This window comes from Solanum dulcamara, chromosome 4, assembly GCF_947179165.1.
Source record: "Solanum dulcamara chromosome 4, daSolDulc1.2, whole genome shotgun sequence".
Taxonomy (NCBI): Eukaryota; Viridiplantae; Streptophyta; class Magnoliopsida; order Solanales; family Solanaceae; genus Solanum; species Solanum dulcamara.
Window position 1 is genome coordinate 9,115,763 of NC_077240.1, and position 288,358 is coordinate 9,404,120.

Genomic DNA, 288,358 nt, shown 5'->3' on the forward strand with positions numbered 1-288,358 from the left:
AGACCAATCATATACCATACAGTCCAATCCAATCATACACAATACAGTTCAATCAAATCATTTACAATTCGATCCCTTTCAATCATGTACACTCCAATTATATACACTCAACTCAACAATCAACTCAATAATCAAATCCAATCTAGTCACATACCATTTTATTCAATCCAATCACAATTTATCTATTCCAATTCGACCGTATACAATCTTACTCAGCATTCAACTCAACAATCAGCTCAAAGAACTCAACTTAGTAAATATGCAAATTAAATTATGCAACGCCTTACAATTCAACTCAAAGGATTCAACTCAATAAATATGTAACAACTCACTCAAGTGTCCTAAGTCTAACAAGAAATAGTTTAGACAGGACTAACTCATAAGCATATAGCAACACACTCAACTCAACTGACTCGGAGCACTATCAAGACCTAAATGGGAGTTTCTCTTAACCGACAACCAACACTTATGAGCCAGTGAAGGTACAACGAAACGACGTCGTTGCCACGCCCGTTCATACCTTGCCAGGGCATGAACGACGAACCTCATGGATCCAATCCAACCAAGTCCTATAATGTCAGGACAAATCAAATCTCTCGGGGAAGCATCCGACTTAACGGTTCAATCCCCCCTACGTTTGGCAACACAGGTATTGGGTTCGAGTATGGACTATACTCTTGCCCAATTCGGTGCTCGATACTCCTCCCATGACTCCATGCTCATAAAACTCCTTCAATCATCTCAAACAAGCCCTCACGGCTAGTTTCATGTAGAACATTGCCACCTCATCAACTCTGTTCTCATTTCAACTCAATTAACTCATAATGACAAGTCTCATTGGACCTTCTTTCAAATCGACTCATCTCAAATCATCAAACTCTTTTCTTTAAAAATTTATACAATCTCGACTCAATGAATGTAGAAAATATTATGTACATTAAAATATAATTTCAACTCCTCAACTCAAACTCAAAATAGATACTTTAATGTAAAAATACTCAACTCATTTAAAGGCTCCTCATACTCAACTCATACTTAAACTTTTTTTCTAAATCAAAGATAAAACTAACAATTTTTTTTGACTCAAAGTAGTGTATAAATAGTTTATGCAAAGAGGTTCATAAATAATTTATTTAAGGCTCCTCCTCAAAAGATCATTTATTCTCAAAATATTCCTAAGACTCCAATCAACTCAAATTATGCACATCACATACCACAAAATCACATTAGACTCCAATCCACTTCATCACATAACATCTTCATCAATATACCTCTTCGTCAACCATTCTACATATATTAAATAAGCATCATTCACATCATCACTCACATCGTCACCAAAACATCATCATCACATCATCATCATATATTATCATTTACATCGTCATCAAACATTATCATCACATCATTGTCAAGTATCATCATCACATCAATCATCAAACATCTACTCCAAAAATCCTTATTTTTGTTCTATGTTCATTTTATAGAAGCAAAGGGACATTCTTAACTAATCAATTCATTCTTTTCATTCCAATCAATACATATATATACACACAACTATCCATCTCAACCTCAAGACATTTATGACAAGAAATCTCATCTTGAGTTCATGTGAATGAAACATGAACCCATACTCTCAACAAAACTCAACTCAAGAATATCGTCAATACCTATAAATCTATATACAAAGATATATTTGTAGCCCAAAAAATATGAAAGATAACTATTTAGTAACTCAAGTCATTAAAATCACCAATCAACCATTTATATCTAAAACATTCCATAGTTTAGGAAAAACTTTCAAGAAAACCTTCTAAGAAGGTTCAACTCTTTCACAACTTCTATCCACACATATATATATGGGCATATGGAAGAACTAAATCCATATTTTAGGTTAGCCTTATATACCTTGTTTGAAGACTTTGAAGGAACTTGATGTTAGGTCTTCAATGGAAGACTTGAATCCTTGAAACTCTTGAAGGCACCCTTTGTTGGAGATGGATTTGGGGAAGAAGAAGAAGAAGAAGAAGAAGAGAGAAAATATTAGGGCTTTTAGAGAGAGAGAGGGACTGGAAAATATGGTCCCAAAACGTCCAAGGATAGGTATATATAATTAGGGCAAAAGTCCAAGTTGCCCCTCTTCAAAAATCTGAAAAATTGGGCAAACGTTTTGCTGGCGCTATAGTGGCGCGTCGCGCCACTGCAGCGCCAAGCCAAAATAGGCCTAAAACCCTGCACATCTAATAGTGGCGCATCGCGCCAAGGATCAAACTACTGAGGCTGTTTTCTGGCGCTATAGTGGCGCGTCGCGCCACTGGGGCGCCAAGCCTATATTTCGCCCAGGCCTGAATATTCCTGCAGTGCTAGTCCGTAGTAAAATGGCCATAACTTTTGACTCCGAACTCCAAAAATTGCAATCTTGGTGGCGTTGGAAATAAGACTCAAAGACCTTTAATTTGGTAGGTCGTGGGCCACCCAGTTCTTTATATCCTAGGAGATATGGTCGTCTAAAGTTGACCCTTATACTAACTCGTCCGAAAACTTAATCGATTGGAGTTCTTCGGACTCGACTTGGTGTTAGAGATCCCTTATGACCCCTAAACACATCTATCACACTTCAAATACTTAGGAATTTATCCTAACTCACATGTAGATTTACAAGTCCTCCAGTCCGAGTCTACCCACACGTGAAGGAATGTTCGAATCTTAGCGGAAAATTTTGGAGGGTGTTACAGTTCTCTTAATATTATCTTTCGTTTATAGTCTCATCCTATAATAATTGTTCCTTCAAGGTGAGACAAAGTGACCATGGTTAGTCTATAATACAATCGGAGGTTACCGACCTTCCGTCACCCCGATAGATACATGACTTTCGTTGAGATCTCATGCATGCTGTCTATAGACTCATTCCCACCTGATCAGTTGGAGTAATTTTCATCCTAGACGCGGGATGCCCGGACGCGGGACATATGTGGGCACGCCGACGTTGTTCGGTGATATGACTTTTATTTTCTATGCATATGAAAAAGAAATGTTTTTAAAGATAAGACAAGCATGCATGGCATCCGGCCTAAAAGGCACACATATGTACAGGTTACCCTCTTATCTCATTATATGCTCTATGATTCTATGATATGGTTATTCATACCTTATGTTCTTTGTTATGCTGATTTTCATGACTTACATACTCAGTACATTACTCGTACTGACCCCCTTTTTCTCCGGGGGCTGCGTTTCATGCCGCGCAGGTACACCCAGATGAATAGAAGCTATTATAGAAGATGTTCCAGCGGGGTTAGCAACTCCACTTGTTCTTGGAGTGCCGCCGAGTCAGATTATAAGTTCTATGATGTTTCATTCGAAGTTAGAGACTTTGCAGACAGAGTTGTGGGTATAGAGTGGCAGCTTTGTAAGCGGCGTCACCAGCTGATAGGTTATTATGAAGTATGTCATGAGTTTTATGAGATGATAGATTTTGGATAGCAAGATTCGGAAAGCGTAGATATGTTTTTCATTTCTTTTTGATGTGAAATTCTAAAGAGATTGAGAATGTAATATGAGTTAGCGGGTTCGCTCGGCTTCGAGCACGGGGTCGGGTGCCCATCACACCCTGTTGAGATCGGGGTGTGACAATAAATTTGTGATTTTCGTAAGTCTGTATTTTTATTTGGACTCAAATAAGCATTTGTGACTTTACTGGAAGTTTGCTAACTACTGATCAAAGTTCAAAATTTACGATCAATTGCTTAAAAGGAATTAATTTCAAACATTAAAATACGCTCCTCATTTGGTGTTTCTTGTCACGCTTTTAAAGATTTATTTGTAATTGTGACATTTTATTACTCATTACACGTATGTTTTAATAGAATTTTAACAGGTCTAACAAATGTATAAAAATTTACATGGAATACACGTGCAATGCACATGTCCAGAAACTAGTACTAGTGAAAATCTCCAAAGTGTAAAATTGAATTACTAAAACGTTCCTAAAAATGGGACTATTTTACCCTTCTTCAATCAAACACCCCTTCAATTACCTGTCATTATTATACATTTATACTCATCAAATATCCCTGTATAATTCAATTTACTACATTTTTTAATCTCAACCCGTTTGCTTTACCTACAAAAAACCTCACTCCTCATAATATGATTGATTCTTCTCCCTTACCTATAAATATTAATTATTGCTATAACAAAGAAGGGGAATGAAGAGTTGCAAGGTATAATAAAAGGTTTAGTTTTTTTCGATACAGTTGAAGCAAACAAACCAATTAAGAATTTCTTTTGTTAGCTTGACCGAGGGTGATGTATTTTTGTAGCAACTTTTAAAAGGGTACGTTATAGAAATTCATCAACACTATAAGAATAATTTTAAGTATTACAATTCAATCAATTTTACATATTTTTATTTTATAACTCAAACACGTCGTATAATAGTTATGTGACTTTTAAAAAACCAATAATATGAGGTCACGTGCAACACATATCCAAAAACTAGTATATATATAAAAAAAATTGAAATTTTGTTGTTATTATTAGCATGATAGGCAACACAGTCCATTGTTGCATGATATGATAATGTTAACATCATCAGCTAACAGTGGATTGTCTGGTAAATGGATCAGCTAGACTGTCTGGTGTCCACAGCACAACGCGTCTCACCTATTTAATTTGCTCCTTGGTGACTTGAACTCAAAATCTTAGATTGAAGGTGAAGGGTGTTTTCAGAGACACATTGTAACGCAGATTAAAAATATTACTTGTATGAGCTGTAATTCTAATTTGAAGAGTATTAATTTAAAAGAGCTTTTATCTAAAAGTAGCTTTTAATTTTTGGGCCAAACATTGTTATTGTACTACGAACTGAATCTGCAGTACAATGGGACTCAATTAAAACTTAGAAACAGAGAGGTCCTATGTATGTACTCCTCAATTAGTGGTAAAATCACTTGTACTATGACTATTTCTTCTTCGGGTCCTAACTCCATCATAAAGCAGCCATATTGCACTAACCTTTTGGCCATTGGAAATTTTCAAGAAAAGGCCTTTTCATTTGTACTCCAGATGGAAGGAATGTTTAAGCATTATTAGTGAAGGGAGACCCTATTGAGGTAAACTGTGGTGTGGAATATCAAAGGTGGAGAGGATAGACAGGGACGAGGCAGCGCATGAGATGTGCAATTTTACTAGTTGCCCATTCCATGCACAGCCTCTTCCCTGGCTCTCCTCCCCCGACAATCTCTCTTTTTCTCCATTTTTATTTCCTTGTTTATGAATATAATGTCCAAGAACTCAAAAAAAAAAGGAATTGCTAAAATTATGAAATGGTCAGTCAATAATATTTATTTTTTTGATGACATTTGTTTTGTTTGCTTTAGCGTATGCAGAATTTTGTACAATCAGTCTCGGTATAGTATCACAATTCTTCTTATAAGTAGTTTCATGATTGAGAATATGGTGATTATAATTTACTTCGTGTCAGTAATTGATACTTTGAATTTTTTTATTATTATTTGACATTTCATTTCCTTGTGGTTGAATTGCAACTGCTGAAGCGTATTCTTTCACACCATTTTCGGAATTGTCTAGCTAAAAGAAAGTAGGTACATTAAAAGAAGTAATAGAATTCAAATGTCAATGATGATTCAAGAAAATTGGAGGAGGTAACTTCACTGCACCATAACATGCATCGCCAGCAATTCCTACCCTAGCTAGCTACAGAGATACCAACAAGGCATCTGTCAAATGTAGATCAAATACTTATTTGAGGGGCCAGGAACAAAGTGCTCCCAAATGTACGCAACAATTGATGATTTAAATTTCAATTGAGTCCACTAACAAGGCAATAATGTGAGGTTTTAGTACTTTTTCAGGATGAGTGTATCCATCTTGATTGTGCTTGTAAGTGACATCAATAATGCGAGCAAGATTGAGAATACGAGTGAGAATCTGTGTAGAGACGGGAGTTGGTCGTAGAATTCCTTCATTTACATCCTTCCACGCTATCTCAGCCATTTCTTGAAATTTTTCCATTGCCTCTTCTGTTGATACACCATGATCTCTCATGTAGCACTCAATTCCAGTTGCAATCTGACCTCTACCCTTCTCAACCTGGATTGGAAATTAGAATGTGTGGTATAAGTATGAAATCATTTTTATCGCTTCATGGTTGCAACTAGGTAAACATATAAAATCTAAGTTTATTTGATGCAATGTATACCTCGTAGGTGGCTATATCATCAATGACTCGACATAATGTCACATTGGCTTCAAGAATTTTAGGGTTCTTGGCCAACCATTCAAAATCTTCCTTGTTTGCAGACTTCATGCCCAAGTAGGATGTTGTCGTAAGCAAGTAATAAGTGCTAGTAGCTAATGCATTGCTAAGATACTCAGAGACTGGCGGCATATATCCTTCAATGAACCATTTTGCTTCCACAAAATAGTTTCTCACGATTTCTTTCATCTGCCAACAACAAGCCAAGACATTCAACCATCAATACATACACAATTGGTTGATAAATTGATTAATGATTAATTAACTTGGTATAAGTCAGGATTCATACTCTTTCTTTCGCGTAGTGAACAACATCAGATCTACCATCCTTTGACAACTCTGCCTCATAATCGTTGTAGAGATCTAAAAGTGCTTTGTAACTAATTTTCATGTAATCAGGAAGCCGATCAATTTGGCTAATATCCCACCTAATAAATGGAAAAAGAAATGAATTTGATAAGTTTATTAGTGTAACAAAACATACATCATAGGAAGAAGGAGAAACGTCTAGTGTTTGACCTCTAATCTTTCCCCACCTTTATGCAATCATCTAATTAAATCATAAATTGTTCGAGAAGTAGTTCGTACCTCTGTATGGCATCAGTGTAGACCTCAAGTTCTTTTACAATGCCATAAGCATCAAACGTGTCATCTACTATTGAAATCATTGCTATAGTCTTAGCAAGCATGACACGAGCCTGAGAATACTGAGGTTCAGCATACACTCCCACCGTCCAAAAGTAGCATTCAACTGCTCTGTCCCTAGCATATGGAAGTGTTGTCACAAAATCCAAATCTTTCCACCACCTATAAAGTAAGTAACATCATATTAGATTCTGAGAGTCACTATCAACAAATAATAGTAATATTTTTCATGTAAATTACATTAGCGTACCTAGATACTTCGCATAATTCTTGTTTGTGCAACATCTGAAGTAAATTGAAATCCAGTTTTGCAAATCGAAGCAACACATCATTCTTAAATTCCTCCTCTTCGTAGATGGAGATGAAGTAGCGTGTCTCGACTCTTGGAATACTCTTATGGAGAGATTGCTCAAGGGCATGCGTCACTTGTTTACTCAGAGGTGACTTCAAATGTGGAGCTGCAGATTCAAGATGAGCAGTGGAAAATGAAAGTGCCTCTTCTAAGATGTCTTCTCCATGAGTCCTTACGTGTGAAGCTTCATATAAGTTCAAAATACCCTTGATGTCATTGCAAAGAAGTTCCTTGAATTTGCCGTTTGCATCTTGGAATCTGCTAAAAAGTTCTGGAGAGATATTGTAACCATGTTGTCTCAGTAGTCGAAACAGAACGGATAAATTGCTTAAATCACTGTATTCATGACTCTCAAAGTTAGGATCTGCTTTGTAAATGTGATCCAACATGTCTTCTATTTGTTTCTCAAAATGGTAAGCTATGCCAAGGCGCTCAACAATATCTATCAAATTCAATTTATCAACCAATGTTGCTCCACAGGCAGCTGACAACATACTCTTTGTTTGCTCTTTCAACGTTTCAATCTCCTGAGCATACTTTTCCGCAACCTATAAATTTATTCATTCAAATGAAAATGAATATATGCATTTTATTATTAAACAGGATAAATATTTGTCCTTTGAACTTACAACCAGATTATATATGTGAAAGACAAATTAATTAAATACCTGATTATCAAGGGAGAAAGAATGGAAACGATCACCCCAAAGACTTGGTGAGAAGTCAGCAACAGGACGAACAATCTCCTCCTCTTGGTAGTTACTCATCACTGCAGCAGCTGGGGCCATTTCTAGCTAGTATTCTTAGCTTGTGGAAATGCAGTGTTTTTTTTTCCCCACTTGTTAGGTGGTAGAGAAATTGAACAAGTGATGATGGAAATGGAAGAGAAGGAAATGAATATTTATAGTGAATGGTGAGAGTGTTTTGTCACAGCCATCAGTTTTTCACGTCTGATTGCCACACTTGACTATATAGTAGTTTTAAGCAAAAACTAAAAAATGTATAGAAGTTAAATAAATTCTATTTTACTAACTTTGTTTCCTTCTTTGGCGTCTGTTTAGTCCCATGTCCCATGTTCCCTAGGGTTTCTAGTGTCAATTCAAAAAACGACGTATAAAACATAAAATATTACTACTAGTAGTATGGGACATTGTATACTGTGCATTATTTTGTCTGTGGTCTTCTTCTTTTTTTCTTTTCTCACTATTGCACATATGTGAGGTCTCTTTTGATGGCACCCAGAATATAAAATATTGGATTTCGTCGAGTGCAGAATGTAACAACTTTGAATTGAAAATCATGTCCCAAAAGAAAAATAAAGGAAGATATGCAATATTTAATTTAACTTATTGAATCAAACATATATTATTTCTACAGTTCTTGATGGCTTAATTGAATGATAGAAGAAACATACATCATTTTTGCGCACTTATATTTCCGGTTCAAAGTTGAGTAATTCTACGCCATCCTATTTTATTAAGTTAATGTTGAATTTATACAAATTGAAATTGTAACTAATTCAGTGGAATAGACAAAATGCAATATTTTTATGCACACTTTTTTTTATTTCATAGTGTGCTTTTATTTGCCCGATTTGAACAGACTTGAAAATTGACAGTTTATTGAAGAATAGAAAAATCTCTCAAATGCATATAGTTTTATATATCGGCATATTCTTATGAACCATAAAATATAGAGTATTAAATTTCTCTGATCCTTTTGATTTATCATTTTATAAGCAACAAAAGAAAATAAATGGCCCTTCACAACTTTATAAAATTAAAATCATTAATTTATTTTTTAATTCCACCTTACTATCAAAACATTATTAGTTCGAGAAGATGAAGGATTTAGTCTAAAGTATTAAATATTATTTAATTTTTTTCTTATTAGGTGTGTCAAAATCTTAAATAATTTATAAATTCTCTTCTTTTTTTTCCGCCGGGAATGAACTGGGGTTGTAGGAAAATGCAGAGCGTTTATATCGATTATAACACTCTTTGATGGCATTCATTTGAACAATAATGCTGGGTTCAACTTCGTTCTTGGATTCACAATACATGCATGGGCTAAGCTTCCAAGGATTGATGTATCATTTACTTACCGTAATGGATTTGCAGAGTTAATTTGGAAGGAATAATAGGAAGTTGATCAATGAAGTTTTTTTTCGTGTCAAAATGAGAAATACTATAAACTTAACATAACGCATCAAAATTAGGAAGGAGAATAGTTAATAATAAAATTGTAGATATTTACAAGTAAAAGAATCAAAAATTCATATTTTAATTAGCTAAAGATTAATCGTGTTTAGTTAGATATCACAAAAACTAACATTAAAATTTATGAATAGCTAAAGGACTAAAAGTATTATGAACCCTTATCAGAAGTATATAAGATTTTATTAGATTTAAGTACTAGCTAGTGGATCACCTGCTTAGATAAAGCTGCTTCTTTTTTTTTTCATTCTTTCTCCTCATTGTTAGATAATCAATATATTTGCTTTGTTTAAAATCTTATAATTTAATTTAGCAAATAAAAGATAATCGAGGTAGGTACAAAAGAAGTGATATTATTCATATATCAATAATTAATGGTACAAAAAGTTTTAACAATACTAGTACATGAAACTTCACAATGCGGTTGCAAAATTGTAAAATTTAAGTGGCTTATATAGATGGAACAAAAAAGAATGACTCAATGGTTTAGATCTCAATGGAGTCCACCAGTAGCGCGATGATGTGAGGTTTTAGTACTTTTTCGGGATGAGTGTATCCATCTTGATTATGCTTGTAAGTGACATCTATAATACGAGCAAGATTGAGAATGCGAGTAAGAATTTCTGTTGAAACAGGTGTTGGTCGAAGAATTCCTTCATTTACATCCTTCCATGCTATCTCAGCCATCTCTTGGAATTTCTCCATTGCTACTTCAGTTGATACATCATAATCCCTCATATAACACTCAATTCCTGTTGCAATTTGGCCTCTACCCTTCTCAACCTGGAATGCCGGCAATTATAATTCATGTATAAGTATATGAAATCAATTTGTATGGAATTACTGCAACTCTTATAATTAAGATGATTTATGTAGTGTAATGCGATGTTAATTACCTCATACGTTGCTATGTCATCAACAACTCGGCATAACGTCACATTGGCTTCAAGAATTTTAGGGTTCGTAGCCAACCATTCGAAATCTTCTTTTGTAGCTGACTTCACTCCCAAATAGGATGTCGTAGTTAGCAAGTAATATGTGCTGGTAGCTAATGCGTTGCTAAGATACTCAGAAACAGGCGGCATATATCCCTCAATGAACCACTTTGCTTCGACAAAATAGTTTCTCACAATCTCCTTCATCTATTTAACAGAAAAACAAGACATTCAACCATCAATATTCCCATAACAGATCTAAGTGTAATAAAGAAACATAAGGTAAATACAAGTGATTTTAGATAGAAATTAAAACATTCATGGATATATAGAAGTCAGTGAGACGTACTCTTTCTTTTGCGTAGTGGACAACATCGGATCTGCCATCCTTTGACAACTCCTTTTCATAATCATCATAGAGATCCAAAAGAGCCTTAAAACTGATTTTCATGTATTCTGGGAGTCGATCAATTTGACTCACATCCCACCTAATAAAAAAGAAAGAGATTTAATAAATTTCCCTTCTAAGAAACTAACCGTCCAATAATTAAATCCACAAACTGTTGCAGAGGCAAGTTCATACCTTTGTATGGCATCGGTGTAAACCTCGAGTTCTTTTACAATTCCATAAGCATCAAACGTATCATCTATTATCGAAATCATTGCTATAGTCTTAGCAAGCATGACGCGAGCCTGAGAATATTGAGGTTCAGCATACACACCCATGGTCCAAAAGTAACATTCCACTGCTCTATCCCTAGCATATGGAAGGGTTGTCACAAAATCCAAATCTTTCCACCACCTATAAAGTAAGTAACAACCTATCAGATTCTGAGAAAATAGTATGAACAAATAATTTGTATTTTTAATTCAATTTAAAACAACAGTATACCTTGATACTTCACTGAGTTCGTGTTTGTGCAACATCTGGAGTAAGTTGTAATCCAATTTGGCAAATCGAAGCAACACATCATTCTTATATTCCTCCTCTTCGTAGATAGAGATGAAGTAGCGTGTCTCGACTCTTGGAATGCTCTTATGGAGAGATTGCTCAAGGGCATGTGTCACTTGTTTACTCAGAGGTGACTTCAAATGTGGAGCTGCAGACTCAAGATGAGCAGTGGAGAAAACAAGTGCCTCTTCCAAAATATCTTCTCCATGAGTCCTTACATGTGAAGCTTCGTATAAGTTCAATAAACCCCTGATGTCGTTGCTAAAAGATTCCTTGAACTTGCCGTTCGCATCTTGGAATCTGCTGAAAATTTCTGGATCATGAATAAGAGCAAAAGATAATTAGTTTTCTCGCAGAAATAAAAAAAAAATAAAATGGTGCGGCATATATGTAATGGACCTACTTGGAGAGATATTGTAACCATGTTGTCTTAGGTTTCGAAATTGAAGGGATAAAGTGTTTAAATCATTGTATTCACGAGCCTCAAAGTTTGAATCTGCTTTGTAAATTTGATCCAACATGTCGTCTATTTGCTTCTCAAAATGATAAGCAATGCCAAGACGCTCAACAATGTCTATCAGATTCAATTTCTCAGCCAATGTTTTTCCAGAAGCAGCTGACAACATACTCCTTGTTTGTTCCTTCAAAGTCTCGATCTCTTGAGCATAGTTTTCAGCAACCTGTAAATTAAAGTTATTTGTAAGAAAATGTTCATTATTGGGAACAGTACTAATTAACCAAATAAGGGATAGTGAAGGAATTTATAATGAATTACCTGATTGTCAAGAGAGAATGAATGGAAACGATCACCCCAAAGACTTGGAGAGAAATTGGCAACAGGGCGAACGATCTCCTCTTCACTGTTAAGGAGGTGGCTAGCTAGGGCCATTATATTTCTTTAAAACTGGATCTAATTAGCTTGTGAAAAAACAGAGAGCCTTTTTTTTCTTTCTTTTGTTAGTTGGTGATAGGGAATTGAAGTAAACAAGTGTTGATGGAAATGAAAGAGAAGGAGTATTTAGTATTTATAGTGGTGCGAGCCTTAATAATTACTTCATTCTCTTGGGAAATTCTTTCTGCTGCATGCAGTCCATCCGGTTGCCTTATTTTGACTATATTAGTCTATATACTTAGCTGGTTGTCCCACGTCAGGTATCGGGATTGGATCCCGAGTCAATTATTAGGTTAATTTTCATGTCAAAAACTATTTTCCTAAAAAATAGTCAAAAATAAAAGATATTTTCTAAAAAATATTTTCAATCACTAACCAAACTATAAAAAATATTTTCCCAAAAATAGTTGTCACTCACCAACCAACACATATGAAAATAAGTTAGAAACAACTTGTTTTAACATTTTACTTCGTACCAAACACAGCCTTAATGTATTTTTTTTCTCCAAAGCTGTTAGATGGGCATAGGCGCATAGCGGCATAGCCAATACAATAAATTAACTTATTGAATTAAACATATTATTTACAAAGTTCAAGATTGATGGCTTATCTGAATGAAAGAAGAAACATAAATTATTTGCAAGCATGTTTTTCCGTTCAAAGATGAATTATCTATGCCATCGTATTTTACTTGGCTAATGTTGATTTTTATGCGATGTAACTAATTCAATGGAAGAGATGATATGCAATATTGTATGAACAATTTTCTCCAAACATGCTTTAATTTTTTTCGTGATTATTAAAACTTTTTATTAAGATGATTCGATAAATTTAAAATTAATTGCTTTTAAATGTGTAATGTAACATTTTTTTGGAAACAAATTAATAAGAAAATAGTTTCAAACAAATTTAACCAAATGAAAGTAACTTTAGAAAATAAAGAAGTGAAATAAGTCTGACTCCATATTCAATCTGGCTCTCAATTTCTTCCTAGTTAGAATTTTATTTTTCAATTATAAGAGTGATTTTATAAAATAAAATTATAATACTGGTAGAATGCTTATTGTAATATAAATTTGAATCGAAATTGACATATATATAAACACACATTAATAAATACACTAATATACGTACCCGCGCGATGCGCAGATTATTTTTAAAAACTATATTAATACATTATAAGATATGTGAATTAAAGTAAAGAATCTATAAACACTTCTTAATTAAATAATATTTTGATACAACAAACTCTTAAGACTAATGAAAACAAAATTAATGTTTAGGACTTTATAATATATGAAATAGAAGGACAATCTGCAAAGAACTTGATTTTATCGCACACGAAAGAAAAACAAATGATAGGTAAAAATTTACTAACAAATCATTTTTCTTCAAACTCCATCTTATAGATTGAATAGAATTCTAAGTATTTGCGATTGGATCACTCTTTCCACACCAACTTAATTGCATAACTTGTGTGCTTTCTCTGTCTAGACTCTTATGTTAGAAAGTTCAACCAATAAATTCATGTAATAATCAAAGCCTAAAATTGCATAATTTCAGAAAAATAAGTTTGAATAAATTTATTTGCTTTATCGACCTTATAAGTAACTTATAAGTCAATCCAAATGGGCTCTAAATATTCTAGAATAGATACTCAACATACGTTTTCCATAGACTATATAACTTTAATCAAATCATACGTGAAACACACACATATATATATATATATATATATATATATATAAAATGTCATATATTTATACTAAAAGTGAAAAGCAAAACAAAATTAAAAGTTGAATTACTAAAATTTATAATGCTGAAAAGAGAATACTAAAAGTCACTACACATATTAGTATACATATATCAAATGATTCTTTTTTTCCCTTCCACTGATTCCTCATTAGCATCTCAATTTTCATTGTTTATTTTGAAGATTTTTGTTTGTGCTTCTGTGTTATAGTTTTTTTCTTGCTTACAATATAATCTTCATAACCTTTTCTTATTTGACTCACTTCTTCTTCATCATCATGTCATGTTTCAGGTACTTAATGAAGCATTACAACTGATAGCTTATTCTTCCATATTTTTAGGTTTTGATTGTTATACTAATATTTTTATACACGATATTGTATTTTTCTTTTTATGTTTTGCAATAATTACTATACATTCATCTATTCAACATATGTTTCAATTTAGTTTTTAATTTTTCACGCATAATAGTTAATTTTCTGAGATAAATACTTTTATTATATACATATATTTATATATGTTCGAGTATGTATATTTTATCTTTAAATTCAAATATTATATATGTCAATAAAGTTGCATCAAGTTTCAAGATTTTCTAATCTCAACTTGCAAGTTGTTGCTTCTCCTTATTTATTTCCATTTTTTGTATGTTTTGATTTTTTTTATAGCCCAGAAAAAGTCCAATAATATGTACCATTTAAAATGTATCATTTTGAATACAAAGTTTATATTAAATATTTTGGGATCAACGTATCAGAAACTAGTTTACTTAAAATTGAGCGGCATGTATATATCCACTAACTAATAATTAATTTTCTAATCATATATTTAGTCAAGTAAGGCAACCACGCTTAATGGCTGCAATAATCCTAATTAAGTATATATTTTTACAAGAATTCGAGAAAGATGGCTATTTTCATAGTCATATATAGAGGCTACCCATGCTCTCTGTTGTTGGGAAGGCTCTTATCACCTTCTTTATAGATTATATTTGAGTCTTCGAATACTTTAGACTTATTTTTAATACTATCCAGTATACTCTTTCAAGTGACTTTTCTAGCACCTACTTGTCAGTATCTACAAAATGATTTTGTTACTAGTAAATATTACATGCTCATAACAATGTCTTGCTTGGCATGAAATCTGTTACGAGGAAGATTTCGAGTGGTCATCAAAGAAATGAATTTATTTTTATCAAGGCATATAGTAATACATAAATATGTACTTTAATTTTGGGTATATATGAGTAGACACTTAAATTTGTATAAAGTGGAGCAAGTAGACACACGCTACGTGACATAATACTGTTAGAATGCTTATTGTAATAAACATTTGAACCGAAATTGACATATATATATATATATATATATATATGCGCACACATTAATAAATACATTTTTTCACGTCATTAATTTTAAATGTGATGACTACAACAACAACAACCCAGTATGACTAATTTACTTAAAATTGAGCGGCAAGTATATATCCATTAACTAATAATTAATTTTTAAATCAAATATTTAGTCAAAATAAATTTGTACTTAATTTTCTAGCTCCCTCCACCTTTGCATAGTGTTGTAGGTCAATTTAATGTGATGATATTAAAAATGGTATATAACTTCAATGCAACCAAACTTGAATTTATAGTATATGATTCCTTACTTCTTTAATTTCTTCAATGATATATAGTATATATTAGACTAACAAATATAATTATTTTGAACGTAACTTGCCCTTCTTCCTTTTTCCTTGGGCGGCCGTCTGTCTTTTCTTTCTCTATCTTTTTATTTTATTCGGAGGATGTCCTCGAAGGGACGAAGAAATTGTCTCTACTTTTTTCAATGGATTTGAACTATTGGTAGACATTAGTCTACTTTGATCGCACTTAGAATTTGAGAGTTCATCAAAGAAGTGATCTCCTTGATATAAAACATGGCTTACGCTCATAAAACTTTAAAAAGTGCACATAAATTTGATTAAAAAGAATTAATTATTATTTATATAATAAACTATATATATGAACATCTTCTAGAAGGACTTGATGTAAATTTTTCTCCCCAAAGATGTTGGATGGGCATAGGCGCATAGCGCCATAGCTAATACAATAAATTAACTTTTCCAAACTTCAAGATTGATGGCTTATCTGAATGATAGAAGAAGCATAAATTATTTGCAAGCATGTTTTTCCGTTCAAAGATGAATTATCTATGCCATCGTATTTTACTAGGTTAATGTTGATTTTTATGCAATGTAACTAATTCAATGGCAGAGATGATAGAGGGAAAAGATCACGGGGTAAAATAAGGACACTCAAAACTATAATATTTATATTGGTGTATAACTCTCTTTGAGTTATTACTCTTTTGATTGTATTGTTTTTTTTTGTTTTTTTTGGATGATCTAAATGAGGGCAAAAGACCTTCAATTTATAGAAAACAAGAACGCGTAAAGAAAATTTTACGCGTTAATTTTCTGTCAAAAGAGGCAAATACTTTTTCAAAAGTTGTTGTCATCTTTTCTTGGACGGTGCCTCCTTTTTTTGGCTTTCTTTGACTTTCTTGCATTCTCCCACTTGAAGATTTAATTGAGAATCAATTAAGTCTTCACACCATCCTTTCTACCCAATTACTGCAATGTTACGTTTCTGCTAGGCCAATAAAAGATCGACACCATATAAACTTGTTACTGTTGATTGGCTTCGTAAATATATCTGCTAGGTTGTCATTAGTGTGAATTTTTTGATTATCCACACTACTTTCTTCTACCTTTTCACGAACAAAGTGATACTGAACTCGTATGTGGTTTGTCCTTAAATGAAATGCCTGATTCTTTGCAAGATGCAAAATGCTCTGACTGTCACAAAACAGAGCAACCTTCTCTTGTTTCTGCCCGAGCTCCTCCAGTAATATCTGCATCCATATTGCCTCTTTGCTAGCTTGTGTAGCTGCTACATATTCTGCTTCCGTCGTAGATGTAGCCACGATAGATTGCAGTTTTGAAACCCAGCTTACAGCTCCTCCAGCAAGAGTAAACACATAATCTGTGGTGGACTTGCTTTTATCAAGATCACCTGCATAATCTGAATCAACATAACCTTTAACAGTAAATTTTGATCCTCCATAACACATTGCAACATCTGAGGTACCCTTGATATATCTCAGGATCTTCTTAACAATATTCAAATGCTCTCTATCAGAATTAGCCATGTATCGACTAACCACTCCCACTGCTTGTGCAATGTTAGGTCTTGCACATATCATGGAGAACATTAAACTTCCCACTGCTGATGCATACGGTACTCCAGACATCTCCATCCTCTCTGCTTCATTGCTAGGACTCATACTTGAGGATAACTTGAAATTAATAGGAATTGGGGTAGAAATTGACTTACAGTCTTGCATCTTGAAGTGTCGCAAGATTTTGTTCAAGTAGTTCTTTTGAGAAAGTCAAATCTTTCCTATTATGCAATGTAACTAATTCAATGGCAGAGATGATATGCAATAGTGTGTGCGCAATTTTCTCTAAACATGCTTTAATTTTCTTCGTGATTATTAAAACTTCCTATTAAGGTGATTCGATAAATTTAAAGTTAATTGCTTTTTAAATATGTAATGTAATATTTTTTTGGGGAACAGAATAATAAGAAAATAGTTTCAAACAAATTGAACCAATTAACGAAAGTGACTTTAGAAAATAAAGAAGTGAAATAACTTTTGACTACATCTTCAATCTGGCTCCCAACTTTTTCCTGGTTAGAATTTTATTTTTCAGTTGTAAAAGTGATTTTAGAAAATAAAATTATAATACTGTTAGAATGCTAATTGTAATAGACATTTGAATCGAAATTGACACACACACATATATGTGTGTGTGCTCATATTAATAAATACATTTTTTCACGTCATTAATTTTAAATGTGATGACTTATTTACTTAAAATTGAGCGGCAAGTATATATCCACTAACTAATAATTAATTTTTTAATCAAATATTTAGTCAAGTAAGGCAACCACGCTTGATGTGAGCTTGTTTGAGACTTGGTTCTTTCACATACAGGACACAACCAGACCAGACGAAGAAGAAGAAGATGAAGATGGAAGAGAGAGAGGCAACATATTCAACATTGGGCTCAAAAATTCCTAATCAGTTCACTGTACAATTATAGCTCTATATATAGCTAGTTAGTGTGTTAACTGACTAACTAATTTGTAGTTAGTTAGTTCTAACTAAAACGGCTGAAAATGACCAGATTGACCCTGCTTCTAACTAATTCTTTTAACTTCTTTAACCATCTTCTTTACATCTCAACACTCCCCTTCAAGCTAGGAGGTGCAAAAATGTTCAAAACTCCTAGCTTGGACAGAAGATACTCATGTTGAACTCTAGGCAACCCTTTGGTCAATATACTGGTTGTTCTTGAGTTGGTAGGTAGTCGACTTTGATCATGCCTTGTTGCAATCTTTCTCTAATGAAGTGACAATCTATCTCTATATGTTTTTTTCTTTCGTGATAAACTGGATTTGCTGTAATCTGAATTGTAACTTTGCTATCACTATACATTTGCACTGGTTCTTCAACTTCAGCCTCCACTTCTTTCAACATTCCCAGTAGCCAAAAAAGTTCTAACACAGTTCAGCTTCAGCTAAACTCCTTGATAATGTGGTCTATTTCTTGGATTTCCATGATATTAATGACTTTTCCATCTTAATCAAGTAGCCTGTAACACCCTACAATTTCTTTCGCAAAGACTCGAATATTTCTTCACGTGTGTGTAGCCTCGAACCAAAGGACTTGTAATTATATAAATGAGTTAGGATTAATTCCTAAGTATTTGGAGTGTGTTAGATGTGTTTAGGGGTCATAAGGGATCTCTAGCACCAAACCGAGTCTAAAGAATTCCAATCGATTAAGTTTTCGGATGAGTTAGTATAAGGGTCGACTTCTAATGACTATATTGTTTGAAATATGATGATCTGGATGGCGCACGGCCTATTAAATTAAAGGTCGTCGAGTCTTCTTTCTAATGCCACTAAGAGTGTAATTTTTGAAGTTCGGAGTCAAAAGATATGACGATCCTAAGACGAACGGGTACTGCAGAAATTTCAGGCCTGGGCTGTGACTGCAGGAAACCTGGGCTTGGCACCGCAGTGGCGTGATGCGCCACTATCACGCCAGGAACAAGCCTCAGTAGTTTGGTCCCTGGCGTGGTGCGCCACTACGAGATGTGCAGGGTTTTCAAGCCTATTTTTCAGAACCCAGAAAACTTGAGTTTGGCGCTGTAAGGGCGCGACGCGCCACTATCACGCCAGGAACAAGCCTCAGTAGTTTGGTCCGTGGCGCGATGCGCCACTATCAGATGTGCAGGTTTTAACCCTAAATTCGACTTGGCGCCGCAGTGGCGCGACATGCCACTATCACGCCAGGAGCGTTTTAGACTATTTTCTGAATTTTTGAGAAAGGGCAATTTGGGTATTTCCCTAACTTATATATATATACTATCCTTGGACGTTTTTAGGACCATTTTTCAGTCCCTTTCTCTCTCTCTAAAAGCCCTAATATTTTCTCTCTCTTCTTCTTCTTGTTCTTCTTCTCCAAATCCTTCTCCAACAAATGGTGCCTTCAAGAGTTTCAAGGATTCAAGCCTCCCATTGGAGGCCTAACATCAAGATCTCATGAAAGTCTTCACAAAGTATGTAAGGCTAACCTAAAATATGGATTGAGTTCTTCTATATGCTCCATAGATGTGTTGGATGAAGATTGTGAAAGGTTTGAAACTTCTATGAAGATTTTCTTGAATTTTCCTAAACTATAGAATATTGTTTTATATATTATTAATTAAATGATGATTTTCATGACTTGAATGACTAAATAGTTATATTTTATATTGTTTACTACAAATGAATTTTTGTATATAAATTCATATGTATTGATGGTGTTCTTGAGTTGAGATTTGTTGAGAGTATGGATTCATGCATTCATTCACATGAATCCAAGATGAGATTTCCTTTGGTCATAATTTGTCCTGAGTTTGAGATGGATGGTTTGTGTATGTGTATTGATTGGAATGAAAAGAATTAAATGGAATAGTTATGATGTGATGATGATATTTGATGATGATGTGATGATGATGTTTGACGATGATGTGAATGAAGAGGTTATGTTGATGAGGATGTTGTGTGATGAAGTAGATTGGAGTCTAATGTGATTATGCGATATGTGATTTGCATAAATTGATTTGATTGGTCTCTCATGAGCATTTTGAAAATAAATGATTTGTGAACATTTTGCATAAACTATTTATACACTATTTTTTAGTTTAAGGAATGATTGTTTTCATCTATGATTTAAAAAAAATAGTTTAAGCATGAGTTGAGTTTGAAAAGTCTTTTAATTATTTTTGAACATGAGTATTTTGAGTATAAACGAGTTAAGTATTTCTTTTATAAAAATGTTTATTTTGAGTTTGAGTTGAGAAGTTGAAATTATGTTCTAAATGCATCTAATATTTTTCTACATCCATTGAGTTAAAATGGTATCAAATTTGAAGAGAAGAGTTTGATGATTGAGATGAGTTGATTTGAAAGAAGGTCCAATGAGACCAGATGATTGAGTTTTGAAAAGAGTCCAATGAGACTAAATGAGTTGATTTGAAATTAAGTCCTAAGAGACTAAATGAGTATTTTGAATATTTTACTCACTTAATAGCTATGTGCGTATTGAGTCTTGGGAGGAGTATTGAGCACCGAATTGGATAAGAGTATAGTCCATACTCGAATCCCATAAACTACGTCGCCAACGTAGGAAGGGATTGTATCATGTCGGATGTTTCCCTATTTCATATTCCTGAAATGATAGGACTTGATTGATTGACGGATCCATGATTGGTTTGAGTCGTTCATACCCTGGCAAGTATGAACGGACGGAGCAATGGCGTGACTCATTATACATCACCTATATATAGGTGGTGGGATTATTCTCGGTTAGAGAAACTCCCAAATTGAGTGGATTGTGCATGATATGATTGGTTTGATTGTGATTGTAGATTATTGAGTTGAATTGTAAAACATTGCATAATTTAATTTGTATATTTATTGAGTTGAGTCCTTTGAGTTGATTGTCGAGTTGATGGTATATGATCGGATTGGATTAGATGATAGGTTATTGGATTGTGTATAATTGGATCGGATTAGATGGTGTGTGATGGATTGGATTAGGTGATATGTGATTGGATTGAATAAAATCGTATATGATTGGATTTGAAATTATCGTATATGATTGGAATGGATCGGATTGTATGGTGTGTGATTGTTCGTTGTCTAAAATGTATTCTTACTTTGGACTTATGATACTTTGATTGAGTCTCTCTTATTTTTCTGAAGTGAGATATTCGAACTAACGTTATTCTTCCTTGAGGTATGTTTTATTCTGCCATATTACATACTCGTACATTCCATGTACTGACGTCTATTTAGACCTGCATCGTTTCATGATACAGTGACAGGTTTAAGAGATCATCAATAGGAGCACCATTGAGGATCTATCCACACTAAGAGTATTGGTGAGTTCTCCCCTTCATCCGGAGGACACCGCTTATATCATTCTTGCATCAAGTTAGCCCTTTTCATTTTGATTTTTGAGGTAGCCATGAACATGTCATTGGCACTAATTAGATAGTAGTGATAGAGGCTTCATAGACTAGATAGTGATGGGTCGATTGAATATTTTATTTCCTTGAAATTATTCTTGTCAAACTATTTCAATGACAAAAATTGAAGTTTGATTTGTTGGCTCATGGCCTTTCCATCTTGAGTTAGATTGTTGATTTAGGATTTGTCCACAAATATCCTCTTTATTTTAAGTCTTTCGCTGATTGAATGAATGAACGGATGTGTGATCAGGATATGTGGTTTGCTTGGGAGCCAGAAATGGTTCCTGAGTGCCGGTCGCGTCTAGGATACCCTCTCGGGGCGTGACATAGCCTGTGACTGATTTTTTGGTAAGTGCACAAGCTGCCCAGTCTGCATTACAGAATGCAATGACTTGGTTGTCTGATTGACTGGACAGTTGTATACCTTGTCCAGGTTGCCTTTTCAAGTATCTGACTACTCTTAGTGTTGCATCCATGTAGGATTTATTTGGCTGATTTAGGAACTGGCTTAATATTTGAGTACTGAAGGCTATATCTAACCTTGTTATATTGAGATACAATAGCTTACCTATGAGTTTTTGATATATTTCTTGGTCTATCAAAGGATTATGTGACTCTTCTTGCTTCTTGTTCACATGGTCATCATATTGCCTTGATATGAGCTTGATGTTGGCATCTATAGGTGTTCATGTTGGCTTGGTTGCAGTCATCCCTACCTCTATTATAAGCTCAATTATATACTTCCTCTGATGCATAAGTATCCCTTCTGTGGATCTTGTAAATTCAATCCCCAGGAAGTATTTGAGCTCCCCTAAGCCTTTCATCTTGAAGGCCCTTTGTAGAGCCTCATTTGTTTCTTCTATCAGCTTTAGGCTGCTTCCAGTTATTAACATATCATCTACATATACAAGTATAATTACAATACCTTCTACTGACTTGTTGATGAATAAGGAGTAATCATATTGACTTTGTTTAAACTTGAGAGACATGAGAGTTTAAGTAAGTTTGTGGTTCCACTGCCTTGGAGCTTACTTGAGTCCATAGAGGGACTTTGTTAGTCTACACACCTTCTCCCCTTGACTGACAAATCCCTAAAGAAGTTGCATATAGATTTCATCCTGTAGATCTCCATGTAGGAAGGCATTGAAGACATCCATTTGATGAATATGCCATTTTTTGGAAGCTGCAATAGAGAGAATAGCTTTGACAGTCACCATCTTCACAATAGGAGAAAAGGTTTCTTTGTAATCAATTCCTTCTTATTGATTGTATCCCTTTGCAACTAACCTTGCTTTGAACCTCTCTATTTCACCTGTGGATTTGTATTTGACTTTGTATATCCATCTGCAACCAATAGGCTTCTTCCCTGTAGGTAAAGAGGTGATTTCACAAGTATTGTTGCTTTCTAAGGCCTGGATCTCTACCTGCATAGCTTCAACCCATCTTGGATCCTTGACTACTTTTGCATAGTTGGTAGGTTCTATCACAGATGAGGTAGCAGCAATAAAGCACTGATGAGAGGGTGAGAGATGAGAATAGCTCACATAGTTGGACAAGGGATATTGAACATTAGGGAAACAAAATCCTTCAGCCATGTAGGAGGATGTTTAGATCTTATAGATGTTCTAGTGCTAGTTAAACCTCCTGTATGGGATACCTCAGAGCCACTTGCATCAGTGTGTGACTGTGTATGTATACCAAGTTTGTCACGCCCCGAGAGGGTACCCTAGACGTGGCCGGCACTCGAAAACCATTTCTGGCCTTCAAACAAACCACTTAGTCTAATCACACTTTCATTCAGTTACACTCTATTAGCAGAAGAATCAAATCATACGAATACTATTCATAATAAGGCCAAAGGCCAACCATATCTCCATTCAACAACTAGAAAAATAAAACTAGTCACAACGAAACAATTCAGCATCATCCACACTCTAGTCTATGAAGCCTCTATCAACAATATAAGAGGTGCCAATGACAAATTCATGGCTACCACAAATCAAAATAAAGGAAAACTAACTCAAAGCTGAAAAGATAACTACGGTATCCTCCGAAAACAAGGAGGACTCACCAACTAGCTGGAAGTGAATAGATCTTCAATGATGCGCCTGTTGATGATCTTTAGTACCTGTCTCTGCATCATGAAACGATGCAGGCCAAATGGCGTCAGTACGTGGAATGTACGAGTATGTAAAATGGCCGAATGAAACATACATCAAGGTGGGATCAAATCAAATCAGAATCTTAACTCAGAAGAAGGTACAACTCAATCAAGATATTCTGAGTCTAAACATAATATAATTTAGACAGGACCAATCACATACAATCCAGCCCAATCCATCCCAATCCAACTCAGAGTACTATCAAGACCTATATGGGAGTTTCTCTTATCCGACAACCATCACGTATGAGCCAGTGATAGTACAACAAGTCGATGTTGTTGCCACATCCGTTCATACCTTGCCAGGGTACGAACGAATCAACAAATCACAAATTCATAACCAATCAAGTCCTATTATATCAGGACAGTAATTTGGAAAACATCCGACTTTAACGGTCCAATTCCTTCCTACGTTTGGCGACGTAGTTATTGGATTCGAGTTATTACTTACTCTTGTCTAATTCGGTGCTCGATACTCCTCTCAAGACTCAATGCTCATAAAACTCTATCCAATCAATTCAATCTAATCATATCGACCAGTCTCATTTGGACCTCTGTCAATTCATCAATTCTATCCCAAATCAAGCCTCTTGACCAATCATATTATCCAATTAACCCCAATCTTATATATATATATATTTAGGCATGTAAAAGACAATGGACTAGTCTATATCTCTTTTTTTATTTTTATTTTTAGGAAATCTCAAGAATATTGCTTACTTTACTTTCTGTCATCACCTTTGACTAGAAAGAATATATTTTCACAGTGTTCTTTTGCCAAACATTATTATTTAATAACTATCCAAGTTGTCCCAAACCAAACCAAACACTTCACGTGAAATTAGGAAATAAATGATAAAGTTAGCTTTTTCTATATTATTAGAATATATCAAAGTGGAAGTATTATATGAATATACTAATAGGAATATAACTTTTTCTTAAATATAATTTAATTTCATGATGCTAATTGAATTCCATTGAGGCATCAACTCACAGAAATTGGATTCATGCTAACTAAAATGTTAATCAAATATTGTCCCCATCTTATTTCTAGCAATTTGGATCTGTGAATGTGTTAAACTAATGAAAACATCCTAACCAATATTTTAGTATTCTTTCTATGTTCCATCATTTGGTAATTGAATTAAACTATAACGTACCAACGGATTCCAAGTTACTGCAAGTTAATTATCTATTGCTAATATAACAAAAATATGTTTAACAACTCATATCAATCAACTCTTAGACATAACAAAATATGTATAACAACTCATATCAATCAACTCATATCAAACATGAAACATTTGTCAATTTCTCAACTTATCAATATCAACATAACAAAATCAAGTTAATAGATGTATGAACTCATTAGGACATAAATCTATCAAGAAAACTCAATTCTTATAAAAATTCAATCTCAAAGAAGATGTAGGGTACATGGTGAATTTAATTCATGTTTTTAGTAGCCTTACATACCTTAGTGTAGATTTTGAAGAAACCTTGATGTTAGGTCTTCAAAGGGAAACTTGAATCCTTGAGTTTGAGAGGATTTTATTGGAGATAATTTGAGAGAGAAGGGGATAAAGATTTGGGTTGTTTGGAGAGGAAAAAGACTGAAATTATGATCCAAAATGCGTCCAGTTATGTATATAGATATTAGGTAATTTTACCAAAATATCCCTACAAAATCTGGAAAATCGACCAAAATTTATTGCAGGTCTTCTCTGTTCGATCAAGCATAACTTTTGACTCTGAACTCATAAAAATACAATCTTGGTGGCGTTGGAAAGAAGACTCAAAAACCTTTAATTTGATAGGTTATAGTACACCCAGTTCGTTATATTTTAGTAGATATAGTCGTTTGAAGTTGACCCTTATACTAACTCATTCGAAAACTTAGCCGAAAGGAATTCTTTGGACTTGGCTTGATTTTTTTGGGATTCCTTATGACCCTAAATCACATATAATATTTTAAATACTTATGAATCAATCATAGATCATATATACAAATTGAAGCCTTCGAGTTCGATCTTATACGTACATGAAGAAGGTCCGAATCTTAGTGGAAAAAAAATTGGGGTGTTACATTATCTCCCCCTTGGGATCATTCGTCCTCGAATGATGAGTAAACCAAGGATGGATTCAAGGTACAAATAAAAATCAGAACTCAATCATTCAACCAATCAAATTCTCAAAATAATTTACTATTCAAACTCAAAAATGGACATACTAATTCAAATCAAGAAATTGGACATTACCTTCAACATTCTCATTGATAGGCGCAAATAGATGCGGATATTTAGATTTCATATCTTCCTCATCTTCCCATGTGGCTTCATCCATAAATTGATTTCTCCACAAGACTTTGACTGAGGCAATCTCCTTGGTCCTCAATTTGCGAACCTGACGATCAAGAATTTGGACCGGAATTTCTTTATAGGAAAAGCTATCCTTAACTCCAATAATATCTATAGGGACTACCAACGAAGTATCGCCTAAGCATTTCTTCAACATTGATATGTGAAATACCGGATGAATGGCGGCTAGCTCAGAAGGTAACTCCAACTCATAAGCGACACTCCCAATCCTCATCACAATCTGGTAAGGGCCAATGTATCAAGGACTAAGCTTTCCTTTCCTTCCAAACCTCATGACGCCCTTCATGGGTGATACTTTCAAGTACACCCAATCATCTCCCTCAAACTCTAAGTCTCTTCTTCTCACATCAGTGTAAGATTTCTGGCGGCTTTGGGCTGTTTTTATCCTATCTTGAATAACCTTCACCTTCTCCATAGCTTGGTGAACAAAATCAGGCCCAATCAACTCAACTTCGCCAACTTCAAACCACCCAATTGGTGATCTACACCTCCTCTCATACAAAGCTTCGTAGGGAGAATTTTGAATACTTGCATAGTAACTATTATTGTATACAAACTCTATAAGAGGTAAATGATCATCCCAATTTCCTTTGAAGTCAAGTACACATGCCCTCAACATATCCTCTAATATTTGGATGGTGCGCTCCGCTTGGCCATCTGTCTAGGGATGAAAGGTTGTATTAAGATTCACCTTTGAACCTAGTCCTTTCTGAAAAGATCTCCAAAATTGGGAAGTGAATTGAGCTCCTCTGTCTGAGATAATAGACAAGGGAACCCCATGCAATCTATCAATCTCATGAATATACAATTTTTCATAATCTTCTGCGGTGTCAGTAGTCTTAACTGCCAAGAAGTGAGCTGATTTAGTCATCCTATCCATAATTACCCAAATTGAATCATGTTGTTTTCGGGACCTCGGCAAAACTGTAATAAAGTCCATATTTATCATCTCCCACTTCCATGCCGTAATCTCTATATTTTGAGCTAACCCATATAGCCTTTGATGCTCAACTTTAACCTGTTGGCAATTCGGGCACTTGGAAACAAATTCAACGATATCTCTCTTCATTCCACTCCACCAATAGACTTCCCTCAAGTCATGATACATCTTTGTAGAACCAAGATGAATGGAGTATCTGGAACTATGCACTTCGACCATAATCCTTTCTCGAACATCATCAACATTAGGGACACACAATCTATTTGGTACCTCAACACACCATCTCCCCCTTTGGTGAAAACCATCACCTTTTGTTTGTGAACAACCTCTTTCAACTAAAGGAGGATGGGATCTTAGTATTGCTTCTGTTTCACGTCTGCCACAAGGGAGGATGCAGACCCATTCTGAACATTAAGTCCACCTTCATTATTTTCCTCAAGCTGAACTCCCAATCTAGCTAATCTATGCACCACTTTAGCCAATTCTTTCTTTCCCTCCTCTATATGGGCAATGCTACCCATAGACAATCTACTAAGAGCATCTGCAACAACGTTAGCTTTACCTGGGTGGTAGAGAATGCTCATGTCATAATCCTTGAGCAACTCTAGCCATCTTCTCTGCCTCAGGTTGAGTTCTTTCTGGCTGAAGATGTATTGCAAACTCTTATGATCAGTGAACACATGAACATGCACTCCATACAAGTAGTGGCGCCATATTTTAAGAGCAAATACTACAGCTGCCAGCTCAAGGTCATGAGTTGGGTAATTTCTCTCATAAATCTTAAGTTGTCTTGAAGCATAGGCTATCACATTTCCCCTCTGTATCAACACACATCCTAAACCAACTATTGATGCATCACAGTAGATTACAAAATCCTCTGTTCCATCAAGAAAGGTCAAAACAGGAGCAGTAGTCAGCATGGTCTTCAGTTTCTGGAAACTCTCCTCGCAAGCATCGAACCATTGAAACTTGGCCTTCTTTTGGGTCAGTTTAGTCAATGGTGATGATATGGATGAAAATCCCTCTACAAACCTTCGATAATAGCCAGCCAAACCCAAGAAGCTTCGTATATCTGTTGGGGACGTGGGTCTGGGCCAATTTTTCACTGCCTCAATCTTCTGAGTATCAACCTGAATACCATCTCCCGATATAATGTGGCCTAGGAAAGCCACTGATGCAAGCCAAAATTCACATTTGGAGAACTTTGCATACAATACCTGGTCTTTTAGAACTTGCAAGATGACTCTAAGATGATAGGCGTGCTCCTCCTCATTCTTGAAGTAAACCAAAATATCATCAATGAAGACAATCACAAATATATCAAGATACGGCTTAAATACTCGATTCATGAGATCCATAAAGGCTGCAAGGGTATTAGTCAACCCAAATGACATAACCAAAAACTCAAAATGGCCGTAACGGGTACGAAAAGCTGTCTTTGGGACATCACACTCCTTCACCTTCAACTCGTGGTAACCTGACCTTAGGTCTATCTTTGAAAAATAAGTGGCACCCTGAAGTTGGTCAAATAAATCATTTATTCTGGGAAGAGGGTATTTGTTCTTTATGGTGACCTTGTTTAGTTGCCTATAATTAATACACATTCTAAGAGATCCATCTTTATTTTGCACAAATAGGACAGGAGTACCCCAAGGTGAGATACTCGGCCTAATGAATCCTTTGTCTAACAAATCCTTCAACTGTTCTTTCAACTCTTTCAACTCAGCAGGATCCATTCTATACGGAGGGATAGAGATAGGTTGCGTATTAGGAAGGACATCAATCCCAAAGTCGATCTCCCTATCAGGAGGGACTTTGGGTAGATCTTCAGGAAAGACTTCAGGAAACTCGTTGACAATCGGAACTGACTCAAAGGATGGAGACTCAACACTGTCATCTTTCACTCGTATGATATGATAAATATACCTTTTTGAGATTAACTTTCTAGCCCTAAGGTAGGAAATGAATTCACCCTTAGGTATGATAGGATTACCCTTCCACTCTATGACATCCTTATTCGGGAATTTGAACTTAATAATCTGAGTCCTACAATCAATAAAGGCATAACAGACATAAAGCCAGTCCATGCCAAGAATCACATCAAAATCAACCATGTCCAACTCAACTAAGTCTGCCAAGGTATTCTTGTGATAGACTGACACGGTACAATCTCTATAGACTCTCTCAGCTAAGACAGAATCACCAACAGGAGTAGTTACACTGAAGAGTTCTAGAAGACACTCAGAAATTTTACCAAATTTACTAGCCACATAAGGAGACACAAAAGATAGTGTGGCACCCGGATCCATCAAAACATAACAGTCAAGAGTAAAGACTTGAATCATACCCGTTATAACATTTGGGGAGTTTTCCTGATCTTGGCGACTACCCATGGCATACAGACAATTTGTACCTCCACTCGTACCTGACATAGTGCCCTTTTGATTACCTCTAACCGATGGTACAGTGGTAGAATATTGGGCTCTGTTGCCCCATGTCGGACACTCTCTCTGAAAATGGCCCACTTGGCCAAATTTATAACAACCATCCTTTCCCTCTCTGCATTCTCCCAAATAGAGTTTACCGCACTTGCCGAATGGTGGATTTCCCTTCGAACCTTGACCCACACTAGCCTGGGATTGAGATCCCTGGGATCTAAAATTCTGGTGACTCTGTCGCTGTTGATCATACCTGTTATGTGGCACAAGTACACTTACCGCAGATGGAGCATATTTGAAAGACCTCTTCTAAAAGAAGGACATGTTGCCCTTGCTCTACCTCTGTTCACTCTCATGTCCAGCTGATTTTGCCTTCTTGCTCAAATGCTCCTCCTTATCTTTCCTCTTCTCATCCTCTACTTGCTAAGCATATACCATTAATCTGGAAATATCCATGAAAGAGATCAGCAATGCTGCTTTGCACTCTTTCTTCACATGCCTTCCCAATCCGGAGACAAATTTTTTCATCTTTCACCTTATATTTGGGATCATCTTTGGAGCATATCTTGACAGCTGGATGAACCTTAGACTATACTCCTTAACTGTCATACCCTCTTGTTTCAAATTCACAAATTCTTCTACTTTTGCTTCCCTCAATTCTCTAGAAAAGAAGTGATCAAGAAAGGCTCCCTCAAACTCATCCCAAATAGCAGGCTCAGCATCCTCACCTTTACTTTGTTCCCACTGGTTATACCAGATGTTTTCTACATCCTTGAGCTGATAAGACACCAACTCAACCCCTTCGATCTCTGTAGCATGCATCGCTTTCAAGATCTTCCACATCTCATCAATGAAATTCTGGGGGTCTTCATCAACCTTGGAACCTGTGAATATCGGCGGATTCATTCTCAGAAAATCTCTAATCCTTGTAGCAGCAGATGGCTCTTGAGAACTAGAACTAGGAGTTGGCAAACTCTAATTACTATTGCGGGCAGCCACTAATTGAGTGAGCATAGCAATCGCTCCTCGAAAATCTACCTCCGAAGTTGGTGCAGGCAGAGTAGTAGGCACTTAAGGTGCCTCAGCATACCTTGCAGGTCGGCCTCTAGTCCTCGGTAGGCGCATTTCTGACTGTGGAATCTCTGTGTTATCAGCATTCCTCTGGCTGGTAGTAAGTTTAGGAGGCATTATCTGCAACGCATAAACGCACGAATTAGAAAGAAAGTCTTATAGAGTTTAACTCTATCGCACAAGTTCAGAGTATGAAAGAAGTGAAACAATTCCTAATGTCTTATAACCTCTTGATTATAAGTGTGGTGCACAACATACCCATAAGCAGGACTCTACTAGACACGGCTTCATAGACTCCCTAGGACTCTTAAACTCTGGGCTCTAATACCAAGTTTGTCACGCCCCGAGAGGATACCCTAGACGTGGCCGACACTCGAAAACCATTTCTGGCCTTCAAGCGAACCACTTAGTCTAATCACACTTTCATTCAGTTACACTCTATTAGCGGAAGACTCAAATCATAAGAATACTATTCATAATAAGGCCAAAGGCCAACCACATCTCCATTCAACTACTAGAAAAATAAAACTAGTCACAACGAAACAATTCAGCATCATCCACACTCTAGTCTATGAAGCCTCTATCAATAATATAAAAGGTTCCAATGACAAATTCATGGCTACCACAAATCAAAATAAAGGAAAACTAACTCAAAGCTGAAAAGATAACTACGGTATCCTCCGAAAACAAGGAGGACTCACCAACTAGCTGGAAGTGAATAGATCTTCAACGATGCGCCTGTTGATGATCTCTAGTACCTGTCTCTGCATCATGAAACGATGTAGGCCAAATGGCGTCAGTACGTGGAATGTACGAGTATGTAAAATGGCCGAATGAAACATACATCAAGGTGGGATCAAATCAACTCAGAATCTTAACTCAGAAGAAGGTACAACTCAATCAAGATATTCTGAGTCTAAACATAATATAATTTAGACAGGACCAATCACATACAATCCAGCCCAATCCATCCCAATCCAACTCAGAGTACTATCAAGACCTATATGGGAGTTTCTCTTATCCGACAACCATCACTTATGAGCCAGTGATAGTACAACAAGTCGATGTTGTTGCCACATCCGTTCATACCTTGCCAGGGTACGAACGAATCAACAAATCATAAATTCATAACCAATCAAGTCCTATTATATCAGGACAGTAATTTGGAAAACATCCGACTTTAAGACAGGGACAATATTTGATTAACCTTTTAGTTAGCATGAATCCAATTTTTGTGAGTTGATGCCTCAATGGAATTCCATTAGCATCATGAAATTAAATTATATTTAAGAAAAAAGTTATATTTCTATTAGTATATTCATATAATACTTCCACTTTGATATATTCTAATAATATAGAAAAAGTTAACTTTATAGGACTTGATTTTTTTGGGATTCCTTATGACCCTAAATCACATATAATATTTTAAATACTTATGAATCAATCATAGATCATATATACAAATTCAATCCTTCGAGTTCGATCTTATACGTACATGAAGAATGGTCCGAATTTTAGTGGGAAAAAAATTAGGGTGTTACAATCAGGTTGCTACACACAGACTTGCTCACCACCACCTGGATCCACACATGTATCCCCTTCTAACATCATAGATGGTGCATTACCTGGGACTATTAATGGAGCCAGTTGATGCAGCTGATGCAGTTTTTGAATTGTCTCACCTATTCCTTGCAGGTTGTCTACAAATAGTTGTTGTTTGGCAGAAATGTTATCCTTGGCAAATGGAAATATGTCTTTTCTAAAGGTAACATCTCTGCTGACAAAGAAGGAGTTATTGTCCAGATCAAATAGATTATATCCTTTATGCACTTCAAAGTATCCCATGTGAACAAGTGACTTTGATCTGGCATGAGTTTATCATGTTCAGTGAGGTTCTTTGCTAGGTCTAGACAACCAATTGTCCTCAAATGAGATAATACTGGTTTTCTACCATAAAGTTTTTCATAAGGAGTATGGAATTCAAGAACACTACTGGGAAGTCTATTAATGAGGTAAGCAGCAGTTAGTACACAGTGACCCCAAAATCTGATAGGTATTTTAGCTTGAAATCTTAGGGCTCTTGTTACTTCTAGCAGATGTCTATGTTTTCTCTCAACCACACCATTTTGTTGAGGAGTGTAAGGACAAGCTATTTGATGTATAATACCCAGTGCTTTGAACATACTATCATATACTGAGTTAACAAACTCAGTATCATTATCATATCTTAGGACTTTGACCACTTTGCCAAACTGATTCTTAGTATACTGTAGAAACAATTTAAGAGACACACACATCTGATTTTTGTTTAAGTAAAAATAGTCAAGTCATTCTTGAAAAATTATCAATTATTGTAAGAAAGTACTTATTGCCATCAAAGGTAGTTGTATTATAAGGTCCCCAAAGGTCAACATGTATCAAGTTAAAATAGCTATTGCTTTTGATGATGCTAGAAGGAAAAACAGGTCTGGTTTTTTTTGCAAATGGACACACTAAGCACTTAAACACCTTACACATACTAATTTTATTCATAGTAAACATCTTGGCAAGTACAGTTGAAGATACATGTGCAAGTCTTTGATGCCATAGCTCCATGTCTAACTCTTTGCCTGTTGAATAAGCAGCATCAACAGTATAAGCAGACTCCTTAGTGTTACTTGCATTACCTTGAGTTAATTGTCTCCACAGCAGATACAAGTTTCCCTCTTTTCTACCAACTTCCTTCACCTTCCTAGTGTAAAGCTCTTAGAAAATACAGAAATCAGGGAAGAAGGAGACTGAGCAACCTAATTCCTTGGTTATTTTGATGAAAGACTGTCACACCCCGATATTAATAGGGTGTGATGGGCACCCGACCCCATGCTTGTAGCTGAGCGAACCCGCTAACTCATATTACATTCTCAATCTCTTTAGAATTTTACATAAATAAGAAATGAAAAAAAACTAAGCTTTCCGAATTCTGCTTTCCAAAAATCCATAAACCCATACAACTTGTAACATACGACATAATAATATATCGGCTGGTGACGCCGCTTACAAAGCTGACACTTTATACCCACAACTCTGTCTGCAAAGTCTCTAACTTCGAATGAAACATCATAACGCTTATAATCTGACTCGGCAGCACTCCAGGAACAAGTGGAGTTTCTAACCCCGCTGGAACATCTTCTATAATAGCTTCTATTCATCTGGGTGTACCTGCGCGGCATGAAATGCAGCCCCCGAAGAAAAAGAGGGTCAGTACGAGCTTTGTACTGAGTATGTAAGTCACGAAAAGTAACATAGTAAGGAATATAAATATGAATAATAACATGGTAGAAATATAGAACATATCATGGGGTAGAGAACTAACCTGTACATATGAGTGCCTTTTAAGCCGAATGTCATGCATGTTTGTCTTATCTTTAAAAATATTTCTTTTTCATATACATAGAAAATAAAAGTCATATCACCGAACAACATCGGCTCGCCCACATATGTCCTGCGTCCGGGCATCCTGCGTCCAGGATGAAAATTACTCCAACTGATCAGGTGGGAATGCGACTATAGCACCACATATACACCTCCCCATATCCCCCATATACATATACATATACATATAGACAGCATGCATGAGAGCCCAACGAAAGTCGTGTATTTATCGAAGTGACGGAAGGTCGGTAACCTCCGATTGTATTATAGACTAACCATGGTCGCTTTGTCTCACCTTGAAGGAACAATTATTATAGGATGAGACTATCAACGAAAGATAATATTAAGAGAACATAGAATAAGGTCACAATCTTATAAGGTGCCAAATCGTATACATATGCACATAGGACCAATTTTCAAGACTCGTAGAATAATTGGAATGAGCTATGATTCAAAAATCAAGATAAGAGTCATGTCAAGTACCTTTCAAAAATTACCATGGATTATATCAAAATAAAACTTTTGAAATCATATACACGTATCTAAGCATGAGAAAATATCCTTTGGAAACTCAAGAAAATTGTCCATCCTAGTGGCTCTACGAATAGGACTTCCTTGAAATTGTATAAAATGTCATATACTTGTTTCATAAAAACCATTCCAAAAGAAAGAGTAGCTCTATATACTTATGTCAAAACATCTTCCCCGCCTCTACCGCTGGTGAGATCTCTGCTTGAACGTAAGAATTCACTTCGAATGAAGAAATTCAGAATATTGTTTCCTGATATCTCAATTGGTCAAATTCAAGCCAAGAGAAAGAAGAGTAACCCTTACATACTTATGCCAAAGACATGCCAAAAGAAGGAACGGTTAACTTTACATACCTGTGTCGCGCCTTACTAGCTACGCTTATGCGTCCAACTTGTTTTTCTACATTCAAGAGAGTTGACATAGTCATTAGATTCACCACCATATACTTGTCTTAATCCTTTAAACAAATTAATTTTGAATCTACCGAAATTTCGGCAGCATCTCCCCTATAAATACACCATCCCCGAGATCTCAACTCGGACACCATGTCCACAATCATATCAACAACAACAACCAGCAGTATATATATATATAATCAAATCACCTCAACTTTACACAACACAAGCTCCAAACAACTAGCATAAAACTCTGATACCAAAATAGAGTTTTTAACCTTTATTTCATAAAATCTTTAACCATACCAAACGGGGGGTAGTGTGGCTGAAACCAGAAGCAACCACACCCTTTTTAAAACACTTTAAATCCCTGCAACATGCAACCCAACCAGCTTCAACCGCAGCACCACAACGACAACACACTACGCGACTTCCATTTAACTACTACGACTTCCATTTAGTTGTTTCTAACATCAAGCATCCTTATACATTTTCTCTACTTCCATCCATATTTAGGACATGTAATACACCTCATAACAACATCATAAACTCAAATTTGAAAGGAGAGACCTTACCTTTCCCGAAACTCGCCAAAACTTGCCTCGGAAGCTCTGCTTAGCGCGGCTAGAACTTTGGGACTGCTTGGTAATGTTTTTGGGCTGCTCCAAACCATAAATTTACATTAACAATACCTTCATAACATCTTGGTATACCCTATATAATTAATGTACGAAGCGAAATCGGAGACTTACCTCTTTTTCTCCCCCAAAACCGAGCTCTCTCTCTCTAGCTTCAAATTTCTCTTCTCTTCTTCCTCTTGAATTTTCTAGAATTCTCTTGGGATAAGAATGACCCTAATGAGTCATAAGACACACATATATATAAATATCTTCCATCACTTATCCATTATTTGAAAATAAGTCCCTCAATTATGAATATAGACAAATGACCCCTTCTCCATTGTTTTTTCTTCTAGAACTTTCTTTAACAAATAAAGATGGCTTAATTGCCTTGCCATGTACACTTTGGTTCATATATACTCATCACATGGCCATAAAAGAGTGGGGACCACATACACCTCTTATATGAATTTTCTTGAACACTTTGTGAAATTTTCGTTTTATCCCTAGCCTTCCACAATATTACCATAGGCCACTTTGCAAATTATTATTTTTTTGGCCCTTAGCCTTTTCCAATATTTCCACACTACTAATGTTAATAAATAATATTCATAACCAACTTGTATATAAAAAAATTTGGAAGATGGTCACTCTCTTCACTTTACCACGGTTACTTTAAAATATCCAACCGTATAAAATACGAGATATAACAAAGACATTAAGTTATACTTGAACTATAACACCCCAGATTTTTTTTCGCCAAAAATCGAACCGTTCTTCTTGTGCGTGTACGATCGAACTCGATGACTTGTAATTTTATATATGAGTTAGGATCAATTCTTAAATATTTAAAGTGTATTATATGTGTTTTAGGATCATAAGAGATCTCTAACACCAAGCTGAGTCCAAAGAATTCCAATCGACTAAGTTTTAGGATGAGTTTATATAAGGGTCAATTTTAAACGACCATATCTCTTAGAATATAAATAATTGGGTGGTCCATAACCTATAAAATTAAATTTCTTTAAGTCTTCTTTCCAATGCCACCAAGATTGCAATTTTTGGAGTTCGGAGTCAAAAGTTATGACCATTTTACTACAAACTATTACTGCAGAAAAATTCAGGCCTGGAGCTGCAGTGGCGCCCGGCGCCACTATAGCGCCCGAAACTTGCCTCAGTAGTTTGGTCCTTGGCGCGATGCGCCACTATCAGGCTTGCAGGTTTTTGGACCCATTTTTCAGATTTTTCTTGAGAAAGGGCATTTTGGACTTTTTTCCACCCATCCCAAATATAACCCTAGCCATTTTGGGATTAAAAACTTAGTTCTTCATCACACCAAGGAGGGTTTTCTCCTCATTTAGGCATGAAAAACTTGGAGAGAAGAAGAAGAGGAGTTAGATTTTAAGTCATTCCTTCAAGTCTTGATTTCCTTCGATTTTCAGGTATGTAAGGCTAACCTAAAATATGGATTGAGTTCTTTCATATGCCCTATAGATGTGTTGGATGAAAATGGTGAAAGGCTTGAACCTTCTATGAAGATTTTCTTGAAATTTTTCTAAACTCTAGAATATTTTTATATACTAGTAATTGATTGATGATTTTCATGACTTAAATTCTTGATTAATTATCTTTCATATTTATTTCACAAACTGTAGTTACATATTAACTACAATAAAATTTTGTATATAAATTCATATGTATTGACGGTGTTCTTGAGTTGAGTTTTGTTGGGAGTATGAATTCATGTTTTCATTCACATGAAACCAAGATGAGATTTCATTTTTTTGTCATAATTGTCTTGAGATTGAGATTGATGGTTTTTGTGTATATGTATTGATTGGAATGAAAAGAATGAATTGGGATAGTTATGAATGTGAATGGCATAAAAAGGAATGAAACCATGGTAGAGATAGAATGTCCTTTTGTCTCTATAAATTAAGCATAGAATTAAATAAGGATTTTTGGAGCATGATGTTTAATGATGATATGAATGATGATGTTTGATGATGATGTGAATGAAGATATTTGAGGTGAAATGGATTGGAGTCTAATGTGACTACATGATATGTGATTTGCATGATTTGATTTGATTGGAGTCATATGAGAATAAATGATTGTTTGAGAAGGAGTTTAAATAAATGATTTGTGAACATTTTTGCATAAACTATTTATACATTATTTTGAGTTTAAAGAATGATTATTTTTATTTTTGATTTAAAAAGAGTTTAAGCATGAGTTGGGATTGAGAAGTTTCTAAATTATCATTTTTGAACATGAGTATTTTGAGTATAAATGAGTTGAGCATTTTTACATAAAAATGTCTAAAGTTTGAGTTGAGGAGTTGAAATTATATTTTAAATGCATCTAATATTTTCTGCATTCATTGATTTGAGATGGTTTCAAATTCAAAAAAAAAGAAGAGTTTGATGATTGAGATGAGTTAATTGTGAATGAGAGTCCAATAAGACTAAATGAGTTGATTTGAAACTAAGTCCTAAGAGACTAAATAAGTATTTTAAGTATATTACTCACTTGATAGATATAAGCATATTGAGTCTTGGAAGGAGTTTTGAGCATCGAATTGGATAAGATTATAGTCCATACTCGAATTCCATTAACTACGTAGCCAATGTAGGAAGGGATTGGACCATTAAAATTAGATGTTTCCCATTTCATTGTCCTAAAATGATAGGACTTGATTGATTGATGGATACATGATTGGTTGATTCGTTCATACCCTGGCAAAGTATGAACAGACGTGGCAACAACGTCGGCTTGTTGTACTATTACTGGCTCATAGGTGATGGTTGTCAGTTAGAGAAACTCTCAAATTGAGTAAATTGTGCATGATATGATTGATTTGATTGTGATTGTAGATTGTTGAGTCGAATGGTAAAACATTGTTAAATTCTAATTTGCATATTTATTGAGTTGAGTCCTTTGACTTGATTGTTGAGTTGATTGTATATGATTGGATTGAATTAGACGATATGTGATTGGATTAGATTAGATGATAGGTGATTTGATTGGATTGGATGGTATATGATTGAATTGTAAATGATTAGATTGAATTGGATTATACATGATTGGATTGGATTGTATATGATTGGATTAGATCAGATTATATATGATTGGATTGGATTGGATGGTATATGATTGGATTGGATTGGATAGTATGTGATTAAATTGACTTGGATTGTATGTGATTGGATTGGATTGTATATGATTGGTCTCTATCTAAACTGTATTCTTACTTTAGACTTATGACACCTTGATTGAGTCTCTCTTATCTTTATGACTTGAGATATTTGAACCAATATTGTTCCATCTTGACACATGTTTCATTCTGCCATATTACATACTCGTACATTCCACGTACTGACATCCATTTGGACGTGCATCATTTCATGATGCAGAGAGAGGTTTAAGAGATCATCAATAGGCACACCATTAAGGATGTGTTCACACTCAGCTTAATAGTGAGTCCTCCCCTATATTCGGAGGATACCACTTATGTTATTCTTGCGTCGAGTTAGTCTTTTTATTCTGATTTGAGGTAGTCATAAACCTGTCAATGGCCCCAATTAGATAATAGTGATAGAGGCTTCACAGACTAGATAGTGATAGATCGATTGAGTATTTTATTTTCTTGAATTGTTCTTGTCAAACAATTTAATAACATAGATTGGAGTTCGATTTGTTGGTCCATGTCCTTAGTTCTTCGAGTTAGATTGTTGATTGGATTTGCCCACTTAATTACCTATTTATTTTAAGTATTTCGTTGATTGAATGAATGAACAGATGTATGATCAGGTCAAGTGGTTCTCTTGGGAGCCAGTAATGGTTTCTGAGTGCCGGACACGTCTAGGGTACCCTCCCGGGGCGTGACATGAACTCTGATATATGGAATACATTAGTTATCACACTTCTAGATGATAGACTACAAGAACCAATGTGAGCTACTTGAGTTGTACCACCATTTGGTAAGCACATATCCTTAGGAGTGTCAAGCTTTAGTACAGACTCCTTTAGTAGCATCTCCAACTTGGAAACCCTATGGCTTGTTGTACCTGTATTTACAATCCATACATCACTATTTTCAGTTACAAATAAGGCTTTACCTGCATTGTTTACCTTATTGCAGTCAGGTGCAGTGGCTCTTTGACCTTATTGTTGACTCATCATCTTGAGAATTTGTTGATACTGATCTTTTGTGAATGTACAACCCTGAAGTAGTTGCTTGACATCTTTCTCAGCTTGACTTACAGTCTTGTTCGAAGATGAACCTTCAGCTAGTAGTTTGTTTGCAGTGTGTTGTGTTGTGATATTTTTGCCCCACACTGATTCACCAGTCACATTTGTGTTCAAACCATAAGAGAAATTAGCCTGAACTGACTGCTGAGGTTGACTAGTAAGGCCAGTAGTATCAGTATAGGCAGTGTTTGCACTTTGTACCTTCTTTTTGGACTTGAAATCTGGTGGATACCCAAAAACCTTGTAGCAGGACTCTTTGGTATAGCCTCTACACTTACAAAAGTCACAGATTAAGAATGTATTCTTCTTGAATCTATTACTACTACCTAAACTGCTTCCAAATCTAGAGTACATAGCAACTGAATCTGGAATGGATGAATGTAGTCCTAAATTGTTGTTGCCTGTAACAATAGATTTTTGGCTCTCGTCTCCTACTATCATAGCATATGCTTGATTGATAGTTGGTAGAGGATCTATCATGAGAATCTGACTCCTAGCTTGATGGTATGAGTTATTCAATCCCATTAGAAATTGATACAACTTTTGTCTATTCATGTGAGCTACAAATCCTCTGGATTTTTCACAATTGCAACCAGGTGAGGGTACTAACACTTCAAACTCATCCCACAATGCTTTCAGCTTAGTATAATATGCTAATACAGAAGTTGTTCCTTGTTGTAAAGTGGTTATTTCTTTGTGTAAGTTGTAAGTTCTTGATCCATCAACTCTCAGTCCACACACTCGAAGCACTTGAGGCAAACGCAATTCCACTAAGCAAACTCTTAGATACCGAGTTCATTAGCCACGACAGCACAATCGCATTTACCCTTTCCCATTGGCCCCATAGTTCCTCACTATATATTTCTTTCCTGCATGTTCCATCTACAAGCCCTAACTTGTTTCTTCCTAACAGAGCCAATTTGATCGATCGATTCCATAAGCATACGACAACTCTATGGAGCTTTTCGGGTCGAAAGCAGTTTTTAACACCCTGCAGCTGAAATGATATGATGCTAATACCACTCACATCTGTAGAGATAAGAAATAGGGGATGGTTATTGTCATTACCTTGTCCATTGTTACTTGTAGAGCTTGCAGAAATAGGTATACCAACTCGTTGAACATTGACATGAGTTTGATTGAGATTTTGAACTAGATCTATGGCTTCACCTGCCATTTCTTCAACCTTTTGAAATTTTTGTTGCAAAAGTCAGTGTTGATCGCAGTTTTAGCTTCTATGAATCTTAGATCTGCAAAAATGAGCTAGAAAAATTGGATGAATCTTTGACTCTAATCTCGAGTCTTTGACTCTAATATGTGCAATCTTTACAGTGATCACTGTGATGGAAGCTCTGATCCCATGAGCTTGTTTGAGACTTGTTTCTTTCACATACAGGACACAACCAGAGTAGACGAAGAAGAAAAAAAAGATGAAGATGGAAGAGAGAGAGGCAACATATTCAATATTGGGCTCAAAAATGCCCTAATCAGTTCATTGTACAATTATAACTATATATATATATAGCTAGTTAGTGTGTTAACTGACTAAATAATTTGTAGTTAGTTAGTTCTAACTAAAACGGCTGGAAATAACCATATTGCCCCTGCTTCTAACTAATTCTTTTAACTTCTTTAACCATCTTCTTTACATCTCAACATGATGGATGCAATAATCATAATTAAGGATATATTTTTACCAAGAATTCGAAAAAGATGGTTGTTTTCATAGTCATATATAGAGGCTACCATGCTCTATGTTGTTGGGAAGGCTCTTGTGACCTTTTTTATCGATTATATTCGAGTCTTCGAATACTTTAGAATTAATTTCCAGTACACTCTTTCAAGTAGCACCATGTTTGTTATGCAGAGTCAAAAATAGTTTATGAAAGTAGCACCTACTTGTCAGTATCTACAAAATGATTTTGTTACTAGTAAATATTACATGCTCATAACAATATCTTGCTTGGCATGAAATCTGTTACGATGAAGATTTTGAGTGGTCATCAAAGAAATGAATTATTTTTTTACCAAGGCATATACAACAACAATAATAACCCAGTGAAATCCCACAACGTGGGGTCTGGGGAGGGTAAAGTGTACGTAGACCTGACTCCTACCAAGGTAGGACGGCTGTTTCCGAAAGACCCTCGGCTTAGTAAAATCATAAAAAGAAGTCAGATAAGGATAAGAAGTTCAAAGCAATATGACAAAGTAAATAACGAAGGTAACTCAGATAAAATTGAGCAATCAAAATACAGAAAGTAATAGATAATAACAGAAATCAGACCACAAGAAATTATAGTGCGCTAATACGCCTACTAAAAAGGAAGAATAGCGAGACTATGAACTAGTCTTCTACCCTAATGTGGGTCCTCCACACCCTCCTATCTAAGGTCATGTCCTCGGTAAGTTGTAACTGCGTCATGTCCTGTCTAATCACCTCTCCCCAATATTTCTTCGGCCTACCCCTACCTCTTCTGAAACCATCCATGGCCAACCTCTCACACCTCCGCACTGGGGCATCTGTGTCTCTCCTCTTCACGTGCCCAAACCTATGTTGAAAAGTATGTTGAAGAGATTGAAACATTAAAGGAACAAACAAGGAGTATGTTAATGTCAGCTTCTGCAGGAAAAACATTGGCTGAAAAGTTGAATCTGATTGATATTGTTGAACGCCTTGGAATTGCCTATCATTTTGAGAAACAAATAGACGACATGTTGGAACAAATTTTTAACATTGATCCTAACTTTGAGGAACATGATTTATACATTCATCCCTTCAATTTCGACTGCTAAGGCAACATGGCTAAAATGTATCTCCTAGTAATATATCTATCAATTGCCCTACTTCATTAATTTGCTTCTTAATTGTGTTTTCCCCTAATTGCATGTATGAAGACTAATTTATGTTTTCAACTTAAACCAGAACTTTTTGGCAGATTCCAAGATGCAGATGGAAAATTCAAGGAATCTCTTTGCAATGACATCGAGGGTATTTTAAACTTATATGAAGCTTCACACGTAAGGACTCATGGAGAAGACATCTTAGAAGAAGTAATTTCATTTTCCACTGCTCATCTTGAATCTGCAGCTCCACATTTGAAGTTGTTTGGGGAGGAAGCACCACAACTAAAGTTTGATATGATAATAAATAGTGAAAATAAATTGGACACGAGAATTTTACGTGGAAACCCCTAAAACAGATAGAGGGGAAAAACCACGGGGTAGAAGGATTTTACTATGATAATATAGGAGTACACTGCTCTCAAATACAAGGAGAAAACAACAATTAATACTTCTCTCTTGTAAAAGGAACAACTACGAAAGAGGACACTCAAGAATACAATATTTATCTTGGTGTATAACTTTTTTTGTATTCGTACACTCTTTTTCTGAATTTTTGGGATGATCTAAATGAGGGCAAGAGGCCCTCTATTTATAGTAGAATAAGAAACGCGTAAAATAAGGAGATACGCGTTTTCGTGTGATAAAAACGAGTAAAGAAAGGCAGCACGCGAAGGCAGGTGTCTTCCTTTTCCTTTTACCCCTTTTTTGACTTTTCTTGCAGAAGTCACCTCTGAGTAAACAAGTGACGCATGCCCTTGAGCAATCTCTCCATAAGAGTATTCCAAGAGTCGAGACACGCTACTTCATCTCTATCTACGAAGAGGAGGAATTTAAGAATGATGTCTTGCTTCGATTTGCAAAACTGGATTTCAATTTACTTCCGATGTTGCACAAACAAGAATTATGCGAAGTATCTAGGTACGCTAATGTAATTTACATGAAAAATATTACTATTATTTGTTGATAGTGACTCTATATGTTGTTACTTACCTTATAGGTGGTGGAAAGATTTGGATTTTGTGACAACACTTTCATATGCTAGGGACAGAGCAGTTGATTGTTACTTTTGGACGGTGGGAGTGTACGCTGAACCTCAGTATTCTCAGGCTCGTGTCATGCTTGCTAAGACTATAGCTATGATTTCGATAGTAAATGACACATTCGATGCTTATGGCATTGTAAAAGAACTTGAGGTCTACACAGATGCCATACAGAGGTATGAACTACTTCTCGAACAATTTATGATTTAATTAGATGATTGCATAAAGGTGGGGAAAGCCTAGAGGTCAAACACTAGACGTTTCTCCTTCTTCCTATGATGCATGTTTTGTTACACTAATAAACTTATCGAATTCATTTCTTTTTCCATTTATTAGGTGGGATATTAGCCAAATTGATCGGCTCCCTGATTACATGAAAATCAGTTACAAAGCACTTTTAGATCTCTACAACGATTACGAAGCAGAGTTATCAAAGGATGGTAGATCTGATGTTGTTCACTATGCGAAAGAAAGAGTATGAATCCTGACTTATACCAAGTTAATTCAATATAAATCAACTTATCAATCTATTGCGTAGATTTTTCTCCTTGTTTTTGCTTTAAATGAAATTTATTCTTCGAATATGTATTGATGGTTGAATGTCTTGGCTTGTTGTTGACAGATGAAAGAACTCGTGAGAAACTACTTTGTGGAAGCAAAATGGTTCATTGAAGGATACATGCCACCTGTTTCTGAGTACCTTAGCAATGCATTAGCTACTAGCACTTATTACTTGCTTACGACTACATCCTACTTGGGCATGAACTCTGCTAACTAGGAAGATTTTGAATGGTTGGCCAAGAATCCTAAAATTCTTGAAGCCAATGTGACCTTATGTTGAGTCATTGATGACATTGCCACCTATGAGGTTGAGAAGGGTCGAGGTCAGATTGCAACTGGAATTGAGTGTTACATGAGAGATTATGGTGTATCCACGGAAGAGGCCATGGAAAAATTTCAAGAAATGGCTGAGACGGCATGGAAGGATGTAAATGAAGAAAACCTTCGACCAACTCCAGTCTCTACAAAGATTCTCACTCGTATTTTCAATCTTGCTCGAATTATTGATGTCACGTATAAGCACAATCAAGATGGATACACTCATCCGGAGAAAGTACTAAAACCTCATATTATTGCCTTGTTGGTGGACTCTATTGAAATTTAAATCAGCAATTGTTATGTACATACATCTAGGAGCACTTGCGTCCCAGCCCCTCAAATGAGTATTGATCTACATTTGATGGATGCCTTGTTGGTATCTCTGTAGCTAGCTAGGGTACGAATTGCTGGCGATACATGTTGTTATCGTGCAGTGAAGTTACCTCCTCCATTTTCTGTATCGTCATTGACATTTGAATTCTATTACTTCTTTTTATGAACCTACTTTCTTTTAGCTAGACAATTCCGAAAATGGAATGAAAGAATAGGCTTCAACAGTTGCAATTTAACCACAAGGAAATGAATTGTCAAATAATAATTAAAAAAAAATGCAAGGTAAGTATCAATCTCTGACAGGAAGTAAATTAAAATCAGCCGAATTGTGATACTATACCGAGACTGCTTGTACAGAATTTGTCCTCCTACGTGGTCTAATGCAGAGCTAATGGAATATAATGTTCCATATTGACTAGCCTTATCAAAAGTTAAAGTATTGACTAGATCATTTCATTATTTTGGCAATTATCTTTTTTCGAGTTCTTGGACATTGTAGTGTCATAGAGGGATAAATAAAAAGGGAGAAAAAGAGAGATTGTCGGGAGAGCAGAACCAGGGATGAGCTGTGCATGGAATGGATAATTAGTAAAATTGCACATCTCATGTGGTTGCCTCATCCTTCTCTATCCTCTCTACCTTTGATATTCCACAACATTGTTTAGCTCAATAGAGACTCCCTTTTCCAATAATGCTTTAACATTCCTTCCATCTGGAGTTTCCTAAAACTGTCGGAGCAAGGGGAAGGAAGCATGGCATTTTTGAATTTGAACAGAATTCAAAAAATCGTCCGCGGAAGAAAAGAGGAGGAAATGCCTCTAATTTGGGGGTTATACGCTAATTTGGAGACAGAAAGAGGAAAGAGAGATAACTAATAAATGCCTAGAATTAAGCGTAGAAATAAAGATACACTTTTAAATTGAAAATAACTATTATATTAATAGTGTAACTGCGCATTATAATTATTTTTAACTATATCTATGTATAGTAAATACATAGCATATGTTTTTTATACTATGTAATTTTATTTTAAAAAAATATCCCCTCAATACACTCAATATATTTAGAGGAAATTTTCAAAACAACAATATTTTAGTATTTAATAGGACTCTCTAGCTACATTTTAATATTTATTGAAAATGGCAATACACTTTTTGTATTTTTTTTTTGTTTTTTACTGAAAAGAATACAAGTAATTGAAAAAAGATTGGAGAAAAATATGGAAAAATATCTTTCAAATATGGTAAATGTTAATTACGTTATTTATTAGGAGATTCAAATAGGCGAATTCAATTATCAGTTTTCTCACTTCCTCCATTAAAGAGTTTCAATCTTCTTCCTCATCTTCCATTAAAGATCTTCAACTCTTGTGTAAATGCAATTCGTTTGTTAAAATTTGTGGCTACAAAATGGAGATCGATCCTGAAAACATAACAACCATGCTTATAGAAAATGAATATAACTTGAGAAATGATATATAAAACAAAAAGGTGGTTTGATGATAAAAAATTGGACCATAGTTCAGAAAATATACAAAAATGAAATGAAATACAAAACAGGTTGAATAGAATACAGATCTACTAGCCTATAAATATTCAAAAATGATACAAAAAATGCAATGAAATACAAATCAGATAGAATGGAATACAGATCTACTTGTCTATAAATATTCAGAAATGATACAAAAATGTAATGAAATACAAATCATGTATAATGAAATACAGATCTACTTGCTTATAAATATTCAGAAAGGATACAAAAATTCAATGAAATACAATTTGTATGAAAAATATACAATACTAAATGATAAATACAAAATAAATGATAGATAAAGAATATCATTTTCGGTTAAACTATAAATATAATTAAAGGATACAATTACTATTAACAAAGATACAGATTTAAAAGACATCAAATTACTATAACTAATTAAATGACATACATTGGGATTGAATACATTCTAATATTGTAGATAAAATTCCAAATATAAGTGGCATACATCTAGATTGAATACATACTAATATGAATACAACTATAATAAGCCTATATATTGGAAGGAATACTGTTTGTTAAAGGATACAATAATTCTAAAATCTACAGATATAATGATAATAGTAATGAATACAAAATATTATTATGAAAATACTAAATATAAAAAGAGATTTAGTAGGATGCAAATAATGAAAAATTAAAGATAATACAAGTCAATAAAAATCTATCATGATATATGATGAATATTTTGTTACCTAAATCAATGAGATTCTATTGGGGAGAGATTTCGGAAATTTTGAAGAAAAAAATAGAGAAGAAGGAAGAGAGATAAGTAGAAATTGAAAGAAAAATTAAGAGAGAGGATAGGAAATAGGAGAAAGAAACGCGACCATTAAGAGAGTGGGTCATTTTACAATTTTTTTTTTTATTTCTCTAAAAACGTATGCATAACAAGTTGAAAAAAATGAGGAACTAAATTGAGATACTATTAATTTGCTATAGAACTATAACATAGCTATTATTGATATTTTTTTTAAACTATAGTCCATTTCACTAAATAAATTGAGGATTTTGACTAGTTTACTAATTTTAAGGCTTTGAATCTTATTATTGGGCCTGGTCATGGGGCATAGAGTATCAGTTTGGGGTTGAGGATAATAAGGAGCATATCCAGGATAGAATGGTGGAAATGGGGTATAGTAATAAAAAGGAAAATATGGAGAACTATAGCTGCCATAGCCCATAAGGGTTGGAATAGGAAATAGAATTAATTGGCAGGGTTATAATTGAAAAAACCTTTGTATAGGATGGCCAAGACTCCATCCATTGCCATATGAGAATGAACTTGATTTTCCACTAGTGATCATCAATGACAAATAAATGGAAAGAGAAAGGAATGTCAGAACCTTAATAGAACTTGATGACTTAACCATGATTTCAATTTGCAGCTATAAATTAGAGAGAGAGTGACTAAGGCAACAAAAGCTTGTAAAATGTATATGCGGTGAAGTGGAATGAAGTATGAGTGTAATATATGGTGAGTGGAAAATGAATTTTTATACCATCCATTCAAAAGTTGGGCTTAATCGTTCACATATTGAAGCAATCTGCTACAAAGTGAAGCTCTCCCAGTATAACTGCATGACCTAGATGGCAGGAAAATGATAGGGAGAAAGAGAATAGGAGCATGAATATGCAAAATTCTATGGAACAATCCTTGTCATCAACTAAAAGGGTGCCCAAGGATATGAACTAGCGATCAGTGAAATTGAGATGAATACCATGAGAAACCAGGGATCGGATACCAGCAGCAGTAAAACAAAGGTAATATCGTCCCTAATGCCTAAGCATTGATGGGGAGGGCAACCCGGTAGAGTTAGTTGATACATAAATTGATGAAGGATGCATGTACCCGATGAGAATATAAGGTGTCATGCTGACCAGGACTCCACTGTTAAAACTAGGAGACGGAAGGATTGGGTGTCAATGCTCTTATAGAAACGTCATACAAGAAATGAGATTTAGAGAAGGATACAGTATCATCAATTAAATGCTTGATATATGAAGCATAGCTCCAGATATGAATGAAAAGGTGCAATAGAGGAAACTCAAGGATAAGATTCAAAACAACCACTAATGCATATTACAAAAGCTTGGGAATAAGAGCACATTAGAACTGAAATGGAAACTGAAACCTCCTATAACATGAATCTAACAGTAGTCATACCGCCAATTGAATGCATACACACGCCAATACTTTAAAAAGGGGAAATTCAGCCAAAATGGAAACTGGAACCTCCTATATATTATCTCTCTGAAACTTCTAAGATTCACGGTGCTCTCCTCCTTCAGGAGAAGCTTAAAAAGGAAAGACTCCAAGGATTCAAATCCAGAGCAATTCTATGCCCCACCAAAATTCTAAAATCTCTTTTGGATAAATACGATAAACAGAGAGAACCATCTTACTTGGCCATATTCTGTTAGAATAAAATAAAAGAGCATGGCCAAATCACCAGTAACAATCTGAGCTGAATAAGAAAATCTCAATTTAGTTCCAAGGTAACGTCACAAGTACATGGAAACGCATAACCATCCTGCAGAGAATGATGCCCACTCTTTCAGCTATATATCTTCTTTCCGCAATCCTTCTTTGAGCTTTTGAGATACAGATTCTTCGAATTGGCACAGGCAAAAAGTAATTTATACGAATTAAACAAGAATACAAGTTTTCATAAGGCTAAAATTCATCTTGAACGCACACACTCAGTGTTCTGCTCAGTAGTTCCTAGCTCAGATTATTATTCACTCCAATACTCATCCAGGAAACAGCTCAAAAGAATGCTAAAAAGATACAAAAGAACAGGCAATGCATCCTTTCCTTCCACATTCAGATGTTAAAATCGAATTCAACCAAATTTCTACAACAAAGGAAATATCCTTTCAGAAAAGGAGGATGAGGTTTATCTTATGCTTTGCAACTTTGCTGCAATTCAAGTACACACTAATAGCAAGCTCAATAGCACAACAAGTTGATCAATGGAATTAGGGAATTAGGGAATTAGGGAAGCACTAACGCATGGAAGTGACCTTTCATTAGATAAAAGAACAAAGATCATCACTACACAAGAAAATACTGAAGAAATACTGTACGGATTAATATCCTTAGTCTAACAAAAAGAACCCACACCAACCATGTCTTAGTCTTCACATTCTAATAGATTGAATGCCCAGACACTAGCCTTAGCGAGCCAAGTAACATGTGAAAAAGGCATTTATGCCACAAGTTAACCATAACTTGATTACACAAATCAACATCTTTTCAACCCCACCTTGATCTTACCATTTTTCCTGCTACAATTATAGCTGAGGGAGACTACCATTCGCTTTCCTAGCACTGGAATTCACCATATGCTGATCCGGATCCTTTTCAGCCACCATTCCATGGTTTATCATCTCCCTTTGGCCATTCTCACACTCCAATTCCACAGACTTATCGTGCTCAACTCCAGTATCACTGCTATGTTTCTGCACTAATTCTCCTCTAATAGCAGATGAAGGGGTCACCATTGCTGCGCCGTTCATCTCCACATCCATTGAAAATCCATTATTATCACCTGGCAACCCCAGGATCGGATTCTGCCCTTTCAAGTCCACAGCATTCAAAGCCACTAAAACCTCAGAAGACCCATCCAACCTATCCGCATTCATGACATTCTCCTCCTCCAATGGCACAGGTGCAACCACCATACTAAGGCATTGATTACTACCTCTGTTGATCACATTGCCATAACCCGATCCCGGGCCATTAGAAGGCAACTGCAATACATCCTTCTTCTTCAGCTTATCCCTAGCCGTAAGATAAGCAACATGTTCTAAAGCCTCTCTAGCTCTTTTCCTAGTAAAAGCCGCCTCCTTCGCCCTCCTCTCCGCCTCAACTCTAGCAGCCGAAGCCGCTTTATTCACAGTCCCTGCAGCGATCTTCGCGGCCGCTAATAAAACCTTAGCCGCCTTCATATCAACAACCCTAGACTCCTCATTACCCAACCCAACCTCTTTTCCCTTCTTAAGTGAAAAAAGAGGGGTATTAGGGTTAACACAAAGGGGGCAAAGGTAAGGGTGAGGAGGATTGACACCAACACATGAGTTGTGGGAAAATGAATAGCATTTAACACAAGAAACGAGACCGTTTGAGGAAGCGGAAGGTGTAGGGGTAGGGTTATAAACGAGCAAGCAAGTAGGGCAAAACGATTGAATGTGGAGTCTGAGGACACAGTTGGTGCAAAGTCGACGGTATAATCCTCTGTGGCGGACGTTGTGGAGAAGCCACCGTTCCTCGACGTTGCAGTTGCCGCAGGTGGTAGGGACGGGGAGAGGAGAGACGGGGGGATTGGTGGAGAAGTTTTGTTTCGTCATTTTTGAAATTGGAACATGAAAAGGAGAAAACTGAAGAGCAACTTCATGTATATACTGAGAGAGATTCTGATGATTCCCGTAAATTTAGTTTTCTGGAGAATGAGAGGATTCTCACTGATTTCGAATTAGGGTTTTCTATGTTGGGGATTGTTGATCAAGACGAGGAGGGGGAGAAACGATCTCCACCCAAAACGACGCCGTTTTAAAGGGGTATATTAGTCTTTTCAGTCCCCAATTACTCGTTTGGTGTGCATGATTAAATATGACGAAATACTGTCTATATTTCAGTTCGAAAGTATGCAAAGTTAAATATGACTCAGAACTTTTTAAAAAGTGTTTATTCAAGTAGAGATAAGTAGTTAAGTATAGATTTAGAAAATCTTCTTAAAAGATAAAATTATTATTCATATATTAGAACAAAATGAGTTCGAATAAAACATATTACTATAGAGTATTGAAATTTCTACATAAATAGATTGAGATAATGCTTAGTTGACCCATTGTTTTAATGGCCAATTTATTTATCATCAATATTATTCCCACGATTTCATTTTTCACATGACTTTATTTGATTGAACATGAAATTTAAAAAATAAAATTGAAATTTATATTATTAAACGTGCTATAACATTTCTGAGATGTATGGTTTTTAGTAATTTTAAATATGCTATAATATTCATGTAATTATAGAAACTTTTTAATTACGGAGTAGTAAAATAAAATTTAAGTTTAATGTATTTTCAAATTAAGAAAGAAGCCATTTTTAACAAACAACAAAGGAAATAAGACGAGGAGCAGTAATTTGTTTGTTTCAACAGACAAATTAAAACTTATAAACGTATTATGAAACACTTCAAATTACTCAAAACTAAAAAAACATGAACAATTTTCACATTTTGACCCGGAAAACAACAAATTTACATTAAACTGTCACAAAATGAGCAACAATTCGGATTGATCATCTACTCTTTGAACCCTCAGAAAAGGCTCAGTATTTTTCACTTATTTGTGTTTTGAGTACACAGCACAGAAGGTGTGAACTCTCCCTATATACATGATGTGGTTTGTGAAATAGCTAAAACGAGAAAGCTAGTAACCGCGGAACTCACTATGCAGGACTGCTTATAAAAAAAAATTACAACTCAAAATTGAAATGGGTACATTAACTATATTTCGGTCACAGATTGAGTGACTAGCTAAGCAGTGGTCTGATCTTCCTTCTTATGCCTTCAAACTGAGCTAGAACTTCCCTGAGCAGGGAGCAGCATATATTGAGAGAATGTTAAGAGCTGGGGATATCTTGTTCCTTCCAACAGAAAAATGCACTGAGCAGCACATGAATTGAGCTTCCCTAAATGGAGCATGTGACACCTGTATACCTGTATACCTGTATACCTGTGCTATGTAGGAGGAACTGAAAAATGATGTGCTGCTTCGATTTTCAGCTACATAGAGTTATCTAACACCTGTATACCTGTGCTGGTGTATTATTGATGAGAGTGTAACCTCGCTCGGACAACCACCACCATTACTAAAAAAATCTATTCACCATCACTAGTAATGAACTGATAAGAGCAGATGCTACAATTGATCTAGCCAAAAGAGAAAGAACGGTATATTACAATTAATCACTGTTGATGGAATGCTAAACACTGGATGTTACGCCAGCTTTAATTGTCACTGCATAATGGATGTTGATCTTCAGCTATTAGTTAGAGCAAGACTTCATGAGATTTGCATCATATCAATAGAAGTCCAACATGTGGCAGGCATCTTTTTCCACCCTCCTACTTGAGCGTAATATAATAAGAAAAACATTGGCTTTGAATAATATATCAAGTTACAGAAGTGAAGGGATAAATCATATTTAGATAATTTAATTGTTGAGAGGCTTAAAAGCAGCATTAAATTTCTTAAAAGTAGGACAGATTAAATTTTTAATTGTACATTTTAGGTGGTGCTTTCATCGCACAAAAGTGTAGAGTAAATTAAAGGGAGCCTACTGTTCTAACTGTAGTCAGTTTTTCTCTTCTTTGCATGTGAAAGATCAATTTGTCATTTAACATTCTCAAACATCTCTTTTGTAAAGGATAATGTAGCAATGTAATGCACATGTTGGGAATTGAAAAATGAGTATCATCGGATAAACTCCGAACTATCATAAAAGCTTCCCTTTTATAGTTTAACTATCAGAAGACATAACTTCCTAAAGTATGATAAACAGTATAACCCCTTCAAGAAGGTAATGTCATCTTTAGATTACACAGATGACTAACAATTAAAATAAAACTAAATGATTAACTTTATAGAGTTATTAACACATCAAAGTATGTGTAAGGTTTACAAGAAATGCAAGAAATAAAATAACAGAAAACTTACTTCTATGCATGCTTTGAAAAATTGAGGAGTCCTTCAAAATTGAAGCAGGTATCTAATGGATGATTTGGAGAATAGAGATGATGAGCAAAGACCACAAGATAAGCCCTTAGACATCATAATTTTCTTTAGACCACATATATATATTGTTATGCACCCATCTGCCAAATTGATTGCCGGAACAAGTTCCCAATTATAGTATTATAATCTGTAGTCATGTCCATCAAATTTCCCGAGGCCTTCAGCAAGTATATTGCCAACATTATCCTGTGTGATAAATTTGTCATGTGAACGCTTTTCAGTATCTGTTACATCTTCCACACTGGAACCCACTAATAAAGCATGAGTACTAGCATCAGGAACCCAGCCCTTCTCCAACATTAAATCCAATAAGAAAGAGGCCTTGTTTTTGTATCCCTCTTTCAAGAGGCCATTTATCAGCATATTGTACATGGCTGAATCAACAATTTCAAACTCTGAGACAAGCTTATCTATTGAAGAAAATATCGTGTGCACCTGAGTGTTTTCTACCAGATACTCCAGAAGTTTAGAAAGTGTTCCCGAATTCGGTGATAGACCTTGATTAAGCATCAAATTCAAGAATAGAGCCGACTTCTCTATAAGTCCAAGTGAAATCATGCTCCGAATAAGTATGCAATATGTTTCCCCATCCAGCATACAACCACCCACGACCATTCTCGAGAGCACTATAAGGAGATCACTCGCTCTTCCTAAACTGAATAGCCCTTGCATTATGCTGTTGTAAGCAGCAGGAGAAGACAATGTACCACAATAATATGCAATTGGTAGCAATTTGATTGCTCTAACAGTGTACCTACTAGTACAAAGTCCCTCCATAAGCTTGTCAAATGATGTCGATTGAAGAGCACATCTCTTTGTTGACATGAAGCAAAATACTTCAGCAGCTTCCTGAATCTTTTCCTTCTGGCAAAGACACTCAATAAGTTGCGCATATGATACAAAATCTATTAACCCAGATTTGGCCCTGAGTTGATGAAATAATGCCAAAGCGTCCTCACATTCACCTAATTTGCAGTTGCCAATGATGAGAGCAGAATATGTAGATGAATCAAGGCTAATGGAGGAAACAATCATTCTAGCAAGATACTTCAAGGCATCTTTCAGCCTTCTATGATCACACAAGTATTGAATCATGATATTCCAAGAACGATGATCCGTGATGTTTCTCTCAAGCATTTCATTAAACAGATCTCCTGCCATATTAAAAGTGCCATCATTTAGAATAGCTTCAAGAAGCGCATTGTAAGGCAATAAACTTGCAACTTCTTTTTCATTCAAAAACTCCTTAGCTTCACTCAACATATTCAATTCACATAACCCATCTATTATACTCATGAACACATCATCATCTGGCCTAACATCACTATGCACCATCTCATCTACAAGTTTTACAGCATCATCCACGAAAAGATTCCAACACAAACACTTAATCATTGCCCCATAAGTTGGTGAATCCGGAAGAACTTTAGATGCTCTCATCACAGAAAACAACCTCCTTACTACATCTAATTTATTCATATCACAAAATAAAGGAATTATATGAGCGTAAAAGCTAGAATAATCCGGTTCACACCTTATTCTAAACATATCATCTAAAATTACAAGTGCCTCATCCACTCTACCCCTTGTAACAAGTTCACCAATAATAATCTGAAACGTCCTTCCATTAGGACTACAACCTTTCTTATGAAGTCGTTTGTATTGGTCCAATGAAGCATCAGCACGATCAGCAGCAAATAAAGCCTCTATCAGATAATTAAGTGTATCGATATTGGGACCAATTCCAGCTTTCACAATCTCTTTATATACGAACAATACATCCTTAAATTCTTTCTTTTCCTTGACAAGTGCGCCCAATAATTGATTAAATACAGATATAGAGGGATTTAAGCTACACAAATTTATACAAGAAAGAACACATAAAGCCTCACTAAGCCTACTATTTCTAACAAATATATCTAGCAAAGCCAAAAGAACCTGTTCATAATTTGGGCATTTAGCCTTAACCATCTCATTACAAAACCCTTCAATATCTTCTACTTTCCCAGCCATACCTAGCTTCAAGATAATTTGAAAATAAGTATCAGCAGAATGATGAAACCTTTTTTGAAGGGAAGCCCATTTGAATAACTTCAATGAAGAATCCAAATCAGCTGTGGAATCAAGAACGCCGACTAGTGTTTCTGGGTGAATCTTATTCTTTAAAAATCGAATCTTGGTTTCAAAGTCAGAAGAACTGGTAGAGGATTGATTGGCTTCTGGGTTGATTTGAACTCTACAAGCATCAGAAAGTGAAGAAAAAGAGGGTTTTGAACAAACCCATCTGGGAATTTTCTTGGGAAGCTTTAAAGTTGAGAGCTTTATCACCATTGAACAGAATCATGGGGAACCAGAAAGGTGAACGTTGAAACCTGAATGAAAAACAGAGCAAACGAAAGACAACTAGAGAAGGGTCAAAAAAAAAAAAAAGAGTACACAAAAGAGGTATTTGCTCTTTAAGGCCATTAGTTTTAGGAAGTTAAGAATTAGGTCCCTCATAGTTGCCAAATGTTCATGGTCGACTTATATACGTGAGAGACAATTCACTTGGACAATACTCCCTCTAATCCATACTATCTGAATTTCTAAACTAATGCACACATATTAAAATTTGAACAATATTTTTCTATATTACCCTTTTGTTTATTCCTAAATCATTAATCAAAAAGGTTTGTATTTTACCAATAATAATTACTACTACTATTAATAGAAGTTAAGAAGTCCATTTGATTCCCAATGTAAGCATCAAGCTTCTGAATTTAAAGCAAAAATCAAATTTGACTCTTACTTTTCTAGTGAAAAAGTTGTACTTGGAGCCAAATTTTTAAAAAGAAAATTTCAAAACAATGCCTTGCAAATTCAATCAAAAAAAATCTACTTAAAAAGTTTAACAAAAATTAACATGGAGCCAAAATTTTAAATATCAATTTCCCTCCAATATTTATCCTATAAAAAAGATTTAATTTCCTTAATGTGGAATTAAACATGGCTACATTACAACTTGATCTAAATATTCCATTTGAATGTGATCTTAATGAACTTCCTGACCTTAATATATCAACAAATAACAACGATGATGAACATACTATTCCTGACTTAAATATGAATACACAACTTAATGTCGGATTGCAAGAATCACAGGAAGAGTCAAATCTAAATGGTGGTAAATAATTTTTATCACTGCTATCTATTTTCAATATGCTAAAATAGTTTACTTCTAGTAATGTGATCATTCCTTGAAAAGTGGACTTGATTGTTTTCACTTTGTTTGTCTTTTTTCTTTTTGATTAATAGCTTAACTTTTTTTTTCATTTGGTTTAAGTAGATGCAATTGAAGAGCTGTCCCAGCCATTAGGAAGTGTTAAAATGTTGAGCAATTTTACACGTACTGCAATATATGAAATGTTGCTACAAAAAAGTGTTGATGGAAAACTTAAAAGAGGAGTGACGAAGATGGTGGCATCACATTTTTCAACTTCTATCCAAACAATTCAGCGCATTTGGATACAATCAAACTATGGTGAAGGCGCTCCTAGCAGTATATATATTAGAAAAGTGAAGAATTGTGGTCGTAAGAGAATTGATATGGATGACAATCTCTTTCGCTAAATTCCTTTACGGAAGCGAACGACTCTTCAATCACTAGTTTGTGCCATGAATATGAGTTGTACCACTTTGTTTAGGCGTTTAAAATCGGGAGATATACGAAATATTCTAATGCCATAAAGCCTTATTTGAAAGATGAAAACAGAATAAGTCGATTGCAATTTTGCATGTCTATGCTTGATGGTGGTAGAATACCACATGATCCAGTTTTCACTTCCATGACCACATGAAGTGGTTTTATATGACCAAAAAATCTGAGATATATTATTTATTGTCGGATGTAGAAGATCCAATACGTACTACTAAGAGCAAAATTTTCATCAAGAAAGTTATGTTTTTAGTTGCCGTAGCTTGTCTTAGATTTGATGTACATGGAGTAGAAACATTCTCAGAAAAAATTGGGGTGTTCCCGTTTGTGAAACAACAACGAGCTAGAAGAGCTAGTGTAAAAAGAGTTGCAGGCATTATGGAGACAAAACCAATAACTTCAATAACCAAAGAACTTTCACGATCATACTTGATCGAGAAAGTCCTTTCTACTATTAAGGCGAAATGGTCGAGAGAAGATTCAAATTCTCCAATATTCATACAACAAGATAATGCAAGAACACATGTTCAACCTAATAATGAAGAATTTTGCCGAGCAGCCACACAAGATGGATCCGATATTTGCTTGATGTGTCAACCACCTAATTCTCCGTATTTAAATGTATTAGATCTTGGGTATTTCAGAGCCATTCAATCTCTACAACACAAGGAGAGTCCTAAAGGTATTGACGATCTTGTCAAAGCAGTCACAAAATCATATGAAGATTTTTCAACAAAGAAGTCTAATTATATTTTTCTAACGCTGCAATCATGTATGATTGAGATCATGCGAGCAAAAGGTTCACATAATTACAAGATTCAACATCTTAGTAAAGCTATGCTAGCAAGGAAAGATCAACTTCCGATGCTACTTAAATGTGATTCTGAATTAGTACAAGAAACTCTCAATTATTTAGTGTTGAATTTTTTATGATTGTATGAACAAAGAAAATAGTATTATGGCATATGGTAATTTTACAAGTGTTTCGGAATGCTAATTTAATAACACTAACATAGAAAATGGAGTCAAAATTTGCAAGTTACAGACTTCTATTCATTCAGTAACAAAAAAATGTAAAGTAATTATTCTAATAGAATTCAAGAAGATAAATTTTTAACATAATTCTAATCTCATCTGCAATGCTGGTGTCTTGAACTATTTCAAATGAGTCTTCATCAAAGTCACGAACTATCTCAACTGAGCTTCAATGATAGTGTCTTGAACTTTTTCAATCGAGTCTTTGACAATCGTATCTTGAACTATTTCAATCGAGTTTTCATCATCGATAGTGTCATGAACTATTTCAACCGAGTCTTCAACACCAAAATTCATGAAATTTTTACTCTCTGGCTTCACTTTTCAATTTGTTTAAAAGAGTAGATATGGAGATGGATGAGTTAAAAAAATGAATTTTATGAAGTAGAGTAATACAAGTAGTTTTTCATTGGAAATTTCAGCTTCATAAAAATAATTAAATGTAAAATCATAAATACTTTACGTAAGTAGTGTAAACATTAACTCCTAAAAAAACAAAACTTCATTAAAGCAAAAGGTAAACTTGGAAAAAATTTCAAACATTTTTCTAGAAATTTGAATAATTCAACTATTTTGAACAATGAAAAAAATCTTAGAAATTCAGATAATATAGAATAGAGGGAATAATAACCAAGTGCGTGCAAAAGATGAATTGAGCTTCAACATGAAATATGAATTTTCATTTTCTTAATGTTCTTTATATTCTTCTTTCTTTTTTATTGGTAACGATGTTCTTTATATTCTTAATTAATTAATCAAGCACTAGCCTTCCTACTGTAAAATACTTTAATATTAACGTTGCAACGCTTCTACCAAATTTTTAATCTTTTGTTAACTTAACTACTTGATTCAATTATGTGAGACGCTTTATTGTTGTTCTCAAAAATTGAATAAATATTGTCTTGCCGTTGTTTTTAATATTGTTTTTTTCGGTTGAAATTATAAAAGATTTTGTAGTAGTATTTACGATCCAAAAACATTGGAATGACTACCTTTTGTGTGTATGATATTTTAAAAAAAAAAACATCAAAAATTATCACTCAAAAAGGTTTATTTCTTGGTCTTTGGCATTACAAGCTTGGTTCGCCCAATCGACATTTTACCTCGTCTGTTACAATGCTCATCAAAAGGTTAAGGCAAATTCAAATGATGTGATTTAATTTGATTGGACACTTTAAATATTGTTAATGATGAAGATTATTTTTTTCACCTTTTCGTTCAAAGTATACAAGGAATTTCAGATATACGATATGACAGCAATGGATGAAATTATTTTCCTGAGTCGTCACTACGCATTGCCAAATGCTTGATGGTGATGGTACTTTGGATACCTATTTGGTCAGTCTTCTTCCTTTTACTCTACCCATTTATACACGGAGGGTAGAGTAGAGTGTACAGAGACTATACCCTTACTTCGTGGAGGTAAAAAGACAATTTCCGGGAGAAACTCGACTTGAGTACAACATTTCAACGGACATAGGAAAAAGGGACACGGTTTAATATGACAAACATAATATGTATATCTGAGTATATCAGTCCCCTGCTTTTCAAGTTGTAACCATTTTAATCAGTATACACATGAGATAAGAATACCACAAGCAAAAATGACAAACACCGACTTCAAATCTTGGTTACTTTTGACATAGACAGTTTTTGAAGTAAGCCATGGATCCCATATTACCATTCATATTCGACCTCCCCACCTGAAACTAAATATATCGCTGCTCAACTATTCTTAAGCAGAGGAGTTTCGTCACAGTTATATTTTCACTGGCCTATATGAATTTGCAATAGCTTCGTTAGTGGTCCAGAGTTCTAGCAATTCTTACACACTGACAACTAATCTTCCCAGTTAACACCGTCCCACCCTGTTCGACGCATTTAGAAAAAACGATAAACAAGGGAACAGCACAAAAGAATGAAGACCCATGTCGCCAGAGGGACCTTACTTTTTGCTTCTGATTTGGACAAGAACCAATCAAGAGATCTTAAATTGTAGTGTACCTGTCCCAGACCATATTTGCATCATAAACAAAAACAGAGGATAGTCCAAGGAAATCAACTCTTTTCCGACAGACAATTGTTCCCCTACAAGTGAATCGACCACCATTACATCGAACGATGGAGCAAAACTATACTCCTAATGATTCTTGATATGAAGCAAAATTATACTCCTAATGATTCTTGATATGACTAAGTATTTAGACAGAAAAGAAAAGAAAAAAGTCACTGCAACATAATAGAGAAAAACCATAGGAAGTTTTATTTTAAAAGTAAATGCTGAAAATGAACTCCTTCCAAGTTCCAGCTATTACAACATATATCTACAATAGTTTAAAACAGCAGGGGAAATGAGACCTAAAGCATTCAGTGAGACGATAGCATACAATTCTCTTTGTATGCAGTCAACCTGATAATAACGAGAATAATCCATCACTAGATTACCATACCTTCAATGACAACTGTATCGAAGTTAACAAGGATGTAGTCATTTGTCTCTAACTTCTTCCATAATTCCAAGTGAAATGTGATAGGGTTGAAAGGATTGATTTATCAGTTTTCACAAGAACTCTGATTTATGCATAATATTATAATCTGCCACATATTTTTTGTTCGCTTAGTCCTGTTTGTTGAAACATGAGGGTCTTGGGCATTCAATTCTCTGCCCAGCCAGCAAGATCTGAATATCTTCATACTGCACCGATACACCTTTGAAAACTACTCTAACAATAAATCAGCTCCAAGCCTCCAACAGCTTCAGAGACTTTAACTCCAGTACTTTTGTCATTAATATGAACCAAACAAGCATATCCGTTTTCAATGAATTTTATACATGATACCTGCTCTGAGATGCCTAGATTCAAAATCTATATGCTTGATACAAAAGCAACTAGGATATTCTCACATACGTTACTCAAAGAGGTCCAAAATCACAGTCCGCAACTTACCACAATTGTTGATCCCTTTAATCAATAATCAATAACCGGGCTATGAAGAAATAGCCCAAAATACGAAGCACCCACCACCCATGTAATCTCTCGCTTAAGATATTCTAGAATCCCAGCTAAACTCCAACGCCTCAGAAGGTTTTTCTTATCTAACATAAGCTCCCATCACAGTGCTTTGTGATTTCCCGGGAAAAAGATAAAACAGCCAAACTATAATTATATCTACTCCAGAACAATCTAATTAACCATAAATACAGTAACTTAACCTATTGCGACCCTTTAAGAGGCGAAACGGGCTAGATTGATCTATTACCAGTTCAGTCGATAAGCGCATGAAGGAACTGATAAGAAATACCTATAAGCCATCTCTCCCCGTCCATAACCAGATCTTGCAGATCTTATGTCGCAGCTACCACCCCTGAATCGGGGACGATCTCTGCGAGAGTAATCTTAATTGGTTGCCATCCGGATTGAGGTTGTACAAGCCATTTCTTCATGTTAATAACCATGTGCAAGATCTGAAGTATTTCACCTAAAGCAAGCTCCTTTAAGCACATCTTCTTAATAACTGTAGCTGCTTCAAACCTAGTGAAGGATCAAGTAAATAAACAAGTTCAAAATTAGATTATATCAGCCAAGATACACATGAGTAATCATCTTCTGCATTTTGCTTGTTCGTTTTTTGAAAAGGTAAAATAAAACCACACGAGGAAGCATTTTTAGATGACCTAACAAAGATAAAAATCTGTTTGGCTTTATCCTGAGCTAAATGCTTTTTATTCGATACAATGTTAAATTGAATTTTAAATTGGAAGTCCTTCACCTAAATTATTTACTTTAGAAACTTCCCCAAACATCCACCAAAATCCACGAAGGATCAAACTAAATGAGAACCCATACCTGCACTGAGTAGCACTTATGGCGGCTCGTCCAGCAGAAGATGATAGAAATTTCTGGAGGTCATCCCATGCTTCTTTGGGATATTGTTTCATATTACCACCAATGGGATTCACACACCTCCATAGGTTCTCATTTTTACCAACATATAATTGCAAAGCACCTAAATTCCGTGTTACTACCAGCTGTTGTTCAACTGCACTCGCGAGAGCCTTCTTAACATCAGTATTGCGGTGTTTTGGATCACCATATTTGATGCAATCAGCGATGTTTGCTTCAGTAGGCATAATCTTCTCACTTTTAAGGGTGTTCAATGCAAGTAAAACGACTCCAATAAGGCCTTGAACATAATCAGAAGGTTTTGGGCATCCTGGAGCTCCCCACACACCATTGAGAGGTCCATTACTGCTATTTGTTATAGATGACGGTGGTGGAATCTCAGGGCTAGGATGTGGATACCTGTTTACCTCTTTTTCAACGTAAAATGGTGTTTTCTTCTGCGAATTGTGTCCCTTATGAGGCCCATTTGTATTTGTATAAGAATTCTCAATGTTAGGTGGTTGTCTTGATTCATTCCACGGTTGAGAAAAAGGACGATTATGACCATTATTGGAGCTTTCACTGATTTTTAGCTTACCCATATCAGGCATAGGTATTTGAGGACCTGAGGTGAGGCCTGGTGCATCAGACTTAGGAGGCATTGAATGTGAATGATGCCCATGTGAATTATGTGGTAAGAAATTACCAGGTGGAATTACTGGTGATACTGGGAGGTTGTTTGGCCTTACTGGAGGATAATTGTTTTGATAATTATTCTGTGAGTTGTTTCCATTCGTCCAGGAAGGCTCGGGATTACCAGAAACACCGCTTGAGGCAGGTACAGGCCCACTGAAAGAAGTTCTTGAATTATGAGCTCCAGGAAACTCCACTGAATCATTGAACTGCTTAGGATATCCATATACTGGTTGATGAAAGTTTGCAGCACTATGATTTTCTTGTGTGCCAGATGAAGTTCGTGATATACTGGGTTGATTCACACTTCTACGAACTGGTTTGCTCTTCTGCTTAATATCTGTACCCCTTCCCAAATTGTTAAACTTCATTTGTGGAATTTCATGGAATGTGTCGAGCTGGTTTATCATACTGGAGTCACTAGATGACGTAGATAATGCATCCAAAGTGGGTAAAGAACCGTAGCTGCTATTTACAAGTTGACTTGATTCACTATTTGTGAGAGGTGGTCCTCCGGATGAAAGGCTTGTCCAGAGCCATACAGTCTTCGCAGCAGCAACAAGGGGAACAGATGCTTTTTGAGGTTGTGCTAGGAGAATATTATATCTGCGCATGCGCAATTGATGAAGAGCGTTCGAAAAATCACGATCTCCCGAAATCAACAAATAATTAGCCGGTGCAGGATTGTCAACCGCCCAGAATAGCATGTCAACGAGAATCTTCTTATCACTTGCATCTTTGACACCTATACACATTTAGTCAAAATTAGTCATGATGAAGTCCAAGCAGTTCTAAACAGATTTAATCACACTACCATAAATGTTAAAAATAAGTATCTTGAATACACTGATTTTCACTTCTATAAACTACCTTCAAAGGCTAGCTTAAGACTCAGTTAGATTTTTTCACAAAATTTCAACAACCATCAATAGAGGTTAGTTTTTAATACTTTAGTCAGCTGGCACTGAAAAAGGATCAACCAAATTATAATATGAGATTAAGATAAGAATCTACTTAACATTAAGAGACCACATATCAGCTCCAAAATTCTCACTTTTGTCCAAAGTTGTAAATCAGCGTATGCCACCAGTCAGACGATAAAGATTTAACACCTAAAGAACACTGAAAATTCAATGCTTAACTTTAAGCAAAGAGCAATGAATCGAATAAGTTTTAAGAGTGGAAAACAAACACTCCTTTCCAGCTCACAAAAATAACTCTCAAGGAAAATTTCAGGAAAAAATAATAACCAGTTTACACTCTGTCCATTTGCTAATTTTGTGGAAACTAGTTCAGAAGTTTTCAGGCACCAATTATAGCACTCAAGCAAGAAAAGTGCCAAAATCAACACAACTGATAGAACACACAACAGTTCTCTCTCTACTATTAACAACAACGTCGTGTGTGTGCGCATGTGCACACGCTCTATGCGTGTCTATGTTAAGAAAGACAGGAGAGAGTAAACATGCCAAATATGAGCTCATAGTGACTCAATCATAAAATAATAAAAACAGGCCTTGCTTGTTTGTAGAGGTTAGGGAGTCCTCTCTGCACACTGCGTCAAGGGGTCAAGGGTTCGAGGCTAATAGGAGAAGAATCAGGAGAACAAGGGCCAAGGGCCAGAGTTGCCGATTATTATCTCATTAAAAAGTTGTATTTTCAATTAATGCTAAATTTAGTTCAAGTCCTAAGATAATCAATCTCATAGCTGGATCCACCTACTCAGAAGCTACTCCAGGATTAAACTATAAAGGACTCAGTTTCTCTCCGAAAATCCCTGCATTTCCTCTGGTTCAATCTTAAGACTTTGCACGTGTCCAATTTGCAATTCAATGAACGAGATTTTCTTTTCCAGACCCCACTTGGTGGGATTACACTGGATATGTTGTTGTTTGAGATTTTCTTTTAACTGAATCATCTTAATCATGATCAAAATTCTTCTCACATCCTCACTCTCTCTGTCTGACAACGAAAAGTTAATTTTCTCTCTCTTCCAAATCTTTCACAGAGAACCAATGTAGCTCAGCAAAAATTAGAGCCTTCCCACCACAGCTAACGGAACGTGTTTTAATTTTTTATTCTGATTTGGAAGAAAATTCAAGTGATGGATGCACAAAGTCTTTCTTCTGAGCAGTGGCGGAGGCAGGCTAGAAGGGAGGAATCGTTTCAACCTCTTTGCACAAAAAGAAACTGAGATGACAAAACGGATGCGGCTTGATTTCCTCCGACAAGGTAAAAGGGGTTCATTGAGTTCGGATGAAAACCCTCTCTACCCCTAGCTCCGCCACTGCTTCTGAATTGCCAACTTGCCATTGACAATTTTGAGGATCCTTCAACTTTTTTTCCCTGATAGGCCGGCCACGAAAGCAAATCCAGCATATTATTCTACCAGTCTCAAATATTTATGATAATCTCCCCCCTCTCGGTGGAAGTTACTAGCTTCAAGTTAATTTGACTTGGTGTAGAAGTTCTCTGTGTGTAATTCTTTCTAGAAGCTTTTAGGTCTAATAAAATTAAGAAACAAAAAGAGAGGTTACTGGTGGTATTCCACCAGACTTTTGAGGTTCAGAAGCTGGAAATGGTAAATGAAAAGACTATCCTTTAACTATGGTAAGAATATATTGGTTAGAAAAAAAATCAAATCTATTTAATTATTAAGTAGACACGTGATCTAGAGGGTGGCGAGGGGGTTCACGAACCCCCCTCGGGTTAAGGCATTTTGAAAAAAAAAATCATATATATAGAGAGATTTTGAACCTCCTAAAAATAAAAATAAGATTAGAGGTTGTCTTAGTGATTAAGGGAGTTACTGCTTGTTGGGTATTTGGGGTATTTTGGTTTGATACTGCTTCCACCCCTAAAAAAAAAGGTGGGAGCTACGTCTCAAAATTCACCTTTAACGTTCCAAGTTGAAATCTCAAGCACTACATTTTGTTTTTTCGAACAGTCTTAACAAGTGCTGCATACAAGTTCCCGCCAAGATGAGTGAGCTCTTTTACTTCTCCCTCAAGAGTCTTCTTTCCTGCCTTCGAAGATAATGAAACGGACAGTTCAATAAAAAAGTATGGACTGTGCAGTAGTACTCGCACCCAATAACTTAAAATCCTGGATCTATCTCGGACCACTAATTTGGTTTCTTCATGATCTAGAGAAACTGAGCTGTATAATTTCGAAACAAAAGATCAGCAACTCATAAAAGTTTTCAATCTGTGCTAAGCAGATTCTAAGCACCCAATCTCTATCACTGATAGTCGGTTTGACAGGAAAATTAAAACAAATAAACACAATAATTACTTTTTTTCCAAGTAAAAATCCTTTCTTTTGTTTGTAAATTGGAGAACATGGCTATTTTCACTGGAAAGATGCAATTTTGTATCTGACTGCGAACTTGGCCACAGAAAAATCAGATTGGCACTTGCATAGATTCCAAGAGTCAGCCATGCGGGTTAGACCATCAAAAACACTCCGTTGACTTATATATCAGCACCAACAAGACAACCACAAAGGCAAAATTCAATGAGATCTAACCGATCCTGTCCAGTCACACAAAAATCCACTTTTTAAACATAGATCGACTCAACCAGACATCAAATCAACTAAAAAACAAGTCATTTCATCCGAATTGCACACCCAAACAAAGATGCAAACAGAATAAAAGGTAACTTACACATCAGTCAACAAAAAATTATACCTGCAGGGACGTGATTAAGGCCGATTCCAGTACTATTAAGCGCCTGCTGAACAGAAGAAGAGATTTTAGTAGTATCACCGTAAGCGGAAATGGAAACTGGTCCACAGTAATTCATATTCACAAGCGCAGAACTTATATTCTGAGCGATCGCATGAGGATCAGATCCTCTAGGTACTTGACAGTTTTCTATATCCCACCAGACCGAAATCCTCGCCGCTGAGTACAGCGCCTCAGCCGCACCCGACGGCTGCGGTCCTCCCCCTCCGCCGTTTCCGTTTCCGCCTGCACCGCCCATTTCCAACGAGTTGCCGTTGCCGGAGAAGAAATGGCGCACGATAGCGAATACCGATGTGTAAATTTGAGTCTTTTAATGTTTGTCTGGTGTGTAAGGTTAGTTGAGGAGTGCGTAGGATTAGAGAGGATATAGAAAGAGTAGAAGATATAGACGAGAGAGTGTTGGAAAATAAAAAGGGATTTTGATGAGTGGGGACTGCCTTAGTGACGGGTGGAAGATTCATGAGGCCCTTCCTAAATGACTATTCGGTCCTTCAATTTGCAAATGAGGGAATGGATACAATGGTAAATACATATAGCACAATCGTGAGGAACGGGCTTGTCTTCCATTGAGGGAAGTGCTCACTTGGAGTACTTATTTTTGGTTTCCCGATTAAATCTTAAATTTACTTAAAGTAGTTATGGTTTGAATTCATTTGACTTTATTTTGATTATATAAAAAATAAAATTTTATGATTATAAATTAATGGTTAAAAAAATATTTAGTATTATTTCATAAGTGTAATGGTATATACAAATTTTATTCTTGTGATATGTGATATAAAGACATTTTTTCTAATAGATAGCTCAAAATAGCATTTTTAAAATTTAAAATTAAATTATTATTGAATTTAAACGATATTATTTCTTTTAAATTTGATTTTTTAAAAAAAAAGAGTAATATAAAAGGTATAATACATAAATATGCCTTTTAACTTAGCCTCATTTTACATTTATACACTCCAACTTTGGGTGTGCACAAATAAGTACTTAAATTTGTATAAAATCGAACAAGTAGACATATGTGTCTTACGTGTCACAATACACTTAAGATGTCATGTAGGATATAAAATTGTCATGTAGGAGAATGAATGTGTCTGTTTGTTTAAATTTTGGATAATTAAAATGTCTACTTGTACACTAGTAAAGTTAGAGGTCATAGTTGCTAGTCGAAGTCAATTTAAGGATCATATTTATGTATTATGTCAATATAAAATGAGAGGAAGTAATTTCTTTTTATTTTTATTTTCTTTTTTTAATGCATTTACTGTTTGATTATTGACTCTTCCTCTCCCGCTACTATTTCAGCTTTTAAAAATGACCTTTTTTTTTCTATTCCAATCTTACATGGATTGCCGTAATTGGATCTCTCCACGTCATAATTTTTTTTTGAATAAAAAAGTATGACAGTGTTGTATCATGAAGAAAAGTAGACAAAAAAATGATTGTTTTTGACGTGATTTGAATTCAATACTTCATTAGGAAAAACATTTATTTTGCATTTGACGCTTACGGTAAATCATTAAATATATGATGTATGCTTTATAAATATATATTTATCACTTAATTATAATAACAAATATATAAGGCCTATCATTTAATTTCAGCTAATAATAATACTATTAAATTAATATGAATAGATCTTTCATTTGCTTTGTTAATTTTATTATTTTGCTACATTTTTTTTATATCAATCCTTGGCGTCTATTAAAAACAATTTTTTTACCTCATAAAAGTAAAGATATATCTTACATATATCTTACTACTCCCTTCATACTTATTTACGGGATTACAATAGTATGCTAGTATTATTGTTATTATTATGATTGGATAAATATAAATAGTATTTTTAAAAAAATTATTTTAAATTTTTTCATTCGATGTCCGTTACCCAACTCCGCCGGATTAACGATGAGTTGACGAGGTATTCTATTTCTTTGAAGTGTAGCATTTAAGTTTGATCATTGACTCTTGGTCTTAGAGTATCATTCACTCTAAGAGTCTTGAATATGGACTTTTTCAACTCCAACATAGATTGCTGTAATTGGATCTCTCAACCTCATAAATCTTTTTTTCTTTTTTCTGTTCTTGGGACATTTCACTTTCATTTTGTTCCAACACATCTTTTTTTGTTTCTCAATAGAGTATCATTAATAAAAATAATATCTAGAATTGAAAACGTAAACCTTAGTGATGTATCGAAAAGTTATACCCATCGATAGAAGGTAACACATGATAAAATATTTTACTTAATACGAGATATGATGTGGTAAAAAGTGTGATTGGCCAACATTTACTGTTAACCTACCCATGGGAGCATGGATATAAATATGAAGAAAATACGAGATATGTGTTAAATGATATATTTTTATTTGAATTTTTAAACATAAAAATCTAAAAATACAACCATAGATTCTTTGCTTCATTGATAAACCCATATTATTAAATTTGCAAATATTTGATCCATTACTTGCCTTATTCATGCAAACCACATAATAAAAGGAGTTATACCTTCCCCAGAATCTTTTTTTTAAAGCTTGTGGAAGGGGGGAATTAAATATGTTTCAAATTTAAAAGTAAATAGGAAGTTTGAAGGAGATTGGCCATAGGCCCAATGGCCAATACAGGCCTATTTTGGGTGAACAGCCCATTTCACGGGGGGTCTGTTTTGGCAACTTAGCTCTTTGATTGTTGAGAGTAGAAACAATGACTTGAATAAGGTTTTAGGGTATAAAGTTCTAACAAAATACTTATGATTATGGAATAGTCTATTAATGATAATCATTTTATAAATCCTATTAAGATGAACTTATAATTTTACTTCTTTTTTTGTAAATTTAGGGAAATTTTTGAAAATGATGGATTTTTTTGTAATTTGACACGTGTCTATGGTACTGTTTTGAAAATATTTTACTTGATGTAATGTATTTTAAAAAAATCAACAAGCTTTTTCTAGTGTAAAATTATGAGTAGAAAATAACAAATATTTTTCATATCGAATAGTAGAAAATTCAGCAATACAACAAGAAGAAAAAGAATATATTTTCTCATCCGATTATCTTTTTCACAAAGAAAGAATATATATATATATATATACACACCCGTTATAGGATAAAAGAAAGAGGGGAAATTATGTGGATTGACAAACATTACTACTATAATTATGTGATAAGGATATAATTTAAATTAATTATACGAATTGGGTATATTTTAATAAAATTTGTTATTATACAAATCTGGGGGTTCATATACAAATATGGATTGTGGGTTTGAAGAAAGACAAACACGAAGCTTCGTTTCTCTCCTTTTAGGCGAGCTACTTCGTTCCTCAGTCGTCTAGGCATCGTTCCTTCTCTTGATCTACTTTGATTATAACTCGATAGTGAGTTTTGAGGGTCAAGTAAGGAAATAAATGGGTTGAGAGGAGGGATGCTGCAGGTCCTTAGAAGGACCATGGGAATCCTGGTCTTTTCTCCCGACAAATTTCTCCTTTCCCACTCCCTTTCGCTATGGCCGGCCTGCCCCTGACCAGCTGGCTGGGGTGACTTAACGTAATGTGAGGCTTAAAGCAAAATTTTAGTTAGAGGCCTAAAATATAAATAATTCAATTTCATATTTATGTATTTAATTTTATCAATTCAACATTGAAAAACATCCTTTTATCGAGGCATTTATTATATGAATACTTAACATAATTCTATAAGTAATAAGTTGACGAATTTTAAATAACGATAAGTGTTAGAACCATAAAATATGATTCAAGAAGTTGATAACTTGGTATACCCCACTTTAATATGTTTGTTGTAGTGCTTGAAAATTTACGAAGAAATAAAATAGATAATTTATAATTCACTTTGTTTAATACTTTTTGACTATTAATTCATATTTTTGATTTCTTTTATTTGAATAGGGTAAGGAAAATAAAATAATTTATATATATATATATATATATATATATATATATTATTTTTTTTCTTTTTACTTTTTATGAAATAATTTATAGCTAGATAGATGATTAAAGACTATTTTAAAGTACTAATTTTAAAAAATTTAGTTTTACTTTTTCTTATGTCAAATTAAATAATATATATCACGTTGAGACGGAGAAACTTGTTAATAAATTGAGTCCAAACGAGCCAAAGTCATGATAGCTAAGGTCCATCTAACTAATTTGAATAGAATGGTAATCAAATTTTTTTTTGTCTTTAGTGGATATTAAATCATAAAAAGGTGGTAGACAAATTAAAGTGAGTTTATATTATACACTCACTTCAACTCGGAAAAGGAGTTTCCAAAGCGTAAATAATTGACTCGCACTTGTAACCACAAAATTATTATTTGTCATATTGTTGAACCACTTCTGGTGATATAAACATTCTGGGAAATTTTGGAATTTTAAAAAAGTTTTTTGATGCATCTTTCTAAGTGGAGAAATTTCTAATTATAACCAAAACAAAATATATGAAAAATAAAATTCTCTTGTATAGAAAATTGAAGTCTCACCAATAAAAATGAAAAGTTGAAGTAAGTTCACCAATACTAAATTCCCCCAGTACATTTATTTTTAAAACTGTTACGATAAAAAATAATCATGCTATAATTTCTTTGACAATAAATTGATTAATACTAACCTTTCAACATTTTATATTTTCTCCATTTTAATTAGCTCAGAATCGAGCTTGACCAACTTTCTTGTGTGGAGTTTCATTTTTAATGTCAAGAGTGAGACAAATCCATATATATAATAAATGAGAAATATAGATAAGGTGATATGGCATTTATGTATGACTTCTATTTATATTTATTTTTTTCCGTCTTTTTTATCATTTTTTCTTCATTTAATTATTTATTTTATTTTTAAGATCTTAAAAAGAATTATAATCCATTACTCCACTTTACCTCTCATTATAATATATCTTAACTACTAATAGCTCATGCCTTTTTAATTTGTCCTCTTAATAATATTCATAACTCATTTTTTTTAATTTTCATACCCCCCAAAATTTATTAGGTAAGTTTATGATACCTTATGGTATTCCTCCACTTTGTCTATTAAATTCACACTTTATACCAAGAAAATTCTCATTCAAGGTTATTTTTTCACTTCTCAATCACTATAGGGTAATCATCACATCATATGATTGCTTTTACGGTTAAGAACCATGATGGGCAAAGTCGTAAAGAACCTATAGGTAAGAATATTTCTTTTAATATTTTAAATTATATTCTTTTCAATTTAATTTATGTGGCACTATTTATTTTTTAAGAGTCAATTTGACTAATATTTTAAACTAAATTGAATATTTCAAGACCAACAAAATCATGGAGCAACTAACTATTTCGTATAAGTGTAGTCTTAATTTGTGTTTGTAGGGATGAAGAAGAAAGTTGAGGAAGATAGAAAAGTAAAGAAAATTGTGAATTTCAAAAGAAAATGATGTAGAGTCTTACAATAAAATTATTATTATTATTATAGTAATTCTATCTCTTTAGTTTTTTCTTTCTCTTCTCTATTTTTCATTTATGTACTCTATTGAAGAAATTAAAATATATTTTTTAAACTCTTCTGACTACAGCTTCTTACTTTCTCTTTTTTTTTCTTAAAGTTTTAGTTTGGTATTTACTTTGACTATATATGGCTCTTTCCATCAAGGAGTGGTAATGCGATAATGAAAGCAAGGATTGAGTGGTTATTGCTTTCATACATGAACTTTGAAGGAGTTTGAGAGAAAGCTGCAGAAGAAGAAGAAGACGTTGGATATTTTGTTTCAATCTCTTTAAAATGTTCTTTGAATTTTAAAGAGTTTGATAGTGATTATATATCGAAATACAAATTGGTTTGAGAGGGTAATGAAGTTTTGATGGAGTGTTTCAATTGTCCATAAACTGATTCAAAATAAAATAGCGGACTTGTAAATTAATCTAATAGTTTTCAAATTCAATGTCAATCTTTTGTTCTCAAACTTTTGTATTAAGCTCCTCATGAAATATATTATTCATTTTGGAATCTTTCTAATTTACAAATATCAACCTCTTTAAATACATCTTACAATAATTATTGAGAAAGGTAAGTGTCACTAACTCATATTAGCAAACAAAAAATTAATTATGAAGTTATTCATATTTAACTTTTTTTTTTGTACAGATTCACTTTTAATATTTGTCTAATAAAAAAAGATTACTAAACAAAAAAATAATTAGAAAGTTATTCATATTTAACTTTTTTTGTACAGGTTCACTTTTAATATTTGTCTAATAAAAAAATAATTACAAAAGATTATTTTTAAAAATTTTAATTAATATTTTAATTTTTTATTATCGCGCGAAGCACGGATAAGTACACTAGTATTAAAGAAGCAAATAAATTAAATTAAAAGGAATATACTAAGGGCAAAGACTCTAGCGTGCGCCATAAACAATACTCCATCCATTCCATATTAAGTGAATTTTTGAGAAATTTTTCATTGTTCAAAATAATTGAATTGTTCAAAGTTCAAGATCGATGCTTGAATTTTTTTTCATATCTGCCTTTTCATTTATTGAAATTTTATATTTTCTAGGAGATAAATCACACTACTTGCAAAGTTATATTTATGATTTTACAAAGAGCAGTAGTGAAAAGAATGATTCAAATTATGTCCTTGAATATTGATTTTAATATATGTGCATTGCCTCATAAATTTACTTAATATGGAATGGAGGGAGTAAGATAAAACAATCATCTTAATTAACCTTCATAAATTCAAACGGCTAGTTATACCCTCTAAGATTTTTTATTTTTATAACAATAGTATTTGAATCAATTAATTAGATATATTTTGATCGTTTCATGAATTACTCACTATCTTTTATTTCTTTCGTTCTTTTTAGTTGTCACAATTTTCTTTTTGAAAGTTAAACAATTTGAACTTTGACTAACATTTTAATATGTACCGTTCATTATATTGATATGAAAAAGATTACAATTTATTGTATTGATGAAAATACTCCAAAGGAAAAGAAAAATAATCCTGATAATAAAGAAGAAGGTCACGCTCTATTAATAACGTAGAAGTTTAGCAATATTTAAATTAATGGCATTATCAAAGATCTCTTTCAAACAAATTTAATAATTTTTTAAAATAATCAAATTTTAAGTTAGATAGTAACAATGTAAATACTATAAAACTTCGTGCATCAAAAATCATGCTTAGACTCCTCAATTTCACTTATATAGGGCAAACAAAGCTTTGATTTCATTCCGGATCCAACTATTGTCATGAAACAACTTCAGATCCATATTCAAATCTGATATATTTGAACAATAACTTCTAAGTTCAACATTTCTTTGAAATTTCATAATGTCTTTTTTGTTTATTTCCAAATAATAAGTAATGATTATAATGCTTGCACATCATAAAATTAAGTTTCACTAATTTTAAATTTGTGTTAAGAAATCTTACATTGAAGATAAAATACTACCTAATAAAGGCAACCTCATATTTTATACTAAAGTTCATATACAAAATATTTGATAAAGGATAAAGAATCAACAATCAATTTTTATGTTATTTTATATGAATATTTTTGTAATGAAAAAAGAAAAAAAAAGAGAAAATTTTCTCCATAGAAATGTTCATGGCAAGGTATCTTCACACAACAACAACAACCCAGTGAAATCCTACAATGTAGGGTTTGGGGAGGGTAAAGTGTACGCAGACCTTACTTCTACCAAGGTAGGACGGCTGTTTCCGAGCGACTCTCGGCTCAAAAGAAGCATAAAAAGAGATCAGATAAGGTTAAAAAGTTCAAAGTGATATGAAAAAGCAAATAACGAAAGCGACTCAGATAAAATAGAGTAATCAAAGTACAGAAAGTAATAGAAAGATAATAACAGAAGTCAGAGCACAAGAAATTATAGTGCGCTAATGCGCCTACTAATACGGAAGAATAACGGGATTATGTACTAGACTTCTACCCTAATATGAGTCATCCATACCCTCCTATCTAAGGTCATGTCTTCGGTAAGCTGTAACTGCATCACGTCCTGTCTAATCACCTCTCCCTAATATTTCTTTGGCCTACCCCTACCTCTTCTGAAACCATCCATTGCCAACCTCTCACACCTCCGCACTGGGGCATCTGTGTCTCTCCTCTTCACATGCCTAAACCATCTCAGTCGCATTTTCCGCATCTTGTCTTCCATTGAGGCCACTTCTACCTTGTCTCGAATAGTCTCATTTCTAATTTTGTCGCTCCTGGTATGCCCACACATCCATCTCAACATTCTCATCTCGGCTACTTTCATCTTTTGAACGTGAGAAACCTTAACTGGCCAACACTACGTCCCATATAACATAGTCGGTCTAACCACCACTTTATAAAACTTGCCCTTAAGTTGTGGTGGCACCTTCTTGTCACATAGCACAGCGGAAGCGAGCTTCCATTTCATCTATCCTGTCCTAATACGACATGTGACATCATCGTCAATCTCCCCGCTGCCTTGCATGATAGATCCAAGGTACTTGAAACTACTTTTCTCTTGGATGGCCTGGTCACCAAGCCTAACTTCCGCGCCAACCTCCTGAGGTGTCTCGCTGAATTTGCACTCTAAGTACTATGTCTTGGTCCTACTCAGTTTAAACCCTTTAGATTCTAAGTATCTTAAATACGAGATATCTTATTAAGATTAAAGGATCAATAATTTTTTTTAGAAGTATATATTTATATTACTGCAATGAAGAAAAAGAGAAACTTTTTGCCATAGGAAAGTTCACCACAAATGATTAATTATCTAATCTTAATGAAGAGGTTTTAGCTGTTGACTCTTGGCTCTCATTCCATGATTTTTTTTTACCTTTTTTATTTAAATTAAATTGATCCATAATTGATTGTTGTAAAAAATATGAAATCAATTCATTTCCATTTTTTGCTTTATAATAGAGTACGTGTCTGCGTGATTTAATTTAAAATGGACTAGTAAATCAATTCCTTCATTCAAAACTTGTCTGTTTTCTAATTCCTCCTTTTTACTAAATTCAGGATTTTTTTGTCTTAACCTACCTAAGCATAGTCAACCAAATCTCTGACAGGATTTAAATTAAGTACTATACAAATCATAGAAGGAGCACTAAACTTCCAATTGCATGTGAAAATAATCAAGTTTTTTTCTTTTAATATGGAGACTAATTTATTACTTTCCTTCTTTTTTTTAATTTTGTTTGGATAGTCAAATCATATGAGCTTTGATTAATATTTTAAAATATATTTTTTATTATATTAATATAAAAAATTATAATTTATTATATTTTTTATATAATTTTTTAATACCTATATCACATAAATATAATATAATTTAATTTTGAAGGTTAGTAAATTGACTTTTGAAACGCTCAATGTGACAACCATAGTTAGGAACATCTGACGGTTGAAAATAGCTCGCGTGGAGAGATCTGATCCCTTGATGAAATTTTTCAGATTTGCCGCGCTGAGGTCATTTTATGCCCAGGTTCGAAATTTGTCCTTTGTCCCAAAACCCGAGACTCGTAAAATCCGAACCTACACCAAATTCCAAACCAGAATCCTATCTGTCAAGTCGATTAATCGAAGGCTCGGATACTCCGAACCTCTTGTTCAAAATCCGAACCTCCACATCACCTTCAATTTGTCTCTGTTTAGACAAGAGACATATCAGTGAATCTGAGCTTCCCTTATTCACTGCTGTATTAAACTCTCCCACCCCCGCAAAATCACTCCACTCTTCCTCCAATTTGATTTCTTCCTCCGCCGTCCGAACCTTTTATCAGATCAATCGTCGCCGGTAAACCCCCCATCACCTATATATATATATATATATATATATATGTATCCAAACATGATTAATTTTTTTTTGGTGTTATTAGCATCATCAGTTTTTTGTCTTTCTAAATCTCTGTTACTAGATTTGAATGCATTTCTTGTGATTTACTGTGTATGGAATTGTTCTTTCTGATCAAATGTTCATGCATGTTTGTTTATGTATGTGTTTAAGGATAAAAATGATTATTTTTTTAGCTGTGTAGGAAGCGTGTTTCTTGATTGTTCCTTAGAAGTGTAAGAGTCGTGTGAAATTAACCTCCATTTGCTCCTCTCTACTCTCTCTCTCTGTCGTTTTCAAAACACTGATCTGTCTTTTTTTCTCTCTCCTTATTTAAATTGATTCATGAAATATTAAGAACCATATAAAAATTTGAATTTTGAAGTATTATATCGCATTATCTTACATTTATAATAATTCTGTTTCCATTATTGGTCTAGGAATATCGATAAATTGAAAATTCTGAATTTGGGTCAGCGACTTAAATGCTACCCTACGTATTCACATGCAAAGTGTGATAGGTTGTTAGCTTTAATTACTGAGGTCATAGGAAGAAGCAACTTAATTTATTTTTTCTGCCTTTGTGGGATTTATACGCTTCACAGGTGAATCATCGGATATCGTAGTTCTCGACCGTGATGTCGGTGGAAGAACGGTCGTCGTCTTTAGTGGTGGATCCGTTGTTGAGGGATCTGAGTGAGAAGAAACAGAATTTCCGTCGAAACGTGGTGTCTCTTGCGGCGGAGCTTAAGGAGGTTCGCAACCGTCTCGCTTATCAAGAACAGTCTTTTGTTCGTGAAACCCTAACCAGACAGGTCAAATTGAGTTTTGATTTATGATTGTTTGATTATTTTTTATTTTTGTCTTTTCCTATGTGAAGCAGGTGGAAGTGTGGGTCATGTGATTCTTGGACTTGGTCTGATTGTTGTGTGTTTATTTTATATTTTTTTTACAGGAAGCAGAGAGTAAAGCTAATAAAATGGAAGAAGAGATAAACAAATTGCAGAAGAATTTGGAGGAGAAGAATGGAGAGCTTCAATTTTCAGCTTTAAACACTGAGAAGGTAATAGTTATGAGTGTCATTACTTGAAAAATTATGCCTCTTTGATTTGATTTGAGAGTAATTTAGTGTGTTTAGATCAGTGATGCCAAGATCTTGTGTGTGGGGGCATTTGGGTTAATTTGTATTTACTAAAAGAAAAGGTACCTGAAAGGCATATTATGATGGATATCTATTGAGGCTACTTTCTGGCATTTCCTGTTTGTCTTTTTTGGGAAATAGAGGATTAGTATTGAGGAATTATTATTGTCTCTAGTAGTTCTATCTGAGTGAAGTGGTCCAACAGAATTTGTCTATGTTTTGAATTGGGTTGAATACTTTGTTTCTTTTAGCTGAGTTAGTGAGATAAAGAGGAATCGTGGATAATTTATTTATTCATTTAATAAATCAAACTACTTTTTGGATTCACTTGTTAGTGGCTTTTAGATGGCCAGCACTGGGTTGTAAACATCACTTTCTGCCCATTTGTTGTGCATTTAAAATTACTTATATCTATTAGTTTGAGGATTGACATGATGCCATAATATTGATGTTTTTTTAGGTAGTGCTAAAACTGTCTTTTGTGAGAATCGAAGTTCCCTTGGTATTATGTATCTTGATGCCTTTGATATTGAGGAATATCTCATTGCTCGAACTATGAATTTACTGGCATTGAGAGTCATGTGATTGTTGGAGAAATGATTAGTTGAATTTAACATGGTGTCTGACCGATTCAAATATAGTGTGCTCGAATGAGTATCTTAGGTTGCACTTCTAGTATATCTGGTGCTTTCTTTTTCTCCTCTTCCTCGTATAGTTTTTTGTCTGATGTAAATAGGGGTAACTTATGTGCTGACCCTGCCAAATTCAACACAACTTATTTGAGTCAATTATGTGTGATAAAGTTAAATGTATATATGACTGGGACAACCTGGATATCTGTGGTTGATTCATATTTTTGACACCATATTGGTGTGTTAAGAATGAGAGATTTGAGTTGATTAAAGAGGACGTGTAATTAAGGTAAATGTATGATGATACATCCCTTTAAGCAGATTATTAAAGTTAACTTGGAGGAAATTAGCGTGACAGACACATAATGACAGTACTTCCTTAAACTCCTAAAGTTTTACTAAAAAAGTGACATACTCCAAATCTAAATAATAATGTAGTATCCCTAATTAATCCAATTCCTTTTAAACCCTTCACTTATTTGTTATTCTTTTAAGATAGAATTGAAAAAAATCAAATTATTGGATTGCACAAGGGAACTTTTTTTTGGCATATGTTCTCGTCTGTTTAATTTAAGATACTAACTAATTATTCACTTATGTGTGACTTTTTCCTTAAGTATCTTTAAACATGAATCGTTACAATAAGAATGTGTTAATTAATGCAGAGAAAAATGTTTAAACATGCATCATTACAATAAGAATGGTTTGCTAGGATATTGGTATGCATTTAATAACATTCAGGTCTAAATGTGACCCAGTATGTCAAGCAGTTGGATGACCTTAGATCACAGCTTTGTGCTACTCAAGCAACTGCAGATGCAAGTGCTACATCAGCTCAATCTGCACAGCTTCAGTGTATGGCGCTTTTGAAAGAGTTGGATGAGAAAAACAGTTCACTGAAGGAACATGAAGTTCGTGTAAATAAACTTGGTGAGCAATTAGATCTTTTGCAGAAGGATCTTCAAGCAAGAGAATCATCCCAAAAGCAATTGAAGGATGAAGTAGTGAGAATCGAGCATGATATCATGCAAGCATTAGCAAAATCTGGAGCAAACACAGATTGTGAATTGAGGAAGGTCTTAGATGAGGTCTCGCCGAAGAATATTGAGAAGATGAACATGCTGTTGACTAACAAAGATAACGAAATTGCCAAACTCAGGGATGAAATCAGGATCATGTCTGCCCAGTGGAAGCTAAAAACCAAGGAGCTGGAATCTCAGGTTTGGTACATATTTCCCAGTCTCTAAAATATTCCATGATACTATATGAGTAATTCTCCTCACGATTTTCAACCTCTTTGGACAGTTAGAAAAGCATCGCAGGGCTGATCAAGAGTTGAAAAAGAGGATTATGAAATTGGAATTCTGTCTCCAAGAGACTCGAACTCAAACTCGCAAGCTCCAAAGGGTAATTCTACTCTTTACTGGTACATTGATGTTTTTATGCCTGATACAGTAAACCTAATCTCATTCATGCAAACATAAAATACAGATGGGGGAACGACGTGACAAAGCTATTAAGGAACTGAGAGACCAATTAGCAACTAAGCAAGTCGAAACTTCCTGCAACAATAATCAGAACTTCTGGGATACATCAGGATTCAAGGTTGTTGTTTCAATGTCCATGTTGATGTTGGTCCTCTTTTCTAAGCGGTAATAGTTATTAGCGTAGTTGACAATGTAAAAAGGAGATGTGTAGCTAGTTACAACTTGAGGGAGAGAATAGAGATTAGGAAAAGCTGTAGAGCTGCTGTTTCATATTTAGGAAAGTTAATCATACTTTATGGGGACGTATCTTTTTGTACCTCAAGGCTTATCACAACTGAATCTATCATTTTGAGCCTCAATTATTAGATACATATATACATGCGGTAAACTTAACGTTATATACTCATGTTTTCAAATTGTATCATTGAAACTTAGTGGCTCCAATATGAAGGGCCCAGTTGCATTATTTTCTTGTCGTATCTCTTTCTTGTGAGCAAGCCTAGTTTTTTGGTGTTAATTCCTGGACTTAGTCAAAAATTCGAATCAGCATCCAATGTCATACATGTATTGAAAACCCTATCTTGGTAGCTTTATTTATAATTTTTTATTACTACCTAGGATTCCTAGACTTAACACGTATATATTCTATAATGAGTTTAATTTTGTATAGACTGATCTAAGCTGCCACCTAAAAGATTGAAAATAAAGACTTGTAACTTGTCACAATAAGTTAAATTACAGCAATATAAATTATTTTTACACTACTCTCTATAGTTCAATTGAACTATAAATGAATTGTTGACATTTTTTTATGGTCTACAACAAGTGAATTTCAACTACTTTTTAATCCCAAACAATGACTATCTCTACTATTACAACGAATTTGAGAAGAATTAGAAGGATAATATTGACAAATTATCTTTTGTCCTTTAAATATCGGTGTGTCGCACATCAACAATTCGGATTGGAGGGAGTATAAATTATAAATCTAAAATTATTCTTTATTAATCAAGTAGGGCGTTGATGAAGCACGTACTCTGCGCTAGTGCATGACACTCATTAATTAATCAGCTTAAAGTGGTCATAAATACAACACACTGAAAAAAATAGGCAATTTTTTAATCCCTACAACTAATAAAGCATCGCCAGCCTCTTTCATGTTCTTTAAAAAATCCTGCGCTTTTCTTTTGATGTTGATGGTTGTAAAATGCTTTTGACTTTATCCTACATGCCTGTACCCAACTTAATTCCGATGAAGGAACGAAAAGCAGGCATATAAAAATGATTTTGCTACTATTGTTTGGTATTCACCGTTTGATTTGATTTGCTCTATTAAAAATAACATATTTTATATATATTATTTCTAGAAAACAATTATTTGTATACAAAATAATATTTTTTTTGAGGGACCTCAAGGATAGCTGCCATTTTCATCGTTTTATTAGGAGATAACTAAACGTCCGTATTATTTTTCTACCCTCTTGCAAGGATACTTTATTTCGATACTAATTACTGACCCTGATAAATTTATCGTAACCAAACAATGAATTAGGCAATATTAAATTTTATCCCAAAGAATATCTATGTTTATATTTAATTGGAAACATTGACCTAGTTTATATATAGTAACTAATAACAGATGATATGAGATCTAAGATCCTTCATAAGCAGGGAAATATATAATATAGCAGTGTAACATCAGAACTATTCAACATACTGGATAATAATTACTACTTCAAAGTGATGGATATAATAGATTATGGCCTCTAAAATTAATATATGAATTTTACATCTAGCTAGCCAATATGCAGGATATATTAACTATACTAAAGCAGTGTATAGGTGTGTTATGTCTAAGCCTCTTGAGAATACTCCTAACTGCTTCCATTTTTCCTCCACGAGAACTGTACATTGTTTAGAAACCGAAAATCCAGCTTCTCTCTTGACAATTGAGCTTCTCTTTTCCTCAAAACTCCAAGACAAGCTTACTAGTCACGATGGAGGCGACTAGAATGATGCAGCCAACCAAGGGTTGGAAACCGTTTGACATGGACAACGAGGTAGTAGCAGTAGGAGGAATACCATCACTGATGCCCGAGGGCATCGTTCCAAAACCAGAGTCGTTACCATTTGACACTGTTGGAGGTGCTAAGCTGCAAAATGACGGTGCACGAAGTTAGTGAAAAGCATATGGATTACTTCATCCGTTTTATTTTTTCTTCATTTTCTTAAACTCCTTGCCTAGTCAAATACTACCACAGGAAATGAAATGAAGAGGGTATTTTTGACTGATGGAGCAAATGAAAATTCCCCTTACCCTGATACTGCAGCACCTGTTGAGGATGTTGTTGGCGCTGGAGTTCCAGACATTGGTGTGGTAGTTGTTGGAGTAGGTGTTGCAGGCGATGATGTAGAAGACCCCGATGCAGGGAAAACACAAGAACCAGTGCCTGTATGTCAGCATGTAAATGATCAGAAAACAATAAGATGCGGGTTTATAACAGCAAGGCGGGTCAGTAAAGAATCCTTCTTTGCTTACTTGGGTTTGAGTTGGTTATCAGGGCAGCACCCCCAAAATCACAGCTCGTTTGCGCTGGATTCTTTTGAAAGTAGCTATTGAAGGCATAGGATGCATGACTTTGCAGACTATTGGGATTATAACAACTTCCACCCTGCTGGATGGCTGAGCAATCTGCTCCCATCCCACAAGCATAATCAAGTGCTGACTGAAGTGAAGTCTGTCCAGCTCCATTCTTTGCGACACACCAGCTCTGTCCTCCAGTAGCAGGAGCATTTGTGGTTACAGGAGGCGTTACCGGGGTGGTGGAAGGAACAGCACCTACGGGGTTTGGGTTCGTTGTTACAGGATTACTTACGGGTGTACTTGTGCTGGGGGTGGTAACTGGATTAGTTAGTGGTACCGGAGGATTGGGGTTTGGGTCAGTCACAGGGGTCGTAGAAGGAGCTGCTGGAGGTATAGACCCAAAATTTGAATTTCCAAGGTTAGGATTTGTGGACGGGACAGTAACAACTGTTGGAGCTGAGTTATCTGGAGGCATATTAGATGGAGTTGTGACAGGATTTATGATAGGGGTTGTAGGAAATCCAGTTGCTGGTGGATCCATCGAGTCATGTTTTATAGCTCTAATGGGTAACAACTCAAGCAGTCTTTTTGCGAAAATATGGAATTTTTGTTCCTTTTCCCTCTCAAGCTCGTTGTGCTCAAATCTCTTAGCTGGGGATAATCCTGCAAATAACATTATTAGATTTTTAACTGGCTGCAACTTGTTTGCCATATTTTAACTTACATGTTTCCCAACTCTTATAACATCAAATCTCAACCAATGCAGACCCATTTTTCAAGTGGACATGGTAAATCTAGCATGCTTGGTCTACTGTAAACATCTTTTTTGGTGATAAATCCCAGTTCGTAAATCTTTTTTGCTGAACAACTCTAGAATGAGATGACAGTCTTATCACTCGATTAATGTCGGTTGATTTCTAGCATAGGCTTTGCTCTACCACCATAGTGAGTGATGTAAACTAAGCTCAAATGAGCCATTTGCTCCATTTATCCAAGTCATTCTTGGGTTCAAAATCCCACCATTCCACACAAATATTGAAAAACTAGGGCTTAAGGGTTCTATTGAGAAACAGAAAAAAGCAGATCTTTTCTGGGGTGGGGGTGGAGGGTGGCAATGGAATTACATCAACCCACAATAATCTTGTTCATGAGCAAAAATAAACACAAGCCATATCAATAGCTTTACATATAGCTAAAATGGGGAAAATGCATTTCAGAATCTTGAACATAAACAGAAAACATTAGTCAGGTGAATCAGCAAAAATACAAGAAACTTGAGCTTAGCCAGCATTCAGACCCCATTCTTGTAAAATGTAGGAATATTATAACACAAACACACTACAAATTCCAAATCTTGAACTTGGACAGACAACACAGTAGTCACATAATAGAAAAATCAACAAAATCAAGAATCTTGCTTTTTACCAACATTCAGACCCCATTTTTGTAAAATAAATGAATACTCAAAACAGAAACATCACAAGAATGCTACAAAATTACCAAAATCAAGAAAGTACACTTACCAGAAATGCAGGCAAGAAGAATAAACAAGAAGAATAAGAAGATGAATTTTGAAGCTCCTCTAGTCATTATACTGTTGGGCATTTTTCTTGATTTGTGTTGTGACTTAAGAAATAGACCCCAATGCAACTATAATAGGAATTATATAATGCTGGTCTTTAAACACAAAATGGAAAAAGTTGTACCATTTAAATAGCAAAAGGGAGAAAGGGGCTCACAAAAAAAAGGTATGAGTAGGAGATAAACAATGGTAGGGTAGGAGAGAAAAGTAAAAAAGAAACGAATATATATTAACTTTCTAGTGTATATGTTATAATAACATACGAAAGAAAAAAAAGTGATTACTTTGTGTTGAAGAAAATATTGAAAATTGTATTTTTGCTCCTCTACTATGGTAAAGCATAAATTATTTTTGAAATTTCTGAAAGATTGAGTTCATACTAAAACAAAAAAAGTAACACTTGTCAAATTGCAGACAAATGCTACATGCATGTTGAAAGTAAAGGGTGGAAACCTTATCTTTGAATGGAGCAAAGGATCGTTATGCTGCCTGGCTTTGTTTTCTTAATGAATAATTGATAAAATAGTCGAGATGGTATAAATTAATGGAAATATTACTGTGTATTTTATATTAAAAAGAAAGGAGAGGGGGTGGGGTGGGAGAGGGTCCTTGACAGTGGTCGGTGGAGCCATGTTTTAGAGTATTCAAATAAGGATGGGAGTATTCTAATTTGAGGTAACTCACACTCTTTCTCCCCAAGATTCACTGCATCATTTATTTTCTATATGATTATCAGAGTCGAACCAGAAGGGTCTACTCTATTTTTGTAAGAGGTTATTTTTATAGCTTAAACTGATGATTTTTTTATTTATATGATAACAATTTTATCAGTTATGCTAAAACTATATAGTTAATTTTGTTTACAAAAATAAAAAAATGGATATTTTTTTTTTGGTAGTAGGAAATTTTTATTTGTTAAAAGAGGATGTAGAGTTATTAATGCTTATTTTAGAATATAATTAGAACTGTTGGGGAAGGTGACAAAGTGGTAGGATATAGATACAAAAAAAAAAAAGGAATTGGTGACAAAGGAAATGGGAATTGAAACGGGTTGAAAGGGAAGATATATTTGAATCAAGGAGGATTTTTTTTTAACATAGTTTAAAATTTAAAATAAAAGTGGGGACGACAAAATACTTTTTTGGGGTAATTAAAGTTTCTCCTTTAGAAAGTGAAAAAAAACAACTTAATTTTGGATAATCATTTGGTATTGAGGGGGTGTGATAAAACCAAGAACCAAGGTAGAGTGTAATCAATTTTATCATGTTGGAATTTAATCCAATTAGCACTATATTTTACTTTTTCTGCTCCATTTTAACTGTTGTTTTAATTTAACTCAAAATAAAAATCGTGAATAATATAACTATATAAGCATGATTTTGCTCCGATTGAAACTTTTTTTCTTACTCGAAAGCAGTATTAATTCTGCCTTAAGAATTGACTATGAGACTTCATGATTCTCAATCACTTTATTAATCACTAGGTCACACTCTTGAATGCTAGTGCCTAATTAATGTTTACTGTAGATTATTTTTCAACGCAATATTGGCATATTATATTTTACTGGTAAAGTTGCTGCCATGTGACCAGGAGGTCACGGGTTCAAGCCTGGAAACAGCCTCTGGCAGAAATGCAAGGTAAGGCTGCGTACAATAGATCCTTGTGGTCGGGCCCTTCCCCGGACCCTGCGCATAGCGGGAGCTTTAGTGCACCGGGCTGCCCTTTTTTTTTATATGTAGTGAATACCCTTGAAGTTGTCTTGGTACTGAACAAAAACAAGAACCAAGTTAGGATAAATTGTAGTCCCAAGTCTACATAAAGTACAATAGTATCGTGGGATGCCCCTGTCCAGATTCATTTTAATGACCTCAAAATCCACATTCTGCTTTGCAAAAGGAAAAGTTGAATTGCATGCAAAGAAAAATAAAATAAAATTTGAGGTGGGTATCAAATGCCAACTTAATTTTTATTTTTAAATGGTCAAAGATAATATCAGATTTATGTTTGGTATAATCACAGGAAGTGGAGCTGCTGACATTTTCTGTTTGCCTTTTTATCTGTTGCTCTTTTTCTTGGCAAAGCAAAGGACTGTTTTTGAATTTCGATATCTCCTCATATTGTTTAACATGCATACTTTCTTGAACATTTGTCCACAGAAAAGTGCACCAAACATTAATAGCAGAATCATCTTATATTTTTTTGGTTTAAGCATATATATGCATTTTCTGAAGTTTATCGACCCCATTAATTTAGATTCGTGTTGGACATCATCAGTTATCACCAAGGAATTTTATGTTTTCAATTTTGAATCGAAAAGTTTTGATTAAAAATGAAGAAATTTGAATCATCTCACTGCGCCTTTGTTGGTCAACATTATGTTATATATAAAAGACTTACAAACCAAAATCATGATTTTGATCATACCTCTACATAATTGTAAATGTAGAAGATAAGCACCGAAAGTAAGAGAAGTAAAGCGTTGGAGACCTATTCTAGTAAAGCAACCAACCTCGAAAAACCTAAACAAAAAATAGCTAAGTTCCCATCACTAACAAGGCAGGGTTGGAACCCTAAGGGACGTCTTGCGAGTAGGCTTTTAGAGATGAGGCTTTTGGCTAAACAAAAGTCAATTTCGGGCGACTTGGATCTCATCTATCATCCTACTAATTCTATAGAGAAAAAGTGAACCTCAAAATTAGCTTATACCATGAGGCGTGCTTTAAGAGCATCAAACAATTTTATTTTTTTGTATTATTGAAAAAATATGTAAAGAATCAATCTTTTTCTTGAAATGTCATTGATTTATTGAAGTTAGAATTCTTTTAAATGGTCTCTCTACGGAACTGACTTCACTTTATGAGATGACACATGATACGTTGTTGGTCGCTTTACGGAGAAAGGGAAAAAAGAAAGAATATTACCGCTTTAGCTATGGAACCAATCCTTTACATTTAATCCTGAAAACAAAGTGTAAATTTATATTCAAAGGAGAAAAAAAAGAAATAAAGAAACCAATCAAAATAAAATATGATAATCAAGCATTAGTGCATTAGCTTTAGGATCATTGGACTATAAATTATAGTCCAGAAATACATGTGCTGGGTTGGGTCTCCTTTAACAAAAAAAAGATTCTTTATGATCATGCAACCATCATCAACAAAGGTTTTGTGGATTCAGCTTCTCTTTTTGCTCTAGCTGTCTGGATCTTAAATAAATGATAAATATTTTTTTAAAACATAACAAATCACATTTATAGTATAGAAAACTTAAATCCTTCAAAAGTTCAAATGCACTAAGTCAAATCAAAAGGATTCATTTCCATGTGAGCTAATTTGTAATCCATTAAATCTGAGTCATCCGACAGCTGAAAAGATTTGATCAGCCCATCTGAATTCAATAAACAACTATGTCCATTCACTCTTTTTACAAAAAAGGAAAGATAAGAAGCAACAACCAATACAACATTCTACTAACTTTTTCTTTGTATTGCTTTCGAATTTGATATTTTACTAATAAGTCGGCAGAAGTGTTATAGTCAGCCTAAATAAGTATTTTAGTCAATTAAATAAAAGGTAGAGATAAACTTTGTGACTTCTGATAACGAAAGTAAAAGAAGATTCAATACAATTTGACATAGAGAGGACAATTACAGTAGATTTCTTGTCAAGTTGTAGCTCCAAGCATATAGCCCATATTAAATAAAATATATATAAGAACCACTACAGTTTCAAGAAAGAAAGTTTTGGGGGAAAAAGATGATAGGCATCGTCTGCATGAGCTGTATGTCCACTTCTTCTGGGACACAGTACGAGAGTTTATGGTTTAGTGGATAGGGAAAGGTTACTAAGTTGATCCTTTGGAACAAGTTGATGTTTGGCAGGTCATTGCAGATGCTAAAGGGAAATGGATAGTGTCCGGATGAACTTGTTCGCACCTTGACTATTGTTATCTCTCACCGACACATATCATCAAGGCTTAGAAAGATGGGGAAAAATCATGTTTTGAATTTGGCAACCACACAGCCACAAGGATGCTTATCATATCCCAACTACTTGGGATGTACCAAGGGGTCTTAATATTACATTTATAATTCAAAATATGACACAGAAGAACAATTAAATAAAATGAAGACAAGAAGTAAAGGAAAGGAAGCAACATTCCTGTTTCTAATGCTTGTCATGGAAACCAAGTAGGTTTCTTGATACAAAAACCTCCTCCAGAAAGTGCACTGAAAGAATGGCTTAGTTTATTTGGGGATTTTTGCCAGTCAATGCTGGAGGTTAACGAACAAGTCAGAAAAGAAAACATCCGATGTTGCTTCTCTTGCTGAACCATAGGCATTCAGGCGCTTTTTTAGAGAACGTAGATCCCTCTCATCTTTGGAGGTCCTTTCCTGCAACATTTTCATTAAGTTAGGCCACTTAACTTTGAATCAAAAAGAATATTTTATGAGCTTGATTTAGATCCCCAATTATCAAGTTATCAGACTATCCAGACAAATGATAGTAATAAAAGGAGATTGATCATTTTATTTGATTTTGTTTTTCATTTTTCTGTTTTGAAGAGGATTGAATTACACGGTCGAAATCAAGTATTAGAATGTCAAACTGCATGCAGCTGAAATTGCAGCAACTAGACGCACATATAGCAGCCAAACATGGCAGCATGTATTAGGAACAGAAAACCAATTGCATAAAATGAGGACATACTATCCATTCATAATACTATACAGTTTCAATGAGGTGATATGAACGGATAAAACGGAATCAAAGTTGTTGTAGAATACTCACGTATGATTTCTTTAGCAGCAGTATGTCAACCAAGTATTGCAGCCATAGCACATTTGTCTTGGGGAAACTGTCGACAAAAATTTTAAAAAAAAAAAGAAGGCAAAAGGTCAATATCCGTAGACAAATAATCGAGTCACTAAAAGCCTTCGTGATTTTGCATGACAAAGATACTTCTTAGCTGCTAGAGAGCTGAGGTCTCAAATTCAGCCACACCATAAGGAAAAGCTACTTCAATTATCAACAAGTGTTATAACAAAAGAACAGACCACAGTGTTATGACAAAAAACAAGCATGATTCTTCTTTGGCAGTCTAAACTGTAAAGCATACAAATGCTATAGTTCTCGAACTTTTTATGGGTTTATGCCTCTGAATCTCAACCAGAAATTCCATGGATAGTAAGACACGAAACACCATTAAACAGGAAATCCTTCCCAGCTGTTGGTTTCCGTAATTTAGAAAATCGGCCACCTGTACTGTGTGCCAGTGGTCATAGCAAAAGCTAACTGATTACGAGATAAAAGAACCTACACAGTTGTAATTTGGTTCAATTCAAATTCTCTGGCAGCAGGTTACACAAAATAGGATGTTATTTTAGTGGTGAATTCCAAACATCCAACGTCTGAACACAGTTTTAGACTGAAGAATCCACAACATGTGGGAATCATAAACTTTAAAATGGAAGAAAATACACCTTTTTTTTTTGGAAACTGTTATCTTTGGAAGAAAATACACTATTGTGATAAGCCAAAGGCAATTTGCTACCTCTGAAATAATTTGTTACTTGCAAGTGAAGGAATTAGTATTTATACCTTCCTTCCCAAAATTCGCCTGTGACATCTCTCATTTTCTTATATGTATCAGACTGCAAACATGCCAAAAACTATGAAATACAAATATGTATCAAAACACCTGAAGATACATGGGACTTCTTTGTCTTCATACCTGTTTATCTCCTTTTGGACCTTCAAAGAGTTCAGGGTCTGATGACAGGTCCAGAAAAAGTATGTCTTCACCTGTGATCAGTATGCATATACAGGGATAAGAATCTCAAATCAATTCAAGTACGGGATTGTGAAGGGAGAAACAGAAAGGGTGAACACCTGTATTTATCCTTGAAAGAGTGAAGTCAATTATTGAAACGCGTAATCCATATGTTCTGACATGTATTTCTTTTCCCTCAAGAGTAAATTGCACTGTATCTAAACCTTTCCGACTTAATAGAATATTTCCCCTATGATAAGAAAATTGTTACGCACAGAAAAGCATTGTCCCACTCTAGATTGTAAAACATGATGAACACAAATCATCACATGGAAAAACGAACCAGTGCAAATCGCGATGTTCAAATTCATGAGCGGCCTCAGATACAGCCAAACCAAGAGTTACCTGGAATTCGGATTTTACAGTCAAAGATAATGAATGAGATATTAGGTTGACAATGCCAAAAGAAAAATATTAAATCACTTGCCTGAGACAATAAACTCCTGGCTTCGTCAAAGTTTAACAGCACAAAACTTTCAAGATCTTTTCCTCCATGTTCTTGAACAAACACAACATAGCACTAGAAGGTATGTAATGGTTTAGTCAGTGGCACTTAAAAATTGTCTAAGTAATTTCCTCTAGCTGCAACAAATGTACCAATCTGTCTACAGTCTACACACAAGATCCACTCAAACAACAGATGAGCAATGGGAGGCAACTATAGGCAATTAGGAGAAAAGAAGTAAATTTGCTTTGCAAGGAACCTGCTTTTCTGGAAATTCCTTAGGATGGTCATTTTCTGAACCATGCTTCACATCCCAGTCTTCCCACGCTTTTAATAGTGATGCATCATAATGGCCTTGACACACCCTCATGCTGCAGAAAGGTAAAACCAATTGTACATAAGTGGTCAACGATTAGTTTTCTCTTATTCTAAGAAAATAGTATACATTTGAGAGTGCAGATAACAGCAAGTAGGAGAAGCTTCAATTTCATTTCTCACTGTATCAGTCATTAGAGGGGACAGTTATATAAGGATGCCTATTTCAGGACTTATTACCAATAAGGTTTCTACAAAACTGTTTCTCATTAAGTAGCTGAGGTAGTAGTTTGCATGAACAGACTCTGTGGTTATGCATAAGTTTAAACCAAATCAGAAGATTAATCAGACAAGACCTTTAGACGGTCCTAAACACAGCTTTCGTCTTGAAACAGAGGTTCAGAACGCTCTACCCCGCGCCAAAGATAAGAACTGAAAACTAATACTTCGTCGCCGTAGTAAATAGGAGAGAAAATCGAATTGGGATCTTTTATCAATTTCTTTCCATTTGTATCTGTTGAAAATTCCAATTCAATTCAATTTAAGTAGAAAATTCTCTTTCTTCGCTTTCGTCTTGAAACAGAGGTTCAGAACAAGGACCAAAAAGTTGCAAATTTGTTTTAAGATAAACTAATATTTGAAACTTACTCCATTGTCTGTATAAAGGTGGAACAGGAATTCAGGAGATGACCCTCATGAGCTCTTAAGCTATTAAGGGTGCCAGAGAGTATGACTTCCTCAAGTAGTTCTTCTGATTTCTGAAATGTATCAAAACAAAGATTTCGAATGAGAGTGACTTAAATATTTTCAGAAGATCGATTGCTGATCCTACACTAACTTTAGTTTGCTGATGCAAGTTACTTAGGTCATATTTCGATTTAATGGAAACTGAGCCTATTCAATTGCACAAGAAATATAATTGAACTGGATACCTTTTGTAGTTCTCCATTTACTCGGAAATCTCCATCGAATGGGACAATTTTGCAGACATTTTCGCCAACCTTAAACGCCTCCCCAAATGTGCCTTCTCCAACCTTGGCAATTGCTTGGGTCTCACTGCATTTGACAGAGTACAATATAGAAACTAGATGCTTTGAGAAGTTAAGATTAAGAGCAAGATCAGACTGAATTAAATCTACTGCCAACCAAAATATGAATTTGATTCTTAGTGAAAGTGAATGGATACTGATTGATAAGGTCAAACTGTACCAAGGATTAACTAAATAGCCATTCAGATGTAGTTCAAAGCTAAGACCATGTGCACCAAAAGAGAGCCCTAGTACATGAGTTCATAATAGTACCAAGCTAAAAAGGTACAGTCAAGGGAATCCACGTTGATATTTTCCTGATCTGTCTCGTGTACATGGTTCAAAAGCACGATTTCAAGAGCATTCTTTACCAAAAGAATAAAAAAAGGAGCTATAGGATTAAGCAGCCTCAGGCAGATCTGCATTCTTAAAGCACCATGGTGGACAACATCTTTCTTGCAACTATAAATTATTTGTGTAATTCCTGGTTAAAGTTCTTCAAAAGGAAGAGTTAACAATATTAATGATCATTGTATCAGCTAAAACAAAAAATTCAGTTAAGCTCGCTGCTCCACAAGTACCAAAAAGACACTAAAAGTTTGACTAAGAAGAAAGATATGCCTAAGATGATACTCGATTTGACGAAGGAGAACAGAAGTGGAAAGGTCATAGGAGCCGCACCAATACTTTGACAATATCTCCAATAATGTTAAAGGGGCAGACTGTCCACATGCTGCCAATAGAGCCAAAAATGGATCCCAAGTGTGACCGTCCACTGAAGAAGGCCGGGAAGTCAGAGAAAGTTTACTAACAGCTACATCGATATCTTCACAACCTTCCTCATCCATGGGACATATTTCTCCAATGCCTTTTTCTGATAAAGGCTGCTCTCTGGACAGATCTTCATTTGTAAAACCAATGCGCTTATTCTGGCTGGAGTACAAACCATAGGGAATTCGTAATGATGTTTTTTCTGGGGTTTTCACATTTGAGCATCCATAAATAAATCTGATAGCAGATTCTTTGCGTGAGGCTGGAGTTTCTAATATCTTCGATAATGAAGCGGGAGGTGCATAGGAATCGTTAAGTTTCTTAGAAATCAACCATTTCTGTAGTACTGAGGACATGCGTGATATAATGACGTCATCAGTTTGGATACCCACAGTCCATGTACTGCATTTGTTTGGGGAGGGGCTTTCCACCATTAGTTCAAAATCATCAACTTCTTGAAAATATGCCCGCTCCTTATCATAGTTCGGAGCTTCAACCTTTTTACCCTACAAAGTATGGAGAATTAGGAATAGTAGACATGTGATTTTTTATGATAAACAAAATATTAGCTAGCTGGTGCCTTTGGAAAAGAAACAACAAGCAAAACGTGGACTTGTGGGAGTTAGGAAAATCTTTCAACAAATTACCCTTGGAAGAGGTGGTTTTGCTTTTCGTCCAGGCTTCCTATGTTGAGGATGTATTTCGGCACATACAGCAGCAATACTGGTTCTCCCTCTGTCAACAAAATAAACGGAAAAACCCTCGTTATGAAAGACAAAAGTGGAAGTAATGTATAGCTAAGGAGTTTGCAAATATGACAAAGAAAGAGAAAGTATGTAGTAGGAATTACCATGTTACATAACCAGGTAGGGAAGGAGTTACAGATTCAATTGAACAGTAAATTCAAAGGCCAAGAAAATTCATCAACTCGGGGCACCCAGAAAAAAGTTCTTAAAAGGAGACCAAAATAACCACAAATCAGAGAACTTATACGTCTTCAAGTCTAAAACCCATTTTGTTGACCAAATGAGAAATCAATAGATAAGCAAAAACATCTTGGTAAGGTAACTTTGACATGTTCTGGCAATATGCTTCTGCCAGTGAGCTTACTGTTTTCTAGAATCCCATTCTCAAACACATAGCTAAAGTCTCAATTTTGGAAGAGCTCATTTCTAGTTGACTAAGCCTATAAAAGATGCTTTATTACTACATAAAAAGAACATTCATGATATGATATACATTTTATATCTGCCTAGACACTACGCTGGAGGCAAGGGCTCTGCTAAAAAGATAAATGAAATTTAGACAGCCTTTAAGCTTCTTACAGGAAACATTCCTCAAAATTGCTGATTGTTTGTCATCTTATTACTCATAAAAATGATAATATTTGGAAACTCAGCAGCTTAATGGACACCAGATTATTTACACTGATCAAAAAGTCAACGAAAATTGCTCATACCAAATCAGCTGAGAGTGAGTTTTGCAGAAACTGGAAAGAAAATCACCATAGCTAACAACTTCGTAGGAGGGGATAAGTTATATGTATGTAAAACACCATAATATGAGTTCAACTATAGGGCCACAGTGCATAAGCATCCTTATTTGAGAACCTCGCTGACATAGCTACAAAATTTCTGTTTTTTTCTCTTCTTTTTAGTCTCCTTTTTGTTCTTTTTCAGGTGGAGAAAGGGTCGGTTGTGCGGTCCTATACTAAAAGAGTCCCTGTTATTTCATCCCAAGAACAAACTCTTAAAAAGAAAAACAAAGTTGATAGTTTAGATTAATGCTTGACAAATGATTTTACACATTCTTCTTCCCTTCTGTTGGGTTTCTTATTAGAGTGTTAACCTTGATCTCAATACTTCTGGCATTAATTTGGTGGATTTACTTTTTTGAGTTTCCTCTTAATTACGAAATTGTAGAATATATTTTTACCTTTTGAATAGATGAGCTAATTAATGTATTAAAAATAGTAACCTGGCACTAAGTTGCTTCCATGGATTTACACAAGAAACTTTTTTTTGATAAAACTTTTTAAGGGATTTACAAAAGAAATTCTAGAAATTTTTTGCCTGAATGGTCACAACTATCTTGATAAGCTTAGCATGCAAGTCAACAGCACCAAATACATATCAATAAACAGACTAAACTGTTGCTTGTTTCAGTAAATCAAAGTATATACTTCCTTAAATATCTCTATCATTATTTCCATTTCAATGTACAAGCTAAAACCACGACAAGCATAATCCTTTTAAGCATATCCAATGAGATTGATTTTGTTATCATGCTTGTAAAAAACGCAATGTCAATGGGAAATTTAAGGGGAAAATAGAAAATTAGGGCAAAGGGAAAACCTAGTGGAAAGGGAACGATTCCAACTGATTCGCTTAACAGGAAGAAAACTCAGCCGATTTTCATTACAAGAAGTTGAAGTCGATTGCCTCCTGAAAAAAAAATCAAAGTAAAATGTTTAAAACCTTCAGCGAATCAACAAACTGGAATTTTGGAGAATTAAAAAAAAAAAAAAAGAGAACCCTTCAGCATCTTTGGGAGTAATACTATGGGGATTTTGCCGCCGATATACAACAGCAATGTTTGGTTCTTGAATTTGTCCGGAGGGACGATCAAAGTGTTCTTGTTCAGCAGCTATGAGTTCTGCCCACAAATCAACTGCGTCTCAAATTCCACCATGTTAGAACCCTGAACATCGAATCTAGACGGTAAATTCATGGGAGAATGAAGATTTTTATTGCCCTGTATACCTGATCGAGAAGACATGATGATATGCTAATGTTGAAGCTTTCAATTGTAACGTTGCAAATGTCTTGTCACTGCAATTTTATGTGTGCAGAAATTTCAAAGTGGGAAGAATGAGCGGGAAGAGAAACAAACCTTCGGGTTTGGGTTTGGGTTTGACAATGAGACTAATGGGCTCATCTTATACCAAAGCCCTTTTCTTCTTCACTCAAAGAGGTGTGGCCAATACCGTGTGTGGATCATTGACACAAATGCCTCTAATTTTTATCTCTTAAATTTATAACAAATTTATGTATAATAGCTATAGTTTTAAAATATTATAAAAAAAAGACTACATGTGGTTTTTTATAGCAAAATATTTAATTTTAATTATAATCTTAAAATACATTATTTTTTTCCTCCCAATCAAATACACTCTCTCTCTCTATTCTAATTCTTCCCTTTCTCTCCATATCCCACCCATTACAAATTTTTGCTCTTTTTTTTTTCTCAAAATGAAAAATCCTCCAAAAGATCTTCCATCAGAATTCCGTTGAAGCAGGCAACTGCGTATTTTTTAATTTTTTTTGTCATTTGTATTATAAATACCTTATTTGTATCCCAAATTTACTTGTCTTCTAAAATTATTTGAATCCAAGATTTATTTGTATTATAAATATATTTTCTTAGTTCGGTCTCAATTTATATTTTATTCTTATTTTGTATTACATTCTTAGTTAAACTTATTCACCACCAAAAGCATCAAAATTGTATCCAAATTTAATTACATAAAAATATATTTTATTTTGTATTCCAAACTTAATTCACCACCAAAGCATCAAAATTGTATCCAAATTCAAATTTATATAATGTACAATTTTTTATTCAAAACCTTGAACATTCTTTATACAATTCGAATAATATATCAAAATTGTATTCACAACTTATTCGACATATAAATCTCACAATTATGTATTCCAAATTATTATAAATAGCAAAAATAAATGACGAGCATCACAAATTCAACTATGATTTGGAATTTAAATTAGACTATATTTGGATGGAAATAGGGGGTCATTTACTTGAACAATTTTGGTTTATATAATAATCAGGATGTCTCCAAACGAGCCTTATTTTGTAACAGTATGGTGGAAGAATGATTATGAACTGCTCCAAATTTCCTTACAAGATGTATCAACGTTTTTGAATTTTTTAGAAAAACAAACGAAGAGGAGTTGATGAGTTTTTGAATTTAAGGAAGATGAGAGATAATGAAGAGTAAAGAGTCCTAAACATAATAGGAATAATGATGGGGTAAATTAAGGGAGTTTACCAAATATAATCCTTAATTTACTACATTCAGCTAGGTTGTATATATTTTTTTTGTATGCATCACGAGAAAAATACAGAATTTAGAGGCATGGCAAATAAAGTATAGTGTGTTTTACAAATATTGAAAGTGTAGCTATGGAGTCCTATTTAATCGAAAATATTCCTAATATCAAAATAAAAAATAACTTTTTTTGAGGTATATTTTATATTTTCATATCTGATATCGTAATATTCCACAGGTTATGTTTGGCATAATCGTCATTTTAAAGAAGGTTTCCTCATTGAAGGAAACAATTTCTGAACAGTACAACAAATTTGAAAAAATACTACACAACTTATATTATGCCGTAAAATGCATAACAGGTTGTGTCTTTGACACCGAACATATTATCCCACAAATTATGTATACCAAATTATACATCCTATATATACGGTTATATATATTTATATAATATTGATACATTACATTTACATTACATATCTATTTGTACAAGATTGATACATTACATATACATACGGTCATTTTTATTGGAATTTTTTTGTCACATATACAATTATATAAGAATCTCTAAACTCAATTCATTTTGATCCATCCAAAGTTAATTCAACTTGTCTGATTGACATCCCTAATGATAGCTTAAAAGGTTATTTGGGTAAATCTGCCACATTAGTCTGTCTCAACCATATAGGCCATGGCCCAAAACAAGCTAAATTAAGTGGGCTGACTAGACATGGGCTGCAAGTCCTTGTACGGTCTGGGCGTAATATCTAAGACTAAAATTAAAGAAAAAAAATATAATATTCTATTTTAAAATAGTAATTAAGAAAGTTACAATTTATATTTTATTTTTGAAACTACATATATACAATTTATTCGAAGTTTAACTATTTAATTATATTGTGTATAAATTTTTATATTCCTAAAATATTTCTCCTAATTATGAGGAAATATTCTCTCACCTAATATTACTATCATATATTTTTTTCTAAAATCCCCAAGAATCTCTTTCTCCATCTACCATACAATTCTTCAAAAAAATCCCAAAGAGTTTCTCTTCTCCATCTTAATCGTATAATTCTCATAAAAATTTCCAAGAATCTCTCTTCTCCATAATAGTGAGCATGATATAAACTATTAATATGATATACATGCTAAACATTTAACACTACCCAATAGTGAACATGATTTAAACTGTTAATATAATATTACTGAATATGATATACTATATATTAGACATGTATATTTAACACCATCTAATAGCTAATGCAGAGTTAAAGTCATACATGCATGTGCATCGTTATTCAGTATACTCTATGTATTGCATTGATACAAAATATCTTTAAGAGAAAAGATATAAAGTCACAATTTAAGTTGTCCCATTTTTTTAAAAAATATTTTAATTTTGCAGGCGTTCTATGACCACCTCTAAATAATTTTATATTGGTTTTACTATATCATTTATAGCACTTGGCAGAGAGAGTGTAGCTTTCTCTCTCAAGGAGAATGATAGAGATGATCAAAGTATTTTCTATTTTTTTCTATTTTTGATTATACTTTTTAATTTTTATTTTTCTTTCCTTTTAAAATTTTTATTTTCTATTGTATTTTTGCTCTTTCAGGCTTTCAGTCTTTTTCAACGCGTTGATAGCGGTTTTCGTTGTCGTGTTTGATTTTTTTAATAGGAATGATGAAAAGGTAATAAAAATGATTAAAAAAATAATAAAAGGGAGATGGTTACTATTGATCACCATTTTATCCGGTGAAAAAGCATTTTCCGACGACAAAGAGATGCTTTTGCACTGCATTGGTAATAAATTTCGTTGTTAGTGTTTAATTTTTCCGATAAAGATGATGAAAATATAATAAAAAAGTCAAAAAAAAATGAAGAGAGAGATGATCATTACTAATCACCATTTTATCTGGCGAAAAAGCATTTTTTGGAGACAAAAAATGCCATTTTTCCTCCACTTTTATGATCTACTTCACTATATTTCCTCATATTTAGTTGACTAGAAAAGACATATTATCGTTCAGCTTTAGTTTTCTCATTGATAGAAAAACTGCCATATCCAAAGAGTTTCTTATTTACTTATTTCGTAAGATATTATGATTTAACATGTTCGTATAAGATATCATAATTAAAAATAGTAAATTAATATTATCCTCATATCATAAGGATTAGTCAATTACCGTGAATAAAAGAAAACATAAAGTGTTAAAAGAGAAAAGCTAAAACCATAAAAAGCTTACCCGATATAAGCTACTAGATTAAGACACATAGTTGTAACTTGTAAGTTGTTAAACCTGAGATTACGATCGTCGTAGAAAATTGGCACCTTTCATCTTTCCCCAAAATCATGGTGGGTACATTTATCTTTTTTTGCTCATCACTTAATTTGAATTACACGCTATAGATCATTTAAGGGTGACACTTTCAACAATTTTTTTTAATAACCAGAGCTCGAGCCCAGTAGTCACCTCTATCAAAGAGGTGTTGATATCCTTATATTTTGCTTATCTCTAGTTAATTAGTCTCTTTGTCTACTTTTATTTGTTCATTATACTAAAAATATATATTCATTTTTATTTTCTCAATTTCATATTACTTGGTTCACACCCCTTAAAATACTTTTAATTACTTTTAATTAGAGGTGTATTTTACTAAACTAATATTATTACTGATAAAAGATGAAACAAAAATACCAATATGGATTGTGGTGCAGTAGTAAGACTGTTTCACCCTTAACCAGAGGTCTCGGGTTCGAACCATGGGTATGGAAAAATTCATGTTGGGAGCGTCATCCCAAATGAGTCTTGCAGTGCGTAATCCGAATTTAATCGGGACTCCGTAAACTCCGTACACCAAGTGGAATTATTTTTTTAAAAAAACCGAAAAATTAAATGAATAGAAAAAAATGATTTGATGTCTAAATGTGACAAGAGAAAACATTTCACTTACCAAACTCCAAACAAATGAACATCACTTACCAAACTACAAACACATTTGTTCGTACGGTTAAGATCCCATATCATCAATTATGGAAATCCAATAATTAGCAAGGCAATCCATGAATATGCCCCAGTAATATCTCACTGTCTCCTTCAATCGACATCTAATCTAATGTAATTAATCACAATAAAAAAGATTTTTTTTTTAACATTAATGGGATATTCAGTCTAGAAATCCCATCCCACCAGGCCACCATTTGCTGATTTTTCTTTTTTATATATATATAATGACATTTTTCGAAAAAGAGAATATGTGAGATATATATTACAGTTTACGCACACATTATATATAGTTGCTCAACGTAACGATGCTTGAAATAATGCAAAATAAACTTCATCAATATTAAACAAATAAAAAAAAAGGAATTTTAGTTTTTTGTTTGGACATGCGATATGAAGTCATGATTTCAAATTAACATTTGAATATGTGATTTGAGATCATGATTCATATCCCAAATTCTTCAAAGCACATGATTTGGGATTCCAAATCATGATTTCAATTTTTTTTTTTAAATGTAAAACTTGACCTCTAAGTTTATATTTTGTAAAAAAAAAAAACATCACCATTTTAAATTTTGCGGAAAAAAAACTCACACTCGGCGTAAATAGATTGTCCGAACCATGGAAAATGATTATTTTCAAATAATAACTAGTTACTACTGTTGTACGTTTATTGTTTACTAGTGAAACTTATATGTATTTGAAAGTTTGTAATTGCAAACATATTTATAAAAGAAATTTGAAAATATGCGATTTATACATCAATGCGACGCCTTATGATATTCTGATATCTTATTTATTGTGAAATATGATTTTGCTCATTTGATATAATTGTGTAAAAATTTTAAATTTTTTTTTATAATTTTTACAACTTGCGGGATTTCATATTTATGGAAAAAAAAATACTACAACTCAAAATATCAAATTAATATTCAAGCAAAACTTCAACTATATTTTAATTTGATTTTATATAGCATGTTGAAGAAAGGCCTCTCAAATCCTAGACAGATACCTTTATTATTTATACAAGACAAGTTGCGTTAATAGGTGGACATAGCTTACACAAAATTTTCATACGCTGTCAGCCCTCTCAAAATATCACCCAAAAAAAAGAATAAATAAATTTCCTTCCTCGAAAAACGTGTTTTTAAAATAGTAATGACATATTCTGCGAGTATAAGTGAGATTAGAACAGTATTATTTTAATGTATTTAGTAGTTGGAGGAAACCGCTTGTAACATGACACTTCGTAATTAGGATTTAGAAAATTTGTTATTCATAAATTAACATCAAACAAACTATACACGTAATATGACTAGATTATTATATTTCAGAATGATATTAAATTTCTAATTTAAATAGCCATGTGCATTATTAGTGATTAGAATGAAAGAAGAAAATTTGGTAATGACTTTTCAACATGAAACCGTGTTTCTTTATTTCTGGAAGGTTGTGAACTGAGAATCAAAATGTGATTTTCCAGTTAAATGTCATTTTGCTGTCACTAAATTGTAAAGTTGACTTTAATTAATTACTGATTAGATATGTGGCAAATGTCTGTAAGATCAACCCAAATTGGTGGGATTTCTTTGTCGAATCCTAATAGCAATTGATTTAATAACCTCTTTTGTCCAAAAGAATTTGACAATCTATTTGCTAATCATTCTTTTTATTACTTTACCTAAACACATCCCCATTCACAACCTTTTTTTTCCTATCGAATTTTTAGGTGAAAAAAGTCTTTAAGAAGAGACAAAGGTAATAAGGTATTGCATCTAGAAGGAAAAAAGTTATAGGAAAAACTGAAGCTTCATGATGGAATTTTTTCACATGAAGGTGTGTTTGGTAGGAAGGAAAATGTTTTCTACCGAAAATTAATTATTTTTTTAAAAATATTTTTTAAAAAAATAAGTGAGTTTTTTGTTTATTTTTTAGTATTTGTTAAGTACATGAGAAAATATTTTTTCAAATATATTTATATGTTATTTAGTAAAATAATATGATGGCCGGCTAAGATGGGGAGTGGAGGTGGATGGTCAAGGGATGGGGTTGGGTGGACAAGGATGAGACAATAAATTTAAAATATTATTTATGCAATTTTTTGTCCCTAATTTCATTAAAAAGGTCATTTTTCTAATAAAAAAAATATTTTAAATATTTTAATCAGTTAAACATAAAAAAATTAATTAATATTTCCCTCAATACCAGACAAACCCGAAATCAAGCGTAACCATCTCTTTAATTTTGTCGGTTTCTTCCTTGCATTTGCTGAAACACATTGAATAAAGATTTACCAAACTTTTTATCCTATACAATTACCTATGTTTTAAGGTGGTGGAAAAACTTTGAACCTTTTTACATGTGACATGATTGTACTTTCGTATCATTTACTATATTCTTTTCATTATTTATAATCTTTTTAAGTTTAATTAAATTCAGAAAATGAATTTCACCTAGCATAGTTTGACATTTTAAAGTCAAATTATAAATTAAAAAAAGAGGCGTGCGGGGGACAAAATTGCATAGAGGGAGTAGTACTATATTTTATTGTAAAATTTTATGATAACTGAGTTTGACCAAATACTCAGTTAATCATATAAAAGTTAAATTGAACAAAAATCATGTGACAGGGTGAGGAAGGAGAGAAAGGGTCATGTGAAAAGTAGAGATTTAATGGAGAACAATAAACGAAAGGAACACATTGGTTTCTAGCTAATATATAACTACGTACTCTAATAACACACAATCAAAATTAAAAATTAAAGAATTTTTTAAATTTGAGATTCTACTCTTTCAAAGTTTTTAAGTTTTAAACTAATATATTTTTGTATTTAATAAATTCTTTATGATAAATATAGGGTTTCAATTAAACTAATTGAATTCGACCAAACAAGTAGCCGTACTCTAGGTAGTGGCGTAGTCACATGCAGTGAAAAATAGTCAATTGAACATCATTTATCGAAAAACTATATATATATATTTAGTAAATTAAGTCAAAAATTACTATACATATGTATATATTAAATTCTAAACCCTGCTATAGCTTTGCTCCTGGCTAGTTGTAGACTTGTAGTATGATATCCGACTTGTGACGCATGATAAAAGATTTAATTTGCTGTAGGACTATATATCACATTCCTTCCTACCAAAAGGAAATGATATGCCCGTGATTAACATTTGCAATCTTATTCCTTAAATGGTTCTTAGAAACAGTTACGATTCTCTTATAAAAAATAGAGATTTTAGCCATATTAATAGAGAATTAGTCCATCTTTACACAACTATTTACTGGAATAAAGATATTCAAAAAAATATATCATTACCAAATATTCCTACAAGAATCAACTCATTTGGTAGATGAAAAACAAGAATTTCCAACTGTAGCATTAGCAAGGTAGGTATAGCCATCTTTAAGAACAATTATCGTCAAATTTTAGATTCTTTGACTAACAAACATAATTTTTTTTAATGAAATAAACATTACAATACAATGGCCTAGTAATAATAATTAATAAATTCAAATCACTAATTAAGACCCATGTTAGCGGTATCTCTGTCGGACTACTTGACGTGCCCATCGCTTTTAGTCAGTTTAACAATAACCTTTAATTTGTTTTTTTTTTTTTTTTTTTTTTTTTTTTTTTTTTTTTTGGGAACAGACCATACACGAGGCTCCCACCTCTCATGCGCGGCCAGGGGTTGAGCCGCTCACCCCCAAGCTGTATTATACATAAAAATAGAAAGATACACGGAGGGGGGCATAAACCTAACCTCCAATCCTATGGTGGTTCATAAGCCGATATTCCTAATAAGGTCAATCAGCTCATCCCCGATACAAGCACACAAAAAAGGGTCCTAGAAACTATGCACCTAAAGGAGAGGACTCCTCTCGATACAAAGAAACTAGAAAAACATAAATAAGGGAGACTCTCCCTTTACATAGTAAAGGAAAAATCTAAATATAAAAGGAGATAATCTTCATAAAAGCTATATATACAACAAAATTTTAGCGTAAACGAAAATCATCAAAGAACATGGCTAAAATTATAACATGGGGAATCACAAACACTGCAATTGAGTGATCAATCCAAGGATGCAAAACAAAGTAGTAGATCATGGAGGCTTCTTAATCCGGTTGGTCTTCCTCCGCCTAAAGCTAGGTAGGCCGATTCTATCTAGCATGTAGTATCCTCGAATACCACGAGGTAGCTGCTGGAGGGTAGTGTAGTGGCCTGGAATGGTAAGAGTGTGACTGTGCTTGGAGAGAGCATCCGCAGTGAAGTTTGCCTCCCTGTATACATGTTTGCAAGCAAAGAAGGCAAATAATTTGGTAATATCAACAAGGTCATGAGTTACCTGGTGAAGGCTCCACGGAGGTTTCATCTGGTGACTGATCCATTTAGTGAGCAACTCCGAGTCAACTTCTAGGATAACATGATGGAAGCCCTGTTGAATGCACCATCTAAGCCCATAAGTAGCCGCCTCTAGTTCAGCTTGATTGTTGGTTCCCTCCCCTAGTGGTATGGCGTAAGCGAAGAGGAAATTACCCATGTGATCTCTTACAATGCCACCCCCCCCCCAATAGCCCCCGGATTACCCAACGCGCTACCGTCTCTTACAATGTTTTTTCTTTACTTTTCACTAAAGTACATTTGTTCTTTATTTATTTTTTCAGCCAGAATTAAAAGTAAGTATATAAAATTTGGTCGAATTGTTTGACTTTTTTAATATAGAACATTTGTGTTCAACTTCTATAAGCCGGCAAACTATAACTGATGAATTATTGATTATTGAATATAATATGGAAGGTAGCTTCAAAGACCGTCTCAATAATGACATAATTTACTTATTTATTTTTTAATATAATTCCTAACAAAGTTAATGCGGTTGGCCAAAACCATGATAGTATTATTGTTCTTATCTTTTAATCCAAATAATTTTTAAATTTGAGATACAAGGGACCCTAGAAACCCTTATTAAATTTATTCTAACTTTCAGATGTAGGGCATGGTCCCTTATAAATTAGATTAATACATTCTTTTTATCATATATATAATGATTTACGTATTAGCTTCAACTATAAGGCAAAACCTTTATCTTTCATTAAAGTCCTTTAAGCAAATTAGATTCCTTATTATCAGCCGTATTAGTATTTTAAAATAACTAACCGACAGTTTAAAGAAGATAAAAAGAAAAAGATACTTTTCTTTTTTTCTTTATTTAATTTGGTATAGCTCTAGTCCATGTGAATTAGGTGTTAAACCAATTAAGAGTTTTTTTTCGTTGTGAGTATTAATATTAATGAACACCTTTCTGTTGCAGCGGTAAAAATTGACATATTTTCTTGTGGTTTATGTATAGTTTTATTGCTTCACTAGGATACCATTTTTCTCGCTCACAATCCATAAAGTATAATCAAATCGTATCTGAAATCTACTATTCCCACGAATTCAGATTAGTACTACGTATCTTCATTTAAAGGAGAAACGCTCCCTTACTAAAGGTTTGATCATTTTCAAAGCTCGAATCTGAAATCTTTATTTGGTGAAGGGTAGAAGGGTAATGAGATCTTATTCAGCCTACCAAACTCTTTACGTTATGAATCTTCCCTGAAATGATGTGTTTAATAGAGTATAAGACAAACAAATTTTATAAGTCAATTGATTAGTGGCATTTATGGCCAGCTTGAACATGCGGTATGAAATCAGATCGAGATGAAGTTAGAGTTTTGTTTGAACATGCAATGTAGACCCGTGGCCCCTAATCACGATCCGAAACGAGTCCTGACTCACGACCTCGGCACCGACCCTAAATTCGGCCCTTACCCGAGTCCGAGTCGTTATTCGGGAGTCGAGATCGAGATCGGGTCGGAATTGGGAGTCAAGTCCAGGGTTGGGAACCAGGAGTAGGTGGGGACCAGGACTAGGATTGGGGTCGTTATTATCAGTTTTTTTGAGTGTTTGACAGGTTAACTTTAAGCCATTTTGTGTTTAAAATCAATCCAAAAAAATAATAGGGTTTATTTGGCTTAGCTTATCTAAAGTAGCTTATAAGCCGAAAATAACTTATAAGCCAAAAAAAATAAGTTGGGCTACCCCAACTTATTTTTTTAACAACTTATAAACTACTTAAAATAAGTAAATAAAACAGACACTTAAAGCAATCAAATATGAAACTGAAAATAATTTTCCAAAAAATGTCCACTTCATACCAAACACACCCTTAACCTCTTTTCTTTTTCATATTTTGTCCCCTATTCATCACGTCCAATAATAAAAATGAAAATATTATCGTATACGGCAAAATGGGTTTGTTGAAAACGCTTATTGCCTTTATTAACTTTAGGCTTATTTTTGATTAGTTGCATCAATTAACTTGTATAATCATATGATTTTTTTTAGTAATGCAAGGTGGATGCAGCTAAGTCTACTATGATATGGTGCCAAAACTGGAGATCTACATTATAGGTGACAAGTTTTTGCAATTATATGTATATATAGTAATAAATGATTTTTATTACTCATAATGATGTTTGAACGTTACAGTAGTAAATAGTAATAACTCAATTGTAGGAATATTTAATTTAAATTAAAAATTCGAGAATATTCTCATAAAATTTTAATTATACTATCAGTTAACTACTGAGCCCTCAATGTTAATAAATCAAAATTGAAAGAATATATTCTCTATTTAAATATGCTTTTAAGTTTCTTAAAGAAACGCTCATAATTTACCATGAAGTTGGATTGGTTCAATCGATCAATAAGTATATAATAATAAAAGAGAAAATTATATAAGATGACGTAGCACCTGGCTTCCATTCTTATTTATCTATTTTCTTCTTTTTTTTTACTTTTTTTTTTCATTTCAATTACCTTATTTTATAAAATCATCTCCTTAACTCATAGTTCTTTAATAAATAAATTTTACTCTTAATTACAACAACAACAACAACCCAGTAAAATCCCACATCGTGGGGTCTGGGGAGGGTAGAGTGTACGCAAATCTTACTCCTACCAAAATAAGACGGCTGTTTCCGGGAGACCCTCGGCTCAATAAAAACATAATAAAAGGTCAGATGCGGTTTAGAAATTCAAAGATCTATGAAATAATAGATAACGAAAGCGTCATAAATAAAATAGAGTATACAAATATTATATAATAACAGAAATAACAAAAATAGTAGAAATCAGAGCGTAAGTGATCGTAACGCACTACTACGCCTACGAATAGGGAAGAATAACGAGACTATGAGCTAGCCTTCTACCCTAATGTGAGTCCTCCACGCCCTCCTATCTAAGGTCATGTCCTCCGTAAGTTGTAACTGCGCCATGTCCTGTCTAATCACCTCTCCCCAATACTTCTTCGGTCTACCCCTACCTCTTCTATAATCATCCATGGCCAGCCTCTCACATCTCCGCACTGGGGCACCTGTGTCTCTCCTCTTCACATGCCCAAACCATCTCAGTCGCATTTCCTGCATCTTGTCTTCCACCGAGGTCACTCCCACCTTAATTAATATTAATAATAACTTTCAAGCTTTTCATATTCATAACTTTCAATTATTTAATGTACCAATTTGTAACACTTAAAATCATATTAGTAGAAATTTATTTTGAGGTATATTTTCACCTCTCATTATAATTGCCTTCTTTATAAGAGTTTTAATGTATACTCATGTATTCTTCCACCTTCAATTTTTATAATTCTTAATTAACTCTATTAATGTGGAAATAATGTGTTGAAAATGGAAGACAATTTTTTTTTTATATAATTAAAAAATAATTATCAATTCATCAACCTTTCACCTCTCATTATAATTGCCTTCTTTATTAGAGATTTTAATATATATGCATGTATTCTTCCACCTTCAATTTTTATAATTCTTAATTAATTTTATTAATGTGGAGTAATAATATGTTACAAGATGGGAGATAAAAATACCAAAATTAACATATATATATTTTTGATCACTACCAAATTATTGCATACATGAATCATCATTATAGTTTTAGTTGTGCTCAGGAAATGCTCCAACATAATTTTCAATGTATTTTCTTTAATAGTAGCAATTTATCTAATGAGATCATGTATTGATGAATATATACCTTGATTACACTTACTTATATGTGTTCTATTCTTAGTAAAATTTCTTTATAGGCTTAGATTTCTCTTCTTATTGGTTGAAAATTTTAAATTTTTGCATTTCATTATTATTTATTGCTCGATATTTGCTAAATTTTAATGATTCATAGTATGGCATCTATATAATTCCTTTATAGACTAAGATTTTTTATCTTACTGGTTGAAAACTTTATATTTTTGCATTTCATTATTATTTATTGCTCAACATTTGCCAAATTTTAGTGATTCATGATATGCCATCTACATCGAGAGGCTTGATACATACAACATATTTCTTCTAAGGTGATTTTATGCACTCAATTTTTAAATTCATAAAAACAAATTTTGCTCCTATTCTATTTCAATTTCTTTTATAATGTACAATTTTTTAAAATTAAACTTGTTCAAGAATATAATTAATGATTGATACCGTGTAACTTTGAAAACTATTTTGAAGTTTATGACTCAAAAATATAGGCGGAAGTTAGTTTCATAACAATAAATTAAAAAGAAAATAAAAATAAAAAGTCTACTATTACAAAAAAAAAAAACTTTTGTATTGGTTCATAAAACTAATAACATGCATTATACATTATATATGTTATTGCATTTGAAATAATTGTTATGAGTAGTGCAGGTATCACGTTATTCGCTAAGTAAGTGCGATTTTTCGATTTTTTATTAGTAAATCTATCATTCAAGTAAATTAGTAACTTCTTTCTATATTAATGATAGTTAGAAGTTGGATAATTCAATTTTTTTCTCATAAATATAGATAACACCTTTTGTTGGGAAAAAAAGAAAAAGATGAAAAAAGTGCATCCATAAAAGTGGAAATATTTTATTTTATATTTATTCTATATAATAGATGACTCAATATTATTAATCGACTGTCCATCAATCATTTTTTATTTCCCTATGTATTTTTTATCGTCTATATTGTATAATACACATAAAATTAAGCATATACAAGGTAAAATGATACTTTTCTATAACAAACATTCGTAATTTTTTTCTCATTTTCTAATGACATTTTCACTATTATTTTCATTTAATTACTTTAAAGAATCTAATATTCATTATTCATAAGAAAAAAATCAGCTAAAGAATAAATAAGACACTACTAAAATTTATTACCATCTCTCTCACTCTCTCTCTTTATATAAAGTTGAAGATGAACAAGGTATATGACACCTCTCTATGACCAGTATTTTTTATTTATGTTCATTCCTATATTTTTTGGTCTTTTCTTCTTATTTCTTTCATTTACTTATTTTGTTAAAAAGAATTATGCCATTTTTGATATGAATAACTAACACATAAATATTACAATTAAAAGAGAAATAAGTAATTGTTTAAGAGGAAAAACAAGTCTCGACTCTAAGCCTCTAACCAAAATAGAATTTGTCTATTTATTTATAAAATATTCATTCGAAATTATTGTTATACCACGTGAAGGGCATACAAGTTTCCTAGTTTATAATAAGTTAAAACACATTGAAGATCATAATAAGGTAAGACCTATACATAAAATTTGTACTGTTCAAAATAAGTGATATTCAAATTTTAAGAGAATTATTGAGATTTTTTTTGTATTTATCTTTTATTTAATGAGTTCTTAACAACTTTATATTTTATAGGAGAATAGATTGAGAATAATAAAAAAGATAACAGTGAAAAATAATTTTTAATTTACGTTCTTAATTATAAATTAGAAGAAGTACAACAATATTGTGTAACTAAAAGTAAAAGTAATAACAATAATAACATATTCAATATAATCTAATAAGTAAAATTCAATAAAAGAGAAATATACATAAATTTTGAAATAAAAATAATACATTTTTTTGATGAATCCTCGACTTCAAGAAAAATATTACAAAACAGTTTAAAAAAGAAATACGAAAATGAATAGTAACAACCTGAGAAATTTGTTGACTTGGTCCACAGTCCACACAAGGTCCACAAGAGTCCAGGATGTCATCCACCCAAACCCCAAGTCAGTGAGTTACTGACATGCATTACCCTCTCCCAAACAAAGCCTGTCATTTCCTTCCTAACTTTTTCTCTCTCTTTTTTTCTTTCTATTTTTACTCTCTGCCACTCTATTTTCTTGTTTCTTTACACCCTTTCCTCCCTTGAAGTAAGGTAAAAAATAGAAAGACTGTAGAAAGTTACTCTACTTTTAGTACACGCTATTACATAAGCAGCTTTGTGGATTATCTTGTTCCAAGATTGGTAATAATAGTAAAAGCATCAGAATTTTAGGAATTAATTATTATTATACTTCTATGATATGCTGATAATAACACTTGTCTTGTTTTATATTATTAATCTTGTGATCTTGAGAAGTTGATTTTTATGTTAATGGCAGTAGAGTTTTCTTTTTTTATTTTCTTTCTGATAATCAGTCATCTTCATAAGAAATTAAAAAAAGGGGTTGGGGTGCCAACTAAGAGTTTGCCTTGCACCTCTTCCATGACTTCCCTTTTACTGTTTGTAAGGCATTTCCTCATCACCTACCACTGATAACTCCATCCTTCCTTTCCTTCTCTGTCATATTACTATTCTAAAAAAGTAGTCCACAAAAATATTAAATCATAAACATTATTACCATTCTATGTATCTTTACTTTCTTTTGCAAATTCAGTTCTTTTGTTGTTGTCATCTGGTTTACTGTTAAGATGGGGCAGGTGGTGGTCTAAGAAAATACCATCTCAGCTTTAGATTTGGACTTGAATCTCTCAAGGCTGTGAAGAATCAGATACAATATTGTAATATCAGTTTTGCTATTTAACTTGTGTAGCTCTGAAGAGGGTTTATTTGTGTGTGTTCTTGGAATTTGGTTATTTTGACATTGTCCTTTTTTTTGGGTTTTCTTGGTCAAGATCTGTGGGGATTGGTTCTGGTTCATCTTTTAAGGAAGAGAATGATGATGGAGTTCTTGAGATCTGGGCATTGAAGATTTAGTTTTGGGTAATATATCAGGAAGGTATGAGAATTATAAAAATGTGAACTTTCTCAAAGTCATCAACTTTATTTCTGTATGTTTCCATTGTTTTGCTTTTTTCTTGTTTTGTTTTGTCGGCATTGGCATCAGGGGTCACAGGGGCTTTTGTTTGTGTTGCTTCACATTCTTGATTAATGGATCTTGTTATATGATCTCAGTTTATGAGTTTTGCTGTTTGCTTCTTGTCATTTGATCTCTACCCAATGGAAAGGAATGTGGAAATGCTCATATTTTCTGTTTGACTTGGAGTTGCAATTAGAACTTCAGTTACATATTGGGTTTGATTGAACTAAAACTTTGTTAGACGTGTGTGTTTCGTTTAAGTTGCCGTTCATCATTCAATTTATGCTATTTCTATAGGTCTGTTGACATCCTAGAAGATGGCTTCTAGTCTAAAGGATGAATTATCCCAAAAAACTGCTGTTTTTGGTCTCAAGGTCTGGCAATTGATCGGAATTTTTGTTGGGATTTCTATAGTGGTAATCCTCTTACTGTTAACATTTTATCTCACATTACGGAGGAAGTCAAGAAGAGCTACAAACAATCTCCCTGTTAGCCAAATACCTACAGTTTCTAAGGAAATTAAAGAAGTTCGGGTTGAGCAAGTATCAACAAATGATTTTTCTCCACGGGACGGAATTCTTCTCACCATTCATGACAAAACCAGTGATAAAGAATCAGACAAGGTTCTGGTTCATCTTGGAATGGGGAAAAAGAATGGAGATAACAGCAGTCAATCAGGTTCCTTCCATCATGTTGACAAGGACTGTTGTGGATCACAATCCGGAGAAGAAGGGAGTTCATGCAAAAGCGCATTGTATAAAGCTTATAATTCACATCCAATAACTGCTCCTTCTCCTCTAATCGGATTACCTGAGTTTTCTCACTTGGGTTGGGGCCACTGGTTTACATTGAGAGATCTTGAGCTTGCAACAGGCCGGTTTTCAAAGGAGAATATTCTTGGTGAGGGTGGATATGGCATTGTCTACCGAGGAAATTTGATTAATGGAACACCAGTAGCTATTAAGAAGCTCCTGAACAATCTGTGAGTTGATAAAATCTAATTATATGCTTTCCTTACTGGTCCTTTTGTTTTAGTTGCCGGCTTGAGTTTGAATTTAAGATATTTGTCCCAGAGGTCAAGCAGAGAAAGAGTTCCAAGTGGAGGTTGAAGCCATTGGCCACGTGCGTCACAAAAATTTGGTCCGACTTCTAGGATACTGCATTGAAGGAACTCACAGGTATTTCCCCATATGGAAGTCCCTGATACGAAAATGAAGCTTTGGATTGTTCAATTACTTTCATGAATCTGTGAAATAATAGAATGAGTATTATGTTCTTTCTTGTTTAGCATTTGAAAATGCTCTGTTCTAATTCATGATCTCAGGATGCTGGTTTATGAGTATGTCAACAATGGCAATTTGGAACAGTGGCTTCATGGAGCCATGCGACACCACGGGTATCTCACTTGGGAGGCTAGGATGAAGGTTCTCCTTGGGACAGCTAAAGCGTAAGTTCATTCAGCTAAATCTATTTTGGAATAATACAGATCTCTTGATGTGCTATCATTTCTTGCAGTCTTGCCTATTTGCATGAGAATATTGAGCCCAAAGTTGTTCATCGAGACATAAAATCAAGTAATATATTGATTGATGATGACTTCAATGCTAAGGTCTCTGATTTTGGTCTGGCCAAACTGCTTGGTGCTGGTAAAAGTCATATCACAACTCGAGTCATGGGTACCTTTGGGTTAGTTTCTTCTGTCTTCTCTTTTTGATTCCATTTCAGCTTGAGTAATCTTCTTCTTCTGGTCTTCTGGACTTTACAATCTTCAACTTCTGGTGTCTTGTTTTATTACTCTTTTGGTAATAAAAACTTGAAATAGAAGTTTAGCAGTATTATATCATTTCACACCCTTTCAAATATTTCAGGTATGTGGCTCCTGAATATGCAAATACTGGTCTCTTGAATGAAAAGAGTGATGTTTATAGCTTTGGGGTAGTGTTGTTAGAATCGATCACAGGAAGAGATCCTGTGGACTATGGCCGTCCTGCCCAAGAGGTTCGTTATCCTTCGTACCAGATCTTGAGATCTAATTAGCACACTTCACCTAATAATTTATCTGTATCCTGATTATTAAAGAAGCTGTAAAACTGATTGTGCCCTGATCTTTGGCAGAATAGATCTTTATTAATATTCACCTTGCTGGTTTTCTGATATTTGTCTCATTGTCATTTTTCTCTTTAGTTTCCCTTGAATTTCTCCAGATTACTTGTTCTTGATATATCATGTACCCATAACCAATGTTCACATGTTATGAATCTTTGAGAAGGATATATCAACTCAACCATGTTCATGACTTCAGCCTTCTGCTGAATTATAGTTTAAGAGTTGGCCTTACTTGTTCAGTATTCATTACATTTATCTGAACAAAAGCTAGTATTGGTAAATGGTAACATGCTGCTATTTGTTGTTGCTTTATGAGACCATGCTGGGTATTGTTTTATCTTTTTCAGCATGTCATAATGAAATATGTTTTTGTACCTATGAGTACAACATTTATAATAACCTAGCTATCTAGTGACCTATCAATTTTTTTTCTTTAGCTATCTAGTGTCCTAGTCTGGTGCTTTGTGTGGTCAGTATGTATATCTTCGTGCTGTCTATTAATCGGTAAAAATAGTAGTCTTATACCCCACTCTATCAAGTCTAATGAAAAGGTGAATAGAAGCTGATAATTATTTGAATTTTATGGCCTTTCACCTCCAATGGCCCACAAAGTTTTATATTATGACACGAATCTTTCCAACCTTGGTAAGAATTCTCACCAGAGCCTGAGTTCTATTGGAGGATTTGTCAAGCAAATCTATTTTCCATTTTGGTCTGTGTCTCAGTAAATTTTTATGCTGATGTCCTCTTTTATCTTCCCCACCACTAGTATTAGGTTTGGATACTGACTGGGGATCGCAGATTTGAATCCTAAAGAATTGACACAGGATTTCATTTGTCATTTTTTACTTAGAAATGTAAAGTTGTGAGTGAGTCCGCACTCTGCTCGATTTTTTACGCTAACAGACTCTTAAAGTATTAGACTTTTCTGGTTGCAGGTGAATCTTGTTGATTGGTTGAAAATGATGGTTGGAAGCAGGCGCTCTGAGGAAGTAGTAGATCCAAATATTGAAACAAGGCCACCAACAAGAGCTCTCAAAAGAGCCCTTCTGACTGCTCTGAGATGCGTTGATCCAGATTCTGACAAGAGACCAAAGATGAGCCAAGTTGTTCGTATGCTCGAATCAGAGGAATATCCCATACCAAGAGAGGTTGGTATCTGTTTGTCTCCTCTCTTTTCTTCTCTTGCCATGTTCTGGACCCTGAAGTTTCTTATTTTGTCAAACTGTGATCCCTGTTATAGATCCAATAAATTCTGTCTTCCCTTATGTAGGAACTTAGTCATCTGATGAAGGGGGAGGGGGTTACCATCCTTTAGATCAACTTCCTTGTTTCCTGAGGTCTAGATAAAAACTTAAAGAAAAGGAGGATGAATAACTATTATTTGCTTGTAGGTGTGTCATCTTGATGTGGGGTAGAGAAGGTACCGGATGATAAATATGCCTAATATATCAGCGTCCAAAAGTATTTCGTCTGTCAATTGCTCAACTCTTATTGTATGGTTTTTGAAATGAGGGTAACAATGAAGATGGACAATCTTCTCTTATTGTTTGAGAGATTGCTATCCCTTGTCAATCGATGGGGGATATCATGGCAGAAATCCTCTGATGTTGCTGCATGTATCAGTCTGGAATCATCTTTACTAGATCAACTTGAACACAGAGAACTGAAAGAACTATAATATAGTAAATCATTCACATAGGATATGAGAAACTTATGTATCATTTTCATTTTCTCCACTGCAGGATCGAAGGCAACGAAGATCTCAAGCAGGTAACGGGGAGAATGATTCTCAAAACTATGACACTGACAAGAGTGACAACCCAGATCCAAGGTCAGAAAGTAGAAGGAACCATCAAATATAACCGTCTAAGACACAACTTTCTGGTCACTTATGAGAGTGTGCCACTTACAAAAGCTTTCATCATGATGAAAGTCTACCGGGATCAAGTGAGTAGGAGGATGAACTGTTTCTGATGCTATATTGTTGGTCAGAGATTGACTACTTTTCTTCTCCCTTTAAGAGTTCTATTCTTTCTTAAATATCTTTTATTTGTACCTTGTTTTTTCTTCCTTTTTTGGTTCTTTCCTTGTATGAAAGTAGATAGGGAGTTAATTGTTGTGGACTTGATGGTCTTGTAACTAAACTGGTAACAATCAGGGGCAGGGTTTGTGTACAGAAGAATTTCTTGTTTCAGTATTCAACATTATTTGAGTAGTATTGTAATTTATTTTCTTTTAAAATAAATACTGTGGTTCAAATTCTAGCATAAACAAAACATGCAATGTCATTTCGTTTCATCTCCCTAAGCTTTGACAGGAAGAGTTCCTAGTTATTGTGTTGGTGAGAGGCAAAATCAGTTTCAAGAATGACCCGCTGAATCATTTTCAGCAGGTTTATCCAGTGGAATAGTTGTGATGCACATGGGCTACCATCATGATAATTTCTAAGAAAAAACAGAAAAGTGTGAAAGAAACTCATATCATCCAAAGTATAGTTTGGATGATTAACAGGCTGGTTTGCAAGTCTAGGGTCCTACTTCAACTGGTACTGATTAGTACTACTATGTTCCCTAGTAATGCAAGTTGAGGAAACAATTGATAATTTCCTTAATGTGTTGTAGCAACAAGCAAGAGCTTGCATATTTATTAATGCTTGACAGTTCTTGTTTGCAAATAGTTGATAGAGTCACCATCACCATATCACAATCCACCCCTTGCTAGAGCTAAAGGACAATAATTTGGCTGAAGACCCCTTAAAAGCATAATTTTATTTTTACTTCTCACATTTCGCTTTATGAAAATTAATTTAACTAATTTTTAAAGTTAAATTGAATTAGATTAATTTAATATTTTAAATTTTAAATTAGATGTTAAAAAACTATACGAAAAATACTACTACAAGTTACAATCCTTGTCATATTAATATGATGAAAAAATATTAAAATTTATGCAGTCTCATAAAGCAAAACGTGACAAATAAAGGAAAGAGTAAATCATAAGTAACATTTTCCTGACTTTGAGAGACGGATCTATTTAATTTTGAAATCCGAGCCATTCAACCTCGATTTTACTACAAGCTGCTGCAAGCAACTTTATGCATGTCTTCAACAACTAGCAACTTGTTTGATACAGTGCTAATTAGTTCCAACTCATAGTAGTATAAAGTAGTAGGTGGTCCACCTAAATACGAATTTCTTGATGCAATAATCAAGCATTATGTTCTTAAACACGATTCTTCTTGAACCAAAGATCTAACGGAGACAACCTTTCTACCCTCCTTAGACCCCAATTGTGAAATTAAGCATTAGTAATCATTTGATTCGCCGCACTAATTTTTTATAATATAATAACCAATATCACTATAACGTGGGTGACCACACAACCCTTTAGTTGAGGACCAGTGAAAAAAGAAACTAAAGAACCAAGTCTTACATATCTGTCTATGCAAATATATAGAACAAAAAATAAGAAGCAAAGATTTTTTGCCACTGCTAAATGCATGTTTTCTTCTGACAAATCCAGCCAAAACATATTAAAATGCCAACAACTCGTGTGGTTAGTTAGCTAAACGTAATGAGGCTGACGCAGCTTATAGATTGAGACAGGAACCCAATCCCACATCACAGGATAAGGCTGCTAAGTCACTGAAATTATCCTAATGGCTTGTTATCGTCTTTCCTCCACATTCCGACAGGACAGAAGCCACACCATTAATTTTAGTTGTCTAATAAAGATTGACATAACAAAGCACAGAGTTAGCAGGTATCCACTGAAACAGTCAAAATGCGCGCAAACTGATTAGAAAACTACCTTTAACAAAGAGAGAGAGATGGACATAACATTTTAACATAAGAAGCCTAGTAGGACTTGTACAATTGATCCTCATGGCAAAGACTGAGGCGCCTTCGCCTCCAAATAGTAGACTATTTTGTACTAAAAACTGTATGGATTGGGTAATCTGGTCAATGTGTTTATGTACATCAGCTGAAGTTTTTTTAAACAGAGAACTAAAGAATCCAAGTTTTATGCACAAAAGCTGGTTGATTGTTTCTCCAGAGGTATTTTGCTTTTGGTACATCTTACTGTTTGACTGGGGATTCAGGAGGTTTCAGCCGTTGCTGGTCATAGTCATGCTTCAGTACCTCCAAATTCTTGGAAACCTATTAAATGAAAAGGACAGATACAAATGAGAAATAGCTTAACGAGATGACACAAGGGGACAGCAATCACATAAGTATTCAGCCAGATGCTGAGAGCCCTTTGTTTCCTTTTTAGATTGTTCCAGGATATCATCAAATATCATATAACTACTCTTTAGCTAATACTAACAATTCCTTCCCTTTAATCCTTTGCATAGGCTTGGAAACAAATCTTTGCCACATACAACCTTACAGTGCTAATTAACCAACAGGAATGCAATCTGTATGCGTTCAATTTGGTTTAATACTCATCAGTTAGCAGCCTTACAACAAGCCTGTACTGGTTAGATTCTACTTGTAGATCTCAAACTACTTTAGCTTATAGATCCACGAAGAGCCAAAATATTTTACTTTCCAGGTTCATAAGCCTAAGGCTGCTAAACATCCACCAATTTAAGTTCAACCTTTGAACTGCTGATTAACCGCATGAGGAATGCAAGCGAGAGATGTACAAGAAACATGCAAGAGAAAACACAAGCACAACTGATGCAAAACTACCCACAATAGGCATCAGTAATTTAAAATAATAATAAAAATGATGGCTGTTATCATGTATAAGAATGAGAATTAATTTCAATACAAGGTAGAGTGCCTAGTTTGAGTTCAACATTTTCACACTTCAGACTGAAGCTTGATATAAAATTTTCAAAGTTAAGCTAAGGGCATCCATCAAATGAACAGGAAACGTATAAACACTGGTTAAGAACTACAAAACAACTGAAATCATGCACAGCAGATAGCAAGACATAGCACCAGAGAAAGAAACAAACAATGCTTACATAGACAATTGGCTCAAGGAACAACAGTCAAATAACTTGAACTAATGAATTCAGTTATCTATAGACATCGAACTTTTCCAATATGCAAGCAAACAGTGTTTTATTGCCTAATTCTATAAAATAAGAAAAAAACAATGTTTTGTACGTGAATTTATTCAGAAGCAGTGCATGCGCTTTGACTACAAATGTTTTCTTTTTTTTCGTTTTATTATTATTATCATTATTGTTATTATTATTTATTTATTTATTTAGTTTCTTTGGAGGGTTCCCAGGAGGGAAAGGATTTTTTTCCCTTGCTGGTGAAATTAAATTAGGATTAATCATGTGGACCTCCCCTCAAATTGCTAAAATTGTACTGCATATTGCTTGTCTTGTACAAAATCATTACAAGTTACTGTTTCCATTAGTTTTCTTTTATCCGTGTGTTAATTCCAATTTATAATATTTTTATCAGTTATTCCAACTTCATCCCTTCCCAAAAACAGTCCTTGGAAAGTGAATGAGAAATCAAAAGTATCACTCTGAATAATAATATAGAAATAATTTTTAAGTATCACTCTGAAAAATAATATAGAAATAATTTTTATTAATTGGTTTTTCATTTGAAAGTTTTGACCATAAAAATATACACTAACAAAAACTACTGATATAAGTTACATGAAGATGTAACTAGCACAATTTATTTATTTTAATAACCGTGGTGTCTGGGCCAACTTGCACGTACTTCGACTAATTCCACAGGATATTTGTCACCTCTAACCAACAACAAGTACCAGAAAACTCTGTCCACCAAGACTAACATATGGGAAGAAATCACCTAGTGCTTTGTCTCTGCTGGGATTCAAACGATTTAAACCAGAGACCTCATGGTGCTCAACACACTTCATACCACTAGGCCACACCCTTGGGTGAATAACTAGCACAGATTTTAACTACAGATGTAGTCAAATGTACTTAAATAAAAGGATGTCTTTGTAATGTCACTGGATGAGGGGTCAAGTATAACTTAAACATGGAACAATAAACTAATATGGCCAGAATTCCGCCCAGAAAGAGAGGTATTTAAATTAAAACTGCAGTCTAGTTATCCAACCTAGAGCTGTGTAAGTTGACAATAACAAAAAAGCATTTGAACTTCCTGACTGGGTAGACTACATATTCTGTTTCAAGAAAATAATACATCGAGACTACATATAGAGTATGAACTACCATGCAATTAAGCATACTAGTGGGTTTATGAATTAGGTCATACAAGCTTTGGAACTGAAGCAAGAATGCTTCAAGAAAGTTTATGGTATCTATGTTCAGATACATTTTGAAGGTTTGACAACAGCCTCATTAAGTCCAATTTTTTCCTTTCAACCACTACAAATGAATAAGCTTCTGTAGGTCTCATTATGCCCACAAGTGGAAATGTTGCAAGACACTTCATGAAACATCTAGTTTTTGCCATGCCCACCATGCTTTCTCTGAGTCTGTCCATATTTACATTCGTGTCTTAGTATGTCAGATATATAGATTGAACCTACGCACAATACATCCTCATATTCCCAGTAAATGCATCTTTAAAAGGCCACCTTATTATGGTGACCATTCGAGCATTACATTGACAATCAGAGAATTAAGGCATTGGGTCCTACAAGCATTTGTCTAACACTCTTAGATATCACTGTTAGGCGAGGAGAGTCTTGGTAATCACAGAGAAGGAGGGGGGAAGGAAGAGAGAGAGAGAGAGAGAGGGCTAGCCTTGATTGAAAAAGCCATTGGTAAAAGTATATCTGGATTCATGGCATCCTCAGGGAAGTTGCGCAAAGCGTGTATGAGTTTCTCAAATGGCAACTTTACCTGCGAATAAGCGAGTGTTATAGTTGTTCTAGCCTGTAGGAGCAAGAAAAAGTAGCATTTATTAACTTTTCTGTATTTAAAACTTACCAGGTCATCGTGGCAATATTTCAATAGAGCCAAGCCAACTTTGAAGACGACTTTAACACCCTGGTACAGTGAACTCAGTAAGCTCAACAGTAAATTCAGGCATCAAACAGTGGATACAATGATGATAGATTACTGACCTCAAAAAGAAAGACATCCCAAATTCTGAGAGCCAAGTGAAATGGGAAAGAGTACGAGAAAACTGTTATGAACCACTGACTGGCATACATGCTGGGATTTATCAGTTCCTGAGCAAAATGTTCACCCAACTTCGGCATGTGCTCTTTCACCAAATGATCAAACTGAAAGAGGTATTGCTGGACCAGAGGCAATCCTACCTAGTCCGCATGAACAACATATATTATTTTAATATAAAGTAGGCCATCTGACAGATGATATGTAATCAAAACAAACACTTCCTAATATGTGGAAGTAGCTGAAAGTCTCAACAGAAATATAGCAACTGCCAGGATCAGAGATCATGATAGTAGAGAATTCATGGATCATCATCAGAAATGACGGAATTTCATGAAACATCTAATATTAAACAGAACCGGACACCAAACAACTTCGTACATTGATTCTCATATATCGTTCTTAACTAATTGGTTTATTACAAGTATTTACTGCCAAAAAAAAAAAGCAATGGACCAGCTTATCAGAACTCTGACTACTTCAGATAGGTTGAAAAGCAACCTCAAGGCAATTATGCTGCAGCTGCCAACTTTATAAAAGTTTTTAAATAACAATATGTGATGGCAACTTTATATTGGACTCAGATCACATAATATGTGATGAGGCCCAACTCTCACTTTATTAGTATATGGAGGAAGAGCACAAAGAACACAAACAGTCCAAGAGAATAAAGCATTTCAATCTTGCCATAAAACTATTTGAAGTTACTTAGAATAATCCTATTGCTCCAGACCATGCAGATGAGATTACCACTCCGTTCCACATCCACTAGAAACCTAAAAGATATGGTATCGGGGACTTACATAACTACTAGCATATTAACTGTACGAATGAAATCATTTAAAAGGTGACCCTAGCTTGGGATATTCCAAAATATTAGACACAATTTAATTTCTATCCAACTTTCACCATTCTAAGAATTCAAATCCATTTAATTATACAAATTCTAAACTCTGATGCGATGCCTTCTCCATCAAACTAACTTTTCAACCATAAATTCACTCTCTTTTCCCATTACAAACTGATATAATACAGAAGACAAAAATGAATATCTTACAACTTTGTGCCAAAATCGAACACTGTCATATAAATTGGAAAGGAGAGATTAGCTTGATACTAGACATGCATGAAATCAACCAGCACTGTATAAATTGGAAAGGAGAGAGTAGTTGAGATATAGGCTCTCTATGCACGCAGAGACACATCATGTGGTCATGTCTATTATATGGAACCTAGACTATGGAAGTGATTTTCTGAATTTGTATCCAGTTGATCGCATTAAGGATAAAAAAAATATAAATTCGGTGATCAACTTGGATACCATGGTCAATAGAGGGGTCTGAAAGAAAAATCAAATTATTCATGCTTAGGAATTGATCAGATATTTCACATCCAAATCCTTTTTCATTCAAATGTATTTACCATATACATTTATCAGGGGTTGCATCCAGCTGTTTGAAGGTCAAGGCTTACCAAGTACATTCCTTCCATAGGAGTGTGAACGGCTCCCTTCAACAATGCAACCAGTAACCAAAATGCATCTTCTTCACTCATGTACAGAAGAAGCAGGCCTGCCACGAATCCCATTCCCTGCAATCAAAATGATCAGTATCATCCCAAATCGATAACCATACACTAGATCACCTGTGAATCAATAATTTAAAGATATATACCTGTACGTATCCAACATCTCGGTCAAAGACAGAATATGCTTTCAGAACATTGTAAAGAGACCTTTGACCAGGTCCATGTCTCTGCTGAAAGAAAACATGTGAAGGAAACGTGCGAGAAATATCTCGAATAATATCCAACTCGGAAGCTGATGTCTCATATATGACTAGTTGCTGCAGCAGATAAAATGTTATATCAGATGAGTGATTTCCATTACACAGGTAAAGCAAAAATGAACAAGTCAAGGACAGAACAATCAACTGAAAAATAGAATCAGCCTGGATCAAACAAAATTAGCCAAAAAGGTAGGACTTTAAGCTTTTCTCCTAAGGTCACACAAATTATCTATCTCCATTTGTTACTGAAACTAGCAACAAGACTTTTTTCAGAAAACAAAGAAGAAGAATAAAACCCGGTAAAAATTAACTCTTACCTCATAAACTCCAGGATTTAACAACAAGAGGTCTCGACTTCCAGAAATTAGCTGCCAGACAAGCCCCCTCAGACAATCAGGAATTCCTTTCCGTATTCGTCTTTTAACAACATGTGGTTTCCTCCGAACATACTGCTTCCAATCACTTCCTCCAACACCTATCATTTTTCTCCATTTCCTAATCCTTCTTTCATCTCTGCAAAATATTTTTATAAATGTAATAAGAAAATCAATCAATCAATTAATATGCCTTAATTCATTCGGTACCTTTCTAAGAAAAAACACCTTAATTCATAACTAATTGGGTTCAGTTGTATCCATATATCCATTCTACTCTATTCAACGTATTCGTACCAGTTTAATGCTATTATTCCTGATACAAATATGTTGCCTTAAATGTGTAACCATACGATTTACTTCTCGTACACGAATATTACTTATAAAGATTCATTGTCCCAAACACCAGGAGAAATACTGCAGAAACAAAGTTGTTCATCACACAGAAGCAATGCATTAGAATAAGTTTCTCCTTAATATGGAGCTTGTTGATTAAACGTCTGAAGAAGCACCATTCAAATTTTGTGATATCACAAAAATATGTTTACATATCAGTCTTCAGGATGGCAAATTGAGTGAGTGTGGAGGAGGAGAACAAGAGTCTGTTGGAAAAGTAGAAATAGGACAAGAAAAATTAAAACTCCAGCTTAACTACAGCAACTAATGAATCAAAAAAGAGTTCCCTACCTCTGATATTCAAAGGCCGACCGGCTCCTTGCTAAACCTTCAGTAGGACCATGTTCCTGCTTTACAAAACCAAATCTATCAACACGCATGGGAACAACCGGGCCTTCCTCATTTTCATCTACTACTTTACTTTCCATTGCTAACCTAGAACAACCCCAAGACTACACTCCAATAGAACATTAGACTATTGCCGCAACATTTCCGTGCATTCCCAACTGCATGGACCAGTAATACAGAATCTCCTAAATCCTGAACTGCAAAAAAGGATCCTCTTATTAATAGATACAAACATCATAACAGTAGAAAAAAACCCTTTCCAATTCATCACAAAAAAGACATCTTAGATAAATTCACCTGAAAAATACTTTACTAACACCAATGATCTTTGTGGGATGATTTCCACACTGGCTCATCCTATGAAGAAAAGCGAGAAATATTAGACCCCTTCCAAATATTAAACAGAGAGCATCTGAAAATTGCATCAGCATACATTGGGATCATACAGCAAGGACCTGTTTGGTTTTTGGATTATTTTTCCTAATTTAATCAGTTATTTTCTACTCATCACCATCTGGTTATTGCATAAAAAATGATTTTTCGTTATCTAACAGGCCCTAGAATCACACAAATCTGGAAAGCAGCCCCCCACCCTCCAAAAAAGGTATAACAAGACTGTAAATGAGGGTAAAGATAAGATATTAAAATGCAGACAAACAGCCTTACTAACATTAAAGGATGATACACAAATCTATACCATTCAAATCAAACCCCAAAACAAGAACAAATGGGGCACAAAATAGGGAGAAATCAAAAACCCACATCCAATTTTCAATAAATATACAACCTTTAAATTCAGTATGTCAATATCAACAAATCAATTATCGGTTAATTTTAAAGGGGAAAAAAAACAAAAAGGGGTAGCAATTGGCGGAGAAAACCAAACCTGTGATAGATAATTCCAGCATTATGGAGAGATTAAACCATGTGATTTGATTTTCTTGTTGACGCGAAATACTTTCCAAGAAACGAGAAAAGATCAAAGAAAAATTATGTTTTGGTTAACAACGTAGCTGGCGTGTGCTTGAATTCTCCCTCTGTCTTTTGGGCATCACTGGTGAAGCCGTGTTTTCAGGGCGGGTTTAAGATATTAATAATCTTTTTTATAATAAGTGGAATATGTTCTCAACTATATCCGAATTCGTAGAGTTAGGACCCCCATCAAAAAAAATATTTTATCTTAAAAAAAATAAATTATAATCAAGATTCAAACTTGAAACTATGATTAACCACATCTTTTGGTGAGGTAATTTTCTTTCATCTTTTTTATTAGTAGTAATAAATTGTAATGAATTAATGCTTCATACCATTTCGGTTCTTTTACTTCCACTAAAATAATAACGTATTGTAAATCGTAATGTTATTGAGATTTAAGTATTTTTTTCTTTGTGTAAATAGATGTCATAAGGATATTTTGATCTAATAATAAGTGCGGGTCTCAAAGTGCGGCTCTATTGTTTCGAATCACTTCACCATTCAGTTTTACATGTCACTTATTTCTAAAATAAAATTTCATTTTTATTTACGGAAAAAGTTCAAAAATGTCTTTAACGTATTAAAAATGGTGTAAAAATGCCCTTCTTCCACCTATTGAATTAAAAATGCCCTTAAAGTATATAAATGGTTCAAAAATGCTCTCCTTCCACCTATTAGATAAAAAAAAACCTTAACTATTAGAAATAATTCAAATTTGCCCTCTTCTACCTAAAAGTATGTTTATCAACTATTTACTACTATTTAATATATCCGCATTTCGTGCGATCTTAATATATTTTATCAATAAATATAATATTTTTATAACATCAAAAACAATTAAAAATTCTTTTTAGCCTTCAAATTTGAATAAATTAAAACTCTATTTTTTAATTCATTTTATTTCTATTAGCATCTTAATTATATATTTTTTCCCATTGTCTAAAAATTTTAGTCTTTTAAAACTATTGAAATTTTGTATAAATTATGTTAGTTGATATTGTATTTACACTCAAAAAAAATTCAACAAATATTATCTTTATATGGACATACATAATGAAATTTCTTTTCTCCGTCACTAAGACAATATTGTTATACAACATACATTTGGATTAATTCACACGTTAGTTCATATATTTTATTTAAAACAAATACTTCTATTGGGTAAGTCAAACAAGTAAGAATTTTTTTAAAAAATACAAATAAAAAAACTAAATAATTGTCAAAGTATTGTTAAAAAAACTATTGACATATATAATTAGAATTAGTAAATTTTTGAGTTATTCCTAATATGTTAGGAGAATTTTTTTCTAATAAGTAAAGGGAAGGGCAAATTTGAACCATTTCTAATAGGCTAAGGACATTTTTGATTCAATAGGTAGAAGACGGATATTTTAAAACTATTTCTAATACGTTAAGGACATTTTTGACCTAATAGGTGGAAATAAGAGCAAATTTGATCCAATAAGTGGAATGAGGGCATTTCTGAACCATTTCCAATACGTTAAGGGCATTTTTGAACCTTTTCATTTTTATTTATCACTTTTACATATTAAGAAAGAATAGTTAAGTTCTCATATTTTATCCTTAATATTAAATATTATTCTTCAAATCATTTTTTTAAGACATAATACTAAACATCAATTAGTAGGAATAATATGATAAAATACCTTAATTATTTTCTTAATGGGTGTGTCAAACAGTGACAAATAAAAACGAACGAAGAGAGTATCTATCTATTATCATTTTTGTTGGATGAATAAAATAATATTTTAAGTCTCCAAATATATATAATATAGATATTTTTTTGAAATCTCCACAAAACTCACAATTGTATCTTGAGTGCGTATTAGATAAAAAAAAACGATCGCTCCTATATAATAGATCACATCGCAAATTATATTAGGAGACATAGATCGTATTAAACAAGTCTATAACATAGATATTGTTGGTGCAAAGATTGTCAGCATGAATTTCGTTAACTTTTAAAATTGTTTGGTACATTTCTATAAAGATTCGACTTTATTACATATCAAATAAACACACGAAATCTATAGATAAAGAACAAAATAGCACATCTTAAGAAACATAGGCGAACTCAAAATTTTTGAAGATTATTCTTATGAACTTGCCACCAAACTCAATAATTCATTTTAATTGGTTATTGATTCTCAATTAAGGTTCCGAATTTTTAAAGTTTATTCGTTAGTAACGTTTTAGCCTTAAAATGTGTTTACGAGTAACAAGGTAATAAAACGTATTTGACAATAACATTTTATGTCTATTTATTCCTTCAAATATTTATCCTTTTGTTATTGATTTTAAAAAAAATAAATTAATACCTAAAATATTATTATTAAATATGTATATTTTAATTTTATAAAAAAAATTAAAATATATTATTTTAATAAATTAATTTGACAATGACATAATTCAATCAAAAATTCAAAAGATTCCACACGTAGGATTAACTATTGAATTTTGACTATCAATCAAAATTGGTGGCTCAGTTGTCATGAAGTAGCATTAAATGCAACCTTTGACAGAAGTGGACTTCTACCATGGATTTATATGAAATGAGACTTTCCATAATAAGCAAATTTCTGTTTTAAAAGAATTAAAGGTACACTTTTTTTTATATCTAAATTATTAAAAATATGAAAAATACATTTAAATTATCACTAATTAATTTTAAAAATACACCTTAATACTAACTGGATCAAATGTGTGCGCACACACACTCAAGTGTGCATGACCCCTAAGTTTCCGTTCAAGTGATTTTATTTTGCTGACATATTTTTTTTAAGTAAACTATCAAAAATATACTTAAATTATTTAAATTTATTTAAGTTGCATACCTAAATTATTGAAAGTGTAAGAAACAGACCTAAACTATAACTCATTAGTCTGAGAAATGCACCTCAATGCTAACTAGACCTTGTATCGAGTGAAATTAATATTTTCAGCTGGAATTATTACATGTGTTAGTTAATGTATTGTCACATTTTGTTAGAGTGAAATTATTTTCGTACATAATAATTCATGTGACAATTTTTTATTTTAAAAAGAAAAAATGTAATACACACCATGACTGTAAAAAGGATGATATGCCATCAACTTGACCAAATCCCTTAAGGAGACAAATTTGATAATCGTTTGAAATCTATAAATAGATTATGCTACTCATTAGTTGTAGCATAGTTTCATGATGTCTTCAACAAAAGCTTTGAGAACGATTTGCAAGCAATGGCGACAAGGTATTTTTTTCCTTCCTGTGTTTTCTTTTTATTTTCATCATTTTTACGGCTTGACCTATCTGTGATAGAAAATTCATATCTTATTATAGGAAGATTGGAATCATGAACGGTTTTATTTTTCAAAAACTAGACTTCTTGATTCACAATAAATCCAAAATTCAAATTGAAACTCATTCAATCTTTCTAAATAATTTTTTAAAGTTAGCTTTAAATTTTGTCAGGCTGAAAATTTCAAATTTATGCGACTTTACTAAACCATTTATATCTTGACGTGACAATGACAAAATCATGAACCGCTTGATTCTTCCAAAATAAGACATACAACATATCCAAAATTCAGAATTTAATATTTTTGGATCTTTCCAGATATTATTACAAAGTCCACTTTAGATTTTGGAGCACTGACAAATCTTGCGGCGACACTAAAAAGTGTTTGTATCTCGATATAACAATGTTAAAATTGCAATCCGCTTGATTCTACCAAAATTAGACACACCGTCTGTAACATATCCAAAATTTAGAATTTAACATATTTAGAATTGTTCAAAATATTTTTTTGAAGTTGACTCTAGATTCTGTCACACTAAAATTTTTTGATCTTTGCGGCTTTACCAAAATTTACCTATCTTGAGGTAGAAATAACGAATTCACGAGCCACTTGATTCTTTCGAAATGAAACACAAAGTTATATTATATATATATATATATATGCCTTTTTGAAATCTCTAAAAAAAGCTCGTAATAACCATTTTTTAAGTACATATTAAGTAAATCCATTCATGTTTAATATATCGCAAGTTATATGGGAGATATAAACTACACTTAACAATCCTATAACACAGATATTGTTGGTGCAAAGATTGACAGCAAGATTTCCTAAACTTTTAAATTGTTTGGTACATTTCTCCAAAGGTGCTACCTTATAAGATATGATATATTTACAATCAAAAAGTATATTTATTTATTTTTAATAAGTTATAATTTCACATTTTTATTAAATTACCAGCGAGTTCTTCTTATAGAAATTTAATTTAATTTATCTTATAAATATTTGATTGTATAAATAGTATTTACGTTATAAGTTCTTTTAATTTATAGGAAAGTGCATTTTTTTGGCGGTGAGAAAACGAAACTCATCAATTGATACCAACCGTGTCCACTTGAATTTGTAAACAACACGAAATTTATAGATTAAGAACAAAATCGTATATCTTAATAAAAGCGTATTCAAAATTAAAGTTTATTAATTATGAACTTGCGATCAAACTCTGTAGTTCATTTTAATTAGTTATTGATTCTCAATAAAATATTAATACATTCTTTAATTAATTTTTTAAATAAACACAACATCTTAGTCAGCTGGATTAAAAAGTATGATTTTAAATCTATGAATAAAACATCATATATATACAAGATATACAATTTAATAAAAAAAATTATAGAAGAAAAATGATTGACAAAAGATATTAAAAACACGTTTGTCGACGTGAAAATGGACAGCCTGCAATTGAGTGGGAATATTCTAATCTTTGGATAGTTTGGTGTGATCGATAAAAATAAATAGTCTTGGAATAAAAAAATAATTCGGGGTTAAAAGTTTGTTGTGTTGTTTGGTTGTCAAATTTGGAAATTTTGTTATGTTGTTTGATGTCAAATTTGGGAGAACTTATTCCACAATTTATACCATAGTGATGAAATAAGTTATCTCATATACATGTGGGATAACTTATCCCAGGATATCTAATCCTAAAATAATTAATCACGATAATTAATCCTGAAATAATCTGTATCAATCTGAAGGTTGTTTTGTTATTTTTGAAAAAATAATAATAATTGTAGGCCTTCAAATAGACTTTCTTACAAATCTTAAATTGTGATAAATGTGATTTTTGTGTATTCCTTATATTTGATTTGGGAAAATGAAGTAAACCTTACTCAAAGCAAGAGATTAACCAATTTTATGATGTGTTTGATAAAAAATTTAAAGTTTATTTATTTTAAAAAGTACTTTTTTAAAGAATATTTTGTTTTTTTGCTGAGAAATAATTTATTTTTACCCAATTAATTTAAAAAATACTTTTGAACAATAATTATCGTTTGTCCAATCTTAATATTTCTGTATTTTCTTACAGTTGTTTTTGCTTATAATACTTTTGAAGATTTTTTTTTAAGTTAATGAAAAATAGCTTCTGTTTATCCCCCAAACAATTATTTTCTCTCTTATTTTGTTTTAAATAAATATTTTTTTAGAAAATATAAACATTTTTTTTAGAATTGAATGCGAAACGTTACAAGACTGTTTAAAGACTCTAAGCTAAGTGTTTTTGCTTCTTCCTATTTTCTCCCATCGTTTTTCTTTATCTTTCTTTGTCGTATATTGTTCTTTTATTTACATTTTCATTTTGGTTCAAGACCAGTATGTTGATGAATAATTATGATATTAGGCAGTTTTATACACCCCTAATTGAGTTAAAAGACATAGTATTACTTAGTATTGGAATGATTCGAGATAATAAAGCTAACTCCATCCACTAAAGCCTTTTGTTTTTCAGAACTTGAATTTGATATCTTATAATTCTCAATCTACTTCATTGACCATCAGGCTACACCCTTGGTTGCTCATTAGTTGATTCTATTTTTCACTGATAATGTTCTTTTGATACATACTAATAAGGTTTAATTTTGCACCAGAGGGTGTGACCTAGTGGTCAATAAAGTTATTAGATTGAGCACCATGGGATCTCACGTTCAAATCACAATAGAGACAAAATACTGTGATTTCTTTCCATATGCTCTAGTTGTTGGGAGCGAAATAATCAAGTGTTATGCGGAAGCTTGCAAAATAAATCTCGATAGACCATGACTAACAGATAAACGAGAAATATATTAAAAGAGACATAATAATTTAACGTGGTTCGGTCAACCGACCTACATCCACAAGAGAAGATGAGCAATTCACTATAAATATGAGAGTACAAAATATAGAGGGGAATAACCTCACACAATTCACTCGGAATATAAAGAGGTTCACACAAGTGTTAATATAATACTTGTGTCTTACAAATTCCCCCCTACACAACTCTCGAAACCCCTAGGATTACATTGTGAATGCTAATGAGCCTTTATTTATAAAGCAATAAACCTTTTCCCACAAGAAAAAGGACTAGACAAATATGGAGACTTTGTGTTTTCATTTTATAAAAGTAAACTTAATTATATTGAAAAAGTCAGGACAAACACTCAACACTAGTTTGGGTGAACATAGTAACCTAGTACTCTTGCTGGTGGGTATCCCATGAAATTAGTACATAGTTATTAAAATAGAAAAAAGGTTTAATTTTTCTGTGTTGTTATATTATAGATTGATAGTGCTGTTCCTGGGGACCTTCTATTTAGCTGGAGTGTCTCACGCCTTTACAAGAGTCCACATAAAGATATCACCCTTCCCCAACCCACCTCCCTCCAACTACAAAGAAATGAAGAATAGTTAGAATATTATAATATATATTATTCTGTTGGTTTTTATTTATTTTTCAAATATTTCTTAATTTGATTTTTTTTATTTGTCAATTTTGACAAATCAAGAAAGGACAATTTATTTTCTATTATACCCTCAATTTATTAATATTGAATTAATGTCTTTGAAAAATATAGTGAGTAAATATGTTTAAAACTCTATCAATTAATAGAGATAAAATGATAAACTCACTGTACCAATCATTGTTGCCAAGTCAAAATTTGACAATTAAAAAGAAACTGAAGGAGTATATGATAAACAATATGAAGAAGTTTTAATTTGTTTAATTTCTTGTCTCTTTTGCCAACTAATAAAAAGTGGCATGATCAAGCTATAAAGGAAGAATCTTTTAGTTTAAGTCTTTGATCTTTGGAATTTATGTACTTGCATATCAGAGTTTTAGAATAATCAAATCCTTTTAATCCTCCAAGGAAAGTCAACTGACTTTGCATGTGCCTTGAGGAGTTAGACAAATGTTCAGCACTCTTTTTCTATTCCTTCAACAATAATCCTTATTTATAAACATCTGTTTACTATCTCTGTATGTCTCTTTCATTTATGTTATCTATATAACGGAAAACAAGGAAAAGTTGAATGATGTATTTCCTTACCTCATATATATTACGGTTTAAATTTAGATGTTCAAGCAAGGAATGTATATTTTATGTTAAGCATACATGGTACACCCTCCCCTCCCCCCTTTTTTTTTTTTTTCTTCTCCCTATAAAATGCAGGTTTTGAGCTGAAAACATTTACACCAAAAAATGGCTCAGCTTGTTAGTTCGGACGATATAGAGTCGTTTAGAATGGATCTCTCAGAGATTGGAAGAAGCTTGAGATCATCATTCAGGCGCCAGACTTCGATTTTGAGGAGTAATTCAGCTTTGAGCGCTTCTGAGAAGGACGATGTTGTAGATGAGGAGAACATGTTGGCTTGGGCAGCAATTGAGAGACTGCCAACGTATGACAGGTTGAGGTCATCTGTCTTTGAGGAAATCAATGGAAATGAGGGTAGTTTTAAGACGAAAAGGGTAACTGATGTTACCAAGCTCGGAGCTGTAGAAAGGCATGTTTTCATTGAAAAGATGATTAAACACATTGAACACGACAACCTTCAATTGTTGCACAAAATCAGAAAGAGAATTGACAAGTAAGATTTCTGTTAGTTAACTTGCCATTGAAAGGTCATTGCTCTTGCATTTGAATTGCCATAATATTTTGGTGATTGACAATGCTCAGTTATGATCATCATTATCTGCATATCTCACAGTTTGTCTCTCATTTTATCAAAGATTTATCTGTTAAGACTTAATTCAATGAACTGAGGCTACGGTTGACTCTTGTAGAGTTGGTGTAAAATTGCCTACAGTGGAAGTGAGATACAAAAATTTAACCATTGAAGCAGAATGTGAGCTAGTTCATGGAAAGCCTCTCCCTACTCTTTGGAATTCTCTCAAAAGCACAATGATGGTAAATTTTTGCTATTGGTTTGAACACTGCTTTTATTGTCATCAATCTGATCTCTTACATATGTGCTAGTTCAAATCAAAGTAGGAGCGCTGGATTTAAAAAATGATCATCAGGAGGCATTTATTAGGACTTCATGTAGGAGAAGACGTTATTAATTAAATCATTTGAACTGGGAATACTTGAATCTTTCTGTGCTAATCTGTCCAGTCCGATACTTTAAGTTGTCTAATTTTAATAGTATTTTCCATTAGGTCATTTTACCTATATGTGACAACAATAAGTTATTTTTCTGATGCATTAAAACCAATTCTGCTAGAAAAAGTCAAAGAGACTTCATGAGCATCTTTAAAATAATCCTGGTTTCAGAACTCAAATGTTAAATGCTTTACAGAAAGTGCAAACTCCAGCATTAGGTTATTCTATTTTGCTACTTGTGATTTCGACAGTTCTCTTAATCTAGTGATTCAATTTGTTCAACAGAACCTTGCCAGGCTTCCAGGCCTACAGTCAGAAATGGCCAAGATTAAAATCATTAATGATGTCAGCGGTGTAATAAAACCCGGACGGTATGTCATCGAAGCTTTTCCATTGCGTATACTCAATTTAAATAGTTATGCCATGTAATTTATAATTAGTACGCCAACCACTTGGATTTCTAGTTTTTTACTTGCAGGAGACAGACCTCTTTCTGGTTATTATTGTTACACTGCCAGTTATTCTAATCTCATATCTGGTGCAATAAGTGATGATTGTATTAAACTCAGCATTTGGTGAAAATGCTTGTGAACTAGTCATCATAGCTTGTGATCTACTATAGTTTCTTTTACTTTGTCTATCTCTAATACTTTTATTGCCAGTACTTCTCTTTCTGCAATGTTTTCATCATAGCTTTTTATTCTTGCATTTTCTTTCAAACCATGTTGTGAAAAGTCGAAAGTCTATCAGAAACAATCTCCCCACCTCACAAAGATAGGGGTAAGGTCTGTGTACACCTCACCCTTCCCAGACCCCACTTGTAGGGCTATATTGGGTATGTTGTTGTTGTTGTTGTTGCGTGTGAACTAGTCATCCTTTGTTTTATTTGTCACTTGATATTTTCATAGCCCTATTCAGTAATGGTCATTTTGGCAGTATGTAAGAGAAACGGTTAAGTGAACCAAAAAACATTCAGCCTCTCAATCGTGTATTTACCTTGGGAACTTGAAAATGTGCATTGCATATGCAGTACAAACCTCCAGATACTGGAACTTGGTTGGTTGAGTATTGTTCTGCAGAAAGTTAGTTGACTAGCATTGATGCAAGTGATTATTTCGTGATTACATTATCATACACATAAACTGGCAAGAGGGTCTTTTGAGGTACATTTGGTTTTTATGTGGATTAAGTGTCCGAATTGGTCTTGCATTTGTGATAATTTTGAGACGTAAGCTTGGTGCAGCTTACTTTTTTGGCTAATTTCAGTCTACCTTTTAGCAGTTTTCGCTCCAGCATGTTCTGAATGGAGAGTTAGCTCTTCATTTTGAAGTCATTGTTTTAACATGTGAGTTCTTGAACCTGTCATTTTGAATTTACTCAAGCGCTTTGCTATTCTTACAGAATGACTCTATTGCTTGGACCTCCTGGATGTGGAAAAACAACACTACTGAAAGCACTTTCAGGAAATCTGGACAACTCTCTTAAGGTCTCTTCAAGTTGTTTCTCTTTTAATGTCAAACAAAAAAGAAAGCTGCTTTTGTTTTAATGTCAGCAAGAGAAAAATATAGGAATACTTTCTTAAAAAAAAAATCCTTCAGTTGATATAAATCAAATGCTTTGATATACAACATACTGGAATGTGAATTAATAGTTCTCTATTTCAATGAAGTGAAATTTACAGGCCTTCATTTGTCGGATTTATTTTATTAGTGATTTCTCTGGTTCTTCTTAGTCACTTTCAGCTCCTTTATGTCTTTAAAATCTCAGCTAGGGAACACGTTATTGCTATTTTTCTCCTGTTTCACCAAGAGAACAGAAGCTTTATTGACTTTACCAATGCCTCCTCCAAGAAGAAACTAGTGAACAGTTGCGCTAATTTTTGCACCTTTACTTGAACAAGAATGATGTAGTATTCATGGTATGGATAGAGTACATAACATATGGAGCTTATGTCAATCTGACTGTGTATGCTTCTGGCCATGTCTAACAGGTTTCTGGGGAGATTTCTTACAATGGTTATAAATTGGCAGAGTTTGTACCACAGAAAACTTCTGCATATATAAGCCAAAATGATCTACACATCCCTGAAATGACTGTTAGAGAGACACTAGATTATTCATCTCGTTTTCAAGGAGTCGGAAGCAGAGCAGGTATGTCTTTGAGCACATAGAAGATAAACTGTAAGTGATGAATACATTCCAGCTCTAGTTTCTAAGGCAATGACTTTCCTTTTGAAGATGTTATAATTGAACTAAGCAGAAGGGAGAAAGAAGCAGGAATTGTTCCTGATCCAGATATAGATACTTACATGAAGGTAGTTTTAACATCAAGGTGTTCCCGTTTCATCCCTGTTGAACTATAAGTTGATTGATGTATTTATTGGAAAAGATTATATCATTCCTCTGCAGTCAATGATGTTACGTTTTTTAACCTTCTAAATCAAATTTGATCATATAGGCAATTTCTGTTGAAGGACAAAAGAAAAATCTTCAGACGGATTATATTCTGAAGGTAACTTTATTGAAGGACCCTCTTTGACAATTATTTGTTAGAGATCGGAATAGAAGTTGATGATTGCCACATTCTTGTATGTGTTCAGATTCTTGGACTTGATATTTGTGCTGACACATTGGTTGGTGATGCCATGAGAAGAGGTATATCGGGTGGTCAAAAGAAAAGGCTGACAACAGGTAAATTTAAAGCATGATCTACTTTGTAACAAAAGTGTCAGTTGTATATGTTCTGCTATAAGTCTGCTGATGTACTTGATATCATTTGGAAGACAAGTATAAATCAACTAACGAATTGTGTGACACAGGAGAGCTTATTGTTGGCCCAACAAAAGCATTGTTTATGGATGAAATATCAAATGGCTTAGATAGCTCGACTACGTACCAGATTGTTGCTTGCCTTCAGCAGCTGGCGCATATTACAGATGCCACTATACTTGTCGCGCTTCTTCAACCAGCACCAGAAACCTTTGATCTCTTTGATGATATAATCCTGATGGCTGAGGGAAAAATTCTTTACCATGGGCCAAGAAATTCTGCTTTAGAATTTTTTGAAAGCTGTGGGTTCAAATGTCCTGAAAGGAAAGGAGTGGCTGACTTCCTCCAGGAGGCAAGTCCATAGTAGTTAAATGGCCCGTACATTTCTCTCTATCAATTAGAAGCTCATCAATTCTGTTCATTTTTTTCAGGTTACATCGAAAAAGGATCAAGCACAGTATTGGCATGGAACCAAAGAAACATATAAATTTGTGTCAGTTGATACATTATCAAGAAAATTTAAGGAATCTCCATACAGGAAAAAGATGAATGATGAACTTTCTGTTGCATATGATAAATCCAGGAGTCATAGAAATTCTATAACCTTTCGTGACTATTCACTTCCTAAATGGGAACTCTTTCGAGCTTGTATGTCAAGAGAATTCCTTCTGATGAAAAGGAATTCTTTTATCTACATATTCAAAAATGTTCAGGTCAGTGATCAGTCATTTCTTTTTATTATGGTAGTTCAAGCTACAAAATATTGTATACTCAATCAAATTATCCAAAGCAAAAATAGAAGTCATATTTTCCTTATTGAGATTTCTCACAACTTATTGCAATTTATGCTTCTATCATGCAGCTTGTCATCATTGCATTCATAACTATGACCGTATTTTTGAGAACTCGGATGGATACTGATCTTTTACATGCAAATTTTTATCTGGGAGCTCTGTTTTTTGCTCTCATCATTCTTCTTGTGGATGGATTCCCTGAGCTCACCATGACAATAGCAAGACTTACAGTTTTCTATAAACAGAACGACTTGTGCTTTTACCCAGCATGGGCGTATGCAATTCCTGCCACAATTCTCAAGATTCCTCTCTCTATATTAGAATCTGTCATTTGGACATGTCTGACCTATTATGTCATTGGTTTCAGCCCTGAGTCTGGAAGGTCAGTGCTACATGTAAATATATTATACTTTAATTGTTGCTGTTGTTCCTTCAACTATAGTTTTGTTGGTTATATATCACCATCTCCAATAGGCTTCCATCAGCAGCTTACACTTTACCAATTCCAGCTGTCAAGTAGTGATTTGAGCAAATTTCAAGAATTTTTGTGTCGAAATTGTGTCACTTTCAGGTTCTTCCGGCAATTACTTCTATTATTTGCTGTGCACATGACATCAATCTCCATGTTCCGTTTCTTGGCTTCTGTCTGCCGGACTATTGTTGCTTCTACAGCTGCTGGTAGCTTGTCAATCTTATTTGTCTTTTTATTCAGCGGATTCATAATACCAAGACGTAAGGGATCCTACTTCTTTGTTCATTTTTTTATATTATGCTCATGTGAGGGTGAGTAGCAGAACTAAACTACCACTATTTGACTACAGCCTCAATGCCAATTTGGCTGAAATGGGGATTTTGGATTTCTCCGCTGACATATGGTGAGATAGGTCTTGCTGTAAATGAATTTCTCTCCCCAAGGTGGCAAAAGGTGAGAGCCAATAATAGCTCAAATACTTTGCTTCTTTCAGTTGTTTAACTGACTTATGCACATTGCATATGGAAGACGAGTTCAGCACAAAATGGTTGTTTTGAGGCAACAATATGCAATATTGTAAAGTATTCATCTTCTGTCATGAAATTACACTCCGAAAAAAGAAGAAGAAGAGATCATCCATATAAGAAAATGATAAAAGTGTTGTGGTCTGTCTGTTCTTTTTTGTTATCCATGTCAATGCTAGTGACATAGCTCAAATTTGTAACAAAGCGTAAATTCTCTTTGATTCACAGAAACACCTGAATATGCAATATTCTTAATCATATACACAACGGATCACATTTTGGAACGCATTAGTACGTTTTTCCTTGAAGAAAATTACTAATCTAAAGGCTTCCTTGGACCCATGTGCTTGACGATAGTATTCCTGTTGTAACTATCCATTCAAGTACTTCATAGGCACTCAGTTTCGATAGTTGAATTCCCTCTCGAACTAGGGTAGACCAGTTTTAACTATAGTAACCTCTAAAATGTGCCACAAAATTCTGGATGAGAATAACTCCAAATTGATAGCTTAGCAGCCTCGCTAGATTTTTACCTACTTGATACATACATGTCTGTAACTTAAACCAATATCTTTATCTGTCTTATAGAAGATTTTTCAATTTATTATCTATTCAATACTCTTATCACATGCTTCACTTTTAAACGCAGATTCCCTCGGCAAATACAACTATAGGGAATGAAGTCCTTGAAAGCCGTGGGTTAAACTTTGATGGATATTTGTATTGGATATCAGTTTGTGCCTTGTTTGGCCTTACAATACTGTTTAACATCGGTTTCACCTTGGCCTTAACTTTCTTAAAAGGTATGTTCATCGTTTGTGTACTCCAAACAAATAAGAATCTGCACAATAGATCTTGTAGTTCACTTGCTGGTTTTCTTGAAAATGTGATGCAGCTCCTGGTTCTCGTGCCATTATATCAATGGATAAGTACCCCCAGATAGAAGGAAGTAGTGATTCTTCTGATAAAGCTGATGCAGAAGAAAATTCCAAGACCACAATGGATTCTCATGAAGGAGCAGGTTACCTTCTTATTCTATTGCAAGAATAATTGGATGAGAAATATTGTTTTTTTTACTATCTATCTCTTCTCTTATAGTTGCTTCCTTGCTCTTAAAAATATGGCTTCATCTGTTGTTTTCCAGGAAGAATGGTTCTACCTTTTGAACCCCTATCTCTTGTGTTTCGAGATGTTCAGTACTATGTTGACACGCCTGCGGTGATCTTCTAAACCTCTCTCATTTAGTATAGCATCATTTTTGGATTATTAAAAGCTGTTGAAACCAAATTTCAGTGGCTGAGGTTGTGGTTTTATGTCCATTTCAGGCAATGAAGGAGCTCGGTTTCGCACAAAATAGACTTCAACTTCTTTCGGACATTACTGGTGCACTTAGACCTGGTGTCCTTGCAGCCCTTATGGGTGTCAGTGGGGCTGGAAAAACGACCCTCCTTGATGTTCTAGCCGGTAGAAAAACAAGTGGTTATGTTGAAGGAGAAATAAAAGTTGGTGGTTACCCTAAAGTTCAAGAGACATTTGCTAGAGTTTCAGGTTACTGTGAGCAGACAGACATACATTCTCCTCAGATAACTGTAGAAGAATCAGTTATATTCTCTGCTTGGTTACGACTTCATCCTCAGATTGTCTCCAAAACGAAATATGTACGAGCTTACTAAGAAAGTTTGAATTACTAATCTTCATGAACACCATTCCTTCTGGATAATCTATGTGTGAACTGATGTGGCACATGTGCAGGAGTTTGTGAAAGAAGTCCTTGAGACCATTGAGCTAGATGGTATAAAAGACATGTTGGTTGGCATGCCAGGTGTTAGTGGGCTTTCAACTGAACAACGTAAACGGCTGACAATTGCTGTGGAGCTTGTTGCAAATCCCTCAATTATCTTTATGGATGAACCCACAACAGGGTTGGACGCAAGGTCAGCTGCAATTGTCATGCGGGCTGTGAAAAATGTTGCTGATACAGGAAGAACAATAGTTTGCACCATCCACCAACCGAGCATTGACATATTTGAAGCATTTGATGAGGTAAGATGTATGTGAGGAGCAATTACTTAGTAATGCAGAACTCTTGAATTAAAAGTAAAGACATCTACTTAGAAATATCTTTCAGTTTGTGTAACTATGCGTCCTTCAAGGATATCATCAAAAGTTATTCGTCTGAAATGTGCTCTTTTGCAGCTGATTCTATTGAAAACTGGTGGGCGTATGATATACTGGGGACCACTCGGACAAAATTCTTCTAAAATGATTGAATATTTTGAGGTGCGCTAATTTCCCTTTTTATCAATGTTACAGCAAGCCAGTAATAAAAGCTTCTTTGTGTAGTAGCTGAGACTGCTGTTTTTCCCTCATTTGACAGGGTATCTCTGGTGTGCCAAAAATAAAGAACAACTACAATCCAGCAACATGGATGTTAGAGGTTACATCAACATCCAGCGAAGCTGAGATTAGCATAGACTTCGCTGAAGTATATAAGAATTCTGTTTTACACAAGTTAGTCATTGCTATTCACCTTATCTATTTTTGCGTTGGTTTTAAAATGTATCTTACACATTGTATCACTTATAAGCACATTTTGTATATTAACTAATGCATGATTCCTCTTTGGTTTATACTTCTTGTAGAAATAACGAAGAGCTTGTGAAAAAACTGACTTTCTCACCAGCTGGTTCAAAAGATTTGCATTTCCCCACCCAGTTTTCACAGAATGGCTGGGGACAATTCAAGACTTGCTTCTGGAAGCAATACTGGTCCTATTGGAGGAGTCCTTCATACAATTTGATGCGCTCTCTGCACATGCTTTTTGCTTCTGTTGTTTTTGGATTGCTCTTTTGGGATAAGGGGACGAAACTGTAAGACAATAAAATGCTATTCAGCCAAAGTTTCAATTAACTTATCGACAACATGCTTCATTATGCCGTGGGAATTAAAACTTTCTACATCCTCATGGAAATTCCTTGGTCACTTCTGAGTAACATGTTTTTGCAATAGTGATGCTTAATTGAGTGGTTGGCATGATACAGTTGATAAAGGAATTAGGTTGTCTGATCCTATAATTTCTTTTCCTGTTCGGTTTGTTAACATTAAAAAATGGCTTATATTTTCTTTGTTGACATCATGCACACTGTTAAAACAGAACTCTGGAGTTCCATTTTTGGCGTGTGAAAGTTGATGCCGCAGAACTGAAGTTCTCTCTCCATGATAATGGACTTAGTTATGCATGCTTGTATGTATATGTTATATACTTGAACAACTTAAATATTTTCTTAGACTGCCTTTTTGTTTTTCTTCCTCCTTTTTGACAGAGATGACCAGCAGAGTGTCTTCAGTGTATTTGGTGCTATGTTCACTGCAGTGATCTTCTGTGGCATAAATAATTCATCTTCAGTTTTACCATATGTGACCACGGAGCGATCCGTCCTATACCGGGAAAGATTTGCTGGGATGTATGCGTCATGGGCTTATGCATTAGCACAGGTAATATATAAGGCTTTCAAATTCGGCATGTTGACTTGTTGAGACTAATAGGGATTCAGTAATACCAAATCTTACACTTGTCTTCAACAGTGCACTGCTTCATATTTGAGTCTTGAGTACCTTGATTTTGTAGGTGGCAATTGAAATTCCATATCTCTTAGCTCAAGCACTTGCATTTACTGTCATCACATATCCGATGATTGGATATTATTGGTCGGCCCACAAGGTTTTGTGGTACTTCTATTCGATGTTCTGCACATTGTTGTACTTCACATACTTGGGAATGATGCTTGTTTCATTGACACCAAACTTGCCAGTAGCTGCAATTCTTCAGTCATCCTTTTACACAATGTTCAACCTCTTTGCTGGATTCTTGATGCCAAAAGCCGTAAGTGGTTCAGAATTTAAGTCTCTTTAGATGTAGAAATCAACGAGTATTTTGTAATTACCGCTGTCTCTGTGTGTGTATTTACACTTCAATCTTTTTCTCCTTTTTCCTTCATTGCAGCAAATCCCAAAATGGTGGATTTGGTTCTATTATCTAATACCTACATCGTGGACGTTGAATGGGATGCTTACTTCACAATATGGAGATGTTGATATGGAGATTACTGTGTTTGGAGATAAGAAATCAGTAGCAGCCTTTCTTAGGGATTATTTCGGATTTCACCACAACCAATTACCTATTGTAGGTGTTGTTTTGATTGCATACCCCCTAGTTTTTGCCAGTCTATTTGCATTTTTCATTGGGAGGTTGAACTTCCAAAAAAGATGATGTTGCAACTTGTTCATTTGTATGTAGAAACTTCATATTTGATCCAAATTAAATAGTTTTCCCCTGCTCCTTTTGTACATTAGACTGGTGAGAAATAAAGTTATGGTATAATCCATATACCCCTGCTCCTATCACTTTGCCCCAAGCATTCTTCCATAGTCTTTTCTTTAATCGATTGGTGTTCAAATTACACTGGCTTGACTAATTCAAAGTTGCACCATACAAAACTTATTATTGGGACTTATAGAAACCAGAGAAGTTCATTTGTTTGGCTCAATCCTAAAATCTATAATTAAGGATGGAAGGTCCTCCAATATAATACAAGAAGTCTACAATCACTGTCGAATTCATTGTTGTAAAATTAAATAACGCTTTTTTTCTCGAATGAACAAAAGCAAAAACAAAATTATATACCTTTGAGAAACCGTCGCTTGTTGCTCTGGAATTACAGATTCAATAACTCATTAACTTGGACCAAATATAGTAAAGTAGTAAATTCTAATTAAAATCTTGAGAATTTATTTGTTTGATGGAGCCTCATCTAATCTATGACCAAAAGTTTTTCCGAATGTAGTTGCAGTGAATTGGGAATTGGTTTTTGTCACGCCTTAAATCTCGTTAGAAAGCCAAGTTGGCTAGTTGATTAGCGAAAGCGAGTACTAAAGATGTGAAGATTTTGTGGGTAGAAAACAGACAACTTTACATCATCAGCAAGTACTAAAGATGGAACAAGAATTGAAGTTTAAATAATACAGCTAAACATGAAACACATGACCCAACACACTCGAGGGAACTCAACACATCAATTTTACAGCTGCTTTCCTATAGTGCATAACTACTGTCATTTGGCATCTTTTTTCAATATATTTTCTGAAGAACATCTGGGATTCCACAATCGCACTAATTTTTTATGTATATAATAATATTCCAACGCCCAAGATATCCAACACAATGGAAACAGGACAATAACAAACAAAAAAAAGGGGGTCAAAAGAGAAATACGAACACAAGCAAACACTAGAGGCATAAGCAAACAACAAAGAACAAAATCATAGGCAAGCACACTTTCAGACACTTATTAGTCTTGAGGCTTTTCCCACTTGAGGGGCTTGACAACTTCCCATGTGAAATCAGGGTCATCACGTCCAAAGTGACCATAGGCAGCAGTTTTCAAGAATCTCCCATTGCCACCCCTCTTTAAATCCAAGTTAATGGACATCATTCCAGGTCTGAAGTCGAAATTCTCCTTAACTATCTTCAAAATTTCCCTGTCGGGGATCTTTCCAGTGCCATAGGTGTCAACGAATACGGACAATGGCTCAGGCACACCGATGGCATAAGAGACCTGCACGATGCATCTGCGAGCGAGCCCACTAGCTACAATACTCTTTGCAGCCTGCCTTACGATGTATGCACCACTCCTGTCGACCTTGGTTGGGTCTTTGCCAGAGAAAGCACCACCACCATGAGCACCCCAACCACCATAAGTGTCAATGATGATTTTACGACCAGTGAGACCAGCATCACCATGAGGTCCCCCAATAACAAATCGGCCTGATGGGTTAAGGTGGAAGATTGTCTTCTCATCAAGGTACTTCTCTGGGATGACTGGCTTGATGACATGCTCCTTAAGGTCGCGGGCAATCTCATCATTTGTAACGGTCTCATCATGTTGAGTGGAGATAAGAACAGTGTGGACCCTAATTGGAATCATGGCACCATTGTCATTGCAGTACTCAACAGTAACTTGGGTCTTGCCATCAGGCCTCAACCAAGGGCAGGTGCCATTCTTGCGGACTTCTGTAAGGCGGGCACCAAGTTTAGTTGCAAGCACGTGACTGAGAGGCATTAATTCAGGGGTCTCATCGGTGGCATAACCAAACATGTGACCCTGGTCACCAGCACCAATCTCCTCAGGGCGTTTGGTCAGATGGCCGTGGACACCTTGAGCAATATCAGGACTTTGCTGCTCAATGTAAACAAGGACCTTGCAGTTGTCAGCATCAAGACCAACATCATCAGAAACGAATCCAATGTTACGGCATGTGTCACGCACAATTTTCTCGTAGTCTACAACAGCCTTGGTTGTGATCTCACCAAAGACCATGACCAAGTTGGTCTTGGTGCAAGTTTCACATGCAACCTTGCTCTCAGGATCTTGCTCAAGGCAGGCATCAAGAACTGCATCAGAGATCTGATCACAGAGCTTGTCTGGGTGACCCTCGTTCACAGACTCGGAGGTGAATAGGAAAGTTTCCATTCTGCAACAAGATAAAATCAACTACATAAATTCAAGTATACAAAAGAAGGCACAATAATAAAGAGTAAAATAGAAGCTACAATTGCGAATAATAAAAAATGCAGCATACTTTATACAGAGTATAAGTGCAACTTCTTCACATGACAAAGAATGAAATGCTGAGAAACTGATCCTACAAGTAAAGTATCAGTGCAAATTCTCCATCTTGCTAAAAGTTTATATTCCTAACGACAAGAATGATTATCAGATAACGCGGCACAAAAGAGATTCTATGCAAAATATTCTATCAATTAAAGGGGCTATTCCTATATTATATCACTTAAAGTAATTTATCTTCACCTGACAAAATTAAAGAAAAAGCCTAACGAAATCTCCTTTTATCTATAAAATATCTAGTTGGGCCACCAATTTCGATAAGGATCTACAACTTATAAAAAAGCACTAGAGTTAAGCTGGACTCTTCTACTCCAAAGTTGGCAAAAGCATATATTTTCACAGATCTAGCTGATCTCTTACAAGACAAAACCTCCATCATACCAATCAACTACTTCCAATCTCCAAGTGATTTTGAATAACAACAAAGTAAAGATATTGTAATCATATTAAAAAGCTCACCCAAAACAGCAAAAATGATTTACAAAAAACAAACATGTTGAGACCATCAGAGTTTTCAGTATAAAGCAGGGTTTTTTAAGAGCAAAAATACAGAAAGCATTTCAAAATTTTCGTTGAAAGACAAATTAACCAAAAATTAACAGGAAAATTAGTTCATTTTCAAGAAACAGTTCCTTCCCTTCTCTGTTCCCAAAACCCAATTTAAAACATAACCAACCCTAAACAAACCAAATAAAAACACAATCTTTCATTACTTAGCCCCCACATGCCCCCCCCCCCCCAAAAAAAAAAAAAACACCATAAATGAGCTAAGCTCAAAATCCAAATAAATTAAGCACAAATCACCCAGATCTGTAATAGAATCCCAGCAGGAAAACAGCTGAGACCCATGAAAGAAACAAGAAAAGACTAGTATTCAACTAGCATAACTGAAAATCACCTCAAAGTGAGGAACCCAACAGTGAAATGAGAGAAAAAAGAGGTTCAGAAATGTCCGAAAGGAGCAATCTTTTTACCCCTTCAAAGAAAAAACCTCTTTGTATTTTTGGTTCGCCAACTGCTTACGAGTCTTTACCTCAGACTTTGGAGTCTTATTTATAGACCCCCATGGCCATGGTCTTGACATCCATTGCTCACGTGCCGTCCTTTTGACTAATTAAGGTGGTTGGATTTAGGTTTGGTAATGATCTGAACCGTTGATAATGTGTAGGGTGTTGATCTAACGGTTAGGATATGTTGGGGGTGGGTAAGGAGAGTAACATATCCACACAATTATATTTATCCTGTTTTATTAGTGGAAAAAAATTAATTAGTGCTGAAGATATGGAGTTTACCAACCTCCTTATGCGGGCCATGGGGCGGGCTGAAGTTGTTTGCTTCGGGCTTTTGTGTTTCAGTTTATTTTGCATTATTGTATTTTTTGAGAGTCAAATAAAAGGTTTTTACTATAGTTTTTTCACTTGTAACTAACAGCTGTATGAATCACAATAATTTGGTGTATTGATCCTTTTCAAATACTATAAAAAAAAATTATAATGTATAGACAAGTTAATAAGTCATAGAAATTAGAACATTTGGTTTGATGAAGTATTGGGAGTAACCATTTATAAGTTTTTTTTTGTATAGAATAAGTTGGAAAGGTTTGGTGAAAGCCACTCACCAACCTTCACAAACTTGCTTGACAATGCTCAATCCTGTCATTTTCTCTCTGGTGTTAACCTATTATCAGCTGACACTAGTAACAATATTGTAACTTGATAATCCCTAGGAAATTAAGTTACTAATTGTCAAAAAATAAATAAATTATGATGTCTGATTCAACTTACACGTACTCATTAATAGTCAATTTAGATCCATTATTGATATTTTCTTTATAAAAGAACTATCTTGTTTTGTCTATAAACTCATTTTGTTACATCATTTTAACTAATTAAATAATAGCATTTATTTACGTTATTTTTGAAATACACTTCCATGATTATCTGTAAGTCCATTTTGGGTTCGTTGCCACTTGCCACAAAGCAAATACGAATTTAGATGACTAATACAGGAACTAATAGAAAAAATCAAACTAACTATATGGTCAAAAGACCAATGAAATTTTGATTGACCACGTTGTTAATTTAAAATTAGACCTTTCAAACGTTGATTTTTCTTTTTCTAAGAACCCCACTGAATCAAATAAAGCATGATACATGCAACATGAAGGGATAAGGTATATAGATACTATTCCCACCCATTGAAACTAGATAACTAAAATTTAGAACTAAATAATTCTTATTGAGATCTAAAAGGAATCATCTCCTGGAATTACCTTAAACTAATCAACGTTTAGTGCAATTAAAGTCTAATTACTTACTTGAATTTAATTTTTAATGATTAGAAGCTGCATCTTGATTTTTTTTTAATTTGTTATATATAGCAAGACTGGCAACTACTCAGGTGAGTTGAAGTCAAACATGACATATATGTTCCTGATTTTTGCTGGCAAAATGAGCTGGAATGTTGCAGGGAATTAGCAATTTCACCTGGGATAATTTTATTCTATTATTTTAATATTTAATTTATTCTTAAACTAGCTAATTCCTACAACCAATTGGGATAAATTAATCACAATATTTATATCAAAATATTCTATTTTATTGCATGAATTAAACGAATTACACTAGTATACAAACCAACATAAAAGTATGTGGGACATCTGAAGGATCATGTTCAACTCCGTGTGGCATACGGTAGTTTAATTAGTTGATTCTTTTCCCTTCTTACTGTGAAATTTGATTAAGTAATATGTTTAAGGGAGATATAAAGGGTAGATTAAATAAATACTCTAATGATTATGACCATTAGTTCCTTTTTAATGGTATGCAAAAATTTTGAAAATATAAATAATATACGTAGATTAGATATCGGATAACGTATAAATTTTTTACATCAAATCAAAAAATTTAACCATAGCAATTAAAAATTAAAGTGAAAATTTATATTATTTAACCAAGCTAAGCGTAAATGTTTACATTAAAGATTTATATTACAGTTCTACATCCATTAATTTGATATAAACACCAATACAAATAAGTTTTTATCTCTAATTTTGGACAGAACAAAAAACAAATATTGCGATTTTACTTATATTATACACAAATTTGGTGTAATTGGTGACGTTAAGTTAAGAGGTGGCGTTAATGAAGCACATGCATGTGTACCGTTATTGCAGTAATTGTTTTTTTCCTGTATGGGAAAATGCAAACAGAAAAAAAGGAAATAATCCCTTAGCAGTATTAATTATCAAGAATCCATTAGCCCTGACGTCGGTGCACCGCGTACACGTTCGAGAACGTATAAAAGTAGCAACGACAATTGTATCCAGTAAAAAGGATCTTTGCCATTTTCTTATAAATGGACCTTATAACAGCAATATTCAAATTAATTACAAATCCACCGGCTAAGATACTTTTGAAACAACTCCATTATTTTATAAAAGCTAATTACTATGGGAAAATAATGAGATCTAACTTTCTTAATCTTCAACCGGAATATGATCGAGGTCTCTTCGGTGTGTGAGATAAGAATAATAATATTTGAGTAAATAATACAAATTTCACTAACTTAGATGCTAATTACGTGCAGTTTTGGAAATTACCTTTCTTATCACATTTTCTTCGCTAGACACATGTATCTGACGCACTCAATACATATATATATTTTGAAAACATGCGGATCAAATTAGGTGTAATTTATTTAAAATACACTATATTCAAATGTGATTCGCATGTATTCGAAATACACTGACTTTCTCACTCGCCTCGCTCCCCATATATTTGTATTTCAGAATGTATATGGTATCAAAAGATAAATATATCAAAATATTAAAGATACATGTTGACTCTCTCGCTCGCCTATCTTCCATCTTACTCACCTCTATCCCTCTCTCGCTCACCTCTCCCCTATATATTTGTGTTTCAAAATATATCCGTTATTAAAGATGCATGTATCTTATAGTATCTAGTATCAAAAAATGCACTGATACATTTATCAGTGTATTTGTGCATATATAAAAAGAGAGTGGGGGAGAGAGAAGAAAGAGAGAGAGAGGGAGAAGGAAGAGAGGAAGGAGGAATTTGAAGGAGTGGTGTATCTAACTTGAAATTTAGTACGACATTATTAATTAGTGAAACAATATGTAGTTATTTCAAACTATATAGTGAATTAGTATAACGTTATCTCGTATATGATTTAAGGTATTATTTAACTAATTTTGGAATTTCATACACTAATTTTATACTAAAATATTGAATTACTATCTCAAATAAAAAATAAATAAAAATAATCTTTATAGAATATTCTTATTTATTTCCTATCGCGTACCAAACGATGGTATCATGATATGTCGCTAGTGGCAAGTTGAAAGATATGAACGCACTTCAAGTCCAAATCTTTAAAGCAAACAATCAAAAAACATAAAAGCTTCCTCTGACATCGCAACGGCTAGTTTTCGCATGATAAGTGGGAATTAATTTGACTTAAAATTTAATTAAAAGCTTTCATATCCAAGATTGTCCACACTTTGTTCTTGATATCTACATATCTATCTCAAACTTGAATCACACCTACTAATACTTTTGGAAGGACAAAGTAAATATATGAAATTTTAGGTGGAACATATCTGAATGGAAATTAATTAAATATTATGATATGATTTTAGATGCACTTCATTTAATAAAAAATGAAAGGAAAATACGTAAATTTTCTTGGGAGGTCCGTCGGTTACTTTGACGTCTTTATAAGATAATAATTGAACAAATTAAGTTATCTGTGAGCAAAACAAAAAAATATGACAATAAATTACAAATCAATCATTTTCCGATAATTCATTTTAGCAAGACATATTGAGACAAGAAATTGAACGAAAAAGACAAGTCTAATTTGATTGCAGTAGTGACTTAACAATCATTAATTATTTTTAAAAACCATCTTTTTGCCAATTTACATTTTTTGAAATATAATAGTAAGAGTAATATTAAAATCTACAGGTTTAAATTTAAAAAAAAAAAAAGACGAAAGAAAGGCATATAATGAGGGTAAAAGTGACATTATATACGTAACTACAATAATTACGCATCTCATTTCGTCAATTAGGCTTATATATATCAAATCATCATTATATTAAGTAAAATACAAGTGAAAAATACATCAAATAAATAAATAAATAAATAAATAAATAAATAAGACTAATAAGAAGAATAATAACAATAAATGACACTATATACGTAACGCATGAAAATATAATTATAGTGACTACTGAATCAAACTTATCTTAGAGATTTAGGGTAATGCATCGAACACAAAGTAGATCTCAATTATCCCTGCTCCAATATTATTGATGTTGAAATAGATTTTCCCGACAGGCCGAGTCATAATTAGGATTTTTAAATTTACTAGTTCTAGATTCTAAAAAAAAATGGGGCTTAAAATAAATTATTTATATATATTAAGTGAATTTTTAAACACAAATACAAAATCTGCATTAAGTTATTGAATTCCCAAAACCATCAGTGGAATGTTAGTTCCGCATGATGAACCTCAATATTTGAATTTGCCCACACGCAAATCTCTTGAATATTAAATATTCTATAACTGTAACTTCCTGGATGATATGATACATAACGTGCTGATTAATTTGGTTGCAACTAGCATTTATGCCATTCAACTTTAAATGTACATAAGTAGGCACTTAAACTTGTATAAAATTAAACAAGTAAACAAACACGTGTTCAAGTAGATACATGCATGGCAATTCACGTGAGACACTCGAATTGATCTGTATTATGTCATATATGACACATATTATGCCAAAAATCTTATTGGAAATGACATCCTAAAAATGTACCCTCCAACGCACAAATCTAAATTTAATCCGATTCTAATTCCAATTGATACAATATATATATTCCACTCTCAATAATCTCTTTTCTCTCTTTATCCCTGCATAATAGGTGAATTTATTTTAAAATTTGATTTTGTCAAAGCTTAACTTCAAACAATTTATATTTGAATTTAGTATACGTGCAAAAATTATAAAATACATGTATAAGTTAAATGGCCATGTCAAAATTTTCAGAGGAAAGTACAAGAGTTAAAACCTCAAGAAGCCCAAGAAATTGGAATTCGGGTCCAAGCCCAAATTTGGCTCAAAAGGCCTAAAACAAATGTGGTGAACGTGATCCGAACACGTCACCTACCGATAATCAGTCTGACGCTCTGCCAACTGAGCTATCCCCGCTGTTTGTCTCACATTATAATATTTACTATTTAACAGGGCACTGCAATTTAAATGTATATATTTTTTGCAGATAAATAAATATTTACTTCTTCTCTTTTACTAAACTCTTCTTGTAAAACATTATATTTTGTGAAGTTCTACTTCCTTTTTTTTTTTTTTTTGTGAAAGTGAAGTTCCTAAATAATGCTTCACATTATATCCATTCTTATACACCTGTCACAATTTTCAGTTCATTAAAATTTTCAAATTTGAAATATTAATCTTATTACTGTCAGATAACTTTTCTACATTATTTATGCATAGTATTTTAAAGAGGGGGGCCTTTTCTATATAATTATAGCAAATTTTAATATTATATTAAAAAGGGGGATTTGAATCAATATTTTGTGTTCGAAAAAGGGCCAAAATTACTCTTCAACTATTTGAAATAAAACACATATATTTTTAAACTATATTCTGGCTCAAAAATATCCTTTCTTTTATACTATTTGCTCAAAAATACCGTTCACGTCATACTATTGGCTCACTTCTACCCGTCCATTTGACGGAATGAAATGTGGCATCCCATGAGTATTAATTTACACCACCTAAGATCTCCACATAAGCACCCCACCCCACCCCACCCCATCAATTAAAAGACTCAAATTCACCCATTAAGAGATCCAAACTTATTCTTGACTCTCGTAGTTATGGTTTCCTTGACTCCCTTAATTATGGCTACCACAATTAATTTGCAACACTTTTTAAGCAAACTATTAATTGGCTATTTAATTTGCTAAACTATAGTTTTCATCCAGTAGACATAACTAACAAAGGGTGATAGATTTAATTTTTCAAAATGGCAATTAAGCAAATGTGCTACTTGATCAAGCAAATGCTCTTTTAGAAAGAAGATGGGTGCGGTCGGGCCTGGAGTGAGTTGCAAAACAACATAATCGCACCTTCAACGTGCTTAGGAAGTCGCTGAATTGTTCTTTCTAAAGCCAGACCAACAAGCAGGGGTATCTGATTGCCGCAAACTATTAAGGGAGTTGCTTAAAAACTGATGTAAATTAATGGTGCTAGTCATAACTATGGGAGTCAAGAAAACCATAGCTACAAGAGTCAAGGATGGATTTGAGTCTTTAACGAGTGGGTTTGGGTCTTTTAATTTATGGGGTGTGGTGGGGTGGTTATGTGGAGATCCTATGTGGCATAAATTAATACACATAAGATGCCACATTTTATTCCGTCAAACAAAGGGGTAAAAGTGAGTCAATAGTATGACGTGAAGGGTATTTTTAAGCCAGAATATAGTTTATGGATATATGTACTCTATTTCGAATAGTTGAAGGGTAGTTTTGATCATTTTCCGTTTTATTTTTCATCTTTTTCTACTTTTATAAGTATTGAATAATTGTCGGACAAATTTTTTTTTTCTTTTTTTTTTTTTTGCATGATACAAATTTGTACATATTTGAAGTGTTCCTAGTTAAGAGTGGCAACTAGGAAGTGGCCTTTGTTTTGGAACTCCTCCTTAATTTTATTTTATTTTTCTATAGTTTTGTTCCCATTTACTACTATCCAACTACTTGGAAATTGACAATAAGAACATCTCCAAAATACTGTTTGGGTGAGGAAGCACCATAACTAAAGTTTGATATGATGAAAATAATGAAAATAAATTAGACACGAGAATTTTACGTGGAAACCCCTCTAACTGATAGAAGGGAAAAACCACGGGGTAGAAGGATCTCACTATAAAAATATGGAGTACACAACTCTCAAATACAAGGAGAAAACAACAATTAACACTTCTCTCTTGTAAAAGGAACAACTACTAAAGAGGACACTCAAGACTAAAATATTTATCTTGGTGTATAACTCTCTTTGTATTTTTACTTTCTCTTTCTAGGATGATTTTGAATGAGGGCAAGAGGCCTTCTATATATAGGAGAAAGAAAACGTGTATACGCGTTTTCAAAAACGTGTAAGAGTTGTTGGCAGCAAACAATGTCAAAAAGGTATACACATTTTCAGCAACCAATGTCAAAAAAGGTTGCTGGCAGGCAGCCTCTTTTTTGACTTCTGCATTCTCCCACTTGAAGATTTAATTGAGAATCAATTAACTCTTCAAATACTACCCTTTCTCTCCTTCCAATTACAAGGGCTGGAACTACTCTAGTACCATGGGAGTTAATTTTCATTTTTTTTTATCAAAAAATTATACGATGTAAAAAATTTAATTAATTGATTTTACTTATCTCAGTTGGGTCTATCGTTACCTGCTGTAATCCAGGCTGTTTTTGCCTACTTTTTACACTAGTTGATTTCTAAAAAAAACGAAGTAGTTTTTTGGTTTGGGTTACATGGTGAATGAGTAATAATAAAATTAAAAATCATTGATCTAAAATTTTGTAAAAGAGTTAAGGTGAAACCTTTGGCCGTCAACTACAAGAATAAAAATTGACAATTGATTATTGTAGTGACTAAAGTATTCTCAATATCTTAAAGTAATGGTTCAAGTGATTAATAAACTCTTTAAACTATAAACATTTAAATTGGCACGACTAATGTAAAGAAAGTGTACAAGTGCACTTTTCTTATCGATCTTAATCAAATAAATGGAAGTTGTCCAATATATCTTAACCATGAAAATAAGCAAAATCTCTTACAACAATTTAAATTACAATTGGAAAGAATCAGTTACACTTGTTCTTGACATTAAAAATGAAGAAAAAAAAATGGTGATACAATTAAAAAAATCAACCAGAAAAAAGATCACTCGATTAATTCACAACCCTGCAGTTCTTCCTGATCTCTCCCTGCATCCCAGTCATAACCTCGATGGATCCCATTTTTACCATTGCAGCTGCAAAATTACGATCCCAATTTGCACCATGAATCGCGTTACTCCTCACCATCCTAGCCGTTGATGGACTGTTCCATAGCGTCTGATCCGAAGTTAACAGTCCTCTGTTATTTTTCAAATTGACATAGTACTTATTGTCCAACCTATTTGGAGTAACAACATCAAGTGGAACAATTGGATCAGTACTCCCAGTGTTAGAATTAGGACGCGGACATCTCTTCATCAATTGTTGGGCTAATCTACGATCCATCGTAGGATCTTGCGTGTGAGTTGAATTGAAAGAGTAATGTCTGTCGGAAAACGAAGAACAATGTGATCTTCCAATTGAATGTGCACCCGAAAGTGTTACCATCTCATCTAAAGAAAGTCCTTTTTTCGCAAAATTTTCCTCAAGTTCTCCAGCATTTAAAGTGGACGGGGGAAGGTGTGCGGTTGGTTCATCTTTAATGGATATTCTTCCGTCTCTACGACCTGATGGGACTGAATATCTAATGCCTCCAAGCTTGAAAGCACTATCTCTTGCAGCAAATGCAATTATATCTGAACAAGAAACTGTTTGTGGGCAAACAGATTCTAGCTCAATTTTTGCCTCGTCAATCACTTCATAGCCTCGTAAGCTTGGATTATTAGCTGGATGTTCTTTTTCTGCTGGATTCCCTGGAGTTGAATCCAAAAGGATTGAGGCATCACATCCCTGCAGAATTATATAAAAATTGAAGTTAGATATTGTTAGTTGAACCAACCTTTTACTAATATTACAATGCACATATATAGTCAAAGAAAAAATGAGAGGAATGTACGTACCCTAACAAAACAATCGTGGAAATGCATCCTGATGATGCCAGCGCCAAGGCCAGGGTTACGAGACACGGCTTTGTCCACTGCTTTTCTCACAATAGATTCTGCATTTGGGCAACTTGAATGGTAGTAACCAATCTTAAGAGATGCATTTGCAAGTGTAAAAACAGTGAAGAAATATAACATCAACAAAGTTGACAATTTAGCCCTCTTCATCATTATGTGTTGCGGATAAGAAGAAGGGATTTGAAAAGTTTATAATCAGTGGAGTAATGAATATAGTTACTAAGGAAGTGAAGAACTTATAAGGTACCGACGATGGAAGGCAAAAGAGATGGATAGAGTATTTATAGGAAATTAAAGAGATACAAACACAAGTCTTTGATTTTACTAGGTAAGATTGATAGATAGCTAACGCGTAATTCAATAGCGACTGCTTCTTAGGAGAAGGCTTCAACCCTTAAAAATAATTTTAACGTTTTGAAGTATTCTTAATTAATTAGTGAGAACATGGAAATGGTCTCTATTTCCAGCAAATTATTTTTAATCCATTTGATCTTTAAATAACGTTTGAATTTAAGTTTTATCCAATAATGTAACGAAATTTAATTTACTCGTTAATTATATTGTGTTTCAACTCCAACAACCTTTTCTTTTTTTAAACCTCATTATATAAACCATTCGTTTTCACTATTACGATCTAATTTTCTCCAAAATCAATTTTTCATGTTATATTTTACTTCTCTATAACAACTTTCTACCTATACATAACAAAAATGACATTCATTATAGCGGGAGTGCTTTGTAAAATTACGCCTCTGTAACAGTCATATTCAAATATTATGTAACAATATTTTGTAAGAGCTATATCATGTATAAAAATATTTATGGCAATCATCACTAGTACCATACACAGTAAATTTTAAGAAGGAATATCTAAAAAGGATAAAATTATATTTAAATGTCGCACATCATTTATGGTCATAATTTCACGGAAAAAGGCTACTGGTGTTTGCCTTCTTCTTCTTCTTCTTTTTTTGTTTACATTTACTCTTTCTATTTTTTTGATTAAATTGGTTAACAAATAATATTTTCTTTTTTTGGTGCACAAAATTATTAAATTATTTTTTGTATACTTTTATTTATAATAGATATCAATATACTTATGGGATAATTATTGTTATACCCCAAAAAAAGAAATTATTTATCATTGGATACCCCATTACTTTCATACCCCTTGTTTTTAACTATCTCGCACATTTGATACCATGAAAATATATAATATACTCTGATGGTATCAAGTAGTTTCGCTGAAGCACTGTATCTTCTTTCTTGATACCATCAGAGTATAATATACTCTGATGGTATCAAGAAGAAACTGTTTGATACCATCAAAGTATAATATACTCTGATGGTATCAAAGAGGAACAAGGGAAGGGACACTGGCGTAAATACACGTCTGATACCTTGAGAGTATATATATACTCTGATGGTATCAAGAAGGAAGAAACAGTGCTTCAGCGAAACTGCTTGATATCATCAGAGTATATTATGCTCTAATGGTATCAAGAAGAAACTACTTCATACCATCAGAATATAATATATTCTGATGGTATCAAAGAGGAGCAGTGATGCTGACATCAGTATGACGTCATGCACGAAATTAATAGGGAGAAAATGGGGTAAGAGGGTAAATAGTTTGTGTCATAAGTCTATTAAGGGTAAATAGTTTGGATTGAATTCAATTTGAGTAAATAATTTTACAATTGGTCTATTTTGTGTAGTTTTCTTATACTTATTACATCTCACTATAGCAATTATGCTATTTTTAGATAAATGTTATCACTATAACGAGATTTGACCGTATTTCTCAATTTGAACGTACCATCCTTGCCCATGGTCATGCTACCAATTTTATCTCTCAACTGATCAAACAGGTATCATCCTCTCTTAAGCTTCATTTTCGAAAGGATTTTAATGCCTTCATCAAATACAAAGGAACTTTTAGGTAAAAATAAGGATGCAATTACAGTTAGGCTCTAAATGATAGACTATAACTTTCATCAACAAGGGTTGTGGTGCAGTGGGACTGCTTCACCCAGAGGTCTCGGTTCGAGCCCTGGGTATTGAAAAAAAAATTATTGGGAACGTCACCCCTGAATTGATCTTGCAGTACGTAATTCGAATTTATTCGGGACTTCAGATACTAAATGGAAAATCAAAAAAATAAACTATAGTTTTCTGTTAATATTGTTGAATTATTTTGACTACGCCGAAACACCTATAATAACCAATAATTTTAAAAAATGCAAGAAAGTCAATTACTACTAATCTATTGTAATTGGTTGTAATATTTGTATTTCTGACCGTGTGTTAGGTATTACTATATATATAATTATTAACGAGCAAGAAACATGCATGATCCAGTATAGCCAACAGGTTGTTCAATCAAGAAACTGACCAGCGGAACACTAGTGGGAAAATTTTAATACTCTACTTTTGTTTGTATTGAACGGTGACGTGTAAAATTACAATTATTTTTTTTTTGAAACAGTTGCCATGTTTTGATTTTGGGTGTCACACATATATATATATAGTATACCAAAAGTATTAATGTTATTTGTTTTGTTTATTTGGATCGTATTCACATTATTTTTCATGATAATAAAAACGTGCGTAAGACATTAGTTTAGAACCTTGATCAATATGGATTGTGGTGTAGTAGTGAGACTGTTTCACCCTTAACCAGAGGTCTTGGGTTCGAGTCCTGAGAACGAAAAAAATCATGTTGGGAGCGTCATCCTCGAATAGGTTCTGCGAACCAAGATCCATGATACGAAAACCAAAATTCAGACAAGTAAGAACAGAAAATCCTGGTCTTTGAAGGAAAAAAAAAAGGAGATTATGATGAGCTTGAGTCGATTATGTGCGAGATTCGGATTTAGTCGGGCTCCACGGGTTCTGGACACCAAATGAAAAACCAAAAAAAAGTTTAGATCTTCATTCTGTAATGACATGTATAGAATATTTATTTAATTCTAATCGGTTCAAGGAATATTGTAGTATATATATCACTTTTTATATTTGGGACATTTAACATTGAAAAACCACGATATAATTCATTTAAAAATTACGTATTATTCTCTTCATTACTATGATTTATAATACTTGCATTTTAATATTTATTGTTTTCTACAAGTTCCTTGATTACTCGGTTACATAATTAGTATTCCCTGTGTTTCAATTTACATGGTACTTTTAAAATTTTGAGATTTAAACAAGTTTTTTTCTTTTACGTACTCACGATCAAAATTAAATTATTTTACTCTTAGATATGACATTGAGGAAGTAATATTTGTTTAAGGAAATAAAAAAATACCCATAAAAATAATATATGCACGAAGGATCCAATAATGATTATATAAAAGAAATTTATCAGACTAGCGAGAGGAAAAGGTACGTAAAGGCTTTATTCAAAAACTCTTAAATATCACTACAGGAAAATATATGTGACAGATCATCCTTATTTAGTTATTTATAATACTAAAAAATTAAATTAAAACTTAAGAAACGTAACAAATAAATTTTATAATTAGACATAAATTAAATAAAAATGGATTATATTAGGCCGAGGGGGGGATTGGTCGCTTCTAGTTGGGGTGGTTGTGCTGGGTCCACATTCACATGCAAATCCCTTGAAAATTCCGTCGAATTTCTTGCCATGGCCACGACGAAGAATTCAGAATAAATATGTATACGTAGGTAGTCATTTATAAGTTTATATACAATACACACAAGGTTTACTCAAAGATTTAAGAAAATATGTGGTTGAATACCCTTATTTATAAAATAATAATAGAAAATCTATTCCAATTTAAATTGGACAAATAAATCCTAACCAAATCCTATACAACTTAGGTTTCCATACTAGATTTATTTTCTATATTAATTTGTACTTTTACAAATTAGGGTGATTCCAATAATATATATCGATACTATCTTAAAAACGTGAAGTTCCTATCTTGAATAATGTTAAATTACTCTAATATGAATATGTGCTATTATAGAGATACTACCTTAAAAACGTGAACTTCCTAACTTGAATAGTGTTAAATTACTCTAATATGAATATGTGTTATTATAGGAATACATATTACTCTATTAATCATTATATTGAATGATTGCCCCAACTCATTGAAAAAGTCGTAACCATTCATTCTATAAAGAAATTTATCAAACTAGGTTTAGTATGAATATGTGGGGTCTTGAATTAAAAGAGACTTTTGAGTTATCTATTTGAGAATTTAGGACACAAGTTTTAAAAATTAGGTAAAAGAGATTTTTTATTAATTAGTGATAATGACACATATTTTAAGAACCCACGAGTTTTTTTAATTTACAAAAAAAACCCTCTCTTTTTTTCCCTGCCCCTTATCCACCCCTCAGCCCCATCCTTCCCCAACCTCCCCTCCTCCACGTTATCATCGCCTCCAAACAACTAGCAGATGTTTAAACATTTGCCTAAACAACTAACAAATATTTTCATATCTCGATCTCCAAAACAATTAGCAAATATTTTCATATTTCTCCAAACAACTAGCTGATATTTAAAATATTCTCATTGTTTTAACTAAAGAATCATAAAAAACACTTAAACAACTTAGGGTTGTTTAAATATCTTCTGGTTGTTTGAACTAAACAACTTTTGATTGTTTAAACAATTTTTGGTTGTTTAAACAACTTCTATTGTTTGAACTAAACAACTTAGGTTGTTTAAATAACATTTCTTGGTTGCTTGAACAACTCCTGTTTATATTAACAACATCATATCCTCTCCTCTCTTCTCTTCTCTTCTCTTTTCATCAATTTTTTTTTATAATTTTCACAATCCAATCGGAGTGAAAAAATTGGAGAAAAGAAAAGAGAGGAGAGCAGAACAGATAAAATCGAATAAAGAAGAAAGAATTGGAAAAAGAAAAGAGAAGAGAGGAGAACAGAGAAAATGAATAAAGGAGAAAGAATTGGAGAAAAGAAAAGAGAAGAGAGGAGAACAACGTTTAAAAAAAATGGGGGGATTGAATGAAATTTAGGGTTTTATTAAAAGTTTTTTATCTTTTAATTTTTACCCTAAACTTTTAAATATTCTAATTCAACTCATCTCTTCATAATTAACCCCTAATTAAATCTTTATAACAAAAGAAAAGAAAAAAGAAATAAAAATTTCCTATCCTTCATTCCACTATCAAATATCCCTTTTACCTCATTTTCCTGAATATGTGCTATTATAGGAATTTTTCTAAATACATATTACTCGCTAGTTTAAGGAATGTTTTTGCTTGAACACGCACAGGCTCTTGTGCAGTTTCACGTTTGCACTGCGGTGCATCTCTACATAACCGGATTTTTCACTATAAAACTCTACGCGCTGAAGTTAGAGAAATACAAAATTGCCAGATAAAATAAACGGATCTCAATTATTATCGAAGGTCTCAATCGGAAACAAAACAATATCAGAAGGCAAATGAAATATCCAACAAAGTTTCTTCTTAATTGCAGGAATTTTCAAGAATGCAACACAAGTCTTCTGATCTGGCATTTACTCTTCAGACATAATGCAATCAATTGCCCGTTTGCAAATGCCCGTCATGGTAGCCTCTGGTCCATAAACCTGCAATAGCAGAATCGACACCAATTATATACCCTAGGAAGTAGCACAAATACTATTTACAATGCAGGAATCAAAGATTTGATTCGTTAGGCATTCAATTAATATTACAAACACTAGATTTCACGTAAAACTGACACCATAATAGTTGCAGTGTTCCATTGTTAGTTTTTCCATTCTATGACATGTTCTCGTGATGTGTGTTAAAACTTGTTAAAAGGATTACATGCTATAATTGGAATAGGACTGTAGCCACAGTAACAATTGGAAAAAATATTTTGCCAAGTGTGTATGTCATACCTCAAGGGGAACTCCAAGTTCCTCTCCTAGGGCGCGCATTTTTGCTAGGCCAGTCTGATAATTTGGACCACCTCTTCGTACATAGATATGCATTCTAGCCGCTTTTAGCTTGGCTTCCTGTTTGGATTTAAAGGAAAAACATTGTTTACTGCCTCTAATCAGTAGGAAAAGTAGAAAACTTTTAGTCTATAAAATAGAGCACAGCCAACCTTCTCCCTAAGAGCCCGAATAATCCCATTGAAAGTAGCAGCAACATCAGTGAAGTTAGCAATACCACCTCCAACAATGAGAGCTCTCTTACGGCCATCAGGATTAGCAGTAGCACACTATAAAAACATCAAAGCAAACACTGGTTAAGTTAAAATACGAGGAACACCACATGAGCATGTTAACCAGGAGAGAGAACAGTCAAGTTCATACATCTAGAACTACTCGAGCATATTGCAGAACCTCCTCTTCATTTGGAGCTCCACTATACTCGGCATAGTTACCAAGCTCAGAGGCATAGCCTAAATCCCCTACCTGGTTAAGATATCAAAAAATGGAGTATATAAGCAGGGAGCTATAAGTGTTGACATTGCCTGCAGGAGGAATAATGACAAGATAGAAAATGTTCCCTCGCATCAAGTTGTTGCACTGCAAGTTCTGAATATACTTACTGTATCAGCATATATAACACTTGCACCTCCTCCAGCCACCATTGTCCAGATACGACCTTTTGGGTTCAAAACTGTAAATTTTAAGGAGGCACTAGTCTGCAAGATGTCAAGACAAGACAGAATTAACAGAAAAGCTGCAGATATTATGCTCCAATTCCAGTAGAACAAGTATCATCAGGAAGACCAGAAAGTTTGGCAGGAATGATAGCTAGCCACCAAGGTTCAAGGAAAAATCTTTTTGACCTTCAGAAGCATTAAGACTTGGAAAATTTTCAAACAGCATCTCATAAAAGATGACTTCCCATACCCTAACCACCCCCAAGCCCACAAGTCCGTAGGGCACCATGCCTTCAGCACAAAATAAATGGTGAATAATGTAAATTATCACTGATAAACCATGTAATGCTGTTTAAAGACACAATTTTCTTGGATTATAATGGATCTCTAAAGCAATGCATAAAGTTCCTCCAGTATCCAGAATAGTTCACGACAGAAAATCCAAGATAAAGTTTCTTCTCTAACAAAATAATTTTGACAAGAATAATTAAGTCAATCTGATAACTCAGGCATCAAAACACCCTTGAATTAAGACAAATAACTGAACTTACTTTCTCATCCAAAGAGTGAATGAAGCTTTCGGTAGGGCTCAAAACTCTTCCAAAGGGCAGAGGAAACTCAATGCCTGCCCACCTGACAAGTCATAGAGGATGAGACAATAGCAAACTGTTTCATAAATCTGAAAATACACACTGCGTTTTTTCTTCAGACTCTCCTAAGAGAGAGAAAAAAAAAGTAAAGCAAGAATAGGCACTTCAACATGGAAAATAAGTGAAAACACATACTTCTTAAAATTTTTGAAGGCTGCTGTGTCATCCAACTCTCCCCTCATATCCAATGGGTAAGGCTCCCCATTTACAAGCGTAAAAGGGTTCATCTCTATGAAACTAAAATCGAGATCTGGGGAATATCAAAGACAAAGTGACAGAGTTGCATAATCAATGAAATAATATTTGAGAATAATGATGTGAAAAAAAACTATTTCAATTTAATGGAAACTAGCTTCTAAGAACAGGTCAAGTTTAACATAAAACCAACAGGAAGTTTAATTTCATCTTCATCTGCTCATATAACAATAAATTAAATTATGGTTTCCTCGTATAGTCACTGGCAATTATCTTAAAGATAGCACCAAAAGAAAGAAGAAAAAGAAAAGCATAACATAAATGCATTCTAGAAAGGATCATCGTAAAGCATGGCATACCTTGAAACACATCAAAAACACCCATTAGGAAATTGCCAATCTTTCCCCGTACCTGAGTCAACCAACCAGAAACTTAGGTTAAGTATCATGATGGTTGATGAGATGTTAGTAGTCAAGTGCTTTAAACTTCGAAATCAAAATATTTATCAACACAAAAGTGAAACTAGATCAAATATCGAAAATAATAGATACACAATGATACAACCTTAAATAATAATCCTTAAGAATTACCAGCAATGCACAGTATGATAACACGCTTTTTAACGTCTGTTATCCAAGACCATGCGCTTAGAAAACCATTCCGTCTATTATGACGGCCAGGCTCATGCTGGATTGATCGAGACTGATGACTAAAAGGAAAATAGAAATCAAACAAAAACTAAAATTTTAGATCACCTCCAAGGGCAGAGTAGCAATCAGTGGAGCACATGCCTCTAGGGTCATAGGTTTCTCTGTCGGAAGGAATATTGTCTTGACCTGTATGTCATAGAAACAAATAAAATCATGTTGTTACAGAAAAAAAAAAACTTGACTTTCTGGATATTACCAGAATAAATAGAGTTCATCAATTTTGTCAAAAAACAATAAAATTACAAATAGTTGTTAGAGGACAAAACAAGAGTAAACTTTTTGGACCAACTAACCTTGTCCCAGTTCTCTTCAATCTCAATGCCTCCACATTCTGAAAAGCTAATTGTGCATCCCAACCTTTCAGAGACTATGGAAAGGTAATATTCTTGGTCATGGGGAACAAATGGTTCAACAATAAATGTTGTTATAGGTGCCTTGCAGCCACCCATTTCAACCTAGAAACAAATTCACATGTAAGATAAGTAGAAAACATAAGAAGCACTAAAAGATTTCGAAATACTTAACCCTCTTGCTCACCTCCACACCAAGTCGTGCTTTTACAAACTCCGCAACTCCTGCTAGATCTAGATTCAAAGCTACCAAACCACTCTTTCCACGCTTTCCAAACAGCATGTCTGGTTTTACAACCAGCTTTGTCGATGAAAGCCATGGTTCTTTGTTTGTTAACTCAGTAAAATCTGTAGATTCTGTCACCTACCAAAAACCAAATAAACATGAGAAATCTGGCAAGAAAAATTATCCGGAAAATGACGAGAAATGATCTTAAATATTCCAAAATGATCACCTAGGAAAATAATTTACGTACCCAAATTTCACTTTTTCAAGAAAAGTATTTTCCATCATACCAAACACACATGCACACCAAGCTTCTTTCAGGTTGTAAAGTGCATTTCATTTTTATTAAAGGAATCTATAGTAGCTTAAGAGGTGCTTTCCAAGTAAATCTATGGCAGGTATATAATTATTCTTCCAACACGATTGGCCGGTCAACAAGAGCTTCCACAAACAAAAGGATCATTCTTTGCATTGGAAAATACATCATGACCTCTACAGAACTTCACAAACACAATGCGTTCATCATAATTCAACTTTAACGTTCGTAATTACACAAAAATAAGGAATAAGAAAGTAGTGAGGAACAAAAGGAAGCAGGAGACAGCAGATTCAAGCAGACCTGATCAAACAACAAACACCCAGATAAGAAAAAACGGATAGATCAAAGACCCATTAGCAAAAGATCAACCGAACAACTCATAACCAAAATTTCCATTACAATTCGACAGTAACAGTTCAATAACATTAGTAAAAGAAAAAAGAGATTACTTGAGCAGAGCAGATCTGAAGATCGATACCAGCAAGGCGTTTCAAATGCTCCTTTAGAAGTCTCTTGGAATCGTACTCTCTGATCTTCTTCCTCGCCATATTACTCTATTTTTTTATTATTTTTTTTTACAATCCACACAAAGGAGAATTCGCTGTTACACAATTATACAAACACTTGGTGGGTATATGATTGAGTATATAGAAAAACAAAGATTTAAGAGTAGGAAATTTGGGGAATTAGCTTAAGGAAGAAGAATTGTTGGTATTCACCAAACAGGCAACAACTGATAAGTGAGAGGAAGATGGGGGAGATGAATGAGCTGAGGTTGGGTGGGACAGGGGAGTAGGTAGTTGGGCGTTTTTAACAATGGAAATCATTGGGAAGAATAATGCTGCCGGATTCCATAATCCACTTAATTTTCCTGATAATGTTATTCTCGCCCTTAAACTTTTTTTTTTTACTTTTGAAGTGCAATATCTATCTATGTTGAGCCCCATAAATTCAAATTCGTATAGAATAGGGAATGGTACTTTCTAATAAAAAATATTATTCGTTAATTATATTGATCTGATTCTTAATATCCATAGGTAAGCATAGAGTAATTTTCCCAAACAATCACTCATGTTTGGAAAAATACCTTGAAATATCATTTTTTTTTTTTTTTTGGAATTACAATATCAACTAACTATTCATATTTTTCCTAAAATATACTTCAAACAATAAATACATCTTTCACTTTCCTAATGAGATGACATGTCATATTAATTCCTTTTTTAACAATTTTTTTAACTCTTTTAAATCATCCATATTTTATAACTAAATAAAAATTTATAATTATTTCCATATTGTTAAAAAAAAAGAATTTATACTATTATTAAAATGTCATATTATATTTTAAACTCCATTTACTTTTATTTATTTATTTATTTATCTTTGTTGACACCCAATTTTGATCAACCCATAACTACTTTTCAGATTGTTATTTTAATAAATAGGCATTTTTAAAAATTATTTTTTTATTAAATAAATATATTTATATTTGGTTTTACCCAATAAATCTTATATTTTGACGTTCGTAATTTATAATATTTTTGCTATTTATTAGTATCATAACTATTATCTTTATTATTTTTATTTTTTGAATAACGAGCTTCGTACGTTTAAATATTTTTACATGTCTATTTAGTATATATTATCTATGTGTGCATTTTCGCTATATAAAAAATATTACTTAAATAACTTTAGTTTATAATTTACTGATTCATATCAATATTTACATATTACATATCTCTTTTAATACATCTTATACACATGTGCATATATATATATGTATATATAGATACATACATGTATTTACATAGTATATACATAAATAGTCACTTTATGTATAAAAGTATTACTACTTGATAAAGTTTATGATTTTACTTATTCAATATATATATATATTATGATTATTAATTAGATAGCAATCTATTCAATTTTTCTTTATTTTATTTTAAGCGTAGCCTTTTTATTCAATTCATTTTAATTTTAGCCAAAATTAAATTCAATATGACCCAAATTCAAATCTTAAATCCGTCTTTTAATCATACTCATTCATCTCATCTTTATCAAATACCAAGATTCAATCCCAACATCACATCAAAATTGATGAACGGCTAAGATTACAACTCCAACTTCTAATCATCAAACACCCTAAAACCCTAAAAGATTTTTATGATCTATTCATTTTCATCTTATTCTCAAGAAGAGAAGAAGACTCAATGGTGAATCGATCATTTGATATCCTTTTCCTTCTGCGGCGACAAGAACAGCCTCAAGCTGGTGGCCCAGCCCAAGAAGCTATTGCTGAGCCTGTAGAGACTGGAGCCAAGCCTGGAAGGGCGAACCAAGGAACTCAGACTGTCTTAATCTTCTCGAAAGCACTCTGCATAGTCAGTCTAGGGCATCGTTCTACTTATTTTCTTCTTCCCCAAGAGTTTGAAAAGAAGGTTCCCGGTTGGCTTTGTATGAAGAATCCTATCTTTCTAGCACTAAGTGACAGACATATAAAAGAAATTGATTCATCATCTGTAACATCTATCCATCTTTTGAACATTCGGACATTGTAGGCTCTCGATGACGAGACCCGTCGAGCGAAGCTCGCGAGTTGGTTAAGAACCGTTTTATGTGAAACTAGCTCTGGCTTATCGAACTTAAAGATATGAACTAAGTGTCATTTGATGCTTAATACGGATACAACTGCTTATCACCCACCTTAGAATCAAGTAGTTCAGTTCGACTATACATCTATTACAGTTGCCAATGAAATAAAATATGGGGAACTCTCCGTCTAAGTGGTAATGAAATTGTTGATGCATCGAATGCCATAGTTGGCTCCTAGGGAAGGAAGGAGAGTGATTGGCATGAAGTAGGGCAGAAAGAGGGGATTCAAGTTCTCTTTTAAAAGGATTGGATTTGTTGTTGGTCTCTTTCACTTGGTGAACCAACATGTGAGTCATTTTGGTAGACGGCGATGGAATTGTTAGAATTGATGTTCCTTTTAGAAGGTTGTGGGAGAGCAATACAAGCGTCGTGCAGCTAGGTGAAGCTATCTTTCTCTTTATACGCAATATCTTGAAAGACAAGAAAAAGTGGTCAACGAAGTCAACTATCTTTCCTGCCGCCGAAGGAAGCTGTGCCTTTGAAATGAAATCTATTTTTATTGAATTGAACGTGTTCATTCATTTTGACTACTACAACTTTTCAATCAGTCGAGGTCCTCGAAAGGGATATTATAAAGAAAGCCCTCCATAGCCGTAGTCTGGTTGGGCTTCCTGACCTCTCGATTTTTACCCTTTGCGAGACAAAGATCTCGAACATCGTAGAAAAAAGTCCTAACTAACCAGTCAAGTGAAAGACCCATACTCAGGCAAGAAAGAAAGTCTCTTACAGAAAAGGCCAGAACAAGAGGCCCTCGCTGGATCTTCTTTCGGTATTGGTACGACCAGTGCGGTTGTTCTTATTTCATTTGCTATTCTACTTGTACTACTCAGCTGTTATAGTCCATTAAAGTGTTTGAAATCCCTTTTTGATGGTTTTTTCGCTTCTTACAGCTGCTCTTTCCACACCTTCGAATATCTTATATCCCTTCAACATTCCTATTCATCTTGCCTTGTCTTGGGCACCCACATAATGAAAAAAAGTAAAAGGTCTCGAGATGGCAATTTTGTAGGACAGAACCAGACATTACAGTGGTTGTTCTATCGTCTCATTTCAGCTTTTAACCGCATTTCCACCATAATTTTTCTCTACCATAACGAATCAATTGGTTTAATATAGGCATCGCTCTTTCCTTTGTCAAATAACTGATGCCACAGCATCTAAAATATATGGGATGGAGTTCATCATTTCATTCTCGTAACGGGAATGAGTGCACCGCAAGATCAGATAAGTTGCTCCCTTTTTTGGTATTTTCTATCTTGTGGTCTGGTCCTTTATTTTTAGGCTTACCACGTGGCCTAGACCGAGGTATTGATGGTGATTTTTGAATCTCGCAGAACAACTTTTTTTTCTTGTAAATGCATTTTTTTCTATTTAGAAAGAGGGGCAGTTGGAGAATCCTTTTTACAGGATAGGCATGGTGAAGGAAGAATGGAAATAATACCTTTTCAAACTTTTGGAGAACTTTCAGTCATCAAGGAGACATCCTAGAGATTTTGAAATTGTCGTAAGGTTGACCAATCTGCATTCTTTGATTTGGAATCCAGCTAGCAGTGTCTTTTAGTAGACTCAGCTCTCAACCGTACTTTGGCTATCTTACGTGGAGCTGAATTAGGTTTTTTCGGTGTCAAGTGAAGTTAAGCCGAGTCTGCTTCGCACCTTTGCTAGCCTCCCACTGGGGGCTCGCTATGCCAAAAGTGAGAGAAACCCCCACTTTCTCTCTACACTCTCACCGTTCAAAACTTGTCGATCTCTCCCTCCACCACTCTCTCTCTCTAAAAACACTATCACCACATTTGCCCCCATGCCACTGTCGCATACTCGTGGCTGACGGGGAAGCCACCGACGAAACCACCCCAATCTTCCCTCGTTTCTGGCGAGATATCGCCGGCCAACAAGCACGTCCAACGACGAAGATGAAGACCAGTTACCTCTCATCTCTCTTCCTCTATTTTCTCTGATGTCGCTGCTCCACCGTCAAGCACTGACCAGCAGCACAACCAAACGACCACAACACTACAACTGCACCACCTACAGCACGAACAACAGTGACATCAACAGCACGAACAGCAGCAACCAGTAGAAACAGCTGCAAACGATCCTAGTGCTGCAACCACTGTCCAGCAGTAACCACGACGAACTACAATCAGCAGCCGCGACGACGACATCAACAGCAGCAACAGGGAGGTCTGGCAAAGCCAGCTACTCTGATCAATGGTGAAGACGAGGCATCTTACTTGACTGACAAAACGAGAGGTCAAAGACGAATCTTTACAGATCCATCCTGGTATGGTCCCATTCGACCCTTAATTACTATGCATTTTATTCCTTTTATGATTTTAAAAGTTATATTCCGTTTATGATTATTGTGTATATGCTGGGCTGATTATATTTTGCATTTAGTGAAAGCTTCTTGCTTGAAAGATTTAGACTTTTTTTCATACGAGACTCCGTTTACAGATTTTTAGTTTTGTGCGAATGTTGAGCTGTTGATTCTGTTCAAACTCATTATTGCTTCCTTGAACGATTCTGAAATCTAAAGTGAATTTGTTTGGTGTTAAGTTGTTTAGTATTAAACCCCTATTTTTGTGTGAATGAGCTTCAAATTTGCTAAAGTATTTTGTTAATTTTGGTATGGTTTGCACTTATCTTAGCATTATTAAAGCCTTTAGTATACTGATTATGCCCTTATTTTCTACACATTTCATTCCCTTAACTGATTCAGTAGCTTTTTGAATAAATTTTGTATTTAGTTTAATTGTGTGAAATCTAATTTGTTGATTGGTTATTTAATTCTGTAGATTATTTATGGTAAAATGTGATATTCCTTAATCAATTTTCTTTTTTTCATAACATATACAATTAATGTTCTTAAAATTTGAACAACTATAAGTCTAATTTCTTTGTATTCTCAATTAATCCTGTTATACTAAATGTCACTTATTTTTACCTATAATCAATTATCTTCTTCTCTACAATTATTGATAGTGGTTTCTTTGGGCATAACTTTTGAAACATCTTTTTTGAATATAATTTGGATCAAATCTGGAAAAGCAGATGTGGTTTGATTTATTTTTGACAAAAATTTGAAAACCTTGTCATCTTCTTTGAAATGGTTTATGACTTATGTGGCTGAAGTTTGAATATAAAATCTGGCCAGTTGTCTTGGTTAACTTCATTGCCCTTTACCATGTTTTATCAATATAAAACAGACACAAAAATAGAGAAGAAAAAAAAAAGGAAAAATTATTTGATTGAGTGTTTTTTAAAAATTAATTACTGATTTTAGCGATATTTTTTATTTATTATCATTTATAGCAATACATAACAATATTATGATAAATCTACACTTGTATTAAAAGTGAATTATGCATATAATATAAATGTATTATAAGTGTTTTAAAATATATATTATGCTTGTATAGTAAGAAACTAACATAATGTATTATAAGTCTATTAAAATATGTAATAGATGTATTATCCATCTATAAAACTTGTATTATATATTTTTTATAAATAATTCTCTGCAATATGTATTAAAACTATATTATAAATGTATTATAAGTGTTCAGTGGAAAAAAAAATTATTGCTATAAATGGTAAATATTTTCTTAATATTGTATATTTATGTAAGTTTCCCGGAAAAAAAAACACAAGAACACAAACACAGAAAGTATTGAAAGAAAAGAAAGAAAATATTTTACTTTACATTCTTAACACATCAAACGAAAACAAAAATTATAAGAAAAGTTTTCTTGCATACTTTAATATTCTTTTTTCTAGTTCTTGGCATCACAATTGGATTTTATTTACTTATTCTTCCTAACTGAAGCATCCAAGTTAGTCTCAACCTTTTTCTTTAAATGTGTGGTGTTACTATAGTATTTGTATATTGCTCGTATTTTTTTTATGATTCAGTAAGTTTGAACTTCAAAGTTCCAAGTCATGAAGAGTCATCTGGACATGGAAAGTTGTGATGCCACTTTTCGCTATATATTTTTTCATTTATATTATTTATTTACTTACTCCTTTTATCCGATTTGTAATAATTTTGTAAATTACACGCTATAATGAAAAATTGGAGATAGTCTAAGGGGAGGAGAACTAACGTGCTACCTGCATTTATTTTATTCTCAACTTATGTGTTGTATTTGTGTATGATAGATAAGTACGGCTATATTAGTTAAGGTTTGAATGTAACTATTAGAATCATGCCATCACCGTCATACTTAGATTATATTTACATTTGGATCTGAATATTATTTTCTATAGGTATTTGTGTATGTAATTGAAAAAATGACTCAAAGTTACTATGTCAATAATTTTATCCTGGTATTGTCTTCTTGTATATTATAAATATAAATTTCAAAAATGATTTGCCTAACTACGTTTGTCTAGTTTAAACTAAAATCACCAATCCATATTGTTTTATCGGAAAAAGACGGTTTAAAATTAATTTCAATTTTATAGAGAAAAAAATAATTTTAGAAAAGAAGAGTCGCCACTTAATTTTTTAAAGAAATTAAGAAAACTTAATTTAAAAGACCCTAACATTTTTAAGTCTTAAAAATTCAGAGAAAAAGGTACGAGGTTTTTATTTTCACTTTGAGAAGGTGTTAAGCATTCAAAGTAGCCCTAACGCGCGGTTATCCGACGACTTGAAAAATTATTTGACTAACTTTTAAAAATATTAATTTAAAAGAAAACGAAGACTTTAGAATTATTTTTTAGAAAAAAAAATGATCAAACTTAAAATTGAAAATAATATACATGTATATAAAAAAAATTAAAAGTTTATCAAATAACTAAGTAAAGGTAGAAAATTATTTAAATGGTAAATTAACATTAACTAGTTTATATTTGGAGGAATATAATTAAGTTAAAATAAATTAAAATTAATATTTAAGCAAGCATAAATAACATAACTAAATAAATTATTACAATCCGAATCAATATAAATAAACAATAAATAACACATAAAAATATGGCCCGACACTCTGTACGCCTGGACTAAGTTGTTGGCCATCTGCATTTTGGGCCTTAAGCACAATTTCACTGTATATCACAGCTGTATATATACTATATATCGGATTATATATACACTTCATACAATGTATACAACATTATTTCAATATCAAACTGTATACCACCTGTTTGTTTCTTGTATCTGCTGTATATCACTATATATCAGTGTATACAATATTATTTTATTACATATCAGACTGTGTAGATACTGTATATCAGTGTGTACGACAATGTTTTTCACCTGTATTCCATGTATACAGCTCAATATCATGAATATTACATTTCTTTCCATGTATCAACTTTTCAGCAATTCGAGCAAGATGATGAGAAACTCAAAACTCAATGATATGCAAGGTTGGAGTCCATTTGATAGAGTTCAAAGATGGACTCGAATTAATATCACATGCACCAAAATAAAATAACATAAGCATTTACTTATTTTAAGCTAAACCAGAAAATATATCATGATATTTTAAGTTATCGAATTGACGGGCATCCTAGAAGTGACTAACAACATGCATATATTTAGACAAAGAAAAGGAAAGAAGAAATATATTCAAGTAACTAAAGAATACGGATTTAATATATACGTTATACTAGCTCAAATTTTAAAAAAAAGAATTAAATAAATTAAGGAATGAAAGTTTTAATTAAATAATAACTTTAACCATATTTTTTGTTATCTAAATCATGTTAAAGGAAGAAATTAAAAACATGAAAATCTATATTGTCAAAGAAAACTATTTGAAAAAATAATGAACAAAACTAAGAATTTTAATAAAATAATCCCAACACATTATAAGTAATTAATCCTAACACATGCTAACTATAAGAAATTTCTATCATTAATCTAATTATTCTTAATACATGCTAACTAAAAGAAAATAAGACTACGAATCAACTAAATATAAAATATGAAATAATTAAATAAAACAAAGCTGAGAAAAGATTTTACCTCTTTTCGGACAACGAGACTGAAAACGATTAGCGGAAAACTTCAACCCACCACCTCAAGAGCTTGATGGAACTCCAATCTACAAAAAAAAATTAAAAAAAAAAATTAGACTCGAACCTTCGTGGGTTCGATTTATAAGAGCATTGTTCTTAGCCTAAATTCTGACTTCAATCTCCTCTTTTCCTAGAAGAAATATATATATTGAAAGCTAGAAATTTTTACAACTTTTAGGCTGGGGATAAGAGTCTAAAATCCTAGCCAAGTTAAGAAAATTTCTAGCTTTGGTGGCTAAAAAAAACCTCCACTTCTTTCCTTCTTAATAAAAATATGAGTCTTTATATAGGCTCCAAAAACTCCAAATTTTTCATCAATTTTTGATGTGGAGATTTGATTTTTTTATTTTTTTTTTTAGAAAAAACTAAAAAATTCAAAAAATACAAACTATAATTAAACTAACCTAACTAACATTATATTTAGTTAAAAATAAATTTTTTGAGATGATTTTTAAATAACAACATAAATAGTAATTAAAGATATAGTTATATATAAAAAAATGTAAATTGTACTAAAATTTATAAAAAAAAAAAAAAAAATAGTTAAGAATAAATGAAAATATCTTCTTTTTTAAAAAAACAAACAATTATTTCAAAAATGTTCGAAATTTACAGAAATTCGATAGCTAATTTGCGTTGTGGAGAGTCAAAATTGGGTGTCAACACATATTATTAGAGTATTTGTTTAAATAATTAAGTTTATATTAGAACATGTATGTTATTTAGAAATCATGGCTATGAGATTTAATTTTCAATATGTTAATCACATATTAATAAATAATTTTCAGCATGTAATCTTCCGTAGCTACCATGTTCAAGATTTAATAGAATATTATTTCTATGCTATAGGAATCATGCCTATAGAACTATATGATAATCCAACAAGTTAAATATTTAGGATCACATTCATAGACCTTATGAATATTTTCAGCATGTTATCCGGTTGTAATGAATACTTTTATGATGTTATTTTTCACATAGAGATCACATATTTAGGTTTTATTTATTAATCCCAACATATTAATTGTTTGGATATCATGTCCATAGGATTTATTTAGCGTGATAAAAATCACATAGATATCATGTCTATAGGATTAAACGAATTTTTAATATTTTATTTAGAAATCATATCAATAGAATTTTAATAATTATTTATCATATTATTTTTATATTGAAACCGTGCATATAACTTTTTGATAAATATTTCAGGATAACTGTATTAGAAAGCATGCTTACTATTTTTCATAAATTTTTAATATTTTGTTAGAACTCATTCTTATAAGATTTTAAATAAGTTTTCATAATGTTATTTTATAAAGAGATTATACATGTGACATTTTAATAAATTTTCAACACAATATTTAAAAACTATATCTATGGTATTTTAATAAATTTTCAGCATGCTATTAACTAAAATATGTTAATATGATTATATAAACACTATTAGTTAATAACTAAAATTGTCAGGCATGTCTTCTTTTATTACAATCACCTTAGTAATCGAAATTGTCTCATATGTCTAAATAATGAAATCTGCCTCCATGTTATTCAAGTTTCTATATTTATGATACATACGTCTGATTGTGTATGCACATATGATAATTTTTTTTTATGACTTTTCACTATTTATCTGTTTTTTCAAGCATACTAATTAGTTAATCTAGAGGCTTACTTGATATTTTATGTGCTAACTGCTCGTCCTATCTATTTTGTTTGACGATGTGTTTAATTATGATGTCTATATTTTCTTTAGTCTAAAACCTACCCTAATAGTACGTTCAATGCCTCTTCCATATTAAGTTGGACGTTAAACGCCTTTTAGAATATTAGTTTTTATTATTTTTTTTAGATCGCTTTAGGATTATAATAATAAATAAACTTAAGAGGGGTAGATAGGCCCTTCAGAAATTACGAAAGTCGACCAGAGCAAAAAAATGACAAAACACTATATTTTTGTCTTCCAATTAACAAGTCGATGTTGATCCGAAGAATATGAGCACATAAATATTTTTACACTGTCTACTTTTAAATATTTTTGTTTGTATATATATAGGGTAGTTTAATATTATTTTTTTTAAAAAAAATAAAATCAAAATGATTTCTGTTAGGCATCACTAATTTTTATTATTTTATTTGCCTTTTATTATTATTTAATTAGTTTATGATATTTACTTATCCTGTACTAATTCTAACATTAATTGTTTAGTTTAACTTAATTAAATTCCTTGAAGAGAAACCATTTTTTATGATCGTTTGTTTTATTTAAATGATTTATTTAAATTATTCCTCCTTTATTTATTCATTTTTATATCAAATCTATTTCTCTTATAAATTATCCTAAATGTTATAAAATTTATATTTCTTTCAAATTATTTAATATTTCGATTATTGTTAAACACATTTTTAAAAAATTAGTGAAATAATTTTCAAATCGTCGGACAACCGCATGTTAGCGGCTATTTTTAGAGTTAAAACCTTCTCAAAATAGTAATATGAACCTCGTACCTTTTTCTGAATTTTTAAGACTAAAATCTGTTAGGTCTTTTAAATTAAGTTTCTTAATTTCTTTAAAAAATTAAGTGGGGACTCTTCTTTTACTAAAAATGATTTTTTCTCTATAAAGTTGAAATTAATTTTAAACCGTCTTTTTTCGACATTAATAATCTTATTAAAAATAAAGTTGCATATGTATTTATATATATTATCATATCAAGAGAATAATAATAAAAATATTATTTTTAGTATTAACTATTCATTCTAAATTATTTTCCAGTTTTAGTTATCTATTTCCATTATTGATAACTAAAAGTAAAAATACAATTTCTTTTTATTATTATTCTCTTGATATGTTAAAATAGATAAATATAAATGCAATTTTATTTTTAATATAATAAATAAATAAAAGCAAATTTATTAAGAGTAAACGGAGTTAAAAATAAGACATGACATTTAATAATAATAAAATTCTTCTTTTTTTAAACAATATGGAAAAGTAATAAATTTTTGTTAGTTATCAAATATAGATGGTTTAAAATAGTTTTTAAAAAATATATTTTAAAAGAAATAATGTGACATGTCATCCCATAACTAAAAGTAAAAATAAAATTAATTTTTATTATTCTCTTGATATGATAAAATATATAAATACAAATGCAACTTTATTTTTAATATAATAAATAAATAAAAGTAAACGGGTACATGCATTATTTCTTCTAATCCACTCTACTAAACGTTTTCTTTATGATTTATAACGCAAATACCCATACCTTTAGGTGATAAAATGTGCATTTTAACATCATAATTTATTGAATTTTTTACTCACTTTAGAATTTTTAAATGGGTGAAAATTATTTATTTATTTTAATTTAAATTTAAAAACAATACCCCTCCCCCCCCCACACTAACTTTGAGAAATGATCATTTTTCTTTTTTTCTAATTAACTTTTTTAAATATCTGTGTTACTCTTACATTGTCAATTTTTATATACATATTTAATATCATAGTATTTTATTTTTAATATACATAATAATTTTTAAAAAAATATTAATTTCATCCAAACAAAAAAATAGAGTAATATTGATTGAGTGTATAAACTGATGTCGTTCCATAATGAAACAAACTAACAAAATAAAAAATAATATCATCAATTGTAATGAAATCTATGATGGAATAGCCTTATAAACATATTTAGATGCAAGTAATACAAAAATAAAGATATATTTCACAATAGATTAAATATTTATATTATAAATGATTATTAAATTATCGCTTAGAAAATATTTCATTACTGACTATTAAAACTAATTTATAGATAGAGAGAGATAACAGAGAACAATAGTAGATATAATACAGTAAATAAAAAATGTGTTATTTGGTCTGGATTCAACTGATATCTATGCTCTCCAATTTTAGGTGTGCACAAATTGGACTTAAACTTATATAAAATTGAATAAGTAAACACACGCGTCTACATAACAATTCGCATGAAATACATTCGAACTGGTTTGTATTATGTCATATAGAACCCACGTATCATGTCGCGTGTCGGACGTGTCTTTTGCTTATTTGACTTTGTACACATTTAAGCATATACTCATACACACCCAAAGTTGAAGAGTATATATGTTAGTTGAAATCAAGTTAAAGAGCATGTTAATGGAAATATGTCCAGGAGATAAGTAAAACTTACATATGCATGAATATAATACTTAATGCATGTAATATCAAAATAAGAAAAAGACATAAATTCCCCCGCTGAACTTGTCTCAAAAAGTCACATACACATTTAAACTATCATGATGATCTATTACAACATTTACTACTCAAAAGAGAATTTAATACCACCCTCAAACGTACAAAGCCAGTCCACAATCCAGTGTGATTTACACGCGCCTATCAGGTATTTACAAGCTTACATGTGTAATTTATTTTCTTTCTTTTTTTTTTCTTAATTATTTTTGCTTTTATTTTCTCTCTCCATTCTTAGCTAAATGACTTCATTTTTGCTTCAAAAAATCACCACCAATGTCTTCTTCTTCCTCCTCCATAATCTTCTTTTCTAACCATTATTAAGCCCACTACCATCAAAAATTTCAACACCATTACCACCTAATAATTGCACCACACACATCATCAAATGTCACAGGACATCACAGCCACAAAAAATCACCATTCCTAACCACTACTCGACACCCAATGAACAATTATCAATATTTATTTGTAAAGATCTTAGTCAAATAATTAAAAAAGTAGTGTTCGATTTACTATCACTGATTTTGAGAAAAATCTAGAAAGGATTTTTCTGAGAGATGAAAGATCTATGAAAATATTTTAAAAGATTGGATTTTGTGCAAAACCCAAATACTTTTTACCGAGAAAAAAAAAGATCTGAATTTTTTTTTATTTCATGTGTGCACAATCAACAAAAAGACAGAATAAAACATTCAACCATGAGAGGGCAACTTGAGCAATCAAAGCTACGCCCTCTTCCACTGCTGACTATGAACAGTTGACAGCTAATGATTTCTACTTTACTAAGCCAGTTCGAAAAGTCAGAAATTCCGCATATTTTGACCAATTCAAGGTGAAAAATGGGGTTGCTCCCTCGGTGGGATAAAGTTGTTGGCTTGTGTTCTAATAGTAACCACAGGAAGAAAGCGGGGAGCATGGTCCCTAGTCTCGTTTTTGCCGAGCCTGATTCTCTATGGCATGGACGGAAAAAGCGGGGTAGAGGAATTGGTCAACTCATCAGGCTCATGACCTGAAGATTGCAGGTTCGAATCCTGTCCCCGCCTAATCAGTGGAACATTGTTCACCGGGATACTCTCCTTCTTGCTTGCCATTTCCTTTTTAAAGTTGCTCATTCTTCAACCCCAGGATGTGATGACCTATTCTATCTTAACTTTAGCTACTCAGAAACCTAAACGATGGATGTTTTCCCCCCGATTCAATTAGTACTCTACTTGACGAATTTGATGGTGGGAGTAGCAAGTATTGATCAATTTTAGATGTCCCATCGAATTTTTCTTCGAGTAGCAAACTAAACAACTCCGTCGATCTTTGCAGTGGATTCTATCCTTCAATCTTGTTTTCTATTTTCCCCTCAAAATATTATCATGAAAAAAGAATGTACCTGGCTTATTTTTTTTCATAAGCCATAGCAAAAAGAGTCTTTGATAAAAAAAAATGAAGAAAAAGAAAGATAGGGTGGCGTAAAGGAGAAAGCGTGGGATGGGCGTAGGTGAAAAAAAATGAATTTGTTTTTGACTCAAACACGCTTTTTTTATTTTGTATTTAATTTTATCTCCACGTCAGCTTTGAGAGTGGTATTAAATTCACTTTTGAGTAGTAAATTTATGTAATAGGTCGTCATGATAGTTTAAGCGTGTAACTGATTTTTTGGAATAAGTTTAGGAAAAAATTTATGTCTTTTCCCTATTAAAATATCAATCATAAAAAGGGCATAGATTCCGTCGTGAATGTCTTCTAAAAAAATAGTTACACACTTAAATTATTGTTGTAATCTATTACACACTTTTACTACTTTAAAGTAAATTTATTTATCAACAAAATTGTCATGGCAAAAAAATAAAAAATAAAAACATGCGTGTCAGAGAAAAATTAAAATAAAAGAATAATGAAAAATCCTCCTTACACCCCATTCCCTTGTGTTTATTCTTCTTCATATTTCTAATTTTTTTATCTCAATTCTCTATAACTTAATTTCTTCAGAAATGTTTTTTTTTTACCCTATTTCATCGCTTCCATCGTATGCTATTTTTCTCTTCTTTCACTCTAAAAAAGGGATCTCTTTGCTAGATAAAAAATCAATGAAGAAAGCAATAAAAGAGAGTATGGAAAACAGATGGTATTGACAACTTTGTTGATGGTTGATAAAATTAATTGTTGGGTTTAGAAATAAAATATAGTGGCAAAATTTTGGTGGTGGATGAAGGGTGGCAAAAAAGAGAAAATTAAAGGTGGCGAAAAGGAAGAAATTGATTTTGATAACGATGGTGATGATATTTGGTGATGTGTTTGTATCTTTTGATTGTGATGATGTGATTTTGGTGATGAATTTGATTATGAGTGTTGATTTTTGTGGTGATTATTTATAATTTTTATGGGAAAAATGGTGTTGGTGTGATTCCGACGGTGTACTTGATTGTAAGTGGTGAAATTTATGGTAACTATTTTAATTTTTGGTGATGAAATATATGAATTTGGTATTGGCATGGTAGCAGTGATAGTGGTTCTACTGTGGTGTTCGGCAAAGAAGAGGAATTGGATGCCATAGAACATTTTTTTTCAAAATGACATGGCATTGATGTGATAGTGGGATGACATTGATGGGCGATGACATTGACGTGGGGTGAGTGTACCTTGAGAGCGGTGTTATACGTCTTATTAAATTCACTTTTGAATGATAAAAGTGCGTAATAGATGAAAATGATAATTTAATCGTGTAACAGATTCTTCGGAACAAGTTCAATGAGGAATCTATACCTTTTCCCTAAAAGAAAAAAAACATTAAATTTTGCAACAAACTTATAAAAAAATTATTCTACTTATAATATTAATGAAATTAAATAAAAATCATATATTAAAAACTAAAAATTATGTATAACATAAAAGATGTTATATAAATGAAAGATTAAAAATGTCAAATATAAAATAGACTTTGCATAAAATAAACGATGAAGAATGGATATTTTTCAACATTAAGAAGAAGTTTAATTTTTAAGCCAAAACTAAAAAATATAAATGATTTTCACCTGAAAACTAAATGGAAACATCAGTTAATTGAGTCTTCTGTGAATTCTCACACAGTATTATGGTGGCATGACCACAACTATTTCTTTAGTTTTTTTTGGATAATACTAAATGCAAATATAAGTATCTCATTTGTGACCAAAAAAAAGGGGAAGAAAAGTAATTATTTGGATCAGGGTGAATCCACCCTAGGTAAAAAATGTTTCTTCAGAAAATTATGTAATATATAAAAATTAAAAACTAATTATTATTAATATATATTTAATATGATACACTTTAATATAATTAAAAAAAATATTGTACACCTTTCATCAAACTTTTGATTTTGGTGGGAAAGAAGCATTTATATTCCCGCCATTTTTGTTGAAATAAACGGCGTCGTTCGTCATGTGCCACGTAACAGCACTCCAATTGCCAGCGCATGGATAGCCCTGCCACAGATCAAAGTACTAATTTACCCTTCACAATACATAATCCCCATTTTGCATCCCTACTAGTTATCAGTAGCAATTGAATTACCTCAAAGCACCCCTATAATTTCTCCTCAAGGCCCATGCCCTTGCTTTTCTCTAGGGATAGGATAGTCATTACACCAGCACTAATCGGTGGCAATCTTTGTAATTTATTGAAAATACACGACTCTTTCCATATCACTCATGGATATAAACACCAAATTCCCAGGCTCGATATTCAAATCAGTCATTCGTTCGCATTCTCCAAAAATAAATTCCTCTCTCGCTCCGTTTTCTCTCAATTTCTTCGGATTTCTCCTTTTTGTTCATCGATTTTTCGAAATCTTCTCTCCTACTGCTTCGATTTTCAACTTTTTATTTCAATGCTTGATCCCTTTTTCAGTGCTCAGTTGAACAATTTTCATGTTTATGAAATATAATGGTTCGAAACCCTTAACCCGACTCATTGCGCCGCGTACTACTCTCAGTTGAGTTTTTAAACCCTAATAGGGTTTTTGAGTTCCAAAACTTTGCTCCTTGGTTAAGAACTATGTGAGTTTTACTCCTTATTTTGCTGCTTCTTTAATTTTAGCATGTTTCCTCTTTGCATGTTACTGCTGAAACACTAATTTCGGGTTGGAATCTCAGTTTGTTATGGGGTTGGGTGGGTGGGGATGGATTTGTGCTTTGTCAAATGGAATGTATTGAGGCGATGTTTTTCGAGTTCGTTTGGACGCATTTGTTACTTTTAATAATTTGCCAATCCTAATTTTTGTGTTGGAGTCTAAGATTGTGGTTAGTGTTTTTTCAGGGTGTGTGGATGTGTGAAATCTGATGTATTTGTGGGGGCATTTTCGACATTGTCTTGAAAGATGTGTTTGAACCCTAAATTGGGGTTGCCATTGGAGGTTGTGTTATTGGTGGGCTATATCTTCTTTAGACTGAGAAATAGTTGTTGTTCATTATACTTTTGTTATCTTCGTTTCTGAAAGCTTGTTATACTATGCAATAGCTTTGGTGAACCTTACTTAATGACACACTTTGGGAGTTTGGGATAAGACTGTTTTCCGAGTTTTGCATTGTTTTACTATTTGGTTTCAAAAAGGGCGAAGTTTATTAGAATTTGGGATGTTCAGGTCATATCATGGTTTGTATCATGTTTTTGACAAGCATTTACTCTTGTCCATACCATATAATACTGAATGTTGATGATTGCGGTGGGTCTTATGTTCTTTTTGTCAGGAAGATGTGCATCAAGTAGTTAATATATGCTTTCTTGGAATTTAAATTTTCAGGAAATCCATGGATTATGGTGGCTATCATAGTAATTTAACGTTCTTCTTTCCTTATTTTGTATCTATCTCCAAGTTATTGTATATTCTTAATGAGTCTCTTCATATCTTGTTATTTTAATTTATCATAACGTGAAGGACTTTGCTTGACAGTTCATTTTTCTTATCACCTGCTTGACAGTTCATCAATTGACTTCTTTTGTTGCATACTAAGAAATTGCATGGGGCTAACAATGTAGAGTAGTACATATTTTGTGGATTTTTTTGCTCAACGGGGAGTATTATTTACTCGTTCTCTTTTATCTACAAATAAATTATTTTAATTCTTTTTGTACTGCACAACTCTGCAACTGAAATTAAATTCTTCAGTACTTGCCGATAAAATTGGGGAGATATTGGGTTCTGGTGAGTGATAAGATCCTAAATATAGAACTATGAAAACACTGTGAGATTGGATATGAGTTTCAAGCGCTATGAAATTCTAAAGGAATGATAATTTAACAATGCTTACTCTTGGCAATGTGTTGTAGATTATTGAACTGGAGTTATTGGAATTTGTATAAGGGGTCTCTTGAGATTGCATTTGTGTAATTTTTGTGTTTTCTTGTCCAGATTATTTAATAAGTAGCCATACCATGCCAGAACAAAGACCAGGAAATGGCCTTCCTGCAAATGGGAATGTGGCAGGTGGAAATCCTTATGCAATTGACTTGCCTACTTTTAGTAGGCGACTGAAGGACTTATATTCACACTGGCGTGAACATAAAGATGAGTTTTGGGGTTCTTCTGATGTCCTTGCTATAGCTACTCCACCACCTTCAGAGGATTTAAGATACTTGAAATCCTCGGCTGTAAATGTATGGTTACTTGGGTATGAGTTCCCTGAGACTATAATGGTCTTTGGCAGCAAGCAGATACATTTTCTGTGTAGCCAAAAGAAAGCTTCATTGCTGGATGTTGTGAAATCGACTGCTAAAGAGGTTGTGGGAGTGGAAGTTGTCACACATGTGAAGACCAAAGGTGAGGATGGGACTACTAAAATGGACAACGTGCTCCATGCTATCCATGTAAAGTCAATATCTGATGCTTATGATACCCCTGTTATTGGATATATTGCTCGAGAAGGCCCTGAAGGAAAGCTCTTGGAGGCATGGACTAAGAAGATAAAAGATTCTGGCCTTAAGCTTAATGATATAACAAGTGGACTTTCTGACCTTTTTGCTGTGAAGGACCAAAATGAGCTTGTTAATGTGAAGAAAGCTGCACATCTGACTGCTTCTGCTATGAAGAACTATGTTGTTCCAAAGCTTGAGAAAATAATTGATGAGGAGAAGAAAGTAACTCATTCCTCGCTGATGGATGACACAGAAAAGGCTATTCTAGAGCCTGCTAAAGTCAAGGTGAAGCTGAAAGCGGAGAATGTTGATATATGTTACCCTCCAATCTTCCAGAGTGGTGGAATTTTTGATCTTAGACCTAGTGCTACAAGCAACGATGATGGTTTGTATTATGATTCTGCCAGTGCAATCATATGTGCAATTGGTTCACGATACAGCAGCTACTGTTCAAACCTTGCCAGAACGTTTCTAATTGATTCCACTCAGATGCAGACCAAGGCTTATGAAGTGCTTCTTAAAGCCCAGGAGGCAGCAATAGGTGCATTGAAGCCTGGTAACAAGGTGAGTGCTGTTTATCAAGCAGCTCTTGCTGTGGTTGACAGGGATGCTGCTGAATGGGTTAATAACCTGACAAAATCTGCCGGGACAGGGATTGGTCTTGAGTTTCGAGAGTCAGGGTTGATCCTTAATGCTAAGAATGATACACTGTTGAGACCGGGAATGGTTTTCAATGTGTCACTTGGTTTCCACAATCTTCAGAATGAGACCAACAAAGAAAAGAGCCGGAACTTTTCACTTTTGCTAGCAGATACTGTGATAGTCACAAAGGATGGTTGTGATGTGATCACCCATTTGAGCTCCAAAGCTTTGAAGGATGTGGCCTATTCCTTCAATGAAGATGAAGAAGAAGAGGAGCCACAAATGAAAGCCGAGTCCAACGGTAGGGATACCATGTATTCCAAGGCAACACTTAGGTCTGACAATCATGAGATTTCAAGAGAAGAGAAGCGGAGGCTGCACCAGGAAGAACTTGCCCGTCAGAAGAATGAAGAGACTGCTCGACGTCTTGCTGGTGAAGAAACATTAACTGGGAATAACAGGAGTGCTAAGACTTCAACTGACATTGTTGCCTATAAGAGTGTCAATGACCTACCACCACCCAGAGAGATGATTATTCAGGTTGACCAAAAGAATGAGGCTATCCTTTTACCAATATATGGTAATATGGTTCCTTTCCATGTGGCTACTGTTAAGACTGTTTCAAGCCAACAGGACTACATCCGAATCATATTTAATGTTCCTGGTGCCCCTTTCTCACCTACTGATGTGAAGAATCAAGGTTCCATCTACCTAAAAGAAGTTTCATTTCGTTCCAAGGATCATAGGCACATAAGTGAAATGGTCCAGGTGATTAAAACACTTAGACGTAATTATATGTCAAGGGAGTCTGAGAGAGCTGAAAGAGCAACTTTAGTGACTCAGGAAAAACTTGTCCTTGCCGGGAATAAATTCAAGCCAGTTAGGCTACCTGACTTATGGATCCGTCCCACATTTGGTGGTCGTGCACGAAAGCTTGCTGGTACACTGGAAGCTCATGCCAATGGTTTCCGGTATTCAACCACAAGACAAGATGAACGTGTTGACATCATGTTTGGTAATATCAAGCATGTGTTCTTCCAGCCAGCAGAGAAGGAGATGGTTACCCTTCTTCATTTTCATCTGCACAACCACATAATGGTGGGGAAAAAGAAGACAAAGGATGTTCAGTTCTATGTTGAGGTAATGGATGTGGTCCAAACGCTTGGAGGTGGAAAGAGGTCTGCGTATGATCCAGATGAGATTGAGGAAGAACAGAGGGAAAGAGATCGAAAGAACAAAATCAACATGGACTTCCAGAGTTTTGTGAACCGGGTGAATGATATTTGGAGCCAGCCTCAGTTTAAGGGATTCGACCTGGAGTTTGATCAACCTCTGAGAGAACTTGGGTTCCATGGTGTTCCCTATAAATCATCAGCTTTCATTGTACCAACCTCCAGCTGTTTGGTTGAGCTGGTAGAGACGCCATTCCTTGTGATAACCCTAAGTGAGATTGAGATTGTTAACTTGGAGAGAGTTGGATTTGGGCAGAAGAACTGTGATATGGCAATTGTTTTCAAGGACTTCAAGCGCGACGTCATGCGGATAGATTCGATCCCTATTTCATCCCTTGATGGCATCAAGGAATGGCTTGACACAACTGACATCAAGTATTATGAGAGCAAGGTGAATCTGAACTGGCGTCAAGTACTGAAGACCATAACAGATGAACCACAGAAGTTTATTGATGAAGGTGGTTGGGAATTCTTAAACTTGGAAGGTACTGACTCATCATCTGGAGATTCAGAGTCAGACCAAGGTTATGAACCTTCGGATGCTGAACCTGAGTCAGACTCTGATGATGAAGAGTCTGATAGTGAGTCTCTGGTGGACTCTGAAGATGATGAGGAAGAGGATGAAGATGATGATTCAGAGGAAGAAAAAGGTAAAACATGGGAAGAGCTGGAGAAAGAAGCAAGCTATGCAGACAGGGAGATTAATGAATCAGATAGCGAGGATGAGAAGAGGAAAAAGAAGAACTTTGGCAAGTCACGAGCTGCTCCTAGTTCTGCTGCCAGCAAGCGAATGAAGTTCAGGTAGATGGGTTAGTAGAAGGCCGTTTCTTTATTATGTTTCTTTACGGATGAAAAGAACTATTATTCTTCTTTTGCTGGTTTGGTTCTAATTAAGTGGTAGTTTTGATCTTATTGTAAATTACTAGCCTCAGATCTACGGTACCATATTTCTAATGTTTTTATTTGTTATGCCTGTGAGAAAACCTGCATATTGTTTTCCGGGAGTACCATATATTTGGTGAATTGTCTTGAGACCAATTTTAAGCATATTAGATCGGAAATACATTGCTAGCTATAGGCCTTATCCAATCATGAGAAAGAAAAAAACACAAACAATAGAGACGCTGAATTTACAGGAACCACAAAGCATTTAAATAACAACATTGTTCTGATCTTGTCTAATTAAAATTAAGTGGTAAGATATTGCAAAACAGAGTACTCTGCTGGTACGAATGACTCTTCAAATTCGGAAGGACAATTATGAAACTTCAGGCATGTCAACTGGTGCCAATTTCAGATCATCTCCCAAAAGATTTAAACTATGCAGTGTCATTCTCACTTCAAGCAGCAGCATAGTGCCTAGGTATTAATAATAATAATATATATATATATATATATATATATATATATATATATATATATATATATATGTATTCCAAAATATTTACAAATACTGCGCTATGTGCCCCAGGTACTGCCGTAATACTGGGCAATAGCCAAGGAACAAGACCTTTTGCACTGTAATAGGCGAACAATTGTCCTGCTTGTCCTTGAAATGTAGCTGAATTTTGAAAAACAAAAGGACAAGGTCAAAATTTAAAACCCAACATAAGTTGCACAATCTGATTTTACACGAATTAACTACTTTGCAAACACAGAAAGAGAGAACAGCTATTCTACAAGGAAGATAAGTCTAAACTCAGTTGTCGGGTAAATACTTTACAGCTGCTTGTCATGAGCTTATGTAGCATAAACTAATGTCCTAGGACAGTCTAGCAGGCTATCACACTCTTTACCTAAACCTGGGTCTCTTGGAAATGATGCTACCGAGATTTCTTCTCTCTGGAGGACGGCCTTTCCCAAAAGCCTTCATATTCCTCCTTTTCCTATCATTGTCACTGTCTGATTCAGCTCCTTTCTCTCTGTCGGCATTGCTTGCTTCTCTTTCCAACTCTTCCCATGTTTTCCCTTCTTCTTCTGAATATTCCTCAGAGTCCTCTCCTTCATCATCCTCTGACTCCACTAGTGATGCGCTTTCATCATCTTCCTCATCTGACGAGACAGGTTCTACATCTGAAGGTTCATATCCTTGATCAGACTCCTGTGAGTTCTCAGATTCCGAATCAGTACCTTCTAAATTCAAAAATTCCCATCCGCCATTCTCTATGAACTCTTCCGGATCATCAGTAATTGTTTTCAGTATCTGACGCCAGTTCAGATTCAGCCTGCTCTCATAGTACTTAAGGTCAGTTGTATCGAGCCACTCCTTGATGCCATCGAGGGAAGTTGAAGGGATAGAATCAATTCGCATAACATCTCTTTTGAAGTCCTTGAATATAATTGTCATGTCAAAATTTTTCTGCCCGAGACCAACCCTCTCCAAGTTGACTATCTCAATCTCACAGAGAGTGATCACAACAAAAGGCGTCTCTACGAGCTCAACAAGGCAGCTAGATGTTGGGACTATAAAAGCTGTTGACTTGTGGGGTACTCCGTGGAATCCAAGCTCTCTCAACGGCTGATCAAATTCCAAATCAAGCCCTTTAAATTGAGGCTGGGTCCAGAGGTCATTTACCTTGTTCACAAATGTTTGGAATTCCATGTTAATCTTGTTTTTCCGATCCCTCTCACGTTGTTCCTCCTCAATCTCATCAGGATCATAAGCAGATCTTTTTCCACCTCCAATTGTCTGCACAACATCCATCACTTCAACATAGAACTGCACGTCCTTGGTTTTCTTGTTTCCCACCATTATGTGATTGTGCAGGTGAAAGTGGAGGACTGTAATCATTTCCTTTTCTGCTGGCTGGAAGAATGCATGTTTAATGTTACCATACATAACATCCACTCTCTCATCTGGCCTTGAAGTTCCATACCGGAATCCATTTGTGTGAGCCTCTAGAGTACCAGGAAGCTTTCTCCCACGACCACCAAATACTGGACGAATCCACAAATCTGACAGTTTGATTGGCTTAAATTTGGCTCCAGCAACTTGAAGTTTCTCCTGTGTTACTAAAGTTGCTCTCTCAGCTCTCTCTGATTCTCTAGAGACAACCTGCCTGCGGAGGGTTCTTATTTGTTGAACCACTTCAGTGATGTGCCTTGGGTCCTTTGAACGAAATGAAACTTCTTTAACATATATTGATCCCTGAAACTTTAGAGTATTTGTGTCATGAGGAGTGAATGGAGTGCCAGGAACATTGAACATTATCCGGATATAGCAGGTACGGTTAGTATCTTGTTGACTAGATACACTTTTCACGGTGGCAATATGGAATGGAATCATGGTTCCATGAATAGGTAAAAGAATAGCCTCACTCCTCTGGTCAACCTGAATCATCAACTCTCTTGGAGGTGGCAGATCATTAATGTTCTTATATGCAAGCAGTTCTCCAGTGGCTTTCGCAGCACCACGGCTATCTGTGCCCCCAGAACTTCCTCCTGTGAGCCTCCGTGCAGTTTCTTCGTTCTTTTGGCGGGCCAATTCTGCCTGGTGTTGCCGCCTTAGTTCCTCCCTTGATGTCTCATGGTTAACTGATCTAAGCATAGCCTTGGATGAGAGTCCATTGGCGGCAACAGGCTTAGCTTTGACCTTTGGCTGCTCCTCCTCTTCTTCTTCATCCTCGTTGAATGAGTAAGCCACATCCTTTACAGCTTTGGAACTCATAGAGGTCACCACTTCTGGAGCATTTTGACCAATAACAACTGTATCAGCAAGCAAAACACAAATTTTTTCAGTTTTGGGGTTTTTAGACTCTGTTTGCAAATTCTGAAACCCAAGAGACACATTAAAAACCATGCCAGATTTCAGCATTCTAGCATTCTTGCCATTGAGGTTTAACCCTGATTCACGGAACTCAAGCCCAATTCCAGTTCCTGCAGATCTTGTCAAATTTGCAACCAATTCAGGTGCCTCCTTTTCAACCACACTGAGTGCTGCTTGGTAGACATCTCCAGCCTTGTTTCCTGGTTTCAGAGCTCCAATTGCAGCATCATGGGCCTTCAGAAGGACTTCATACGCCTTGCTTTGCATTGGATTGGCATCAATGAGAAAGGTCCGAGCTACATTTGAGCAGTAACTATTATATCGAGAACCAATTGCACAGATAATCACACTTGTCGAATCATAGTAAAGATTCTGATCATTGCTTGATGCACTTGGTCTCAGATCAAATTCTCCTCCACTCTGAAAAATTGGAGGGTAACAGATGTCGACATTATCTGCCTTTAATTTCACCTTAATCTTTGCAGGTTCCAGTATGACCTTTTCAGTGTCATCCATTAGTGAAGAATGTGACACCTTCTTCTCCTCATCAATAACCCTTTCTAGCTTTGGGACTACAAAATGCTTCATCACTGATGAAGTCAGATAACCAGCTTTCTTCACATTCATAATTTCAGCAGTGTCCTTGACAGCAAACAGGTCAGAGAATCCATTAGTTACATCACAGAGCCGAAATTGTGTATTCTTTAGCTTCTCAGTCCATGTCTCTAAAAGATTCCCTTCAGGAGCTTCTCTCGCAATGTGTCCAACAATGGGCAAATCATTACCATTTGACTCTGACTGATCTTGTATAGCTCGAAAAATTGCATCCATTGCACCAGTCCCATCATCTTTTTTAGACCTCACGTGCATTACAACATCCACTCCTACAATATCCTTAGAGGTTTTCTTGACAGCTTCAAGTAAGGAGGCCTTCTTCTGGCTACAAAGAAAATGGATCTGCTTCTTCATGAAAACCATGATAGTATCAGGAAATTCATACCCAACTAACCACATATTTAAAGCTGACGACTTCAGATACCGCAGATCCTCAGATGGAGGAGGAGTTCCTATGGCAAGAACTTCAGAAGCTCCCCAAAGTTCATCATTGTGTTCAGTCCAGTGGGAGTATAACGTTTTCAATCTTTTACCGAAGTTCTCCAAATTGATGGCATAAGCATTGGCTGTTCCGGATGCTTTGTCATTAGAAACCTTGGCATTACTATTCCGGTGATCAGCCATCGAATAGGATGATCACAGGTCCTAAAACCCTTGATAAAGTGCAGAGACAAGCGTGATGATAACCTGTGGAACAACAACAGAAAGTTATGATTTCCTTCCTCTCCTCCCACACAAAAAGTTTACTCAGCTAACCACCCAATTCCTACATTAATGGTATTCCACCAAAGAATGCAAAGAATTTAAGATAAGCAATTGTAAACGAAGTTTAAAAATTAGCAGATAATCATAGGCCAAAAATACAAGAAGAAACTGGGAACAACCAGTTTATGGATTTACCGGCCAGGAAAGGGAAATCACTTGCTTCACATATGTCCTTCAAGTTGAATCAAATTAACACTCAAACAGATATAGACTTGGGAAAGTAAAAAGGAAACTACTGCATTTGAAAATCCCGATTCCACCCAAAACTTTCTACCATTTTCTCAGTCATAAAGAAAAAAGTAGATCTCATCCTTCTCATTCTTGTTTTCCTGTAGCTATGGTTCAATTCAAACCTAAAAACATATTCTGATATAGAAGTTGACAAATGCCAGTTTTACAACAACAATACCTGAAATAAGGCCTAACAATTTTTTGCAAGATTCAGAATAAATAAATAAATCTATAAAATTACACTAGAGTTCATTTTTTCTCGCAAGCCAACACTTTCATTTTCACGGCTATGATTTTCTACTCTAATACAAAATATAAACAAAAGAACAATCTCCGAGTTGTAAATATTCAACTACTTAAATTTCAACTTCCAAAAAAATCCACAAGAGCTAAAATTATTCATTACACCAGAAATCAACTCACATACAGTACTTATCCGAACCGAAAGGTCAATGAGAAAAAATGGACAATTAGCACCAGAAATGCAGAAACTCACTTTGCAATTGGCTCTGCTTTTCAGATATGAAGCTTTCTCCGATCCTCTAATCTCCTGATCGTACAACAGCTCATAATTTCAGAAACATTCAAACGTTTTCCAAATTCTACGTTTTGAATAACAAAACGAAAAATCGACGACAATTACGTATAAAAACCAAAAAAAGAAGAAGAGAGAATATGACAGATATCTTACAGGAATCGAGCTTTGCGATGACCGATATAGATCCGATGGAATTACGAGCCCTTGTATTAAACAGGATCGACGAAGAAGATCATCTTTATCAATGGAGGAATTTAGAGAAGAAGATATATGAAGAGTGATTGAAGATGGGGATTCAGGGTTCGTTGCTCTTATATACCCTTGCATAATGACTTCCCTTATCCTTCGAGTTGGAAGATATTACGCACAGAGGATCCGTAATACCGCAATATAATTGAACATACATGCCATGATTGATTTTTTTTAAAAAAAAAGAAAAAAAAAGAGGAGTTAGGAGTATTATTTATTAATATTATGCATTATTATAAACAGAAGTGACTAGGTTAAAATTGTTATGATCATAAAATTAGGTTACAAATTGAATTTTACGTAAAAATTTATTATATCTGATAAAAGGAATTTTTCTCTATATATTTTCAACGTCTTTCAAATAAATAGAGGAAAATTATCCATTTCGCAAAAACTTGATTCAATTTTAGCTTTCGATCATCTTTGGTTAGCATGTTCGCTAATAGGGTTTTTAGCAACTTCTGCATTCATATTAAATATTTATGTGAGAGTGTTTTACGTTATGAAGTAAATTAATTACCTCAAGTGAATCAATTGTTGTCTTCAATTTTGAATCTATATTTTCTCAGCTAAATCTCATATTGTAGGGCTGATAATTTGATACTTGTTGAAGATTTAATGTTTGTTTTCGCATTGAAATCTGCTATCAAAATTTGAAAATTGTCACGCAAAATACCTTCTGCTTCTTCTTGTTTTTGTATTGTGATTAAAAAATTTATCTGTATTTAATTTAAAGTCAAAAATTAGTGATACCCATTTAAGAATATTATTGTATTCATTACTATCTCGTCCGATGATGTTCAAAATAAATTTTAAAATATTAAAAAAATTGCAAAACAATTGATAAATAAAAACTATAAGAAAATATTTACAAACACAAAATATAACACTAAAAATGTGGTCATAAAAAAGTTAATGACGCTATTAAAGTATGTATAAGTGCTCGTAAAATCTCCGATCAGTAGCAATTAGTGCATGTTGATATAGAAGTTCAAATATGGTAATTTTTTGCTTACGAAAAAAGTGTACGAAATATTTCTATTCTGCTTTGTTCTGTTTGGAAAGTTGAGGTGAAAATAATTGAATAAATAAAAGAATAATACTTGATGATAACAAACGTCTAAGATTTTTTTTGCTAATTTAATAAATATTCTATGTTAATTATTAAAATATCTAAAGCTGTAACTAGTAAAATGACTAAAATCACTAACAACATGAATAGATGGTTAAAAAAGGACTAGAAGATGGCGTGGCACCTATTTTGGAACAAGCAAATATTTGGTTTTTTTTTTGGTTGATTTTTAACCCTAATATTCTAGTTAATTTATTTTAGAAATATTTCTATTCGTTTTTTTCTTTTTGATTTTTAATCCTAACTAATAATCAAACGATCCTTTAATTAGTTAATGAAAAAAGGGGCAAATATATTCCTTAATTTTGTGCATATATACCATACCGTCTATCAAATGGTTTATATTTACCTTTTTCATTAATATATCTATATTTTCTTAATTGAGAAAAATATAATACTGATTTGTTAAATTCAAAAATATCACATGGCTTTCAAAAATTATCTCACTCTTTTTTACACCTCTAGGTCCGAACTAGCTGAATTTTTTTTTCAAATCATCTTCTATTCAGTCATAAAATGAATTTGAATCAGGTCTGAATAGATGAATAATTGGGCTTCTTTTAATTGGGTCGGATATGGGTGCGTAAAAAATGGATAATTGTAATTATTTAAGGCCACGTGACATTTTTTGAATTTAAAAATTAATTTTAAGTTGTTTTTTTATTCAATCTGTTAACAAAAATGGTAAATATACATTATTTGTTAGACGACGAAGATATATATGCATTATTTGTTAGACAACAAAAATATATATGTACCACTTTTTTGACAAGAAATATATCTACTGAAAATCATAAAGTTAAAAGGTATATTTTTCTCTTTGCCCTTAATTAATATATGAATTAATTATACATAGACCCAAAATTCCTACCAACATATTACTAAACAATACATGCATAATAGATGAACTATTTCTCCTAATACACCCCACCAAACGATCCTAACTGATACAATTCCAAAATTTCCTCCTCCTCAACAAAAAGTTGGCGTTTTGACCTAGGGTTTACCCATTGATTATATGGACGGATCCTTGTTTGACCCGTTATCCAACGGCTTTCGTATTGGAAATTTGCACTAGAGTCTACAATTATATACTACATTAATAATAGTTGTCTTTGCTAGTTGCGCAACAATTCCAGCCAATATTGAGTTGAGGTAAAATTATTATCTTTATTAGAGAGACCTAATTCCTTTGTTGTTTTTGGGGCGCTGCATAAAATCTATTAAGTTGATAATTTAGAGTAAAATTATCAGTGCATTTTTTATTTTGAAGTAAGAGAATGATTGATAACCTTAAAATCTTGATTGGAAGGAACCCTATCCAAGTGTCTTTCTTTCCCACTGATATTCAGAATCTTGATAAAGTAGTAGGGCAATGAAACTTTAGATAATTATATATGGACTTTACTTTTTAGTATTAGGTAGTCATGCTTACTACTCCCCGTTCACTGCCCACTCTTCACTTTTCCCTTTATCATCACATTGTTGATTTTGTTGCAATGACAATGAACAAAGCAAACATAAGTGTTTTTACTCCTGGCAAAACTTAATATCAAGAAACTTTGTTAGGCACTGTAATTGCAAGGGCGGCTCAATAGAATGAGTGGCCTAAAGCCAAAATTTAGAAACGTGATTTACACTTTTTTAATTTCTTTTTAATATATTTTATTCTCATAAATTCAAAAAAAATATATTGTAATATATTATAATTTAATAATTAATTTTTTTAATTGACAGTAAGACACGAATAAATATATATAAATTATTGTATGTTACATAACAACACAAATGTTTAAATTTCTCCTATTGATTATAGTTTTAAAATTTTTTAATAGAATGAAATGTTACATGAATTATCAAAATTATTTTAAAAGTGTTTAAAAATAAAATGAAGACTTCATTTCATTAAATATGCCAATTAGAATATCAATTCTTATATAATATTTCGTAATACTTTAAATTATAAGAACCAATATTACAGTGATTGCTATCTTTAGAAGACATTCAAAGTTACGACATTTAAATTTAATTATTTAATAATCTAATTAGTTTGAGTTTGAAATGTTTAATGAAACATCTCAAAGAATTAAAGACAATTGTACAAAGTCAACCTTAAGACATGATTGATTCAAATTGAAGTTAATTTGATAAATTAAGAAATAAAAATTAACTATAAATTTATTTTTATTATAATTATATCAATAATAAAATTTCAAAAATATGTGCATAATAATTACTAAAAATTAGCAACAAACCTATAACAATAAATACATATTTTTTTTATATTCTACTTAGGGTTTCTTCCAGGTGTGCTATTGGCGCTTCACAATTAATATTAACATATGTATGTATCTCCTTCATCTCTTGTCTTCTCAGTGCTTTTGGTCCTTCGTTTAATCGGTCGAATTTACTTCTTTTTTGTGCATCTTCGGTATGTTTTCGTATTTGAGCGAACTGAATTTGGGGGATTTTTGGGGCCTTTAGTGGCTTTAGGGTTTAGCCGCCCTTGTGTAATTGGCATGTGCTTGTGTATAATTATTCTTACTGGATCTGCCACATAAAGTGAAACGGAGGGAATAGCATTTATTGGTGTAAGATCTCAGACGGTATATTAGATGTTCTCTTGTATGCTATGATGAGTAACATGCAGAATGAGTGAGATTTGTTTTTGATATCTATTGTCCATCTCATATCATGTATTTTATCAACTTTATTGGAAAAACTTTTGTTTGTTATCAGTAGTACTTCGGAAGAGTTCTCTAATGGCAAAGGGAGAAGCCGTCGCTGTTAAAGATGCTGTCCACAAGTTGCAACTCTGTCTTCTTGAAGGCATTGAAGATGAAAACCAACTCATTGCTGCTGGGTCTTTGTTGTCTCGGAGCGATTATCAGGATGTAGTAACTGAACGATCAATAGCAAACATGTGTGGTTATCCTCTCTGCAGCAACTCTCTGCCTTCTGAAAGGCCTCGGAAAGGACATTACAGAATATCATTGAAGGAGCATAAAGTTTATGATCTTCATGAAACATACATGTACTGTTCAACAAATTGTGTTGTCAATAGTGGAGCATTTGCTGGTAGCTTGCAAGATGAGAGAAGTTCTACCCTGAATCCAGCAAAGCTTCATGAAGTCCTGAATCTATTTAAGGGATTGCATTTGCATTCCGCAGAGGATGTGAAGGAAAAGGGAGATCTAGGATTTTCTAAGTTGAAAATTCAGGAAAAAGTGGATGTAAAGGGTGGTGAAGTTTCATTGGAAGAGTGGATGGGTCCATCTTATGCAATTGAAGGCTATGTTCCACAGAGAGATCGAAGTGTGAATCCAGCACTGTTGAAAAACATTAATAGAGGTACTAGAATTTCAATGTTCTAAACAGGTATCTGTGATAGGGGAAAGGTTCTCTAGCTTATGCTTTCTGGAGTCACTTCATTTGAAATTTTAGAATATAAGAGACCTCACATTCTAGCTAATCAAAATTTGTGCCCTTGTTGATCATGACAAATACTTGTAAATTGGCAGGATCAAAGAATAAGCATGCCCCACTCCAAAATGAGAAAAACATGATACTTAATGAGATTAGTTTTTCCAGCACTATAATAACTCAAGATGAGTATAGCGTTTCAAAGTTTCCAGCTCAAGAAGCCCAAATGAAGACAACGTACAAAGTTAGGGATGATGATGTTTCTATACTGGGAAAGCAAGTTGATGCCTTGCAGTTGCATTCTGGAGAAGAAACAGAGAAAAAATCGGATAAGAACACGAGATGTTTTAAGGTGGATAAATTTAATTCTGGAGAAGTGTCTTCTGGTCCTTCCCAACATGATGTCAAGAACAAAAGTGTTGAGGTGCTAAATATGTCGGATGCCAGAAGAAAATATGCATCAGACGGTGCACATGATAAACAATTACCCAAATCTTCTTTAAAATCCTCAAATTCCAAGAAAATGGCTCGGTCAGTTACTTGGGCTGATGAAAATATAGATGATGGCATTGGCAAGAAAACAGAGAGCTCATCCAAAACATCAGAGTATGGGAACCAAGCTTATGGGGGATCAGGCTCTACAGACATGGAAGAGGATAATGATTCATATCGGTTTGAATCTGCAGAAGCCTGTGCAGCAGCACTAAGCCAAGCAGCAAGTGCTGTTGCCTCAGGTTCTGATGTCCCTGATGCTGGTATGACATTTTCATTGACCCTCCTTTTAGGAGATTTTGTGAGTAAGTCATACACTCTTGGCATCTAATTGCTTTTGAGTTCTGTTGCATGTGATATTTAGTGTCCAAAGCCGGGATTGTAATATTGCCACCTTCACAAGAATTGGATGAAGCAATACATCAGGAGAATGATGAGATGCTTGATCAAGAACCAGCTCCTTTAAAATGGCCAAGAAAACCAGGGATGCCAAATTATGATGTTTTTGAATCAGAGGACTCTTGGTATGATAGTCCACCCGAGGATTTTAATATGACTGTGAGTTGCTCATCAAACCTTTTACAGTCTTGAAACTTGCTACCACTGTTTAATATTCTTGTTCTCTCTTCATATTTGCCCCCCCCCCCCCCCTCCACACACACACCCTTCCTTTTTTCCTTTCTTAACCCTTCTTTTTGTGCGTGTGTGTTGGTCTGATTTTCTTCAGCTGTCACCTTTCGCTACAATGTTTAATTCCCTCTTCACGTGGATATCATCATCATCCTTGGCATTTATATATGGGCATGATGAAAGCAATAATGAGGAGTATTTGTCTATCAATGGAAGAGAATATCCTCACAAAATTGTGCTGTCCGATGGCCGGTCAACTGAGATCAAGCAGACTCTTGCTGGCTGTCTTGCTCGAGCATTGCCAGGATTGGTAGCTGACCTTAGGTTGCCTGTTCCAATATCAACTTTAGAGCAAGGAATGGTATGATTACATTTTAAGATATTACCATCCCCTTCCCCTTCCCAAAACTTTTTTAGCATAACTGTGGAAGTTGTCAAGTCGATGATTTCTGCATGCTGCCAGTAGACTTTAAGTGGTTTCTTTTTTTTGTGTGTGTGTTTGTGCAGTTTGGAATCAATTTTAATTTCTTTTGTTTTGGTTTTTGTATTTGGAAGCAATTTTAATCTCATAGTTTTGTTTTGGTTTAGGATTTCATTTCCCAGTAGGAGATACGTAAAATATGCCATTATATGTTACCAGTACTGTGCATTGCATGAAGTTGCAGAATACAAGATGCTTGTAAAGGAATGTGTAGTCTACCTGAAAGTCCAAATTTTATAGCTCTCTCTTTTCACTCAGCCTCAAACACATCAACATTTTGTGATGGGGGGTGGGGAGGAAGGCAGTACAAGTACCACCCTGTCATAAAGATGGAAAGATTCTGCCAAGCAGTGTGTAGTTGGCTGGGGGAGGAGATGGGATGTCATTTTGTTTCTACAAATAAATTAATGGAAAAATTGGCTAAGACCCTTAAAGTTGCTGAAATAAGCTTGTGTGATTTATTATTCTAATTAGTGCCATTATACTTTTAAATGAGGTTTGGTGTGCATTTTCAAAAGCTAGAGAGGGTTCTTTGATGTGCTTAGGGGGGTATCTACTGAGACTTTTCCATTGGTGTGTTGGCTGTGATGGCGTTGTTAGGTAGACAAGGGTATTTGTGGTTTAAGGATATCATTGCACGTGATGACTAATGCAGTAATCATCATCTGTGAGGATGACTCTTCTTCGTTTGACGTGTGCAGGTTCTCTTCTTAGATACAATGTCTTTTGTGGATCCACTCCCTGCATTCCGAATGAAGCAGTGGCAACTTATTGTACTTCTGTTTCTTGATGCTCTTTCTGTATGTAGGATACCTACACTGACTCCATATATGACAGGGCGAAGAACTTCGCTTCCAAAGGTAGAATTTTGGGATCATAAGCTTTTATGTTCTCATGTGATTTTCTTCTCCTTTATCGCACTCTTAACATTTGTTTTCAGGAATCCCTTCGGCCCCTTCCCCAGGTCTAGTTATTTCTTTCAAATTTTCACTAGATTTGCCACCTTCCAGAGTTATATAGGACGTAGATGCCTATGTTTTAATGGTAGCAGTTTTCATTAAGTCGAGCTTTAATTATTTGGTAAATGCAATTTATTAGGGCTCTAAACCTTTATATGTGATAGACATTAGGTTTTTCATTCTTTTTTCATGTTACTTAGAAAGGCCCAACTGTTCTTTAGATGTTGGCTATATTGTTTCCTGGGAAAAGTATTGAAACATGTTCTTTAGAGTATGAGTACAGTCTAACTGTTCTTTAGAGTTTGTTGTTGTCCCATCTTCTAGAAATTACAATTCAAAAACATATTCCATTCATTTCCCCTGTTGCTCCTTTCAGGAATATGATTATCTTTGTTTTTAAGCCTCAGGGCTTTGGTCTTGTGATAAGAGTACAACGCGAGATGTGTGAGTTCCGTGCACATCATGAGTTCCAACCTTGTAGTTTGATATGTAAGTGGAGAAGGTTAGATGGGCGGGCTCAGTTTCCACCAAGTTTCAAACCATGCGCTATTGGACCTCAGGGATTTTGTGAAGTCTTCTTTTTTTGAAAAATTGTTTCTTCCTTGTTTTATTTATTACTCCCAAGTTTGCAAGGCAACAGGGAAGCTAACCTTGACCATCTTCTTACTTGTTTCTTCGTTATGCAATTTGCTCCTCCTCTTAAATGAAACCATTATGATGGGAGATGGGATATCTAATATCTTATTGAAATTCCAAGAAGGTGCAGGTCTAAGTCGTCCTTGTCTGCAAGAGAAACCAAAAGACCAAGGAAGAGATTTGATGAAAAAATGTAGAGCTTGTGTTGGATGAACCTTTAAATTCCATTATATGTGATAAGAGTTGAATATAACCCAATTACTTTTACTGGAAGGAAAATGAAATGATTATGTATTTTAATTGAAAGGCATATAATAAGCAGCTTCAAAATGGCCACCTTGTAGGTAGGGAAAAGAAAACCTAGTTACATGGTAGACTTGCTGTTTTGTACCTCTCCTGCTGGCCAGAAAACATTACTAAGAATACGCTAATAACAGTATTGCTGGCAAACAGAAGTGTATTCCTTCCTTCAGGTAGTGAACTAAGCTGTGTGATCAGTTTGCGTGGAAGTTGTATTGTTGTCAATGATAAAATTGAAAGTTGTGATGTTGTCTTGTGGCTGGCTTTTACTGAGAAGTTGATTGTATTATAGTTGTTCTAGTTTGGCTGTTCTTGTTCATTAAGCTGAAAACTGAAAGATTAGGGAGGTGCACTAATAACCTCCAATAAATGTCTCTTTTTCTATTTTGCAACTGACTTGTGGATTGATATACTTGTTCCGCTTATAGTTGAACTTGGTTTGTGGAATTTTCATGAGCCATATGGCAGCTCCTGAGGCTCAGTTGAATGCCATAAGCTTAACAGAGCATGCTGTCCAAAAGTTTTTAACTCTACTTGATATCATTTACCAACCTTCCACAGATTAGCTAACAAGCATGCAGTACTAGTTATGTACTTGTAATTATACGTGAGCAGACATGGTTCAAAATGCTTTTGTTGAAAATCAAGAGAACCTGATTTCATTTGCTACCCTTCCACAGATTAACAAGAATGCAGTATAAGTAGTTATACTTGAGCATACATGGTTGACTTATGTTTGTGTGTGAAAATCGAGTGAATTAACAATATTATGTATCTTGATTCATTGAAATAAGAAGATTAGTGAATATTTCAAAGTATTCCCTTTGATACTGCAGAATATATTTTTACATAGTAGTGGATGGAGTATTTGCCTATTTTGTTAGGATTGAAGAATGACTATTTATCATATCGGGACGTAACCCAAAATTCATTTGTGATGGGGTTTTTCTATTACATTATTGCATTGACGTATTTTTTCTATTTTCCCTAGTTTTTTTAGCATAAGATGTTAATTGTTTCTTGACTCAAAGAGTACCGGGTGGACTGAGATTTCCTTTTGTTCCCTTTGGCTAAACAGGTGCTTGATGGTGCTCAGATAAGCACAGCAGAATATGAGATCATGAAAGATCTAATCATTCCACTAGGTCGAGTGCCTCAGTTCTCAATGCAAAGTGGAGGCTAGTTTGACATAAATAAGCTGTTGCAGACCCTCTCCTATTAACCTTCATGGTAGAAAGAGTTTGTGAGAATAGACTGGTAAATGTGCACCGACCGTACCGCCAAATTATATATGTTTGTTGCAAATTTCTATTCATATCTGATTATGTTATAGAAATGCTATGTGACAAGACACTGATAATTGATGATAAGTGAAAAGCGTTAAGTATTGATTGGATTGTAATTTCATCGTATTGCCATTAAAATAACTTATCAGATTGCAACCTCTCTGCTTATTAGCTGCAACTTTACGAGCTTAAATGAAGCTTTCTGCAACTTTATTAGCTGCAATATTTACAGCAAGTTCTCAAAACCGGATAGGAGGTGATGTTTGCCCTCTTCCTACCAGCAAGAGATCTTCAAACTATCATTATATCCTCCTGTTGAACTTATTAGTTTGGCAAGGTTTGATATCATGTTTGCTGCTGTGATCTCTCTATCTTAGAGACCAGTGATATGGAAACTGTGATTTGACTTTTTAGTGTGTGGAAATTTGGTCATCATTTTTACCTACTTTGTGAAATCATGTAAAAATTATCATTGTTTTGTGATTTGTGAATATAACCATCATTTTTCTGTGTGTTTTAAATCCGAAAACTGTTTATTGAGACAATTTAAAAATAATGACATTAATTTGAGGAATTGAAGAAATACTTTGTGAAATGGTGTTTTCTAACCCTTTACAATTTCTTTTAGTTAGTATATGTTTTTCCACGAGAGATATGGAAAAAAAACATTTTCTTTTATTCAAATTGTACAAGGACAATAGATCTCATTAACGTAAAAGTCACTAGTGCTTTTCCTACTTTCCTCATGAAATTCATTTTAGAGTTTGACGGTATCTTCAATCAAATAAATTACAAATTTAATTATAAGAGATCCCACAAACCAAATTATAGGCTGAATTGGTTAATGGCATGACAAATTGGACCAGTTGACATATCTATAATTGTTGATCATTTAATAATGAACAGATTTTGACTGTGTAATCATTTCTTGAACGTGGATAATTCAGACAAGCCAGCTATGCACTGTTTTGATTAGAATAGAAATATTTTTTTATATTACGAATCATGAAATTATTTAGACAAGTTAGCTGTTTTTAATACATGGAGATTGGAGACCAATTTGTTACTAATTATTCTCAGTCCACATTATGATCCATCTGTCACATTCTTACTGTTACTTTGTATAATCACACATCGTCCCTTTATCATTAATCAGTCAACTAGTATTTTTTTTACTTTTTCGATTTCAATTTATGTGATCTAATTTAATTTGATGAAGAATTCAAAACATATAAAAAGACTTTGCAAGATTATTCTTAAAATAAAGAATTTTTAAAATATGATCCATCTGTCACATTCTTACTGTTACTTTGTATAATCACACATCGTCCCTTTATCATTAGTCAGTCAACTAGTATTTTGTTTACTCTTTCAATTTCAATTTATGTGATCTAATTTAATTTGATGAAGAATTCAAAACATATAAAAAGACTTTGCAAGATTATTCTTAAAATAAATAATTTTTAAAATATGATCCATCTGTCACATTCTTACTGTTACTTTGTATAATCACACATCGTCCCTTTATCATTAGTCAGTCAACTAGTATTTTGTTTACTCTTTCAATTTCAATTTATGTGATCTAATTTAATTTGATGAAGAATTCAAAACATATAAAAAGAATTTGCAAGATTATTCTTAAAATAAATAATTTTTAAAATAGAATAATACATCTTTTATGAACTTTTTATCAAATAAGTGAAATTCAACATGTGTGAAATATTGATAATATTATTAAATATTTATCAAATAAAAAATATATTATTTTTTAAGACTAATTAAAAAAAAGTGTGTCATATAAACACATTTTCATCTTTTGGGGTTTAATAATGTTATTTAACTGTATCAAGAAATTATCTTAGAAATATTCGCATGCGTAGTAAATAATGTTAGTAATCTCTCCGTCCAATTTATGTGAATTAAAAACAATATATATGGTACAAAACAGTTTCACAAACAAGACTTCTCAATAAAATGTGAGAAAACATACATTAAAATCTTGTAAAATTAAAATTGTGAGTAAACACTCGACGTCATTATGCCTACCTTTTAAATAAAACTAATATGAACATTAATTTTTCTTTTTTAAAAAAATGGAATGAAAGAGAAAAAAGAATATGTACTTTGGTGAGTGATTTGGGATCTTCAGTGGGGAGTGAAATATTTTTTTAAAAATATTTTATTTTATTTTTATATTTGATTGATCAAATTTTTTGAAAAATATATTTTTTACCCGAATACATCCCGTCTTTGGTGCAGCTGAGATGTGAACATATCCAATGGTTAAATATGTAGAAGAAGGAAGAATAAAAGACTAATGCGCGTTCATTAATTGTTCATAAATGAAGTTATTTGAGTAGTTAAGTAGTAGTCTTCTTAAATTTAGTGTGTACGACCAAATTATAATTACCTTGAAAAGTAAATTAATAGTACTAGTACTTTCCGTTTTGTTTTACCCTATTCTTATTTTAAAAAATAGATATTTTATTTATCCATTTTAACAAATTAAAAGAATTTTTTATTTAAATCATACTACCCTTTGGTATTAAATAACTAAATAAAATAATAATAATCAAACTTAAATCTTAAAATATTATTAATAAAATAGATTTTTAATTAAAAAAATTTATTGTGCCAAATCAACTGAAGTTAAATACGAAACGAAGAGAGTACTAGTACCAACCATTTACTCCCTCTACTTCTATTTTTTTTCCTTGTTATTTTTGATAAATCAAAAAAGGATAAAAAAGAAGTTCTGTTATATTCTTAATTTATTAATATGAAGTTAATATTTTTGAAAAATATAATGAATAAATATATTTAAAACTATATCAATTAATAAAAATAAAATAATAAATTTATATATTAATCTTTATTTTTTTAATAGGAGTGCCAAATTAAAATTTTAACAAGTAAAAAAGCAACCCTGGGAGTAGTTTAGAGATAAAAGATGTTGGGAAATGAATGAAGCCTGTTTTCTCACCAATTACTAAAAGGTCAACAAAGTAATTAAAAGTGGCGACTTTCCCCGAAGTTTTACTTAATTCAATGAGCACATCACAATAAATGAGAATGCTATAATTAAGTTAATCAAAGTCATTTAATAACTAATTCTGTATAGAATCTTTGGACCCAACCATAACATAAGAGTGAAATTTGAGGATGGTAAAGATTACATAGATGTTATTTTTATTTTAGGACTCGAAAGGTATAAAGATCATTTCTGATAAATTTTTGTCTTTAAAAAAAAGACATATTAAAGTAGATAGAAAAAAATAAAGTGATGAATTTATGATCATATATACTAGGAAAAAAAATAATGATAATTAAATATTGTGATAATCAAAGCAAGAGATAATATAAAAATTTTGGAACCATGTCCTAAATTTTGTGATACAGTTTTAAAGTTGAATTTAGACTTTTCATAGCTAAACACTATTTTTTAAATAAGAAGTAAAAATATTTGGAAAAATAATTTTTTTTATCCAACCGGTCCTAAATATTACTAGTAATCTGGTAAAATGTCAAAAAAGCACTTGGGGGGTGTTTTGGCTTTTTTCCTTAAGCATGAGGTGTGCTCCCATAACAACTAAGGTGTTGTCCAAAGCTGCTAAGGACACTGTCGCCGAAATCATTGCGCCTTTCTTTTTCTTTTCTTTTAAAAAAAAATCTAAAAGATGGCTTTGAACGGTCATAATTAGGGGTATGCATAATTTCATATATCGCAATAATCAAGTCGAAATAAAAAAAAAATAGGAACTCCATATTTAATGTAATATTCAATTTACGCTTTGAAAAAAAATAATATTTGGATAATAAATATAGAAGGAAAAATCACAATATATATATATATAAGACTACATATTTACATACAATTCATATTTCATTAGCATGTTTGTATTAACGTTGACACAAATAAGACTAACCTATTGAATTAAATAGAGATATAGAAAGTAAAATAATAGTATTCTCATGTCAATTGTGTAATGAATTTGATATGAAATATTGTGATGATAAGAAATTAAATTAACATTTTGAATTAGCTTTGACTTTTTTTTTTTTCTCAATATACATGATCAATTTAATTCGAATCATTACATCCATTTCAATTATAAATTTTATTTTGCTTAGTTTTCCAGATTCTTGTATTTATTTTATAATTTTAATGGTAGTTCAGTCTAAAAATTCATACAAGATCATATATATTGTATTTTTAGTGGCGTATCTTGGATGTAAACGTGAGGCTTGAATCATATGTCACCTTTAAAAAAGAAAATTTCAAGTATGTTGAGTCAGTAATATAAAAAAATAGGAAGATTGATAAGTATATGTCGCTCATCGTATTGGAGCTGGATAGATTAAATGAAGGCTAGCATCTAGTGTCTAGATCAAATGGAGGTTAACATTTGGTATCCTACGTGATAAACATGTGCTATCTAGTTTGAAAGGTAACTTCTACAAAGTGACTGCTAGACTGATTATGCTTTATGAGCAGTGTTGTCTAATCAAGAACTCTCATGTCAACAAGATGGAGAGTGACAACGATGAAAATGCGGGGTGGATGTGTGGCATACATGGAGAGATAAGATTAAAAGTGAAGTTAGAATAAAGTGAAAGTGACTCCATAGAGGACAATATGCATGAAGTGAGTTTGAGATGATTCAAATGTGTAAACAAGAGATGTACTAATGTTCTGGTTATGAGGTGTGAGAGGTTGGTCGTTATGGACATAAAAAGGTGGGGGTGAGGGGGTAGAGACATGCCAAAAAAGTATTGAGTGAGATAATTGAGCAGAATATGACTCAAATTTAGCTCACCAAGAATTTGACCCTTAATAATGTGTGGAGATCGAAAAATAGGATAGAAGATTAATAGGAATATTTTTTCCTATTCCAAGAGTATTAGTATTCTTCTCTTGTTTTTCCTTATGTTTAGATTTCTACTACTATCTTTTTTTTAGACTAGTTCTTTTATTTTTTTGCTATTATTTTTATTTTTATATTGCCGCCTCTTTTCATCATTCGTTCAATCAATGATCTAAATGGATCTATATATACATACACTCTATTCTTTGTAGATCCTATTATAAAATTACATTATTATTTTTTGTTTTACTCTTTTGAAAATAAAAAATTTTGGAAAAAACTTTTATTGAAGTATTAGTTTGTTCATTTTTTTTTAATCTCTTAAATGTAAAATAAAGTTACAATTCTCTACTCAATCGAATAAATCAATATCCAAAGGAGAAAAATCGTATTATACTGTATCAAACTTAATTACGTATGATATTTGATATAACACTGAGAAATTGAATACCAAAAATATAAACTTAAATGTAAAAAAAATCTCATATAATACCGACTTGAATACCCTAGTCAAAATACTAGTAAAATGAGATTTAAAAAAAATACTACAGCTTTTAAAATAATAATTTCTCTCTCTGTTCAAATCATGTGACATTTTTTGTGGGACGTGCCATATTGTTTTGAAGTCACTAATATATCTATTCGTAATTTTTTAAGAATTAAAGTTTTTAGATTATCATATTTCAAAATTTAATTTGATATTCAATTCAATAAATGAGTAATAAATTCTCAAAATATTATTTAATTTTTTCTTTCAAACTTGTCAGATGTTTTTGAAGGGACACATTACATACGCTAATTGTGTAATTTTATTTGAGTCAAACTTTTCACATAAGATTATTTTTATTTTATTTACTTCATAAATATATAAAATTAATTTAAATTATTAAACCTTGTAGCTGATAAAAATCATGAGGGGATTAGACGATGAAAATATTTAAAATTGCTTGTGCTTTGACTGTCTCACTCTCGCATTTACCAACCCAAAAAGCTTGTGAACAAAAATGTAAAACAATTATAGAATTGGGAAAATAAATAGAAAAAAGGCAAAATATAAGTACATCCCTCTCTCTTTCTCTCTCTCAATCAATATCAGGTTCTTCTTTCTCTTTGTATCTCTTTTCTCTCTCATGGTGATGGTATCATCTTCGCCACAATTTTTATCGGAGGACCGCCGGTGACCGGTGTATTCTCCGTCTCCTCAACATTTTGATTCTTTCGGTATCCATAGTTTCCTTATTCTATATTTCCTTTTTGTTTACTTCTTCTTCTTAGAAAGTTTTGCTACGTTGTAGATCCGTGTTCTACTTTTTCGTTTAAATTCATATGGATCGGGTTATTTATGGATCCATGTAGATCTTCTTGTAGATTTTGGTAATTCGTTTTTTTGTGGATTTGTTAATTGTTAAAACTGGTTGTATAATTTATTTATTGATTGTTTTACCTATTTTGAAGCCGTTTTGGAATTGGTATTCTTGTAACTTCTATGATTTTCTTCTTCTTTAGTTTCTGTATTTATTAATTTCTGTGAATACCTGAAAAATCTTTGCACTGTTGCCCTTTTTTTCGTGAACGGGAAGATAATTTTTGACTTCATTAATTCCCAAATCTATGTTTCTTTTTTCTTCGTAGACGCTTAGGATTTTTTTTTTGTGGAGAAATAATTGTTGGATTTTGGCCAGGTGCCTAGTTTTCAATCGGAGTTATTTCTGCCCTTGTATTTATGATTGTGTTGGGACATTGATTTTGAGCTGAGGTCGCGTACGTTTGATCTGTTTGGGCAGTAAAATAAATGTTTCTTTGGTTGAATGCTGTTGAATTTTTTTTTTTTGTTCTTATGAAATTTGATTTGATCTTATGGTGATATTTCAATTTTTTTCCTGTTGTGTGATGTGCTACGCGTATGAAAAAAGTAGGTATGTTCCGGAGCTTGAATTTTAAATTTTCCTACTTTTCAATGGAACAATTGGAAAGGATGATAGTTTGCAAGTAGAGAAAAATATTAAAGAACGAGACGGGCCGTGATAATTTGCAATTAGCTTAAAGACAAAGCTATATTTGGAATAAATCTACCTGGACAATCAGCTTAACATTTTTTAAAGAAATTTCCTGGACAATCAATTGGAAACACATTAAGTCAGCAGGGCTCTCTTGTATTTGAGTGCATAAATTGATTAGAGTTGTTTCACTGTACAGCCATTACCAGTAAAAGATATATGGATGTCATTCAATTCCAACTTTTGATTTGAGGTTTTGCCCATAATTATTTCTGTCTGTACTATGATTTGATGTGTGATGTGATCATGTTGATGTTCCCATTTTTATGGTGGTCAGGTGAATGACCTTTTTTGGTGATAACTAGTAAGCAGACTTTTCTTGGAAATGGCTTCCGTGGGCTTAGCACCTACATCGGGTTTGAGAGAATCCAGTGGCCATAATGCTGGGGTAGATAGGTTACCTGAGGAGATGAATGACATGAGAATCAGGGATGATAAGGTCTGCATATTGAGGAGCATAGGCTTTTTGCTATTTGCCTTTATTTTATTGGATCCTCCTTTTTTGTGGTGATTTCGCTCTCCCTTTCCAACTTTGTTCATCAGATTTGAAGTGTTCATTTGTAGGAAATGGAAGCAGCAATTGTTGACGGTAATGGGACTGAGACAGGCCACATAATAGTGACAACTATTGGTGGTAGAAATGGCCAGCCAAAGCAGGTAATGTGCTTTGTCACTCACTTTGATTTTAATTCCTTTTTTGTTCTGTTGGTCTTCTGTTGATAAGTTTGGTGGTTCCGGCGTTTTCTCTTCTTTAATTGATTAGGGGTAGACAAGTAAAATGATTTTGAGTTGACACATATTCTTATTATTGGCCAAATTGTTAGTTGCACATTTTCACTTGGTCTTTATTTTGCAGACTATTAGTTACATGGCTGAACGTGTTGTTGGACAAGGATCGTTTGGAGTGGTGTTTCAGGTATTGTCTTATTTTATTCATTACAAGTGCCATTGTTCAAGTATGCCTATCAGTATACTCTTCCTACACCCAGAAAAAGGTATAATGTGCATAATCGTGTGATTTTCTGATTTGGTTACTCAGGCAAAATGCTTAGAGACTGGTGAAACTGTTGCTATAAAGAAGGTTCTTCAAGATAAGAGATATAAGAACCGAGAGTTGCAGACAATGCGTCTTCTTGACCACCCTAATGTTGTGTCTCTGAAACACTGCTTTTTTTCCACAACTGATAAGGATGAACTATATCTTAACTTGGTTCTTGAGTATGTACCTGAAACTGTTCACCGTGTTATCAAACACTACAATAAGCTGAACCAAAGGATGCCGTTGATACTTGTGAAGCTTTATACATATCAGGTAGTATACTCTTTTTTTATAAGTGAGTTCTCATTTATAGAGCTCCTCTTTGTTAAGAACTCCCAATGTATGAGACCTCTGCAAATTCTGTTGTGCAAGTGATTTTTTTCCCTTCGTTTTCATATATGTGAGATGTTGGACAAGAGATTGTTGCTAAAATTGTTCCAATATTTTTCTAGTTCTTTTGTTTGTTTTGAGGATGGGCTAACCTTGGGAAGTCCATCCAACTGTGTTTTTTTATTATGAGAAACTAGTTTCACTTCAATTACCTTCTTGTTAGTGCACTTGATAGCTAATGATTTTCTTGAGGTTGTTGTATTATCTAACATGTCTGAAATGCAAGATGCTGTTTCTGTCTGGCAGATTTTCAGGGCATTGTCTTACATACACCGCACTATCGGAGTGTGTCACAGGGACATCAAACCTCAGAATCTTTTGGTATACTTATCTATTCCACTGACTTGGCTGTTTATTTCCTTTTAGCTTTTGGTAAAAAGAAATATTGTTGTGGTAACTCTTTCGCTGTAATTCCATTATAATAGGTGTGAATATCTGCTCCAATGTATGGAAAAAAAATGTACCAACGACATGTTTTAAGTTTGTCAGTGATTTGTTGTATGGAGAAGAATAATGCAATTTGGTTGATTATTTCAACGAGAGAAAAAAATTCTTTCCTCATGTGCTCATTACTCTTCTTATAATCTTGTCAATAATCATGCATTTTATAAATGCTTTAAGCTGCTGATCCACTCAGAGAAACAAAAGAATGCAACTAGTTTGATTTACTGCATGTAACGAGGGATAGGAATGTAGCTTTGCACCCACCATGAGCTCATTTTTCTGTGTATTATATTTCTGCGGACATCGTGTGGTGATAATATGTTTTACTGTGCTGATATGAGCTTTCATCACGTTGGGTTGACATCTTTTCTTCCAATTGGGCTATGGATTCTATTACAAAAATAGTTATATGAGAGACTGATATGGATATATTTGGTGAACTTGCTATGGCCTTAACCTAGACAGGCAATTTATTCTGCTTTGCTTATATCTAATTCAAAAAAAATATTCAACCTGTTAGCAATTATCTTTATAATATCTCTTTATTGGCTCCTGAAGGGATTGGAACCCAAAGAATATTAGAAAGAGACAACGAGAGAGGAAGTACTTGATGCGACCCAAAATATAACAGGAGAACCGATGTCTTGCAATTTTAGTGTCTCACAGTGATGCAAATTTTCTTCACAATTTGGAGGAAAGGGGTTTATTTATTTTGCTTGACCCTCATGGCTTATGACCGTTGAACATGTTAGCAAATGCTATTAAGAACTATTTGTTCTTTCCTTTTGCATTTCACATTTTTTTCTGGATGCTAAGAATCCATGGCATGGTACTTTCTTTTGGCAGGTGAATCCACATACCCACCAGGTTAAATTATGCGATTTTGGGAGTGCCAAAGTTCTGGTGTGTTTACATTTTTTTCCTTTCCTCTTGCCCGTTTTAACATATGAGTCTATTTGATGCATTTTCTGATTGGATAATCTGCTCCAAATTTTTGGCAGGTTAAAGGAGAACCCAATATTTCTTACATCTGCTCTAGGTATTATCGAGCACCTGAGCTCATATTTGGTGCAACAGAGTACACTACTGCTATAGACGTTTGGTCTGCTGGCTGTGTCCTAGCTGAGCTACTTCTTGGTCAGGTAGGTTGTTACTTTCTCCTAATATTAGCCTATTCGTGGACAGTATTCTGTATTACATTGTTGTACATTGACAATTCTCTGTATCTCATTGTTTTCTTTCTCCCATTTTCAGCCTTTATTTCCAGGTGAAAGTGGAGTTGATCAGCTTGTTGAGATCATTAAGGTAATCTTGTCTATTTGACTTCCTTGTCTGCCGTACCATCATTATTTCCACGAGCTTTGTGCCTTTTTCTGGTGTTCTTGATTTTCTTTCATCATTGTCGTTTTCTTTTTGTTTTTTCTTCTTCTTTTTCACTTATTTCATCCAATTATAATTTTTATGGGCCTTCTTTCCTGCCTTTCTGTTTTGGAGTTGTTTACTACTTGACTTGCAATGTTCTGGGGCAAGCCTTGTGTGATTTCTGCTTTCTCAGATTTGCTTTTTCTGCAAATGTATCTTATCGGGGAGATAATAGCTCTTTCTAGTGGCAGTTCTAGCACATTCCTATAATTTTAATCATGTGGGGGAATTTTTTTAGCAATAAGTTTTCTTTAAGATGTATGTAATAGGGGAATTAAAAGAAAAGATAAGAACTAAAGTCAACATACATACAGATTAACTTGGCTTTCAGCTTGAGTATTGCTTCCCAGCTGTTTTGACCAAGTTTTGATATTAAGTGAAGATCCACCTCTTTCAAACTGCCATATCAACCAAGCTTATGATTTGCGAATCAAATAGACCTGACAGATGGTGAGATAGTTTAGATGAGGCATCCCATCAAAACTTTGGAGTTTGGTTTTGGAAGTAGGTGGTTCTGACCTGAATAATCTGATTCTTGAAACATGTGATTCTGACCTGAATAGTCTGTAACTGCCAATGATTTTGCACTCTACTCTGGTCTGTTAAGTAAATTTAGGTACTTGATTCTACTGTTTTAGATTCTAGATTGTAATTCATGGAAGGAGCTTTCTTTGAATGTTGAGGAATTGGCACTGTGGCGCAGCACGTTTCCATTTTCTGCTTGTGCAACAGTTTCAGATTCGGAAATTCTGTAATAAAGACGAGCTCACTGTTCTGATAATGAAGTAGAAGTAGAAGTATTGTTTTAGTAATAAGACAGCTTGCTATATTATTAACATTTTAGTTGTTGTCTTAGATAAATATGGCTAAGAAGTATCACCTTTTGTATGGCCATGTCACCTTTTTGCCCAAACTATATCTCCTACTACATTTTGCAGGTTTTGGGCACTCCTACAAGGGAAGAAATTAAATGTATGAATCCCAACTATAATGAGTTCAAATTTCCTCAAATTAAAGCTCATCCATGGCACAAGGTACTTGATAAACAACTTATCATAACCAACCCCTTCATAGAACTGGCTAGTATACACAAGGCAACAAGTCATTTCTAATGTTGATTTTCAGATATTTCATAAGCGCATGCCTCCAGAAGCTGTTGATCTGGTCTCAAGACTGCTTCAGTACTCTCCTAACTTGCGCTGTGCTTCTGTAAGTATTTCAACTTTATTTATTTGAGCTAATCTCTTATGCCTATGTATACTCGGAATATACATGGGTCACCTTTCTGTATCTCTTTTCAGTGTTTGACATATTGTGATGGTCTTTTAAGAGATTGAACACGAACCATGAATTTGTTTAAAAGTACCTAAGTTTTAGCTCAACATAGCATGCCATTCTTTCTTTTCTTTGTCTTATTAATGGCTTCACCGAATTTCTTGAAGAACAGTGCAGCTGTAGTTTAATTTGTCAATGGTATGATTTACTCTTTTTAATGTCTAGTTCTAAGTTGTGATAGGTGTACTAATTTTAAATGCAGTTGGATGCCTTGGTTCACCCCTTTTTTGACGAGCTTCGTGATCCCAATACACGCCTGCCTAATGGACGCTTTCTTCCTCCCTTATTTAACTTCAAGACTCATGGTATATTGTTGACGAGACTTCTTTCTGTTTAGCTTCTTTCCATAAGTTTCAACTGAATCTATTGAATCTGGCTTTCTTGTCACCAGAGTTGAAGAATGTGCATGCTGAGATATTATTGAAGTTGGTTCCGGAGCACGCCAGAAAACAGTGCCCTTCCCTTGGGTTATGAGTTTCTGCCTCGTGATAGAAATAATTTAAGTGTACCCTTTGAAGCTGTGTTTCTTCTCTATATCAATTTGTTCCTTCTTTCCCTTATCTTACCATGTATCTGTCGTCCCTTTGTATTATTATTATATCTTGTTTTGTAAAAGCAGATGTAGGGAATTGGTCTTTAACAAATACCCGATCTTCAACCCTGTTCCTTTTACCCTGTTCTGATCAATATGTCCTATGCTTGTAACATTATGTGGTTGAGAATTAACAATTTGAGTGAACTTTATTGCCATGGGATTTCAAAGTAATGATAGGGTGACTGTTGATATGGCTCGTGAGACACTTTGTATTTAAACGACTACTGGCCGTTGGTCTGTGCTGTCCTCAGTGCGACAATTTTCAGCACAGCATGTTGGACATTCATCTTTAATACATTATCCTGGAATGCTGTTATCACTAGTATGTTTTTTTCACTTGTTGGATAAATGGTTTTATGGTTCCATCGCAAATGACTTCCAAATTCTAGTTAACTACAAAATGTAAATCATTGATCCACACTAGTATATAGTTAACAAAAAGTTGTATGAACTGCGTGGTGCCACTTTGTTGCAGCAGTAGAAAGGGAAAATGGCGTATGTGGAGCAGAATGTGCATTTAAGAGCAACCTTTAGTTTCTATATTCTTCTAACGCGAATACTTAGAATGAAGGAATGTACTTTTCGCTAGAGGAAAATATCAAATTATAAACATTTTTTGCTTAACAAAGTGCATTTGGAACAAGGAAAAATACAAGTAGTGTTACATTATTCTTTGCCATGGATTTGTCAAAGAGAGAAGTCTTTCCACATTTACCATACAAGATAAGTTCTGTTTTTAAATTATTATTTTTTTATAGCAAAGAGTAAAACTTGGAAAAGGAAAAACCATATAGTACTATTCTTCAGATTTAGGTTGGCCAATTGACGTCTACATATTATACAACTTTATCATTTATTCAAGGGAATCATAAGTGTTATGTTCAGCAATTTCTTTGAGATAGAAAACAGTGATTTTATATGTGAAAAAAGAAAAAGAAAAAGAAGAAACCAAATAGGAGCGTAAACAAGATCTGGAAACTTCTATATTCCCAAGAAGTGGAAGGGAAACGTATAAAAAGCATTAAGCATTGGGAATTTAGTTTTAGAAAAAAATGCCGTTGGGAAAATACCATTGCGATTACTGCGATAAGGAATTCCAGGATACTGCAGCGGCTCGGAGGCGTCATCTTCAAGGTGTTCAACATCAAAGAGCCAAAGCTCTTTGGTACGACTCCTTGCGCAGTAAGTTTCTCCTTTTTTTTTTCTTCCTCTTAATTGATTTCGAAGTGTTAATTCTTTGTTGAAGGAATTTTCCGGGATAACAGATCCTCAGTTATTCAACGATCCGGATTCGTTTGGTAAAGGATTCTGCAATCACTTTGTTCGAACGGTACGGCTCTTATCTTTGTTTTACTATGCAAAATTTCTGCAATATTCAGAAATTGTATTATCCTGTTCGACATTTTCGGGCTGTCCATTTTACTGCAATGCTCAATTAGCGTGATGGAATAAGGAACAGAAGTGATAAATGAGTCAGATTGTTGCATTTCATCAATCAATTATCTACAACTCAATCCTTAACTGGTTGGAGTTGGTTATATGAATCATCAGTATCTTTTATTCAGAGGATTCGTCATTGTTTGAGTCTTATGCTGTCGTTAACCTATAGCAACCCTCCTCCTTAATGCAAGATTGTACTGGTTATACTAAGGAGTTCAATTGATGCATTTCATAATTACCATTTAAAAAAGAGAGATTATTGCAATTTAAGATACTTTGAAATAAGAATTTAAGGTTTTCTAGGCCTTTTGCTTTAATATATAAGGTTTTGTAAGGCTTATAAGCTTCTCAAAATACCACCAAGTTGACTGGAGCTTTGGCCACTCTACGACAGAAGCACCTTTGGTAACTCTAAGATGATTTGCTATAGAAGGCCAAGTAACATGATGATTAGATTTCCCCAAGTAGCACGCACGATAGAAGGCCAAGCTTAATTTGTAATTTTAGCAGATTCACATCATTATGGTTGAAAAGTAGTAATATGTTGATAAGTGATAAACATTCCTGATTGTACTTCTATTTACAAAATTATGAACATAACTGAATGTTGCTTTACTTCATCCACCTGAATATATTGCCCAAGGTCAGATGACACTTCTCATATTGTTGACTTCAACGTGACACAAAATTGTGAAGGAGTAACAACAATGTATAGGGGAAGGTGGAGCCTAAACACTAAAGAAATATTATATGTTTGACACCCTTTATTGGATAATATTGTTGATTATATCTTTTACATGCATCAAAGGGTTATTGCCAGTATGGGGACTCCTGCAAATATTATCATCCCAAGCAAAACTCTCAAACTGTAAACCAAACGGGAATCCCTCCAGGTATCTGTGTGTATATTCATATTCAATGTTTTACTGTTAATATCAACTAATGTCTTAAATCTAGCACTGATGTCTTAAATCTAGAACTATATTAGCTATCATGCTAACTATTTAAACTTACTGGCCTCAAAAAGTACTTTTGTTTCTTATTTTTGAGAGACACACCTGTGTTTGTCTGAGATGACTAGTTTGCTGGAAGATGAGGTAGCCTTGCACAGAAAAAATATTTGTTTTTTGTTTTTCGGAGGGATTGGATTATTGTAGAGACTGCCTATTACTAAGTGAATCAAAAAGTGGGATCATTATGACGCAAGTTGTGAGTAGCTATAAACAAATGACGAATAACGAGTTACTAACGTGTTTAGGAGGATTAACTATTCAGCTCCTAGGGAATTTTGTACCCTATACAGCTAGACTAATTGGGGCGTCAACCTGGACAAAGCAAACTCACACTGTCACTATTATATACTTATCAATAACCAGCTTTATTCATAATGAACCAGATATTCTGATTTCAGGCTTGTCACTTGAAAGAGTACTGCATTTCAAAAATTGATGGGGCATTTTTGTTTCATTTAACAATTGATGATTTCAAAAAATCAGAAAGATCTGTCTAAGAAAGTTTGTCCAGAAAGTGCTCTGGGTTCGAATTACAGCTATGTGTATCAATATATCCTGAAACACTCTTAATGGTTTTTGGGTTCTCTCTGGAAGGAATTGTAGAACTGGTATAATGCTGTCAATGTCCAATTTTCTGTTGTTTGCTGTTTCGTGAAATGGCTGTCCTTGTCACTCATCCAAAAGGTGTCCTTTTTTTTGTCAGATGTTATTATATCTCTCAAAGGGACATCGTAGGAAAGTAATCTAACTTTTGGGAAGTCAGAGTTTAAGAAGATCTGGGGAATCAATCTTTTGAATTTCTTGGATTTGGCAGTGTACAGAATTCACTTGTGCAAATAGTATTTTTTTTTAATTGTTACTAGAATTATGTGCATTTTGACAGGGACGTATCTAGTTATGCTACAACTTCTTCATTCAAGATTTCAAAATTTATGTACCAACTATTTTGAAGTTCTTTGTCCTGTAATTTAAAGTTTTCATCTGTAGTAGTTATTCTAAAAGATTGAGTGACCTAAATTGTTTTTTTGAGTATAAATTCTTAATATGGATACACACTTGAATTGGGAGTATACTTGATTGCAAAATCATCTCCTATGAATTTGAATAGCTATGGAAGAACTCAGTGCATGCAACTTCTGATTCCCTTTTCTTTATCCAATTCTCAGGGGAAAATAGTAGAGAGGGTTTTCATACAAGTGGTCAACCTTTTGGTTCGGCCTCATTTCCAGGCAAGCATTGCTTTTGCATCTATTTTCATCTTATTTTCATTTAAAATGTCTTGTCTTGTGATTTTTCCACTTCCCCAATTAATCTGCTAATGTTCTTGGGTGGGTTTTTTTCCTTCGAAATTTAATTGTGATGTTCTTGGTTGTAGTAGGTGATGTGTTCAGAGAAAAAGCCGGAACATCACTGGGCAATCTGCCTCCCTCTCTAAGGCCTCCACCAGAGGGTGGTTATCCACCTCTCCCATTTGTTGACTGGGGATAGATCTGCCACCTCATTTACTACTCTTGTGATATGGTTTAGAGTAGGTTGATTGAACATGTAGATTGCCCAAAAGATAAATATTATATCGACTATGGAGGAAATGGATCACTGCCATTTCAGTTGAGTGATGTGCAGTTAGAAACAGAAAATCAAAAATTATGAAAGATTCAAGAGTGTTGGTTTTAATTTAATTATAACCTGGTTATCCTTTTATCATTTGAACTTCACCTATCTGTTATTTTGATTGGAAATTTTAGTGTGGTGGCAGGAATAAATGCTCAGTGTATTTGGTTGCAGAAGGTTATTCATACTCTTTTCGGTCTTTCCCTTTTCCCTAACGACCCTTTTAAGTCCAATTAATGTTGAGTCGGATGGTTATAGTGACTGGACCTGTAAGTATCTACCTTTGGTGCAATATGTGGATTACTAGTTTCACAGTGTCACTAGCTTAACTGTGGTTTTGGTTGCTATCATTTGAAGATTACAAATTAGATGAGTTTGTAAAGAAGGTGAGTCGGCCCTACTAGGTTAAGACTGATTTACTTGGGCATTGTGAATTGTGATTAAGCCTAAGGTGTTTTCATGTTTATATTCTTTATCTTTTCTATTTAATAAAATTGGGTCCTTGGTAGCTTAGTTGGATGTGTTTACTGTTGATACAATTACATAGAAGTATCTATCATTTCGAAGAGGTAATCTACCTTGGTCTGAGATACTTCTGGATCAATTCTAAACCTTCTGTGTGAGATATGTAACCAATATTCTGTAATGGCCTTTTCACATGCAGTGCTGTGTTCATCTTCTATTTCTCAGTTTTAGCAGAGTAAATCACTATTCTACACATGGTATGTCGACTTGTGCTTCATTGTGACAAATAAGAGATAAGCTTAGAGTGAAGAAAAATATAGACATTGGAGACGAGGTAAAAGTATGTTGGTACTTATCCTTGGTTCAAAACTCCCACTTTTGCCAGTTTGTCCCACACATAGGAGCTATCTGATAGGCATGGGCAGTGTCTGATCCACACCCAGTTGTGTATCAGGGAAAAAAAAAACTGGTTGAGGTCATTGCATTCATCACATACTGGAAAGGATTGCTGCTCAAGTAACATCCATTGATTGAACTGTTGTCAGATAGCACAGCTACTACTCCAGAAGGTGACACCCAAAATGAAGTTATTATAGAAACCAGAAATGCAGCAAGCATTAGTAAAATGACCCTCTTCTCAAAATATGTCATACACAATGGGAATATGAACAGCTCATGTGCCCCAGTAGTTTAGTAACACTCCTGCTGAACTGATTCCTATACCTCCCGGCTCCCATGTCATTTCCTAATCTTATTTGATGTTTAATGTTAGAGCTTATGTTATATGAACTGACGATGTAAAAGTTATTTACACAACCAAATGACTTAGATAATTATAAGTAAATTTCTACAATAAACATTATTTGATAATCTAATAAAATGGTAACTAACTTGTTGGAGAACTATTTATAGTATCCGTTTATATGAAGTACTTTAAATCCTAAATATTAAGATGAAAGCAAATGTACAGTTTACAGGTTTTGGTTTTTGGGGTAAACTGAAAGTATGAAAGATTATGTGAAAGTTGAAGGACGGAAACCATTTTTCTAGTCCCCACAATAAAGGAAATAATCGGAAACCATTTTTCTAGTCCCCATAATAAAGGAAATAATGTCAAAATAACCAGTTTGATTTTCAGGCGGTCACTCAATGAGGATAATTATCTAAAAAAACTTTTCTATTGTTTTGTAACAAAAGAATCACTTAATTATTCTCATTTAATCTACAAAGTCATTTAACCAATTCAAGGTTAATTATAAGTATTATTTTCTACCAAATTTTATCATCGAAGAAAAAAAAACACTATCTATCTCAATTGTTTCCATAAAGAATATATATGTACTTATCTCCGCCGCTCCACTAAAAATAAAGCTCCCCATTTTGTAGTACCAAAATCTAAAGTATGCATAAGTATAAGGTAATGTCAGCACAAAATTCCAAAACAATATGTATCAACGCATGCTCTCCGTAATATATTTGTTTCATTGTAAGCATTCAACTATGCTTTCTTTTGACTTTCTAAATACAATTTTACATAATGGGAATTAAATATGAAGCAAAAGAGTGGTCCTATATGGGTTTTTGTTTCTATCTACTCCTAGTGGAACTATATTTTGTTAGACGCCCGAATTCTTGGTCCTAAGAGAATCAACAGAACTAAAGATTTTCTTTGGGATTTCCAATTCCCCCCCTCCCAACCACCCACACACAAATTTTAGTTAGTATGCAATCAGCAATATATATTATAGACTAACTATACATTTATTATACACTATACGTTGGTGGCATGCTTGACACATGCAAGTCGGACGGAATGTAGTGGATAGACTTCAGAAAAAGTGAAAAAGTATGGATGAAGTAAAAAAAAGTACATAAGGGGTGAGAAAGAAAAACTTGGTTGCGGGAACCGAAGGTTAGGCTGACTACTTTAGTAGAGCAAGACCTAAAAAAGTTTTTTCATAAACCATTTTTTTAGGTTCTTACCGAGTGAGAAAAAATCAATAAATAAAGAAATAGTAATTAAGAACCTGCCCTTTCAAAGGAATAAACAACTAAAAACACTGCTAATTCCCCATAGGCTGAAGAGCAAAAGGAGGAATTTACTCGATCAGGCGTTCGTGTTTGATTGGATAGTTGATGTGCATGACGACTGCAAACTGCTACGGTTATGTGGGTGATTTTTTTTAAGATCCCATTTTCTTGACTGAAGTTTTTAACTAGGTGAAAACTTAATTTCTCGGAAATTATGATAGTCGTCTAAAATGTAAAATCACAATTTGAGGGATTAATTTATTTTGTAGCAAAATTAACAAGGAGTTGGAATGGTCTAACTACGTGTAGCGACCAAGAAATAACGGGATTCGAACCCGTGTCGTTGCCATTCGAATTGTGATCTCTCAATCACTTTAGTTTTTGCACGGAGTGGTTTTTAATTTTGAGCGAATGACCTCTTTGTATTGGTGTATCGATTAATTTAGATTTGCATTAGTTAAGATCCGTTAAAAGGAAAGATACTCTCTGACAAGATTTTTTTAATATTTAGAGTTCATCCAAAATTAAGGACGATCCTTAAATTGGATGCATGTATCCTCTCAAAACCACAATTTAAAACACATATATTTTAGGTGCAGTGTCCCACTTTCAAAGAAAAGACCACATAGCTTGAGTTGGTGGTTACTTTTGCAAATAGTTACTATAACACCTTAAATCTTTATATGCTCTCACTCTATGTGAACTATATATAAAAGCTACCTCCCTAATATGCGCCTCTTAATACATGTAAAAAAAAACAAGATTCACTCATGGTGGAGCAAGTTAGAGTTCATCAATTAGGTGTATTATCTAAAGATAACACTATGAAAATTTTGATAGATTAATTAGTGATTAGTCATTTTTCGTTGAGTGTAATCAAGCAGACAAAATTGAAATCTACCCACCAATGTAAATGCAATCCTTTTATTATGGCCACTGAAAATTGAGATTTAAATTTCTATAGTATTATTCCTAACTGAAAATTAGAAGAAGCATTCTGTGAGACAAGATTTATAACCATACATATTAACCATAATAACATGTTCCATCAGAATTGCCTATTGGGCAGTCTCACCAATTTTGGGACCAAAGTAAGTGGCACGTAATGGGATAAAAACGTGGGGTTCTTTTGATTTTCACTATTATGATTATTGTTAGTAAACTGTATTGGAAAATATTAAACAGTAACAGAAACTTCTGAAAATAATAAAAAACAGAATCTGGAAATTTAATGCAAGAACAAAATCGAGCCCACTGACTACACAGTGTGTCCTTAAGGAAATTATTCCCCTCAAAGTACCCGAGGTATTGGAATGTTTCCTCCCAGGATAGAACGATTTACTCACCAAAGTAGAGGTACTGCAAATCTTTGATGACTTCGAACCACTTGATGGCTGTATTTCACACGAGTTTAGGAAGTGCAGAAAGAAGAAGAAGATTGTATATTCAGAATTTCGTATGGAACATTCTGAAGATTTACAGATATATATATAGACTGTTTACACCTTTTCAGAAAAGGCACCTGTTGGGAAAAGGTTTGCCTGTTGAGAAGGTTTGCAACTTTTCGGACAAGGTTGCAACCATTCAAAAATCCGTTGGAAAAAACGGAGGGAAATTTTAAATTAATCCGGGAAGAAATGGGTCACGGGTCGCGGGTCAGGATTTTTTCCACTTAATTAATTAAATAAATAAATAATATTAATTAATTAAAAAATTAAAGAAAATTTGGTCCAAAAAGATTATCAATCAATCATATCAATTGACCAAATCCAAATCCAAAGCCGAAGCCGAAGCCGTAGCCGTAGCCGTAGCCGAAGCCGAAGCCGAGCCGAGCCGAGCGAGCGACAACGACGACGGCGCGAGGGGAGACCCTCTTCTTGACCCTTTAGCAACATGAAGGAGTGCTTCTATTTTTTAAATAGGAGACTTTTCATTTCCACCACCTATGTGGGACCAAAGCTTATTTAATAAAATAAGAGAGAACATATCATTTTCTCTCCACTTCTTTTTCCCTCAATTTCCCATTCAACCTATCAATTAAACCCAACAATCCCCCACATGAATGGGGAATGTCTACAAGATAAAGGAATGCACGGATAAGTGTGTGATATACAAGCGAAGATTAATTGCATCTGGATGAGTAGGTTTCCCTTTGAACTTTCCATAGTGAACTTATATAGGATATACTCGATCAATCGGTAGATGCGATATCTTTGAACCGTTGTTGTATAACTAGACAACATAAGTCACACAATCAATCATCAACCATCTATGGTTCTCACGGTTGTGTTCGTTTCAGCCATGAACACCGCCTGGTTTCGTGAATGCATAGAGAATGGGCCTTTACTGTTATTCCCCTTGAAGCGGCTTATACTTCACATTCACATAGGTGATTTCTAAATGTGTAGTCCTATAGACACACTATCTAGTCATTTTCCGTCAGATTTAGATAATCATTAAAAAACCTTTAAAGCTTTATTAACTCATTAAAAAGCCTTAAGGTTTTATCCTTTGTTTCTGAACATTGTCATTATCACGAGAATGAGTTGAGTTATTTGACAATGTTGAACCGTCAATCATAACTTTGTTTGATCTCTTTGAACCTAGTTCTTGGGATCTCCAGTCTACTAGGTAGAGTTACCGCCATGTTGACTTGTCCTAGGACTTAACCCCATTCCCCTCGATGATCTTTCAACAGCCTCTCTAGATAAGCCTTTTGTTAGTGGATCCGATATATTATCTCTTGACTTTACGTAGTCAATAGTGATAACACCACTAGAGAGTAGTTGTCTAACAGTATTGTGTCGCCGTCGAATGTGACGCGATTTTCCATTATACATAACATTTCCTGCCCTTCCTATTGCCGCTTGGCTATCACAATGTATACATATGGGTGCCAAAGGTTTGGGCCAAAATGGAATATCTTCCAAAAAATTTCGAAGCCATTCACCTTCTTCACCAGCCTTGTCTAAAGCTATAAATTCAGACTCCATTGTAGAGCGGGCAATGCATGTCTGTTTTGATGATTTCCAAGACACTGCTCCTCCACCAACGGTGAAAACATATCCACTTGTGGATTTAACTTCAGATGATCCGGTGATCCAGTTTGCATCGCTATATCCCTCAATTACTGCGGGATATTTATTATAATACAAAGCATAGTTTTGGGTGTGTTTCAAATACCCCAAGACTCGTTTCATTGCCATCCAATGAGTTTGATTAGGATTATTCGTGAATCGACTCAACTTGCTAATACCACATGCTATATCTGGTCGTGTACAATTCATAATATACATCAAACTTCCCAAAACTCGTGCATAGTCCAATTGTGAGTCACTTTTACCTTCATTCTTTTGAAGTGCAAAACTTACATCAATTGGAGTTTTTGCAATATTGAAATTTAAATATTTAAACTTATCAAGTATATTTTCAATATAATGTGACTATGATAATGCTATACCTTGTGGAGTTTTATGGATCCTAATTCCTAAGATTAAGTCAGCAACCCCTAAGTCTTTCATGTCAAATTTGCTAGCAAGCATACGCTTCGTAGCATTTACATTGGCAATGTCTTTACTCATTATCAACATGTCATCAACATATAAACAAACAATGACTTCATGATTTGGAGTATTTTTAATGTAAACACATTTGTCACACTCATTAATCTTAAATCCGTTTGCCAACATTGTTTGGTCAAATTTTGCATGCCATTGTTTAGGTGCTTGTTTAAGTCCATAAAGTGACTTAACAAGTTTGCACACTTTCCTTTCTTTACCTGGAACTACGAAACCCTCAGGTTGTTCCATATAAATTTCTTCCTCCAATTCTCCATTTAAGAAAGCTGTCTTAACATCCATTTGATGAATTTCAAGACCATATACAGCTGCAAGTGCCACTAACACCCGAATAGATGTTATTCTTGTTACTGGCGAGTATGTGTCAAAGTAATCAAGACCTTCTTTTTGTCTATAACCTTTGACCACAAGTCTTGCCTTATATTTATCAATAGTGCCATCAGCTTTCATTTTCCTTTTAAATATCCATTTTGATCCTAAAGGTTTATTTCCTGGAGGAAGATCAACCAACTCCCATGTATGGTTATTCAAAATTGATTGAATCTCACTATTGATTGCCTCTTTCCAAAATGCTGAATTAGAAGAAGACATTGCAGCTTTAAATGTTTGAGGCTCATTTTCAAGCAAGAATGTCACAAAATCTGGTCCAAAGGAAGTAGATATCTTTTGACGTTTGCTACGCCTTGGATCCTCTTCGATTGGTTTACTTCCCTCTTGAACTTCTCTTGGTCGTTTAGATCTTTCACTTGAGGATTCACTTTTAGTTTTATACGGATAAATATTTTCAAAAAATTCAGCATTATCTGATTCAATTACCGTATTAACATTAATTTCAGGATTGTCCGATCTGTGAACCAAAAATCGACAAGCTTTGCTGTTTGTAGCATAGCCAATAAAAACACAATCCACGGTCTTTGGTCCAATTTTTACCCTTTTGGGCAAAGGAACTTGGACCTTTGCTAAACACCCCCACACTTTGAAATATTTCAAGTTGGGTTTTCTTCCTTTCCATAGTTCATATGGAATAGTTTGTGTTTTGCTGTGGGGTACTCTGTTGAGTATTCGATTAGCTGTAAGGATAGCTTCCCCCCACAAGTTCTGCGGTAAATCGGAACTTATTAATAAAGCATTCATCATTTCTTTTAATGTTCGGTTTTTCCTTTCCGCAACTCCATTTGATTGAGGTGTGTAGGGGGCAGTAGTTTGATGAATAATTCCATATTCTAAACATATCTTTTCAAAAGGAGATTCGTATTCTCCACCCCTATCACTTCTAATCTTTTTTATCTTTTTATTCAATTGATTTTCTACTTCGTTCTTGTATTGCTTAAATGCATCAATTGCTCCATCCTTACTATTAAGCAAATATACATAACAATATCGAGTGCAATCGTCAATAAAAGTTATAAAATACTTCTTTCCACCACGAGTTGGTGTAGACTTCATATCACAAATGTCTGTGTGAATCAATTCTAAGGGACTAGAATTCCTTTCAATAGATTTATAAGGATGCTTAGCATACTTAGATTCAACACATACTTGACATTTTGATTTATTGCAATCAAAGTTAGGCAATATATTTAAATTAATCAGTTTTCGCAAGGTTTTATGATTGACATGTCCTAAACGTGAATGCCATAAATTATTTGACTCAAGTAAGTAAGAAGAAGCTTGAACTTTATTATCATCAACAACCATTACATTTAGTTTGAAAAGACCCTCAGTGAGGTAGCCTTTTCCTAGATACATTTCATTCTTACTGACAACTACTTTGTCTGAAACTAGAACACACTTGAATCCATTCTTGATAAGAAGGCCGGCAGACACCAAATTCTTTCGCATTTCTGGAACATGATACACTTTGTTCAGCGTCACCACCTTGCCGGATGTCATTTTCAGAAATACTCTCCCATATCCTTCAATCTTTGCAGTTGCAGAATTTCCCATATAGATCGTCGCATCAGGTGCTGCAGGGGAATAAGTAGAGAAGGCTTCTCGGACTGCACACACATGCGAAGTAGCTCCCGAATCAAGCCACCATTCTTTGGGATTACCTACTAGGTTGCATTCTGATAGCATTGCACACAAATCATCGATACCTTCTTTATTTTCCACCATATTGGCTTGTCCCTTTCTCTTGTCCTTTTTCGGAAGACGACAATCTGGAGCTTTGTGTCCAACTTTCCCACAATTATAACAATTGCCCTTGAATTTTTTCTTGTTTTGCTCCTGATTCTTTCCAAAAGGTTGCTTCCTTTTCTTATTCTTTGGAGCAGCATCTTCAACGATGTTCGCTCCCATAATTGTAGAATTTCCACGCGACTTCTTTTCTGCTGTTTTGTTATCTTCCTCAATCTTGAGACGAATCACAAGATCTTCCAACTTCATTTCCTTGCGCTTGTGCTTTAGATAATTTTTGAAATCTCTCCACGAAGGAGGCAACTTTTCTATCATCGCAGCCACTTGAAATGCTTCATTAACTACCATGCCTTCAGCAATAAGGTCATGAAAAATAAGTTGCAGTTCTTGAACCTGGGTTCCAACAGTCCTGCTATCTATCATTTTATAGTCTAGGAACTTAGCAACCACAAATTTTTTCAAGCATGCGTCTTCAGTCTTGTACTTCTTCTCAAGTGCATCCCACAATTCTTTAGAAGTTTTTACAGCACTGTAGACATTATACAAATCATCATCCAAAGCACTTAGGATATAACCCTTGCATAGAAAATCTGCCTGTGTTCATGCCTCAGTAATCATAAACTTTTCATTGGCCGGCATATCAGCAGCGGGCACAGGAGGGTCTTCATTTGTGAACTTCTGCATACCAAGAGTGGTAAGCCAAAAGAACACCCTTTGCTGCCATCCTTTGAAATTGGCTCCAGAAAATTTTCCTGGTTTTTCTGCCGGTGGCACAGAAGTGCGGCTTGTTGCAGCAACAGTCGCAGAAGTAGTAGCAGTATCACTTGTCATTTCTTTTCACTGTCAAAATAGACAAACTGTCTTAATATTTCAGAATATCAGACCTTTTACAAAAAACAACGATGAAGTTTTTATACTTTTCAAATCGTTGTACAAGTATGAACTTTAATATTCCAACGAAGTTTTTATACTCTTCAAGTTAGAATATTTATTTCATACGGAGTAGAAAACCACACAGGTTTTAGTCTCCAAAAGTATAATACAGTTTAATCAGAAAACAAAATAACGATAATTTCCTTAAGATTGTTAGTAAACTGTATTGGAAAATATTAAACAGTAACAGAAACTTCTGAAAATAATAAAAAACAGAATCTGGAAATTTAATGCAAGAACAAAATCGAGCCCACTGACTACACAGTGTGTCCTTAAGGAAATTATTCCCCTCAAAGTACCCGAGGTATTGGAATGTTTCCTCCCAGGATAGAACGATTTACTCACCAAAGTAGAAGTACTGCAAATCTTTGATGACTTCGAACCACTTGATGGCTGTATTTCACACGAGTTTAGGAAGTGCAGAAAGAAGAAGAAGATTGTATATTCAGAATTTCGTATGGAACATTCTGAAGATTTACAGATATATATATATAGACTGTTTACACCTTTTCAGAAAAGGCACCTGTTGGGAAAAGGTTTGCCTGTTGAGAAGGTTTGCAACTTTTCGGACAAGGTTGCAACCATTCAAAAATCCGTTGGAAAAAACGGAGGGAAATTTTAAATTAATCCGGGAAGAAATGGATCGCGGGTCGCGGGTCAGGATTTTTTCCACTTAATTAATTAAATAAATAAATAATATTAATTAATTAAAAAATTAAAGAAAATTTGGGCCAAAAAGATTATCAATCAATCATATCAATTGGTAGCCGTAGCCGTAGCCGAAGCCGTAGCCGTAGCCGTAGCCGTAGCCGTAGCCGAAGCCGAGCCGAGCCGAGCGAGCGACAACGACGACGGCGCGAGGGGAGACCCTCTTCTTGACCCTTTAGCAACATGAAGGAGTGCTTCTATTTTTTAAATAGGAGACTTTTTATTTCCACCACCTATGTGGGACCAAAGCTTATTTAATAAAATAAGAGAGAACATATCATTTTCTCTCCACTTCTTTTTCCCTCAATTTCCCATTCAACCTATCAATTAAACCCAACAATTATCTCATACCCACCCACCCCACCCCAACTCGACTCCTAGTACTCCTTATTTTTTCATTTTCGGATTTAACTTATATACACTGACAATCATAAAAAAAAAAAAAGATTTTAGTAATCCATCTTTCTATGTGCATTTACTAGTTATCTTATAATTGATTTGATAATGTAAAATTCTTTTACACGGTCTGCATATAAAAGTTAGACTCTTTTGGTTGAAGGACACCTTCCAATTATCCTCAACCAGAAAAACCATTCTGCAAATGGAATAGGTCGGTTTTGATATGATTAAATTAATGCCGACCATGCAAAAGAACCATTCTTCCACTAAGAATCACTTAGTATAAAAGGGAATATTTCACTTTGAGAATTTGTAAGTAACATAACTGAACTACTTGCATAGTCTTTCAACTTGTTTACAAGTGCTTTTTTTGGTTAGGTGGTGGTCACATAAACAACTTCATTTTTGTTGTATTTTTTGACTACCAAGAACGTGGGTACCTTGCCTTATATCCTTCTAACTTCTGAAAAACCTACTGATAATGACAAAAAAAAGCATGATCTTTTTAGTCTAGTGAAATTGACATTTTATTCTTCTATAGCATTGGTCAGGGGTCTAATAAACAAGTAGCCAAATTGTGTTACTTCACTTCCTTTTTTTTAGTTCTATAAATACTCTCTTTCAGTTAACAAGCTACACTAGCTGGACACAGATTATGGAATTCACTAGATTTTGCTTCTTGGTTTTTTCTGTTTTCTTGCTTTCCTATGTTTCTTCAGTTCATGGTAGGTTTTATGATTACCGCAAAGTGTCGCGTTTTCGTGCATTGTCACAAATATCAATGTCACCTTCCCCTGCCCCTGCCCCTTCCCCTGAACCTGAGGGTGCTCCAAGAATTGACAATGTGAAGAATTCATCAAATGATTCTGAAGCAGCTATTTTCAATGTGTTGTCTTATGGGGCTGTTGGTGATGGTGTGACCGATGATACACAAGCGTTTAAAATGGTTTGGGATGCTGCTCGTCAAGTTGATTCAGCTGTTCTACTAGTTCCAAAACAGTATTCCTTCATGATCCAATCCACAATCTTCACAGGTCCTTGCAAAAGTGGACTAATTTTTAAGGTAATGTCACAAACTATATTAATTTTTTCGTGTACTTGAAACGTTGTTGGATAATTTGGTGAAGTGACTCATTAGGCTTGATGGTGCAGGTTGAAGGAACCATTATGCCACCAGATGGACCTGATTCATGGCCAAAAAGTGTCAGTAAGAAACAATGGCTAGTCTTTTACAGAATTGATGGGATGTCAATGCAAGGTGGTGGACTAATAGATGGTAGAGGAGAAAAATGGTGGAATCTTCCTTGCAAACCACATAAAGTAATTTTCTTCATCCACTGGTAAAGTTATTGTCATATGATCAGGAGGTCATGGGTTACATCGGTGAAAACATCCTCTTGCAGAAATGCAGGGTAAGGTTACATACAATAGACCCTTGTGTTCCGGCCCTTAACCAGACACTATGAACACAAGTGGAAGCTTTAGTGCACCGAATTGCCTTTTTTTATTTTACAAATTTGATTTTAGGATCTTTGGGTTTTGTTTATAATGTAAGAACATCAATGCAACAGGGAATAAATGGAACAACTCTACCCGGTCCTTGTGACAGTCCTGTGGTAAGTTCAAAAATACATTGTTTTATTTCTTTAGACCAAAAAACTACATCAAAATCTAAAGTAATGTTTAATTTTACAGGCTATAAGGTTCTTCATGAGCTCAAATTTGACAGTACAAGGGCTTAAAATCAAGAACAGCCCACTGTTCCATTTCAGATTTGACAGTTGCCGCAATGTCCACGTTGACTCACTTTACATAAAAGCACCACCTCAGAGCCCCAATACTGATGGAATTCACATAGAGAATTCCAATGATGTCACAATAAGAAATTCAATAATCTCCAATGGTAAAATCTTAAATTCTTGGAAAGTAAGTGATAAAGGGTTCTTCGCGTATTCTCTTTCTGAGCAGTACCAATTTATGTTGTAGGTGATGACTGTATTTCAATTGGAGCTGGTTGTTACAATGTTGATATAAGGAACATGACCTGTGGTCCAAGTCATGGAATAAGGTAGTAATATTCAAATGCTGCAACACTGAATATCACACTATCTTTTTATGTCAAAAAAGTAACAAAGCAATTTTGCACCACAAATATAACCTTAAAAAAATGGCACACTAACTAACAAAACTGCCAGAGAGAGTGAAAGATGTATGCCCTACCACTATACAAAAAAAAAAAAAAGGACATCACTTTTAAGCCATCACAAGATGTCTACTCTGTCTTTTCCTCTTTTCCTTTTCCCAAATCTTGAATATAAAGACTGTCTTTGCATAATTTTCAGCATTGGCAGTCTAGGCATTCGCAATTCCCGGGCATGTGTATCCAACATTACAGTTGAAGATTCAACTATTAAGTATTCAGACAATGGTGTTAGAATCAAGACATGGCAAGGAGGATTTGGGGCAGTATCCAACATTAATTTCAACAACATTAGAATGGAAAGTGTCCGAAATCCGATAATTTTAGATCAATATTACTGCAACACAAGGAGTTGTGCAAATCAGACTTCAGCAGTGTACATTTCTGATGTGATTTATTCAAACATAAAGGGGACTTATGATGTGAGAAGTCCACCAATGCATTTGGCTTGTAGTAACAGTATCCCTTGTACAAATTTGACTTTTTTGGATGTGGAGTTATATCCTGCTCAAGGGCAAAAAATCTTGGAACCATTTTGTTGGAATGCTTATGGAGCTCTAAGGACTCTTACAATTCCACCAGTTTTTTGCTTGTTGGAAGGCACACCTCAGTCATTGCCAAGTAATGATGTTGATCAGTGCTGATAGATGATTTGCTAAGAACAGAAAGTTGTAGAAGATGTATTATGGTCTGCATAGAAAAGATGGAGTAATTAGTAGTATATATTAAAGTTTTAGTTCTACTAATATTGTTGCAGAGGGGACTAAAAACTTAAGTGTAAGCATGCATCCCTTTGTTAATGATAAACAAATTTTAGAATATCTTCTTCTTTCCTTTAGATTTAACTTACATACACTGACAATGCTAGAAGGGGAGCCTTGGAGTAACTGGTAAAATTGGTGCCATGTGATCAGGAGATTACGGGTTCAAATCTTGAAAACAGTCTCTGCCAGAAATGTAAGGTAAGGCTGCGTACAATAGACCCTTGTGATCGGGCCTTCGCCGGATCCTGCGCATAGCAGAAGTTTAGTGCACCGGGCTGCCCCTTTTACACTGACAATGCAAGTAACTTTTCAATGTCGTCATATATTAGTGGCTGCTTCCCAGCTCGAACATGTGAACTTAGTTTGGTCATTGGTGATGATAAAAGACCAAAGCTCAGAATATGTTTGGATGTCTACGAGATTTGAGTAGAAAGGAATCAAGAAGTTTGTCACTTTTAACCATTTAATAAGTAGCTTATTAACTATACACATGTCAATTACCACATGCCCAACAAGATTTATAAGTGTAATTAACGAGTTCAACAAAAAAAGCAAGTGATCAATAACTGAAAGATGGGAAACTAATTTTCTTAATAGAATTCAGAGTGACTGTCTGAATTCTTACATCTCATAGCTAGTGTCTCAATGAATGTACTACTAATCTATGGTACTTTCACAAGCTCGTAAAGCGGTAAAAAACTAAGCTCATAATATTATCGTCACATAGGGCAAAAGTAACATTACTAAGCTGAAAATAACGCAGGTTACCTACTATAGTCTATATATCATGATAAATTACATTGATAGTGTAAAAATTCTTTGCAATTAGTGTATATAAGTTATCACAGGTTCTACAAAATAGGTTTGGCAATCTCTTTTACCTTTTGAATTTTCTAAATTTAGTAGTAGTTACAGTAGGAAGTAGGTTAATTGTGCACGTGTTGGGTTTTAAAGGTGTAATGAGAAATGAAAGGTTGTGACTTTTTAAAGTGTTGTGACCATTCCGAAAGGTTGTGACTTTTATGAAGGGTTGTGACTTTTCCGATAAGCTACAATAAGCACTTGTTCACACTACCTTTGTTGTCTATAAATAGAGGATTTTCCTCTCATTTTTATATATTGAATTTCTCCCTCTTCTGCATATATTTTCTTACAAATAAAGTTGAGTCTTTGCGTGATTTTGCTGCTGACTTTTGAGTTCGCCGAAATTATTGAAGTTTAAGTTACCGCTACTTCTTTAATAGTTTATCCATTTTATCTTGGGAGGAAATAATCCATAACCTCGGGTATAGTGAGGGGATTAAATTCCTTAAGGACACACAGTGAATTCTGTGGACTCGGATACTATTTTTTTATTTTCATCTTTATAGTTTCTGGTTTACTAATCTTAATACAGCAGGAATAACAGCACGTAGGTTTTTGTAGGTTAACTCGAGATGTCCCTACAAGTAGAAAGACGCACAACAACTTTTCCTTTAGTAACATGCAGGCAAATACTAGTGATTCTAAATTTCTAAAGTTTGAAATCACGATTTTTATTTTAAGGCGAAGGAAATTTTATGTATCTCACCATATAACCCACATCCTTTCGGTGCATGTAGTGTAATGATGTTAAACGATTGGCTTACATATGTTTGAGAACCTCCACCCTCCATGATAATTTTTACTTTCTTGGAATTGTTTAATCTTTGTTTAAATATTTTATTAGAGAGGAGGGCAAATGGAAGGGCTAGAATGAAATTGAATTAAAGAAGGTCCAATAATTATAGTAGTATGAAATAATTAATGTGGGAATAAAGGTGGCAGTGCACTATATATGGTCTATAAATGGAAAAATGTGAGGTCCCAACATAGCAAATGGAGGAAGGCGGCTGTGAGGTGGGGTTGCAGCTACAATTCATCCCTTTTCAACTTCTCAAACACAAGTTAAATGTACTAGTAGGGGCGTGCTAAATAAAGTAGTGGCCGGTGCACGGGGGTATCCTACACCAAATCAACTACACCAGTACTAGAACTTTGACTACGCTGGCAAACACTTCAAGTTTAACAAATTTTGACCTTGAAGGTTCATCCATGGAGCAGGCGGGGTCAAAAGATCGAAACCACCCATTTTCAAGCTAAGGTCATTGGGTGTAATTTTGTACCCAACTTAGTTACTGTGATCAGCCAAAGACAGTAATGCAAGAACGTCCTATCATGTCCACTACTTTGGAAAGGAGATACAGAAACCTGCAACTTTGCTCGCACATTAGCATGAAGCATCTCCAAAACAACGAGATTAGCCACCCAAAGAATGTTGACGAAGATACTTGTACACACCATATGCATTTGCCATTCACTAAAAGTTCACTGTTTATTAAAGCATTATATTTATATCCAGATCAACCTTCTTCTGCATACACAGCATAAAATAACAAGGCAAATACACTTCCGGACACAAATGAAGACTAGTATAAAGAGGCCAGCAGCTCCAGCAAAGAAGCAGCAAATTGCATTTGTGTCTCCTCATCTATGGTTAGGAAGAGGGGCACATGTACAAATAATGATCGGATGCCATTCTGCTCTGCAAAACGCAAGGAATGGTAGTATACATAATTGCATACAAACCGGCCTGCATCATCAGATGTCATTACTTCATATCCCATCTTTGCCAATACCTTGGTCATTTCCTCCACGGGAAGAGAAGTCTATAGAGAGAACAAACACAGTATAAGAGAAGTGGTAAAGATACCAATAGGTGCAAAGACAAAGAAAAATGAATTGTTCCTGGATCAAAAGTTACAGGAAGCATCTATTTCCAGAAATCAGTGCAATCTGCATAAAGATAAGATGCTAGTAAAAACTCCCCACTCCGGAAACTAGATGTTCAGAGGAATCGGTGAGATCTTCCTACAGTAGAGAATTTCCATAGTGTGCTCTTCTTTTTCCCCATTTCTAAAACTACTGTTCGTCTGACATCTTTGAACAGGGATACTACCACATGGTCCAAGATTAAGCATAAACCTTATTTATCAAAAACAAAACAAAGAAGAAGTGGAGAAACCTAGGCATCCGATCTTAGGCAGATTGGGAAAATTGAAAGAACTGATTATGCAGGGATCACTGAAACCAAATTAAAGTATGGAAATGAAAAAATATCAAGGGTCACTTACATATAAGATGGAGAAAATAGCGTTAGCTTGGATGGAAACTCCAACTATTCAAGATAGAAAATATATTCCCATCAAGCATTAAACCACTTCATTATTCAATCAACTCCTCCCTCCTTAAGGAAGTCACACACACAGATTCTCGCTTAGATAGAACGAAACATGTGAGCAAAAGTGAAATAATTTATTGAAGCCACGTTTGTTGGTCTTGGTAACAATTCACAATGTCATAATCCCTCGAAACTAGAATATCTTTTTGGTAAAAATAAATGAATAAAAATATTTTAAAAGTTCACGAGCTCGGAATTTTAAGAGAAGAAATTGGATTGAGATTGTATATCATGAAATGAAGAATCAATAACCCTCGCAAGGAAATGCTCAGGCTCGTAAAGATAAGACAAAGGAATTAAAGCATTTTGATTCAACACAGGGAACTAAACAGAGAATTGGGCTCATCCTGCTCCTATAAGGAAACAAATACTTTATAGAACCAACTCCAATGTTCCCAGGAGGATCCATCTTTTATAGAACCGACTCCAATGTTCCCAGGAGGATCCATCTTTTATAGAACCGACTCCAATGTTCCCAGGAAGATCACTTTTTTTTTTTTAACTCTAATGTCCCCCAGGAGGGTCCCTTTTTTAATAGAACCGACTCTAATGTTCCCAAGAAGATCCCTTTTTATATAGAATCAACTCTAATGTCTCCAGGACAATCCGGTGTTTTTATAGAACCGACTCTAATGTTCCCTTGTTTTATAGAACCAACTATAACGTCTCCATGGGTACCCCTTTGTTTATAGAACCAACTCTAATGTCTCCAGGAGGATCCATTCTTTTCTAGAACCAACTCTAGCGTTCCCAGTAGGATCCGTTTTCTATCCAGGAAGCCTACAAAGAGTTCTCTTCCTCATTTTGTTGTCTTGCCTTTTTAAGAGAAGAAACATTACTGTCTTAAAAAAAGGCTACCAAACTTTTCGAGGGAGGGAGAGGAAACTGACACAACAGCAATAACATCTACTCCTCAATTCCAAGTTTGTTCAATCTATAATATAATACTTAATAAAAAGACAAATTAGAGGTTCTCTAAAGCTAGGGGTTCTTCAAATTTCACACTTATCCCTGTAATAACATAAAATCACTAATCAAGCTAAAAAGAACTCCGAAAAAACACTGGACCTACTGTTAGTGTGTTAGTAACGCCTAACCCTTAATTCTAACTAGTTGACATCATCACATAGATACTTCACTTCCACGTTTTTCTGTACTGAGCTAAGTTCACATGCAGTCCTAGAGAATGCAGTGCTTTGAGATGATATGCATTCTACTAATTTTCTATCTTGTCCCTTTTAATATTATCAATCATCATGAATTTCATCTGCATAGCATCGCCTCATATTAGGAACTTGCGATATTGCTTGCCCTGTAACTAGGATGACATCTCATTCATATAGTAAAGTCCCTAGGCTGTGCCTTATTTGAGACTTAAGGCAGATCCAGAACCTTGTTTATCACCTGTATTAAATACCTATCTCTCTTTCATAATGTAACTACCCTACCTACCATGGAAATATCAATATTTCCTACAGAAAGAAATATATTACCAATGCCTAGCACTATCCATAAATATTGTAGTCTCATAATAATAATAAGGCAAGAAACGAATATTTTTAAAAAGTAAAATGGAAAAGTGTCCCCTTTTGATTAGCCAGTTTCCAAAAGGGAGAAGGTTTTATGGTAATCTCAAGCATACCAAAATCAGTTATTGGGCCTTCTGCGATTGGGTAATCTATGAACAGTTGCTACCTATATACAAAGTAATCTTAGGGAAGGGGTCCATAGAATATATTTTGCTTCTTCTCTTTGTTCTATTTTTAGTTTCAGAATAAATGAAGAGTAGAAACTAAAGGTTCGCTTTCTAGAAGATTTTCTTTTTCTTCACTTGGTATTTGGAGCTTCTTTGCTTGTGTTAGTAGGAGTGGAAAGAGCGGTTCATGATATTATCTATCTATCAATATACAAAATGAAACTCAGATAAAGAAGACAAGTTTTTTATCAAATTCGTAATTCCTGGGAAGAGAAAGAACGACTAGGTCCCTATCTTTCCATCCGGTCCTGGTGCATTTTATGCAGAACATGACCAGAAAAGGAAAGAGAACTTTTGAGGCTGGAATATTAAGCATCCAACTCAAGGTTTAGCATGCATAAGCATGGATGGTGAACCAATAATCTTGAGCTTCCAAAAAGCTTATGACTTTGCCTATACAAGTTATTTCCTCAGCCCAGTGCTCCGCGTCTATTTCCAGCATAGGATGCCCAGAAATGTCTTTATCTTTCTACAGTTAGTTATACCTAAGCACTTTTATCTTCTAAACTAACTAATTGTTTAGATCATAATTTATAAGGGTCATTCCCTAGTAGGAAGCAAAACGGGAAGTGTTGGTACCCCTTCAAAACTAGAGAGAAAAGAGGAAGTGCATTAATTTTATCTTTAAAAAGATGGAGTCTAAAATTCAATGAAGTGTTAAAGCAAACTCACTTGAACTTTAAAAAGATGGAGTATAAAATTCAATGAAGTATGAACTAACACATAAAAGTGTCATATAAGTATCAACCATATTTGGTTGGCTTCAAAGTTGGGCAACAAGATAAGCATTAAATTTTAATAACCATTCTACAGAAATCATGAGAGATGGATGCAAGATCATAATACCTCTCGTTTTCGCGAAATTGCCCCATCTGCAGGAACAATAGGGACTTTCTGCAAGTAACAGGATAAAAATCTTGACTTCAGTTGATGAACTGAACAATCCGAAACAGGACAAATAAAAACTGGAAGGTCTTTTAACTAACCTGAGGCTTCCATCCCATCTCATCTGGACAACGGAAAGTAGCTTCATTGACAGCTTGTTTCTCTATGGCAAACATTGTAGCACCACTATTAACTCCAAAGTGCACCTGGATAAAACTTACCAAGAATTAAATTTACCTTGGTATATGAAGTACGAACATTGGGCATCAAAATACTCAATACATAATTTGACTATGCCAGAGAACTTGCAACAAAGACACTAGAGCATAACCACAATATTCTCTGGCAACTTGAACACCATAAACTCCATTTCCTCCTCATGTCATCATGGAGTGGTACTCCACGCAACTATGTTCTGTGCTCTGTATTCTAGATCTCAGAGGAATTAAAAGGTTTAGTGGTAATCTCTATACACAAATGTGTGACACTCGGCAATTTCAACAAAAAATGGACAACATTTCCCCTCAAAAGTATAAAAGATAAAAGCATAATGAAAGAATAGGTCATTTGGTTGTAGACAAATAGACAACTCTCTCTTTGTTTAGCTTTATCCCTCCCCTTTTTCCTCATTTTCTACCTTTATCCCTCCACTTTTTCTTCTCTTAACACCTAAATACAACCTCGATTTTAATAATGATTCAATAACTATCCTAAGTCAATGAAGCAAACCCATTTTGTTAAGGTAAATTTGTGAGTACTTCTATAGAATGGTGGTTAGACCAGCGTTGTTATATGGAGTGAAGTGTTGGTCAGTAAAGAACTCTCATGTTCAGAAGATGCATGCTGCGGAGATGCGGATGCTGAGATGGATGTGTGGACTAAGATCAGGAATGAGGTTATTCGGGAGAAGGTGGGAGTGACATCTGTGGCAGACAAGATGAAAGAAGCGAGACTGAGATGGTTTGGGTATGTGCAGAGGAGGTGTGTCGACTCCCCAGTTAGGAGGTGCGAGCGGTTGGATTTGGGGGCTATGCGGAGGGGTAGGGATAGGCTGAAAAAGTATTGGAGAGAGGTGATTAGACAAGATATGACGCTGCCACATATCACCGAAGACTAGTAGGGATAGAATGGTGTCTTGCCGTGTGTCGGTTTAGGGTGGTCGTAGGTCTAGGCGTGCCTTTATAGTTGTGTTGTTATTGCCTTTGATTATCGCATTACTTTGCTATCGTTATTGTTCTTGTCTTGTAAAAATTTGCATTTATATTTTCTATTTTATTATGCTATATATATTGTTTTTCTCTCGAACTTGGAACTGTAACTTTTGAGCCGATGGTCTTTTAGAAACAGCCTCTCTACCTCCATGAGGTAGTGGTAAGGTCTGCATACACCCTACCCTCCCCAGACCCCACTTGTGGGATTTCACTTGGTATGTTGTTGTTGTTTCTCGCAGCATATTTAAGTACACTTTTCCAGGATTGGTCCGGAACAGGATTTGGATTTCATCTCAGATAATCCCGAGAGACAAGAGTATATATAAGGTGCCTCCTACACATCATATCATGCGTCAAAATTTCTGAAAAACGGTAGTATAGTGGTTTTCAGGATTAAAAATTAATTTAATGACCATTTCGTCAGCAAATGGATCCTTCCACAAATTCAAAGCAGTAACCTGCTCATTCAAAGAGGATCAATTTGTAATGAAATATGATTTAAAACTTCCATATCGAACATAACAAAAGTAGAAGTGTGATATTTTCAAGATATAACCAACTGCATCCAAATTAAAGAAGGTCATACATTTTATAAATAGGAGAAAAGGAACACTTATTGTGTCATGATACAGCATGGTCCTGTCAAATTTCAGAAAGAAAAATTTCCATCTTTATGTCATATTAAGGTCGAAGGGGAGCCTTGGAGTAACTGGTAAAGTTGCTGCCATGTGACCAGGAGGTCACGGGTTCAAGCCTGGAAACAGCCTCTGGCGGAAATGCAAGGTAAGGCTGGGTACAATAGACCCTTGTGGTCGGGCCCTTCCCCGGACCCTGCGCATAGCGGGAGCTTTAGTGCACCGGGCTGCCCTTTTTTATGTCATATTAAGGTCCAATACAATTACCGGCCATGTGAAATTTTTTTTTGGACAAAGGTAACAGCAAGTCTATATATATCTATATATATATATATATATCCACAGGTATACTACATCAGAAAATTTAGTCCCCCTTCAAAAGTGTTGTAGCTACATAGGGTCCTATTTTCTAAGTTACAACCAACGAATAGCTGCATAAATAGTGCCTGTTTGTTCTATCACTAACTGTTTACACCAAAGATGATACAGAGCTACACAGTTTAAAAATGTTCATGTGACCATTTTCTAACTAAAATAAATATAAACCTATCCTTTCCTCATTTGGACAACAGAACAAAGCATGAAAGGTAAAAAAGAAAGCCAAGCGAGCAACTAACCCAAATAACTCTCTTGGAATTAGATGACTCCGAGTCACCACCGCTTAAAGCAGCTTGCAGTGTCTGGTACAAGGGAACTAGAGCTCCCTGGCCTGCAGTATCAAGGATGCTGCAACTCCCAAGGACCAGCCCTTTGGGCATACCCCTTTTCTTCATATAATCTTTAAGATTACTTACAATGGTTTCTGTTGGATTTTCAGCAACTCCATGAAATTTCTTGAAACCAGTCACATGTACGATCACAGGTGATGGCCCTTCGGACCCCATCTATTCCCTAGTCAGACGAAACTGAAAAATTTTCAAAGCATCAAAAATAGATTCACTTTCTAAACACCTGCATCAAACAAAACCAAAAACCGAAAAGATTTTATTGCAAGAATGTAAACCATAAATTCCCATCACAGACACCATGGATCAGTGTCCAATTATGACAAATATAAACCTTTCCATCACATTCCAATAACCTTTTTCTCTCAAACTGATGCAAAAGTAGAAATTTTGCACTAACAGTAATCAATGAAAGAAGAAGTAAGCAAAACTTCAAACCATAACATGTCAAAAAGGGATAAGAGAACAACAATAGGCCTTTGTGAAACGATGTTAAGAATAATTAAAGCTCAAAACTTTGATCCAATATCAAACAAGAACCCAGGTTAGAATCTTCCCAATTCTTCTAAACATGAATGATTTCACAGACCAAGAACCCAAAATCCATCACTAATAAGTCAAAGTTATCATTATAAACACAAAAAAAACTAAACCCCAGTTGAAAATAATCAGAGATCACATGGATCAGAACCCCATAAATCATCAAGACTAAAAAGCAGAAAACTTTGAATTGAAAACATAATTTTCTTACCTGAAAGCTGAAAGAGAGAGAGCCAAAAGAATAAAGGACTAAAGCAAGTGGTCTTATCTGATCAAAAGGTGATTATAATGGTAGAAGACTACTGATTGGGATTCTTCCTTATTGATAAGTAAAATTATAGAATATTAAAAAAAAATTAAAAAATAATTGGATAAAAAACGTGGTAGTGGTGGGTCGATATCATATAAAACAAGAAATTATATTATTAAAAAAATACGTTTTGTACGTAATTATTGTGTTATCAGTAATGACTCTGTTTGTTTGTTCTGCCTTCTTGACTTGCAAATTGCAATAATCTCACCTCTGAGATATTGCCTTTACTTTAACATATATATTTTTTAAATTCAACTTTTATAACAAATTAGTACTTAATAGTTAAGAAAAGATGATATCAAATTATCTAAATAATATACTCCAGTCTTTTATATATATATATATATATATATATATATATATATACAAAAGAGAAGTCTACACCCAACCTACGTGGCATTCTTAGAATTCAGGAATTTATTTTTATATTTTTTTTCATACTTTTAGATTTTTCTTCCTATTTTATCTTTATCTTTAAACATGTTGCTTCAACTCTTGCGTTCCTTACTGTTGTGTCCTTTCAATTGCACCACTTCGGGACTATCTATAAAAACTAGGCAAATTATATCCCTTGCTGTCTTTCTTCTTCGTTACAAATTTCGTCCCTAATTTCTGTGGAACTTCACCAATTTCTAATTGGAAGTCTTACTTTGGATCTTCAATTTAAAAAATGAAACCAAAATGTAATTTTCTCATAGTTTTTCCTCCATTTACCATATCAAAAGAAAAACTAGCACTTGTATGTTCTCAACATTTCTCTCTCATTATTTTACTAAGGTAACAGATTATAACTTCAGTGTCGATATGAAGACGGAACTTAATAATGTTTCTGCTGATTTGACTGAATGAAAAGGCCTTTTGACAGATCATTTGAACTAGATTTAGCAAGTATTGTGAACATACTGGTAGTGTGCACATTCATCAGGTGGAGAAAACGTTTGGTGATTTTCTGTTTGCATCTCTTCCTGATGAAAGTAGGACATGTCCAAGCTGTCTTTACGGAACTTTAATCTTCAAAGTGAGCAGGTTTGGTGCAGGCTACTTTATAGATTGTGACCAACACTTAAAATGCAAGTACTAGCATATATTTTGGATTTTTTTTGGAAACATGTAATATATCTTATATAAATAATAAGACTTTACAAAGACTGTATAATCCTCCATAATAACAGGACTGTAAAGAGATCAAACTTACGATTTATTACCTTGTCTCTCACCATCCCACATTAAATTATCCTCAGCAGTAGAAAGATCCTTGAAATATTGCAAAACTTATAACAATTCTACCAAATTTTCGATTTTCCAATCATTAAGTGATCTCCTGAAAATGAGGTTCCACCCTTGAATGCTCCATAGATTAGCTACAGTTGCCTCCTGCTGTCAAGAAAGTACAAACATTTCTAGGGAACTCTGGTTTAGAGGTCCTTGGTCTAACCAATTACGATTACCTAGAGCACTGTCCAGGGAACTTCCTTTAGATTGTATTGTTATCCCATGCACAATTAGGGAAAAAAGAGTTCCCTCCCCCTTTTTCTCTGGTTCTTATTTCTGCATCTTTTGCACTTTGAATTGCTACTTCTAAAGCATTAGGAGTGTATTCTTTAGCTTAAAATTAAAGTTTGCTCTTTTTGGCATTAAATCTTTCTTTGAGTTATCACACCTTGCAAGTTGTAAGCACATGAACTTACGAACCTCTTAGCTGTGTAACTGATTTTTTATTATCTTGATAGTGCAAAATAATGAAAAGCAGTATAATCATATACTTTTTTCATTTTCTTCGATGTCGGTAGTTTAAGTCATTGACTGATGTAGTTTTGACATCCATTATTAGGTATATTGCCAATATATTATATGGTGAAAAGGATGAAGACATCACCTCTGAAGATACTAAAAGAAATGTAGAGCCACCGAAATTGCTGGGTGTCCATCCTTCTTCAAATGAGAAGGTTTCCACTTCAAAACCCTTTATATATCAGTTGGTGTTCTCTGAAGCATGTTTGTAATTTTTATAAATTGAATGTTCTAATCAAATTTGTTTTGAATGTATACTTACTCACTTGAAGTCTCTTTCTCTTCTTTCTTTTTTGAAATTTGAATGTTGGAGACTCAATGAAGAGGAAACTCTCCATAATTCTTTCCCAGAAACTTATATCACCAAAAAGGGTGATTCTTGAGAAAGAAGAGGACAATAACAGAGTTTTGTTGCCTCTCACCCGATAAAAAAAACCACCCCAAAAAAAAAGCTCTAGATTTATCTCTTCTATCTTCGAAAGGACATAACGTTTCAATCTCACATAAATTTTCAGGTATAGTTCTTTTATTTAATTCTCTTTTCTTAGACAATTGTTTATAATCCCTTTCTAAGATGGATTTTTATACTGTATTCTCGCTGGAGTTCAGAGATCCTGCTATGGTACCGAAAGAAGAAAATATGACTCAGATTTCGTTCTTTCAATTGAATCCATCGTAAGCTTCGAAAACTACACTTCGTTTACTTATTTTACTTTATTTTCAGCTGCGTTCTTCCATAAAAAAATATGTAGTGTTTAAATTATTCCTTTCTGGACATAATTGTTCCTCATATGACCTTTTCGAGACAAAAACTTATAGTATCTTGCCAGAGCTCACAATTAATAGTGCATAATGATATTTCTATTTTATTATAAGTTGAGAGTTAGGTACTTGATATACTGAAATTTCTCAAAGTTTTATTTCCTATTTGTCATGAAAATAGTTGAGTCACTCTCACTTTTATTTGTGACTGATTTGATAGTTTCACATTTGATTGAGGGAGAAACTTAGTATTTAGTTGAAATAGGTATTCTCTATTTGGTGTCCGCATGTCTGGAAAGATGAGGATCTATAATCTTGCCTCTTAGTTTGTTAGAATTCAACTTTAAAATTTTGATTTGTAGAGTGTCAATTGCTACTGCATCTTGCTACTTCGTTTTTAGACAAATTAATTAGTGGACAATTCTAAGGAATAACTGTTTCTACGAAAAAATTAACTTTAAAATTAGTATTCTTTTTCTTTCCGACGGAATCAAATAAGCAGACATGAATCTAATCTCTTCTATACTTAGGTTGCGAATGAGACACTTAGGATGTCTGGATGTCCTATTGTGATACTCTTGAGTTGCAGTTAATGGCTGCAAAATTAAATGCAAGTTTGTTCTTAGCACATTACTCCATTGTTATCCATTGTTTTTGAGACTGCAATAACATTTTTTTCCCTTTGAACTAACAAAAAAGAAAATGAAAATAATGGCTCGATTTGATTGGAACTTCCTTAGGAAATTACTAAAACAATGGTGCAATATACGTTAAACATTCATCTGTCAATTAGACTTTCCTCAATGTTTATGGCAAGTAATGAAGGAAGGATAGCATGCCAACATAGAATACAGTATGCATTGGCATCATACAAGAATCTTATTTAGTTCAACTTTCAAAATTTGATGCACTAAAGCCTATTGGTTATTTTCTAAACTTTTTTTTTTGGGACGAACCACATATATTATCGACTGCTCATGAGTAAAATTATTGAGCCAGTTCATCATCGCGCGAAGCGCGAGCCATTTATCTAATTATAACTAATTGTCTATATAAGTTATATTTTATAGTATAAAGATCCTCAAGATTTGCTTTGGATGAAGTGCAAGGAAATGCACAAAATCTTCTTCTTTGATGTTTTTATTTTTGCTGATAAATATATATATATATATATATATATATATATATATATATATATATATATATATATATATAAATTAAGCTAGTGTTTGACCACAGATTTAATTGAAATTTAAAATTTGTTGAAAACTAATAATTTATTAAATTTGAAGTTATGTTTTGACATGCATTTTACTTAAAATAAAAAATTAATATTAAAAGTAAAATTTCATCCAACAACTGATTAAATTTCATGAATAAGTATTTATTTTATTTTTAATTTAAAAATCTACCCTCAAAATTTATCATCAAACTAATCAAGTTATTACTGAATTTCCTTTTCGCTCACTTTCCTCTTAATCAAAGAGAATAAAGAACAGGAAAGGAGATAAATTTCTTTAATTTATTTTGCCGTGAAACAAACCTATGCACGGGTAGGTTGGATCAATTATTAATCAAAATTAAAATTAAATTAAATTAAATTATTTTTAAATTATTAAAATCAAATTAAAATAAATATAATATACATTTATCAATTTGGTCGTTATTGTTTTTTGTTCGATTATTAATCATATACAAAAATAAAGAAACGATAAATTCAAAAGGAAAAGAAAAATACAATAATTCATTCAAAAGAAAAAATAGTTAGAATAATTGGTGTTGCATAACTTTCTATTATTGAATTTAATGTGAGTAGCTTCAAAATTCACCATTCTAGACAAGGAAGAGACAATGGCATTTCTAGTCACACCAAGAATTGTCATAGAGACTCATATCCATAAAACCAATATAATAAGATAAATCTTGGACGTTTTTGCTATCATAACTAAATTATATATTTTTTTTTGATGAAAACATATAAGATATTTAAAATTATTGATAAAAAATAATATATTATGTGTGTATAATTATAAAATATATGTATATAATTTATCGGTTCAATTCAATTAATTCTTTGAACAAAATCTAAATCAAATCAAATATTATTTATTTATAAAAATGTAAAACCAAATCAAACTAAATCATAATAAAATTAATTTATTTAATTAATTTGATTCGCTTTTTCGATTTGAACCGGCTTTTATACAAACCCTGATAACCTTAGCTATGACCATATGATTTCCTTTTTATTATTTTTTTCTTAAATGGCACTAAGTTCGGATTTTCTTTTTTACATGTGATATAGGATACTTTATATGTATAGGTATGCTTTGACATAAAACTTATTCATTGACTTGTATTCTCTTACTTTTGGTTAATGCAGTGTCTAATTATGATATTTTGTATAAGAATTATGATTTATTTATTTGGTAAGATTTGCAAGAATTGAAAAAGTTTTGATAATTTTTATAAATTATAATTTTTTTTATATTTATGAGAAAAAGTATATTCAAATATAATCTCAACTTCATATCAATTGAATTAGCCAAAATAATTCGATTCTTCCAACCCGGTACACACATGATATATATTACAACATCTCTTCTACAGGGCGTGCTTAGATTGATTCCTTTTTTGTATTTTTGTAGTGATGAGATATATGGTTTGGACAAACTTATGAGATTGAAAAATTACGCTCCTTCAGGTTGTGGTCATAGACGTACTTACCATTTAAAATGAAAGTGAAGTCTTCATGGGAAAAGTCTTGTCTGCCCAACAACTCTAGTGAGAATAGTAACCTTATATATTACATATACAAAACGACGTTTGGTTTCTAATATTAGCCAATCCCTTGAGGTTGAGACTTATCTTAATTCACAAGTATTTCTAGTACAGTTGGTAGGGACAAGCAGTATATTGACAGGTGGGCTCAATCCTCTTCGACTTTAAATAGGTGCAATTGCATCCAACATTTTTTTAAAATCCCAACTAGTGATAAATTGGATATATATAATTACGGGAGTAAGAATTTTAAGTTTATGAGTTATGAATTTGACGAAAGTTTATAGTTCATTTTTATAGTTATTGAATTTGTAATAAAATGTTAATATATATTTAATAAATTTTCTTAACTAAATGTATAAGATTTAAGCAAAAGTTACTGAATTCGTCTGAACCTAATTCGTATATAGTTAAGTGATACAATTCTTATGTAAAAGATGAATAACATGCCCTAATATCTTTGGTGCATGCATAAATATGATATTTGCCTGACTATCTCTACCAACAGAATCTATGAAAAATAGAGACGATTAAGCATTTGTATAACCTCATAAAGTTCTTTTAACAATTTTATTTTTTTTTAAAATTGATTGTTTCTATAAATTATCATTTAAATAATCAAATTCTCCCATAATAATAAGTATGTTGTCTAGTAATGTCATAATATCAGTTAATCTTTTCCTTTTTAAATGAGAAAGAATTTACTAATTAATAAAATGGTGGACTGATTTTCCCAAAAGAAAAAAAAAAAGCAGCTCTGATCACTTATGAGAAAATTTCCGAATTCTCCCTCTTGGAGCGTACTCCATACGGGCCATGGGCCCAATATAATGAATCTAAAATTGTGAGAACCCAAGCCCAAAACATTACCAAAACCCAAAACTCAAACGTCAACGTTTCTTACATAGTAAACAACGACATACAGTATATAAATAAACTAGAAAATACAACAGAAAACGTTGATCGGAATATTCAGAGTGATGGCGTCGCTTTCATCAATATCTCTATCAACGTCTTCATCGGAGACCTCAATCCTCCGGTCAATTTATCGGAACCTTTCTGTATTACAGACAGTCGTTGTCCGTACTTTTCCGGTCAGTTCCGAATCCATTTTCCTATGTTTTTTCTGGTGATCCAAATTGAACTGTATGGTTCTCTTCCTGTCGTATCCTCTTTCGTGATTTTTCAATTTATGCATGAAATTCAGTTGAAAAAATTGAGTTATTTCAGTATTTATGAAGAAAATTGGTGTTCATAGACTGAATAATGTTACAAATTCAGTGATATAATAAGTTATCACGTCCCATAAAATTGAAACGATGCAGAGAATAAGTGACCAACCATCTATTCTAGTTTCGAATTGAAGTTCTACTGTGATTGTGCCGTTTTGATTAAAAAGTACACAGGAGAATAATGCACAGAGTATGTTTATATTGGTAATTTGTGAATCCTTCAAAGTAGACTTATGTATACTTTTAAACGTAACCATACACGAGTCTGTCTAAGTTATGATCCATAATTTATCTTTCGTTTTCTTTTTAAAAATTGCTAGTCGAGTTGTCCGTGTTTCAAGTGAGTATAGGGGCTGTATCATAATTCTCTCGACTTCATATGGGTACTTCTATCTACAAGTTACTTTCAATGATTAATAACACTCTGTAATTGTCCAGGAATAATGTTGTCAACTGGGGGGATTATAGATTGACAGATAATTTAATTCAACGTGATATGGAGAGAGAAAAGTAGAAGAGCCATGTTGGACTGTTTCCTATGTACTGTTGTCCAAAATGATGCAATGTTAAAGATCTTGGTCTCAGGTGCCAGTTGCATTGGCTAGCATGTACAAGCTCTGCCGGTGCTTGTGTTTGAGACTGCCATGACCCACAATAACCAAAATAAAGTTTCTATGCTCCCAGGGTGAATTGACTTAGAAAGAACTCATTCCTCTGAGATAGGATTTTCTGAATGCTCATAGTAAACTTATTCATCCAATAACTAACAAAATTGTGCATCTTAGTTCTTCTTTTTTAAAAGGCATAAATGAGTGATTTGTAAGATATAGTTTATTTTTAACAGATTGGAAATAGTAGAAAAATGTACACTAATGAGTATACTGCTTTTGTTTGTTCCAGTTACATTTCTGAAGAGTCAGCAAAATGAATCTTTTACAATGATATCATATAAATTATACCTTCAATTAGAAACAAAAAAAATTCCCAATTTGTTGAAGAACAACTTGGAAATATTGCATAGTTTATCATCAACCTTGATTTGTCTATGCTCAATAATAACCTGGAATAGCGGAACCTACTTGTTCTGCTTCCAAAGTGATTCATTTTTGCGCAAGTATGAATTGTAGATCCTATAGTTCCACTCTTTATTGTATATCTATTTCAACCTGTGCCAAAGGGAAGAAGAGGGTCAGTAAACTTGCTGTCCACTAGGCATATTTCCTGAGCATACTACTCGGGCAGTTTAGAATAAAAGAAGGGTACTTCTCAGCTTGAAGGATGCTGGAAACTACCACTTCTAGTATGAAAGATTCTCCTATACCTTTCTAGAGTGTATTGCTAATTTTTAATAATATGAAATGTTTAAGATAATCTGAACGAGAATTGCTTATGATTTTTAAAAAAAGGGTTATGTGGTTGTAGTTGCTAAATGACTAACTAGCTATTTTCAGAAAGTGGACATCAATATCAGATTTGGACTGGAAATCAGTCAAGCTGACTCTAGGAAAACATAAATAGTCAGCTTTTGGATCCGGGAGAATAAGTTGTAGCTTGCTTGGGTTAGGCTTTGTTTGATCCTTCTAGCCGCAGCGTCCTGTATCATGTCACTCAGTTTAACCTTGGGTGGAGTTTAGAATGTCAAATTGACTTGTATATTGTACATTTGTACTGGCTGCTGTTGAGTTTTTGATAAGCCTGTTAAATTCATAACTGAAAGGTTTAGTTTGATTGGGAAAATATCATTTTAGGATTATAGTTAAAATAATCAAACAAATTTGAACTCTTAAAGTGGTACAGGATAATGTCATAAATAGTTACACATTTCTAGATGCCCCGATAAAATGTGACCCTTTTCATGAAATATATGATTTTTCATGTTCTGCACAATACAGTGAGTGGAAGTTTCATATATACATTTTATACTAATGAAGAAGCAATCATCAAATTACAAGCATAAGGTCAATAACTGGATCTGCTAAAATTTCTATCTAATTGTGTTTCCAATAATTGTGTAATTAGTTATGTTAACCATGTTATAGTGCTGCCGTCCTTCTAAATCATCTCTGGGATCCTTTCAAGGCGTGTTCGCAGTTCACTTGAAAAGGTAATGGTCAAAAATTAGAAAGATGTATAAATCCGCGTCTCACATATGTTGAGCTGTATTAGCATACAGCGCCAAATTAAAGTATCTCTTCTTCCAGCATGCCCTGAATTCTTAAATATGTTTAGTCGGGTGAACTGGTTGACCAGATGAATCTAAACCTTGGTCTATGTTTTCAGTTTGACTGATACTTCTTTATAACTTTCAATCTCCGGATCAGAAGAAGCTGGTGAATTATGTTTAGCTTTTGATATCTCACTGTTCCAGCTTTCTATAATAGTGTGGTTTATCTCACTTTTCCAGCTTTCTATAATAGTGTGGTTTAGTTGGGGAATACACATGCATCTTTTCTGGCCAATGACATTATGATGATGAATTATTTTCTGGAGACTGATATATATTCTTTTTACAGAGCCAGACAATGAAGAAATCCAGAACACAAATAAATTATGTGGCATATGTTCAACCTCATGATGTCAACAGACCACGATCTTCCATAAGGTGTACATCTTTTAATGTGGACGGAACGGGAAGCACTACTTCACTTGATGAAGAAGTTAAAATTGACACTTCCGGGATAAAGTTGCCTTTGCCTTTGTTTGAGACTCAATCATTCAGTAGTGATGCACCAACTGATGATTCAGCCTCTCTTAGCATTGCTGTTATTGGGGCCACTGGTGTACTAGCCAGAACGAAAATCTTTCCAGCATTATTTGCTTTGTATTACAGTGGTCAACTTCCAGAGGTAGGTACATTGATCAACTACCATTGTGCTCCTTTTTGATTTCTACGCATCTGTTGAAATTTTTATTATATTCAGTATCCACAATATTCATTTCTGATCCTGGTGGAACACAGTTTCATCTTAACTTTTTATAATATATTTCTTACTAATGAAAAATTTAATTTTTCGTTGGACCGTCTGTCATAGCTACAACGCTAATTCAATTATTTTCTAATTGTTGTACCTCACAAGTCATATTAATTGGTGGTATAACAACAATAACAATATACCTAGTGTGATCTCACAAGTAGAGTCTGGGAGGGTAGAGTGTACATAACCTTACCTCTACCTCGTAGAGAGGCTGTTCCGATAGATCCTTGGATCAAATTTCAGAAAGTAACTATTTGAAATTATCTTTGATAGCTTGAGCTCAGCTTGTATAATTTTATGATTGCGATCAAACGTAGTAGCTTGATTAAAATCTAAAAAAACTTTTGAAGGGGAGGGGTGGTGCCATGCTTCTTGTTGGACTAAACTAGTGGAAAAATGTATGAGGATTAGTTTTCTTCTACATTGTGCGTTTAAGCTTTTGGGCTAGTGGTGATAACACTTGTTACCTGGGCAAGTAATTTGGTGGCAAGTTGCAACTGTTAGGACTTAGGAATAGATTAAGCATCATGCCGGAAGAGTGAGCTCATCAGCTCATGTGCCACACCAAGTGCAATTGTAGAGTGTAAAAGTATGAAATGTACCGGGCTTCCACAAGTGAAGAAGAACTGACCACATCATGAAGTTATGAAACAAATGAATTTTGTACTTTAAGTTGAAGTATATGATAGTTGTTAATTTGTTCTGTTAGAATCATTTGAAGTAGATTCACGCAAGAACAATTGAGGGTCTCAAAATTTGGAACTTTTTGGTAAGAATATTAACAAGGTAGTCGAATAAGATCAAGCTAAAATTTGAATTGGAATGTTTGAAGTATCTTACTAGTTTCTTCTGCTTGCTACTTTTTAATGATAGGAACCATAATACTGGAAAGTTATATACAGATGAGGTTAACCTTCTAGGCTTACTGGCTTTCTGATGGCTGCAGAAATTTGGTATATTTGGGTATTCGCGGAAAAAATTAACTGAAGAAGATCTAAGAGCCGTAATAGAACCAACTTTAAGTTGCCGCATTGATCACCAGTATGTTCCTCAACTTCCAAATGCACATATATATATATATATATATATATATATATATGTACCTCTGTTTTATATGTTTACTATGTGTATCCATCTGCTTATATCATATGAAACGTTAGAAATATGTGCATATGCATGGAGAGAGTGTGAATGCACATGAGAGAGAGAGAGGGAGGAGGGGATTTTGTCACCGACGGATTTCGTATAGCTTGAGGTATTCTCTTCTAGATTTTGATTTTTTAACTAAAACAATTCAGACTTTTTCACTTCAAAATTTAAGATACGTTTGCTAGAGCACCTGGAAAGCTAATGAGGGAGTTATGAATGATAAGAGAAATAAATGGGTTGTATCATGAAAATTGGCATTTTCTTGTAGTTGATCTATTAACATAAAAATTATTAGGGATAATCTCGGAGACCTACCCCAGGTTTCGCTTCATCACACTAATCTTCCTTGTGGTTTACGATATTACACTTATCTCCCTTATTTTGAAATCTTTGTAAGAATTTTTTTTAACTCATTTTTCTTTAATGAAAACACTTATAATATTGACTAATTTGTCCTTTCTAATTTGCTTTTGTTTAATTGATCTTATAATATCTTCTTTAAGAAGCTCCTTAAAGATGGTGTGGTTTTTCCCCGCCATAAAATTATGTTGTTTGAGTTTGCTGGAATTTTTTAATGAACATATTTGTTAACAATTTCAGAAATGATACTGAAAAAAGGAGGTATACAATAATGAAAAAATAGAAAAAAACTTATGCAAAGAGGATTCCCGCGGAATTAGGAAAGAAGCACACCATTTATACCACAAATTCAAACGAAAAATAGGTAGTTCTGAAAAATGGCTTAAAGAAGAAGGGTGAAGAACAAAAAATTGATGTTTTAAACTTTCAAATTCATGTATTAGTAAAGGAAAATTTTAAAACTAATAGATGTAAAGTAAATTGAAAAAGAAATTATGAAGTGCAGAGCAAAACGATGCCGAAGAGAGGGAGAAATGGTGGTTTGAATTTGCAGATCTTTTTAAAAAGTTTATAGAACTAATTAAACAAAAGAATATATTTAATAAGGTCAAATTATAAAGTTTTTACATTGATAATAAATGTACTAAAAGAAATGTTACAAAAAAATAAAAGTAAAGGAGGTAAGCGTAATATCGTAAATCACAAGGGAAGTTAGTGCTACAAAGCAAAATTTGAGGAGAGGTCTATGAAATTATCCCAAATTATTAAACAGAAACTCATCTCAATTTTCATATGTTAAAATAAAATCATTGGCGTAACAAGATGTAGTTTAGCTTTATAAAGTTACTTTATGCAGAGAAAACTGTGAAGAAGCAATGGATGCATTTCTCAAAAGGACATTCTATCTTTATGGAGGGTATGACAACCGAGAAGGAATGTCAAAGCTCAATATTCTCATGGAAGAAGTTGAGGTAAGTGCTGCTGAGGATTTTTGACCTACGGTGTGCGTTCTGTTGTTTCTTGTACCTCGACTATCGTATTATTTTGTTGTAGTACTATTCTATTACTATCTGTTGTTTTTGTTACTACTCCTTAGGTTTGGGTAAGATTTACACACACTCTACCCTCCCAAACCCCACTTTTTGGGACTATACTGGGTATGTTGTTGTACTTTTTTGTGCGCGTAAGTGCTTGTTATGTCCAATTCTATGTTATTTCTATTACTGTCATTAACAGCTCGTGTACCTTAGGGAAAGTTTGGAGCAAACAGAATATTTTACCTTTCTGTGCCTCAAGAAGCAGTTATCGACGTAGCGTCCTCTCTTGGTGAAAAGGCCCAAACCCCGAGGGGTTGGAATCGTGTAATAATTGAAAAACCCTTTGGTCTGGGTTCGTTTTCTTCTCATCAGTTGACTGCCTCACTTCTTTCAAACTTTGAGGAAAAGCAATTATACAGGTTCAAAATGCATTTTGCAACATGTGTGATATAAGAAGACTTTGTATCTGAATTGTTTAATCATCGCTGTTTTACTTGCCTATTTTCCAGGATAGATCATCTTTTGGGAAGGAACACAATCGAAAATCTTGCGGTTCTAAGGTTCTCTAATCTAGTATTTATGCCATTATGGAATCGAAGTTACATACACAACATACAGGTAATTTGCTTAGGATAACCGACTCTCAATTCACCTTGGGAATAATGCAAGAAGTCTTAGTTTATCATTGAACATTTATTTTTAGGTCACTTTTTCTGAAGAGTTAGGCATGCAGACCTCAGCAAGGTAGCCAAGGTTTCAGTTAACTTATGTAGGTTACAAGTATGTGGTCCTAATCTTCACCCTCTTAACTTTTTCCCTCCACGTAATAGATATCCTAATGGCTATGGGATTTTAGGAGATGTTGTACACAGTCACATCTTCCAGACAGTGGCCTTGCTTGCTATGGAGCCGCCTGTCACCCTTGATGGTGAAGATGTTCGTTATGAGAAAGTATGTAACCTCTATTCCCTATTGTTACAAAATGTTTTCAATAATTTCTGTTGAAATTGGTCATATAAAGCATTTTTACTCCTCAGGTTAAGGTTTTGAAATCAATTCGAAAATTGGGATCATCTGATGTAATTCTTGGGCATTGCGAAGTTGATTTTGGAAGTAACTTCAAGGATGTGGAAAACCTAATGCCCACATATTTTGGTGCTGTTTTACACATTGATAATGCACGGTGGGACGGTGTGCCTTTTCTTATTAAGGCTGGCAGGGGGCTCAAAAAGAACAGGTCTGATCACTGCTCTCTAGTTGTAGTATCTCTATTTCACCTTCAACCATTTGAAATATCATATCCTACTGCCTAAGCACAAAGGATGTGAATCCTTTTTACATTTTCCTTGAGTTTTAATGCGTATATAGATTGCTGTTATGATAGTTTTCACATGTTCCATTCAAACTATTCATATCTGTCTCATAATCCAAAGAATTTGACGCGTGATTTCAATTATCATCAAATAGGTCTTTTCTTTCTAATTTATCCTTACTGATGTGTTTCAGAGTTGAAATTCGTATACAATTTCGTCGTGTTCCTGGAAACATTTATCATAAAGACAGAGGGCATATGCAAGATCTTGCCACTAATGAGCTGATTCTGCGTGATGTGCCTGATGAGGCCATACTCGTCAGAATCAATAATAAAATTCCAGGATTAGGCATGAACTTGGAGGCTTCTGAATTGAACTTGCTTTATAAAGACAAGTAATGTTTTCTATTTTCTTATGTTAATAATTTTTGTGAATTTAGTGTGATGTTAGGATCTCCATTTCCATACCTTCATATTGTTTTCTCTTGTTGATGTACTAGGTACAACGTTGATGTAACTGATTCGTATGAGCAACTTCTTCATGATGTAATTGATGGAGACAACCATCTATTCATGAGAAGCGATGAGGTTGAAGCTGCATGGAACATTTTATCTCCAGTTTTAAGTGAGTTGGACAATAATAATGTGACACTTGAACATTACGAGTTTGGTAGCAAGGGTCCAGATAAAGTCGGTAATCTCTGGGCTAAACATGGGATCAAGTGGTTGGATGATTAGTGAATTTCCTATTAGGCCATTACTTACAATTATCCGTCATACAAACAGTGAAATTCCTAGAGAAGAAAATATTAGAAATCCACTCTCCATACTTGGTTTTCATGGTCATTGATTGAGATGGAATCAGTGTGAAAAAATTTGCACACCTGTTACACACAACAGAAAAAGTCAGATTAATGAGATTGATGACACTAGCATTTGAAAGTTGGATTGGTGCTGTTGGCGCCACTTGCTTTTGTTTGTTTTGGATTCTGTTTACTTGATGAGGCTAATATGTCAAGCTGGCATAGTGACATATTAGTGAACTAACTACTTTGTTGATTGCCTCCCATCGTCAGTCCTTTGACGGTGGATATTTGTTGTTGTTTAGACCTAATGTATCAAGCTGGCATAGTGACATAAAATTTGGTGGTGGTTGTAATCAAATAATCATGTCACTAAGGGATTGATCACTATTTCATAGTTTGGGGGTAGAATAGGACAAGGCTTTTTGTAGAAGTTGCAAGATAAGCTTAAATTCAGCTCCTTTTTGACAATTTCCCAACTTTGAATGACACCTTTGAGGTTGAATGTAATGCATCCCGGAGTAGGTATAGGTGGATAGCTTTTACTATAGTGAGAAGTTTGTGTGGTGCGACATTGAATTATTCTACTTATTATTTGGAGCTCCTTAGAACTAACTATAAACACTTAACATTTTTAAATGAGATTTTTCGGAGCGAATCTGTATGAGTTGGGTTCCAAATTAGATACCCTACTCAGGTGGAAACCGAAAATTTGAAAATCTATTCAAGGTCAGATGAGAAACGCAAGTTATAGAGAGCAATGCTTTGGACATCCCTAATTGAATTACCGTATGAATTTTAGACATCCAAGGAATGTTTATTGCTAGTCCATTTTCAAGCTAACTAAATGCCTATCTATTGTTAGTTCTGTTCCACTTTCTCTAAATAGAAAAGAAGAGGTCAGTCAACAACAGGAGAAGCATTTCAAAATATTTGGGACCTAGCTAATTGGGTTTGTACAGAAACTTGCTAAAAGGATCAAGACACAGATCTAAACAGAATAAAAAGTAACTCTACTGCTTGGAGTATATCTTAAAGCAAAAGCAAAATCCATTCACATGCCGTCAATCTTTTCCTAAATCTGCTCTAGATTTGCTTTTGAGCTCTTTGATTCTCTATTTGTTAGTAATTAGCATTAAACTTTTTGACTCGGTATCGCATAAACGTGGCCATGTTTGTGTTAAATTGGAATCATCAGTTATCACTATTAGAGTGTGTTTGGAAGGGTGGAGACATTTTTTAGAAAATATTTTTCAATTTTCTCATGATTGATTAAAATATTTTGAAAAATATTTTTTCTAGAAAAACAAGCTTCTTAAAAATAAGGAAAATAATTTTTTTAATGAAATAAAGGAAAATAAGTTATATAAATAATATTTTAAGTTTATCGTCTCCTCCTCACCCACCCAACATCCCAATTCCCACCCTTTGACCATCCCCCCACCCCCAAACCTCCACTTCCTACCCTGTCCTGCCTACATAGTACCATCCCCCCACCCCCAAACCTCCACTTCCTACCCTGTCCTGCCTACATAGTATTTTACTAGATAATATATAAATATTTTTGAGATGATAATTTCTTCACCTACTTACCAAACACTACAAATAAACAGTAATCCATTTATTTTTCAAACACACCCTTATTAGAGTATTACATAACGTGATTCATTACTCAAGACATACTTGAGTCGAACAAATTGCTTCAGGAAAGTGCTTTTAACCCATCCCCTTCACGCAACAGCACACACTTGTTGATCCCGCTCAGAAAAGTGACCGACCAGGCCTTATGAGGCTTGGGGAAAGCAGAGAATCAGCAAAGAATAATAATAAAAAAAGGTCCTATTTACTGTAAGAATGAAGCTGGTGGAGACTCGTGTGTTCAGCAAGTAGGTGCAGAGTCCTACAATAATAAAATACTTAGTGAAATCTCATTAAATGTGAATTTGAGGTGAATAAAGTGTATGCAAAAACTGTTTTTAATTTAGAATTAGGCTGAAATATGTGACATATCACATGTCACAGTATGGGCGTAGCATATATTCTGGTCGGTCATTGACATAATGGCTGTCGTAGAGAATGATGCAACCTACCAAAAAAAACAAAAATGATGCAACCTTAAGTCGTTTTTTTTTTTGTCTTCTCAAAATCACATTGCAATTACATATCTAACCATGCTTGTCATGAGGATATGAGCTAAATCAACAACTCCAATCAAAAGGTCATTTTGGGCAACTTCGTTCAAGAAATTTGGGTGGTATATATTACTATGTAGTATGTACTCCCTCCTGTCCGTTTAAGGATCGTGTAAAAAAAAATATGACAAAATAAAATAAATCAATTTAGTTAGTTCATTGTTTTTCATACTATGAATCTCAAGAAGTCAATTTAAATAGGAGTTGTTCACCAATAGTCTCCACTTCTATCATTTCTTTAGTCCCTCCGGCTCAAATTATTTTGTTTTATTTTTTTAATGCATGTTTCTTGAGAAAAATATTATTTAAGAGGTTCTTTTTAATTATTTTATTTTCATTGTTAAGATATAATCTTTTTTTAATAAATATTTATTTTATTGAGGTGTATATAGTTTTCAAGTACAATTATTATTAAGGATAAAATAAAATTAAAAAGATATTTTTAACTTTCAAAATAAAAAATAATTATTTTTAAAAATCACAAAAAATAATTTGAGATGAATGGAGTATTATATTCTCTCTTTTTTAGCTTTGGGGAGAGGGGTATTATGTTAAAAGAGTACACACAATTTTCAACGTTAAATGTATGTTGCAATTGTATTTTTTTCATTTTTCCTTTTGGGAAAAAAGGGGGGAAAGGGATAGGGAAATGGAATTTGATCCTTTACCATAAGTAAAGAATAGTAACCAAATGCGCAACTCTCTCACATCCGTTGGTAATTTTACTTGTAAGTATTTATGAACTACACATGTGCTTCTAGAAGTTCTCGTATTTTCATTTAATAGTACTCCTCTATTTTCTAGTTACAATTTAAATTAAACAATAATACTGCTAAAACCTTTTGTATTTATTGACAAATTTTTGTGTTATTTTCCACTGACTCATGTAAAAAATATCATATAATCAAAAAGAATATTTATAAATGAGCCATAAAATCGATCTATCTTTCTATAGAATATCATATAATATCTCGAAAAAAACATGAAAAATAAGTTATTGTATTCAATAAGAGAGTCTAATAAGGGCCCGTCAAAAAGAAGGATTAATAAAACTTTAGATTTGGTAAGTTTACGATCAAGAGGTGCACATAATTTTATATATATATTTTATACAAGTAACACATATCACAAACTTACATGTTACACGCGCTAATAGCAAAGCCAAATGAATACCTAAGCATACGGTCACGAACTGGGTTAGAAAGAGTCGAGCGATTCATTCAAACTTCCTTAAAAGAAAAATCACTGTTGTGTATGTTGTTGTATATATACATATAATAATAATAATAGATATTGGACCTATTTTACTTTTTTTGTATATTTATTTTTTTATATTTTAAATTCTTAATGAAAATTGAGACTCCGGGTCAGTTGATTTTCTTTCTATTCTTTCACCTTTGTTTTTGGGTGGTTCTTTTGTGCCCATTTTGGGAAAGGATTCGAGGGGGTGGGGTTGCGAGGTAGTTGGGGATGGAGTAGTCTTTTTCAAAAAAAATAAGTAAGGGGAACAAGGTTATCCTCCATATTTATTGCCTTGGCCCCCCCTATCTCTCATTATTTCTCTTATTTTCCACATCAAGAGATTATGGATAGAGAGAGAAGGAAGAGGAAGAATTTGGAAACTGAGAGATTAGAAAAAGAACAAGAAGAAGATGAAGATGAGAAAGTCGACAAGTTTTTTGCACTTATAAGAAGCACTAAAGATATACGTGACCGTTTGTTAGGAAGAAATTTAATTGTAGAGAGATCATCAAAGATTTTGGAAGAAAATAATAATAATAACAGAGATTCAGTTCTTGGAATTTTGAATCCATCGATTCATCAACGAGATTTCATGGAAATTGATGCTTCTGCAACTGCAGGTCCTTCCAATTCTAACACCAACAAACAACAACGTCAAAAAGAAGAAGAAGAAGAAGAAGATGAAAGAGGAAAAAAATTAGGAACAAAACAAGATTCTAATGAAGAAGAAAAAAAATGTAATATGTTGGACTTGGACCTCAATCTTTCATTGTAAGCTATTTTTTTTTAATTTTTTTTTTTAAATTTAAATTCTCAGAACGCGAATCAAAGTTGTTGTTAATCTAGTTATGATATCTAGAAAATGTTTAATTTTTAAAGTCATCAATGGTTAGTGCACCTTTTTTTCTAATTTTTTTTCCCTGTTCCTAAGATTATTGAAATGATTTGACTGATTAAGACACAAGAATAATAATTTGGAGTCTCATATTTTTATTTCTGCTACAACACGCAATGCAATGTGTTATATGTGTGCATTTGTCTCATTTTTTGTTGGCTTGATAATTCAATGGACTCACCCGTAAAAGTTGGATGAATTTTGACTTGTCTCTGATTTCTTTCCCCTACAAATATAGCAACTGTAGTCTAAGACAAACATGTGACTAATACACTTTAAAACCCTAATTTTACTTGATTTGCGAAAAATGAAATGTAGGTAATACTACAAGATAATTTTTGTATAGTTAAAAGTACGACTCCAGTCACAAGCTGCCTTCAGATAATTTTTGTATAGTTAGAAGTACGACTCCAGTCACAAGCTGCCTTCAGCAGCCTCTTCCTTGCGGTTAAGGTAACGATTAAAATCATGGCCACCTCCGTGACGGGTGGTGAATACCGCCGTATAGCTGATCAGCAATTACTAGCCGTTGGAAAAATTATTGTCAAAATGTTAAATTAAGAACTTTGAATTCCCCTAATATTTTATGCCAATACAAAATGAGATAAATTAAGAACTTTGAATTCCCCTAATATTTTATGCCAATACAAAATGAGATAGGAGTTAAGATTTTTTTTCATTGCATAATTCATGACACTTTGCATTTTTAAAATAAAATCATCATTTTTAGTTTAACATCTTTAATATTTCGAACTAACACAAAGAATTCATTTTTTTCAAGACCCTTGCTTGAGTTCTTTGAGACCAACTCGGGTCTCGGTTGCTAGGAAGAATACATGTTGAAAGCCAATAGAGTACTGAGTTTGTGAAAAATCGCATTGTCTGACATATGTATGCTTAAGTTGCATATATAAGAATAAGGAAAAAATCCACAAGTATTGATATTAAATTCGTTGTTCTTAACCAACAACATACTCGATGCGATCTACCGGAGGAATAGAGTGTATGCCGATCTTATCTTTCCCTTGTGAGGTAGAGAGGTTGTTTCAGATAGACCATCGACATAAAAATTGGGTAAGCCCAGGAGCAGGGGTGGACTTATGTGGGTGCCAAGGGGTTCACCCGAACCCCGTCAGCAAAAAATTACATAGTTTATATAAGGTAGGTTTTCTATATTTTTGTACATGTATTAATTTTGCACCATCAAAATCAAATAAGAGAGATAGCCTAGTGTACTAGACTCCCAAACTTGGACCACGAATAGTATTCCCAATTTGCAGGTTTGATTTTTGCTAGGTGCACAGGCTACCTAATTTTTTAAAATTGAATTCTTTGTTGGTGTACAACTACTACTTTTTTTAAAAAAAAAACAGTCAGAATAACTTAAAACCTTTTTCCATTTGATGTTTATGTTTGAACTTCACACATTTCGACTTTTCAAAACCCGTGAATGAAAATCCTAAATATCCGCCACTGCCCAGGAGGACTTTGAACTGCTAAGAGGTGTCTAGCTCTTCATCAATATAAGGCGGGTTACGAACAACCATTCTTCTGGGTCGACGCTAAGAACTAAAAAGTTCCTCTCTCTCTTTCCGTCTTAAGAAGAGAAATACAGCAGATGCGTGTAGTTTTCATGTATGACATGTGCAAGAAATATAATATTTGGAATTATGTAAACTAGAAGACATCATGATGTGAATTACTTGCAAAAGCAAAAAATAAACAAAGACTTAAAAAGGCTTTAATATCATAAGAAGACTCACCTATAACATAAATTAATACATGCCTAAAATAACAAGGAAAAGTGAACTGAAACAAACAGTGTTGGGGAATCCTGACTTTAAAACTAAGAGCAAAGACTTCACCTTGGCCTCTTTCTAATAACCAGCGATATATCATTTTTGGGGAATCCTGACTTTAATACATGCTTGCATTTATTCTAGCAAGTGACCATCAATGGCAAAAGAAATCGAAGCCAATTCGTGGAGTGGAATAGTCCATTGAAAGTATCTTAGAGGCTATGACTCTGTTAGCTGCCTCAGTATAATGAACTCCATCCCAACTTATGAACTCAGACCCTTCACTGCAAACCTGATAAGCATGCTGACCGCACGTCACTCCTTTACGGTAGTTGTATGGAGGACCTCCATAGCCACAGCATGCCATTAACGGATTTGAGAAGCCTGCAAATGTAGAATCATCATATTTGAACAGTAGTAATTAGTAAGCTGCCAACTATCTTCAACTAGTCAGTAGCTCTCAAGTATATACTATGTTGAATCTCTCTACATGATGGTATGAAAAGAATGAAACATATTACTTTAGAAGATTCCACATGAGTGGATATTAAGTAAATGTCACTAGTGTATAAGACAAGTGAATATTCTATATAGGATTGCCATCATACTTCCGACATGAAGTACCTATACCCCTTCGGATTTCAGTCACGAGATGCCAAATTCTTGTTCTCTTCTTTTTAAATTTAAATTAGAAGAGAAAGGAATGACATCTCCTGCCTTTTTTTCTTACTAATAATATCAGCCTTTCGTACCAACTTTAGTAGATTCATTCTGATTATTGAAAACGTAAGACCTAGGAAAATTTAGCTGATTAACCAAACGAGAAAGATTTTATGCTTACCGTAGCTGCTGGAGTTGGCTATAAGATCATATTTGATAGCATATATGTCTACATACACAATAGTAGCATCCTTCATTTCAGATCTCAACTCTTGCAACAAATGTCGCAACCCTTCATTAAACAGTTTGGCAGCAGAGTTGTAATTTGCCAGACAGCCATGTGGATCGAGATCAGAGGAAACTTTCTGAACCAGAGTAAGTTTTTGAGGCAGGCATCCTAGTGGTCCGGTGTTATGGATCCAAAATTTCCTCCCTCCTTGAGAATATATGACCTACATTAGGAAAGTTTAATGGAATGGACAAACTCTAGAACTACCTAATTTAAGCTATAATCAGAAATCTTAAATATTTATGTGAAAGGATGGATCACTATTATCTTCTCATTAATTCTAATAAAAGCATATACAAACCATAGGCATCCTAGTTCCAACTAAAAGAATTATTATGAGACTATCATCATTTATAATGCTTGTCATCTTTAACTTTTCTTAGAATTTCAAACGTAATGCACTCAAATTCCCACACGGCGATAGTAAGGCTGTAAATAAGTGAGAATAATGCTCTAAGAAATTACCTGAATTGCATCCTTGATCTCTGTAACAAAGGAGGGGATCATCTTGACTACTTCCGCGTAAGACAGGTTCTTAGCAAATGAATCGGCAAGGTCGTTTTGTCCAATATCTATCATAAAAAGAGCACTGCGGAATCCTTCATCACCAATTAGATTTGCAGAACCTGAATTCAACAATAAGAAATCAATTCAAGATCCATAATTTCAAGAGCCTAACATTTTTTCGCAACTGATGCTCAATCAGCAATGAAAAGAAAGAAAAAAACAAGAATTTAGAGATACACTGTCTCTCAATCGAGGATCCTGCTAAGCATGTTGCACACTATTTAAAGTATCTTTCTAGCACCTCTGATTTTCTTGATTACTGAGCTGGGCTCCAATTTCTCACATGTGTACTCAGTAGTTTAATCGAAGACAATTTCACCAAAGCATTGCCAATACAAAAAATCTAAGGGAATGTAAAAGATTTTTAAAATCCTCAACTTTTATTTGGACATAGCTTGGCAATTTCCCATTTTACCAATTGTGTTGATTGAATACTACGTACGTACTTGCAGATAAATATCTAAAGATAACCTCTGTAATCTACCATCAGCTCGCAAAACATCTACTGAAAGACGTAAAGGTATTTGAAACTACTGAACTGGAACAAAGGGGAGAAATGAAGGACCAGGTCTCAATTTTAACTATAAGTATTCCATTTTGTTTTCTTGATAACTAACATAGTCTGTTTTCGTAACAACACTGCAAATTTGTGTTACTGAGATTGTCACTAAATATTACAAGGAAAACCTCTGTAGAGAGAATGAAAGGGAAGTGTAAGAATTACCAGCACTGACAAGTTCAATTGAGCGACCCTTGAAATGAAGGAACTGCAGGACTTGAATATACAATGCGAATGGTTCATACTTAGGTAGTAACCGAGATCCTGCTATAGCAAAATTTGCTCCATTCAAGAAACTAGATCCGACAGAGTCTAGGTATGGGCTCAGGAACCTTGTATTAACACTTTGACCTGCGCTGACAATACTGCTGTCTCAGCTCATATACATTGATATCTCGTTATACTTGGAAAGAGTAAAATTATGTTTACATAACAAATTAACATGTATATGTACAATAACCGTGATTGCAGAAAGAATTCAACATCACATTCCACTTCTGCAAAATAATTACTAAACAGATGACCAAGCATTTGGTTGATCTCCAACTAAAACGATTGATTCACATATAGTAGGAAGGAATGTAGTGCTGCTGAAGGGCCATACAAATCCCAGAATAATGCAAGGCATAAGAAATCTTTGAAAGTTTTAAGAAAAATAATAATGACATGAGAACATTGGAAATATTCATCAGCTCAATTCCTATTACAACCTTCAATCCTGTCTTCATTTTTATTTGCCAGGATATTCTAAATTCCTAAGGCACATGATAAGAATGTGTGAACCAACCGTAGCTATTTTCTGCACAATGAAGATACTTGCTATATGTTCCGTCTCAATACAGTAGGAGACATAATAATCTTAATGGTTTTGCACATTGCATAAGTTTCATGACAAATGAGGTCCTAATCACCTTTCACTTTCACGTTTCTATTAAGCATTACTCCTAACTCCTAAGGTCCATTGTAGTGATATAATCTTTCCTTACATGATAAATTGCCTAAAGCAAGTATTTCCAAAAGAATGAGACATAAAATGTCTTAGTAAACCTTTATGTGAAGATCGTTAGTTTATTCTGGATATTGTTATTTTCAACCGTCAATGAGCTATCAATTTTAAGTCATTTAATATTTACAAGAGTATCACATTATAAAACAGAGATTAGGTAAACTAAATGATGCAAAGTACATTTTCAATTAGGTTTTTGTATAAAATAAAAATGTTCAATAAGTCCCCTTCAGCTCCTCTCTAAAGATTAACAAGTGAATAGTCTATATTATGTACGATACAGATCATAGTTTACCTAGTCAAAGTTTCCGCTCAAGATGGAAAATCGAATCCTCACCAGCAATCAACTAATAACATAAACTTTGAATAAGGACCATAAATGTAATGCTATTAATTTCCTTAATTCCACACTCCACAGTTGTCAAAGCTGTATTCACTTATGAAATCCAAAATGCTTAGAGACATTAAAAATCCATGTAGGACCCAATCAAATATTCATCACAATCTTTCACAGATATGACTCTCTACCTACCAATCAATGGATGCAGTGAATCCAACTTCAAATACATACACATTAATGTCATATACTTGTCAATGTACAATAATTTTACATTTTTTGTACATAAAATGAAAAAAGAAAAACAAGGACTTACAGAGAAAATCGAGAATGAGGCGGCCATCAGAGAGACGGCCAGTTGATCGGAGGAAGAAAGTTCGACCATTTGGGAGGTTAATGGGGTACCCGAGTCCGGCAACGAGTCCACCCGTATCCGAGTTAGAATCACCAAAATTGAAAATAACTGGTGGATTTTTACACTGAGCTAAAACTGGATTTGAAAGAGAGGATAAAATTAAAGAAATGACAAGAATAATGTAAGCTGAGGCTTGTAAAAATGAGAGCCAACCCATGTTATTTTGCTTAGTGCAAGTGTAGTCACTAGTCACTTCTTCAGCTTCTTTTAGTAGAACCAACGTTGGCAGTTCCTGAAAATAAACATGGTATTAGGTTCTTTTCCCAATGCTATAGATTTTTTAATTAGTTGATAAAAAAAATTGATAATAAATTTATTCTACTTTTATTAATAAAATAATTTATAATTACATAAATAAAAAGAATCATAAATTTTAAATTTAATCGAACACCACGGAGGAATAAGTAAGTTTTTGATAGTTATGAAATTCGGGCTAAGTGCTAACTTGTGCGAACTAATTTCTACCAACACTTTTACTTGGGAAATTTTATCCAGGAAGACTTTAATTTACTTTACTTGCAGAAGTTGCGGTAATTCCAAATCAAGCTTGGGCCTGTTATTCTCAACAAACAGCAGGTTCTGGGTCTCCAGCCCATTGTATATTTGTATTAGGCCTATCTTGCCACCTTGTCATGTCAATTGTCAAGCTCGCAATACCAATTTTAGAAGTGGAATCAGCCGTGTTGATTCTTTTACTTCATGCTGGTTAGTTTCTTATGTTTGTATATAATTTTGCAGGAATTCAACAACAAAAATTATACAATAATAATATTACTTAAACCGAATCCAAAAAGATCTAGATCATGCATGCACAATACTCTAACTTGTAGTCACGTACACATGAATATGCTGTCTGCTTTTTCTTGTGATCATCAACTGTAAAATCTACTCTTTTAATTCTTGTTTTGTTTTACATCTATAAAGTGCTTAATTACTCTTTTATCTAATTATATTCCATCAAATTTTAGTCGTCATCATCCAGATGTAAACACCCAAACAGAAGAGTAAAAAATAAAATTAAAAATGGGGGACGATAAATATTGGCTGCATTGATAATGGTGCAGATTGGGTAACCAGAAATGAATATTGTAGGAAAAATAGCTATGGGTGCAGGCACGGACCCTTTCGTCCGTATTACTTTATCGACAAATAATTGGCACCGTTTCCCTTGCTCCCTTTGCTTACTTCTTCGAGAGGTAATTAATTAAGTACTCCTCACCCTATCACAAATTGAAAATTTATCTTCTGATTATCTATTCACGACATAATCTGAAATGAATCTAATTAAGTTAGTGTGGGAATAAGGACAACGCTGTTAATTCGTCCAGGAGTTTTGACACTTTAGATAATTACGAAGGCATAGATTACTATTTTTTTTTTCAATTGCACCCCCATTACTACTCATATAAATTAAGGGTAATTTGGTATGCGAGATAAGGTAATTGAATTTAAAGGAATTGTGTCACGTTTTAAGACTTTTACTAAGTACACATGCGGTACCTGATAACTTGAATTGCTTACGTTCTTTCATTTGTGGGTGAACTATCTTTAAAAATTATGTAATATTTTTTTGAATTTTGCGGCAACAAACGACAACAGACGGGGTTAGATCATTTGTCCGATTTCGGTTGGAAGTGTCATCTGTAGCGGAAATCGATGTCCATAGATGAACGAACTGTCCATTTTAGTATATGTATTTAAGGAGTGTCCCTTTTAGTCTTTAGGGTTCAAAAAGTGTCCTTTTTTGAGTTTTCAACTCTTCCCGACAAGTTATGGGATTCTACGGTGTCCTTTGGGGAAGGAGAAAGAGAAGTCAAAGTCAGAGACAGATAGTCTTGAGATAAAAACAAATCAATTGAAGCAGCCGCAATTAGGAGCAACGTGTGACTTGGAACTGCAATTATCAGAGCAATCAAATCCTAAATTTCATGCATATTCACGCTCACGCACCATATACCTAAAAATACCAAGTGGCAGTTTCTCAATTCTCATGAATCCATCAAGTCTAGACGTGAGCATTGAAATCTACTAATGGGCTGTGTGCCGCAAATTCATTACTATGGGACATTTTGTCATGAATAATCAATCACATGAATATCTTACGAGGAATAACACCCAATTGCCATGCAAATGATGGTCTTGAATTTACGATCTCTGCTTGTTCCATTGACAAATATTTAATTTTAAAAGTCAAAAGGTTTATCCATGGGGCAAATTTGTCAAATTTAAAGTTTCTCCATGTCAATGATTACCCACTTTCAAAGTCAATTTCAAAAATGGTTTGGACTTGTATAGCAAAATAAGCTTAAAAGAAATAACATTCGGCCACCATCACCATAAATCTCTCCTTTTTTTACCCCTCTTCATTTGTGCGTCTTGCCTCTATTTTTCTCTCCCGTTCATTCCATCCACCTGTACAACCATAGTACCATAGGAATGCTGAAAGACCTTAAAACTCTCCTCCATTTTCCTTCTTTTTCATTCTATCTCCTTAAATCTCTAAATAAAACTCATATTCTATAAAATAAAATAAAAAATATCATACTTTTGTTATACAGTTCTGTTGATTGAATATAATAATGAATATCAATTTCAGTTTCAAATAAATGGGTGTTATACATACTGATATACATTGATATGTATATATACATATTTCAAACTATATATTCCGTATGTTTATGATACAGTTCCACTGACTGAAATGGTAATGATAGCAGTTTTAGCTCAAAATATATGGTATACATAATGATATACATTATATGTACACTTAACATAAATATATCTCAAATAAATGGGCTGCTATTCATACTAATATCCATTAATATGTATATATAATATTGACAAGTACAAAAGCAACTGACCATTCTTCTTTTCTTGGATGTGGAATAAAATTTTTGTTTTAACTTTTTTCTTTTTCTTCTTTTCAAAACTGACATCAACAATATATTCATATATTGAAAAATAAAATCTAACTATTTAATATTCAAATATGCAATCATACGGTGCCGAATTCTCTTCTTAATAATAATCAGCTGATATGTTAAGCTGGACGAGATGTCGGATAAGGTGCATGATGCCTGCTTAGTGCTTGGCCAAAAGTGAAGAAGTGCACGTTGACTGGGATTTTTTGTTTTTATTTTTTACTTACCTTTGGAGATTACACCAAGCCAATAATAAATATATATTAAACATATCCTCTAAAAACTTTTTACCACTTATCAGAAAGGCGGAGTCAAGATAATGCTTAAAAAAAACAGTCAAGATAATGCTTGATAGTAAACAATTTAAGAAAATGTAAAAAGGAGAATTCGACCAGTCTTTAATAATGGACCATATATCATAAAAATAATGTCTTACAACTTATGTTTGCATAATGGAGAAAAAGCATAAAGCTATGTAAAATTAGACTCCTCCTTAAGTGTTCTAAAGTATCACAAAAATGATCAAATCACTCACTTCTATTATTTCCTTTGATTAAAGGGAAATCTTAGTCTCAAAATATGGCTTTCTTTCAAAAGAATTCCCTACTATAATTCGACGCAAGAACTAAACGTTAAAATTAAAGGCTATTAAAGTTATAAAAAGGAAACTACTTAAAGCCAAGAACATGAGTAAAGTAATTAAATACTCCATATATGAAGTGTCTGTACCAGAAAAAAGAAGAAAAACGATTGCAGTTGAAGTGATAAAAAGAAAGTGGAGCAAGCAATAATTAAATGCATTATATACAACCAAAAGAACAAATTAATGAAAGTTGGACTAAAAAGAAAAAAAGATGAAAAAAAAAGGAGTGGCGGACAAAGAGTATATACCATTATTTTAAACTCTTGGGACATAAAATGTTTTTACTTTTAAAAGGTGCAGGTAGCTCAAGGCAAAATGGTAACACTCTACCTAAAGTAATATACCTTAAATCCTGATATTATTTAAGTTCCAATAATTAAGTTTCATGATTAAATGATATGTTTTGTATTTAAATTAGTACATTTCATTTATAAAATGTGCCAAAAAAGAAAAACTGGTAATGCGTTGGACATTATATTAGTCATACCTTCCACTTTAAAATAGTAAGCATGCGATATAATAGTTGAACATATACTAGCCCTTTACAAATTGAATGTAAAAAAATGAAGCTCCAAATTAAAGACCTCTTGAATTATTTTTAGATCTTAGGTATAAATATAAAGATCTTTTGTAAACAAAGTATAAAATTTAGACTAAATTTACAAAAAGATACAAAACTAATTGATCAGCCGCCAAGTGACGGCAAGTTGCAAATACTTCATATGATCTAAAAGTTAAATTGTTTTCATAAATATTTTTGTCTAATAAATAAGAGTTAATTTTACTTTACCTCTTTAATCTTTAAGGGTCGAAAAGGAGGGGTAAATGGATTAAAGGAGCGTCTAGACTGAGAGTTGGTTCTTGGAACATTGGAACGTTAACGGGCAAATCCATAGAGCTAGTTAAAATTCTAAAGAAGAGAAAGATTAATATAGCTTGTGTCCAAGAGACCAAATGGGTAGGTTCTAAAGCTAGGGAGGTAGACGGGTATAAGCTTTGGCTTTCAGGTAGATCGAAATATAGGAATGGGGTAGGCATTTTAGTAGACAATGATCTAAGGGATCAGGTAGTGGAGGTTAGGAGAGTCAACGATAGGATGATGTCGATTAAGGTGGTCGTTGAAGGGAGCACATTCAACATTATTAGTGCTTATGCGCCACAAGCGGGCTTAAGAGAGGAGGATAAGAGGCGCTTTTGGGAGGATTTGGACAAGTTAGTGGGAGGTATACCACCTACTGAGAAGCTTTTCGTGGGAGGGGATTTCAATGGGCACATCGGGTCTATTTCAGGAGGGTATGATGATGTGCATGGAGGCTTTGGCTACGGGGTCAGAAATGTAGGAGGCCTTTCACTTTTGGAATTCGCAAGAGTTTTTGGGTTGGTCATAGCCAATTCGAGTTTCCCAAAGAAGGAAGACCACTTGGTAACATTCCATAGTTCGGTGGCTAAGACTCAGATAGACTTTTTACTCTTGAGGAAGGTCGATAGAGGTCTGTGCAAAGACTGTAAGGTCATTCCGATAGACAACCTTACAACCCGACATAAGCTTTTGGTGATGGATTTAGGGATCAAGATGATGAGGAATAAGAGGGTCGGGGATGATCGACCTAGGATCTGATGGAGGAGTTTGACCACTGCAAATGCCCTGGAGATGGGAAAGAAGTTGAAGGCCATGGGGGCCTGGGATAGTAATGGGGATGCGACCAGTATGTGGGATAGGACGGCTAGTTGTATTAGGACTGTGACAAGGGAAGTGTTGGGAGTCTCGATTGGTAGTCGTAGTCAACATCGAGGAGACTGGTGGTGGAATGGAGAAGTGCAAGAAAAGGTGGAAGCAAAGAAGATGGCGTACGCAAAGTTGATAGAAAGCACAGATGAGGTGGAGAAGTGGACGAATAAGGAACTTTATAAGATAGCGAGAAAGGAGGCGAAGTCGACGGTTTCGACGGCAAAAACAATAGCTTTTGAACGTCTTTATGCTGAACTAGAAGAGAAAAGTGGGGATAGAAAATTGTTCAGGCTAGCCAGGGCGCGGGAGAGAAGGGCACGCGATGTGGACCAAGTGAAGTGCATTAAGGACGAGCATGGAAAAGTATTGATAGACGAGACCTTCATTAAACAGAGATGGCAGTCCTATTTCCATAAACTCTTGAATGAGGAAGGGGACAAAGACTTTGTGTTGGGAGATTTAGAACATACAGGGAGGCATTGCGATTTTGGGTATTGCAGGAGTATTAAGGTCGAGGAGGTTAAGAGTGTCATTCGTAGAATGCGCTGGGGAAGAGCAACCGGACCTGACGAGATTCCTGGGGAATTTTGGAAGAGCACGAGCTCGGTAGGTTTGGAGTGGTTGACTAGGTTATTTAATGTCATCTTTAAAACAGCAACGATGCCCGAAGAATGGAGGTTGAGCATAATGATCCCTCTATACAAAAACAAAGGGGATATCCAGAGTTGCAACAACTATAGAGGTATTAAGCTACTAAGCCATACTATGAAATTGTGGGAAAGAGTGGTAGAGATGAGGGTGAGGAGAGACGTGTCTATTTCAGAGAACCAGTTTGGATTTATACCGGGACGCTCAACTACAGAAGCCATCCATCTTATGAGGAGACTCGTGGAGTAGCATAGGGAGAGGAAGAGGGACTTGCATATGGTATTCATCGACCTAGAAAAGGCTTATGACAAAGTCCCAAGAGAAATACTATGGACATGTTTGGAGGCTAAACGTGTACCTATGGCATATATTAGGGTGATCAAGGACATGTACGAGGGAGCCAAAACCAGGTAAGGACAGTAGGAGGGGACTCAGAGCACTTCCCAGTGGTGATGGGGTTGCATCAAGGATCAGCTCTTAGTCCTTTTTTATTTGCCTTGGTGATAGATGGATTGACGCGACAAATTCAAGGTGCGGTGCCATGGTGTATGCTTTTCACGGATGACATAGTCCTGATCGATGAGACTCGCCGCGGAGTTAACGCTAAGCTGGAGGATTGGAGACATACCTTGGAGTCTAAAGAGTTTAAGTTGAGTAGGACAAAGACAAAGTACTTAGAGTGCAAGTTCAGTGAGACACCTCAGGAGGTTGACGTTGAAGTTAGGCTTGGTGCTCAGGCCATCCAAAAGAGAAGTAGTTGCAAGTATCTTGGGTCTATCATGCAAGACAGCGGGAAGATTGACGATGATATCACACATCATATTGGGGTAGGGTGGATGAAATAGAGGCTCGCTTCCGGAGTGCTATGTGACAAGAATGTGCCACCAAAACTTAAGGGCAAGTTCTACAAAGTGGTGGTTAGATCGGCTATGCTGTATGGGGCGGAGTGTTGGCCAGTTAAGACTTCTCACATTCAAAAGATAAAAGTTGCTGAGATGAGAATGCTGAGATGGATGTGTGGGCACACCAGGAGCGACAGGATTAGAAATGAGGCTATTCGGGACAAGGTAGGAGTGGCCTCGGTGGAAGACAAGATGCGGGAAATGCGACTGAGATGGTATGGACATGTGAAGAAGAGAGACACAGATGCCCCAGTGCGGAGGTGTGAGAGGCTGGCCATGGATGGTTATAGAAGAGGTAGGGGTAGGCCGAAGAAGTATTGGGGAGAGGTGATTAGACAGGACATGGCGCAGTTACAGCTTACGAAGGACATGACCTTAGATAGGAGGGTGTGGAGGACCCACATTAGGGTAGAAGGCTAGTTCATAGTCTCGTTATTCTTCTTTATTCATAGGCGTAGTAGTGCATTACGATCTCTTGCGCTTTGACTTCTGATTTCTGTTATTATTTATTGCTTTCTATGCTTTGATTACTCTATTTTACCTATGACGCTTTCATTATTTATTTAATCGTTATTTGTTATTTGTATTTATTTATTTGTATTTATTTGTTATCTATTCGTTATTTGTTTGTTGTTTTTCTCATAAAGCTTTTAATTTTCCATTCTTATCTAACATTTTTTATGCATTTATGCTTTTACTGAGCCGAAGGTCTCCAGGAAACAGCCGTCCTACCTTGGTAGGAGTAAGGTCTGTGTACGTTCTACCCTCCCCAGACCCCATGTTGTGGGATTTCACTGGGTTGTTGTTGTTGTAAATATCTTCTTTTTTTTAAAAAAAAAAACTAAAATACCAAAATATATAACTTTGTTTTTATATATATAAACGATTTAAGACAATGAATTTTTTAACGTGAATCATTAGATCTGTGTAGAAAGATTTTTTTCATGAGAAATTAAATAATGACCGTAGCATAATAATGTTGGTATACCGCAAAATAAACAAAATAAACTACTATTTTTTATAGTGAAATTTCATCATCACGAAAATATTTCAATTTTTTTTTTACATAAATTAATTATTTAAGCATATTATTATATTTTCAAAATCTCTCATATGAGCCGAGCAGAGATTTTTTCTTCTTCTTAAATATCAATCTGATTTTTATCTTATATGGAATGTTTTTCTCATTATATTTTATAAGCAATTCTTCGAGGTAATGGAAGAAATAGTACATAAAATCAATCGGCATGTTATTTGAATGCTTAAGTTTATGCAAATATATGAACAACTTATATTTAGTAAATAAGAATAATTTCATATTAGAAGAGATTAATTTCATATTTATTACAAGTGGTTTTATTGCCTCGTCATAGTTCAGTTTTGGATTCTGTGATGTGCTTCATATTAGCCTTGGGAGTTAATTGCAATTCCAAATCAATTGATTTACTGAACTGATTGATCTTCTCTTTATTTACTTCAATATCCTCTTCACTTGTCTCCATCTTTTTCCCCCACAAAAAGCCGTACAGCCCAGCCACTACTATGATTGATCCTACAACTCTGATATATATAATAAAGTAATCTCATTAAAATGGTCAAAGAAATGCAATTAAGAAAAGAAAGAATGAGGCTATATGCTTACACTCCAAGGTATAATTTCTCACGAAGTAAAATCCAACTGAGAAATGCAGAAATAACTAACAGCAATGGATTGAACATCGACACATATAAAGGACCTTTTTTTTCAATGCACCATGAGCTCAAGAAATATGTTAATGACGTAGCCACCACTCCCTGTAGTCATAAACAAATTATATATTTTGGTTATCTTTCTACAATAAATATTTAAAAGACATATGAAAAATGACAGAGACAGTACGTCATACATTATAGACAACTGAGAGAGCTCTAATGGGATTTAATGCCCATTCAGAAAGTTTAGGGGCGACGCAAAAGCCAATAATGATGCACTCCACACTTGCCATTAGGCACATCAACGTTGTGCTTGTATAGGGAGCTGCATACTTCTCGTTTACCCTTGCCTAATCAATCCAAAAACAACAAAAAAGGATTGGTAAAAAGTTATTTGCACTGAATCAATAAATGCAAGATGATCATACACATGCCTATGCACTAAAACTGGAAAAAAAAAAGTGAGAAGGGAGTAAATAGTAATATTGCCTGAATGATTAACCAAATTGCATAGGTGAGACTGGAGAGTATAAGTAGAAAAGGTCCTAAAAAGAAGTTGGAATGGGGAGAATTGACATCTTTGTCTGTATTTTCTGCATATTTCCAGTGAAATCCCAATTGACCAATAACAACTTTTCCATGATATAATGACAATAACATTGCCCCTCCAACACATACTATTGTCCCCCAAAACTTGGCTTGTCCTGCTATACTTCTTAACCCCAATTTCTCAACCCTGCACCAACAAAATTAAAATTATTTACACCTACTTATTATCATTTTATTTTACCTTTGAATTGTTGAGAAATTAATTACCCCAAGGGTACGGCTATGATAAAGGTGAAAGCTGGGATTAGATTATCAATGGCGGAAACAATTGTTGGAGTTGAATTCTTTAGCCCAATGAAATATATATTTTGGTTCGCTGTTATCCTGTATATTTCACCATAAATAAACAAAAGGTTAGAATTGGTGATCCTATCCGAAATAAGTCCGACCTCTTTATAACAGAATATCATTTTATTATAATAATCAAGTTCTCTTTAGAATTAATTTTTTGTGTGATGTTTTTACTCTCTATAACAACTTTACATCAATCATTAGTATAAAAATACATTCTTTAATTTAAAAAATTACTCTTATAACAGTCTTATTCAAATATGAATTGATTTTAATTTACGAGGCCCCATATTTTTGTTGCTAGACATTTATTTTCATTATATAAGAAATTACTGTTACTGTATTGTTAACATAAAGTCGTACATAGAAATAGAATCTCTAAGTTAACTAATAATAGGTATAGTATTTTGATAAAATATTTTGAAAATTGAATACAGTACTTCAATTTTTATAATATGGATATACATACTTCTGCTGTTAAAAAAAATATTCAAAGAATAGTTATTTCATTGGACAAAAGTTTAACAGTATGACCGAAAAGAAAATGCTTACCCGAAAATGGAACACAAAAATATCTGGAAAAGTATAGAGCGTGTCATTTTGGGTCTAGTTTTCCTGTCAATATGAAGAAATAAATGGATTACGATGAAGAAAAAAGTTGAATCGAGAGACAAGTAGACAACGATAAATTAAATAAATATTCCTTATCATAATTGTTATAATTTTCAAAATTCGACCATGGAATTTCGAACTACTTTTGTGTCCCATGACGTTAGTAATCTAGTAATTAGAATTGCTACTATTTATTTCTTGCTCTACAATGGGATAAAAAAAATGTTTTGTTTTATTAAATGATTATCCTTTGGAAAAAAATATTGTAACTAAAATTAGCTTTCGCTATGCATGCAGATTGGGAGCAGTAGAAAATAATTGATTTAATCAAAAGAGATAATATTTGCTCTAACACAAGCACCATCAATTGTTAATAATTAATAAATAGTCACGAGTTCGCAATAACTTTTTATGCGGAAAATTGTCCCTGTGCAAAGGGTACAATAGTCAAAAGCACAGACATTTATGAAGCAGCTACCGTACAATACTTACCCAATGGAATTGTTTCAATTCTATCAAATGACTAAAATACCCTCAATTTAAATTTTAAAAAAATAAATTGATGGGTAGGAAGAAGGGATATACCTCTCGAAGAAGTAAGCAAAGGGAGCAATGGAAATAGTTGCAAAAATAGGCCTATAAGCTGACTGAACGAAAGCATTCATGCCACCATCCATTACTAACTTTGATATTATTATCATTCCAGCAAACGCAACTTGCACAATCACCATTACCACAAAAACCATCAATTCATTTCCCATTTTCTTCCTTCTTGATATTAACGAGTGCGCGTAAACTTCAATGGGTGGCCGGGAGAGTATATATTAGTAGGTGAAGTGAAATGGTGATTTGTATCTGATAATATTAGCCCATGGAACTATATATATAGTGACCAATTGCTAGTAGAAAAGATATTGCAAGCTTGGGAGGATGGATTTTGATGGATGGTAAAAGGAGATGTAAATGTTGGATATATATCTTTGGACGACCAAAGACAAAACATGTGTATAATGTACATTTGTCATCATAAAAAGTTTGATAAAAATATTAAAATGATTAAAATTGTCCCACAAAAAGGAGCTTTTTATGTCAAAATTAATGTTTAATGTTTAAATTATGTGGACCAAAATTAAACATAAAGAAATTTCTATATTTTTTTAGTGGATTTATGATTTCCAAATCATGATAAGTATGTTTTTTTTTGGCTGATATCTCATCGTGAGAGATAAAGATAAAGTTCTATAAAATTCATACGTCTTAATCAACCAAGAAGAATTTGGACACTACAGTTAGTTTGTTTTGATGATTTTGCTTGAAAGTCTTTGCAAGATAGATGATGATTAATTTTCATCCATAAAAAAATTGTCATGATCAAAGTTCATGTGGTACATATGGTCCATTTTGGATCTAGACTTATACGACTTAATTTTTTTGGATTAAGCCACATGCATCGAATTTCAAAAGCAAGTACATAAAGAAAAAATGATTGAGCTATGTCTTATAAAGGTTTTCAGTTTTCTCCTGTATTACAATGTGAAATTCATATAAAATATCATGCACGTACACTTCACTTCAAAAGCTTGTCAACCTAAAAAAGATAATCAATTCCGTTTGATGCATCCGTCCTCGTTGATCTGCCCTCCGTTGAGGCATCACAAAAATGTTCAAAATTCCAGCTTAATAATTGATAATAGAACCAACTTCACATTAAATAATTGCAATTTTCTTTAATAAAAAAGAGAAAAATTAAATCTGCTGCGAGAAAAGTTGTTTTGCTTAAAAAAAATTATGTAAAAAAATTGTTTTCCGCAATCAAATTGCATAGCTTTTAGGTCCTATTTATAGATGTCGCCTACTAAAGAAACAAATGGACGTTGACTAGGCGCACTTGATAATTTGTGGGGTTGCCAACTGATTGCAGGTGAAATTATTCATTCATGATTTCTCTTTTAGAAATTAATGCACATGAACACTACTTAATTCCTTGGTCCTTCATATTTGATTTGACATTTTTTTTTTAAAAAAGATTATTAATATTAAGTTTACTATATCATTTTTTATTTATAGTAAATTTAATATTTTAAAAATTAATTATAGTTAATTATAAAATGAATTAAAAATTAAGTGATAAATTCTCTTTTAATTTTTTAAAATAAATATCTATTTTATCATAATATGGACAAGTAAATGTTAGTAAACTGTATTGAAAAATATTAAACAGTAACAATAACTTCTGAAAGTAATAAAATACAGAATCTAAAAATAATAACAGTATATAAAAATTATTGTAAGAACAAAATCGAGCCCACTGAATACACAGTGTGTCCTTAAGGAAATTATTCCCCTCAAAGTACCCGATGTTTTGGAATCTTTCCTCCTAGGATAGAACGATTTACTCACCAAAGTAGAGGTACTGCAAATTTTTGGTGTCTGCGAACCACTCGAAGGCTGTATATCACACGATTTTAGGAAGTGCAGAAAGAAGAAGAAGAAGAAGATGTTATTTTCAGAAAAATCGTATGGAACATTCTGAGGATCAAGAGACATATATAGACTGTTTGCACCTTTTAAGAAAAGGCACCTGTTGGGAAAAGATTTGCCTGTTGACAAGGTTGCAACCTTTCAAAAATCTGTTGGAAAAATGGAGGGAAATATTTTTTTAAAAAAATTAATCCGGGAAAGAAACGGGCCGCGGATCAGGATTATTTAAATTATCAATCAATCATATCAATTGACCAAATCCAAATCCAAATCCGAAGCCGGGCCTATCAAACAAACTATAGGTTTCCCTTTCCGTGAGATAGGGGATAAAACGAATTCGAAGCCGAAGCCGAAGCCGAAGCCGTAGCCGAGCGACGACGGCGCGAGGGGAGACCCTCTTCTTGACCCTTTATCAACATGAAGGAGTGCTTCTACTTTTAAGTAGGAGACTTTTCATTTCCACCACCTATGTGGGACCAAAGCTTATTTAATAACGCAAGAAAGAACAGATCATTTTCCCTCCACTTCTTTTTCCCTTAATTTCTCATTCAAACTATCAATTAAACCCAACAGTAAAAGTAGTGGAATGTACTTTATTTAGATCGTTAAGATGAGAATTTTAAGCTTATTGGTCATGGTTATAGCATAATGCAAGGAACTTTTTTATTTGAATAGAAAATTTAGAGCCGTTTGGACTTGATTTGAAATTAGGTTGATTCGCAATTGAAATTTTATTTGGTCATGCAATTGAGATTTTTTAAATTGTATTTTTTATTATAAGCATGGAAAAATAAATATGATTTGTGAAAATTATCAAAACTTCGTTCAACCGTTATATAATTTAACCAAATGAGCAAATCATATATCATAAAGAAGATATCAGAATATGCAAAGACGCCGAATAAGCAAATCACATACTTCTATGTTTTTTTATAAAAAAAATTTTTGTGATTAATTATTTGTTATTACAAACTTTCAAATACACTTAACTTTACAATGATTTATTGATCAAATAAATCAACAACAATACTAACTAACTGTTTTTTTATAAAAATTCTCACATGGTACATACTATCTACAATCTCTTCATATCGAGTATGAGGGTTTTTTGCAAAATTTAAAATTATGGATCTTTTATTATTATTATTATTATTATTATAAATTTGACCCAAGTTTTATATTTAAAAATAATTTGCAATCACTATTTGAAACTTCAAATTCTACTAGAATTTGGGATTTAAAATTAAAATTATGCAGATTTCATAAACATGTGCTGATATAAATTCAAAACTTAAATCATGCTCCCAAATCTTATTGTGAGACGCTTAATTAGCCAATTATTGAATAAAAGACCATTGAAAGATAGAAGATCAAATATTTGATCAATTCTTTGAGTGGAATTTGAGTCCCCAACGTCAAGTCGCAAAAAAAAAAGCATAAATAAATAACTTTTGGCAATTTTGTTGTGAAGAAGTTTAACAAGTTGAGTAATATAAGGGCCACTTTAGCATTCTGCTTTATATTATAACCGAAAATCAGTCAGTGGTTGGTTTATCCTCTATAGGTACCAACTAGTACTACAATTTAAAACATAACGCCAAAAAAAATTGTTGCCTTTTGCATAAAAGCTGTTGCGAAATGAGAAATTTACCAAAGTTGTTGCGAAAAGTACAATTCAATGTTGTTTGGATGGTTGTTATCTTGTTGTATTGTATTGTATTATTGATTTAAATACAATGTTTGTTTTGATTGTTTAAATTCTATTGTATCGTATCGTTTAAATACATCGTTAGGTAACGATAAAAATATTCATTTTGTGTAAGGATCAATTTGGTGTAATCGCGTCGTTATCTTAATATTTTCTTCCCATTTTGTCTTTATTTATTATTTAATAATTTTATTTTATCATTTACTCTACCTTTTCATAGTTGTTCTATCCCATACCCTACAATTTCTTGTACGTTTATCATTGAAATTATGGATGCGTCACATTATGTAACGACGGATAACGATACATTGTATTCAATAAAATAATATAGTACGATATAATACACACAATGTAATACATTATGAACCGATACATAACTGACGTCCAAACAAAGTGTAAAGAAGGGTTAAGTCAATATCATGTAGGTCCGTATCTTACATATCAATAATTATTTTACATGAATCAAGCTGTTAGTTATTGTCAAGGAAGAGAATCTTTGAATAGAATATACACGGAAAAATATTAAATATATTCTTAAACTATGTGAGATTAAGTGAATATGCCAGTCATTAATATTTTAGCACAAATATACATGTGGGACATTGAAATTGCTAGATCTTCTTCCATATCAAGAATTGAACTGATCTCCTTCCATATCAAGAATTGAACTATCAGTCAATCTATATTTCCCCAAATTGACAATATTTTTTCTAGGATAATTTGTTACGTGAGCTAGTAGTCCATAAAGTAACTTGTAGATAGGACCATCGACATGAAGTTGAGAGAATTATGATACAACTCCTATACTCAATTAAAAATAGTATACTCATTTTGAAGTATTCACAAATTACCAATACTTATGGCATACTTGTTGGATACTGAAGAATCAACGAATGAATTGTGGTTAGGAGTGAAATGTTACTTGAACTCAAAGCTAGCTTGTTCTTCTGAAAATGCATTAAGGCGCTGCACTTGACAGGCATATGAAGCCATATGTTACATGGATCATAGGTTCAAGTAAGTCACATTTAAGGTACAATTGGGTTTTAGTCGATGCCTTTTACTGTGGCATTTACAATGTGGAGATTATGGAAATTCAAACTACCTGTAGATGACAGAGTGAGAAGATAGGGACTGGAAGGCCCATCTAGGCGTTGGTATTGTGAAAAACCTACTCAGGAGACACTTGCTCAACTGTTCCTGAGATCTTTTTTAGCTAACAAGAGTTGGTCCTATTTTTTTTCTTTTGCAGGTTTTAACATTGAAGGAATGCACTTGAGGGAAGTGATAATTCTATGGTGGGAGACAAATGTTAAAAAAGGAATGAGACCATACTATAGAGCTATTCCTAGCTTGATAATGTGGGAGCTTTGGAGAAGGAGGAATAGAATGAAGCATGAGGGAAAGAAGACATCAATTCAGAGAGTCATTCATAATATTACCAGGAACATTTTCATGATGATACAAATGAGGAAGTCTAATATAAAATGTCCTAGTAATTGGCCAAATATGATTAAACAATTGGAAGGTTACAGTCCCAAGATGAAGGTAACAAGAGTATTGTGGGATTTCCACCGGTAGGCTGGCTAAAATACAATACAGATGGGGCTTCGAGGGAAAATCCAGTTATAAGCTCTTATGACTTTTGTTTGAGGAATTCAAGAGGGAATTTATTGTATGCAGATGAAGCTACTATTGAAAACACCACTAACACTGTAGCAGAGGCGAAGGCGATCTAGAAGAATGTAAACATAGCAGGTAGGAACAACACAATAATATAATCATTCAAATAGACTCTATGCTATTGTACAAGATTCTAGAAGGAAAATTGTCATGTTCCTAGATAATCACAGAGATGGTGACAGAAATCAGAACATCCTTACAGGACAAATAACATACATTCCAGCACATTCTCTGGGAAGGAAATCAACTAGCAGACTACTTGGCAAATATTGCATTCGATAAAGGAGGGTGCAACTACCAATATTTCAATAGTTTGAAAATAGCAGGAAGAAAGATTATTAATAGTGATAAACTAAAATGTCCTTATTTGAGAGTAACTCTAGCAAATAGATAGAGGGGACAGGGAGATTCAAAGTGTTAGGTGTTTTATTTTGGCTGTTTGTTTATTTTCTCCCTAGTTGAATGAGCCATGTAGGGAATGGACTTTGTCCGAGGTGGCGTTTTATTCTCATTAATTCATCAATAAAATATCAAAATTTAATAATAATAATAAAAAAAATTAGTCGGTGATGTTATGGGCTTTAGTTTTCACATTTTTGGGCTTTCAGTCAGTTAGATATGCAATCAAAAAAATTAGACTCCAAAACTAGTCCCCCTCCTCTCTTTCTTCAAAGACAGAGGTACACATCACAGGAAAAATGATGTGGACCTCCTTTACTTGATCGTCAAGAAAAGTTAGTAGCGCTTCGGATTGATCACGAGGGACAACTTCTCTTGATCACTTCACCCTTGCTAGAGAACTTTGAGAAAGACAATGTAGTCGACTTCCGGCCCAACTATTTTTTCAAAAAAGGGCCTGTTTGGACGGACAGGAGATTTTTCCATTAAAAAATTACTTGATTGAGTGCTTTTTAAAAATTAATTACTAATTTTAGCGATATTTTTTATTTATTACCATTTATAGCAATACATAGCAATACTATGATAAATCTACACTTGTATTAAAAGTGAATTATGTATACAATATAAATATATTATAAGTGTTTTAAAATATATATTATGTTTGTATAGTAATAAACTGACATAATGTATTATAATTCTATTAAAGTATGTGATAAATGTATTATCCATCTATAAAACTTGTATTATATATATTTTATAAATAGTTCTCAGCAATATGTATTAAAATTGTATTATAAATATATTATAAGTGTTCAGTGATTTTTTTTTATTGCTATAAATGATAAATATTTTTTTAATATTGTATATTTATGTAAGTTCCCTAGCTTTTCACTAAAATAATAGTCCATAAATATTTGTTCTCTACATATGATATATAATATAATATTTTGCACATAACTAGTGTATATATTTTGTATATTTGTCAAGCGATTGTAATAGTACATAAATATTTGATGTTTATACTATATAAAGAATATATATCTCGTATATTTTTTTTATTAAAATCTTTGTATCACTTGTAAATACGGGTTCAAAATTTAATTTAAACATAATAGGTTTAACTTAAACATTCAAAATATAATATTTATTGAAAATTTATATACAAATAAATATTTATTTGTATAAAAATACTAGCTAGGTTCAATTGAACCTATAATTCAAAGGCTCCATCCATCTCTATTACTTCCTCTACTCTATATTAAGTGAATTTTTAGGGGAGTTTTTATTTTTCAAAATAATTGAATTGTTCAAAGTTCAAGATAAATGTTTGATATATTTTTTTCATATTTGCCCTTGCCTTTCATGAAGTTTTATATTTTTTAGGAGATGAATTGCACAACTTGAAAATAAACAATAGGACAATAATGAAAAAATTTGCTATATAATTTATGTACTGTGTTTACATAATTCACTATACAATTCGCAACTTTTGTATAGCATTTGTATAATTCGCTATACAATTCATGCACAACATTTGTATAATTCGCTATACAATTCACAATATTTGTATATTTTGGTATATAAATAATTCATGGTATAGCATTTGTATAATTCGCTACAGCTTTTGTATAATGACAAATTTATGTTTGATATTATAAGTAATTAGGGAAACTATATCCATATGGAGTTATTATGTTTAAAAGGTTTGTCATATATGAAATTTTCCCTTTAAATTTTATGGATTCAATCTATAAGATTTTTTAGCACTAAATCTATTGTATTTCTAAAATTATGAATTGAGACTTATTATTTATTGAAATTTTAATAATTTTTTACACATAAATTTATATTTCACATCAAAAATATTAAGCATGATGCATATGACGACACTGTCATGCTATTAACTGAACTGTTAGAATGTATGTTTCTACCAGAACAGTAGGGATCGGGTCACTTATAAGAAATCAATGCAGAAACATAAAGAACAGAAAGATAAAATAAACACAAGATTTTTACGTGAAAGCTACTTGCTCAAGGGAGAAAAACCACGATCTGTCCCACAGGATTTCAACTCAAATCTTCACTAGAACAACTCAGCCAAAATTCAGATTACAAGTTATTGTAACCTAGAAATTGTACTCACAATCCCTCTCCACTCCTTGTAACAACTTTGTTACATACTTGAAACAATAACTCTATTGCTTCTTAAATCACTAAACTCCTCGATGATTTAGAGTTAAGATGGTCTCCATTAGTAGCTCTAGTTACTTTGACAGGATGAAAAAAAGAGATAACAAATGAGAGTTGATCTAACTTCCTTTACAGATTATGAAGTAGACCTTACAAGATTAAGAATTAGAAATTACAACTCTAAAAAAAAGAACAAAAACACTGATAACTCTATCACATACTTGGTCTTCTTCAAAAGCAAATCTTCAATACTTGAGAGCATGAGCTTGTATGTATATTCCTTTTCAGATTCAAAAATCCAAGTGGAAAAATGTTGTAAATAATATATATATCACCGATATACCATGTGCTGAACGATTTGTATTGGTTAGACAACTGGCCTTCTGCACTGGAACTCGGCGGCCGCGTACATACAGACCTGCAGAGTTGACAGGATCTGTTATGTACTATTTGTCTGTTGTCGTTATCAGCAAAAAGTCCTCAAAGAGACCATGTACTCTCCATGTTCCCTAAATCACACTTTTCGTTAGAATTGTGAGAGAAACTCATTCTGAAATTTTCTGGACTTCTTCTACCATTGTTATTCTGATCAATGGCATTTTCAAAAATCTATTGGTGACCAGTCCATTTTAGTGATTTAAAAAGTTCTTCTTTTGTCAATGCTAGATCCTATTCAAGCTGTACATTTCTATCAAGAATCATAGCCAACTTTACTTTAGCATCACTAAGTTGTCCTTCTAACTTAAGATATATATTATTGACTATATCTTTGCCACTAATACAATGTTGGTTCAACTTCTTAATATCAAGATTAAGATTTGTATTTTCTGCCACCAAAACCATTATTTGTTATTCTAGATCTGATATATTTAGAACTAGAGACAGATTCTCATCTTGAAAGGTATTTGAACAATTAATGATTTTTTTTATCATTTGATAGCTCAATAATCAAATCTATCAACACGATAACAAGACTTCTCAAATTTTTTACAGAATAAGTATGCAGGTTTTGTTTAAGATCAAGAAGTGTTACCTCTTCTTTATCTTCTTCCTCAGCATCCGATTGAGCCATAAGAGCAACTATTGAACCAAAATCACTTCTTCCATCATCCACTTCATATGTTTCTATGAGAACATCCCAGATTTTCTTTGTGGAGATACAGTTGGATACGTGAGCATACTCATCCGGTCCAAGACCTCAGATAAGTATGTGCTTGGCTTTTGCATTCTTTTCAAGTGATCTATAGTCATCCGCTTCATACTTGATCTTTTTCTTTTTTATATTATTTTCTTCATTGTCTCTCTTCATTGGATATTCAGGACCATCAAAAATTTGTGTCCAGAATTCATAGTCTTTAGCTTGAATGAAAGCTTCTGTTCTTCCCTTCCACAGTAGGAAGTAGTGTCCCATGAACACTAGAGGTCTATTGATATTCTGTCCTTCGGGGTATTTGTACAAAGCATTCATCTTCTCAGGACCTTCTTTTGGTGTTAATCAGATAGAGAAAACTTGCTCTAATACCAATTATTAGAATGTATGCTTCCACCAGAACAGTAGGGACCAAGTCCCTTATCAGAAATCAGTGCAGAAACTTAAAGAACAGAAAGATAAAATAGATACAAGATTTTTACGTGGAAATTCCTAGCTCAAGAGAGAAAAACCACGATCTGTCCCACATGATTTCAGCTCAAATCTTCACTAGAATAACTGAACCAAGATTCAGATTACAAGCTATTGTAACCTAGGAATTGTACTCGCAATCCCTCTCTACTCCTTATAACAACTCTGTTACAGATTTGAAACAATAACTATATTGCTCCCTAAATCACTAAATTTCTAGATGATTTAGAGTTCAGATGGTCTCTATAACTAGCTCTAGTTACTTCAACAAGATGAACAAAAGAGATAACAAATGAGAGCTGATCTAACTTCCTTTAAAGATTAAGAAGTAGACCATACAAGATTAAGGACAAGAAATTACAACTCTAAAAACAAGAACAAAAACACGGATAATTCTATCACATACTTGGTCTTCTTCAAGAGCAAATTTTCAATACTTGAGAGCATGAGCTTGTATGTATATTCCTTTTCAGATTCAAAAATCCAAGTGAAAAAATATTGTAAAGAGTGTATATATCACTGATATACCATGTGTTGGATGATTTGTATTGGTTAGACAACCAGCCTTCTGCACTAGACTCGGCCGTGTACATATAGACCTTCAGACTTGGTAGAATCTATTATGTACTATTTGTCTGTTGTCGTTATCAGCAAGAAGTCCTCAAAGGGACCAGGTCCTCTACCTGTTCCTTGAGTTTGTCAAATCATCAAAACTGACTTCAAGAGCATTATCATCAACCCTTTTCAGAGATCGAAGAGTCTGTTACGGTAGCTTGCTAGTCTCGAAAATCGCCATATATCGAATAATGGACGGCCTGGCGCATCACATACACAAGCCTAGAAAAATACTCCTTCCATTCTTTTTTAATTGTGAAATTTTGACTTGACACACCTATTAAGAAAACAATGATTGATCTATGAGTTATCATTTTACCCCTATTAATTAATAGAGTCTTAAACATATTTACTCACTTCATTTTTCAAAGACATTAACTTCATGTTAATAAATTGAAGGTATAATAAGAAGAAAAAAATTGTCCTTTCTTAATTTGTCAAAAATGACAAATATAAAGAAAAATTAAATTAAAAAATATTTGACAATTAAATAGAAACAGAGGAAGTAGTTCAATGGCATGACCGTTGAACGTACCTCAACTGGTGTATAAAAATGGCATTAAATTTTGGAACAGTGGATATAACGTTTAAAACCTAACTCTATGCACAATAAGTAAGAGTTGTGTGTTGGTTACAAGTTCAGCATAGTTCAATTACTTCAATTTTAATTTTGTATTTATTTTACGAAATTCATTAGATATAAATTATTAATATAAAAATTTAGTAATTTAAAAGAATTAAAATTCATAAACTTTAAATTGTAGCTTCAAATATAATAATAGGCACAATTTCATGCACTATGGGCATACATTAAAAGGCAACAATTTTTTTTAGCGTCTTGTTTTAATTTGTACTAGTACTAGTTGAGTACCTAAAGAGGATTATGACTGATTTTCGGTTAAAATTTAAATATCGTTTAAGCAGAATGCTAAAATGATCCTTATTGTTAAATCTCTTTAACTAAAAATAGATTAAGAGGATTATGACTGATTTTCGGTTAAAATTTAAATATCGTTTGAGCAGAATGCTAAAATGATCCTTATTGTTAAATCTCTTTAACTAAAAATAGATTGTTTGTGTGACACGACGTCTTGGGACTCAAAATTCCACTCAAAGTTAATTGATCCATTATTTGATCTTTTATCTTTACAATGCTCTTTTATTCAATAATTGACCAAGTCTTCTTTTAGTTCTCTATTCAATCATTCGCAGTTCTTGATATGTCCATTTACCGTATATGATGTTAGTAAACTGTATTGTAAAATATTAAAATAGTAATAATAATTTTTAAAAATAAAAGATAGAAATTTGACAGAAATTGAAAATAAGAACAGTATCTGAAAAATTATGTAAGAACAGAAATCGAGCCCACTGAATGCACAGTATGTCCTTAAGGAAACTATTCCCCTCAACGTACCCGAGGTTTTGGAATCTTTCCTCCAAGAATAGAACAATTTACTTACCAGAATAGCGGTACAACAAATTATGGTGACTGCGAACCACTCGAAAACAGTATATTACACGTGTTTTTAGAAAGTGCAGAAAAGAAGAAGAAGAAGATTGTTTATCAAAAATTTTCGTAAGAAACAATTCTGAGGATCAATAGAAATATATAGCCTGTTTGCAACTTTTCAGAAAAGGTGTCTGTTGACAAAAGGTCGCAACTTTAAGGTTTACAACTTTTCAGAAAAAGTTGCAACCTTTCAAAAAAAATCCGTTGGAAAAAAATGGTAGGAAATGTTTTAAATTAGTCACGGGTCAGGATTTTTCAATTAATTAATTAATTAATTAATTAATAATTAAAAAATTAAAAAAAATTTGGTCCAAAAAGATTATAAACCAAATCATTTGACCGAAGCCGAAGCCTAGTCGAGCGAGCGATGACGACAACGCGAGGAAAGACCCTCTTCTTGACCCATTAGCAACATGAAGAAGTGCTTCTACTATTAAGTAAAAGACTTTTTTTTTCACTACCTATGTGGGACAAATATTTATTTCATAAAGCAAGAGGGAACAACTCATTTTTCTCTCAACTTCTTTTTCCTCCATTTTTCATTCAACCTATCAATTAAACCCAACATATGATTTATTGGGTCTACATCTTTACTAATAATTGTATTTAATTATTTTTAAATTAATCAAAATTTGAAATTTAAATTAGTGTGTATTTACTATTTACATATGAAAGTCATACTTTAGTGTGTAAGATAACTTTAATTGAAATAGGGAAAATACATAAGTTAGCTCCAAAACTATTTACACATCTTAACTTTACGGACAACTTATTAACTCCGTAATATTCTTGTTTGAACGGTAGCTAATATAGAAAAGCTAGCAGACAAATAATATGTGGTGTTAAACAAGATTGGAAATTTCAGAGATGTCATATCAATGGTGGTAGTTATTGCCGTAGGAGATGACGAGAAGGTCGCGGTGAAGAAGAAAAGGAATTGAACAAAAAGAAAAAGGGAAGGCCCCCACAAAAATTCACTTTGTCTAAAGCGACTGTTTCGCCATATTTCATTGTAAAATTTTAAAAAAATAATATTTAAAAATTAGACTAGTTTTATTTGGCTATGAATATAATTTGAAGTTATTTTTAATTTTTGTATGAGTAATTTGGAGTGAAAATGTCTTTTTGTTGATTTTCAAATTCTTGAAAATTTTGAAATTTTATGGCCAAACGTGCTGAAAATTAACACTATATATGTTTTTCTTGGGTGATTGCGATCCGCAGCAGGAGATCTATTTATTTATTCCAATATGCTGTTTATATATATACACACTAGACCATTAGATTGTTAGGAAAATAACCTAGATATCTCAAAAAGAAATAATATTATTAAATGCCTTGATTTATTCCTTAATACCTTTTAATGAATATTTAATATGTTAATTATTCTAACATATTTCTAATGACTATTAAATGTCCTTAATAGTCTTGTTTGGATTCGGCTCTAATATTCCCATTAATTCATTTCAATAATGAGAAGAGGCCAATTTTGTTATGGTCATTATCTATTATTAATATGGGAGATTCAGCCATTTTTTGTGGGATAGATATATGTAAGTATTCTTTTTACGAGATTAGAGAGGAACACAAATTCTTCCTTCTAATTCTTCCACCTATACTTTGTTATGTTGGATTTTCTTTTGTATAATTTTTGTTAGATTTTGGTTCCTAATTTTGTAATAGAAAAGCTTGTTTATATCAGGTGAAATATTCTTAAGGACAGTGCCTCTTGACATGCCTCAAGCTATAAAAATTTCCTACAAATGATCGTGGTAAAGCAGTTTCCGTAAGATTTCCAAAGTGGATCATCTCTTTTCTTTAAAATTCGAAAACTAGTGTGTTTGGTAGAAATGAATTTTTTTTTCAAATTTTCTTTTGCATGATGTTTTCCTGAAATATAAGTGGTATCTTCACTTATTTTCTTGTATTTGAAACGTACATAAAACAATATATCTCAAACTTGATTATATATAATCTAGACAAATACTATGAGCTTGGGGAGTTCAAGTCAAGCTATGGAAGGTGGGATGAGGGTAAGGTGTGTTAGAGGGTAGTCGGTGGGAAGAACAATTAGTATGGAATAACATTTATGGAACCATACCAAACAAACTCTTAATGTATTGATTTGATCATTCTATGTGCTTTTGTAAATGAAAGGATCATGAACCTAATTCAATCATAAAATTGGCAGCCCAATAATTTTCAAGTAGCAAAAGTGGCGCCTAATCAACCCTCTAATGCATATATATGGGGCCTAATTGTGGGGTCCATCTCATGGAAAAGCTTGTCAACAATGCTGGTGGCAAATTGTCAACCATCCATGGAAAAGTTTGTCAACAATAGTTGTTGTAAATTGTAAAAAGAAAATTTAATTTGCAATAATTACTGAAATTGTAGCTCTTTCTTTCTCTATATAAAGAATTTAGCAGCTCATTTACAATACACCAATTCACAGAGAGAAAATATTTAGAGAGTTGTGAGATTTTTATAGACTATATATAATAAAATAGTCTGTGAAGAAAAATAGAATATGAACGATATTTTAGTAAGATGGTAAACCAAAAGAGTGTTATTCTTTTTGAGTGTGTAGAAGTCATTTTGAGTATTGTACTCGTGACTACACGGTATAAAATTCTTTACTATAGTGATATCAGTTGCTCCTCTTGGCCCCTAGGTTTTTCCTTATTTAAAAGGATTTCCACGTAAATTCTTGGTGTCATTATTTTTTCCATTTTATTTTCACCTTTTAACAATATATATTATTGTGTTAGTCCGAGTCTTTCCAACAAACTGGTATCAGAGCAAAGTTTTATCTGAGTATGCTCTGTGGCTGCAGCATAGTCTGAACTTCCACATCATAAAAGATTTACTTTGATTTGCAATAGTTATATATTTTTGGGGAGAAAATGATGGAAGCCAACACTAGTAGAATTGTTACTTTGAATGGTGTTAATTATGCCATTTGAAAAGGATAAATGGAAGATTTACTTTATGTCAAAAGCAATGAGTTGATGATAATGTGTTGAAACATATTTCTGGGGAGACACATGCTCGTACCATATGAAAGCATCTTGAAAGCTTGTATGCTTGAAAGACTGGGAACAATAAAATATTCTTAATAAAGCAGTTGTTAAGTTTAAAATATAATAATGTTACTCCAATGACAGATCACCTGAATAATTTTCAGGGAATCATTAATCAGTTATCTACTATGGGCATTAAATTTGACGAAAAAATTCAAAGCTTGCTTCTACTTGGTTCCCTACCAGACTCTTGGGAAATATTTAGAATTTCATTGTTAAATTTTGCTCTGAATAGTGTCATCTCTATGGATTCAGCCAAGAATAGTGTCTTGAAAAAAGAGATAAGAAAAAAATCTCAAGTTTTTTTCTTCATCAGATGTCCTGGTAACTGGCTTCAGGAGAGAAATAAAAATCGTGGTTCTCAAAATAAAGAACACAGAAGAAGCAGACTTAAGGATATTGAGTGTTATCATTATGGCATGAAAAGGCACACAAAGAAGTTTTGCCAAGAATTGAAGAGGAAAAACAAAGACAGAGAAAAAAATAAAGAAGAAAACTCTGAAAATTACCTAGCCACCATCTCTACTGAAGATCTTGTTATTGTTCTTGATGCAGACATGATAAATATTTCTTATGATGAGTCAAGCTAGGTTGTGGACACTGGTGCCGTATCTCATATGACATAAAGAAATGATCTTTTCTCATTCTATACTCTTGGTGACTTTGGTACCCTGAATATGGGTAATGAGACTGTATTTAGAGTGGTTGGTGTTGGTACAATTTGTTTGAAAACTAGTGTTAGAACTAAATTATTTTGAACAATGTAAAACATGCACCTGATATTCATCTGCACCTAATTTTTGTTGGTGTTCTAGATGATGAAGGATATGTTAGTACTATTGACGGTGGAAAGTGAAAACTCATTAAGGGTTCCTTTGTTTTGGCCCGTGGTAACAAACATCGTGGTCTATACTAAATTACAACTTCTACTTGTGCTAATATGGTGAATGCATTTGAGAGCGATAACTCTTCAACGTTATGGCACAAGAGGCTTAGCCATATCAGTGAGAAATAACTTATTATTTTGGCCAAGAAGAAATTATTATCAGATTTCCAAAGTGCTAAATTAAAAAAGTGTGAGCACAACTTGACTAGAAAACAAAATAGAGTTTTCTTTAAGTCTAACCTTCCTTCAAGAAAGACAAAGTTACTTAAGTCGGTGCACTCTGATTTATGCGGTCCATTAAAGATAAGGACTTTGGGTGGTGCACTGTACTTTGTCACTTTCATTGATGACTACTCAAAAAAGCTTTGAGTCTATGTCTTAAAAATTAAAGAACAAGTGTTAAGTGTCTTTAAGCAGTTTCAGGCTTCATTTGAAAGGGAAACTAGAAGAAAACTGAAATGTATTCAAACTGATAATGATAGTCAATATTGTGGACCATTTGACAAATACTGCAAGCATCAAGGTATTAGACACCAGAAGACTCCTCCTAAGACTTCTCAGCTTAATGGGTTTTCTGAGGGGATGAAAAGGACATTGGTGGAAAGAGTTAGCTGTTTTCTTTCTGAAGCAAAGTTGCCGAATTTTTTTTAGGGTGAGGCCTTATTGACCGCTACACATGTTATTAACTTATCTATTGTTGTTGCTTTGCAAAGTGATGTTCCAAATATAGTTTGGTATGAAAAGGATGTTTTCTATACCCATTTGAAAGTATTTGGTTGCAAAGCCTTTATACATGTGCTGAAAAATAAGAGGTCAAAGTTAGATGCAAAAACAAGACAGTGCATCTTTGTTGGATATGGCCTTGATGAATTTGGTTATAGGCTATGATCCAGTTGAGAAGAAGCCTGTCAGAAGCCCGATAT

General features: G+C 33.8%; 25 protein-coding genes, 1 non-coding gene and 1 pseudogene across 38 annotated transcripts; 12 read left to right on the forward strand and 15 right to left on the reverse strand.

The window, feature by feature from the left end:
- Positions 1 to 5,473: 5,473 nt before the first annotated feature.
- On the reverse strand, positions 5,474 to 8,127 carry LOC129886037 (vetispiradiene synthase 1-like). The gene is made up of 6 exons (XM_055960547.1): positions 7,943 to 8,127; positions 7,173 to 7,822; positions 6,866 to 7,084; positions 6,567 to 6,705; positions 6,221 to 6,466; positions 5,474 to 6,111 (listed from the first exon to the last, which is right to left on the reverse strand). Exons 1-6 carry the CDS (start codon positions 8,060 to 8,062, stop codon positions 5,815 to 5,817), a joined length of 1,671 nt encoding a protein of 556 aa, XP_055816522.1. The 5' UTR covers positions 8,063 to 8,127; the 3' UTR covers positions 5,474 to 5,814.
- A 1,788-nt stretch (positions 8,128 to 9,915) lies between these two features.
- On the reverse strand, positions 9,916 to 12,266 carry LOC129886036 (viridiflorene synthase-like). The gene is made up of 7 exons (XM_055960546.1): positions 12,153 to 12,266; positions 11,781 to 12,057; positions 11,318 to 11,690; positions 11,009 to 11,227; positions 10,775 to 10,913; positions 10,387 to 10,632; positions 9,916 to 10,273 (listed from the first exon to the last, which is right to left on the reverse strand). The coding sequence occupies exons 1-7, from the start codon at positions 12,264 to 12,266 to the stop codon at positions 9,977 to 9,979; spliced, it is 1,665 nt and encodes a 554-aa protein (XP_055816521.1). The 3' UTR covers positions 9,916 to 9,976.
- A 28,916-nt stretch (positions 12,267 to 41,182) lies between these two features.
- On the forward strand, positions 41,183 to 45,177 carry LOC129888029 (vetispiradiene synthase 3-like; annotated as a pseudogene).
- A 4,345-nt stretch (positions 45,178 to 49,522) lies between these two features.
- Positions 49,523 to 51,054, reverse strand: LOC129886038 (uncharacterized). The gene has a single exon (XM_055960548.1). It carries the CDS (start codon positions 50,868 to 50,870, stop codon positions 49,815 to 49,817), a length of 1,056 nt encoding a protein of 351 aa, XP_055816523.1. The 5' UTR covers positions 50,871 to 51,054; the 3' UTR covers positions 49,523 to 49,814.
- A 706-nt stretch (positions 51,055 to 51,760) lies between these two features.
- LOC129886039 (pentatricopeptide repeat-containing protein At5g16420, mitochondrial-like) lies at positions 51,761 to 55,733 on the reverse strand. Of its 2 annotated transcripts, none has more exons than XM_055960550.1 (2): positions 53,250 to 55,733; positions 51,761 to 52,657 (listed from the first exon to the last, which is right to left on the reverse strand). In XM_055960550.1, the coding sequence occupies exon 1, from the start codon at positions 55,656 to 55,658 to the stop codon at positions 53,448 to 53,450; it is 2,211 nt and encodes a 736-aa protein (XP_055816525.1). In that variant the 5' UTR covers positions 55,659 to 55,733; the 3' UTR covers positions 51,761 to 52,657; positions 53,250 to 53,447. The 2 variants fall into 2 exon arrangements, with proteins under 2 accessions (XP_055816525.1, XP_055816526.1); XM_055960551.1 differs by having other exon boundaries at positions 51,761 to 52,660.
- Positions 55,734 to 60,296: 4,563 nt separating this feature from the next.
- Positions 60,297 to 66,790, reverse strand: LOC129886040 (uncharacterized). Its single transcript, XM_055960552.1, has 3 exons — positions 66,325 to 66,790; positions 61,905 to 63,378; positions 60,297 to 61,589 (listed from the first exon to the last, which is right to left on the reverse strand). Exons 1-3 carry the CDS (start codon positions 66,617 to 66,619, stop codon positions 61,403 to 61,405), a joined length of 1,956 nt encoding a protein of 651 aa, XP_055816527.1. The 5' UTR covers positions 66,620 to 66,790; the 3' UTR covers positions 60,297 to 61,402.
- Positions 66,791 to 76,588: 9,798 nt separating this feature from the next.
- Positions 76,589 to 79,871, forward strand: LOC129886041 (nuclear envelope-associated protein 2-like). 2 transcript variants are annotated; one of them, XM_055960553.1, is made up of 5 exons: positions 76,589 to 77,028; positions 77,169 to 77,276; positions 78,745 to 79,206; positions 79,292 to 79,393; positions 79,478 to 79,871. In XM_055960553.1, exons 1-5 carry the CDS (start codon positions 76,852 to 76,854, stop codon positions 79,640 to 79,642), a joined length of 1,014 nt encoding a protein of 337 aa, XP_055816528.1. In that variant the 5' UTR covers positions 76,589 to 76,851; the 3' UTR covers positions 79,643 to 79,871. The 2 variants fall into 2 exon arrangements, with proteins under 2 accessions (XP_055816528.1, XP_055816529.1); XM_055960554.1 differs by having other exon boundaries at positions 78,757 to 79,206.
- A 1,247-nt stretch (positions 79,872 to 81,118) lies between these two features.
- On the reverse strand, positions 81,119 to 83,742 carry LOC129886043 (glucan endo-1,3-beta-glucosidase 4-like). The gene is made up of 4 exons (XM_055960555.1): positions 83,581 to 83,742; positions 82,013 to 82,720; positions 81,791 to 81,923; positions 81,119 to 81,626 (listed from the first exon to the last, which is right to left on the reverse strand). The coding sequence occupies exons 1-4, from the start codon at positions 83,660 to 83,662 to the stop codon at positions 81,440 to 81,442; spliced, it is 1,110 nt and encodes a 369-aa protein (XP_055816530.1). The 5' UTR covers positions 83,663 to 83,742; the 3' UTR covers positions 81,119 to 81,439.
- Positions 83,743 to 87,623: 3,881 nt separating this feature from the next.
- Positions 87,624 to 94,954, reverse strand: LOC129886044 (serine/threonine-protein kinase haspin homolog). Its single transcript, XM_055960556.1, has 15 exons — positions 94,793 to 94,954; positions 94,565 to 94,700; positions 94,385 to 94,474; positions 92,678 to 92,765; positions 91,941 to 92,536; positions 91,164 to 91,287; positions 90,880 to 90,989; positions 90,176 to 90,287; positions 89,899 to 89,991; positions 89,755 to 89,816; positions 89,531 to 89,661; positions 89,373 to 89,443; positions 89,240 to 89,292; positions 88,430 to 88,496; positions 87,624 to 88,032 (listed from the first exon to the last, which is right to left on the reverse strand). Exons 1-15 carry the CDS (start codon positions 94,806 to 94,808, stop codon positions 87,907 to 87,909), a joined length of 1,875 nt encoding a protein of 624 aa, XP_055816531.1. The 5' UTR covers positions 94,809 to 94,954; the 3' UTR covers positions 87,624 to 87,906.
- A 14,448-nt stretch (positions 94,955 to 109,402) lies between these two features.
- LOC129886045 (probable receptor-like protein kinase At5g18500) lies at positions 109,403 to 114,659 on the forward strand. Of its 2 annotated transcripts, none has more exons than XM_055960558.1 (9): positions 109,403 to 109,470; positions 110,121 to 110,224; positions 110,603 to 111,287; positions 111,379 to 111,483; positions 111,630 to 111,752; positions 111,821 to 111,991; positions 112,174 to 112,303; positions 113,350 to 113,562; positions 114,157 to 114,659. In XM_055960558.1, the coding sequence occupies exons 3-9, from the start codon at positions 110,623 to 110,625 to the stop codon at positions 114,274 to 114,276; spliced, it is 1,527 nt and encodes a 508-aa protein (XP_055816533.1). In that variant the 5' UTR covers positions 109,403 to 109,470; positions 110,121 to 110,224; positions 110,603 to 110,622; the 3' UTR covers positions 114,277 to 114,659. The 2 variants fall into 2 exon arrangements, with proteins under 2 accessions (XP_055816533.1, XP_055816532.1); XM_055960557.1 differs by lacking the exon at positions 109,403 to 109,470 and adding an exon at positions 109,583 to 110,006.
- Positions 114,660 to 116,209: 1,550 nt separating this feature from the next.
- On the reverse strand, positions 116,210 to 123,503 carry LOC129886047 (uncharacterized). 2 transcript variants are annotated; one of them, XM_055960560.1, is made up of 10 exons: positions 123,308 to 123,503; positions 122,719 to 122,778; positions 122,365 to 122,613; positions 121,621 to 121,816; positions 121,190 to 121,360; positions 120,990 to 121,106; positions 119,462 to 119,659; positions 119,325 to 119,384; positions 119,139 to 119,237; positions 116,210 to 116,574 (listed from the first exon to the last, which is right to left on the reverse strand). In XM_055960560.1, exons 3-10 carry the CDS (start codon positions 122,499 to 122,501, stop codon positions 116,494 to 116,496), a joined length of 1,059 nt encoding a protein of 352 aa, XP_055816535.1. In that variant the 5' UTR covers positions 122,502 to 122,613; positions 122,719 to 122,778; positions 123,308 to 123,503; the 3' UTR covers positions 116,210 to 116,493. The 2 variants fall into 2 exon arrangements, with proteins under 2 accessions (XP_055816535.1, XP_055816534.1); XM_055960559.1 differs by having other exon boundaries at positions 122,365 to 122,618.
- Positions 123,504 to 130,904: 7,401 nt separating this feature from the next.
- On the forward strand, positions 130,905 to 140,791 carry LOC129886048 (pleiotropic drug resistance protein 3). The gene is made up of 24 exons (XM_055960562.1): positions 130,905 to 131,317; positions 131,514 to 131,637; positions 132,118 to 132,203; positions 133,234 to 133,318; positions 133,823 to 133,982; positions 134,070 to 134,146; positions 134,290 to 134,343; positions 134,432 to 134,522; positions 134,651 to 134,952; positions 135,032 to 135,313; positions 135,463 to 135,776; positions 135,966 to 136,126; positions 136,216 to 136,319; positions 137,040 to 137,193; positions 137,286 to 137,411; positions 137,535 to 137,608; positions 137,716 to 138,048; positions 138,143 to 138,433; positions 138,587 to 138,670; positions 138,768 to 138,901; positions 139,033 to 139,260; positions 139,714 to 139,885; positions 140,019 to 140,273; positions 140,394 to 140,791. The coding sequence occupies exons 1-24, from the start codon at positions 130,932 to 130,934 to the stop codon at positions 140,658 to 140,660; spliced, it is 4,344 nt and encodes a 1,447-aa protein (XP_055816537.1). The 5' UTR covers positions 130,905 to 130,931; the 3' UTR covers positions 140,661 to 140,791.
- A 756-nt stretch (positions 140,792 to 141,547) lies between these two features.
- LOC129886049 (S-adenosylmethionine synthase 1) lies at positions 141,548 to 144,103 on the reverse strand. The gene is made up of 2 exons (XM_055960563.1): positions 143,975 to 144,103; positions 141,548 to 142,921 (listed from the first exon to the last, which is right to left on the reverse strand). The coding sequence occupies exon 2, from the start codon at positions 142,918 to 142,920 to the stop codon at positions 141,739 to 141,741; it is 1,182 nt and encodes a 393-aa protein (XP_055816538.1). The 5' UTR covers position 142,921; positions 143,975 to 144,103; the 3' UTR covers positions 141,548 to 141,738.
- A 7,820-nt stretch (positions 144,104 to 151,923) lies between these two features.
- LOC129884629 (peroxidase 5-like) lies at positions 151,924 to 153,271 on the reverse strand. Its single transcript, XM_055958909.1, has 2 exons — positions 152,973 to 153,271; positions 151,924 to 152,862 (listed from the first exon to the last, which is right to left on the reverse strand). Exons 1-2 carry the CDS (start codon positions 153,183 to 153,185, stop codon positions 152,086 to 152,088), a joined length of 990 nt encoding a protein of 329 aa, XP_055814884.1. The 5' UTR covers positions 153,186 to 153,271; the 3' UTR covers positions 151,924 to 152,085.
- Positions 153,272 to 158,413: 5,142 nt separating this feature from the next.
- LOC129886050 (ATP-citrate synthase alpha chain protein 2) lies at positions 158,414 to 162,986 on the reverse strand. The gene is made up of 12 exons (XM_055960564.1): positions 162,547 to 162,986; positions 161,740 to 161,916; positions 161,496 to 161,657; positions 161,248 to 161,328; positions 160,852 to 160,903; positions 160,433 to 160,547; positions 160,199 to 160,280; positions 159,591 to 159,686; positions 159,352 to 159,453; positions 159,141 to 159,257; positions 158,932 to 159,048; positions 158,414 to 158,634 (listed from the first exon to the last, which is right to left on the reverse strand). The coding sequence occupies exons 1-12, from the start codon at positions 162,643 to 162,645 to the stop codon at positions 158,563 to 158,565; spliced, it is 1,272 nt and encodes a 423-aa protein (XP_055816539.1). The 5' UTR covers positions 162,646 to 162,986; the 3' UTR covers positions 158,414 to 158,562.
- Positions 162,987 to 176,003: 13,017 nt separating this feature from the next.
- On the forward strand, positions 176,004 to 176,077 carry TRNAM-CAU (transfer RNA methionine (anticodon CAU)). Its single transcript has one exon. It is a non-coding gene; the product is annotated as a tRNA-Met (tRNA).
- A 2,682-nt stretch (positions 176,078 to 178,759) lies between these two features.
- Positions 178,760 to 183,835, forward strand: LOC129886051 (FACT complex subunit SPT16-like). Its single transcript, XM_055960565.1, has 2 exons — positions 178,760 to 179,059; positions 180,412 to 183,835. Exon 2 carries the CDS (start codon positions 180,435 to 180,437, stop codon positions 183,591 to 183,593), a length of 3,159 nt encoding a protein of 1,052 aa, XP_055816540.1. The 5' UTR covers positions 178,760 to 179,059; positions 180,412 to 180,434; the 3' UTR covers positions 183,594 to 183,835.
- Positions 183,836 to 184,354: 519 nt separating this feature from the next.
- Positions 184,355 to 188,995, reverse strand: LOC129886052 (FACT complex subunit SPT16-like). Its single transcript, XM_055960566.1, has 3 exons — positions 188,857 to 188,995; positions 188,662 to 188,715; positions 184,355 to 187,856 (listed from the first exon to the last, which is right to left on the reverse strand). The coding sequence occupies exon 3, from the start codon at positions 187,791 to 187,793 to the stop codon at positions 184,581 to 184,583; it is 3,213 nt and encodes a 1,070-aa protein (XP_055816541.1). The 5' UTR covers positions 187,794 to 187,856; positions 188,662 to 188,715; positions 188,857 to 188,995; the 3' UTR covers positions 184,355 to 184,580.
- A 3,362-nt stretch (positions 188,996 to 192,357) lies between these two features.
- Positions 192,358 to 198,407, forward strand: LOC129886053 (putative RNA polymerase II subunit B1 CTD phosphatase RPAP2 homolog). 3 transcript variants are annotated; one of them, XM_055960569.1, is made up of 7 exons: positions 192,358 to 192,428; positions 192,827 to 193,435; positions 193,606 to 194,262; positions 194,364 to 194,557; positions 194,727 to 194,990; positions 195,812 to 195,970; positions 198,084 to 198,407. In XM_055960569.1, the coding sequence occupies exons 2-7, from the start codon at positions 192,847 to 192,849 to the stop codon at positions 198,186 to 198,188; spliced, it is 1,968 nt and encodes a 655-aa protein (XP_055816544.1). In that variant the 5' UTR covers positions 192,358 to 192,428; positions 192,827 to 192,846; the 3' UTR covers positions 198,189 to 198,407. The 3 variants fall into 3 exon arrangements, with proteins under 3 accessions (XP_055816544.1, XP_055816543.1, XP_055816542.1); XM_055960568.1 differs by having other exon boundaries at positions 192,393 to 192,428; positions 192,824 to 193,435; XM_055960567.1 differs by lacking the exon at positions 192,358 to 192,428 and adding an exon at positions 192,436 to 192,739 and having other exon boundaries at positions 192,824 to 193,435.
- A 5,816-nt stretch (positions 198,408 to 204,223) lies between these two features.
- On the forward strand, positions 204,224 to 210,639 carry LOC129886054 (shaggy-related protein kinase NtK-1). Its single transcript, XM_055960571.1, has 13 exons — positions 204,224 to 204,377; positions 205,491 to 205,652; positions 205,778 to 205,870; positions 206,070 to 206,129; positions 206,253 to 206,525; positions 206,889 to 206,963; positions 207,933 to 207,989; positions 208,088 to 208,228; positions 208,341 to 208,391; positions 209,447 to 209,542; positions 209,634 to 209,717; positions 210,046 to 210,148; positions 210,235 to 210,639. Exons 2-13 carry the CDS (start codon positions 205,539 to 205,541, stop codon positions 210,315 to 210,317), a joined length of 1,230 nt encoding a protein of 409 aa, XP_055816546.1. The 5' UTR covers positions 204,224 to 204,377; positions 205,491 to 205,538; the 3' UTR covers positions 210,318 to 210,639.
- A 596-nt stretch (positions 210,640 to 211,235) lies between these two features.
- On the forward strand, positions 211,236 to 215,821 carry LOC129886055 (zinc finger CCCH domain-containing protein 3). Of its 4 annotated transcripts, XM_055960575.1 has the most exons (6): positions 211,238 to 211,620; positions 211,704 to 211,768; positions 212,687 to 212,771; positions 214,058 to 214,120; positions 215,167 to 215,224; positions 215,353 to 215,819. In XM_055960575.1, the coding sequence occupies exons 1-5, from the start codon at positions 211,491 to 211,493 to the stop codon at positions 215,196 to 215,198; spliced, it is 375 nt and encodes a 124-aa protein (XP_055816550.1). In that variant the 5' UTR covers positions 211,238 to 211,490; the 3' UTR covers positions 215,199 to 215,224; positions 215,353 to 215,819. The 4 variants fall into 4 exon arrangements, with proteins under 4 accessions (XP_055816547.1, XP_055816550.1, XP_055816549.1 ...); XM_055960572.1 differs by lacking the exons at positions 215,167 to 215,224; positions 215,353 to 215,819 and adding an exon at positions 214,267 to 214,592 and having other exon boundaries at positions 211,236 to 211,620; XM_055960574.1 differs by having other exon boundaries at positions 215,167 to 215,821.
- Positions 215,822 to 225,092: 9,271 nt separating this feature from the next.
- Positions 225,093 to 228,251, forward strand: LOC129884630 (polygalacturonase At1g48100-like). The gene is made up of 6 exons (XM_055958910.1): positions 225,093 to 225,818; positions 225,908 to 226,075; positions 226,327 to 226,371; positions 226,451 to 226,658; positions 226,742 to 226,823; positions 227,098 to 228,251. The coding sequence occupies exons 1-6, from the start codon at positions 225,411 to 225,413 to the stop codon at positions 227,597 to 227,599; spliced, it is 1,413 nt and encodes a 470-aa protein (XP_055814885.1). The 5' UTR covers positions 225,093 to 225,410; the 3' UTR covers positions 227,600 to 228,251.
- Positions 228,252 to 230,028: 1,777 nt separating this feature from the next.
- LOC129886056 (uncharacterized) lies at positions 230,029 to 237,272 on the reverse strand. Of its 2 annotated transcripts, none has more exons than XM_055960577.1 (5): positions 236,942 to 237,272; positions 236,083 to 236,370; positions 233,721 to 233,825; positions 233,581 to 233,628; positions 230,029 to 230,406 (listed from the first exon to the last, which is right to left on the reverse strand). In XM_055960577.1, the coding sequence occupies exons 2-5, from the start codon at positions 236,347 to 236,349 to the stop codon at positions 230,167 to 230,169; spliced, it is 660 nt and encodes a 219-aa protein (XP_055816552.1). In that variant the 5' UTR covers positions 236,350 to 236,370; positions 236,942 to 237,272; the 3' UTR covers positions 230,029 to 230,166. The 2 variants fall into 2 exon arrangements, with proteins under 2 accessions (XP_055816552.1, XP_055816551.1); XM_055960576.1 differs by having other exon boundaries at positions 236,083 to 236,416; positions 236,942 to 237,054.
- Positions 237,273 to 243,310: 6,038 nt separating this feature from the next.
- Positions 243,311 to 251,560, forward strand: LOC129886057 (inactive glucose-6-phosphate 1-dehydrogenase 4, chloroplastic). Of its 2 annotated transcripts, none has more exons than XM_055960578.1 (11): positions 243,311 to 243,471; positions 246,123 to 246,455; positions 247,531 to 247,625; positions 248,950 to 249,064; positions 249,344 to 249,549; positions 249,640 to 249,748; positions 249,834 to 249,874; positions 249,961 to 250,081; positions 250,168 to 250,367; positions 250,637 to 250,837; positions 250,943 to 251,560. In XM_055960578.1, the coding sequence occupies exons 1-11, from the start codon at positions 243,358 to 243,360 to the stop codon at positions 251,178 to 251,180; spliced, it is 1,773 nt and encodes a 590-aa protein (XP_055816553.1). In that variant the 5' UTR covers positions 243,311 to 243,357; the 3' UTR covers positions 251,181 to 251,560. The 2 variants fall into 2 exon arrangements, with proteins under 2 accessions (XP_055816553.1, XP_055816555.1); XM_055960580.1 differs by lacking the exon at positions 243,311 to 243,471 and adding an exon at positions 245,635 to 245,713.
- Positions 251,561 to 254,911: 3,351 nt separating this feature from the next.
- Positions 254,912 to 255,593, forward strand: LOC129884631 (uncharacterized). The gene has a single exon (XM_055958911.1). It carries the CDS (start codon positions 255,023 to 255,025, stop codon positions 255,452 to 255,454), a length of 432 nt encoding a protein of 143 aa, XP_055814886.1. The 5' UTR covers positions 254,912 to 255,022; the 3' UTR covers positions 255,455 to 255,593.
- A 1,671-nt stretch (positions 255,594 to 257,264) lies between these two features.
- On the reverse strand, positions 257,265 to 261,467 carry LOC129884632 (GDSL esterase/lipase At1g09390-like). Of its 2 annotated transcripts, XM_055958914.1 has the most exons (6): positions 261,360 to 261,467; positions 261,108 to 261,281; positions 259,614 to 259,799; positions 258,788 to 258,948; positions 258,215 to 258,485; positions 257,265 to 257,757 (listed from the first exon to the last, which is right to left on the reverse strand). In XM_055958914.1, exons 1-6 carry the CDS (start codon positions 261,361 to 261,363, stop codon positions 257,528 to 257,530), a joined length of 1,026 nt encoding a protein of 341 aa, XP_055814889.1. In that variant the 5' UTR covers positions 261,364 to 261,467; the 3' UTR covers positions 257,265 to 257,527. The 2 variants fall into 2 exon arrangements, with proteins under 2 accessions (XP_055814889.1, XP_055814888.1); XM_055958913.1 differs by having other exon boundaries at positions 261,108 to 261,467.
- A 7,813-nt stretch (positions 261,468 to 269,280) lies between these two features.
- LOC129884633 (WAT1-related protein At1g09380-like) lies at positions 269,281 to 272,203 on the reverse strand. The gene is made up of 7 exons (XM_055958915.1): positions 271,839 to 272,203; positions 271,194 to 271,256; positions 270,558 to 270,674; positions 270,231 to 270,477; positions 269,936 to 270,091; positions 269,692 to 269,843; positions 269,281 to 269,609 (listed from the first exon to the last, which is right to left on the reverse strand). Exons 1-7 carry the CDS (start codon positions 272,012 to 272,014, stop codon positions 269,417 to 269,419), a joined length of 1,104 nt encoding a protein of 367 aa, XP_055814890.1. The 5' UTR covers positions 272,015 to 272,203; the 3' UTR covers positions 269,281 to 269,416.
- Positions 272,204 to 288,358: the final 16,155 nt, after the last annotated feature.

Coding starts and splice junctions, on each gene's coding strand:
- LOC129886037 (XM_055960547.1), bottom strand. CDS start 8,062: ATGGCCCCAGCTGCTGCAGTGATGAGTAACTACCAAGAGGAGGAGATT. Junction 7,085..7,172: donor GAATTATGCGAAGTATCTAG/GTACGCTAATGT, acceptor CTTACTTTATAG/GTGGTGGAAAGATTTGGATT. Junction 6,112..6,220: donor ATGATATAGCCACCTACGAG/GTATACATTGCA, acceptor TTTCCAATCCAG/GTTGAGAAGGGTAGAGGTCA.
- LOC129886036 (XM_055960546.1), bottom strand. CDS start 12,266: ATGGCCCTAGCTAGCCACCTCCTTAACAGTGAAGAGGAGATCGTTCGC. Junction 10,914..11,008: donor TACACCGATGCCATACAAAG/GTATGAACTTGC, acceptor CTTTTTTATTAG/GTGGGATGTGAGTCAAATTG. Junction 10,633..10,774: donor TCCACTACGCAAAAGAAAGA/GTACGTCTCACT, acceptor TCTGTTAAATAG/ATGAAGGAGATTGTGAGAAA.
- LOC129886038 (XM_055960548.1), bottom strand. CDS start 50,870: ATGACGAAACAAAACTTCTCCACCAATCCCCCCGTCTCTCCTCTCCCC.
- LOC129886039 (XM_055960550.1), bottom strand. CDS start 55,658: ATGGTGATAAAGCTCTCAACTTTAAAGCTTCCCAAGAAAATTCCCAGA.
- LOC129886040 (XM_055960552.1), bottom strand. CDS start 66,619: ATGGGCGGTGCAGGCGGAAACGGAAACGGCGGAGGGGGAGGACCGCAG. Junction 63,379..66,324: donor CCTTAATCACGTCCCTGCAG/GTATAATTTTTT, acceptor AAATGTGTATAG/GTGTCAAAGATGCAAGTGAT. Junction 61,590..61,904: donor ATAAGTGCTACTCAGTGCAG/GTATGGGTTCTC, acceptor ATCCTTCACTAG/GTTTGAAGCAGCTACAGTTA.
- LOC129886041 (XM_055960553.1), top strand. CDS start 76,852: ATGTCGGTGGAAGAACGGTCGTCGTCTTTAGTGGTGGATCCGTTGTTG. Junction 77,029..77,168: donor GTGAAACCCTAACCAGACAG/GTCAAATTGAGT, acceptor TTTTTTTTACAG/GAAGCAGAGAGTAAAGCTAA. Junction 77,277..78,744: donor CAGCTTTAAACACTGAGAAG/GTAATAGTTATG, acceptor AATGTGACCCAG/TATGTCAAGCAGTTGGATGA.
- LOC129886043 (XM_055960555.1), bottom strand. CDS start 83,662: ATGCCCAACAGTATAATGACTAGAGGAGCTTCAAAATTCATCTTCTTA. Junction 82,721..83,580: donor TCTTCTTGCCTGCATTTCTG/GTAAGTGTACTT, acceptor TGTTATTTGCAG/GATTATCCCCAGCTAAGAGA. Junction 81,924..82,012: donor GATAACCAACTCAAACCCAA/GTAAGCAAAGAA, acceptor GCTGACATACAG/GCACTGGTTCTTGTGTTTTC.
- LOC129886044 (XM_055960556.1), bottom strand. Junction 94,475..94,564: donor ACTCCCAAAGATGCTGAAGG/GTTCTCTTTTTT, acceptor TTTTTTTTTCAG/GAGGCAATCGACTTCAACTT. Junction 92,537..92,677: donor CAAAACCACCTCTTCCAAGG/GTAATTTGTTGA, acceptor CATACTTTGTAG/GGTAAAAAGGTTGAAGCTCC.
- LOC129886045 (XM_055960558.1), top strand. CDS start 110,623: ATGGCTTCTAGTCTAAAGGATGAATTATCCCAAAAAACTGCTGTTTTT. Junction 111,288..111,378: donor AAGAAGCTCCTGAACAATCT/GTGAGTTGATAA, acceptor TATTTGTCCCAG/AGGTCAAGCAGAGAAAGAGT. Junction 112,304..113,349: donor ATGGCCGTCCTGCCCAAGAG/GTTCGTTATCCT, acceptor TTCTGGTTGCAG/GTGAATCTTGTTGATTGGTT.
- LOC129886047 (XM_055960560.1), bottom strand. CDS start 122,501: ATGGAAAGTAAAGTAGTAGATGAAAATGAGGAAGGCCCGGTTGTTCCC. Junction 121,361..121,620: donor TAAATCCTGGAGTTTATGAG/GTAAGAGTTAAT, acceptor TATCTGCTGCAG/CAACTAGTCATATATGAGAC. Junction 116,575..119,138: donor CAATGGCTTTTTCAATCAAG/GCTAGCCCTCTC, acceptor TTCATTTAATAG/GTTTCCAAGAATTTGGAGGT.
- LOC129886048 (XM_055960562.1), top strand. CDS start 130,932: ATGGCTCAGCTTGTTAGTTCGGACGATATAGAGTCGTTTAGAATGGAT. Junction 132,204..133,233: donor GGTGTAATAAAACCCGGACG/GTATGTCATCGA, acceptor CTATTCTTACAG/AATGACTCTATTGCTTGGAC. Junction 138,671..138,767: donor AAATGATTGAATATTTTGAG/GTGCGCTAATTT, acceptor CTCATTTGACAG/GGTATCTCTGGTGTGCCAAA.
- LOC129886049 (XM_055960563.1), bottom strand. CDS start 142,920: ATGGAAACTTTCCTATTCACCTCCGAGTCTGTGAACGAGGGTCACCCA.
- LOC129884629 (XM_055958909.1), bottom strand. CDS start 153,185: ATGATGAAGAGGGCTAAATTGTCAACTTTGTTGATGTTATATTTCTTC. Junction 152,863..152,972: donor TCCACGATTGTTTTGTTAGG/GTACGTACATTC, acceptor ATAATTCTGCAG/GGATGTGATGCCTCAATCCT.
- LOC129886050 (XM_055960564.1), bottom strand. CDS start 162,645: ATGGCGAGGAAGAAGATCAGAGAGTACGATTCCAAGAGACTTCTAAAG. Junction 159,454..159,590: donor GTGTTATATATGCTGATACA/GTAAGTATATTC, acceptor TATCTTAACCAG/GTAGGGGATTTAGGCTATGC. Junction 159,258..159,351: donor ATGCTCGAGTAGTTCTAGAT/GTATGAACTTGA, acceptor ATGTTTTTATAG/TGTGCTACTGCTAATCCTGA.
- LOC129886051 (XM_055960565.1), top strand. CDS start 180,435: ATGCCAGAACAAAGACCAGGAAATGGCCTTCCTGCAAATGGGAATGTG.
- LOC129886052 (XM_055960566.1), bottom strand. CDS start 187,793: ATGGCTGATCACCGGAATAGTAATGCCAAGGTTTCTAATGACAAAGCA.
- LOC129886053 (XM_055960567.1), top strand. Junction 194,263..194,363: donor TTCTGATGTCCCTGATGCTG/GTATGACATTTT, acceptor TGTGATATTTAG/TGTCCAAAGCCGGGATTGTA. Junction 195,971..198,083: donor GAAGAACTTCGCTTCCAAAG/GTAGAATTTTGG, acceptor TTGGCTAAACAG/GTGCTTGATGGTGCTCAGAT.
- LOC129886054 (XM_055960571.1), top strand. CDS start 205,539: ATGGCTTCCGTGGGCTTAGCACCTACATCGGGTTTGAGAGAATCCAGT. Junction 208,392..209,446: donor AGCTTGTTGAGATCATTAAG/GTAATCTTGTCT, acceptor TACATTTTGCAG/GTTTTGGGCACTCCTACAAG. Junction 209,718..210,045: donor CTAACTTGCGCTGTGCTTCT/GTAAGTATTTCA, acceptor TTTTAAATGCAG/TTGGATGCCTTGGTTCACCC.
- LOC129886055 (XM_055960572.1), top strand. CDS start 211,491: ATGCCGTTGGGAAAATACCATTGCGATTACTGCGATAAGGAATTCCAG. Junction 211,621..211,703: donor TTGGTACGACTCCTTGCGCA/GTAAGTTTCTCC, acceptor CCGGGATAACAG/ATCCTCAGTTATTCAACGAT. Junction 214,121..214,266: donor TGGTTCGGCCTCATTTCCAG/GCAAGCATTGCT, acceptor TCTTGGTTGTAG/TAGGTGATGTGTTCAGAGAA.
- LOC129884630 (XM_055958910.1), top strand. CDS start 225,411: ATGGAATTCACTAGATTTTGCTTCTTGGTTTTTTCTGTTTTCTTGCTT. Junction 225,819..225,907: donor AAAGTGGACTAATTTTTAAG/GTAATGTCACAA, acceptor TTGATGGTGCAG/GTTGAAGGAACCATTATGCC. Junction 226,824..227,097: donor GGTCCAAGTCATGGAATAAG/GTAGTAATATTC, acceptor CATAATTTTCAG/CATTGGCAGTCTAGGCATTC.
- LOC129886056 (XM_055960577.1), bottom strand. CDS start 236,349: ATGGGGTCCGAAGGGCCATCACCTGTGATCGTACATGTGACTGGTTTC. Junction 233,826..236,082: donor ATTCCAAGAGAGTTATTTGG/GTTAGTTGCTCG, acceptor AGTTTTATCCAG/GTGCACTTTGGAGTTAATAG. Junction 230,407..233,580: donor CAATTTCGCGAAAACGAGAG/GTATTATGATCT, acceptor TTCTCTCTATAG/ACTTCTCTTCCCGTGGAGGA.
- LOC129886057 (XM_055960578.1), top strand. CDS start 243,358: ATGGCGTCGCTTTCATCAATATCTCTATCAACGTCTTCATCGGAGACC. Junction 243,472..246,122: donor TCGTTGTCCGTACTTTTCCG/GTCAGTTCCGAA, acceptor TTCTTTTTACAG/AGCCAGACAATGAAGAAATC. Junction 249,749..249,833: donor GTTACATACACAACATACAG/GTAATTTGCTTA, acceptor ATTTATTTTTAG/GTCACTTTTTCTGAAGAGTT.
- LOC129884631 (XM_055958911.1), top strand. CDS start 255,023: ATGGATAGAGAGAGAAGGAAGAGGAAGAATTTGGAAACTGAGAGATTA.
- LOC129884632 (XM_055958913.1), bottom strand. CDS start 261,363: ATGGGTTGGCTCTCATTTTTACAAGCCTCAGCTTACATTATTCTTGTC. Junction 258,949..259,613: donor AATTGAACTTGTCAGTGCTG/GTAATTCTTACA, acceptor TGTTGAATTCAG/GTTCTGCAAATCTAATTGGT. Junction 258,486..258,787: donor AGATCAAGGATGCAATTCAG/GTAATTTCTTAG, acceptor TTCCTAATGTAG/GTCATATATTCTCAAGGAGG.
- LOC129884633 (XM_055958915.1), bottom strand. CDS start 272,014: ATGGGAAATGAATTGATGGTTTTTGTGGTAATGGTGATTGTGCAAGTT. Junction 270,478..270,557: donor ATCATAGCCGTACCCTTGGG/GTAATTAATTTC, acceptor TTGTTGGTGCAG/GGTTGAGAAATTGGGGTTAA. Junction 269,844..269,935: donor CTCTCTCAGTTGTCTATAAT/GTATGACGTACT, acceptor TTATGACTACAG/GGAGTGGTGGCTACGTCATT.